At 48.3% G+C, this 247,941-nt stretch overlaps 4 protein-coding genes and 2 long non-coding RNA genes across 12 annotated transcripts; 2 read left to right on the top strand and 4 right to left on the bottom strand.

The window, feature by feature from the left end:
- Positions 1-11,870: 11,870 nt before the first annotated feature.
- On the bottom strand, positions 11,871-24,088 carry GPR37 (G protein-coupled receptor 37). Its single transcript, XM_032954316.2, has 3 exons — positions 22,688-24,088; positions 18,203-18,693; positions 11,871-12,698 (listed from the first exon to the last, which is right to left on the bottom strand). Exons 1-3 carry the CDS (start codon positions 23,699-23,701, stop codon positions 12,155-12,157), a joined length of 2,049 nt encoding a protein of 682 aa, XP_032810207.1. The 5' UTR covers positions 23,702-24,088; the 3' UTR covers positions 11,871-12,154.
- A 14,125-nt stretch (positions 24,089-38,213) lies between these two features.
- On the top strand, positions 38,214-42,540 carry LOC116942415 (uncharacterized). The gene is made up of 2 exons (XR_012941681.1): positions 38,214-40,350; positions 40,521-42,540. It is a non-coding gene; the product is annotated as an uncharacterized LOC116942415 (long non-coding RNA).
- A 10,025-nt stretch (positions 42,541-52,565) lies between these two features.
- Positions 52,566-90,480, bottom strand: LOC116942416 (uncharacterized). Of its 5 annotated transcripts, none has more exons than XM_076067034.1 (14): positions 90,204-90,480; positions 83,753-83,783; positions 83,373-83,534; positions 80,600-80,919; positions 78,209-78,277; positions 76,986-77,090; positions 75,933-76,158; positions 74,444-75,660; positions 73,982-74,064; positions 70,596-70,813; positions 66,177-66,351; positions 65,088-65,209; positions 62,066-63,161; positions 52,566-56,259 (listed from the first exon to the last, which is right to left on the bottom strand). In XM_076067034.1, exons 4-14 carry the CDS (start codon positions 80,694-80,696, stop codon positions 56,242-56,244), a joined length of 3,426 nt encoding a protein of 1,141 aa, XP_075923149.1. In that variant the 5' UTR covers positions 80,697-80,919; positions 83,373-83,534; positions 83,753-83,783; positions 90,204-90,480; the 3' UTR covers positions 52,566-56,241. The 5 variants fall into 5 exon arrangements, with proteins under 5 accessions (XP_075923149.1, XP_032810209.1, XP_075923148.1 ...); XM_032954318.2 differs by having other exon boundaries at positions 83,373-83,528; XM_076067033.1 differs by having other exon boundaries at positions 80,600-80,889; positions 83,373-83,528.
- Positions 90,481-95,640: 5,160 nt separating this feature from the next.
- Positions 95,641-213,718, bottom strand: LOC116942418 (synapsin-2-like). Of its 3 annotated transcripts, XM_032954321.2 has the most exons (16): positions 213,358-213,717; positions 162,438-163,296; positions 155,502-155,706; positions 144,261-144,318; positions 140,786-140,877; positions 137,815-137,971; positions 137,470-137,559; positions 121,539-121,601; positions 118,868-119,010; positions 118,590-118,664; positions 116,528-116,630; positions 111,564-111,686; positions 109,714-109,825; positions 105,786-106,161; positions 104,418-104,448; positions 104,068-104,176 (listed from the first exon to the last, which is right to left on the bottom strand). In XM_032954321.2, the coding sequence occupies exons 2-15, from the start codon at positions 162,760-162,762 to the stop codon at positions 104,439-104,441; spliced, it is 1,932 nt and encodes a 643-aa protein (XP_032810212.1). In that variant the 5' UTR covers positions 162,763-163,296; positions 213,358-213,717; the 3' UTR covers positions 104,068-104,176; positions 104,418-104,438. The 3 variants fall into 3 exon arrangements, with proteins under 3 accessions (XP_032810210.1, XP_032810214.1, XP_032810212.1); XM_032954319.2 differs by lacking the exon at positions 104,418-104,448 and having other exon boundaries at positions 95,641-104,176; positions 213,358-213,718; XM_032954323.2 differs by lacking the exon at positions 104,418-104,448 and having other exon boundaries at positions 104,027-104,166.
- Positions 130,841-137,196, top strand: LOC116942419 (metalloproteinase inhibitor 3-like). Its single transcript, XM_032954324.2, has 5 exons — positions 130,841-131,107; positions 131,815-131,924; positions 132,249-132,360; positions 132,912-133,033; positions 134,193-137,196. Exons 1-5 carry the CDS (start codon positions 130,966-130,968, stop codon positions 134,412-134,414), a joined length of 708 nt encoding a protein of 235 aa, XP_032810215.1. The 5' UTR covers positions 130,841-130,965; the 3' UTR covers positions 134,415-137,196.
- A 4,625-nt stretch (positions 213,719-218,343) lies between the features above and the next one.
- On the bottom strand, positions 218,344-232,677 carry LOC142924569 (uncharacterized). Its single transcript, XR_012941680.1, has 3 exons — positions 231,407-232,677; positions 221,451-221,553; positions 218,344-220,377 (listed from the first exon to the last, which is right to left on the bottom strand). It is a non-coding gene; the product is annotated as an uncharacterized LOC142924569 (long non-coding RNA).
- Between the last annotated feature and the right edge of the window lie 15,264 nt (positions 232,678-247,941).

Raw genomic sequence — 247,941 nt, 5'->3', positions numbered from 1 at the left:
CGCTCTCTGACACGACGGGTGACATCCACTGCTGTGTAAGACATATAAAACGGGTGCGTTGTCTCGCGACGTTACGCCAATAACGCAGTCGGAGCGGAGAAGTGATATCTGCATGGAACAATTGGTGAAAAAAAATTAAGTAAGATAATAATAATAAAATAATAATATATTACTGTTCAAAATTCCTCAGTGCAAATGTGCCGCCTGCTGCCCTCTGACTCTTTGGCAGCCTCTTCCACGTCCCCCTGCCAACTATTCTGTGCGGCGGTGTTCTTCTCAACATTTTGTTTTGCCTGTGTGTGTCCGCCTTTAATTCTCCTCTCCCTCTTGAGCCGTAATTCTCTCGCTCGTCCCCCTGAATGAGGGCCCGGCGAAAAGTGACCAGCTCCAGCAGTGCCTCGTCTCCTCCTGTCGAAGCTCTTTTACCCTTTGGCCGAGAGCGAGAGGGCAGAAGCGCAGATCCGCCAATTGAGCCAATTGCGTGTTCAAGTGACTGGGTGCCATTTTGGGTTTACTTTTGCTTTTGGTGGGCCTTAGCGATCGTTTATGTTGGCACTGCGTGGACTTTTTGGGGTGGCGGTAGCGTAAGGGTTACAAACTAAACTTTCAAACAAACTTTTTTTTTATTTTTACCAGGTCAGCTCACCTGAGCTATATAGATATTTTTCAGAAGCAACCTGGTGATCACAAACGATAGATCAACGAAGTGGCTTGCCGAGTGGAAAGTTATGGCAGACAAACGCTCTAAACGCATCTTTCTAAATGTGGAGGGGAAAACCGGAGGACCCGGATAAAAATCCACACGGCGACGTAGAGAACATGGCCATCTGAACCGGTCATGGGCCTCCTCCTTGGTCGACTCAGCATCAAATGAGTACCTGGTGCAGTGTGTAAAAACGTCGGGAAGACAAAGGCGGCCGGGCGTGGTGCTGGCCACCCACCCCCTCGTGCGCCACAGTACCGGCCTTCATAGGTGCTCGCCAACAGCACTTGCCCCAGCAGTCTGTTCAGGCTATACGTGGGGGATCTTTGTATGACTTTAAATTTTTGTTTTCATTCATAACGCAGTTTGGCGGATGCCCTGGATGCAAGGGCTCTTGTTATCCGATGAGCAAGGTGCAATGGAATGCGCGCCACATCAAAACCTACTATTTACTATTTACATACACGGTGTAGAGGGAGTGCTCTTGCCAGTAATATCTGGTGCCTTGAAGGTCCCTGAAGGTAATACACCGATACAAGACCGTGCTCATTTTAACAAATGCAATGTGTGGCTACAGCCCTTTGTGAATTCCACTGCTGGATGAAGTCCTTCTTCCCATGCTAATTCCCCTCTCATTACTCCCTGTGACCGCTAGTCCTCTGTACTGTCTTTACACATGTACAGCACACGTTCATGTGTTGTACGTGACGGGTTCACGTGCCACGTGCAAGTCACAGGAGACCGCTACAGTCACCACAATAAGGATATACTCTAAGAGAAGAAAACGGAGTTGGGGATGAGAAGAGAAAAGGAAGCCCTACTTGCTGTACTGCATCTTTCACAGCCATCGCGCGTCCACGCCGCTGCTGGTTACATCGTATACGAAACTAAGCAGTTACTAAACTGTTTAATTTTAATTTACCAGGTAAGGCCCACTGAGCTATATAGCTCTTTTTAGAAAGTGATCAGGCCACGATTGAAAGCTCAACGAAGTGGCTTATCGTCACGTGGAAATGTATAGCAGCCGAATACTCTCAGCCGAATACGTCGATTCTAAACGTGGAGGGAAAAACCGGAGGATTCGCAGCAAAATCCACGCAACCACGGGGAGAGAGAGAGACCCCACAGGCTCAATAATATACAGCAGGCGTCAGGGTCGGGATCGAACCCACGACTGCCCGCATGCCAGGCGAGGTAGTTAACATCTCCTAGCCACCCGTAGCGTATAGAAAACGGCCACGGGATGGACGTCGGCCGGACGTGGGACGCGTGGCCGGCGAGCGCCCCCGGCACAACTATGCGTGCTCGCAGCGAGCGTGCTCTCTGGTGAATGCGAGGCATACAGCAGCGGGGGGGGGGGGGGGGGGAGAGGGGGGGCTCACAAGGGACTTAGTGTTGAGCTCAGAGAGAGAGAGGGAGCCAGCCGCATTGGCCCCGGCCACCGCCAATTCTCGGATACAGAGCACGCTCCGTAGTGGTGGTGGCGGCAGGAGAGATGGGGACACCCGCTGTGAATCACACATTTACGGGGGGGGGGGGAGGGTGTAAGAGGGCGGGGGGGGGGGTTAGGGGGGGTCGTGCCGACCAGTGCGTGCGTTGATCTTCTACTGCGTGCGGACAGCGTTCGGTGGGAGGGGGCGGGGGAAATGAGGGCCTTTGTTTCTGGCCACAGAGGCACGCGGCAATTACAAAAAGGGTCTCTTTGTGGCTTATGTAACTGCAATTGTTTTGTTTGTGATTATTCTTGTCGATGTGCGCGCGGCTTGAAGACAGCGGAAATGTCGCTGACCCGGGCATTTTTGTTGTTGCGTGCGCATTGTGACGTTGATGGCGATAGTAGTAGTAATAATACTATTATTGGTGATGTCGATCGTTACCGTCAATTAACGTGATTGTCGTGGGCTGGTGCGTGACCGTAATTGCGGCAACAGAGGGGTTGGTGGGTCACGTTGATGTTGCGAGGCTTTCCAAGCCCAGCGAGGCTGCAGGCACAAAGGTGGGAGTTTGTGGGTTCGCTCAACCCATCTGTGCGGATACTTTTGAGTGCTTCTCGCGTAACTACGAAGCTAAAACAAAAAATCTCTCATGAGCCCTCCTCTCACGGGTGTGGTCGGCTTGTTGACGTTGTCCGACGTTTCGCAGCACGCGCTGCTCCATTGGAGCTTCTCACTTGGAGCAAAAACTGTCGGAGCAGAGCGCCGATAGACGCCGCACAACCTGCACACACAAGCGCCAAACCCACGCAGCCCTGTGCTGTCGTAGTAGTCGTAGTAGTTCACTCGATGCGGCATGCTCTGGAGAGAGAGCACTGAGACTCAGTGAGGTGTTTCGGATAAATACGTTCCATCATTTACGTATACTATTATCATGGAATAGGACAACAAATGACAGGCGTCCAAAGAAATACATTTAATAAACAGGAGTAAGATAAACATCCAGTAGAAATTCAAAATTGTATCCTTAGCAAAAGACATTTAGAAATCGTCACTAAAAAGCAAATTAGTCATCATGCCACTATCCGTGTTTTAAAATACAAAAAAACACACACGTGAACTCTTGTTATCGGCACTTCCACAAAAAATACAACTTTTTACAAACTTTAAAAATATCTGCTGTACGTCGTGTTGATTCTGAGTGATATATCAAACATATAAATCAATCTATCGTATATAGAGTAGTTCACGGAAGAAAATAAAGTCTTTAAAAAATCGCCCGGTTAAAGTAGTGATGGCGATGTTGGTAGCTCATGGGCCGAAAAACAGTGTCCCAGTAAAGATGCAAGAGGCTGCTTCAAATAACCGCATCGCTTAAAAAGAATCCGGTCACATCGGAAAAAAATATTAAAATGTTGTATCATCACGAGCAGGGCCCGTCCATAGGGGTGGGTGGCAGGGCCTGGGGGAAAGCCACCGTGTAGGCCTCCCCGACGCCGTCAAACTAACCCAGAAGTATTACATCTGACGCGGGGCCCCCCCAAAGCGCGGGGCCCCCCAAAGCGCGGGGCCTGGGGCGGTCGCCCCAGATTTGCCGTGTACCCGCGGGACGGCTCTGATATTCAGGACCAGTGGTGTCCAACATTTGTGTACCCCGCAGATTTATCGCTGTCAATTTAACGCGTCGGCTTTCGCGAGCAATGTTATCCTTAATAAAGGTTATTTTGGGGGGTTAGATCACGTAAAAAATATAAATGTGTCGTAAACCCACCTCCACCCGACACAGCCAATTAGTAGGGTTTGTCACGTGAACAAAACGTGCCAATTAGTTACTGCTTCAGCACACTGGTGTGTTGGAGAGTAAACCCACAACGTTTACTGCTGGTTGTAATCACCAGCGAAAAGAAGTTAACTCAAATTGTAAACATTGTGCGTTTACTCACCAACACACCGGTGTGCTGAAGCAGTAACTAATTGGCACGTTTTGTTCACGTGACAAAACGTACTAATTGGCTTTGTGGGGTGGAGGTGGGTTTACGTCACATTGATATATTCAGGCGTCCTAACCCAATTAACCTTCGTCGCTGTGAGCCCTCGACAACATTTTCGCGGAACACCGTTCGCATCGATACATTTTTTGTTGTTTTTCAAAGTTAAAACGACTCTAAATCATCGTTTCTGTACAACAGTTTCATGGACCACTTCCCACGGCCTTACGAACCGTACAGCATCGGCCCGCGGAGCACAAGTATTTGAACCACTGATCCCAGACCGAATGATCTCTGCTTGTACGCCTGGATGAACTCAATATTACACCCCGATACCAATATCCATCCGCAGACACTGATACAATAAACAAAAAATCCGCCCGAAGCATTCATGTCACGCTACAACGTGCGGTAGTCGAACAAACAAAAAAAATAGCAACCATTCACAAATACGAGAACTACGGCCTAAAGGGTTAACCGCTCACGGCACAGGGACGACATCGATGCCGGCTATAAACAAGACACGGAGAAGAACCACGCCAGGGGGCACAACGAAAGGGTGCGGCCGCTTCGCTCACATCGTCAATAACAAAACATCAGCGGTGGCGTTACGTGGAGTCCATGCGCGCGAGCGTCAGCCGGCTTCATTGTCGGCGGTGGAGGGTGTGGGGAGGACTGAATGACCCTGAAAATCCCATCTTCCTGGCAAATGCGACGGGGGCACTTAGGAAACTGTTGTTTGACGAGGGAGCGGGTCGCCTCTTCCGTCGGAAAAGGCCGTCGATTGTTTAGTTCCCGGGCTAATGCTCAAATGTTCGAGAGCTGTCCCGGCCTAAGTGGAATGTTTATCGACGGCCGTCGGATGGTACGAAAGATGAACCCCTGCCTGTCAAATCGACCGGCGCTCGTCGCTGGGTGCCACCGGTGGTGATTGAGGTTTTTTTGCATGTTTGTTTTTAAACTTGAGCTACGGAGAAGACACTCCTCGGATGGTGTTTTATTCGGGTCGTTACCGCGTTATTCGTTCAGCGTGATGCTCGACGTTTCGCGCCGCGACCTGGGACCTTCTGCGGGAACTGAAGCGAAGCTCCCAGCGCGTGGAGCGAAGCGTCGGACTATCGCGCCGAACGACACGACCTCATCCAGCAGCGGAATGACAAACGCATCGTGCATATGCATGTTTGTAGTTACGTGGGTGTGCAGATGCATGTTTGTGCTGGAGAGCGGTAGTGTAGCGATTAGCACGCTGCGCTACGAACCCGGCCACCCGAGATCGATTTCGGCTCGCGGCCAACACCGGTGACGATGATCTAAACTCGTCGTGGGCCTCCCCTAGGTCGACTCAGTCTCAAATGAGTAACCTGCGCGTGGTGTCGGCCACCCACCCCCTCGTGTGCCGCGCCGGCCTTCATACAGTGAGGGAAAAAAGTATTTGATCCCCTGCTGATGTTGTACGTTTGCCCACTGACAAAGAAATGATCAGTCTATAATTTTAATGGTGGGTTTATTTGAACAGTGAGAGACAGAATAATCTCAGCTCGTTACCTGTATAAAAGACACCTGGGAGCCAGAAATCTTTCTGATTGAGAGGGGGTCAAATACTTATTTCCCTCATTAAAATGCAAATCAATTTATAACATTTTTGACATGCGTTTTTCTGGATTTTTGTTGTTGTTATTCTGTCTCTCACTGTTCAAATAAACCTACCATTAAAATTATAGACTGATCATTTCTTTGTCAGTGGGCAAACGTACACAAACAGCAGGGGCTCAAATACTTTTTTCCCTCACTGTAGGTGCTACTCGCTAACAGCACTTGCCTCGACAGTCTGTTAAGGCTATACGGGGGGAGGGGGGCATCTATGTCCTTGTCTGTGTGTATAAAGAGATGATTTATGTTTAGCGCAGTCCGTATAGGTGTGTACACTGTGTCACGAACGCGATATTCACAAACGGCGCGCTTCGCGTCTGCGGGGCACGGCTCAGTTCACCGCAATAGGGGATCGCGGTCATGAAGCGCTGTTAGCAGAACACAATGATGATGATGGTGGCGGCAGTGGTCATCACTCACAGCGTGCTCGCAAAACAAGTGAACCGTCTGAATTGAATGTATGTTGAACTTCTTTTGCGCCGTACGTTGGCAACTGTGCTATGACCCCCCCCCCCCAAAGCGGTGATCAGAGCTGCAAGTTCAGTTTATTTTTCAGTTCAGTTTATTTTGGTATAGCCCTGTGAGCCATTCGGCTCTTGAAGTGAGAAATCGGGCAGGCCCCCTACTGACTCGTTGCATCCCCCTTGTGTTGGCTATTTTCGATGGAGACTGATACATGGATACGGTACGTATGGATATTCCTGTGACTTGTATGTATGTTGAACTTCTTTCAATTGTACTTTGAACAGTTTAGGGGTATTCTACCCCAGGCCAACGCGCAACTGCAGGATATGTATTTACCTTGAATGTTGATTTACGTTTGTGCGGTATTTAGCGAATTCTCTTTACTCGGACTTTTCACATCCTTCATTGCTGTACTTTATGTTATTGCTCATGAGTTATCACCTGGTCGTGTTGGGGATCCAGGTCACTCTTTAAAATAGGACTCATCCTGGTCTCTTTGAATTCTTAAACGGTTAATAAAAACACACACTTGGGGTTGCTTGGTTGGAACACGGTGCTCTCTTGTTATCCATACTGAACCTGCGCTTGTTGTTGTTTGTAACCAGACATTTCCGCTATAAAAAAATCCAATACTACAGGGAGGCTGGCCTCTCCAACCTCAGTCGCTCACCGTTCTCAGCAAATCAACGTCGCGTGAACCACGCGCAGTCATGACTGGGCAACTCTGTGCCACGTGAACAGAGTTTCTGTTCATATTTCATAACCGTGTATTTCTCGGCTTGTGAATGGGGTGGGGGGGTAGGGGGTGGGTATTTAATTCGTCAGCACTGCATCGTCAGGGATTTTATCGTTGAAATGTGCCGTACCAGGGCCAGCGTCGTTGCTTTTTAGCGTCTCAGCGTTTTGACATTCCACCTGCCCAACCCGTACCGTGCGTGCAACATTTTGTAGAGCCACGTTAGTAAACAAACAAAAAAAATACCCCGATCCGCTCGCCACAAACAAATTCCACGAACACCCACCGCCGAAACCAGCGCCTTCTTGACCTGCCGTGACGACCAAATTAGCCAATTGAAATTGAAAAAAGCTGCAAAGTGCAAAAAGAAGCGCGGAAGATGTGCATGCCGAGGATTGCGTCGAAGAGCGCAGCAAGTGGAGCGTGAGCAGGGGCGGAGCCAGGGGGGTGACAGGGTAGACAATTGTCACCCCCGACAAAAAATAAAAAATCGAAAATCTGAAACATTCTGCGTATAAGTGTACGACACTCGGTCTGGCGGACTCCGTGCAACTGCATTGTCAGAGTGTGTCGCCAACCGATGGCGTCTAGTTCAACAGCCTGACTCTGTAATCATTCTTGAAATTAAAATTTGTTGAATGTCACCCCCGGGCTGAAAATCCTGGCTCCGCCCCTGAGCGTGAGGATCAGCGGACAACCGCGCGATCAGAGACAGCGAATTGGCCGTTGTTTAAAGTGGCCTTTGGCACGAGCCACTGCAAGTGGCAGTGGACGACGGCTGATGGACGAGACTGGTGACGGAATGGCAGCCGAAAGGAGAGAAACGCGCCCCCAAGAGAACCACTGCGATGGCGAACAGTGGGAATTTGTGAATTGAGGTCCTACCCGAGGTTTGAGGGGGTGGCGGGGGTTGCGAGATGGATCCTGACCGTCGCAGGATCGCGAGTTGACGTTCAACGGCTTTAGGAAGGAAGCCTCTTGATCTGAGCAGTCGATAAGCCACGTGTGGTTGGTGGTGACCTGGTGTGGTTGGTGGTGGTGGTGGTGACCTGGTGTGGTTGGTGGTGGTGGTGACCTGGTGTGATTGGTGGTGATGACCTGGTGTGGTTGGTGGTGACCTGGTGTGGTTGGTGGTGGTGACCTGGTGTGGTGGTGGTGATGACCTGGTGTGGTTGGTGGTGATGACCTGGTGTGGTTGGTGGTGGTGGTGACCTGGTGTGGTTGGTGGTGGTGACCTGGTGTGGTTGGTGTTGGTGACCTGGTGTGGTTGGTGGTGATGACCTGGTGTGGTTGGTGGTGGTGGTGGTGGTGACCTGGTGTGGTTGGTGGTGGTGACCTGGTGTGGTTGGTGGTGGTGACCTGGTGTGGTTGGTGGTGGTGGTGACCTGGTGTGGTGGTGGTGACCTGGTGTGGTTGGTGGTGGTGACCTGGTGTGGTTGGTGGTGGTGACCTGGTGTGGTTGGTGGTGATGACCTGGTGTGGTTGGTGGTGATGACCTGGTGTGGTTGGTGGTGGTGGTGACCTGGTGTGGTCGGTGGTGGTGACCTGGTGTGGTTGGTGGTGGTGACCTGGTGTGGTTGGTGGTGGTGACCTGGTGTGGTTGTTGGTGGTGGTGACCTGGTGTGGTTGGTGGTGACCTGGTGTGGTTGTTGGTGGTGGTGACCTGGTGTGGTTGGTGGTGGTGACCTGGTGTGGTTGATGGTGACCTGGTGTGGTTGGTGGTGACCTGGTGTGGTTGTTGGTGGTGGTGACCTGGTGTGGTTGGTGGTGGTGACCTGGTGTGGTTGGTGGTGGTGACCTGGTGTGGTTGGTGGTGGTGATGACCTGGTGTGGTTGTTGGTGGTGGTGACCTGGTGTGGTTGTTGGTGGTGGTGACCTGGTGTGGTTGGTGGTGGTGGTGACCTGGTGTGGTTGTTGGTGGTGGTGACCTGGTGTGGTTGGTGGTGGTGACCTGGTGTGGTTGGTGGTGGTGGTGACCTGGTGTGGTTGTTGGTGGTGGTGACCTGGTGTGGTTGTTGGTGGTGGTGACCTGGTGTGGTTGGTGGTGGTGACCTGGTGTGGTTGGTGGTGACCTGGTGTGGTTGATGGTGACCTGGTGTGGTTGGTGGTGACCTGGTGTGGTTGTTGGTGGTGGTGACCTGGTGTGGTTGGTGGTGGTGACCTGGTGTGGTTGGTGGTGACCTGGTGTGGTAGTTGGTGGTGGTGACCTGGTGTGGTTGTTGTTAGTGGTGACCTGGTGTGGTTGTTGGTGGTGGTGACCTGGTGTGGTTGGTGGTGACCTGGTGTGTGTTCCGGAGGCTGTGAGATATGGCAATCGTGTTTGGCAGCCGTTTTTCTTTTCTTTTTCAAACAAATGCACGGATATTTATAACAAACGAATAATTGGCGGCGACTGGAAGTCGGAGGCTGCACGCTCAGTTAATTTAAATGGAAATTCTACGCTGGAACCGTTTAATAAGTGAGAGGCGTGCGTCCGTCTTTATGAAGGGTGTAATTACTTACTGACAACTGCCATTCACACATCGCGATTCGTTTGTAAGCCTGACTCTATAGTGGCATTGTTGGATTATATAAATCCAGCACTCTGCTGAATATTAATCATACCATAGTGGGAGTGTTTTATTTTTAAGTGTAATCATTTTTTGTTAAAGTACTGTATTGGCTTTTTGGGAAACGTGAAAATTATTAATAATGTGCAACCGATATTAATTTAGCGCGCTAACGATGCGTGGACGCGCGCTGGGTCGGTGGTTGCATGGCAGGGTCGCGAGAGGCTGGTGGCAACCAAGAGGTGGGAGGGCATGCTTTCATCCAGCAGTGGATCGATCGTGGCTGATGATTGTTCGATGGTGACGATGGTGATATCGATTGACCCCTAGCCAAGGCGACTCTGCGAATCGCTGTATTCCAAAAAGGTTCCGATTCCATTCAATATTCGATTCTTTTACGCTTGTGGCTGCGAGGGGGTCGAAGCGATCCGGTTACACAAGAAATGTCGATTCTCGCTCCCGTGATTCGATGCGTCTACCGTGGGCTTCACGTCCCATAGGCGATGAAGACGATTCAGCAAGAAAATCGACGAATCGATAACAACGGTTTACATATACAGTGCTGCAGTTCAGCCGCAAGCGTGCGGAGCTCTGAATCCGTGAACTGTTTCGCCTTATTGCAAGGATCAACACGTAGAGGATTGACGAGAACTGAAGCCGCCCGCCTCCTGATTGTACGTGTGTCTTATCTGCCTCGATCCCTACCTCAGTGGGCATCTCGTCCACATGGGGACATCGTCCGGGTACGTGTGGCACCGCTGTGGAGTGATGTTGACTACCTCGCCTGGTATGCGGGAGGTCCGTGGGTTCGATCCCGACGCTGACGCCTGCTGCTGCTGCTGTATATTTGGAGTTTGTGTTGTCTCTCTCTCTCTGTCCCCGTGGTCGCGTGGGATTTTGCTCCCTGCACGTTTAGAATCAACATCACGGGGTTTTAAAGTGTCTGGCTGCGTTCAATGTCCGCGCGAGGGGCCACTTTGTTGAGCGATCATTGGTGAGAGCTCTGATGGCTTCTCAAAGAGAGCTTTATAGCTCAGTTGGGGCCTTACCTCGCAAAAACAACAACAAATAGTTCAGTTTAGTTTAGACCAGACATGGGCCAAGTACGGCCCGTTGGGCTTTTTAATCCGGCCCGCCGAACTTGTACAAATAATAATATTTTTTAATAAAATTTTCCCCTTCTCCTGTAATGCCCCCATTTCCCCATGAGATGGCGCACTTTGACCGGGAGTTACATGTTTTTGTATTGTTCATGTTCGTGCAATTTGTTAAATCGCCTTGCAAATAAATGCTTTGCTACCTGTTAAAGGCCAAATCCTTTCATATAATTATTTTTACATGTCATTTATATTAGTTCACACAAACACTCCATCTGTTCCTGGCCCGGCAACTCTGTCAAATTTTAGAACCCATTGTGGCCCGCGAGTCAAAAAATTTGCCCACCCCTGGTTTAGACTCAACCCAAAATGAGTATCTGTATCAACATCAGATAGGGGAGCATGCACGGGCATACTGGCCACACCACCGTAAGCCTTCGTACGGCGTTTGCTGGGGGCACTCGTGCCCAGAAGTTGCGCACGGCTAAAGCGATGCCGTGTGGGGGGGATTTGTTTTCTTTTTAAAACAAAACAAAATGCAGTCTGTTTCAACGAGGCCTCTCTCTGCATCCGTGCCACACCCCAACGGCGCTGTGATGTGAGAAAGAAGCACCGTAGTTTTAGCTAGTCTGCGTGCGCTGGGCGGTCAAGTCGAGTGGAGTGGGGTAAAGTGCGGGCGATTCCCATCACTTTCAAGACGTCTGGCCAGCGTGGAAGAGTAGGCCAAGGACCGCTCCTCGAGGTGCTCTCTGGAGCTCCATCTAGTGGAGGCCCTTGCACCAGCGATGGGCGTGAGGAATTGCACGGTTGTCCCTTGAGCTGTTGGAGAGTGCTGTATGGTACACCAGCACACAAGGGACAGATGGGACTTCTTGGCAGAGGTCATTCTGTGGGCGACCGGAATGAGGGAACGTGCCCTCCCCACCCACCTCCCTACCCCCCTGTAAATGGGAGACACTCGTCCTCAGGGTGGATGTAGCGACACTCAGAGTTCAACGTTAAGTGGTCGTTAATGCCACCGTATCCTGCCATCACTTCCTTCCTTCGTGCCAGATTCCACAGCAGCTACGCGATCACAAACTGCACCTTCAAGGTCGGCTCGAACAACAACTACAACAATCTCCCGCTTTATGGAGTTTTACATTGAAAGTGTTGGTATGTGAATGCGTGTGACCACCACTACCGCCGCCACCACCACCCCCAATAATTGGTAGTGCCACCCCCTTCACACTACCCCCCCCAACCCCCCCCCCCCCCCCCACACACACACACCTTCTTTACTCTGTCCTAGAATCGCTGGTGTCTAGGCTGTGTGTTATGTGAACCAATTGCGCAGGCACTGCAAACAGGCTCAGTGGGCGTAGGAGCGTGGTTGGCATGGGCCCTGGTGCAATGAGTGAAATGGGGTCGACCCCCGTCGCGTACAATACCTCCCCCCACCCCTCCTCCCCCTCACCCCACCGATATTCATAGCCCACCAACAAGTGTGCAGTTGCACGGCCTGCACACCCGACGATCTCCGGGCCGGGCGACTCAAGCGGTGGAGAAGGTGGTGAGCTCGCGCTGCACGGTGCTGAACGTGAACAGCTCCATCTCCCCGGCCGGCCGCTCGTTCTCGTTCTCGTCGCTCGCCACCGTCGCCACGCACGGGGAGAGCGCCACGACCGCGCCGCCGCCGGGCGGCGCCGGCGACGAGGGCGCCTCCGCGGAACCCTCGCCGCCCCCCGTCTCCGGGCAGGGGCAGCAGCAGCAGCAGCAGGCGCGGGCCGCCCTCGCCAGCTCGCGGCAGAGGCCGAGCAGCAGCACGGGGCTGAGGCACGACTTGGAGAAGAGCAGGTACTGGGCGACGGTGTGCAGAACGTCGAGCGCAGGCGACTGGCCGCCCCCGACGCCGGCGTACTCCCACACCATGCTGCACACGATCTCGGGCACCAGGCAGCAGGCATAGGCGGTGGCCAGGGCCACGACGGCGCAGTTCATCTGCCGCTCGAGGCGCAGCTGCTGCCGGGTGCTGCCGCGCGTCAGCGACGTGGCGGGGCCCGCTTCGCCCGGCGAAGGTTTGTTGTGAGCGGCGGCGCTGCGCGTCGGAAGTGGGGAGGAGGGAAGGAGGAATCGAGTCACGAGGAATGGTGGTTTTTGTTTGCGCGTGTTTAGTTTGTTGTCCTTCCCCCGCACGCACCTCCCGATCAGCACGCTTGGCCACGTACAGTGTGAAAGAAGTTCAACGTGCGTACATGCATGTCACAAGAAGTGTGCCGCAAACTCATGGTTTTTTTTTATTTATTTGACCAGGGAAGACCCACTGAGCTATTTCGCTCTTTTTCAGAAGCGACCTGGCTACCACCAATGATAGCTCAGCGAAGTGGCTTATCACGTGGAAATTTACAGCTGGCAAATACTCTAGTCATCGCTACTGGGGAGGCAAAGGCGGCCGGGCATGGTTCTGGCCACCTACCCTCTCGTGTGCCACTGCACTACAAACACCACCAACATGCATAGGCTCGGCGTACAACCAACTCTCAACACAGAGGGCCCATCTCAGATAGAACAAAAAAAACCCTCCTAGCCCTTAAACTCCTTAAGAGCTTACTCAATAAGCTGCAATCCTCGCCAGCCGGCGCCCGTGATATTTGACACAGTTTGTCTTGTCCTGCGCGGCTTTCTTTGGCAGCCGATGAGCTGTCTTGTGGCCCTTGTTCAGGAGGCTCTGTAGAATGTTTACCATCCCTCGCCCGGCTCGCTAGCGGCAGAAGAGACAGCGCAGCCTTGATTAGTTTTCCACTGCCTCACTCGATCACAGCTTCTAACCGAGATTCGTAACCAAGGACTTTTTTTTCGTCTTCTCTCAATCGATATGTTTCTGGAATTCTATCTACTTGGGCCGGCTTGGAGGCGTACAAATTATTTGGCGTAAGGCACTACCACTAGATGACAATTCTAAGTCTGTGTACCCTATATCCAATGCGTGCATAGGTGTACAATATAATAATTTAAATTGATAAAGCGCCCTTAAACAATCGTTATCAGGGCGCTGAGAACGATTGTATACAATTTGTATAGAAATTAGATCCTAGGACTCAACATCGTTGGATATCAAATCTCGACATCAATTTCCAATCTGTTGCAATCCCAAAAAATGCCATACAAAAGAAGAAGACTGTTGTTGCCATTGTCATGAGGACAGAGGCGACTTTATATGTGGCGTGGACAAAATCTATAATGCTCGGAAAAAAACCGTTCCTGACTGTGTCGACTGTAATTAAGCAACTGGTCATTACACATTTGTCATTTCCGCCCAGGTACTGGGTGCCGTGGAGGCGAGATGTTAACTACCTCGCCAGGTATACAGCAGATCGTGGGTTCCATCCACACCCTGACGCGTGCTGTATGTTTGGAGTCTGAGTGTCTCTCTCCCCGTGCCGGCGTGGATTTTTCTCCCGAGTCCTCCGGTTTTTCCCTCCACATTTAGAAACGTTCGTATAGAGTATTTGGCTGTTATACATTTGCACGTAAAAAGCCGCTTCGTTAAGTTATTATTTGTGGCCCGGTCGCTTCTGATAAACGGCTGCATAGCTCGGGTTGCTTTACTTGGTAAAATTAAAAATATATATTGATTTGTTTACTGTACATTAAAAACAGATAATTAATTTCAGCCGAGTTTGTTTGGGTCGGTGACCCGCAAATTATTTCCCCTGTCCTGCACACCAGTATCCCTCTCGCTATGGCTGTGGATATACCAATTTGGTGCCACCCACTCCAGGGCTATCAGCGACCCACAACATCCTCTGCATATTCTACTCCGTGTTGTTAAACTGACCCAGAATGTATTCGATGATAGCTGAAGCCCTCCCTCCCTGTATGTTTTACTCACCCCTTGAGAGCTGCGTCGGTTCCGTGACAGTTGTGCTCAGACTGTCAAGTCACCCATGAATATTGAGCACTTTGTGAACCATACAGCATTCTCGCATCTATGTTGAAGGGCGCCTTGTAAAATGGAAATCGAATATAATTGTGGTCTACGCATTGAAATGTTATTCCGCTGACGGGTATAACACACGCAGCAACGAGACTGCAGACTCAAACGGTTTGTGCCGCGCTTTACTGTTAATGCAATGGATGAGTGCGTACATTTTATTTTGACACGTGATTTACATTTGTTGGAATTAAACTGTCTACTTTTTTATTTCAAATTTAAATAATGTTTTACCATGTAATTCTATTTCGGAATATAATCGCGACGGTAACCTTCGCGGTTGGATTAATTTTCGCCATACAGGGGCGCCATCACATCGATTTTAATGATCGATTATTCCTTTTTCTTTGGAACATTGTGGAATTGTAGCAGCCTTTCGTGGCTGATGATGGGGGGAGGGGGGGGTCACGCGAACCCAATGGCGCAGTTGCTACATTATCAACTGGGGGGGGGGGGGGTGCGGTAATCGGAAATGTTTTTAACAACGCCGTTGTTGAAAACATATCTCATGGTGGTTGTCAAGGGGGCCCCAACTCTGAAGCTTTGGCCACCAGTAGGGGCCAAGGCACCCCCTGGCTGCCCCACGCCAGGTACGCTACTGCGTGAACCCATAGCATAATTTAATTAACAGATCGATATTATTTGATGAATCCGGGCACCTTCACACCCCTGTACAGAATAGCCTTTTAGCGGTCGTGAGTTACTGGGGTGGGTGATGTTAATCACTCTATGATGATGATGGTGGTGTTCTAGAAGGGTAAAGGGTAGGCCCTGTAAATCCTCCCTTCCCATGGAATGTCTTTGCTGCCTTGGCCAGGTCTCAATCCAAAGAGAGATTTGTTTTTTTACATTCAAAGGGCCTTACCTGAAATAAACTCAGGCACATGTTGTTCAGAGTGGGGTCCATTGCCCGGTATTGAACAAAACGCAACCCAAAATATTTGATATTCCAGGGCAAACTTTGTTTTCATTCAAATCTAGGTGTGTGAAAGTTTATACCCGGAGTATTTGAATGGCACTGAGTCTATGCATTTGCTAACTTTGAAAAAGTAAAAGCGGATATTTGTGTGAACATTTTTATTTATTGCCCTCGGCTACGAATAGTTGTGTCTGGATATTTTGAAGAACGGTGCCTACAGTAGCGCCCTGAGAACTATTGTTTACGGGTGCTTTATACATTTAAATTATTATTATTACTACTACAGTGTACAAAGTAACACCCTTTTGCCAATCCACCGTTGGATAAAGGCCTCCTAACTCCAACCATACTTCCCCACGCTGGTCAGTGCGGGTTGGCATAAGACATAGACGCGGAAGCACAGGCGCACAGTACATTGATGGTGGAATTTTTCTGAACTGCCCTCTGCTGTGCAGGACTAAATTATGGAAGGCTTAATTTGTTCGTAAACTCTTATAGTGAGTGTGACGCTACAGCCGAGAGAAGGCATGGCTAAGCCTACTAACTGGGCAAGAGGGGTGTCGTTACTAGTTACTACATATGCACGTGTGCTCGATTCATCGGGCTCTTTCCACGCTTCTTAATTTCATTTACTCCATAACAACAGATGGGCCGCTATTGATTTTTAAAAGCTGTTGTTGGCGGTCGATCCCATGGGGACGATCGGAGCGACCGAGTCCAAGCGCTGTTATCCGGACGGATTGAAAGCTTCCCAGCTGTTGATCCCAGGGTCGGGGGGGCTAAGGCGTCGTTAAAATCCCCTGCCCTTAAATAATCGGGCGCACGGAGATGCCGCGGAGATCGAGCGGGAATTCGGAGCGATCATGGTCGTGAAGAAATCGCGATTACCTGCCTATACAAGCATTGCGGTGTTGGTGATCGCCGCCTGTCGATAACCGACTCTGAGTAAAGTGGTTGCTGCCATTCCACGTTCCTATCGCGAGGGCGAGTCTATCCATAGGACAGCCACTGTTGACCTTCTCACGATGTATTTTGTCCACACACAACCATCTCGTTTTATTTTGTCGCCAATGAGAAACAACGGTGAGTCCATGAATTGTTGTATTAACCTGTTCATACGATTATACGAATATAGGCAATGTACAGTATAATAATGGATGGTTTTCATGCAAAGGTGAGCTTTGTGCTCTTAAGTGGTAGTGCCTTAGGCCAATAATTTCTACTCCAAGCCAGCCTTTGCACCATCCCTGGAAAAATATCCTGCGATAAATGAAGTCCCGGCGTGTAAGACTGAAATCTGCGTTCCGTGATTGTGCTATGGAGTACTGTAGGGCCATTGCCCGAAACGTCGTCCATTGTTTATTATTCTCCTTTGAAGGTCACACAGTGTTGTTGATTAAACGGTTGAGTTTTTGTTGTCTTCGCGCTGTGTTAAATAGCGCTCGAGTGATGTGTTTACATTTTTTTTTACGTCCGTTAGAGTCGAGTACGCATCCATTTCATTTGCAGTCCAGTTCCCGTTAAGTATTGTGTAACCAAATCATAAACAAACCCAACATGAAAAAGTAAGAATTTAGCTGAAATAAGGTTAAACAAAAATTAGACTCTGCTTGTTTCATGGCGTACGGATATTGCTGAAAGAATGCGAATTTTCTTTTTACTGTGTAAAAAGGCCGATTTGTGAGCACCATATGGTGTTTAGTGGAAAACATGGGTCAGAATGTGAGTGTGTTTGTGCACCTGCCAGTCATCTCAGTCAGTCAACCCATGGGCACCTGGGGTCTGTCCCGTGAACCCCTGCCAGCAGGCTTGCGACACTTCACGTGGCCTCAAAGTGCACCTGGCCTGGTACAGGCGTCGTGGCGACGTCACCGCCACTTAGTGGCGAACGGCGGTTGTTTTGTTGTTGTTGTTGTGGAGTATGTTGTGGGTGATTTCCACTCACGGCCGATATAACGGCGACGAATATTTGAACCGGTCATTGGTCTCCCCTAGGTCGACTCGGTCTTAAAATGAGTAGCCAGCAGTGGGGAGACAAAGGCGACAGGGCGTGGTGCTGGCCACCCACTCCCCCGTGCGCCGTGCCCGCCTTAAGTGCTCGCTAATAGTACTTGCCCCAACAGTCTGTTAAAGGTTCGATGGGGGATCTTTGCCTTTGTGTGTTTATGTGGATTCTACGTGTCTTATCAGTGCGTGCAATGGTGTAAGTGTGTGTGTATGCGCGTGCGTGCATGCATGCATACGTGTGCCGTGCCGGTCTTAAGTGCTCGCCAACGGCACTTGCCCCAACAGTCTGTTTAAAGGCTACAGGGGATGGGGGCGGGATCTTTACCTCTGTATGCGCGTCTGTGCGTGCGCGCGATCCGAGTGATTGCGCACGTGGACGATTGAGCTCGGTGTGAATTCAAAGAAGCACATGGCGCACGCTCGGCATCTCTCTACAGAACACCACAACGCCATCAGCTGCTTCCAATCTCAACCCCGTCCCGAGACCCCCCCCCTTCCTCCAACCCACTCCCCCCCAACACAAAAGCGAGCCCCTGGGGGAGATGGGGGAGGGAGAGGGGTCCTAGAAACCGCACGGCCCGCACGTCGCGAGACCCGGAGATCATCATCCCAACCGAGAGCCCCCCCCCCTCCCACCGTGAACCCGCGTGTGCGTCAAGCAACGAAAACCCGAGTTCAATACCCGGCTCCCTTCATCCTGCGCGCGGTCAGCACGGAGCAGGTGACGGTGAAGGCGATGGGCAGGCAGAAGTAGCAGCCGAAGAACCACCACGGGCGTGCGGCGCGGTACGTGGCCGAGAGCATGTACAGGAAGTCCGGCAGCTCGTGCGGGACTCGCATCTCGCAGCGGTCGTACGGCAGCGTGGAGCCGGCGCCGGCCGCGGCATTTGAAGCGCCTCCGGCCACCGCCACCCCCTGCTGCTGGGTGTTCTGGTGGTCCTGGTAGTGGTGGTGGTTGTTGTTGTTGCTCACGCTGTCCCTGCCCGCCAGGCCGTGGATGAGCAGCTCGGGCGTGGAGAGCACGAGGGCACCCAGCCACACCACGGCGAGTTTTCCGCCACGCGAGATGCAGCCCTCCGTCTGCTCGTAGTGCAGGCGCACGTTGGTGGCGGCGTGGAAGCGGTCGAGGCAGAGGGCGGCGAGCGTGAACGTGGTGATGCCCAGGCTGGCCACCTGTTTGCGTGGGTATACGGGGTGGGTATGGGTGAAGGTGGGTGGGCGAGTGGGTGGAGGATGCTACTGGTCATTTGGAGGCACGGTTGGCTACGTACGGTGTAAGTTCAACATACGTGCATACAAGAACGGAGGCGCAGATGGAGCGACGCTCGCAACGACGAGCGGAGCGCCGGGTGGATAAAATTCAGTAGGGGCGGTGTGGTAAAGGTGGTGCATCAGCCAGTCATCTCAGTCGGTCAACACCATTGCATCTGGCTCTGTCCTGTGACCTGCCAGCAGCGAGCATTCGACACTCCACGTGATCGCCTCAAAGTGCACCCGGCCTGGCACAGAGGGCCGTGGCGATGTCACCGTCTCTGAGTGGCGAATGGCGAATATTGGTTGGTGTTGTGGGTGCGTGGGGTGCGGTTTTAGAGGATTGGCATTGCAGCTTTATGCACGTGGGAAGCGTTTACCCATCATCAGGCGCGTGCAGCGTCCAGTAACGGGCGTTATTTAATATTTGAAAGGAGGTTATTTATTTGGTGTACTCGTAAAGACGAATGCGTGGTGGGTGGTCAGGAGGATTGAAGGATGGGGGAATCCAATCTCAATCCTTTGCAGTTTGCAGCTCTTTGACAATCCACTGCCCCCCTCCCCCCACGCCCTGTCGGTCTTTGGGGGAGGGGGGGGGGTTATTTCACCATACTACACCGCGCTCGTCAGTGCAGTGTTGGTGAAGGGGGTACCCAGGACCCGGTTCAAATTTAATTCACCACTGATTGTTAGCCGTGGCCGGTCTGTGTATGTGTGTATATATCGACCCGGGTTTGATTCTCGCTCATGGTCAACACCAGTGACGATTATCCTGGGCCTCCCCGAGGTCGATTCAGCCTGAAATAAGTACCTGGTAGGGTGTGTAAACATTGCCACTAGGGAGACAAAGGCGGCCGGGGGTGGTGCTGGCCACCCACCCCTTGGTGTGCCGTGCCGTCCTTAATAGGTGCTCGCTAACAGTTTGTTAAGGCTATACGGGGGATCTTTGTCTTCTGTATCTTTGTCTTCTGTATATATATTGGCAAGTCATATTCGTGTGTTCAGGTATGCCGGCTGTACTGTGGGATCTTCCTATGTGGGGAGGGAGGAATGCAATTCAAAGGTAACGGAATCACACGATCAATTGCAGGGCAAATTAGACACGGCCTTTAATGCGTAGGCAGCCACCGTTGTGTAAGACCACCCAGAAACCTCAAAAATCCAGAATGATGCTCACGTTGAACATTGTGATGATTTCGGTTCCGCGATCCACGTGATTCCGTTACCGTTGTAATTATTTGATTCCTATCATTACTATTACACTTGTTTACCCAGGAAACCCTTGCCGAGTCTCATGCCTCTTTTTCAGGAGGGCCCTGCCAAGCTTTCGCAGCCGTGGGGCGATGGTTGCCACGTAGATTCCAATCGCGTCATTTGCGGTGTAATTTATTTTTGCTTCTCTCCAAAATTGGGCAAATCCGAACCCCCGATCATGTGTGTGCGTGTACTTGGATTGTACAGGTACACACATAGCACAAACATCCTGCCATATAGCCTTTAGCAGACTGTTGGTGCACAAGTGCTGTTAGCGAACAGCAATGAAGGGCGGCGTGGAACACGAGGGCGTGGGTGGCCAGCGAACACGAGGGCGTGGGTGGCCAGCAACCACGCCCGGCCACAAACAAACAACAACCGCCGTTGGCCACTAAGTGGCGGTGACGGTGCTCGTGCCAGGCTATGTGGACGTTAAGGCCACGTGAAGTGTCGAACGCCCGCAGGCAGGATGTCACGGGACTGACCCAGATGCCATGGGTTGACTGAGATGACTGGCCGGCACAATCTGTGCCGCCTATATTTGCCAGCATAACACACACACGTGCAAGTAGGCCTATATATTATATAGCATGTTTATTGCGGGGAAGCCTTCATCCAGCAGTAGATTAACAAAGGGATGAATAATGTTTATTAATACTCACAAAGGTGCGGGTCGTCCATTGGGAATTGCGGCTTACGGATCAATAATTGTAATCGCTTTAAGTATAGCCGGCAACCCTGGATCCGGTTTCGGCTCCCTTGGTCTCATCAGCAGCGCATAGCCCTGGGATCACAGGCGTGGGCCACGGCGCCTACAGCATTGATGCGCCTACAGACCTCGTGTGTCCATCTGCGCGCGCGTGTGTGTGTCTCAGTTCTGTCAATCACATCGCTTGCTTGAATCATTTAGGTCGTAACACAATCGAGTTAGTATTCATTCTGACCGGAATGATCAAGGGACTTGTGTGGTGTTGACGATGAGCTATGAACAACCACGTTTGACCTACAGTGAGGGAAAAAAGTATTTGATCCCCTGCTGATTTTGTACGTTTGCTCACTGACAAAGAAATGATCAGTCTATAATTTTAATGGTAGGTTTATTTGAACAGTGAGACAATAACAACAAAATCCAGAAAAACGCATGTCAAAAATGTTATAAATTGATTTGCATTTTGATGAGGGAAATAAGTATTTCACCCCCTCTCAATCAGAAAGATTTCTGGCTCCCAGGTGTCTTTTATACAGGTAACGAGCTGAGATTAGGAGCACACTCTTAAAGGGAGTGCTCAACTCAACTCGCCGTGTTTGGAGGAGGAATGCTGCCTATGACCCCAAGAACACCATCCCCACCGTCAAACATGGAGGTGGAAACATGCTTTGGGGGTGTTTTTCTGCTAAGGGGACAGGACAACTTCACCGCATTAAAGGGACGATGGACGGGGCCATGTACCGTCGAATCTTGGGTGAGAACCTCCTTCCCTCAGCCAGGGCATTTAAAATGGGTCGTGGATGGATATTCCAGCATGACAATGACCCAAAACACACGGCCAAGGCAACAAAGGAGTGGCTCAAGAAGAAGCACATTAAGGTCCTGGAGTGGCCTAGCCAGTCTCCAGACATTAATCCCATAGACAATCTGTGGAGGGAGCTGAAGGTTCGAGTTGCCAAACGTCAGCCTCGAAACCTTAATGACTTGGAGATGATCTACAAAGAGGAGTGGGACAAAATCCCCCCTGAGATGTGTGCAAACCTGGTGGCCAACTACAAGAAACGTCTGACCTCTGTGATTGCCAACAAGGGTTTTGCCACCAAGTACTAAGTCATGTTTTGCAGAGGGGTCAAATACTTATTTCCCTCATTAAAATGCAAATCAATTTATAACATTTTTGACATGCGTTTTTCTGGATTTTTTTTTATTCTGTCTCACTGTTCAAATAAACCTACCATTAAAATTATAGACTGATCATTACTTTGTCAGTGGGTAAACGTACAAAATCAGCAGGGGATCAAATACTTTTTTTCCTTGCCATCAAAACAAAAAAACTCGCTGAGCGTGCGTGCGTGTTTACCTCCACATTGAGACAGGACATTGCACGGAATATTACCCAGGACCTAACGCTGCACTTTGCCCTAACCCGCCTGTGTAGGCTATACGGGGGATCTTCGCTCTTGTTGTCTTTCTGCACGAACAGTATTTAAGCACAATACAGTTTTATGTGCACGACGAATTCTGCCTCGGTGTGATTGGTTAGCACGGTTGGCTACGCGCATTGCAAAAGAAGTTCAACACAATACATACAATTACAACCCAGAGGTCACCGGTTCGATTCAGTCTCCCGTCGCGGTATTTTAATCAATGGGGCAAGTCTATGCAATCTCTCCGCGTCTGTCCACGCTATATATAAACACACACACATGAATGGATCCACCACAGTACTGTAGCTCGGTAGGTCACGTGTGATTGTGGTGATGTGTGGGTAACTCCCACCTCTTCCACGCGTGGAAGAGTCAATGAGTAGAGCAAAAAAAAGCCCCCTTCGACAGCAGTGATGTAAGCGACCACACTGCAGGGCTGCGCCTTTACCCCCCCCCCCCCCCCCCCTTTTTGGTGTCGCGCGTGCATTCGTGCACGCGTTCAGGTAAGGTAAGTCGCGAGCCTCACCTCGAGGTACGGCACCAGCTTGCACGTGAAGTCGCCCAGCACCCAGCGCTTGGACAGCTCGTGAACGGCCGTGAGCGGCAGGCACACGAAGATGACCAGGAAATCCCAGAAGGCCATGTTGGCCAGCAGCGAGTTGGAGACGTTCTTCATGTAGCGGTTGTTGCACACCACGCAGATGACGGTGAGGTTGCTGGCGAGGCCCACTGCGAAGAGGAGCAGCGAGAAGCCGAGGATCGCGTAGGCGCCGTACGTCTCGCTCGTCACCGGCTTGAATGGATTCCTCGCCCGTGGGATTCTCTCCGCGCGTCCGCTTGCGCTCTTCGTCTTCGGGGTGATGACCTTTGGCGAGTGGTCACTCGCTTCTGTGATGTTATCCGATGATGATGAAGAGGACGACTGTCCGGGTGATGAGAGGTCAACTTCAGTGTCCACCTCCGTCCCGTTATCAGCGAGCGCCGGACGTGGCGAGTGCGGGATTGAGGTTGCGTCCGCCTGCTCCGCTTTGGCGTTCACGTCCTCCGCCGCCGTTGTGGCTGCTGCTGATGGTGGTGATGGTGACGGTGGTGCTGGTTCTGGTGGTGTTGGTGAGCGAGCATTCTCGGCGTTGACCGTCTTCCCCGCCGCCTGTCGTTTGCGTCGAACCTCAAAAGCCCTCGCCGGGACAAACGGAGGCACCGCCGACGGCAGATTCCTGAACGTGCCACCACCTCCTCTTCCTCCATCCTCGTCAAAGGTGCTCGTCTCTTCCCCCCGTGTCGCTTCTCTTCCTCTGACAACACGACCACCGTCGTCGTCGCCGTTGCCACCAGCATGACCAACAACAACAGCTTCATCAACGTCGCTGCCATAAAGAGTGCGGGGATCGATCAGCGACTCTTTGTGTGGTGGAGGCCGCGCATCGTATCGCCGAACGGCCCCGCCTTCTCCCAGCGCCGTCGGGAAAGCGATGAACGTTCCGGCAGCAACCCCCAGCACGGCCCAGATCATCATCATCGTCGTCGTCGTAATCATCATCGCCGCCGTGGTGGGACCCTGCAAGTGCCAGGGTAAGGCGACTCGGAGCCCGCTCCGACCATCGCAGGAGATGTTGATGTCAACACGAGGCTGCTGCCGCCGCCGCTGCTGCTGCTACAGGCTGGTGTCGTTATAGTAGAGCGGTTATTTATCTATCACGCGTCGTCTGTTTCAACGAAATAAAATAAGGCGTGATGTTGTTTTGTGAATATGTTCTCTCTGTTTTTTTTTCGTTCAGTCCTCCTGCCCGGTCGTTCCGCGCAACGGTCGCGTTCACGTGGGCGCGTTCACGTGAGCGCGCATCGGGGAAACATCGAGTCGACGTCCTTTTGAAGAAGGGAGGCGTGCGCCTGCCTGCTCGATACCCCCCCCCCCAGCCTCCCCACCTCCCCCTACCCCTACCCCTCGTCCCCCTTCTCTCCGTGTCTCCTCCTTTGCCTAGACAATGACAAAGATCCCCCGTGTAGCCTTAACAGGCTGTTGGTGTAAGTGCTTTTAGCCAGCAGCACCTATGGAGGCCCGGACGGTACACGAGGGGGTGCGGGGGGGGGGGGTGAGTGGCCAGCACCACGCCCGACCGCCTTTGTCTCCCCAGTAGCGATGTTTACTACACACCGCACCGGGTACGCATTTGAGGCTTAGCCGACCGAGGGGAGGGGGCCCTGAACCGGTTCGGTTAATCGTCACCGTTGTTGGCCGTGAGCGGGAATCGAACCCGGGTGTTCGGGTTTCGTAGCGCAGCGCGCTGGCCGCTACACCACCGCTCCCCGACGCGCACACAATGGCGAACCCATTCCACGCACAGATGTCTCTACGCTTACTCCCCCATCAGGGCTTTTGGGAGATTGTGGTGGTGGTGGTCGTGATGGTGGGAGTTGAGGGAGGGCGTCAGGGGAGGAGGAGGAGGAGGAGAGGGTGTAAGGGGTGGTGGTGGTGGGGGGGGTAATGGGGAGGAAGGGAGGATAAGGAGGAGGGATGAGTGTGCTGGGGTAGGGTTGGGAGCAGGAGGAGGTGGATTGAATATGGGAGGAAATGTTGGTGTGGGAGGGGGGTAAGGGCATGTTGTTGGAAGCAGCCAATGAACACGCGATGGTGAAATCACGGTTGCTTGAGCTGTGCATGGTAGGATCTGTGTTTGGTGGTGATGGTCCTGCGCTTGACGAGAGCTGACAGCCGACTTATTGCTCCGCCCGGGAAATAGTCTGGCTGTCCGTCCGTGTGTTCATCCGAAACCACCTCCACCACACGGGAGCAGCTCACCAGACACCGATGCTAACTCACCACCACTACACAGCAGCTCACCAGACACCGATGCTAAACTCACCACCACGACACAGCAGCAGCTCACCAGACACCGATGCTAAACTCACCACCACTACACAGCAGCTCACCAGACACCGATGCTAACTCACCACCACTACACAGCAGCTCACCAGACACCGTTGCTAACTCACCACCACTACACAGCAGCTCACCAGACACCGATGCTAACTCACCACCACTACACAGCAGCTCACCAGACACCGATGCTAACTCACCACCACTACACAGCAGCTCACCAGACACCGTTGCTAACTCACCACCACTACACAGCAGCTCACCAGACACCGATGCTAAACTCACCACCACTACACAGCAGCTCACCAGACACCGATGCTAACTCACCACCACTACACAGCAGCTCACCAGACACCGTTGCTAACTCACCACCACTACACAGCAGCTCACCAGACACCGATGCTAACTCACCACCACTACACAGCAGCTCACCAGACACCGATGCTAACTCACCACCACTACACAGCAGCTCACCAGACACCGTTGCTAACTCACCACCACTACACAGCAGCTCACCAGACACCGATGCTAAACTCACCACCACTACACAGCAGCTCACCAGACACCGATGCTAACTCACCACCACTACACAGCAGCTCACCAGACACCGTTGCTAACTCACCACCACTACACAGCAGCTCACCAGACACCGATGCTAACTCACCACCACTACACAGCAGCTCACCAGACACCGATGCTAACTCACCACCACTACACAGCAGCTCACCAGACACCGTTGCTAACTCACCACCACTACACAGCAGCTCACCAGACACCGATGCTAAACTCACCACCACTACACAGCAGCTCACCAGACACCGATGCTAACTCACCACCACTACACAGCAGCTCACCAGACACCGTTGCTAACTCACCACCACTACACAGCAGCTCACCAGACACCGATGCTAACTCACCACCACTACACAGCAGCTCACCAGACACCGTTGCTAACTCACCACCACTACACAGCAGCTCACCAGACACCGATGCTAACTCACCACCACTACACAGCAGCTCACCAGACACCGATGCTAACTCACCACCACTACACAGCAGCTCACCAGACACCGATGCTAACTCACCACCACTACACAGCAGCTCACCAGACACCGTTGCTAACTCACCACCACTACACAGCAGCTCACCAGACACTGATGCTAAACTCACCACCACTACACAGCAGCTCACCAGACACCGATGCTAAACTCACCACCACCACTACACAGCAGCTCACCAGACACCGATGCTAACTCACCACCACTACACAGCAGCTCACCAGACACTGATGCTAAACTCACCACCACTACACAGCAGTAGCAGAGCAGCTCACCAGCGCAAACGTTCACGTCCGCGTATCGTTCCTCCTACATGCATACCGTGTCAACCCATACGGTTGATCGTATTCTTGTAAAGGTAAATAGAGTTTTCAGGTCCACACGGCGTACAGCCGTTTGAATATGGGCAAACATTGTTTTGTCTATTTGTTTGTGTTTCTCCCTTGTGATGGGACTTTGTAGGATGGACGTTGAGATTTACAAGAGCACGGGGTGAGACCAATAAGGTCTGACTTGGTCTGTAATAAGGTAGAGGGCACTGCTAAGGGGCTGACAGGTGTGCACATGCGAGAGGTCTAACATCGCATCGAGGCCAAGGTGTCCCATGCAACGCCGTAAAACAAAAAACGCATCGAAAGTTAACGGACCCCACTCTGTGTGTGTGTGGGTGTGTCAGAGCGTGCGGTGGTGCAAGCTCACTTAATAAACTGGGATTCCAGCTTGATAAAGTACTAGATTGGCAAAGGGCTGCACATTGTACGTAATTATTCTTGTATTTAATCATGTCAATAATTGCCAACGCTTGTATCAATACATTGTTGTACATCATGTAAGTAATGGGTTTAGGTGACATATATGCTGTTAACGAGAGATCGCGATATCAGTTCATCACAGTGTTAAATTAGGAAGAAAATGCATGCATACGGATAGATTTTGCAACGGTAAGTGCAGGTTTTTGATTGGCCTTAACACACTATACTCTTTGGTTCGTTCGGTAAAGTCACGTAGGTATAAAATATTATTTTATACCTACGTGAGTATATATTCCTGCAGTCACGAAAGCTTCAAATCAAGATTCAAATCAAGATTGGCCTTAACACGTGGCATTGTTGAATGACGTCACAGGGCGCATGGCTTGTGACGTCATTGCCTTGGCCGAAAACGCTTAAGCCGTTATCGCCGTGTGCTTTATTTTTTATCGCCATATTTTGGGTAACCCTTGACTCAATGTGCCCGCTTTTCTGCAGGGCAAAATCCACAATAGCAACACAACTTTGCGCTAAAATGTTGTTTAGATCGGATCTTCCTTACGAGAATTACCGTGGCCGTAGAGACACGCAGACGGACCGACGGAGTTCATGCATTCACGAGTTCAAACGTAATGGGGAAGCTTTACAAGCGTCAATTATTGAATCGAAACACATTCCCACAATCGCGAACAATTATAATTTCGCCAAGAGAGGCGAATTCTCACGCGCCATTTGCAGAGTATACACGGCAAGACTGCATACCAAATCTACCTTCTCTATACAGAAGACAAATTCATCTGCACCTTCCAAAGGCAAAGATGCCCCGGATAGCCCTTGACAAACTTTTGGGGCAAGTACTGTTAACGAGCACCGACGAAGGCCGTTACGGCGCACGAGGGATGAGGTGTACAGCCCCACGCCCGGCCGCCTTTGTCTCCCCAGTGCTGATGTTCACACACCACACCAGGTACTCATTTGAGGCTGCGTCGACCTAGATGAGGCCCATGACCGGTTCTAGATATTCGTCGCGAGCGGGAATCAAACTCGGTTCGCCTGGGTTCACAGCGCAGCGCGCTAACCGCTGCACCGCCGCTCCCCACTCACTCACGCAATCCACTTCACACATCCACCCACACACAAAGCCATTCTTCGCAGCGGCGGTGCCGCTTCTGTTGCTTCCCGGCGCTGTCAAGCGGAGATCCGCGTACACGCACACACAGAGACTCGCATCGCATCGTGTGCCCTGAACAAGATGTTGCGTAATTGCTCTATAAATAGCGCCACCCTCCCTAAACGTTACACGCGCACAAAGACCAAATCGATATGTACGGTGCAGCGCGCATTCGACTGTCGTGGCAAGTGCCGTGAGCGAGCACAGATGAAGTCAGATGTTCGAGGGCGGTTGATACTGACAAGAACCACGCCCGCCCGTCTTTGTCTCCCCCTTCGCTGACGGCTCACAACACCAAAACAGACACTCATTGGTCACGTCGGTAAGGTCCAAGGAGGATCACAGCCCAAGACCGTCAACTGAAGGTTGAGTCGACCTAAGTGAAGACCATAACAGGGTCAGATGCCACTTGCAGTGCGTCACGAACTCGGCCTGTGTTCGGAGCGCCACGGTGGCGAGATGTTTACTACCTCTCCTGGTATGCAGGAGGTCGTGGGTTCGATCCAGACCCTGCCGCCCGCTGTACATTTGAAGCCTGTGTGTATCTCTCCCCGTGGTCGCGTGGATTTTTCTCCGGGTCCTCCGGTTTTTCCCTCCACATTGAGAAACATGCGTTTAGATTACTTGGCTGATAAGCCACTTCGTTGAGCTATCATTTGTGGCCAGGCCGCTTCTGAAAAAGGGATATTATAGTTCAGTGGGTCTTACCTGCTATAATAAAAAATAGTTTCGTTTAGGATTCCTGGTCATGCGCTACTATTTGAATCTACACCTTTCCTGGGTCTTGCCGAGGTGGAGTCGGCCTCAAATGAGTTCATGGGCCCACTGTCAAAATGTTTTGACATTTGTTAACTCGTCATTCACATTTGCTGCCCTCACGGAGCCGACAAGTGCGCACGGAAGCGTGGAGAGAGATGGGCGCTTGGAATTAACACCGAGAGACGGCGAAAGGAACACGCGGATTAGAGGACGTACCGCATGTCGGAGGCATTGAACGTGAAGACAAAATAACTGGGTTTAGGCAGCAGACGTCGCTAGAAGAGACGTTGGCCACACGCTACACGCACCTGATGACTGCTATACACGTCCTTACGTGACGTTTAGCAATCATCAGGCTAGTGCAGCGCGCAACGACCTAATTTGTATTTGGCCTCTCATTTTACCTCTCTGTGTGCTGTGAAGAATGGCCCATTACCTAAAACCCCTGTTACATTAGTATACACTAGGCTATTTGTTTTAAGCCAGGGGTTGTTCACGAATAAATTTAGTTTTTTGTTTGTAAGTTTTATGGGAACGGTGAAGAATGGCAAACACGAACGTGTGAGTTGGGAAAACTCAGTCGTTCCGAGTTGTTCCTAGTCTGTAGTCATGGAACATTCAGCAGTAATTTATCACGCGAACTCTGGTCATCCTCGCAGCACCAGCTTTTGGTTAGCCATCGAACAAAGACGGTCACCGCATGGCCCGCTTTCAGATGCGCTTCTGCGGCCGTCTGGAACGCTCTTCCTTCCGATATTAGGAAGCCACTGGAGCTATGCACTTTTAAATCATACAGTTTGAAAACTCGTTTCTTTAGAACTGCTGTTTGTGTTTTAATTTGTTGTCCTTCCCCCGCACTGCTGATTCGCACGGTTGACTACGTGCGGTGCGAAAGATGTTCATTCCAACCTTTGGTGAAGGCTGAGTTAGCGCTTTGTCTGATCCAGTCTGGTCTTGTTAACAACAATATAAATGAGTGGCACTAATGAGCGAGAACTAAATTACGCTATGCCTCTTTAATTATTCTCTACGATGCCATTCAACAGCAGAGGTGACCTGGGAACTTTTCCCGCACCACCCTTCCCCCACGGCTCGTATCCTGACCAGACTCGAGGGGGCTGATGGGTCGCCGGTGAGTCGGTGCCTTGTGAAAGCGGCCCTGTCCCAGCAAAATTGCGGTAATGATGATGATAACCATGGTGGTGATTATGAACTGATAATGATGTTCCTGTGTTGGTGTTCGCGGTTGTGCTGCTGTTACAGCTCTCAGATGTGTTTCCGTGGTTGTTACCGCGTGTTTACTCGGCACGGTAATCCGACGTTTTGGCTCCACGTGCTGGCCAGACGATTGATTATGATGATGAATTTCTGACGCTGCATTGGAATATTATTACATATGATGAATTATGATAGTGAAAAATTATGACAAGCATGATGGTTGATTTAATAATGATGATAATTCTTTATTTTATTGATAAATTATGATTGATGGATGATAATGATGAAGCATTATTGATGATAACGATGACTAATGACAGTTGATTGGATGATGACTAATGATAATTGAATGAGCTGATTGATGATTTAATGATGATGACGACGATGATGATGATACATCGTTGAGAATTTGTATGCAGTAACGGAGACAATCATTGATGATCGATTAACAATATATGACGGATGATGAATTATCGATCGATGAATGATCACGTACAAATGATCATTGATGTTTGGTGACGAATAATTTATTTCTCCGTGATTACGACTAACCACCACGCCACCGCTCATAATAATCACAATTATACTGAGTCACACACATACACAGCACACTCGCGATAGAGAGGTTCACGACAAAGCCACGTAAATTGCTTGCCTATTTAAAATTCCGTTGAGCACATAATACACACTCACACATATATAATCGCTTTATGAGCGAATCACTGAGCTATTTATGGCCGCGAGAAGGAGAGGGGCGTGAAAACACCAAGTCATGAGCCGGTTTCAATGGCACAGCTGCCTTGCCCACGACACGAACGGACAAACACCAATTCCTGCCGCTCTCTTGTAAGTCACGAGGCACTGTAACGTCCCGTGGGCTCACACGACTGAACACCACCTTAGGTAGTAGCATCGCCTTGTGAACAGTCCACCGACGTAAAACGTGGCTTGCTGCTGCTGTTACTGCCCCTGAGTAAAATAGCACGGCTGCAATGTTTATTCTTTGGTGCAGGTCTGTCGCAATGTGTGCCGAACATGCACGCAGCAGGCAGAATTGTGGCGATATCACGCGATTATTATGATTATTATTTTTTCTACCGGAACGCTGCGTACTGCCAGGCTGGCTTGGTGTAGGGCTGGTTGGCGTAAGGCGCTACCACTGGAATTGAAGGTACATTTATTTATGACAATCCCATATTATTGTTCTGTATACTCTATTCGTATAATTATGTAAGGACCACAAAAGTATCATTAGGATATAAATAAGGCGAAATCGACGTGGCGTCCAATACTCATTCGCGGTGCAGCGTTACAGATTATTCCGACTGAATTTAAGCATTGCATAGCACGCAAGGCATGCTGTGTCTAAGATCACAATCGTGCCTTTTGCTACCTATAAATCACCTTTTTTGCATGCACAGTACTGAATAATTAGCATTGATACGGTCGCTTCTGCGAGAGTAATTCTCGATCTCCCAGACGCCGTTCAGTATGTATTCAGACGAGACGCTGTTCCCGCCTCATTACGCACAGAACGAGATTCGGAGCTGTAACCAACCACCCTCACCCTCGCCCACACCTTTATACCCCGCTCAGCCTCTCCAAGGCAATTTGTTTCCCTGGTTAGAGCGGGTTCGCCAAATACCGTGGCTCGCCTATTAGCTGCGGAAGTTCATTTTACACCGCCACCAAATTAAATCTGCACACCACTCTCTGTGTCTGACAGGCATGTGTGTCTGTGTGTTTGTATGTACGTGTTGCCTTGTGGGGAGCGGTGGTGTAGCGGTGAGCGCGCTGCGCTACGAACCTGGCGACCCGGGTTCGATTCCCGCTCACGGCCAACACCAGTGACGATTATCTGAACCGGTCCCGGGCCTCCCTTAAGGTCGACTCAGCCTCAAATGAGTACCTGGTGCGGTGTGTAAACATCGCGACTAGGGAGACAAAGGCGGTCGGGCGTGGTGTTGGCCACCCCACCCCCTCGTGTACCGTTCCGGCCTTCATAGGTGCTCGCTAACAGCACTTGCCCCTACAGTCTGTTAAGGTTACACGGGGGATCTTTGTCTTTTGTATGTACGTGTTGCCTTTATGGGGAGCGGGTTCGATTCCCGCTCACGGCCGACACCGGTGACGATTATCTGAACCGGTCCCGGGCCTCCCCTAGGTCGACTCAGCCTCAAATGAGTACCTGGTGCGGTGTGTTAACCATCGCCACTGGAGCGACAAAGGCGCACGAGTGTCGTGTTGTCCTCCCACCCCGCCGTGTGCCGTGCAGCGCCTTTTTAATAGGCGCAACACACATCCGATATCTGATTGCTATGAATAATCCACATCGTATTGTCATCCGTATCGAGGTTGCTCCATACGCATGACAAAGACAAATATTTCTAATTGTCAGACGTTCGCGTGGGGAGGCATCAGTGGTGTCGGGTTGCAGGTGCCTCCGCGACCACCCCCCCCCCACCCTGACACCCCCCGGTGAGGCCACGCGTGATTTGTAGCCTCGTGGCTTTCTCTTTGTGTCCGCGCCCACAGCGCCCACGGCGCCCTCGCTTGAAAGCCGCAACTCGGCGTCGTGGCGACGACATCGTCAGCTCGGTGCGGCAAATCGCTCAGGCGGGTGCCCCAAAATTTTGATTCGTCTCGTCTCGCGGTCTCACCGCTGTGAGGCTGTTGCGTGTCGCTGCTGCTCTTGCCCGCATCGCGCCGTTACGCGCCGCGGTCTCGAACGTTCGACGCTGTTGTAGGGGGAGCTCCGTTTCGAGCAGCGCTTTGTCATTTTACTCCAAATTGTAAATGTTTGTGGATTTACCCTCCCAACACACCGGTGGGCTGAGGTAGTAAACTAATTGGCGCGTTGTTTACGTGACAAGCGTGACTGGCTGTGTCGGGTGGTGGAGGGTTATGACGCATTTATGCTTACGCGATCTAACCCAAAAACCTTTATCATTAATTATTTTACACTGTTCTTGAAAGCATATGCCATGGTGGTTGTCAAGGGGGCCCTAACTCGTAGCTTTGGCCACCAGGGGGGAGGGAGGGGGGGGGGGTCGAGGCACCCCCTGCCCACACGCTTCGTGACGCGACTGCCGCAGCGGTAGGTGGCCAGAGGCTCGGGAATTGGTGCCACGAACACGAGGACCTTCACCAACGACAGTAACACCACCACCGCCTTGAGCACCACGACCATCCAGCCCAACCACCGCCACCGCCGTCAACGCAACCACCATCCAAATAGTTGAGGCAAGTGCTATTAGCGAGCACCTATGAAGGCCGACAAGGCACACGATGCGGAGGGGGGGGGGGGTTGGGTGGCCAGTACCACGCCCGGCCGCCTTTGTCTCCCGAGTGGCGATGTTTACTGCACACCGCACCGGGTACTCATTTGAGGCTGAGCCGTGAGCGGGCCGACCACCTTGACCGCCACACGCGATCGATGGACAGCGAGGGTCGTTAAAGCCACCGAACGTACGGACTTGGCCGGGACAGACCACGGCGGTTTGAGAAAGTCTGTACCGGTACCTCTCACCCATCCACCCACACACCACCTATACACCCACCACCCATCCATCCACCCATCACCCATGCACCCATCCACCCACACACCACCCATCCACCCACCATCCATCCATCCACCCATCACCCATGCACCCATCCACCCACACACCACCCATCCACCCACCACCCATCCATCCACCCATCACCCATGCACCCATCCACCCACCACCCATCCACCCATGCACCCATCGACCCATCCACACACCACCCATCCACCCATCGACCCATCCACACACCACCCATCCACCCATCCACCCACCACCCATCCACCCATCCACCCACCACCCATCCACCCATCGACCCATCCACACACCACCCATCCACCCATGCACCCATCCACCTATGTACCCATCCACCCACCACCCATCCACCCATGCACCCATCCACCCATCCACCCATCCACCCACCACCCATGCACCCACCACCCATGCACCCATCCACCCATGGACCCATGCACCCATCCACCCACCACCCATGCACCCATCCACCCACCACCCATCCACCCACCACCCATGTATCCATCCACCCACCACCCGCAGCTACGTGATGGCAGTAGACAAGAGAGAGAGAGAGAGACGGGGGCCAAGTTCGGAACGAGCAATGAAGTCCCTCCCCCCGCCCCCCACCACTCCTGTCACGGCGTAGTTGAGCGCCCCGTCCATGAGTGCACACGGCACTATTTATTGAACTTAATAACCGGGGTTAGCTTAATTTATCATACGGGACACTGTTCTATGAAGGAGCCATTCATTAGACGGAGCGTCCACGCGTGAGCTGTATGAGTGGAGGGTCGCGTGTATAAGAATAAGGCGCCGTGGACGGGGTTAATTGTCCGCCGACACAAAAGACAAAGATCCCCCGTATAGCCTTAGCAGACTGTAGGGGCAAGTGCGGTTAGCGAGCACCTATGAAGGCCGGCACAGCACACGAGGGGGTGGGTGGCCAACACCACACTTGGCCGCCTTTGTCTCCCTAGTGTCGATGTTTACACATCGCACCAGGAACTCATTTGAGGCTGAGTCGACCCAGGGGCGGCCCAGCATCGGTTCAGATAATCGTCACCGGTGTTGGACGTGAGCGGGAATCGAACTCGGGTGGCCAGGGTTCGCAGCGCAGCGCCGCTAACCGCTACATTACCGCTCCCCGCGGACACGCGCACACACACGCACACACATACACACACGCAGGCACACACGCACACACACACGCGGTGATGGATCCACACGAACTTCAGCTGCGGCCCCCATGCATAATGCATAGGCGAGACGCAGCAGCACGCAGCGGTAGCGGCAGCAGCGCTTTCGCCTGTGTACATCGAAACAAGCTGGTAGCCGACAGTAAGTGAGCCTCCACCCATGTACGTTTAAACAAGCTGGCACGACGGTCGGTTAAGTGAGCCTCCACCCATGTACGTTTAAACAAGCTGGCACGACGGTCGGTTAAGTGAGCCTCCATCTACGTACATTTAAACAAGCTGGCACGACAGTCGCTTAGTGAGCCTCCATCCACGTAGAACAATCGTGCTGCTACTCAGCATATTTTTAAAAAATATGCAACCATTGCCGGATAAAGGCTTCGCGACGCTGTCGATCATGGGAGTTGTTTGACCATACTTCACTGCGCTGGTCAGCACTTTCTTTTGAATGGGATGGTGACGGAGATGGCAGAAAGGGTTGAGATATAACATGGGTGATATGTTAGACAATGACCTTCATACATAGTAGAGACATTTAAATTTGCCAGAAATGCCCCCGATATATGTTTTCCTTTTAGGGCAATATTATTCGCGGTGTTGGGGTTTCCCCCCTTGTGGCAGTGGACTACGACCAATCCAGCAGCTTTCCCCTCCTTCAGAGAGAGTTCGTCGCATGACAGTGAAATGATTTTTTTTTTCCCCGAGCTGGATTACGGCCAAAATTGAGTTGCAGGCGTGCAATTGTGTTCCTTTTTTGTGCAGTCATCGGTGACCGGGCTGAGACCATCATCAACTCACCACACTTGAGAACGTGTTTTTTTTCGCGTGCGTATCTCATCATACATAGACGGACATCACCACAGGCAGACAAGACGCATATCCGCACAAAACATGTGCGGATAATTTTAAGAACGTCGCCTGTCCGCTCCGTTGGCAATTGAAGCAGACGAGTAGATTCGCAGCCAGTGCAGCCTCCGAGCCATTGGGGCACGGGTTGGACTCCCGAAATGTGCGTGACGATTCACTCACGAGCGGACGCCAACGCGAATTAAACAATTGTGTCACCCGAAGCCTGGATCATCCAAGACGGTTACGACCGCATGCGGATTATTGCCTCGCAGGATCGTCGTGAGCGGTGGTGACGGCTTGCAAAGGTCTTCATCCAGTAGTGGTTAGATCATGGCTGCTGATGTATGTTGAACTTCTTTCGCACCGTACGTAGCCAACCGTGCTAATCGGAGGTGCGGAGTAATGGCAACAAACTGAACACAAAAACAGTTCTAAAATACACGAGTTTTCACTCTAGATTTAACAGGCCTTCATCCAGTAGTGGATAGATCATGGCTGCTGCTGGTGATGATTGGTTACTGTTAGCAGCTACGGCTGTGAGATTTAATCAGAAGCGGGGGCGGGACAATGAGACGAGCGGCAGCTCTCCCGTCTCCCCAGCGCGTCGCCTTACCAAGTGAAATATGTGCTCATGTGCAGCAGCGCGCAGAACCAACATTGCCCCGAGAGGGAGGGGAGCGGCGGTGAAAGAGAGGTAATGGAGGACGGGAGGGAAGTGAATGAGAGAAGTGCTAATGAAGGGAGGGAGGGTGGGAGGTGATGGAGGAGGGAGGGTGATGATGCAGGTAGTGAAGGGATGGAGGTAATGGGAGGGAGGTGATGGAAGGAGGGATCGTGATACAGGAGGGAAGTGATGGAGGGAAGATGGCGAGGGAGGTGATTCATAGAGGGACGTAATGGAGAGAGGGAGGTGATTGAGAGAGGCAGATTATGGAGGAAGGTGATGCAGGGAGGTGATGGAGGGAGGGAGGTGATGGAGGGGGGTTATTGGGAGGTGGCGGGATAAATTATAGTTTGGAATATATGAGATTGCAATGCTTTTGTTCGGTGTTCTACGTCATCCAGTCTGATTATCGCATTCATTTATTTCGTGTGCAAAACCTCAGCTTCATTATTTGCCTATATTATAAAGGGATGACTATGATATTAATTTAAAAATATGAATCATTTACGTGCCTTTTATAATCCGATGTGCTTGAGGAATCCTGTGTAGGAGTAACGCGTTTCCTTATACGTATTTAGAGTCATCATATCGACCGTGAAATAAATAAGCGGGCTCGGGCAGGACGCTTCACTTGGCAGGGGTGATGACCGGTGGTCGAGACTAACGATGGAATGGCAGACAAAGGGGATAAGCGAACAATGAAATCTGCCGCGTAGATGCAGCAACGGCATCACATGGCGTCTGCAGTGGATAGATCATGGCAGGTGATTAGACACTTTTTTTTGCTGATTGGCCGTGTCGGGTGGTGGAGGGTTACGACACATTTGTAAATAAACGCGATCTAACCCAAAAACCTTTATTATGAATAATATTGGTCGCGAAAGCCTACGTGTTAAACCAGGTGATTAGACGTTGCTGTACTTGCGTTGCGTACATTTAGCGGCACCCCGGCTAATTGCCTTGATTTGATTATCGCTGCACAGTTTTTATTGTATTGTAAATGTTGCCACGATGTATTGGGGGATCGCGATGATTCTCGGCAGTTGCCTTTGGGACCCGTGTCTCCCTCGGCCGGGCAGGCGCGTGTGATCTCAGCCTTGCGACCTCTTCTTCACGTGGAGGCCGCGTGAACAAACGGTATCCGTCAATTGTGGGCTGCCCGTCTCTGCCACAAGAGGCCCTTTCTTCGACGCGACACTGAATACAATAAACTTTTATTTCATCCAGCCGTGATGTACTGGATGTATGCTGAACTTCTTTCGCACCGTACATAGCCAATCGTTCTACTCGGAGGTGCGGGCGGGGGTGGGGATAATCAACTAAACAATAAAGCATGTCTAAAGAAATGTACATTTCAGTTGAGTGCATAGATCCAGTGGATTCCTGAAATCGGATGGAGGAGCGTTCCAGACGGCCGCAGAAGCGCTTCGAATAGCGCGCGATGCAATTGACGGTCTTTGTTCGATGGTTGAGCCAAAAGCCGCTGCTGTTGCGTGATGGTTTATTCTGCTTGACGAGATCAGCGACGCGAGCCCCTTCCCAGAGGCGACATGGCCACACATGAGGGGCCGTCCATAAATGACGTCACGCACCTGGGGGGGGGGGGGGGTTAGATATTTGTGACGATGTGTGACGAGGAGGGGGGGGGGGGTGAGAAATGTGACGTCACATCAAAATGCGCAACTTTAAATAAATGTAGACAACACGTTCTACTTAATTAAATAGACTTGTTAATAAATGTTTTCTCCTACAACATCAGAGTGCAGCGCCACATTAAATACGCACTACAATGGCAATAGTTTAAAGCGATTTGAAGCATGTTTTATTTTCAAAATGGAAATATGGTTTTGGAGTGGGGGGGGGCAGAGCTTTGTGACGTCATATTTGAGGGGGGGGGTCTGACTTTTTGTGACGCCATGTGACGAGGGGGGGGGGGTAAAAAAACGTCCAAAATCGCGTGACGTCATTTATGGACGGCCCCTTATATAGCTCATCGATGTGGCTTATATCACATGTGGGAATTAATAGGAGCATTCCCAAATCATCTGAACGCGGTTGCTGATTCTAAATGTGGTTGCGGGGGAGGGAGAAACAACGGGAGAGAAATGTTTTCACGTTGCCACCACGGCGAGAGAGAACACGCGGACTCTGAATGCACAACAGCAAGAACGTCATATTCTTGGTTATTTCGGTAAAGTCACCACGTAGAAGGGAAACAATAAAATAATAAAAAAAATTAAACAATAACATTCTCACGACGTTTCAACTGCAACACCAAGCAATCATCATCAGGTGTGAAAACCACAGCAAGAAATTTGACAGAAAGTGGCGTTTTTTTTAATTTTCTTGCTGTGGTTTTCACACCCGATGATGATTGCTTGTGTTGTGTTGCAGTCGAAACGTCGTGAGAATTTTATTGTTTTATATTTTTATTATTTTATTGTTTCTCTTCTACGTGGTGACTTTACCGAAAGAACCAAGAATATGAATCCCTGCAGTCACGAAATATTTAAATCGAAAGCAAGAACGTTGTCAGGGTCCGCCATCGAACCCACGACCTCTTGCGTCGCCGGCGAGGAAGTTAACATCTCGCCACCACGGCGACCTTAACACAGAAGACGTCAACCCAATTCGTCAATAAACGATGTACTATGAAGAAGGGCCATTGCCCGAAACGTCGACGCATTTAATATCTCTCCTGTTATCGCCGCAGTGTCTTCGACGAATGTGTCCCGTTCTGACGTTATTGTTAACGTCACTGCAGCAGCATCGCCATATTAAAAAACAATGTTATAATGTCAACCTGAAACATCGATCCCCCCTCGTGGGTGGACCCAGCTGCCTCTGAAGCGGCCCACCCGGGTTCGATTCCCGCACGTGAATTTTTACGAAGCTGCTTAACACCTTACGTAACCACCAACGTAGCATCAACATAACACACCGTTAACATATCATTAACATATCATTAACATAGTATATCATGCACGTCTTATTAGCATATCAACATTACCGTTACATCATCATAATGCTGCGAACATTACGCGATGATGTAATCACGCATGTTTTACGTCATCACGTTAACATTGCGCGATGACATCACGCACGACGCACGTTGCGAGCAGCGCAGGAACAATTGCAGTGACGGCACTACCAAGGTAATGACGTCACCGTTACAAATTCATTAGACGCGGTTCCCCTAAAAGGAATAAATAAATAAGAGGCGACGTTTCGGGCAATGACCTTTATTATACTGGGTGGGAGCCCGAGTATGCGTTTGTTAGTAACGGAGCCCGGTGTAAAAATACAACAATTTGGTATAAAAAATATATTTGATAAATTCCAATCATAAAAAAATTGTAAAAAAATTACGTTTCCAAAATTTTTTTTCACTCCAATGGCTCGCGGTAAGTTTTGGCTGGCTGCCTTTGGAGCCGATTGACCTGGGTTCAAATCTGACGATGAAAATTTTTGTTTACAGGCGCGCGGTGATTTCATCAAGAGCCCTGTGTGGAGCCCCGTGACGTCACCACGGCTCAGTGGCGTAGCACGGGGCACGTTGAGGTTGTGAATCATGCAGACAAGGGTTCAAAGCCAACTTGGTTGAACATTTTTGTTAATTTTTTTAAAATAATTTTTTTACCGTTAAAAAACACAAAGGAAACGGTAATTTTAAAAAATGAATTTTTTATTTATTTATTTTAAAAATACATATCAGGGTAACAATGTAACTGCTTGTTGATTTAAAAACCAGGATGTTCTTAGCAATCACAAAACCTTTGTGGCGCAGTGGTCCGCACGATTGCCTCTCGAGCTTTGTGTACCCGGTTCAAATCCCGGCAATATCTTTTTTGGGGTATTTGCAATTGTTTAATGATGTCATTACACGACTGTAAACATACGCGATGACGTCATTGCGTAATCTAAACCCACGCGATGACGTCATAGCGTTCACATTACACAGCCAGCTGAGCGCAGTGCAATTACTACACCGCGCGGAGCACCACGCACTTGTGTGAAGACACGGTGGCTCAAGGCAATGCAAGGCAAGCTCCGAGACGAATAGGTGCCAAGGTTCGAATCCTGGATAGAGGTGAGTGGTGAAATATGCGATGTGGCAAGTGTATATAACGTGGAAAGTGTAATATGATGTTAACGTGCTAACACGTGGAGATGGGACCTAAGCTGTGGAAGGTGGTGTGGCGACCTTGGACCAGGTGTGGATGATTGTAACCATGTGTGGTGTCTCTGTACGAAGTGCAGGTGGAGATGGAGTTCCAACTTGAGGAGACCTGGGACCAGTCTTGAAGGGGACGAAGACCCAGATAAGGGAGTGACCTGGAAGAAATTTATAATTTTTCGGCATTACGCTAAGACTAAATTTTGGCCACTAGGGGGCGCTGTTATACCACTAGGGGGCGCTGTTCTATGGGAATACCCATTGTGAGTGCAAATTTTCTGTAAATAAACGCGTTTAAACCGTTTTTTTTTACGTATTTAAGCTTTTACGCAAAATTACGGTGAAATCTACTTCTAAACGTGAACAAAAATGGTAAAACAGTAACATTTACCCACAGGGGCAGGTGTCGGATTGCTTAAAATTTGCATAAGCACTGCTGTTTTCACACCCAAAACATTGGATCTATGAAAAACATAACCGTACAATATTTCCAAACCAATATTTTAAAACCCTTTAAAACAGTAACCAGCGGTGAAGTATGGTCAAATAACCCCCATGATTTGTACAGACTTGCAAGGCACTCATCCAGCAGTGGATTGACAAAAGGGACTGTGGAAATATGTACAAACAGCAACCATTAAAAGGGTTAAAAATGAGCAAGACGTGGCCAAACTATCCAGTTGTGTAAATATGAAGAAAAAAATACATGTGACTGATAACATTTTCTCAGGGTGTTTCGGTTTTCAATCCACATGTATAAACACCCATCATTAACTGGCTGAAAACGACTTAAAATATAAGTCCAATGCAAGACACTCCTGAAAAAGAGTCGTACGACTCGGTGTGACTTTTCTGGATAAATCAGTGAACTGCACTCCAAAGACCCTTCCCCTATTCAAGTCCAGGTTTAATCTCTTCCTCTCCTCTGCCTGTAACACGCTCGATAAGTCACCATCAATTTCCCTCTTCAGTTTGTTTCCTCCTATCCCTGTGCCCCTGCACAAGTAACACCACAACAAGCCTTGCCATTCCTGTGCCCCTACACAAGTAACACCACAACAAGCCCTACCATCCCTGGTGCCCCTACACAAGTAACACCACAACAAGCCCTACCATCCCTGGTGCCCCTACACAACACCACAACAAGCCCTACCATCCCTGGTGCCCCTACACAACACCACAACAAGCCCTGCCATGTGTTCCCTCTCTTCCGCGGCGATGATTCGCCACCACGTGTCTGTTCGCCGCCGAAAGGTCCACAACTCAAAGACGCTTCACACATTACGCACAGGGCTCTGTGCTTCGGATTTCACTGAGAACGTCGCCTTTAAAGGGCGCCTTTTAAAATATAAATGCTCATTATTGATATTATTATCACAATCTGTCTGACTTGAGAGTCCCCGCCCGTGTCGCCTGACTGTGGAAATAAATCAACCCTGGCTGTGGTCATCCGAGTCCATCCACTGCTCTCCTCGTCTGGTTATAAATAAGTAAATAAAAAAGGCGTCCCATAAATGTAACTGCTCAACCCGTGCAATACATGCTCTGATACTTGCATTGTCTTAGTACTGTTCTATTTTTTAGGTTTGTGCTCTGGTCTGACACTGTTGAGACGAGGCAATAAAGAAGTCTGTCGCTGATGTAAGCCAATCAGTTTAAAAGACGATGCCATCTATGATAAGCAGAGCATGCTCTTTGGGTCTTTCGGTAAAGTCACGTAGATCGGTTCAAATAACAAAAATAACAAAAAACTACGACGTTTTGATCGTAACACCAGCGGTCGTCATCCTGATTATTATTATCCTGATGACGACCGCTTGTGTTGCGATCGAAACTTCGTAGTTTTTTGTTATTTCATTGAACCTATCTACGTGACTTTACCGAAACATCCAAAGAATATGAATTCCTGCAGTCACGAAAGCTGTAAGTCAAGATTTCAGAGCATGTTTGTTTGCACGTTTTGCCACGAGTACGTGTGATTAATGCAGACTTGATGCCTCGCAAAGGGTTTCTATTTGATGTTTGAACATCTTAACACCTGTTTTATTGCAGGAAAAGACTAAACCTATTCTTGGCAAATAAACGATTCACTCGCGACATGAACCAACCACTCTCCTCTGTGTGCGAGGAATTCATTAGCGAGGCTGCTGCCGAGGAGACCGCTCGCGTCCCTGGGACATCAGCAGAGACAAATCCAGACAATCAGGAAAGAGACATGCACTGTGATATGACGCTGCCAGGCAACGTGAATCATCGCGTACACAGCCAGAGGAACGCCATACGACCGTATCAACCCATCTCATCAGATCTCATGAGCTAAGTAAGGATTTTTCGAGCCTTGTTATTGCTTGGATGGACGACTATCATGTACGTGACAGGTGTTATAGGTTGCTTGGACTGTGATGGACAGCGAAGGGCGGTGTGGAAAAATTAACCGTGCATTATACGCCTATGCTCCCCGCCTTCGCCAACCCGAACTGATCAGCGTGGTGAAGCATGGTTACGTACGGTGCGAAAGAAGTTCAACACACATAGCGGGGAGGCCCTTATCCAGCACTGGATAGGCCACAAGGTCTGTGGATGTACGTTTGTCTGGTGGTGCATTTGCACGTATACTTATTTATTCCAGATTTTCGTGCCATTGGATTCCAGAGTGCGATTGTATTACAACGTTATACTATATAGAGGCCTTTCTCATACGTAAACATATACCCAGTAACACCTCCACTTACAGTTCACTGGGCGTAAACTGGCATTACGTGTAGCTTGAAACTCAATGAGCTTTCCAGCGGAGACATAGCGCGCATCAATTGGGCTGTGAGTGTGAGGGGTTAAAGCAAGGCCGTAATTATAATATATATTGGGGGGACACAACCCCCCCCCCCCCAATATTCAAATATGCTCAAAATGTCCCCCCCCCCCAATATATTGCTATAAAAATTGCTATGCATTGTAAATAAAAACAACAATTTGCAAAACATTGGCCACAATATCTGGACTTCTTCTTTGGTTCTTTCGGTAAAGTCACGTAGAATGAGAATACAATAATAAATTGATAAAATAAAATAACACAATAATATTCTCACGACGTTTCGGCCACAACACAAGCGGCCTTCATCAGGTGAAGGGACGAGACTGGTAAAAATATCTGGACTTGTCTTCATATAAATCAATGCATAGATTTCTGTTTATATGATTGTGGTTATGGTTGTACTTTATAAATCCCTAATCTCTGCACTACATACAATGAAACAAGAAATGGTAAAAAAAGTAAAAACAGAGCAATGTAATACAATACACTAATAGACAATTTTGTAAAAAATAAATAAAAAGTCCATCCCATGTGTTAGTGATTTTTTTTTAATATTTTAGGCAGGAAATTAATTTTCAAATTTAGATATTTTTCTGGGTTGGGACCCCCAGACACCCTGGAAGATTTGGTCCCCCCCAATGTTGACTTCATGGCTACGGCCTTGGGTTAAAGTCTGCCCGAGTCCACACGGATACCCCGTGCCGAGTTGAACACCTCCTACCCGACTCTCCCACTCATTCACATCCCGGCCGCAAAGCCGCCACTCACCGTGAATCCCACCCAAGACAGCCGCAGGGAGGCGGAAACTCACGCCGAGACGGCTCCGGGTACTCGGTCTGCAGGCTCCAGGTGCAGGGTCCAGCCAGGCTCCAGGTTCAGGGTCCAGGTTCAGGGTCCAGGTTCAAGGTCCAGGCTCCAGGTTCAGGGTCCAGGTTCAGGGTCCAGGCTCCAGGTTCAGGGTCCAGGTTCAGGGTCCAGGCTCCAGGTCCAGGCTCCAGGCTCCAGGTTCAGGGTCTCCAGGCGTTGCATGCACGATGCTATGCCACCTTTGCTTCTCCTATACAGTTCCATGCCGTCCCACACCGTTTGTTTTTCAATCTCCCTTCTCAGTGGCTGCGCTTTGCAGCGATAGTTCGCGTCACCTTCACCTCATCTGAACACGTCACCGGTCACACCACAGCCCGGAGTCGAACACGGAGGCGTGTGCGGACACTCTGCGGTCCGAGGCACTTCCCACAATCGCCGTAACTTCTCCCCCATAGTTTGGAATCGAACCGAGACCACGAACCCCAGCACGTCAGAGTCGGATCCGTCCCGCGCGATGACGCCTGCACCCGTATCGAGAGAGCTCACCTGGCCGGTCTTGCGGGTTCCCCGACCTGTGCATGACTGGGCCACACGGCTGTGTGTCCCACACCTGTGGACACGCAGACGCGCGCGCGTGTGTGTCGGTGTACAGTGAGGGAAAAAAGTATTTGATCCCCTGCTGATTTTGTACGTTTGCCCACTGACAAAGCAATGATCAGTCTATAATTTTAATCGTAGGTTTATTTGAACAGTGAGAGACTGAATAACGCATGGAAAGAATGTTATAAATTGATTTGCATTTTAATGAGGGAAATAAGTATTTGACCCCCTCTCAATCAGAAATATTTCTGGTTCCCAGGTGTCTTTTATACAGGTAACGAGCTGAGATTAGAAGCACACTCTTAAAGGAAGTGCTCCTAATCTCAGCTTGTTACCTGTATAAAAGACACCTGTCCACAGAAGCAATCAATCAGATTCCAAACTCTCCACCATGGCCAAGACCAAAGAGCGAGCTCTTCAAGGATGTCAGGGACAAAATTGTAGACCTACACAAGGCTGGAATGGGCTACAATACCATTTCCAAGCAGCTTGGTGAGAAGGTGACAGCAGTTGGTATTCGCAAATGAAAGAAACACAAGAACTGTCAATCTCCCTCGGCCTGGGGCTACATGCAAGATCTCACCTCGTGGAGTTGCAATAATCATGAGAACAGTGAGGAATCAGCCCAGAACTACAATGATCTCAAGGCAGCTGGGACCATAGTCACCAAGAAAACAATTGGTAACACACTACGCTGTGAAGGACTGAAATCCTGCAGCACCTGCAAGGTCCCCCTGCTCAAGAAAGCACATATACATGCCCGTCTGAAGTTTGCCAATGAACATCTGAATGATTCAGAGGACAACTGGGTGAAAGTGTTGTGGTCAGATGAGACCAAAATGGAGCTCTTTGGCATCAACTCAACTCGCCGTGTTTGGAGAAGGAGGAATGCTGCCTATGACCCCAAGAACACCATCCCCACCGTCAAACATGGAGGTGGAAACATTATGCTTTGGGGGTGTTTTTCTGCTAAGGGGACAGGACAACTTCACCGCATCAAAGGGACGATGGACGGGGCCATGTACCGTCAAATCTTGGGTGAGAACCTCCTTCCCTCAGCCAGGCCATTGAAAATGGGTCGTGGATGGGTATTCCAGCATGACAATGACCCAAAACACACGGCCAAGGCAACAAAGGAGTGGCTCAAGAAGGAGCACATTAAGGTCCTGGAGTGGCCTAGCCAGTCTCCAGACCTTAATCCCATAGAAAATCTGTGGAGGGAGCTGATGGTTCGAGTTGCCAAACGTCAGCCTCGAAACCTTAATGACTTGCAAAAGATCTGCAAAGAGGAGTGGGACAAAATCCCTCCTGAGATGTGTGCAAACCTGGTGGCCAACTACAAGAAACGTCTGACCTCTGTGATTGCCAACAAGAGTTTTGCCACCAAGTACTAAGTCATGTTTTGCAGAGGGGTCAAATACTTAGTCCCCTCATTAAAATGCAAATCAATTTATAGCATTTTTGACATGCGTTTTTCTGGATTTTGTTGTTGTTATTCTGTCTCTCACTGTTCAAATAAACCTACCATTAAAATTATAGACTGATAATTTCTTTGTCAGTGGGCAAACGTACAAAATCAGCAGGGGATCAAATACTTTTTTTTCCCCTCACTGTAGGTGTGCTCCGAACCCGGCGACCCACGTTCGATTCCCGCTCACGACCAGTAACATTGGCGGAAATTTGAACCGATCCCGGGCCTCCCATAGGTCGTCTCGGCCTTAAATGAGTACATGCTGCATTCTGTACAAATCACCACTGGGGAGACAAAAGCGGCCGGGCGTGGTGTCGGTCACCCAGCCCCTCTGCGTGCCGTGCTCGCAAAACAGAACTTGTCCCATCAGTCTGTTTAAGTTATATGGGGGGGGGGGGGTATTTGTGTTTTTGCGTGCACGTGGGTATTGCTTGTATATCTGCACGTGTGCCGGATGAATGGGTCCGAATCCGTCTGGCGTATTGGCTTTAGTCGCTACCCTCTCCTCTGCAGGGACGGAGTTACTTGGCCGACGGATGATTGCGGTCGTGGGGTTTTGACGTCGGGAGCGCGAGGCTGAGAAAGCGAACTCCGCGGAACGACGCCGCGAGCTTGATCTGTGGCTGGCACCGATCAAGCTCCGCACCTTAATTACTGGGGGTTACATTTGTTGTAGATTGATAAAGATTCACCTGGGGGGTGTGCACGGGCCCATCAGAGCCCCTCCCCCCTAATCCCAACCCTGCACACCCCCCGCCCTCATTGCGGCGGAATCCCATGACCCCACGTGTATAATGTATGGAATTTTGTTGTTACTAATTGAATTAAATAATATTTGAACTGATTCTATGTACCGGCTTTCGAAGAGAATCGTTTTTAAAACGGCAACAAAATGTACTGAACGGTTGATTGAAGAACTGTTCCGCACCATTTTAGACTTTTAATTACATATATATTGCATATTGTTTGAAGGCAAATTGGTATTGGTGGCGGTGAGCCACTACTAATTCGTCGTAGGAATGTGCCAATCCACATTCCTATGACGGGGGCCAGTGTATCCATGCGATTCGTCTCTGTTGAGGTCCCACAGAACAGCGTTATTCATCTTTGCCAACCGCGGAGAGATGATGGGCTGAGTCGACCCCAGCCAGCAAATGAACGGACGACTTAAAATGATCGATCATCTACTGCTTGGCTCGCTATCAAACCACATTTGTGCACGGTTCAACTAAGGACGCACGCGACCTGGCCGCCCCTCCCTGAATCAGCCCCGCCTACTCTTCAATAGCCACACCCACTCAACCACTAGCACCGAGCACACGTGGAGCGGCCTTAAAATCCTGGCTATTTTTTTACATTAGCCTCACCTACTCCCCCGTAGGTGAGTGGTTCTTAACCTTTACTGCAGCCTTGCACACCTTTGGTTCTCAATCGTAATCAATGTATGATGTGAATAAATACATAGGTTTGAAGAAAAACAAAGTGTGTTTCGATGATTTACCTTCGAACAAAAATCTTGCCATGTCTCGCACCTTCAGGAAGCGCATTTCGCACCCCAGGTTAAGAACCACACAGCCTTAGGCCCTGCCTATGGGTCAGGTCTGTGCGCCCTTTGTCCGCGAACCATGAGGGCCAGAACATTTTAAACTGGGGACAAAATCTTGAACTTTAACAAAAAAACCCAACAACTTCAGGGAGGACACTGGGCTACGGAGGGGGCAGCCCTTCTGAAACCGCTGGGGCTGCCTCGGCGGAACCGGGAAGTTTGGTGGCAGCTTTGTCGGTGGCACGTGCGAGCTGATGGGCTGACATGAGCCAGTGTCTGGGGGAGTGGGAATGTGGGATGGGGAAGGGAGGCAGTGCGGAGCTATGCAAGCACTTGCGCCTCGGACACCGCGGGTCGAACAATGAGAGGGAATTATTCACAGAGATGCCCCCGCACAACGGCCCTTTGTGCAGAGTTGCCATGGCCACATCTTGACGAACCCAGAAAGGGCAGCAGCTTCATGTATGTGCCATCCCCTTACTTCCACATTACACAGCTATTAGCACCCATCCACCCGCCACCAGCAGCATCCACCCACCCACCAGCAGCAACAGCACCCATCCACTCACCAGCAGGAGCACCCATCCACTCACCACCACCAGAAGCACCCATCCACTCACCACTACCATAAGCACCCATCCACCCACCACCACCAGAAGCACCCATCCACTCACCACCACCAGCAGCACCCACCCATCACCAGCATCCATCCACCCATCACCACCAGCAGGAGTACCCATCCACCTATCCACCCATCACCAACAGAAGCACCCATCCACTCACCACTAGCAGCAGCAATCTTCAGCACCCATCCACCCATCCACTCCCCACCAGCAGCAGCACCCATCCACCCACCACCAGCACACATTCACGCACGAGCAGCAGCAGCCATCCATCCACCAGCAGTACAATCAGCAGCAGAATGTCAAGTACCAGAACTACCACCTGCACTATTAAAGTAAACCACTGTATAATACATAGGCTTTCGCGAGCAATACCATTCATAAGTTTTTTTGGGTTAGATCGTGTAAATATAAACGTGTCGTTAAACCCGTCACCACCCGCCACAGCCAATTAGTAAGGTTTGTCACGTCAACAGAACGTGCCAATTCGTTACGAGTACAGCACACCGGTGTGTTGGAGAGCAAATCCACTAAATTTACAATCTGGACGTTTAGCCAGTAGGCTGTCCGCCTGATGATGCGAGTTGTCACTACTGATGTTAGTTTGCGCTCCTTTTAACTTTTCAACAACGGAACTACACGTACTACTGGAAATCTGTGAAAAAAGAGCTTTAAAGTGAATCGGATTCTTCCAATATAAATAAAGATTCTGATTTTCTCCTGAAGCCCTCTCGGCGTGGCAAACGGACCACGGCTTTGACATGTAGCTCCCGAACATCGTGCCATCACACACAAGGATAGAAAATAGAACCAGGACCACATCTTTGTCGTTTTCTCCGAGTAATTTTAACGGTCACAAAATCAAACTTCTGTAGTGTAATAGCGCCGGCTAGCGACCAGCAGCGGCAGCTGTGGTGGACAGACAGTGCACACGCCGGTGAGCATGTGAGCGGGTGTGTCGGCAGGGCGGAGAAACTGGGACAAGGGTCATCGAGGGCCCTATCTGGAAGCCCCTGGAACCTGCTAGTGGGTTCGAGAAGGGAGGCGCGGCCAGGGCGGAGCCAGGCAGTGCTGGTAGCATACAAAGGGCCGAGAGCGGGGACTTCGAGGCTGCCGGTTCAGGGATTGGATCGTCTCGTCGTCGGTGCCGTCTTCGCTCGATGTTGCGCTGCTAGATAGCTGTTGGCCGTCTCCGTCGGTGTTAGACGGCTCGTGTTGTGTATAGGCCAGCGACTGTAGAGAGTGCGTGCAGGCGAGATCGTGAGTGCCCGATAAAGAAGGTGCCTCTACAAACCTCGTCGCCGAATCACTGACACTACACTTCTATCCGCCACAAGATCGCTAGCTACCAATGCCCATGCGTGATTAGTTTCTGGGGGAAAGATTAATGGGCATTGAATTGATTTCTAAAATACAATTCATATCATCTTCTTCTACGCGTTTGGTCCCACTCATGTGGGGTCCGCTAAAATACAATTTATATGGGGAATAAAAAAAGTATACTTTTCGCAAAACGCTGAAATGATAAGAGTTATATACAACCTGAACAGAAAAATATCATTTCCAAAGTACAACCCTGCACGATCGAGAGAAATACATTGAAAAATATGTCAAGTGCACACACAACCTTCAAGATGACCTCTCTAATCACCTGGTGACGATAGACCAACGTTCGACCAAATCCCAGGTGTGACAAAATATAACATCAACATCGAAATACGCAACCTGCACACGGTTACCACATCAGCCTCGTCGATCTGAGGAAGCTAAGCGGGCGTCGAGCTTGGATAGTGCTCGAATGGGCGTGCAGCGTTGCACAACAGGCGTCATGGGGCTGCTGCTGGGCTACGCCGTGGACAGCAGAGAAAAGGGCAGTGCGGGAGATGGCCAATGATGACCAGCGATGCCCCGGTTTACGTTGGGGGATGCGTTCCTGGGAAGGTGCACCGACGAATATGGAAACGAGGTAAATCGAAGCAATGTACAGGGGCAGTAGGCTTAAAGCTTTCGTGACTGCAGGAATTCACACTCTTTGGGTCTTTCGGTAAAGTCACGTAGATAGAAAAATAATAATAAAAAAAATCACGACGTTTCGATCGCAACACGAGCAATCGTCTTCGGGTGGAAAAAAAAATACTATTTGCTTGTGTTGCGATTGAAACGTCGTGATTTAAAAAAAATATTTTTCGATCTACGTGACTTGACCTAAAGAGCCAACGAATAGGGCAGTAGGCGTCGGATAACGAGAGAGGATGAAGCCGTCAGCGACGGGAGTGTGTGGGGTTGCTGAGGCGACGTAAACCCGGTAGCGGAGTTTATCATAAAGCGACGACGTATTCGCGAAACGACGTAAAAGGGGGGTGGGGGTGTGGGAACACGTAAATGGGGGTATTACTGGCCCGGTATTTCTTCGCTCAAACGACTAGAGTCGCCCGCCTTCACCAGCGTGGTGAAGTATGGCCAAATAACTCCCCCGCGTGCCACGCAGCACGGTGGGGGGGGAGGGGCCTCATGCAGCGAGTGAAGTTCAATTGGTAGCATTCTGGATGGTTACGTTCACATCGGAGCAATGGACGCGCCTCGTTGGCTCGAAAACTCCTCATACCCCCCCCCCCGGCCGTTTTCTGAATGGATTTGCCCGTGGGACTCAAGTGGCACGCGCGCGCCACCTCGTGGTGGCAAAGCGAGGCTACGGGTTTATTTATGGGACTTTTGTCGTTATCAAATTTTTTTTTACCATTACAGGAGGTGTTAAGGTGTTCAAAACAACAAAAAAGACACCTACTACGCAAGGCATCGAAAGTCTGCATTAACTACACGCGCGTGGCAACACAAACGGGCTTCGATAAAAAGTATCGGTCGAGTAAAATGTGATATTGGAGCCACATTTGAACCTTCAAAGAGAAGTAAAACAAGTCAAGTAATGTTGTACATGGTGAGATTACACCCGAGATGGATTACAGCATACGGTGAAGAAACATTACACACCAACCTTCGATGAACAAAGCAAGACGTTTTTGGCGAGCGGATGAATGGGACGTGACAGTTTATTCTAAAGGACGCATTTCATACTAAAAAAAAGGCATAATCAGCCGTAGTTACTTCCACTGCTGGATGAAGTTCTTGAAACAAATTTCCACCTGCCATGCTCCCACGATGCAAAAATTCACAAGGCACCTGCAACATCGATTACATGGATCTATAATCTCACAGGAGAGCGATCCTACCTCTAGGACGTATTCCATTATTTTATTTCAAAGTGTGTGGATGATGGGTTTTTTTAACCAACAATTATTAGGTACGCAATTTACATTAAAATGTTTTGGGAATTTCGATTCTTTTGAGACTCGCATTAAAGGAAATGTTGCATCGGTTATAAACAAAACAGGACTTTTGGAAACACTATAAAAAGGACATTGCAATTTGTATTTTCTTTTTTTATCTAAAAGCCAAAGTAATTATGAACAGTTGCCAATAAACTGTGGTGAAAGTGACGTGAAAATGTAGTCCTAAAGATATTTGCAGAAACTAAAAGTTGCGCTTTTAGTACTCGGAAAGAAAAAAAGGTTTGGTAAAATGTCAGCTCGTGAGGAAAAAATGACTCTCATTTGATCAGAAATTTGGTAGTTGATAAAAAAAAATCGAAAACTTTATTTTACAAAATTGTATTAATTTTATCTGAACCCCCCCCCCCCCCCACACTATTTATAACATGGAAGTATCATGAAAGTGTTGGCAAGTGAAAGTCTTATTTTTCATTGCAACTTTTAAAAGATGCAAAGTCATACCAAATGCCTGAAGGTGAAACAATAATCAACTTGAATATTTTGGGGGCAGGTCAAAGAATGTAACGCGAAAATCGCAAAACCAATCAATGCAACTTGGTTACACATCTCGCGTCTAAATAAGAAAAGCCATTGGTCAGTAAAATGTGCTTTAAAAAACCGGATGGGGTGAAGGGGTGGTGCAGTGGTTCGTGCACTGGGCTATTGACCTCACGATCGGTTCCAATCCTGGCGAAGCGGCGAGAGATCTCTCTCGACCCGTCATCCTCATTCCCGACCCATCCCCCACCTTGCACTGATTAGCATGGTGAAGTATGGCGAACAAACCCCCATGACCGACAATTGGATGGAATTTCTTCCCCTCCTTCCCCCAAATTAGTTAAGAAAAAAAGTTTTTCAAACATGTGGGTGATGTAGAGACACCTGCAAATAAACGCCAGTGTAAAACGCATGGTGACAATGCACGAGACAAAAACGGCGTCAGTTATAAATAGGCATATAAATTTTATTTGCAGAAGGTCATTACAAAAACATTAAATTGTACATCTCACAGCTCAAAATTGTATTTTCAGTCAATAGTATGACCCATGACATTAAGGAATATAGCCAGTTTGTTCGTCCGTTCCAAAAAAGCATTACAGTATACAACACAGATTGTGAAAAACCCATGAACACCCCCCTAATCCGTCGTCCGTTTTTTTTGAAAATATCACAATGAGATTATCAATCTTGGACACCCGACTCTGTAACGAGCAAAGGTGGTGCAAAACAAAATCGCACCAATTTTTGTACAGATTTACCGAATGGAAAATAATATATCCCCCCCCTTCCCCCCCCCAAAAAAAACCTTCCCATTGTTCTGCATTTGACAAAAAAAGCATGCACTACGAAAAAAGTCAAAGTGTCAGCATTGAAAATTATTTAAGCATTTGCCGCTTGGATGTTCCACTTTACGTACAGTATCCGCAGAGTCCCAAATTTTTTAATATGTATGTACATGTTGTCATGGGTCGCTGCCACAATGATTTAAATAAGGCATAAACTTGCACAGAACTGATAATGCTAAAATAGTGCTTATAAGTAGGCAAAATTTCGTTTCTCTACAAATTCAAATGCAGCTATATGTACACATAAAAAAAGGTACAGTTTCCTAAATTTTAATTTATATTACAAAACAGACAAGGTATATTCTATATACCCATGTATGGCTGAGTTAAGGGACCGTTGTGTTTTTTTTTTGAGTCCATGGCTGGTGTCTGCGCTGAGCCTAGCGGCGAGCGAGCACCCGTCAGAGCCCCCGCGAGCGGCAGTTTCCAGATCCATGGATGGGATAGGCGCAGTACAACTCCTCCTATACATCCAGTGGTGTAAACTTTCCACTGTATAATCTCGCTTTTCAAAAAAAATCCGATAATAAATAATAATAAAAAATACAAGGAGGAAAAAAAAAGCATATCAAAGGATTCTTCATGGTTTGAATTCTAAAAATCATGACGTTAACCCTCTGTGCAAAAATACATTTAAAAATATCATTTTTTCTTTACACTGTTTGCGCAAACGTGTGCACTTAAATTATAAACATTTACATCATACGATGAAAGAAATGTATTCCTAATGTATTCAGCAAAAAATAAAATGTTTTAAATGAATACTTTGTTTTTTTTGTTTTTTGTTTATTTAAGCAGTTGCACAGCATGCCTGCTTCATTTGTAATCCAGTCAAGGAGGGCGGAGAAATGAAAAACCCAAGCAAAAAAAGTGTCACCTTCTAATCCACGTTTTGCCAGACAACTGTCGTTTATGGGTGGTGTTTGCAACTTGAATGGGGAAGGTAGCTGCCCTATTTTCGACTGTGTCATGTTTCTCTATCGGTGGCAATTGTCCAGCTCTGGGTTTTGGTTAGTCAATGGCATCTCTAGAAAAAGTGCACTTAAAAAAAATATCACAGAAATAAAAATACATGAAGTTGATAACCACCATCAACACCTTGCATGTGTATAAATCATGGGCATCACAGTATTCAAAAGGTGCATAGGACTTACAGGAGAACGGAGGTGAATAGATGGTGGAATACTGCCACATTGTGACCTGGCAAGTGGGTGGGACGAAAATGATTTGAGCTCAGAATTGTGACAGGTTAAAAGGGCATCATCAAAATCGGGAGTGTCTGGGTCCGGTGACTGACCAAGGGTAGAGTAGAGAACATGCGCATGAGAGAAGTTAATGGAGCGCAGTAAAAAAAAACAGCCCTCACGGCAGCCTATTCTTGTAGTGATAAACAAAGTGTTGCTGCTGTTAAACTTGCGCAAATTTGGGACTGGACGGCAATGATAACCAGCGATTTAAGAGGAATCCTATATGGCACTTAAAAATGAATCCATGGTCACCTGCTACTCTATTCAAAAGAAAAAAATGCACCCGTAGTGGACGATTTTCCACCTTGGGGTAGGAGTTTAATAGTGGCTTGTGCAAGGTCCTGATTTTTTTTACTACACAATCCCAGGTGACGCTAAGGCTCGATTGATGACAGCATAAACACTACAAAGTGATGTCACAGTTTGGCATTGGTGTTCTGGCAGATATGTACTTAGTGTTGAAAAATGTAACAATACCCCGAAGGAGTTTCTACCGAATAGAAACTTAAAAAAGGGGGTGTGTGTTGTCTTGTCCTGATTTTAAATTATTCTCCCTCCCCCATAACAAAAAAAAATCAAACACTAGGTCCAGCAGTAAGCAAAAGCAGTCCACGTTATTGTTCTTACTTGTGACATAGCATTCTCAGCACCACAAGCGATTGCGTTCAGCTCAAGAGTGCCGCTCGGGATTACGAGAAAACAAGGTCTTGTGGGTCGGGACAGAGCTACAGTGAAAACAAAAAAACCCCAACGCTCCATCATTCAGAGTTGCCAACACCACGTTGCCTCCACCACACACAAACAAAAATATCGGACACTGGGTCGTCAACATTGCCTCCCGCCCCCTATTGCAAACGCCAAACTGAAAACGTCAGGGTTTTGGAGTCGTAAAAATTTATACTTATCAAAGGGCTGTCGTTCTAAAAAAGGTAGTTAATGTTTTTAGAAAGTTATAAATAATGGCATTGTTGTATTTCATCGTGAGAATGTATATATTTCATTGCCTTCACAACTTGGGGACTTTGCCTAATTTGTAAATTTCAGCAACATTTAAAGTGGGAAAAAATTCGTTACAAATGACTACACTGTGCAGTGTAATTCATGTTTATAACCCTGTACTTAAGATTTTCGTTTGACAAAACACTATTGCGTATAAATTAGGGTTTAAAATGGTCATTTGCCATTAAATTATTTAAATTCAAATTTAAGGGATGCAAAAATAATGCATCTATTGTAAAAAAAAAAAAACCTAATCTGTTGAGACACTAACAGTACTAACAGCCAGCACCATTAACGGCAACGATTTGTTCCACATTGAGACTTTAGAGGCAGCTGTGTTAGCAACCCTTTATGATTTCATTACTTATCCTCGCTTGACTTTACTGCATACGCCTACCACCGACCTGTAGCGTAACCTCCTCCCCCCCCTTGCACCATCTTCGTCGCAATCCTGCATCACAGCGTAACCGCACGGCGTCGCACGCAGCCGGCCACGCCGTCAGGCTTAGTGCCGTCACCAAACCAATCCCCTCCTCGAGGCCAGCCCGTGACACCCTTACGGTTGTGGGTCGGACCGGTCTCACCAGAATCTGCATAGAGCGGATATTGACACAACCAGTGGAACACTTCCTGAACTGTTGCTTTATTGTCCACGGACACTCCACCACCCCCCCCCCCCCCCAGAGCAAAAGTGCAGCCGGCGCTCGGGTGGGAGCTGTCTCACACGTTTGGTTTGTAGCCCCTGACGAGCCCGAGACCAGAGTCTCTCCCGCTTGGATGCCCTGAAGGCGGTGAGCTGGCCGGTGGTGCGACCGGCCGAGGGGGCTAGCCGGCCGGGCTTTCTGGCACCGTCTCTCGTACCGTCCGATTTGAGTCCAGGATGTTAGGGGGAGGGGGGGGGGCGGTCGGCAGCACCGCCTGTCTGGCACCGATGGGGTGGCGGGATGTGAAGGCGCCCCTCCGCCGCTCCCCCAGGCGAATGCCGCTGGCCTCCACGGTGACACGACCAACCGGCACACGGTACACTTCACCGATGGACCTTGGCCTGATAAACAATGTCCAAAACGTAGGCGAAAGATTACCAACAATGGTAAGGTGGCATGACAAACGTCAACATGTGCCAGGTGACCGCCTTACAGAAGGCGTCATTCCCCCCCCCCACCCTCGAGATTGACTGCCAATTCAAGCACACTTTAGCATATTGTATTAAAAAACAAACATGCCAAGTTTGTTTGCCACTGTAGGAGAACCAAACGGCAACCACTAAAAATTTGCCACTCAGTAGATGTACCCCGGCAGTTAAAAATCACTCTATAAACAGCATTATCAGTAGACCTTTTTTCAGAACAAGCCAATTAAAAGTCTATGAAACTGTGCACAAAACTGGCGTTTGTATTTTATCATCCCGATTGTGCCATCAGCAGCGTCACGAGACGACGTTGGTGTTTTGGAACTCAAGCGCAGCGCTGTGCATTAAATGAGCAGCTCGTGGAAGTAGCTATCACACAACTACTTTTAAAGGATGCCCCTCAAGTGACCATTACCAGCCACGCTAGGGGGCAGCACTTTCCCACATTGCTCTGCTACAACAAAAGCATACCATGGGCAAGTTAAACCAATATTTTTAATGGTCAAAGCTGGAATTTGGGCAAATAAAGTTAAACCAAATTTTTATTTAGTGAGCATTACATGCAGTCATTGACGACTGGGCCGAGACCACTGCTACACTTCAGAATGTAAAAAAAAATAAACATTCATTCGACATCCAGATTCAAACATAGGCCGAGTGCTCCGACCGGTGCCAACGGACCTCTTTAAAAAAAAGACCAGAAATAAGAGACGCAATCCAAAATATCCAACAGCCCATATGGACAATTACTTGGGGTGCCGTCTGAAAAAGCAATGATTAAACAGGCTTTTAAGTTACAAGTGGATATTTATGACATTCCAGTTACGCGATTGGAATGTCACTCCCACAAATTTCAGTGGGTTGAAATCAAAAGGTGCTGTAATTAGCCTGAAGGATGGTTTTGAAGTATTTGTCCTTGACGTGGGGGTTGATTGACAATACTTCACCATGCTGGATAGTGTGGTTTTGGGAAGGGGGAGTGGTGGAAACAGGATGAGTTCAGATGTCATCTGCTGTGCCACCAATGACATCCGTGGTCAAGAATCAAACTAAGATCGCCAGGTTCAGAGTGCAGCGATTCACATCACTGCACTAATATTCTACCACATTTTCTTGGCGAGTAATAAATATTAATTAGGTTTCGGGGCCACGGAACACACATCTGCAAGCACTATTTTGGAGGCCAATGCATGGCGTTCAATTAACTTTCTTTATATATAAAAATAAAATGTTATTGATTCATGAATACAATGTATTTTACGTTTTGATTAGAGATGTCTTTAGATTCACCGACCGATTAAATTCGGTTACAAGCATCGAATCGCGCATGTACAAAATGATTAGAGGTCCCATTGAAAATGGAATCACATCACCTCTCCAAAAGGAGGCTACTACATTTCACCACAATGACTGCCACTCTACATACAAAATAAACCCAAACGTTGTGATGTGGACACCAACTAAAAAAAAAAAGCACTTTCCATTGTGGGATGCCTTAAAATTCCCTCAAGTCTTGAGACCACTTTGCAAGCCCAAATAAAGTATGCCTATGCATACCCACTTTCCCCTCGCACATACATATACAGTACAACCCCTTGTCAATCCATTTTGGGTTATGGGAGCTAATTTGACTACCATGCTGGTCTGTGCGGGTAGGTAAAAAGGGCAGAGGAGTACGTGTGGATGCAGAGAAGTAGAGTACAATGTATTGTGATGCAGGGACCTCTGCTGGACACCACGTGGCAGAGCCCCAGAGCCGCTTACGACTGCCTGGCGTGCAAGATTGGTCACTGATGCACGTGCACTTATCTAGGCGCCAAGCCTGCTTGGCTTCTGATCGGGAGCATTCCTGGGGGACTGGGTCATAGGTCGTGTGTGTGTGTACGCATGACTGCCGAAAGGTCAATTCACAACTCAAAGCCTGTTCAACGTAAACTGCGAGTTAAAAAAAGTGCAGTTGGTGGCTTTTCCAATAAAATTTTGGGAGGCAGTGTGGAGTGGTGCTGATCGTTCTAATGCTCAGAGCCAAAATGTGGAAATTCCATATATGGGGGAAGAGTTGTTTCAATAGGAACAAAAACTGGTGACCTTTTACAAAGTGGCACTGATTTATCTACCCCAGATAGGCATGGAAGGCTGAATCCACACACTCGGACATACTTCCAGATGTTAGTCGTGCTGACCGGAGGTTTACAGCGATTCAACTTGGGTCACAAATGGAGACGACTTGCCATAAAATTTGATTTAAAAAAAAAAAAATCAAATATATTTTTGCCAGTGGTGAATGTAGCATGGCCTCTAGTGGCCGGAGTCACATACAATTGAAATAATCAGTCATTCGAGGCCGGAGTCAACATACAAATCATAAGACTTGGTAATAAAATTGACCAATGGATTCACGATTTCACATGCCTAACCATTGAAAGTTGGACGTAGCAACAAGCATGCTTTGTCACATCACCCTTTGGAGGTGGCTCTAGTTGGGGGCGGCTGGGCGCAAGGAGAACCTGGGATCGATTCCCAATTCGGGCGCCTTTGTACATTTTCCCCCTGCTCTTCACGAGCATCCTCCAGGTTCCCATATAATTAAAGACAATGTAAATCTCAGTTCAATCAAGATATTTTTCTCTTTGAAAAAGTCACAACTTACTCGCGTAGCAATCATCACCTCCCTACTCGCAAACTAATGCCCTCGCCGAGTTCAGTGTTGAGTCACCTCGTGCTGCACCACCTCGTGCTGCACAGAGACAGCTGCCAAATGGGATCTGCGCTTTGGGATGGTTTGATTACAATGACAGGATTAATTTTTATTTAAAGCTTTCGTGACTGCAGGGATTCATATTCTTGGTTCTTCTTTCGGTAAAGTCACGTAGAAGGGAAACAATAAAATAATAAAAATATAAAACAATAAAATTCTCACGACGTTTCGACTGCAACACAAGTAATCATCATCATGTGTGAAAACCACAGCAAGAAAATTTGATGACGATTGCTTGTGTTGCAGTCGAAACGTCGTGAGAATTTTATTGTCTTATATTTTTATTATTTTGTTTCCCTTCTACGCGACTTTACCGAAAGAACCAAGAATAAAATGACAGGATGATTAAAGTTCATTGATATTGTTTTCGCAATAGCCTATTTCATAAGATAATTTGAACCTTAAGCCAATTTGAACGCACGCTTCAAGTTAGTTTGAAGTGAAAACTCACAAAACAATCCATTGCTGCGGAATTTCGAAAAACAAAAATGCCTTTCCCGATCTTGACATCGCATTCGTTTCTCCGGACACCCACGCTACCACCTCATCACAATCGCCGTGACAGTTCTACCACCAGTCACCGCAAATGACAAACACAAGTGTCATCTCCAAGCCAAGCCGAGGGTAATGTCATCCTCGATCCTCTTCCCACCAAACTCCAACCACATACTGCCGATTCACCCAAGCACTATACACGACCAGCTTAGTCCAATGTCTCCATCTCGTCTTCTGGGTTACAGTTCCTCTGGTCTTCTAGACTAATGACGTTAACCGTTTAACCATTCCGAGACGTCTGCAAGTTGCAGGGTGGATCCCGTTCACTGCCAAATCTCGGAACGAGCAAACGGTTTTCGCGTAAATTCTATTTAGGAGAGGCATGACGACGCCAATTTAAAAAGGAAATTGTACTCGCCGCAACGACACGACCGCACTTCGAGGAAAGCGGTCGTCAAACTGTGCCACACACCCTCCAGTGTGGGAGGGCATACAGGTACGTCATAGGAATTAAGAAAAACTGATGACTTACAAGGACGTCATCGGAATGGGAAAGTTAATTCCAGCCTAATTTTTTTTTAAGTCAACATAACTGAAAATCTCTTCCAAAAAGGCCAAAAAAAGGGTCATCTCCAACTTTCACCCACACCTCTACCCGCCATGGTCTACATGACCGGGTACAATCTGGCTTGCACCAAGGTTATTCTAGACTCCTCTCCTACCTGCGGCCAATGACCATGCATCACTCTTGCCTCCTAACCCTACCAGGCTGCTTTCGACTCCAATATCACCAACCTCACTGTCCACTTGCAAACCCATCTTGATGTGGTCTCATACTCGGATCACTACATTTTCTCTAGCTAAACATCACCAAAACTGAACCAAAGCCTTGGCAGAGTTGTGTGCAATCTCGGGAGTTGTCATTAATCCCCAAGCTCTCATTCAACTTTGCAGACCTTTCCATATTTGCAACTGCTTCCACACCTGCCACTTTGCCTCTTTCCATGGCAGACTCTCCATCCATGCCTTCTCTATCCCAGGTCGGCTTGACCAATTGCAACTTTCCTTTACGGCCTCCCCAAAACCCACATTTAAAAAAACAAACTAGAAATAAATCCGAAACACTGCCGCAAAACTCCTTGCCCACATGACCACAATGCAGCTCGTCAGGAACTGGTGGCCTTTCATAATACTTAAAGGCTGGTAGCTTTTTTCACTTTTACACAGTGCACACATTTGCGAGTTAAAAAAACAAAAACTTTGTTTTCCGGCCTGCACACATTTTTTTCCTGTTGCAATTGGGTTTTCCCTTGGTCACCTCACCAGGATTTGAATCCACAGCTGGAAAACGAGACCACACAATCACCCAAATCCTCCATTCCCTCCCACAAGCTTTCAATGCAGTGTAGAGTCGACTAACGGATGACCTTCATCGTTTTCACAATCCACCACGTACTTGTCTCCTCCTACCGCTCTTCGCTCCACTCGCCCTCCCCCACGTGCTTTCCACTGCAACCAAGGTTCTCTCACAACCCACCGTCGATTAGTCCCTTTGACGCTGCATGCCTCCCCATACTCCTGGCATTCCCTCCCTCAAGTCATCCAATGCTGTCGACTCCTCTCTCCAAGTCAAGGTTCTTCCTTCCAATATTAGGAAGCCACTGGGAGCTATGCACTTTTAAATCTAAGGATTGAAAACTCATTTAGTTTAGAACTGCTTTGTGTGTTCAGTTTGGTGTCCTTACACCCCACATCTCCGATTAGAACGGTTGACTACGTACGGTGCGAAAGAAGTTCATACAAGAATTTGCATCTCCACAAAAAAACCTCCACATTTCAATGTTTCCTGTGACGCATATCACAATTGGGGTCAATTACCATTGGAATTGCATCATTCATGACAAAATCGATTGCAATGCAAATTAAATTTCAGCTAATAATGACGAGTTGTAATTAGTTGACCAAGTGTGAAGTATGTCCCACTATTTTCTACAGTCTTAGGTGGAGAGCAGAGTCTAGGTTGGTTAATTTTGGTTTATTAGCACTCTTGGGAATCTCTTGAAAAAAAATATATTAAAACATGACTATTCGTGTGCCGCACATGACAAAAAAGGTCTAACAATAAAAGTTCAGCACCGTGCGTTTGTCTGTGTTGGATTACACCACAGACTGACTGATGATACCTGCAACTGGGTGCCCCCGTTTGATGCCTGTGGTGTAGCCGACACAAATCGCACTGGAACGCACTTTCGGCTTGGCCATTCGCGCGTTTCAAATGGACAAAAAAATAATTGCTACAAATTTTTTTTTACCGGATTCGATTATAGATTCCACGACTTCGAAAACCGCTTTTAATTAACTACTCTAATTGAGTCGCAACATAAAACCAAATTGTCAAGGACCGTGTCGCACTGCCTCGAAGCGCTAAAGCGGCACGCGGCGGCCAACGCGAGTGGCAGAAGAACGCACCTGCTGGACAATGCTATTGTTGGGCATCCCCGAGATTGACGGGCTCTTGCCGTGCACGCTGTTCAGGCTCGACGACTTGCAAGCCTTGCTCGGCTTGGGGCTGCTGGGCGCTTTCCGTTTCCTCCCCTCCGCAGGCTGCGTGGTGGTGGCGGTGGCCGGCGGAGGTGCAGGTGGCGGAGAGTGAGCCGTCGTCCTCCTGCGCTCCTCCACTCGCTGCTGCGGGGGTTGCCCGGTCCTCCTCCCGTCCTCCCCGTAGCAGCTCTGCGGGGGCTGGGACGAGCGCCGCCGGTTTTCCTCCGCCTGGTGGTGCGGTGTGGGCGGCGGCGGTGGCCGGGCCACCCGCGAAGGCCGCCTCAGGTCCTCTGGCTGGTGGTGACCCACAGCCGACAGCGCCGGCGGTGCCGTTGCGCCGGCCACGTCTGCGGAGGAGTCGATGCTGCTTACAACCACGCTCATCTGCCGAATTGAGTCTACCCCGGTCCTGCCCGCCGTCTCGGGCTTACCACCACCATTGCTGGTGCTGTGACCACCGCCTCCCTGGCCGGTGAAGGGCGGCGAGGCCGGGGAGAGGCCCGTCGAGCTGCCCCCCGGTCCGACGGCCCCCGCACAGTGTTGGCGCGGCGATTCGGCAGGCGACCGCGACGGCGACGAGTGTCGCGCTTTCTTCTCGGTCGCGCTGCCGCCGCCATCCTTAAGCTTTGCGGACTTCCCGAGCCGGTGCTTCGTCGGCCGGGACGTGGGGCCCGTCAGAGCGCCGCCGCTAGCCGCCGGGATGGAGTGCGGCGGCGCCAGCGCGTGGGCGGCGGGCGGCTTGAGGCCAGTGCCCAGCGCGGGGTCGAGGAACCCAAAGGTGGCGCCGTGTGCGCCGACGGGGAACGGCACGCCGGAAACCGACGGGGGTCCGCCGACGAACGTGGGCTCGGTGGGACTCAGGAAGGCCGGAGGTGGACTGAGCAGCATGGGCGCGTGGCCCGCGACAGACGGCAAGTACGTGGGGGGGAAAGAGAGCTGTGGGAAGCCCGCCGAGGGCAGCATGCAGCCCAGTGCCGGAGGAGGGGGGGACGAGACGGTGCATTCCGCCGCCGGAGGGATTTTCCTGGAAGAGAAAGGAAGACATTAAGATGGGGAAGTGGCCATCTAGCGCAAGAGCTTAGAGCAGACAGCCCATGACAAACCCTAGGTACATGATCTACAAGTGCTTTAATTATTTGGTCTGCCATGTAAAGATAAATGAGCAAATCCACATGTCTAACTTGTCAACAAAAACTGGAGGTGTGAACATCAATCTAGATTTGAAGCTTTCGTGACTGCAGGAATCCACACTCTTTGGTTCTTTCGGTAAAGTCACGCAGGTAGAAAAAAATTAGATCACAACGTTTCGATCGCAACAAGTGATCGTCTTCAGGTGAAAGAATCAGACTCTTGCCCGATGCGGCAACCCCCTCTTTCCTCCCCTCTTGGGTCAATATAATTCCACGTCCACAGCAGTCAGAGTCTTTCACCTGAAGACGGTCGCTTGTTGTTAGATCGCGACGTTTAAAACGCATTATTTTTTCTACCAACGTGACTTTACCGAAAGAACCAAAGAGTGTAGAAATCAACTAGTTTAAATAAGCATTCAATCAAGGAGGTGTCCTAAGTGGCTCAGAGGTCAGGGTGCCGAGCTGGCACTACAGGGAGCCTGGGTGCAATGCCAGGCTTCTGCCACCTGCAATTAAATTGGGTTCTCAAGTGTAGCAAGTTGACAGATCTCTGCCCCAGGGTCACCATTGACTGCACAAAAGAAAAGGCATAATTAAACAGGTTTCTGCGCTTAAATTTGGCAAAATTAAAAATGTGCAGATTTATTCAAAGAGATCTATTGACGCTCATGCGATGATGGGAAGGCAGACAATGTGCCCCCTACTGTGTGAAGCAGAGACTATTTAAAATAAAAGGATCCGGAGGTAGCTGTAAACCTCCGCATTCGTGGGCTGCTCTCACAAAAGGGGTCGCCACGCTAGGAGAGATCCGAATGAGATACTTCATCTCATGACATAACACCAATGGCACAATCGCAATAGATTTGGGGTAAATATTTTTTTAAACCAAGGTCAATCCTCACAACAATGGATATGATCAAGTTCCAATTTCGTCCGTATTGTGAAACAGAAGAAATTAAGTTGCAGTTTATCCCACGATGATGTGCAACAGAATGCAACCAAGATACATGCAAGAAAGCCGTACAGTCGAACGTCGGATTAATGAACAAGCATTAATTGTGCCAATTCTGCAACGTAACTTTAATTTGTGTTTTTTCAAAAGTAAAATGCCTTTTTGGTAGAGTTTCATTGCCAATCTTGCCCCAAAACTACAGATCTGTAGTATAGTGTGATTGGTAGGCATAGTTCACCGCAGCCGATTTGAAGTGCCAGGGTTATGTGGCTTCCGAGAAAACATTTCAAGTGACCTCGTACAGATGATTACAATATGCGAAGAGCATAACAATAGACCATTAGAAAGAGCACAAGGACACGGTCCAGTAGCGTAGTTGGCATGGGTCCTCGCGCAAGGAATGAAACGTGGCCCTGTGTTCTACCACCGTCTTCCTCTTCCCCCCGGGTCCCCCGTGTGCCAATGACGTGCAACGCCAGCGCGCATGTCCAACGACGCAGGCCAAGCTGTCTTCTTGGGTGTCACATGGGCAGTTTACGCAACGCACCTATCAAATCACAGCCACCCCCCCCCACTGCAGAACTGGACACTGCTGCTTCACAAGTTTAAAACAATCTGCCACCCTCGACAAACATCTGCGTTGCCTATGCCTAAAGCCAGTATTGTCAATGTCTCTAGCCCAACGCGAGTGCTTGTCCCCACCTGCCTTCTTTTCCATCTACCCACCACACCTCTCTATTCCACAGCACGTGGGCCCCATTGCTGTTGAACCACCTATACCATTAGATGGCCCATGCCATTGACAAAGTTGTCCATTGTCCGATTGGGTGTGAATAAGTGCAAACGGGACAGCAGTGCGAGAACTGACCGCCACAGCTGGGCGTTGAGGAGCCTCTCCGTCATGGAGGTGAGGGCGCCTCTGCATCGATCCCACCTCCGGTCATACGCGTAAAACCTGCTGTCCAGCCTCCGGCTCCCGAAGGTGCAGTACTGCGGCACAAGGAGAAATAATCCAGATGACGCGGCACCATGCGGACACGGAATCCAGCGGCTCCCAAGCGTGCAGTGCTGCCGCACAGCAAATACAATATCATGAAATATGGATTTACATAGCGTACAAACGTGACCACATCTCACGACAGTGCAAGGAAACGGTGGCCATATTTATTATTTCGGAGAGAAGCGGTCATTCATTGGAAAAAAAGGGAATGTCTTGAGCTTGGACTTGACCAGAAGCAGTTGGTTGACAGCAGATACCTGGGAAGAATGGCGTTCCAGATTATGGAGGCAGCAGAGGAGACAGAGCGACCTCCCACTGAGCAAAGGGTTGACTGTGGGCTTCGACAAAAAGCCATCGTTGCTGGAGTGGACAATGCATGGAGGGGAATAGAGAGAGATGAGAAGTGAGAGCTATCAGGAATCATAAAGAAGAATAAAGCGAGGAGAGAAGTAGGAGAGTTCATACAGAGGGGGTATAGATGAGGGAGCGGAGCGTCAGGCAAGGGCGAGTTCATGGAGGATCTTGAAGAGTGTGGCCATTAAACACGACCACAGTAACGAAACTGTGGTGTGTGCTTACGATGAGGGGGGGGCGGGAGAGAATTCGAGACTGCAATATTTGCAACGCATAGGCTTCTCCAACAATATTTACTGCCACAATCATAGTGGCATGTGCTGGAGGGCCACGTGACGTCACGTCTCCAGACGTCATGACATTGTGGTGTTATGAACCCCTAACATCTGTGGATGTGACCGTGAATAAAATATGGTCCACGTGCTACCAATGAAAAGTTTTGCATTGCTTTCAACGCAAGCAACTGACTGGTAACACATGCTGGCTGCACAGAAAAAAATAAAAATGTTAATGCGAGCGGTACTGCGGCTCACAACAACCGGATGGCCATATTGGACCGGTGCATGCACGCACGCACGCACGCTTGTGGTTTCGCGCCGTTACCCCGTGCGGGCGAGGGTGGTTGCCCGAGTACTGGCAGTCCAGTTTCTCGGGCGGCTCCACGTTGGGCCCTTCCTCTTCTCCGTCGCTCCACACTCGGTTGCCGATGTCCACCGAGAACCCAGGTGGGCTTGGAGCCGGCTCTGGGGGGCCCGGGCAAGACGGGCTGTTCGAATGCCTGCAGGTGGGAAAAGGTTCAACCGAACAAAATCACGAGTCTGACCGAGCGGTTGCCCATTTTGCCCCGTTGACTTTGCAGCGTTTAGCGGTGCAGAGTACAGGGGGCCACCCTTGTTAACAGTGCAAATCACGAGAGAGTGTAAAGTTATAAAGAAACGTCGCCCCCTATTGGCAGAACACACGCGTCTAGGAAGCACCGCATGGAAATCCTTGTGCCATAAAAAGAATGGCGCCAATACCAAATGTTTTAGTTGAGAATTCCTAACAAGGATAACACTGGCAATACAGTTGTATGCTCCATCCAGCTAAACTAAAATTCTCCAGTTGGCCACGTGCAATACATAAGCAGTATTAGGCGAGGTCACGTGACACCAAAAGCATGCTGGGAAAACCGATCGTAAGCACAACAGCGCCTTTTGCTGTAAAACAAAAACCTTTTGCGCGTACTCTTACTCTTAACAAGAAGGCTCGCCATGACAAACGATTCAAGCGTATGCCAGCGTACGGTCATCAAGGTCCCCAGTGGTCAGTGCAGTGTGCATTAAGTTCGCGTTACTAGATTAATTAAATGTGTCCGTGTATTTGTGTGGGGGGAGGAGGTGCAATAGTTAGAGCACATGGTTCACAAGCTAGAAAGGCTGCAAGTTAAAATCCCAGGTGGTGACCGACTCAACCCATCACCCTGCAGGGGCTGACAAAAATAAAAACATTATTTAATGTTTCCGTACTTCACATGTCGTTACATCACCAAGTGCGTATAAAATGCTTTCAAACAAAAGGACATGCGAATTAAGTTTCCACAAAATGTAACAAAGTAAAAAAACTATACCAACAAATACAATGTCACAATAAACATTCGGTAGATGCCCACTTAGTCATAATTCACACAAGAGTCACTGACCATATAGAATTTTAAATGTTCAGTATTTTATTGAATACTTCCGAGTTTGTAAATGCACCGAATATGGGTCAGGCGGACCAGTCTAGAACTTCAGCCCCATTATACCAAAAGTACACTCCACAGTGTTGATGGTGGCACCTGTGATTGCTGATGTTGTAGCCGGAAATTTTAATTTCAGATCAGTTAGCCTGGCCGACAACGTGGAGTTAGTCAATTCCCAAACATGTAGTAGAATCCGTTAATTATTATGGTCTAGTCGACTAAAGCAGTCAACGGTTTAGTACACTCTTGCTCATTACAATGGTGCATTATCAGGTCAGCCAATCAGTCAACTCGGTATACCTTTTTATAGACACTATAGCCAATTATAGTATTACTAGCCTTTTGGCCAAGGACGGGCGTATTTCAGTCAGTCAATCTGAAACTTGGAAACGAAAAGCAGACTGACGTGATATTCATTGCATCAATTCGTGTGCAATTTGTAAGGCTGCAGTGAGACCCATTTCATTTAAAGGTTATAATCCCTTGATCATCATGACGTCCTTTTTACTTATATGTCTCAATAGCGTTACGGAGGTGGCGTGACGCGAGGGTTCTGCCTTGGTAGTGAGGGTTGTAAGTTGACGCTGAGGAGGGGGGAGGAGGCGCCTCGCCCCCTCATGTGGACCGACGTTAGCCACCAATTATTATTAATGGGGGGGGGGGGGGGGTGTCCATTTGGAAGACGTCACCTCTTCATGATTATTAATATGGGGGGCTGTTCGAAGTGGAGTGACGTTACCGGCTCATGATTATTAATGAGGGGGGGTCCATGTGGAGGACGTCACCTGTTCACGGTTCTTAATGAGGGCGGGCCGACGTGGAGTGACGTCATGCGTGGGACAGCCATTCTTGGCTCATTAGAGTAGTAAATGGTTGACCTTACTTTGTGCACTTTAGATTCTAATGTTACCGAATAATTCTTAACGTGCGTCTTCATGGTCAGACTAGCGAGCTTCATCGTCATAAATCGGGCAGGCTTAGATCTTGTGGGTAGCAGTAGTCATCATTATCCTTGAGGATTTTAATCCACCTCAGTCATCATTGACAAAAATAAAAAAAGATAAACAAATATTTGTCAGTAATTACATTGACAAAATTAACTCTGCTTGCAGATTATTAAGAGCACGTGCAGGGATGTTTGTCTGCAAGAAGGTAGACAAATGCGAAGGTCTACTAAATTGTGCAGCAGCTACCTGTCTGGAATATTCAACAGGTAACCAGCATAAATCTCAGAGCAGAGAAGTTTCATGCTCAAGGATCATCATTTAAAAAAACTCTGCATTTTAATTTTGCGCCGATTGAAGGTGGGCGTATGTTTGGAAGCCCAAACAAATAACAATAATGTGAGTCAAAAAATAGCAAGGAGTTATAATTTTTGTAATAGGATTAGCGCAAACGAGCAAGATACTCCGGCAACGTGCTGTATACAAAGTTAAACTAACAATATTACTAACAGCCTACAAAGGAATGCCAGAAGTCAGATTCCAAGGCATTTGGATATATGGATGGCAGTAAATATATTGCCAGCAATGGTCCCATGTATGAATATTAATATCTGCAAACCGCATACCAATCCCAAAAGATGTGAAGCATCGCTTTATTTCGCATAAGCCATCGAGATTCCAAATGTTACATAGCTCTGTGCAGACATTCACGTGATATTGGTCAAGAATGAGTTGGCATCAACAAGTAAATACAAATGGATGCCATTAACAGAAAATGTGAATACAGACTAAAATCTTTAGTCTATATCTACTGCTGCAGGAGGGTCTCAAAGTCTTGCGGGTTATACTTGACCATACTTCAACAGTGCAGGTTGGTGAAAATGGTGGGGGGGGGGGGCAGAGTGCAGAAGAATTTACTTTTCTGCACTGCCCTCTACACCTTCTACCATCGGTATTTTTTTGCACGGTGGTTACTAATGCAAGTGCTATCCAGGCTCGAGCCTGCTTGGCTCTGGAAGGTCTGACAAAATTGGGCACATTCCGATTGTTCACGTTGTGGTACTAAATAAACACCGAATTCGTGTAGAGCCAAGGACAAAGCTCTGGGTAGTCCACCACAAAAATAACAATCTGTTGCATTCAGATGTTTTCCCCAATGCACAAATTGAGGTCAGCAAGATAATTTTTTAACCAAAAACCGTATTACTCAACTTGTAAGTTCAGCGTTTGCGATAGTGCACCGTGGCCTAGTATCAAACACTGCCAACAAATCAAAGACGACTACTGTAGTAATTTCTCCAACTCCCCCCTCACCTCTTTCATACCCATAAGAATGTCAATGGTGACCTTGAGCAGTGCCCGTGTCTGTGGAATGGGGCATTTTCTCAAAGCAGATTTATAAACCAAGTAGCATTTTGTGGACAGTATGCTCAATAAAGGACTGCGAGGTCATGCAGACGCCGCCAAGGTGCGAACGAGAAGCCGGAAAAAAAAAGTGCGCCCGAACACTTTAAGGGTCGGCATAGAATGAGCCTTCGGTCACTTCCCATCGCTCCCCACTTTGCATAACATCACCTGCACGGTCCATTTCTTTGCATCTGCTATCAAGACTCATTTCATCGTTACATAACCTCGAATGGACCACTGCAACTCTCCTCCTGTTAACCTCCCAAAATGCCTCTTCCAAAGTCAAGGGCGATCCAAAACGATTCTGCCAGACTTCACCCACACTCATAAAAAAAACCCATTCACGCCAATCCTCCGATGCCTTCAGTTGCTCTCAATCCATTCCCATGTCAACTGTAAGATCAAACTCAGTCTTCAAGATCCTCCATGGACTCGTATCCACCTACTGCTACAATTTTATCGAAATTCTACTCTCCAGCAACAAAAGTACCCTGTCAAAGCCCTTGGCTAACCTTCGCTCAATGGCAGATGCATTCTCTGCTGCCTCCATTGTCTAAGATTTCTCTTTCTTCAGCCGTCTGTACTACAGACAGCAAAAGGACTTGAACGAGGGGAGCCCCTGTGCAACTGAAGACCTTCCACTTTTCAGTTGCTTATTGCTCTCTTTCTCAAGGAGTTTATCCACACCTTTACCCCGCAATCCTCTCAACCTCCCTTGGCATGTCCAATATACGACTAAAATTGCTGGGAGTTCCTTCAGGAACCAAATTCCTCCCCCAGCACGTGGTCCGAACCTCAGGACATGCCGATCACCAAGTGGTACAACCCCAAGACAGAATTACAGCACAACCATAAAAACCTACACGAGTACTTTCCCGAGGTCCTAGACACATGCACCCAGCATCAAAGCTGGTGGGGTGGAGGGGGAGGCACCGCGAGCGTGGCTACCTGGTGATGGTGCTGGGCTTGGCGCGTGCGGGAGACAGGGTGGAGGCGGGCGTCTGCGCTGCCCTGTGGGGCGCGTGCTGGGCGGCGGAGTCCCGCAGCGCCTGCTGCAGCTCCTTCTCACGCTCGCGCTCCCGCGACTGCGCCCGGTGCTCGGCGAGCAGCGTGTCGAACTGCTTTCTCCTCCCCGGCACGGCCCGTCGCTGGCTCAGAGAGTGCGTCTACATAGCGACACACAAATCGCGCATCGCCACGTTTAAAAATGGCTTTTGCTCTTAAGTAGCAGTGGAAGAACATAAAAAGGCACCGCAACAGTTGATTAGCCTTCGACAGATTTTACGGCGAGGAAGAATAAGGCAGTTTACAGTAGGCTGGAGGACAGATAGCCAAGAAGTCAGTGGCGAGTTGGCACATTTAACCCCTAGGTTCGATTCCAGGTTCAAGTTGATGGTCTAAGCCTGGTCAACAATGAGTGCCAGAATTCCAGCTCTGAGATCCAACCATTTGAATGTTACGGTCATGCGATGATCAGGACTCTGTGGCAGGGTAGGTCGAAAATTCCTGCAGCCTACTGTGTGGATTAGAAGTCACTTGGGATATTTTAAAACAAAGTAGCTCCATCATCCACTTCCTTGGGCCGGTCTGGTAACATGAAGGGGCTGCAATGCTCTGTAAAAGTTCACAATATAACGTGGGTCTCATAACATGGATATTTGATAGCAGTCGGATAAAAGACCAAAAAAACTTAAAGTAGGCATAAATCCATAATATAGATTGTAAATGTTGTCAAATTTGCTCTCCAACACACTGGTGTTGTACTAGTAACGCATTGGCATGTTCTGTTTACGTGACAAACCTTCCTAATTGGTTGTGTCGGGTTTAACGACACATGTATGCGATCAAACCCAATAAACAACCTGTATTATGAATGATATTTGTCAAAAGACGTGCTAAAACTAGGCATGTATGAGAATTAAAAGTCTTAACACCAATGCACGAACAAAACGTGGGTGGGTTTAACGATGCATTGATTCAGCGACTCGAGGCTTACGATACATACATTTCAGCCGTCTGTAGAGTGTTTTTTTCAACAGTTTTAGTCAACTTCACTTGTGTTTGTCATGGTAAAATTTTGTAATCAAAAGTTAGTCTACTTCCTGTTGTCCAATCAATTCCAAATGTTGCACATGTACTCAGATCCGGAGAAAATGCATGCCTGTATCAAAATCAATCAATCAATTAATTGCCTCATTTCAAGCAATTACAATTTTTGTATGGACGGCTTGTTAATTATATATATTTGTGAAGGTCAAAAACGCCGCGGTCCCCAAACTGTGGAATCGGTTCGCACAAAAAGCAGGCGCCGCGTGCCTCAGGCGCCATTGACGAACTTCTCGCACCATGAGTTAAACGAAATTGTTAATAAAACCGTTGTTAAAAACAACGTTTAAGGAGTTTATTTATACATTTGTGGACTATATGGTAGTATTGGTACATTAGGGTTAACGGAGTAAATTTTTACTAAATGAAAAACAATACAAAGGAGACCATAAAACACGAGACAAAATAACGGCCTCGAATTGCGACAATTGATCGATTTGGTGGGGGGGGGGGGTGTGTGAAGTTCATATTGTAAATGGGTTCACGAGAAACATGCAGCCACAGGTTTTGCTAGAACGGTGATGAAGTTGAAAAATGAGTCACGACTGATGCAATTGCTGGGGGTGGGGGGGAAGGATTACATGTCTGGAGTACAGTATATGGTAATAAAACACAAACAAGTGTTTACTAAAAACCACACTAAAACGGGAGTAATACTTTACTCTGTTGCCCCTGTTGGTCTTTTTGGACCAATGTTTTCCGGTGGTATTTAGCTGAAGCGGAAAACCCCTGACCCGGTGTTGTGTTCCAGTCTCATTTGGCGGCTGTGGCCATGTATAGTACAACAGATAAGAAGCAAAACAAGCCAGAAGGAAGAACAGACATTATAAAGGGAGGTAAGCGTTCTATAATAAGCAATATTCCCAACTGCAGCATCAGCAGAAATTTGAGTGTTGGAAATTTCACATTGTCCAACGGAAGCCGGCTGGTCATGCAGGGTCACATTACTTAATGTACGATTTTACATTACCCAATAAGAAAAACAATGAATAATGTTTAATACCAGGGGTGTAATCTTTGCATTGCTATTTAAAGAGTTTTGGGGTTTACAATTAAATACATGAAATTGCCTAAGACTGTGGTTATTTATACAAAATTAGTTGTAGTAAGGTGGGGGGGGGACACTGGCTCAGTGGTTAGTCTCCCAAATTAAGTACCAAACAAGCTCAAGCTTGCTTAGCTTCAGGTGATTTGACCAAGGCGAGGTGCATTTATTGGTGATTTGGTCCAAGGCTTTTATAAACAGATTTAGGTTTGAGGTCCCAGATGTGTTGCGGCAACCCCTGTAAGAACATATGCTCCAATAACTGTTACGTTTCAGGCAGGTGTAATGGTTTTTGCATTTGATAGCGTAAAAATTGAGTCGTCTTCCTGCTCACGATCAGAGTCAGAGCCTCCTTTATACCAGTAATAAATAAGAACACCCTTTTATTTTACCCAGGAATGCCTCACTGAGTCTCAAGATCGATTCAGGAGGGTCCCTGCATCGACACGTTTGGCCAGTTCCATTAATGAGTGTTTGTCTGCATGCGCAAAAAAACTGGAATATCAGGCGCAAATGCACCAAAACACAAGCGAATAACACTCAAAAGAATAATAATTTGAGAATCTATTTGTTGTCCTACCACCTGACAGGATTTATAAATGGTGTCTCAAAAGGCAACTGCATCTCAAGACGTTGACCAGAGCAACGAGCAGGATCATGAAGGATTTTTTTAAAGATAACACGACGTGAAAATGTAGTTTGACGTGCAGATGCTTATGAAGCCAGTGGAAGGACTTGATGTGATGGTAATAGAATCCCTTTTGTAAGCGAGAGTGGGAAGTCAAGGCTGAAGTTCGTGAGCTAAGCTGTCCGAGTCAGAGATGTGATGCGGCAGCAATAAATCCGAGAAGTAATAAAAGCCAGGAGCAAGGATTTCATAAACAATTTCACTATTTGGCCAACCATGACTAAACATCACCACCACCAAGTGGGGAAGACACAAATAACAGGAAAAGATCGACTGGAACACCTGTTCTAATATCAGCTACATCAATTATATTTTTGCAACACCGTTAAGCTGGACGAGGAGGCTGTGGGCAGGGGACACCTACAGCCCACGATACTTTCACACGGCCTTGCGTTGAAAACGGGAGGTCGATGGTCCATCAGTGAAAGCACCTTTAGGTTCACTAAAAATCGGTTACGCGGAGGGGTATGTTTGACTTGGGATGCAGCCGCCTACCTTGCAGGTCAGAGAGCGTGTGCATTGTCTCTCCGACTGGGGATCCCACACTCCACAATGGCTGTTTGGATCAAAGTCCCGATCTGTTAAATAAACAAAAAATAAAACTTCTCAAAATGCAACATAAGGATAGAGTCAAGCTATGCATTATATACAAAACAGAAACGAGCTTGTATGAATAGCAAGCGTTACACATTTTTTTTTTGTTGTAACAATAAGTCAGTGACAGCTATAATATCTATACCATTATCAATATTTAAAAAAATCAACTTTTGAAGTGCTAATAAAAATTGAGCAAATGCTTGGTCAGAATTCTTGAATAAGCAGCAAAATAATTAAATCAAAACAAGTCTAGTTATTAACAGTACTTTGCCCCACACCTGACCATCTCGTAATATATTTTGACAAAGTTCAAAAGCTAGCACCTAAAATAAAAAGGTGACGTGGGGGGTAGGGCCTCACCTTGCAGCCGCTTGTACGTGGAGATCTTCTTCGTTCCATTCGCCTTCTGGCTCGGCTCCAGGGCGCCGCTCTTGCTGCCGGAGGGCGGCTTGTGCTCTGGCGAGCGGGTCGCCGGCGTGGCCGGCGCTGCCGTGGAACCGGGCGCGTGCGAGTGGCCCTGGGCCGCCGGAATCCCGTCCGCTTTGTGTGGTGCCAGAGAGTTCGAAGACTCCTGAGCAGTGCTCAGCGAGGCAGAGCTCGGCCTGTGCGGGTGGCCCGGCGAGGGGGGCACGTGCCGGTCGTGCGGGGACGCCTGTTGCTGTCCCGCCGCGCAACTCGACGCGGCTTGCGCTTGCGAAGCAGCGGCGGAGGCGGCAGAGCCCTTTGCTTGAGCCGGCTGCCGAGTGGAGGCCGATAGTCCTGGGACGGGCTTGCTGTGCTGTGGAGATGGATGAGGGAGTTTCTGTGGAGAGGAGTGGGTCGGCACTTGCGACTTGGGCAACCCGGGTTTGTGCGGCGGCCGTTGCGGCGACGAATTGAGCAGTCCTGTTGATGCAGAGCCGGAGCCGCCAGACGACGACTTCGGCTGCGATGCAGCGTGCCCCGCGGGGGCGCCGGCACCGGAGTGGCCACTCGCCTTGTGCTGCGGGGACGACTGCGGCTGCTTCTGCTGCAAGCCTGTCGTCGTTGCTGCTGCCGTAGCCGCGCTGCTCTTATCACTCTTGTGCTGGGACTGCGACAAGCCCGAGCTGAAGCCAGCTTTGTGCTGCTGCTGCTGTTGTTGTTGTTGCTGCTGCGGGGATGGGTGCAGGGGCCTCTGGGATTTGTGCTGGGCCGACGATGTCGGGCCCTGCGAATTCGGCTTGTGCTGCGGGGAGCAGTGAGAGAGTTTTTGCGGCGACACCTGCGGGTGCGCACCGTGCAACCTGTGCTGCCCCGACGACTGGCACGAGCGGTGAGGGGAAGAGTTGGCAAGGCCGGCCCTATGCTGCGGCGATGGGTGGGACAGGCCGGCAGAGAGCAGCCCGTGTCGCGAGCACGCGGAAGATAAGTGAGCTTTGGAGGTTGGCGAGGCGGGGTTGTGTCCAGACGCCGCCGGCGACGGTGCCCTTTGCGGAGAGGTCGAGGGCGCCGACTTCCCACATGTGGACGAAGCGGTGAACATCGAGTTCGACCGGCCCAGGCCCTTCTCCGTCTTGGTGTGATTGGTCAGCCGCTCTTGACTGGACGCTTGCACGCTTGAAAAAAAAAGTGGACATTTTTTTTGTTACTTACAGCTATACACAAATCTTGTTTCATTTTAAATTCGCAAGTTCTTTTTGAAATGTCCATATCTATCATTCTTAATCCGAAAACACAGTTGCATCAATGTATTGATTTAAATATCTTCACACATGGCAAGACCATTAAAAGCTGCCTTTTGCACGCATTTACAAGAGTACGCGCTGCAAAATCAGAGTTCAGCGTGAACTACAAGATGGGGAACATGACCAGCCTGAAGTGTGCTTACCATTTCCCGACCGTCCTTTCCTGCGAGGAGGTCGTGTTGGCTGAAGACCGGTCTCCGGGTTTATCCCTGTGTGGTTTGGGATGCCGTACACTTCCATCCGCCCCCCTCTGACTGCTGCTACTGTTGCTTCCGCCGCCACTCGATTTGTGTTTCTTTGGCAGAGTCTGAAGGTGAGACTGTGCAGAGGGCGACGTGGAAGATCTCCTGGGTAGACCATGTCTCCTCTCTGCAAAACACCACATGCGGCAGTTGAGAAGATTGTTTACAATTGCCAAATATATTGCTGCTTTCTAGGGGTGGAGCAGTGGCGCTTTGGTTAGTGCACTGCACCAAGAACCTGGCAACCTGAATTTGATTCTCAGGCATGGCCAACATCCGCTGCAAACAATATTTGAATAGGTCCTGGGACCTTCCCCTTAACCAAGCCGCAATTACCAGCTTGGTGAAGTATGGTCAAACAACGTACCATGAGAGGCATGGGGAGCCATTGAATTGATAAAGGGGTATTTTGTTTCACTTTACATGGTTTTGACCGTTTATGCCATTTAAAAACTAACATTTTCAGGACCGATCTTCTTTGGAGACTCAGGTCTCAACATTGGGATATCGCCAAACATAAATAAAAGGATGCGATAAGCAATAGTAGAGCAAGACATTAATTTTGGTCTTTCAATGCGAAGAAAATGACTCCACCTCACCACGATCACTAAATAGTTTAAATTACAATAAACATGTAATCTTTAAGGATTGTTCTTGCCCCTATGAATAGGATTGTATACAAAAACTTCTAAATTATTAACTCCGCTTCCTGTAAATATAAAAGCAGAACTCAATCATTTCTCCGTATACAAATAAAACAAATTATTCTGTAGTTCAGCCTGTTCACTTTTCATTGCCCAAGCAAGCAAATGCTGGACCGGTTTTACCCTTCAAGGTCTCATCAGCAGTCAGGCTTGTTAAACAAATACTGCTCGATTACCAGATGTTACTGCAGGCCAGCAGTCAAGAAGCACAGGCTGTGGTGGTGTTCAAACAACTGACATTGCTACGTACCGCAGTGGGACTGGAAGGCTTGTGGTTTGATATTCTGCTTGCATTGATTGCACATCACCAAATAGAACTCGTCTTGCGCCGGGCAGCAACCAAATATATGCATATCTGCACGGACAGAAGCAACAATTGTTACATCAGCAGCGTCTCGCCTCACAGCAAGAGCAGCCATCGCACACGCGCATAAAAGCACAAGGTATGGCTCGAGATGCTGCAAACATTTCTTGCAAAGCGTTAGGAAAAACCCTTGCGAGATTATTTGCTGCAACTTCATTCCATTACAAATTGTTTCATATGGTGGTCATCACCCATAAATCTATCTACTGCTGGATTCAAGACCTCTCCAAGCCATCATCATCTCACGATGCAAGAATCTACGGAGTCTACAAAGTTGATTTCTTCACCTCATCTCTGAAGAGGTTGTACTCTTAGGGAGCGTTCCTTACTTTGGTTGCAACTACGTTGTTAGTCTTGACCATTCTCTTCTGGCAACGTGTCCTGCCCATGCCCCCTCAACTTTTCCGAACAGTCAATCATGATGCCATCATGTCGCCCATCGTAGAACAGGATTAAAATTACGAAGGATGTGGGAGAAAGCAGGTTTGAAAGGCTTTGGAAAACTTTGCTTAATAATGAAAATAAACATTTCACTGTGCCTACGGAAGAAAGTTAAGCGGTGTACCTTAGCTGCCAAAATATAAGAAATATGGACATTGAAAGGAGAAAATTTAACAAAAGCTTAGAAGTATGCAAGCAGCAGAGGTGCATGTCTGGAGTTACTGGGTTCATCAACCTCTGGAAAATATTAAAAATGGATAGGCATTGCACAATAGAGCTTCATTAGGAGCAGTGATAGTCAACTCTTGACATCGGCGGTGTCAGAAGCAGTCCATCTTTCCAAGTTGAGCAATCAACAGGCGAACGCGAGTCAGCACAGCAGTCTACTCTGAATTGGAGGCAGATACAGGGATAATGTATCAAGGGGAGAATGCATAATTGTCAATCCCAAAATGCTGAAGGTAAAATGACACAATTTAGCAACCCAAATCGGAATATAGAATGTTGTGGTCACATAGGACCTGCGTTTGGGCTCGGCGGACAAGATCAGCAGGACGTCAACCGTCGCTTTACTTTGCATAAAAATGAAACGCACGCACCAAAAGCAAACAACTTACAAACACACACCATTAATATAATGACACAATGGTATAATAATAGATCCGCACCGTCTCTGTTGAGTCTCATCACTTCACGATTTTTCCCCGTATCCTTGACGCTATCGCTCGACAGAAGCCCTGCGAGCAAGACGAATAGTGCACACACACACACATTCATGAATACACATCTCGAATAGTCGTGTGTGCATTTGCACATTCTCATGCATCTAAAACTTAAATACTGGAGCACCCCCTACCATTTGAACAATATGCACCACAGAGGAGTGTTCACATAATAATACACATACCGCTGTGAAATACATGCACCCAGAACGTGCAGCAGGTACCAACTGATGGAAGGCATGAGGCGAGACACATTTTTATATGAACACATGGTAGCAGACACAGAAAACAGCGTTAGAGTTCATACACCAGGCCAAACCACAAAAGGTACAGGAAGAAAGACACGCTAAAGTGTGCCTAGACCTCGCATATACACTGTACTTAACAACACGTATACAATGCAAAGGGTAGGTCTATGTTAAACATTTAACATAATGTACACACGTTCAAGATACACCACAGGCCAACATACACAAGAATATCCATGTTAATGACCATCTAAACCCGGCATGGGACAATGACAAGACCACGCAAAAATGTTCATTAACACACACACTGTACACAAGAACATGCACATTAGTGATAGGCCATGCTGCCTTGGACAGTAAGAGAGACGGATAATGTTTAACATAGGACACACAAAGACATTAAGGCAACAAGAAGACACCATGGCAAGCAAAGCTGCGTGGGACAAGACGAGAAAGACATGCAAAAATGTTCTTAGATCAAACAGTGTGCTGCACGCGAGAGCATGTAAAGGAATGATAGGCCAAGTTGCAGGGGGGCAAGTTCATATGTTTAAACAGGATACGTGAACGGCCACACGAAATTACAAGAAGAGTTACAAGGAAGAGGAAGACTTACATGTGCAGTAAGGACAAAGACACACATGCACACCGATGGAACACGATGATGTACGCGGGATAGGAAAATAAAAATACACGGAGAGATAAGGACAAGCACACACACAACAGCTACATTGGGTAAAAAAATAAAAGGCAAGACACGTTACTATGAACGTAATCAATACCACACAGATACACACTGTACACAAGAACATGAACACTGTACACAAGAACATGAACACTCAAGAACAGGCCCAAGTTGCAAAAAATAAAATGGGACCGGATAATAAACCCATTAATTTTTTTTTACCAAAACACACTATGGCAAGATGCAAAAAACACACACACTTAGTACTTGAATTGACAAGCAGAGCTTTGGGAGGGAGACATGTTTAAATGTGTATAGAGAGACAGCCCCATCGCAAGTAACAATGTCCAAAATAACGACACACACACAAGATGACAACCAAAAGCTGTACACGGGATTGCGGATGAGGACCGTAAGAAAAAAGAAGACAGCGTCAAGATGCAGAGAACAGACAAGATCACACAGTACACACACACACAGAGTACACACACAGTACACGCAAGGCCGCATGGGGCAATGAAGAGATAGACATGGTACAAAATAAAATATGTAATAAGGCAGAGACGGACACACATGTTCAACAACCACGCACACAGCAGCAGGAGGAGAGCGAGAGACACACAAACACACGCATGCATTGCGAGCAGAGCAAAACGCCTCGATGTGCACAGGGACATGGTGGAGTAAGGGTTAGATGGACATCCCAAAACCCAGCTTTTTAAAAACACCACTCTCTTACGTCGGGATGATGCCGCCGATACCAACAGCGATGCTTGTATATATATAAAAAACCCCACCACCCAACGTACCCCATTAAGGAAGCGACGGCACATGTACAACAGATAACAAGGCGAGAGACACACACACACGGGACACGGGGGTAGTGGTTGGACACACACGGGACACAGACAAAACGCGCGCGCAAAAAAATTACAAGGAAATTACATAAACGTCGCATTCAGCAACAGCAGCAACAGCAGCGACGTTGAAGCGCCCCCCCCCCCAAAAAAAAAAGCAAACAACATTCGGAGGGACCGAGAGAAACATCCTCAAAAAGATGACGATGGTGGTGGAGATGATGGCGGTGATGATGATGATGTGTTGATGGTTCGGTGGCGGGTCGATGTTGTACGCTGCTGCTGCTGCTGGTGATGCTGCTACGAGGGAGGGCCCGGCACACAGCTGGTGCCGCTTTTTCCTAGGCCGCGAATGGGGGGCGCCAATAACAGCCGCGCGGGCAGGAGGAGGAGGCAGAGCTGGCGTGAAAGAAGCGGCGACGGGACCCACAAACATCATCGTCAACATCAACAACCACCGCCACCACCGACACCACAATCCAGGGAGAAACCAAAACCACATCACCACCACCACCGCCAACAACCACCACCACCACCCGTTGCTCACTGTCGGTGGATGGAAGCTTGGCGGCATCGATCCAGCTCGACCAAGGCTGGCCCAAGAAGGCGTCCGGACTGGGCAGCCTGTGCTCGGCTGCCGCCATGGCCGCGGTGTGAGTGGCGGATAGGGGCAGCAGGGTTGTGAGGCAGAGCCTTGGTGGGGAGGAGCGGGCGCTGGGTGGGGGGTGGGTGGGGGGTTGGGCCGACACCGCCTCCTCCTCCTCCTTCTCTCCTCCCGCCGCCGCTGCCGCTGCCCGCCGCCGCCGCCGCTGATGTCGCCGATGCTGCTGCCTCTTGCTGCCGAGGAAGGGGTTCAGGCTTCCGAGTCTGACGTCAATGCGTGACGCGGTGGTGGAATACACGCGATGGGAGAGAGTCGTGTGGCAGCAGTGGTGTGCTGTGGTGCTGTGGTGTTGTGGCATTGTGACATTGTGGTGATGGTGGAATACACGTGATGGGAGAGAGTCGTGTGGCAGCAGTGGTGTGCTGTGGTGTTGTGGCATTGTGATGATGGTGGTGGTGGGGGAATACACGTGATGGGAGAGAGTCGTGTGGCAGCACAGTCCAGTGGCATTGTGATGATGGTGAAAGACATGCGATGAGAGTAGTAGCAGAGGGGAGAGGTGGGGTAATTGTGGCGATGCTGGTTGTTGGTGGTCCGGTCTGTGCGTGTCTTTAAAATGTTGTGATTGGGACGGCGTGCGTTTTAACATAATCGTAATGGCCATGGTAATATCAGCACGAAAGTAACTTATTGTTCAAAGTAAAACAGTGGTGGTTAATTGACGATGGAAGGTAACGTGTGTGGAAGTTGAGTTATGTTGTTGGGATTAGAATTGCGTGTTACATCATCATTGCGATGCTTTTGATGATATTACAGCAACGTAAATATTAAGCAGTAGGACCGTTAAAACCCGGAATTAAAATTTTCCTGACTGCAGGAATTAATATTCTTTGGGTCTTTCGGTAAAGTTACGTAGATAGAACAACAAAATAATAAAAATTAGAATAAAAACACATCGACGTTTCGATCGCAACACAAATCAATCGTCATCAGGAGAAAAAAAGTAAAACATCGGTGGTATAAATTGTAATGGAATGCAATGCGTGTGTGGCAGTACACGTTTTGTTGGTGGTTGTAGAGTTTTTTCCGAGATTAAGACTGCTTGTGTTATATCATAATTAGTGATCCCCACGATAATTACACGGCTTTAAAAAGTAATATTACTGTTAAAGTGAGACCGTGGTGGTTTAATAGCAATGGAATGTAATGCGTGTGTGTGCGTGCGTGTGCACAAGTGATGGCGGTGGTGGTTATGTTGGGGATTCGGAACGAGTGGTTGACATCACGAGTGCGCGCTGCACGTAAATGACATTACACTGTTAAAGTAATACTACAATAAAATGTTAAAATACAGTCATGGGATGGAATGTGTAGGTGGCACCACAAGTTACATTCGCGGTGGTGGTCTGTATGGGAGGGTGATGTTCGGATGAGGAATGCATCCGTGAAATGATCAAGATGGTGTTGGTGATGAGTCGAGCAGAAGATGCGAGGATTGAATTTGAAGCCAGACTGATGTTAAAACTAAACTAAGAACGTTTTATTTTACCAGGTAAGGCTCACCGGAAGTAAATTAGCTCTTTTTCAGAAGCTACCTGGCCACAAATGATAGCTCAACAAAAGTGGCTTATGTGGAAATGTAGAGCGGCCAAATACCCAAACGCATGTTTTTATACGTAGGAGGGAAAAACCGCGAGGACCCGGAGAAAAATCCACACAACCACAGGGAGCGAGGACGTGAAAACTCCAAATATACAGGCGACAGGGGTCGGGGATCAAACCCACAACCTCCCGAATACAAGGCGAGGGAGTTAACATCTCACCACTACGGCACAAAGTTGTTGGGATTAGGAATGCGCGTTTGACATGGTGTTAACATTAACAAGTAAGATTAATTTAAAATGTGTGGCAGCACAAATTGGCATAGCAGTGGTTGTGCTAGTGGATGTCGGAAATAGGAATGTGCATGTATTGTGACAGTCACAATCCTGGAAGAGTAAGAACAATGATACGAATAGATGGATTTTGAAGGGAACATTTAATAGCCGTGTAGTAGTAAGAGTGGCGTGAAAGGTGTTGAGTGTGGCATCATGATGGTTATATTCCAGTACATTTACTGGAAAAAGGGCAATCAAAACCACTGTACATAATGCTTATCTGCAGCGATAAATGGGGGTCATCCGCGATTTTTATACCCGTCAACCCTTTTTCAGTGCCCATCTTATTACAGACCAATTCAGACCTTATTGGTCACCCCGTGCCTTTATAAATCTCAACGTTCATTCTACAAAGTCCCATCCACAAGGGAGAAATACAAACACTTTTTTTTGCACGTATTGAAACGGTTGTACGCCGTACGGATAAACAGTACGGGTTGACAGGTATGATTTTTAGATTTAAAGCTTTCGTGACTGCTAGGATCCATACTCTTTGGTTCTATTGGGTAAAGTTACGTAGGTAAAAAATAAAATAACAAAAATCACGACGTTTCGGCCACAACACAAGCGGCCTTCATCAGGTGAAGGGACGAGACTGTCTGGAGGACAGCGCTGGAGTGATTTTACTCCTTATCCACAGGGTAAAACATTAAAACAATCATGGATAACTGCAGATAAGAGGATTAATTTGCCACGCAACTCGTCTTATCCACAAACAAACGTGAATAATAGAACTAATGACGCACAGTGGCATGCTGGGAAAGGGGCCAGTTCATTACCTGCAGATATGAGGACGCCTTTAGGGCGTGACTCCGCTAACCCACGACTTTCGTGGATAAGTAGAGTTGCATTTATGTGGAGTTGATCTTTGAAGAGAAGCGGGTGCTTGTCCGTTTCCGTGCCCCAATCTCCATGTGTATCTGTGCTTGCAGTACCTGTCTCTCCATGTGTATCAGTAAAAAAAATCATGAATGGATAAAGTTATGCATTAATGGATGAACGTAATGAATAAATGCACGAATGGATGGATGCATGAATGAATGCACAAATGCATGAATTGAGGGAATGAATGGTAGTATGTGTGGATTTGTTGAAATAAAGAATTGTGACACCATTTGACAATGGTTTATATGTTAACATTTTTGGAAAATACACTCACCACTGTGACGCAGGAAGATGTTTTCTAAAGACTAGTTTGGAGGAGGAAAAACAACGGCATGAATATAAAATGCTTAACGTATCAACCATCTAAACTTCTCATTACAAGCAAAAAGTAACTGCAGGGAATGTTTGGAAGCACAAAGGCTGCAAAGTAGGGCAAAATGTAAATATGGTACGAGCAAATAAAAAAAATCATACAAAAAGTTCAAATGGAAGAAGACACCTGGAAAACACAGTATGCATATCTTAGCTACTAATTATTGAAAGGCAGGTAAGGATCTAAAAAAGGAAAGTAAAATTTGGAAGAAAGTTTTAAATCGGTGCATATTACCTGGCGTGATATACGAATCGGAATGGATCTGGTACCTCCGATAAGCACGGTTGGCTACGTACGGTGCAAAAGAAGTCCAAAATATAAAAGCTGAAAAGCATGGCGATATTTGTTGAATTTAAACAGACAAGTGAGATCGAGGAGGCGGGGACACGTTAATTAGAGACACATGAAAATTAGAGATGGTAGAATAATAACAAAGGAGTGTGCTAGGGAGATAACAATAACAGAAGGACAAGTCTGGTGATGGAATGACAAGGTAGAGGAAACATGCCTGAGACTACCACCTTTGTGGAGGAGTGAGATTCGAGTTGTTAACGAAGCACCCTGGTTTGTGTGTGGGGGGGGGGTATGATGCTGTGCGATCATCTAGCAGTGAATAGAACATTGCCGATTACGATAATACAATAGCAAATTATATTCAACGAGTGTATACAGGTGATACGTGTGTTACAGCATTAGTTGCCCTGCGGTTCTGTGTGCGCGCGCGAGCGAACGATGTTTGAATTATGAGCGTGCGTAACACGATGGTGACGATGACCGATTGTGCTGACAAAGTCGAATCGTACTGGTGTAGTGCAAGATTGCAATATTTAAGGAGAGGGGAAAAATATTTAATGCATATGCAACAGCATCGGTGCCATTATGATGGTGTGTGTGTGTGAAAGCGAGAGGGTGGCCTATTGTTTAGCGCACTGCGCCGATAGCCGATCACGTCCAACACCATCGACATGAACCGGCCCTGGGCCTCCCCTAGATCGACTCGGCTTCAAACGAGTATCTGGTTGAATGGGTAAACATTTCCACCTCGGAAGACAAATGCGGCTGGGTGTGGTGCTGGCCACCCACCTCCTCGTGTGCCGTGTCGGCCTTCATTAGGTGCTCATTAACAGCACTTGCCCCAACAGTCTGCTAAGGCTATACGGGGGAACTTGGTCTTTAGAGCCTGCGTGAAGTTGGAATGAAGAATGTGTGCGTGCTAGATTGAAATTATGATTTTTAGAATGACATTTTATTGTAATTACGGAGTCGTTCTAACAATGGTATATTTAAAAATGGGTCCCAAATTCACTAGGTGGCACCAACCAGCATGATCGGTAACTCCCATGGACTGGGACGGCATGGGGAGATCATCCAGCAGTGGATTAACAAGATTACTGCAAATAGCTTTGTTTTAATTCAAGTAAAATAGAAATGGACTGGTAGCGGTAATATTTAAGTTTACCCCCCTCCTAATTGATGAATGCACTTGGAATATAAAACTTGTATTCACATCCCATCTAAATGAAGCTGCAACTCAAGATGCCATCGTGTACGGACATCCGATGACACTCAAAGCAAACCAGTGTTAATATAAATGTATTGTACTGCAATTCCTAAGGAGGGGGGGTACATTTAATACATGTGCAATACGAGTTGTGGTGGTGAGTGTCATAAGGATAAGCAAAGCGTGAGGTCACTGATGGCGATGATATTCATTTACCTCTCTTCCACATTATTACATTTTAGATTCAATCTCTAGACTCTCGTCTTTACACTTTTTTTTAAATGGTATAAATTTGCACAGAAGAGGGGGGCATATCCGAAAGTTGTGGCGAATTTATGATACTGTACTATTCACTTTGAGGAGTGGCACAGTGGTGGGTGACAGTGGTTTGTGCATTCTGCTACAAACCTGAGTTTCCCCGAGAGCGATTCCTGGCCACGGCTAACACCCCCCCCCCCACAACCTCCCACACCTTACCCCCTTCACCAACCTGCGCCGACCAGCATGGTGAAATATGGACCAACAACTCCCATTGAGCGACACTGTGGGAGGAGGGCTTCATCCAATAATGGAACGTCAAAGGGCTGTGCATCATAATCCGTAACGAAATGTGGATAACAGGTATACATAGTTCTATGCAGAGTCAATTCTCGATATGCACGGATAATATGAATTTTCCAGCAGGTCGCTGCTCTTTGGACACATTTGAGTGCGGATAAAAAGGAGGTATTACAAATTATACACAGCATCGCCAAGGTAAATTCTGGGTCAATGTAAGTCAGGTCAACGTTGCAATTGAATTTGTAACGTCTGAGTTACTTGGATAACAATAATTGAAGTGCAAATAATAGGAAGGCCAATGGATTAAATCAAGAGCATGTCATAGGTAATGTGCGACAGCTGGGCGCATAAGGGTAGTTTTGCTATTATAGTAATACATTTTAATAATGATGGCATTTCAATGCATAAAAATACATTCTGCAAGCACATAGTACAATTTGGGGGGAGGGGGGGATATCGGAGCTTGATCCTGGGTAAACCGTTTGCAAAAAAATCTATTAACAGATGTTGCCAGTAGATGGCAGAAAACTCACGTGGCCAGTCGTGCCCTTGCGTAAATGCAAAGTGGAAGAGGAGCGAGATATTTGTCAACTGAACGTGCAAAGACATGTGAATTGTATCCAAGCATTAAGTTGCAATAGTGACAACCGTACGAATTGTAGCAATCTTTATGAAATGGGTGTATTGGCCTTCACAAAAAAGGAATACGACCGATAAGGCACGGAAAATACAAACTAGTTCTCTAAAATGGCATTTAGTAAAAAAAAAGTTGCACCCAATGGTCATATACCAATTGAAACTTCAACTTGTCATGAATTAGAGCGAAATCTTCCTCTTCTTATTTCCCACACCTGCTGATAATCCCTCCTCCCCCCACCTTTAATCCAAAAATCTACCTCCGCACACGCGACGTTAGCTGCAGTTTAAGCACCAAAAGGCCCCATATGTTCCAGTTGCAAGCATTCCCCACCCACGATTCAGTCGTCACCGGATTGCAGTTGAACTCCACAAAGTTGGATTTAAATCCTCAAGGAGAACAGGAAATAGGTAAGGAGGGGGCAAAAAAGCGAGTGGGTCTTTCTAATGTTCAGTTTTGCATGGGCGTAAACATCTTTGATTGCATAGGAGGTTTTTCGGTTATAAGTACAACCAGCATCATCTACCAGTATATCAATTATCGGCGAAACGTCGTCCTCGAATTGTAAATGCTGTGGTGTTACCCTCCAACACGCAACCGGTGTGCTGAACTAGTAACGAATTTGACACGTTTTATTTCCGTGGCAAACCTTACCAATTTGTCGGTGTCGGGTGGTGTTTACGCGATCCAACCCAAAAACACCTATTGTGAAAAATATTGGTCGCGACAGCCCACGTCTTAAACCGATCTTTGATCACATTATGCTCCACCTAGTGGAACAATCTAGGGGGACTTTTTTTTCTACTTTGCCAACAGGGTGAGATCGCCCAGGTTCACTGTACACCTTTTAATGGAGAAGTACAATGACGCAGGTAACACAGTTATTAATGAAAAGAAGAATAGCTTTTTTTTTAAGGCTGTATACTTAGGTGAAACACCCTCATTGTTAAATGCGAGAGTGACACATTTATCGTGTCAATGTCACCATATTACCGCGTTATTTCGGGAGCGACGTTCTCGCATCGATCATTTAACACGATACGCCGCCCCCATCTGTGTGGCTTTGGGTGCTGCAGATGTCACTTGTGGCCGTTTGTTACATGGATCCCTAAATCTGCTCAAATCGTGTGTTTTTTTTTTATATGGTCATCCGAACGTGTCGCTTTTGTTTGCTCGCTTGCACACAGACTTTATGGAGATGCTCACGGATTTAAATCGCGATAACAAAAATTCGATACTGTTGTTATTATTATATAACGACCATGATGATTATGTCAACTTACAACAGTAGTAGTATTGTTGTATCGTTTTCATGCGCTTTAAAAAGGAGGGGAATGTATTTAGACTTTAATTGCATGTGTATTTGGTTGGCAATGTCACGTTATCATAAAATGCCGTACCGTCAGTCGAGATGATAAACGGTGATAATGACAATGCCTGTAATTTTCATGGGAAAAGGCCACGGCCCGAAACATCACCTATTGTACATTTTTACTTTTTGGGGCAGTGTTGTTGATAAATGCGTTGAGTTGTCGTTTAGACCTGCAATTTGAATTAAAGTAAATTAATGTTTGGACTGCGCTTTGGAGATTACAATACTGATGATAAATATGGTGAAACTTTAACACGTACGCTTTGGTGACCAATAACATCCATTGTGCAAGAGCGCAGAAGGGTGGTCAACACATCTACGCATCTATATAAGAAACGAAACAGTCGCCTGATGAAGCTAGTTGTAATTACTGGCGAAACGTCGTACTCCGTTTGTAAACGTTGTGGCTTGGCTCCCCAACACACCGGTGTGCTGTACTAGTGACGAATTGGCCACGTTCTGTTTACGTGTCAACCTCTTACTAGTTGGCCGTGTAGGGTGGTGGCGGGTTTTAACGAGACATTTATATATTTACGCGATCTAACCCAAAAAATCTTATTGGATGGTGAAACTTGTAACGTATTATAATGAGCGTGGCAGTAGTGTCGTGCTAGAGAGGATTTTTCTCTTTTAAACGTGATAATGACAACACCTCCAGGTTTGCAAATCGTAAATTGTTATAGCACAGCGAGATTTACAAATTATACGGACAGTAATGATAATTACTTTATGGTGAGACTGGTATTATAACAGTGGCAGGAAAGATATGGGGTTATTTTGCAAGGCATGAATTTCATAACGTTATGGTGATGTTTATAAACACTTTCGGTGTAACGTACAGTAGTAAATAAAAATATTACTTCGTGAGCTTGACGATAAGATACGTGGTATTAACATAATAATAATACTGCATCCATGAAACGTTAACTTTAATAACGGTGGCGGTAACAATGTTGTAAAGTATAATTACAAAGCAAACGTTGAAACGGTTAATAAAACACTTGTACGAGTGGTATTAATGATATGGGCTTATATTTAATAAATTTAACACCACTTTTATGACAAGTGTAGTGCAATAATGATAGTAGCTTTGTAAGCCTATAATGAATACACATATCATATCATTAGTATTACTTTGCCGATGGTGGCACATGCTGTTTTAGGAGTGGGGCGTTCATGATGCCTGTGTTGTACTGTAATAAGCCATTTATATAACAAGATGACAATTGTAGTTTCATTTAAAGTGGCAGGAATACAATACGAGGTTATAATAAGAACACCTTTAAAAAAATAATCAGATAGTAAAACAGAAAATGTGAAAGACACATTGCGGTTGTTAAATCCATGCGTTCTTACATTGATAACTGATAATAGTGATGATGATTACACTTACATTACGAGTGGTACTACGGATCTTATTTTACAATACATCTCTTCACGGCCTGGCTACTCCTCGTCGCTCTTCTCTCGTCTCACTTTACGTTCCTGCTCTGCGTTCTAAATCTTTGCCCTCTCTTTAGGTTCCTCCTCCTCCCGTGCGCACATGCTCAGTGTCGCTCATTGTCTCACCTCGCCCCTCTTCGCTGGAACACACCTTTCCTTGCACGTCAAACAAGCACCACCCTCCGCTCCTCTCTTAAAAAACACTTAATTATTCTCGATTGCCCGCCCTTCCTTCTTCCCTTGTTCCTCGCCACTCGCACCAACTCCTTCCCGATACCGAACTCCCCGTGGTCACCCATCATCAAGCCACTCGTCCACCTTCGTTTCTTCCACGCTTGGTCACCACCACATTTTACACACAAATCCCATCCACTCATCCAGTTTCATCTCGCCAAACCATCTTGTACGATAAGTTAGTTCACTGTAACAGCGCCATGGTTAAAGGCGCTGTACAAATGTATGATAAGACATCAATGTGTATACCTATGGTGATAACATTGTATAACAAGCAGGACATTCATTACAACCATTATCATGGTCACAGCAATGATACAAAACATATAATACGAAAAACGTATGGCAATAGGGTACTTTAATAAACTAAATATCAAGAAATGTAAAACACGGTGAAGTATACTAACATAAAAGACAGTACAATACACAAATTGAGAGTACGCACGTAAAAACCCATAGCATTAAACCCATCAAATAACCGGTAGAACAATTTGCATTTCATTATGGTGACAGCATGGTTTATTCATTATTATGGGCATGAATCGAAATGTAAATTTTGTATCAGCAAAAGTCCCAAAAGCACTCGGTAACAACTGGATCATACCTCCACCGGGATGACTTCAAAAGACAATGAATGGGGCACTCCATCCACCCGCTTAAATACGTAAATGGTCTCACACTCGTTTGCGTGAAACCATCCTCGTCGTTGTGTAAACGCCGCGACAATGATGTCCGCTGCTGCTGTTTCGACACATCTCTTTAAGTCAAAATTGGTAAATTAATTGCCTTTACGTTAATCAAGTGACTGCGCGTCTCTTGGGCATCGTAGCCACCACTATCCTACACCCTCCTCCACACACACACACAGCCAACCTCACCCCTGCTACACCCCCCACCCCTTGCTGATTCCGATTGCTCAACTGATTGTGGAGAGGCACCCCCTTGTCTGTGTTAATGCAGTGCCATTGTTAAGTACATTGACACTTCATGACCGGCAATTAGACTCACGCATTAAGCAACGGCTGCGTGTGGTGATGATGATGATGGCGATGACGCTGCTGCTGCTGCCACTGTCCTCGTTGCCCACCGGACCGGTTTTTCTTGGGAGTCTGCGTGGACGGCCTGCAAGCGTCGACTGCTGGAGAAATTCGTTGCTGGTTTGTTGGTGGCGATAGTGACGATGCCGGTGATTGTGATTATTGAGCCACCGCCACCAAATTTCACCTGCACGCGTTGTCACCCGGAGAACTGAAAACCCAGGGGTGGAGTGTGTCGCCTCCTCAACCTGGAGTAGGGGATGGGACATCGAAAGACAAACAGCAGCGACGATCTTGACCGTGTGTATCAATAGCGAACACTCGCATACCGTGTCAACCCATACGGTTTACCCCGTATTCTTGTACAGGGAAATTGAGTTTTCAGGTCCATATGGCGTACAGCCGTTTCAATACGGGCTATTTGTGTTGTGTTTCTGTCCTTGTGATTGGACGTTGTGGGATGAACGTTGAGGTTTATAAGGGGCACAGGGTGACAGACAAGGTCTGAATTGGTCTGGGTAATACGTTAGGCAGCACTGATAAGGGGTTGACAGGTGTGCATTCGATAGGTTGTTTTTATTATTGAAAACATCGATGATCATAGACTAAAACAAGTCTGAACGGAAATATCGATGATGATGATGGTGGTGTCTTCATTGGTTCAATATTTATGGACATGACCAATATTCAAAAGGGACGTTTTATGATTTAAAACACTTGACATATTGATAACAATTCGAAATAACTCGCTCGACATCTGTTGTTGCAGGAGGTGTGTGTGTGTGCACGTGTGTGTTCCAGACTGCCCTATATGACATCATAACAACAGTCTGGACCACTGGACGGGTTCCGCAGGATTGGAAGGATGCCCTGGTGGTCCCCCTCTTTAAGAAGGGGGACCGCATAGACTGTAACAACTACAGGGGCATCTCACTCCTCAGTGTGCCGGGAAAGGTCCTAGCAAGGATTATTCAACATCGCCTTGCCAGGCACGCTGAGGAGAGGCTTGTGGAGCCCCAATGCGGTTTCAGGAAAGGGCGGTCCTGCACAGATGCCATATTTTCTGTCCGTCTGCTACAGCAGAGGTGTAGGGAATTCCAACAAGACCTACATCTCTGCTTTATTGACCTGGTCAAGGCCTATGATACCATCAGTAGGCCTGGGCTCTGGGTTGTTCTTCGTGCTTTTGGAGTTCCTGACCCTTTGCTCACGATCATTAAGTACCATCATGATGGTGAGCGGGCCCGGGTAAAACTACGTGGCCGGGAGTCAGAGCCATTCCCTGTACACCTTGGGGTGCGACAGGGATGTCCTCTGGCTCCCACATTATTTAACATCTATTTTGACCACGTAGTTCGTGAAGCCTTCAATAGCTGTACCGGGGGAATCTCCATTTGGTACAGATATAATGGGAGGCTGATCGATGCCCGGGTGCGGTCAAGGGATGGCTCCCTATTGCTCAACCACGTTATGTATGCCGATGATTTGGTAATAGCTGCTCATTCAGAGGAGGAGTTGGAGACGCTGCTGTTGAGACTGGAGCGTGCCAATAAGAGATGGGGCCTTCCCATCAGCCCCACCAAAACTAAGCACCTGCCTGGGTATTTTGTATCATCGGACACTCCACCCCCACAACTCCCAATCGGTGATGGGGCAGTTGTGGAGAGAGTGGAGAGTTTCCCATACCTGGGCAGTGTGCTTATGACCGGCTCCAGTTTATCAGCAGAGGTCTCACTCCGAATCAGTCGAGCGGCAATATCTTTTCATCGGTTGCGTAACGCTGTGTGGAAGCTACCTGGTCTGTCGCTCCGCACTAAGCTTCAGGTCTTCTCGGCCACGGTCATTCCCTACCTTCTCTACGCTTGCGAAACGTGGACCCCCCCTAATGGAACATCTTCGCCGGTTAGAAACATTTAGGCTAACCTGCCTACGATCCATCCTGGGTTTAACCAGGCTAGATTGTGTGAGGAGCTCACAAACCTTTGAAAGATCTGGGCAAGGTCCCATCGGTGAGCTCCTCCGGCAGGCAAGGCTGCGTTGGCTGGCTCATGTAGCCCGCATGCCCATGCCGAAACAGCTTTTGTTCGGCCGGATCTAGGGGGCTAAATGGGCGCGGCACTGGCTAGAGAAGAGATGGAGTGATGTGGTACAGGAGGACGTGGAGCTGAGTGGACTTGCCAATGACTGGTACCAGTGGTGTCAAGATCGGCCTCTGTGGAGAAGGCTCGTGAAGGACGCTACTGGGCAGTTGGAGGCAGTTGCCCTCCAACAACAACGGAGGGCGGAGGAGCGACGCTCACAACAACGAGCGGAGCGCCGGGTGGCTAAAGCACAGCAGGTTGGCACAATAGGGGGCACAGGTGGTGCATCATCTCAGTCATCTTAGTCAGTCGACCCGTGGCACTTGGGTCTGCCCCGTGATCTTCTGCCAGCGGGCGTTCGACACTTCACGTGGCCTCAAGGTGCACATGGCCTGGCACAAGCGTCGTGGTGACGTCACCGCCACTTAGTGGCGAATGGCAGTTGTTGTTGTTCCATGCGACAGAGGGGAGCAATTAAAATGAAAAGTTATGCGCTGGTTGTTGTATGGTTAGCAATCATCAGGCGCGTGAAAGGATGCTAATTAAAATATCTGGAAAGACAGTCAGTAAACATGCCAACGTCGTGTCAGCGTTGAGCCCAACCTTGGCATGTTTACTAGGGTGCTGGGACTGATTGCGTTAGACCAAGTTTCACATCCACTTTTCAAAAAAACATTTCCTTTCTTCACCAACGTGTCCCAAGAGCAACACAATTGATATTTGAAAGAAAAAAACATTTAACAGACATGACTTTTTGTGTGTTCCATGGCACGGACAGTTGGGAAATGGGGTTGGTGGATCACGGAGAGATGGAGCCACCACCTTGCTCGAGGTATCCAATTGTAAGGAAAAGGGATGCACCTCTATGGGGGGGGGGGGGGGGGCAGCATAGCAAGTAGGGTTCGGAGAGGTTTACATTTTCAAGTGGGGCTTGGTCAGGACGTGGTATAAAGGACGCTCGTCAAGCCCAACAACGGAGTGGCGACCAAGGGAGGTAAACATGGATGAGGGTGCATTCACCCTGGAGATTCAGCAATGAAATCGGCTCCGGTGGAAGTAGTAGATGGTTTGCTGCACAGGAGGGGGCACAAGGTGGTGCATCGGCCATTCATCTAAGTCCATCAACCCATGGCACCTGTGTCTGTCCTGTGACCTGCCAGTGGGCGTTCGACACTTCAAGGTGGCCTTAAAGTGCACATAGCCTGGCACAAGCACAGTGGCGACGTCACCGCCACTTAGTGGCGAATGGCGGTTGTTGTATCGCAGGGCTGTGAGGGATGGTGAATGTTTGTGAAGGTCTTTATCCAGCAGGGGATTTGGCATGGCAGAAGATGATAACTTGTGAGGACTTCGTTATCCTTGTGTATGTGCTCCGGACAACTCCAGCTTCCTGTCACGTGCAATACCGTAATTCTATAGGAGCTGTGCTGAGGCTTTCCTGAGTGCATTATAGTATTATTACAAAGTAAAAGTACAGCCCTGCAAGTGCTTAATCTCGCCACTGCTTGCAAAAGAATCTCAACCGCGTCTTGAAAGAGACAGCAGTAGCTACACTTTACACCACCAGACGCGACCTGCCGATTGGCTGTAATTAACCCATTTAGACCGCTGGATTGACAGAGGCCGGGGGATTTAATAAATGTGTCCATTGTTTAACTGCTGTGGTGGGACATCGAACGGGCGACTTTTGGATGACAAGTCCAGTGGGCTAAACCATTACACCACGGCAACATCTGAATTATTATTGAGGAATGGTAATTGTAAACGGGAACAATTAAATTACTGCAGTAAAAATGTGCAAGTGGGCTGCATATTGAGCGGCATTCGGCAATCAGTCATATTCGACCTTACTGATTGATTGGAGACGGACAAATTGGCCGCACATTTTTTACTGATGTATTTTAAATATTATATTTTCAATCCAATCTTAATCCACTGCGCCGTGTTTGGTCATCCGGAGTTGTTTGACCATATTTCAGCACGATGGTCAGTGTGGGCGGTGGGGGCCAGGACCGGTTCGGATCTCACTCGCCACTGATGTCAGCATTGGCCAGGAATTGAACCCAGGGCACCAGCCTCAGAGCCTAGCACGCTAAACATTGAGCCATCGGTCCAAATCCTCATGTTAATTTTACCATGGCAAAATTAACTATTTTTCATGATTTAGAAATCCATGAATATACAACTAGAATATTAAACTGTGGTTTATTTGGATGTGTATTATGGCCCATTTCGAACATCTGGGTCAGAGAAGATGATGGTACAATTTGGATCCCCTGTTCAACTTTCCATCCATGATAAAACCATGAGATAAGTACAACATTATTTGCTATTCTTGTAATATAACTTCCAAAATAATATAGTGAAGTTAGGGAACCGCAATTTGTTGCCTCGGTGGACCGGCGGTGCAGTAAGTTAGCAGCTTGCACTTTGAAGGTGGAAACCCTTGTTCAATTCCCAGCCACAGCGAATATCAATGGCAACATCTAAAATTGTCGATAAACTCTGATGAATGATAAGGCGTGGGGAGGCCTTTATCCGGCAGTGAATTGGCAATGGGCTGCATATTGTATAATTTTGTTTACCATTTGACGTAGCCTTATTTATGGTAAGCCAGCTTTAAATAATAGACCTCAAATTAAAAATTCATGCATAACCTGTAGCCCTAAGTCAAATTCTTTGGTGATGCTGACGCGCACTAGATTGGTGGAGGGTGGGCGCTATGACCGGTTCACGAATCGCCCACCGCTGATGTTGGCTGTATGCTGGCAATCGAACACGGGTCACGGAGTCCATAGCGCAGTCCTGCCTACGATCGCATAATCAAGATATTACAAGTGCGCTGTGCCTTGTGTATTGTTGTGTTTTATAATTGAAAGTGAGAATAACAGACATCAGTGAACAAGTGCTACGGAATACAATACATTTTGATATGCTTTTTTATTGTTATAGACAGGTATAATGCCACGATAATGATCACCCAGCAAATGATACACAACGCACAGTCCCACCAAAAATTGCACTAATTTTTGCACTTAAAAAAAAATATTTCAGACATCTACTTTTATAGCAGCGAAATTCACAACTGTTCTTTTCTTACTCCAGAAGCGGTTATGGGAGGGGACGTTTCTAAAAAATAAACTGAAAAACTATAACGGCAAACGGAAAAAGGATTTACACAGACACGAAGAAAATCTAATCTACAATTACTCAGTGATAAGTTTGCATGGATTTTGTACAAAGAGCCACTACGTATGATTACAGTGTAACACATTTTTTTTGTTCCTGGGTAGTAAGCATTATTTCGTAATTGCGTATGCCTCAAAAGTACAGAAAATGGCTATTATTCCCCACAAACTTTGCTTTTGTGAACAGGACAGTGATATTTTGAAATGTACCTATTTTCGATGAGAAAACGGGAGAATTTTGTCTTAAAACTTTAATGACTGCAGGAATTCATATTTTTGGTTCTTTCGGTAAGAAAGAACCAAGAATACGGGATATGAAACAATTTTAAGCTCTGTCGTCCCGATAGGTCTGTTCCTTTCACCTGAAGGCCACTTGTGTTGTGGCCGAAACGTCGTGAGAATTTAATTGTGTTATTTTATTTTATTTATTATTTTATTCTCATTCTACGTGACTTTACCGAAAGAATCAAAGAAGATGAATCCTTGCAGTCACGAAAGCTTTAAATCGAAATTTAATACGGGATAATTTGTGTCTTTTCGTTCACATGAAGTCAGAAAAAACTACGTATTAATCAAAATGAACATGTATTTATACTAAAGTAATACAAAAATGACTTCAAAATATTTAGACACCAAGGCACACTGCCACAGGCGGGACTGGCCACAGTGGACCGAGTTCTCTGTGGGGAGGAACAACGTCAAGTGGGAGCCACTGGTGGACCCCCGGAAGGTGCTGATGCCACCACTGCACATCTAATTGGGCCTTATGAAACAATTTTATGTTAACGAAAATAAACAAAATCGCCCGTGTTCTCATTGAAAATAGGTAAATTTCTAAAGATCACTGTCCTGATCACAAAAGCAAAGTTTGTGGGGAACAATAGCCATTTTCTATACCTTTAAGGCATACGCAATTACGAAATAACACTTACTACCCAGGAACAAAAATTGCGTTACATACTGTTATCATCGAACACAGAGACAAGTGAGAGGTGCGGGAAGGATGCCAGGTGAGTGTAGGTTGAATAGTAACAACTACGAAGCAAATGCACAGACACCAATTCGCAGTACATGGTCACGGCCGGAATATCAAGCTCAGAGGTTCAGCAAAACACACAGATACAGACATGCACGCTCTTTGCGCCCATCCCAGTAGTCACTGTACAACGCACAGTTATGCAGGATCAACGCGAGGATTTCTATAGGCGACCATGGGGTTCACACGGTCAAGATCCAGCGGACACGGTTTTACACGCCACACGGGTAAACGCATTTCGGCGATGGACCAATGAGGCGATGCGTGCGCGTGGGAGCAATCGTAGGGTACCGCAAACGTCATTATTTGTTTTGTACATTTTGCACAGCGCAATACGGACTTGTCCCTACATGACATCAAATCGTCACTCGAGGAAGACCCACGACATTGGTTGGGTTGGTAGACACAGTTGGTTTAAACGATGTACCTACATTGCAGAGTTTTTTCAGTGTCCTGCCCCGCTTTTGTCGAATCCCTTTTAAGCCACGATGCAGGCTGGGAATTTTAGGGCAATTCTCGACAGCAATCGTCGCGAGAAATTGTTGCCACACCACTTGTATATATGATTATAAAAAAAAAATCAAGTTTTTTTTCTCTCCCAAACATGGATAAATCAGGTCTCTGCTCCCCCTAGTGGGCAACTGGAAAAGCAACTTACAATCAGACCACAGGCAGTTCACGTTATTGACCAGGACTGTGTGGCCCTGCAGACCAATCATCGCTCGTCAAACACACCATTCAACGTACTATGTTTTTGACTGTCTAGACAGAATTCCGTCACTCTACGCCATTGCCGTACCAGGTTTGCCATAGTTCGCTCAAAGCAAATTAATTGCTGGTGACAATTTCTGCAAACAACTGCCCTAAAATTTCACCATGCCATATCGACCTCTCGATATCATCGCCGGAAACCTCGGCCCACATCTCCTCCGCACACAATGTCACATTCGGCTTAAACATCTCACACCCGTATAGCAGTTGGGCACAGCGATAATTTTGTTCAAAGCTGCATTTGGCAAAAGTGCAGCGCTTTACTTACAGCGCACTTTTATTATTTGGTTGTCATGGCTTGCAATATTGTGCCCATGCGGAAAGAACCAATGCGTCATGGTTGACGTATCATCTACACCGATGGCATCGCCGAATGAACAAATCCCCCTTCATTTGCGACAATGGTCGCTCATCACTTTTGCTGGCTTCCTTCGTAATACCGGTCGAATCAGGTATGAAATATTTAATGAATTGAACACAAAAAAAATCACACATGAAAGTTAACCCATCCTTTCAAAAGCTCGATTTTTTCTTCTTCATATGTGCGTCAGAGAATATAATTGACAGTCAACGGCTAAAAATAGTCAACGCAAAAGGCCAGATTTTTTTTCCCCTTGCAAAATTAATGGTGCTGAGATTCTTAAGTTACTGTAGTGGCGGTGTTTCATTGCAAAAACGGGCATTCTTGATTTAACACATCAGGATAACGCGAAACAAATCAGTACAATTTAAATAAACTATGCTGGAAAACCTGAATAGGGCACGGCCTCTCCTGTCAGTCAGCCTCAAACATCTGGCTCTCACACAATAACATTTTTGCATTGGCTCGCAAAGCACTGACATGAATGTAACTCTCCCGGAAAAAGAGCAAACATTATAAAACAGAAAGACACAATAAATTAGGTGGCATTACCATCATCCCTGAATCCTCACTGTCGGTCCATTATACCGGGGTTCCTCTTATACAATCAATCAGTGGTATATATGAATCGGGAACATTAACCTGTGACATGACGCCTCACCAATAACTGCATGCATGCTTTATGTCATTGATAAAATAACCAACAATTTCAATGGAAATGGCAGGAAAGAAAGTGCAATCGCATCTTAAAGACAGCTTAGCGAAAGAATTTCAGAACACCGTGAGGGTAGAAGGGGGTTCTGTGGCAGTTCGGGTGAGGGCAGGGAAACACGCAAGAGAAGAGAGGCATCGCGGAATAGGCCCGGTCCTAGCAAACCTTGGCCCAGCAACTTACACGTTTCAGAAGTGTCACTTCAAGTTGTACCACTCGCACCGCTATCCGCTGACTCTGCACCGTGCGCCCAGAAGGTGCATATTATGACTCTGTCTATATTTAAATACACAAGTGCGAACGATCATTCAATTATAAGCACTAGCGGGCGACGTTTGAGACGAGGCAGACCTTTGTACGGCACAGACTGAGAAGCCATCTGTAGGTTACAATTTAGGGTGAAGGAGAGGCATAACAGAAACACTTCGGGGGGGGGTGGGGGGGTGGGGAGACCACATCATACGATTCACTTTCAAGTTTTCAATATTTAACCACGACTAGACACAAACAATATGCAACCGCGGTGTGATAATGAAGCGCTCGGTGAGGTCAACGTTTGCTCGCTGGGAGCAGCAAAGTGTGGAGAATGAGAGCGAGCACCCTGTGACCCGCTCGGCGAGTTGGCAACGGGCTCGGCAGCCGTCGCCAGCTGCCGTACGCTCTGCACGGTCACACGCTTGTAACGAAGGCGTATGCATCATATCGAGGGTGCAACGATTCACCTTCGTTAAGGGCGATTCGATGAATGCGACTCAACGATCGATCATTTTCTCAGCGTTGTGACGAATTACGCGGCCACGCGTGACGGCAAGGAATCACGCATCCAGCCTTTTTTTTTGTAAAATCTAATCCACTGCTGGATGAGGGCCTCCCCACGCCGTGCAGGTCGTGGGGGCTACTTGACCGTACTTCGCCATGCTAGGTCAGTGCGAGTGGGTTGCAGGTGGTGAGCACAGCACAGCAGACGTGGGCGCATAGAAGTACAGCCAATGCCCGTGATGTAATTACACCACAGCCAGCAGTAATCCGCTGCCGCACAGGGTATATGACTCGGAAAGCATGTCATCCTTATTCAAGGATGCCATCCTTGAAAACTATTTTTTTCAGAATAGCTTTTTTTTGTTTAGTTTGTTGTCCTTCCCTAGCACCTCCGTTTAACACGGTTGGCTACGTACGATGCGAAAGAAGTTCAACATACATACATACACTTGATTCAATGCACGTATCATTAGCGAAGAGATTCAATATCAATCGCTGAATCGAGGCGTCACTACACCTCTACAAGATATCAATGTGAGAACGAATGGATGTATGAAAGCTATTTTGAGAATGAAAGTGTGACGTTAGATAATATATGCTAAATTGGGGGTGTCTAACCCAACTAAATACATTGCAGACATTCAAAATGCAAATACAACACCTGTCGATGTGTGATGTCACACGTACAGTATATATGTGTAACGTGAATATTGAATTGAAATTGCATTTGGCAAAGAACCACCTATTAATTGTATCCACTAAGGTCAACGTTTCACGTAGTATATGTGATCTCTGAACCAACATGTTATAGATATGTATCACTAAATACACTATTGTAATGTATATATAATTCGGCGTAATTTAAGACGCATTTCTTTTTAAATTGATGTCTTATAGCTATTTAAAACACGTACGGTAGAAGCTACGAATGCACTGAATATGCAAGGACAACCCCGAGGCTCCGGAGCAGAATTGACACATGGGGGGGTGGGGGGGGCGGTCAGTCTCCCCCGCCTCCCCCCCCCATTAGTCGCGGTGCCCTCTTTTTGAGTGCGAGATCCGGGGCTTAATTTGCGCCATTCGCCTTCTCTCCGCCACCCGCCAGGCACGGGTGGCCCTGCTGAAGCGAGCAACGCGGCCTCTAGAATCTCACCACCGATCCGGGCGAAAAAGCACTGCAGCACTTGGGACCGTCACGCGGTACCCCAAAAAACACAAACCAAACCAAGGACCAGAAAGCCAGCCGCAGAGGGTAACGCACGGGGAGATGCGCCGCTATCAGAATGAAAAAAAAAGGTTGCCGAGCGGGGCGGGGGGCATCTGTTGGTAGACACATCATGGTAAAAATCCACACTGCGGTAATACGCCACAGGTTTCCGCTTTCCCCATGCAACAGCGGAGTCACGCCGAGTGTACACCACACGAGGTAAAAGACGCAACAACACGCGAAACAGCACGTCGTCATGAGCACAGCAATTAAAAATTACGACTTTCTAAATCCCCCCCCCCCCACTCCAACGGCTAAAAGTCGCCCTGGAGGACACGGAAAGGTCGACTCGGTAATGGGGGGCTGGGGGGGAGCCCGCACGAGACTCGCGGTCATTCCCACGTTTCGCCAAAATCGCGGCAGGAGGATTCCCGATTTCTGCGAACGGGCGGGGAGGGGGTGGGGGGAGGGAAAGCCGAACGCCTCGTGGGGGGAGAGCAGACAAATTCGTCCGACGCGGAATCGCCGAACGGCAACGGGCAAAACGAGAAGCAAGGAGAGAACGCCCTGCATAGAACGGAACGTCGCGCCGCGGGGTGGGGGGTCGGGGTGGGTCGGGGTGGGGGGTCGGGGTGGGGGTGGTGACCCGGCCAGGTCACGGCGGTCACGGACGCAAAAGTTCGGGAGCGACGTCGGGGAGCGACAATCGTGAAAAGGTCACCGTGGGGTTACATTCACGTATGCATAAGACGAAAACATTCAAGGCCGGGGGGGAAATCTTACAATCTCCGGCAAACGCGAAGATAAGATGAGCTCAGCAGTTCTGAACGCATGGGTCGCGTTGCCCCCTGATTTCCAGGGAAGGGGGTGGGGCAGTGGGTGGTGTGCAGGCTGCGGCGTGGATACCGTGCAGGATAAATTTTGAATGGTGCACGGTGAACGCATTCACCACGTAGCGGAGACAATGCAACAATCATACACAAATGCCTTATACGTACACAGAACTCACCGATACGCAACGTGAACCCACGTGCATCACCAACACTAAAACACACGAATACACAGCGCGAACACACATGCCTCACGCGCGAACACACCGACACACAGCAGGACACAAATGCCGTACTAACAACGCGTGGACGTGTGACCCCTCTGTGTGCCGTGGCCTTCGTCACCTTGACGAGGTTGAGAGCCCGCTGTGCTCGCCTTTGCGACCAACCATCGACTTTACGCCCTTCGAGACAAGAAAAAAGAGCTCGTGCAATCGCGACGGAACACGTCTATACCACTTCAGGTTGCGCGCGCTCGCGCGCGGCAGCAATTCCTCTTCAACAAATTGGCCGCGAGTCCCTGCTGCGTCATCGTCATCCACTGGGCCAGATCAGAATTCGGCACCACGGGTGGTGGCAAACGTTTAGGGCAAGCGATTTGTGTAAACTGCAAATGAACGTAAGATTACGTGATTACATCATCACTAGATATGGCGGGGGGGAAAGTGTTCTGGCTGGCGTCCTGCCTGCCTGGATTCATGTCTGCCTGCATGGCGCATGTGGTGGTGAGGAGGGGGGGGGGGGTAAGGGATGGAAATAGAGGAGGGAGGTCGAGACGGAGAGGAGCGGAAAGGAGAGGGGCAGGGACATGGAATGGAGAAGAAAAAGCAAAGACGGCAGTGGAAGGGACATTTAGGTCGAGGCAAGAGAGGTTGAGGCGGGAAAGGGAGAGTTGGCAAAGTGAATAGTGAGGGTGAGAGGTGAGAGAAAGAGAGACGGACGTGGAGAGCGGTAGCGGGAGGGAAGTGGTTGAGAGGCAGTGGAGGTAGGAGAGGAATATGGAGGGAGAGGTAGAAGACGGGACAGAAAATAGAGGAAAACGAGAGAAACAAAGCAATGGCATCGAGATGAATTGAGATATGCAGAGAAGGCCAGGGAAAGCTGCATACAGACAGGGCTCTGTATGCAATTAAACGTTTTGCTAGTTGCCTGGGAGGGACGGAAGGCCAGACGGTCATATCCAAAGTTCACGCGGTTTCTAGTTCTTATTAAATGACACTTTTATGGTTGGGGGTTGGCTCATCATCCCTCCATGGTTGATAAAATCAGTACCACTTTGTGGGGAAGTCAACAGTGGTTGTTTTATGGATATACTTGCCCCCACCATAGGAATGTGGATTTTCCACCACTTTAAATGGGAAATGAGCACCACCTATTCTCATTTAAACAGGAACTCACTTTGGATTTTGACTTGATTGGGTATGTAAATATGTTGGTATAAGTCAGTTGGTACCGACAAGTAAAATATTTGGAATGGGCCCATGGACTAACTTGGCATTGAAAATAAAGGATTCAGATAGTAGATGGACTGTCTTTGACTTTGAAGGTGAATCCACTCTGCATGCGAAAGCTGCCATCGAGATGCCCGCAGAGGGCAGCAGAGCACCGCAAAACAATACGCGCGAAACATTTAAAACGTTCAACAAAAATAAATTTAGAACGCGAGTGGAGCACGCAAGCAGGTTTGGGGTTGCAACACGATTCACGTACTTTTCTTTTTTACTCGGAAACATGTAATTTCTCGGCCAGCGCTGCCGTCGGTGCGAATTACTCATTCCTCGTTAGAGAAGGCAAAAAATACGAGACATCACAAACACGCCGTTATTGCCAACATGCCAGGGTGCGTAGGACCAAAGGGTGCAGGCAACGCACACAAATCGTGGCAATCGCCGATCAACGTACACAATTCCAGAACCGCGTCGGCTTGAACATCGAGCACAAACACAATTACAGGGTATCGGATTTTCAACTCAAACGTCACTCTCAAAAAACGCTACCGTTTCATACAAGCGTGTAAATATGCGTGTATTTAATTTACCTATGCTCCCTCGCTCTATATGTATTTTGTTAGGTGACCACATTTAGCCGGGCAGAGGGGCCTTGACTCGTAGCGGTCAGCAGCGACGACGTTGAACGGGGGGGGGGGGGGGGGGATATCTACGACAATATTTTAGCATATTCGTTATCGTAATCATTTTTTTTAAACAGCGTGAAAGCAAAAACCTCCCCTCCCAACCGGTAAGCGATGCCCCTCCGCTGCCTGCCAAGTCGCCGCCGCAGATGCCGGCGGTGGCGGACTTTCTTGGGCGCTCGCTGCATGGCTTGTTGGAAAAAGTGATTGGCGGTTGCGGCGGTTGTGACGGTTGTGGCGGTTGTGACGGTTGTGGCGGTTGTGACGGTTGCGGCGGTTGTGACGGTTGTGGCGGTTGCGGCGGTTGCGGCGGAGGCAGCGATCAGTCAGAAAAGAGGCTGACGAAGGACTTGCGCAGGTTCCGGATGGTCTCTGCCTTGGCCTGGTCTTCCGTCCCGGGCGCCGAGCCGCGCGACAGGGAGGGCTCGGGGATGTTAAACGTGTTTGTCAGTGACTGAGATTTGCTGCCGAAAGGTTTTGGGTGGGGGGAGGGGAGGGGAGGGGTGGGGAGGAGGAGGTGGTGGGTGAGATAAAATATATATAAAAAAAGACACGAGGTACGGTAGAGTTGAGAGGGTGAAAGTTGAAGATTTCTTTTGAAATTTCGATTTTGTTTTCGAGTAATGGTAATACAACGGTTACACATTTTTTTGTAAACGAGATTTCTCTGAAATGCTGTTTAATTTATGAGCACCGGTTCATTACCTTGTTGAGTAATATTTCCAGCTAAAACTTTCTAAAAGTGAGTGAAGGAAAAAAAAGACATTTAAGGGAAAAGAAGATAGATCAACAAATGCACGTGCACAACATCCACAGCAATCGGCACATGCATTACGGAAAGCTAAGACGGTATACAGTAAACAACAGGGCAATTGATTTGACAAGCAAATAAAACCACAGCACGATAACAAATGCACAGTACAAGCCTTTCTTCCCCCCCATCATCGCACATCTAAAAACATAACAACAGCATAAGTTCATTGCATCGTTCAAAATGCTGAACCCCTTGATAAAGGCCACACTAAGCTGCTCTGGTAGAAATGATCTGTATGACTTAGGGCAGTTGGTTCTCAACCTTTCTTGGCTACTGAACCCCCCCCCCCTTGTTCAATTTTGTTTCAACCAAGTTACCCCCCTTGCCTGACCCCAACATGTTTCTGAGAAATGAATGTATGAATAATGAACTTCAATTTTATTTTTTTACCAATTGTCCATTTCGTGAGGTATCCGGACTAGCAAGTAACTGCAAGTGGATAAAAAAAAATTACAATTCAACGGACCCCCTGCATGCATGAGGGAATTTGTTTGGGCTCGCTGGTTACTCTTGGAAACCACATTGTTTACGATCAATGAGTTTAAAAATGTCTTTTATATCGTTATATGTTACCACATGGACGTGATCTCAGAAGCAGTTCTGTGCCATTAGAAGCCCCATGAAACAAATACATACATCGGAAAATCTTAGCCAAGGGCAGTCTGGCACGATGTAACGGTCTCTTACTGAGGGTCAGCCCTGAAGCCGTGGCTTTCTTTAAAGGGGAGATGGCATTCAAGAGCTCAGTCGTGGGGGGGGGGGGTCCATCCCGGTCAACGTCAAACAAAGTTAACAAATGATGACTGTGAATCGAATTGAGTAGCGAACGACACGACCTGGTTTTGCCAGAGGAAAGGCTGCGGGCATGCCATCGCTGCATCGCCACTGGTGTTCAATGATTGCACCAACGTACTTTTTACTTTACCAAAAAGAATGAAGCAGGGGGGCTGAGCCTTTAGCAGAGTGAGGGTCGTGGATGGGGGGGTGGGAGGGAGGTGGGAGGGAGGTGGGAGGGAGGTGGGGTCCCCCGCACCCTCCAGCACCCCCCCCCACCCACCAACACCATCGGTCCACTCAGGGCACTGTAATCGCAACGGGCGAATCTGTGCGCCGCCACGTACGCAACACCAATGGCACGGCGACGGCACGGCGGCGCTCACTCGCAGGGAGGCGGCATGCGACGCACACAGAGACAGCGCGAGAGAGAGAAGCGGCGGCAAACGACGATGGGCGGCGGGCGCGAAGCAGGGCGCGCTCACTTGAGGTGCGGGTGCGGCTGCGCCGCGGGCTGCTGACTCGACTGCCTCTGCGGCGGCGCCGGCTGCCCCTGCCTCGCTGGCTGGCCCGGCTGCCCCGACGGGGCCTGCGACGTTCCGCTCGACCGCGGCGGCTGCTGCGTTTGGGGCCCCGCCGCCCCTCCGCCGCCGGGCCGGGGACCCCCACCGCCTCCGTGCTGGAGGGGGGCCACCCCTGGACGCGGCGGCTGGTTGGGTTGCCCGCCCCCCGCGGGGGTCGGCCCCCCTTGGGAGGTTTGGCCCGGAGGGCCCATCCTCTGCTGCTGCTGCTGCTGCTGCACCAGCGGAGGGGCCCCGGGTCGCTGAGGTTGGGCCCCGGTGCCCTGCTGAGGGCCGCCTCCTGTGGTGACGCAAATACGCGGGGGGGGGGGGGTGGGGGGGGGCAGTGCACGCAGCGATCGTTTTGGTGTGAACATGTCAAGGGAGAGGCGGTGGCGTTGTACGGTCGGCATGTAAGCTAAAAAAAAATGCAATAATTTTTGTTTAACCAAGTGAGGCACACTGAGCTATGTGGCTCTTTTTGAGAAGCGACCAATAGCTCAGTGGGCTTTACTTGGTAACATAAAAAAGATGTTGAAAATTGTTTGTGATTTGCTTACCTTTCCTATACTTTGAACTCCTATCGTGTTTTCGTATTGTTATAACTTTCTGACCCGCCCCTACTGGACAGCTGTGAAAAAGAGCTTTATAGTTAATCGGATTCCTCCGGTATAAATAAATATTCTGATTCTCACAGCCTGCATTGCCATCTGATGACTCTCTACACATCAGGATAAGCGTTTGAATTGGCTTTTGTTTCAACATGTCCTGGCCACCCCACCCCTGCCCCCCACCCCACCACTTCACTAACACGCACTAACAAGAGTGGTGAAGTATGGTCAAACAAACCGGTGCAGCCTTTGTCCAGCAATCGATTGTCGACGAACAGAGAGCTGCCAAAGGCGAGACTGATTCGGGTACACGTATCGTGTTACGCGTCTCAAGATAAATGCACTTATAGGGGTTAACCACATGGTGGCATGCTCGGACTGGCTTTGGACAACATTTGCCCTTATTTGCAGGGCGTGAGGGCGGCAGGGCGGGAGGGCAGTGGTAATATTTGTGCATCACATCAAGAAGGGACGTGAATTCGATTCGTAAAATCGGGAGCCTTGCCTGTGCAGAGTAAACACGTTTTCTCCCTGTTCTGCACGGGGTTCTCTGGCTTTCCTTCCATAGCTAAAATAAATTCCCCATAACAATTTGGCTGCAGTTGGCTAACCATCCCAATGCTAAACAGAAAAATTACCCGCAAATTACTCCATTGGGATCACTACGCGGTAGCAACGTAGCCGCCCCACCCCTGCTGCGAAGACTTTGGCAGGATCCTCCTGAAAAAGTCTTGAGACTCGGTGTGGCTTTTGACGGGTAAAGAGGCGTAGAAAATAACATGTAAAAAATATGTAGCGTGAACTCCGCCGTGCGCGGATCTTTGCCGCTGCGTTCCCCCGAGCCCATTGCAGCAGCAGATGTCCCGAGTGACTTTGCGGCTCTAATTTACACGTGCAGCGTGCTATTGACGCACGGCAGAGTGTCGGCAGGCCGAAGCGGAAACAACTAAATTAATCCCCAGGGTAAGCAACAAAGGAGTGGCTCAAGAAGAAGCACATTAAGGTCCTGGAGTGGCCTAGCCAGTCTCCAGACCTTAATCCCATAGAAAATCTGTGGAGGGAGCTGAAGGTTCGAGTTGCCAAACGTCAGCCTCGAAACCTTAATGACTTGGAGAAGATCTGCAAAGAGGAGTGGGACAGAATCCCTCCTGAGATGTGTGCAAACCTGGTGGCCAACTACAAGAAACGTCTGACCCTGTGATTGCCAACAAGGGTTTTGCCACCAAGTACTAAGTCATGTTTTGCAGAGGGGTCAAATACTTATTTCCCTCGTTAAAATGCATAGCAATTTATAACATTTTTGACATGCGTTTTTCTGGATTTTCTTGTTATTATTCTGTCTCTCACTGTTCAAATAAACCTACCATTAAAATGACAGACTGATCATTTCTTCGTCAGTGGGCAAACGTACAAAATCAGCAGGGGATCAAATACTTTTTTTCCCTCACTGTAGACGTCTCTCTCTATTTGTTAATTTTCTATTTGTTAATTTTCACCAATGCTTTTGGCATCACGTAAGAGACGAAGGATCTGTTCGGAACTCCTGCACGGAACTGCAAGCCACCTTGTCAGACAAAGGCCCACTGAAGCCGATGTCGCAGAGCAACCTCTGAGATTCCTTCAAGTGACCTCTGACCCATGCAGTAGAGGGCAAGCACTTAAATAACTCTCTTGTCTTACTTCCCATTGAATATCAGTGTGGTTGTAAATATTTTTTAAATGGGAAAGTGGATGTCAATATTTGTTTCACAGTCTACAAATGCCAGGCACAATGGAAATTCAACTTCATATGTCTTTTCCAGAACCTGATTTAGAGTATGATGCGGTTGAGGAGATGGAGCAATGCAATCAAGTTCGTGTGTGGGTGCTATAGGTTTATCATTTCACCGGAGGATCGCGCAAAATGGTGACGGCTTGGCGAGGCTTTCATCCACTGTTGGATTGATCATGAACGATGATGATTGTGATGATTGTGAGCACACGGGGAGAAGGAGCTGAGAAGGGGAGTGGGGGATGAGTGCGGGGGTGGAAAGCAGCGGCGTGGCCTTGGTTGGCATGGGCCCTGGGGCATAAAGATCGAAACAGGTGGACATCTCCACAAATCTGGCTGTCGCCTGATGAAGCTGGTTGTAATTACTGGCGAAACGTCTACTCAGATTGTAAATGTTGTGGCTTGGCTCTCCAACAGACCGGTGTTGCTGTACTAGTGACGAATTGGCAAGTTCTGTTTACGTGACAACCCTTACTAGTTGGCTGTGTTGGGTGGTGGCGGGTTTAACGACATTCATATATTTACGCGATCTAACCCAAAAAAAACTCTATTATGGATGATATTGGTCGCGAAAGCCTATGTGTTAAACAGAATTAAGGATTTTGATTTAAAGCTTTCGTGACTGCAGGGATTCATATTCTTGGTTCTTTCAGTAAAGTCACGTAGAAGGGAAACAATAAAATAATAAAAATATAAAACAATTAAATTCTCACGACGTTTCAACTGCAACACAAGCAATCATCATCAGGTGTGAAGAAAATTTGAAAAAGTGGCGTTTTTTTACGTTAGCACCACGGAGAGCGATTTGGCAGTTATTCAGATGGACAAGTCCATCTATGTTCGGAAAAGAGGAGGGGGGAGACGAAAATAATGGATGTGGTCTGAAAGCCACCGTAAGCGTGAACAATCAATTAAGACCCGAAATGGTTTATCAAATCATTCCAATGATTGCTAAGCCAGAATCCATCTTCTCGGTTGAAATTGTCTCTGTGTTTGTATATTTTTTATTATTTCATTGTTTCCCTTTTACGTGACTTTATCGAAAGAACCAAGAATAGAATTAAGGACATTGAGGTGACTCCAGAAGTAGTTGTGTGGTGTTACAGCACGGCCGGGGGGGGGGGGGGGGGGAGTAGAATTGCACCACCTGTGCACTTGATAGCTGCGCCACTGATAGCGAGCCATTTGGCAAGCCATCGAACAAAGAAGGTCACTGGATCGTGCACATTGGGATGCGCTTTTGCGGCCGTCTGGAATGCTCTTCCGATATTAGGAGCCACTGGAGCTGTACACCTTTAAATCATTTAAGATTGAAATCTCATTTCTTTACAACTGCTTTTTGTGTTTAGTTTGTTGTCCTTCCTCCGCACCTCCGATTAGCAGGGTTGGCTACGTACGGTGCGAAAGGAGTTTAGCGTACATACAGAAGGACAGATGGAGAACGGTGGGGGGAGGTGGCCGGAGGCCTCACCTTGAGGTGGTGGACGGGCCTGGGCCCCAGCCACCTGCCCCGGCTGGGGACTCGGTGTCGGGCTGCTCCGCTGCTGCCCTGGAGACGGTTGCCCTCCCCTCTGCTGCCCAGGCTTGAGGGTGGCAGTGGAAAAAAATAATGACACGTTGTAGTCTCGCGCTCAAAGACTCCACGCAGCGATGAAATCAGCTCGTGTGCAGGCGTTTAGTCGCTTTGCGAGGCCGTGGGAGATGGAAAAGCCTTGGGGAGGCCTTCATTCAGCAGTGGATGGATTAGGGCTGCTGCTGCTGCTATATTTTGATGCCGGTAAGAAACACTCAAACGTAAGCTGTTTTACAAGAATGATTCACGGATGATGATGATGATGAGTCAAACACAGGAATGTGGAATTCCCGCCACTGGCTCATGGAGGTATAATTATTGGTTACCCCACCCCGTTACTGGCAATTTGATGATTTATCGTAATTAAAGTTCACGATTCAATTGAATGCAATTTTTTTTTTACATTGTGATGAAAGTAGCAGGCCACTAAGTGGCTGCAGGGATCACGTGACCCCATTACATGCAACATGTACAAATGAAAAGATATTGATGGATACACGCGTGATTTCATAACTGTACAATGATCTTTAAAATCGATCACTATTCTCCAACTGGGTCAGGACCATTGACAAACATGAGCACTGCTTCATGAGCACTTGAGCGGTGAAACAATTAAACTTTACCTCGTAAATCAAACCAAATAAATTAAATTCACAAAATTTGAATGTATTGATTATTGAAAAGGTTGATCCCGTTTTGCCAGTTCCCTGGCTATTTCATAAGGGAGATCCATTGTGTGTGACCACAGAGTTGCACTTGGTGACTTGGATGAGACAATCAAGTTACCAGACTTGAGAACCCGGTTTAAATCACGGGCGGCTGAAACCTGGATTTGATCCTAGGATTCTTCGCGATGCCACCTCAGCAATCTGACCTCTGTACCCAGCCAACCACCACTCAATACGATGCTCCGTTGCGCAGTCATCGGTTACCGGGCTGACACCACCAACTCACTATGTCAGAGGGCCTGGGTTAATCAACCCTGACGTCTGTATTTTTGGAGTTTGCATGTCTCTCTCTCTCTCTCCCCGTGGTCGCGTGGGGTTTTTCTCCGGGTCCTCCGGTTTTTGCCCCTGCACATTTAGAAACGTGCATTTAGGTTATTTAGATTGTTTTGCTGCTATAAATTTCCGTTTGATTGGCCACTTTTTTGAGCTCTCGTTTGTGAGGCAGGTCGCTTCTAAAAAAAACATGCGAATATTCTTTGGGTCTTTCGGTAAAGCCACGTAGATAGGTTCAAAGAAAAGAACAAAAAACGACGACGTTTCGATCGCAACACGAGCGGTCGTCATCAGGCCAGGTGGCTCGTGGGGGAAGAGTCAAAAAACCTTTAAGAAGCGAATGGCTCAGTGGACCTTACCTGGTAAGATAAACAAATAGTTAAGTTTTATTTTTATATATTTTTAAAATGATTTGTTTACCTTTCCTATACTTTGTACTCCTAACGTGTTTTTACTACTGGACATCTGTGGAAAAAGAGCTTTATACTCTTTGGTTCTTTCGGTAAAGTCTCACCTGATGACGATTGCTTGTGTTGATTTTCTACCCACGTGACTTTACCGAAAGAACCAAAGAGTATGGATTCCTGCAGTCACGAAAGTTTCAAATCAAGAGCTTTATAGCTCATCCGATTCCTCCAGCATAAATACATATTCTGATTCTGGCCGATACCTGGATTTGCACCCCGGATCTCGGCAGTGCCACTAAGCCCCATCGTGTCTCCCGTGCACACCCCTCTCACGACGAACCTGTGGGGAGGGCGCAGGCGTGCGCGGCAGAACTTGGTTCATGCGCGCGACCACCAGATCCACGATGAGCGCGCGGTCCTCGTCCTGATGCTCCCCGAGCAGCGGCATGGAGGAGTCCATTATCTTGTCACCAAAATAGGGGGGTGGGGGGATAAGGGACAGGTGTCAATGATGCGTGCGGATTGTACCATCGCAGTATTTGGCCGTTCATCGGTGCAGAAGGCGCCGGCTGCCAAATATAGTGGGGGAATTCAGAGGGCTCGTCGTTGGATGATACAATAATTGCATAGGTTAATTCATGATAATTATCAATATTAATTATAGAGAGATCAAATTCACGAAGGTAGCATGTGAGTTTATGGTATGACACCACCCAGCCTCATACAAAATGAGTCAGCTGTATTTATATTTATATATTTAAAATGTGGTAGGCTTCACAAGATATTTCTTCTCTGATTTACAAGTATCATCACTTCGTTTGTTTTGAGATGCAAGTTGATTTTTTGTACTTACTTTATATTTATCACGCCTATTTTTCCGGACAAGCCCCGCCGGGTCTCAAGTAATTCTTCCGCCAAGTTTACACAACAGTGGGCGATGTTGCTGCTGCATCTAATCCCAAATGGGTCATTTACAGGTAACGTTGCAGCCAATACCAGTGGACGTTTTATAGGTTTTTAGTTTAGCTATGGGATGAAATCTGAAAACTCGGAAAAAAAACCCATGCAGGACAGTGGGCGCCAAGGCGGTGAAATGTTAGCTACCTCGCTTGGTACGCAGGAGGTCGTGGGTTTGATCCCAACTCTGACGCCTGCTGTATATTTGGAGTTTGCGTGTCTCTCTTCCCGTGGTCGGGTGGTGGATATTTCTCTGGGTCCTCCGATTTTTCCTTCCACATTTAGAAACGTGCGTTTAGAGCAGTGGTTCTTAACCTTGTTGGAGGTACCGAACCCCACCAGTTTCATATGCGCATTCACCGAACCCCTCTTTAGTGAAAAATAAAATGTGATTTTTTTCAAATTCAAGACATAGATATGTTTTTTACTGGTACACAAAATGAGCCGTGCATGAACATTACCTTGTTCAAAGAATAAAACCAACACAATGCATAAACTCACAACAAATTACATACCTGGAAATCAATGTGACTTCTGCTGTTGCCTTTGAGAGATCAGTTCAGATATGCGTGGCTTCACCTTGGCAAGTGCCACTCTCATGTCATTTTCACAGCAAAGTCTGTTCCTTTTCTTCGTTTTTATGTCCAGCATCCTCGAAAAGGATTGCTCACAAAGATATGTTGTAACAAATGGTATAAAAAAATCCAGGGCTTTCTTAGCAATAACTGGATACTTGTTCATTTGTCGACACCAAAACGTTGAGAGCGTTGTTGTTCTGAAGAGTTGCTGTTGAACCTGGCTCTGCTGAATTTCAATGATTTCGTCGAGGAATTCATCATTGACATCTGCTGTTTCAACAGCAAACGTGAACGGCTGTCTCACCCATGCTGGATATGACTCTCTTGTAGGGAAATATCCGTCGAGAGACTTTGCAAGCTCATCTAAGTGCGTGGCAATTGTTTGCTTCAGTTCCGTGGATACAGAAATATCTCCGATTCCAGACACATCTTCGATCTTACTTGCACAGTCGTCCAGAAGCGGGAAGTTTGCGAAGTTATTGTTCTCTGTTCGTCGTTTCCATAACGGTAGCTTTTTTTGAAAAGCCTTCAGGTGTTCTTCCGCTTCCATGATATTGACTCCACCACCCTGCATCTGCTGATTGAGATGATTGAGAGCTGCGAATATATCAGCCATGTACGCTAAAATGAGAATGAACTCAGGATTTTTGAAGCAATCTGCATGGCAGTGTTGGTGCTCTTGCAAAAACAGGGCTAATTCCACACGCATGGCAAAAACACGATTCAGCACCTGTCCCCGGGATAACCACCGAATATTAGAATGGAGCAGAAGTACCTCAAATTCAGAGCCCATTTCTTTACACAGCTCACTGAAGATGCGGTGCCTCAGAGCACTTTTTCGCACATAGTTCACACATTCCACCACAGTTTTTAATACTTCTGCCATTTTTGGAGGTAAGGTTTTTGTTGCCAACGCATGCCTGTGCAGAATACAATGCGTCACAATGATGTGTGGTGCATCGGCCTTTACTAGCGCACCAAAACCAGACTTTCTTCCCAGCATGACTGGAGCTCCGTCCGTACAAACTGCAGAAACCATATCCCATGAAAGATTGTTGTCTCTGAAGAAGTCATCCACAAGCTTCTTCACATCGGCTGCCTTCGTTGTTGTTGTAAGAGGCTTACAAAATAAAAACTCTTCTTTTATCATGTCGTCTTTCACATAGCGTACAAAAACAGCAAGATGGCTTCGATCAGAAGCGTCTGTGGTTTCGTCGAGTTGAAGGCTGAATTTTGCCGGGCTTGAAATCAGATCCGCGACTACTTGAGCCAAGATGTCTTTACTCATGTCTTCTATTCTGTCACTGACGGTGTCATTTGAAAGGGGAATTTGGGATAATTTACCTTCGGCCGCTGTTCCGAGTATCAGATTCGCCATCTTTAATGCAGCTGGTTTCACAAGTGTTTCACCAATGGTGTGTGGCTTGCCCTGCTTTGCGATCAGGTAAGCAACTTCGTACGATGCTGTCAGGATCGGTTTGTTAACAGGTACAAATCCAAGAGCAGGCAGAGTGGCCCTTTCATCGAATCTGGCTCTCTTCACCCTGAATTCAGCAAGTGTTGTGTTCTTGTATTCCCCGTCTCCATGCAGCTTCAAGAAGTGTTCCTTTAGTTTTGCCGGTGCAAGACTAGAGTTGCTCAACTTGGCGTTGCAAATCATGCAGATAGGACGCTCACTCCCATCACGTTCCGTGATACATGAGAATCCATGTTGTACATATTCGTCCGACCACTTTCTTCTTTTGCTCGACATAGTTAGTATGGATAAAATATTAAAGAAATCACACGACGTACGACAACAACAGTCACACGTTGACTACTGAGTACGCACTAAATTCCCCGCAGCGCTGATTGGCCAAGCAGTGTAGCATGATCATCTGCAGCCAGTGATGGCCAAGCGGGCCGTGTGTGTCATCACAAATTTACACAATAATTCAAGTGTGTCCGGACCTCCGTGGCGGGGGCTCTGCCGAACCCCTGAGATCGACTCACCGAACCCCTGGGGTTCGATCGAACCCAGGTTAAGAACCACTGGTTTAGAGTATTTGGCTGCAAGTCATTTGCACATGATAAGCCACTTCGTTGAGCCATCATTTGTGGCCAGATCGCTTATTTAAAAAGAGCGATAGAGCTCAGTGGGCCTTACCTGGTAAAATAAAAATAGTTTATAGGGGGGAATATACAAACGCCACTCGCACTCACAAACTGCAGCACAGGGGAAGAAACACACAAACTCCACACAGAAAGGCGCCCAGGTCAGGAATCGAACCGAGCCCGTCTTGCTATGAGGCACAAATGTTAGCACTGTACTCCCCGTGCTGCCCCACTTAGACACTAATTTCAAGCTGTGATCGGTGAGAATTAAAATCGTGGTTGTGAGTCGACTCAGCCCTCCCGTCACCTCTTCCCACGGTTTGTCAAATGAGCACGACATTGTGAGAAGCCAACAGTGGTTGTTCTATGAAAAAACAGGATCCCGGCATAGGAAAGTGGAATTTCCAACACTGGCTCAGGGCCACGTGTGATTGTAAATCTACTTGTGAGTAAACATTCATTAACACTGCCTTGTAACAGGATGGTAGTGTTAATCACCTGTGTGCAATGTATTTGTTTACATGCGCGCCTGTGAAGGACTGCCAATGGAGTTGTTTAAAACACTCTTTGATTTTTCACCTCGATTTTTTTAAAAACAAAAACCACTCGCATCTCCTTTCCAATATCACGTTTGGTGTATGTGAGAAAAAAAAACAAATCGACAGTAACTTGTTTGAATGCAAACACGTGCCCTTTCAAAATATTATTTTATTACAAAGTACAGATGGGTTCTGCAACGACATCACCCTGAATTAGCCTGACATCTTTGGATCTTGGGTGCTAAGCGGCGGTTGAGCCTGGTTAATGCTTTGATAGGAGACTGCCTGGGAATGCCACGGGTGCTGCTGTAACCTTAGGCTGTGCCGGGGAACAGGAGATGGCAGTACAGCGGTGGATTGAATCTATGCCTGCGGATGCGTGGTGGGATTTTCCTGCGGGGTCCTCCAGTTGCCTCCCTCACCAAACTAAATACCCATCAATTGGGACCCGTCTGAATTTAGGACCCGTATGAATTTAGGACCCGTATGAATTTAGGACCCGTCTGAATTTAGGTCGTGGAATTCGGTTTAGGCTTTCCATGGGGAAATAAATGGCACCACAGTATTATTATTTTTTGCTTTTGCCGGAATCATATGGATGGACATCAGAAGCGAAGCAGATTTTTGAGCCTGGATAGTGCGTGGTTGGTGCGACCACCTTCCGCAAAACTGGTTGCTGTAGGCTGCTGTAGGCCTATCAGAGAGCAGTGCAGCGAAATCCATTGTTGTACTGTACTATCCTCCCCTGCCTGTGCTCTCTGTATTCACCAACCTGCACTCATCTCCGTGGTATAGAATAGTCAAATAATAATAATAATAAAAATACCCACGGCAAACTCTCATCCAGCAGTGGAACGTCGAAGGTGGTGTGTGCAATGTATATTATTATTATTATGTGCTGAACTCTCATTTGATTCGGAGGAAGTGATGCAACGGGTTCAGCCGCTTTTCGAGCGATGATAGTGATGGAGGGGAGGGGAAGGGTAGCGGATGTACGTTGAACTTCTTTCACACCGTACGTAGCCAACCATGCTAATCAGGACAAACAAACTAAACGGAACAACAGGCAGTTAAAAAAAAAAACAAAAAAGAGTATTTAAAAAAATGAAAATGAGAAAAATGGGAGAGGTCGACACCTCGATGATGTAGTCACGACCGTCCTTGCCGTGCACCGCCTTCACGCCGCAGACATCGAGGCCGCCAAAGAGCTCAGCGCAAGTGTCGATCCACATCCGGTACCTGGAGGGGGGTGGTGTGTGCAGATGTGGATCCAAGGGACAGTGATTGGGCCGATCAGCGATGCCAAAGCAGAGCAAGGGCAAATATCCCCTCTCTCTGTGTCACCAAGAGGTGAAATACAGGGGCGTTGAGACACGCACAAACGTTGCCTCTTTCGCAAGGGGCCCATTCGGGAACGGTGGATTTTACCATCTTTTTGCTGAGACTGTCGTGACGAGGGTTGCAAACCTCTGAGATACAACAACAATAAAAAAAACGGGAACATATCCTGGGCAGAAGAAGATCTCGCAATGTCGGAAGAGGGGAGCACGTGCATTTAAACGTGGTTGTCTTGAGCGCTGTATTGTTACGCAACTGACGAAAACCGGGATTCCCAATGCCCTGGGTAGACTCGCAGATTTCCCAGGAAATAGGGGAAGATTCGGGAAAAATCAGCACAGGTGGGAATCCTAGATGTGACCATCATCTCCTTTGGGGCTTAATTTCTCACTGAATATTTTCCATGGTGCTGGTTGACTGGAGTCGTATTCACGTAACTAGTCGTAGCCACCGCAATAGTGATAGGTGTACTGGAGGTGGTGTTCAGGATGCATAAATATTTTTTATGGAGTTGCTGGCCCAGACAAAATAAGCCATGGACCCCTTCCATTCTCTGGCCTGCAGCCTCCAAAAAAATCTCATTCCCAAAAATAAATTATCTCCTCTCTTCCAAGTGCTCATCTGTATGCACCCACCCCCTTTATAGCACAGCATTTTGATATTGGGTGGCTTTTAGATTCTTTTGTAAATCCAAGTTGCATTATACAACCGGCTTATTTTGGAAAACAGGTCGCCGAACCAATTATTTTCGGTGCTACAAAATTCACATTTATTCCCGCTTGGCAACGCACGACAAAAACTGGTTTCAGTGGCACAAGCAACCGGGTGGGGGGGGGGGGGGATGGCGATGGGGGGTGGGGGAAGTAAAAGGAGATCTGAGGTCTTCAGCTCGTACGATAAATCAATTTGAAAATTATCCGTGTCCAAGGAAGAGATGATCATTAATCTAATCTGGGACGGTTATCCATAACTGAAACGAAGCTTACATTTGGAAAGCATTTTTGTTTAGCACTCCTTCAGCCCCCCACCCTCCACCCTATTGTCCTCCCACCCCCACACCCGCGACCCCTTACCCCCACACCCCAACGTTATTTATCCGTTCGCCTTGTAAATTAGTGATGCCTCCCACGATCACAGCGCAATAAACACAGGAACAGCCGCCACCGTTTAAAGCATTAAATTCTAATCTGGTGTATATATTTTTTACGAAAGTATCAATTGTGTACAGTATACACATATACAACAATATCATTGAAAGCTCCTTTTCATACAAATAAAGAATAAGCTCCGTGGAGGTCGCCGTGTGGTTTAGAGGTCATGGAGCTGTGCTGGTACCACTGCGATCCTGGGTTCAAATCCAGACAGCCATCGGTGACTGAACCAATTTCTCAAGAGCCGTGGGTTGATGGTCTCGGCCTGGCCACCTGATGATTGTAAAATAAATGTTGCATTAAATGTTGTTTCCGCACTTGCCTTTTGTCTGTGTCGTTGGAGGGTAGGAAAGTGTGCCCTCTAGAGTTTGGGGGTGGGGGGTGAAAGGTCACTTGAAGGGGTCTCAGAAAAAGTTCTGTGATATCCACTTCCGTGGGCTTCTTCTCCAACATAGAGGGGTTCCCTGCTCTGTGAGAGTTTCGAATTTTTTTTGGGGCTCATAATGACACTGCTAGCACAATTGGGATAAAAAAGCTAATTTTGAGCTGTACAATAGTCTGAAATTTCCTCTCCTGGCTTCATTAAAACAAGAGTCAATCTTTAAGCCACCGATCCTTAGAATGTGACCTCGTGTCCGAGGGGGTGTAGGATATGTTTTACTTAAAAGGTCCCCCCCCCCCTTTTCAACGCCACTTTGTGACCACTCACCTGTCTGTCATTGCAATTTGTTCCAGCATGGCAGAACCCGTGTTCGCCTTCCAGTTTCCTGATATGGAGGTTCTCCTGGGGGACAGAGAGACGATTACATTGATGACGATTGATGACGGTTAGCGGTAGGCTGCTGCCAATGAATGTTGGCCTAACCCTGATCCAACGATTCCAACAACATTCTCAACGGTGACATTGCAATGGGCATGCTGGCCCACGGACCGCAGGCTCCCCACCCCTCGTGTGTACGGATACGCGACCCTTTGGATCGCCCTCACATGTAGGCCTTGTAGTTGGCGCCGATCTTCTGGATGCGGATGTCGTATTTGGAGTCCACGTACGGCTCCACGGTGGCGTACGTCTTGGTAAGCGCCACGACGCTCGCCACGTCCTGGAAGTCGTAGTGGTTGTCCACCTTCACCTGGAGCGCGCGCCGAGCGACGGGAGGAGGGGGGAGGAGGAACGAGGAGGAGAAATGTGAGAAGGAGGAGCGGTAATGCAGTGCTAGTTGACTCGTAAGCCACGCCGCGGCCAACGGTCAGACCGGGGGGCATAGCGTGGGTGGCACAGACCCCGAGGTGCCAAAGAATTCATTGGGGCCCTCAATCCCCAATGCGCCGTGGGCAAACGCAGACATCGGTGGAGTGTAAAAGTAATCCTCCAGTTATAACCCATTCTGCGTTCGTCTGTAAAACGCTGAGATAAAATAACGTTTGCCACCTCTCGGATTTGCATCACGAGTGGCTGCTTTGAATGCCCAAAGCAGCCACTCGTCATGCATGCCGAGGAGAAGTTTTGCTTAGTCTCACCCCTCAAAGCACTCGCTTACAAAACACGTTGCTTCATTGTCACTCTCAAAGCAACTTCCACGAAAGTGCATCTGTAACTCTGGAGCATGCGACAGGCACTTGGAGCCGGTTGCAATTTGGGTTTTTCCAGATTTTTCAGCATTTTATTCACTCTGTAAATTGTCAGTTTAGCAAGATTTCTACCCTGCGCCTCCGATTGTTGCTGAAGAGTGCTCTGGATTTTCAAGATTTCTGGATTTTAAGATTTCCGGATTTTCAAGATTTCAAGATTTCACAAGATTTCTCCACCCTCCGATTTTTGCTTAAGAGAGCTCTGGATTTTCTCGGATATCTCTCAATATTTCTATAGATTTTGCACAATCTTTCTCTAGATATCTCTGGATTTTTTTCCGATTTCACTATTGTTCAACTCAGACATGAATGGCGATGATTAAAAACACTTGTACATTCTCACATATTTAAGCTATTGCGATATGAAACACGGTGGTCCTGAAATTTCATGAATGTTCAAATGAATTCTCAGCCTATGTTTTTAGTTCAAATCCTTTCTCAGGTCATGACACTTTAATTAGCTGTCATATTACCTGATTTTACGATTTTAAAGTAATTGAGGAAGCAGTTATTATTTCATGATTAAATTTGGGGCACCTCTTTCAATGACCTAAACTGACCAGGTGGAAAATCTAAAACTCTCCAGCAGTGTGCGACTGCGGTCATCCAGAACAGACCGTACAATGTATAACGACGACGCACTGCCCGATCCACAAACACGGAGGAGACATCAACGGCGATGCACTCCGCTGCCCCTGACGCGGTTATCTGGCTCGACCACCTGAATGTGAAGTTGTAGTTGTTGCTCTGCATTAGCCATACGGAAGAAGAAGACCAGCGTGGTGAAGTATGGTAAAAAATAAAACCCCCATGACCGGACACGAGACGGGGAGGCTTCAGTGGAGCAGTGGTTTTGCCAAGGGGCTGAATATAGGTGAGCTTAAGTGCCCACGTTTAACTTCAATTATCAGTCCCTTGTCAAACTGTGACGAGCCTTTCTGCATCATGCAGCATCAAGTCATGCCCCCCACTTCCCCTTGTCATCACCACTCATAGCTCATTACGTCTAACCTCGATGCGTCACAACCAGATGCAAGGAGAAGGCTACGACCCCTACACAATGTTCCAATCAGCCTTGAGTTTTCTAAACCACGCCGTGTACGCGGTCGACGCCTTCCTTACTAACCGTGTCACATCCTTAACCCGCAACTCAGCTGTGATTTCAAAACCACAGCAAAGGTGGCGTGCGTCACACTGCAGTGGCACCACGGCGAGTTGGCAAGACAAGCCGTGCCGCCTCACAACCTTTGCGAACACATCGCCATCGCCACGAATGTGTTGTCACCCGTGTTACCGTGTTACGGTTGGATCTGTGTGTCTGTGTATGACAAGGATCTAATTGCCATGACACCTTTTGGGACTTTATGGGGCAATCGGCATTTCCCCAAAAATTGTCATGGGCAGTGCTTTTAAGCCGTGAGCAGCGATGGAAAACTGAGAAGGTGATGGCATACAGTGATGCAGTTCTATCAAGCCAATGGAAACAGAGTTTGTTGGAAAGTGTTTGATGAGCAGTGTTTGCTGTAAGGAGCCACACAACCTTAGACCGTCATGAGACCTCTGTCAGTAATTTGATTGGTTGTTTCCATCCCAGTTGTCCACACGGAGCAAACATTGGCCAGATATATTTTTTTATATATTTGGGGGCAGCCAATATTTGTTTGAACCGCCGTGGAGTTTCACCACGTAAAGCCTACTGAGCTTTCTAGTTCTTTTTCAGAAGCGACCTGGCCACAAATAATAGCTAAACAAAGTGGCTTATGATGTGGAAATGAATAGCAGCCAAATACTCTGAACGCGTGATGTCGATTCAAAATGTGGAGGGAAAAACCGGGAGGACCCGGAGAAAAATCCACGCGACCACGGGGAGAGAGAGAGACACACCACAAACTCCAAATATACAGCAGGCGTCAAGGATCGTGATTGAACCCACGACCTGCTGTAGACCTAGCGTGGTGGTTAACATCTCGCCACCGCGGTGGCGTCCTGGTGTTGGAGAGCGCGCCGCAACCCCCGTGGCCACACCCACCTTGCCCACGCCAGCGTGCGCGTGCCCGATCTTCACCACGACCGGGAATGTCGGCGTCGTCAGCTGAGTGAGACAACAGCAAAACATCGCGCGGAGCGACCGTTAGTGTCACAGGCGGAGGCAGAGGCGCAAGCGATCGAAAAGTCCCGGCGTGCTCCTCAGTGCTTGCAGCAGGCGTCCTCAACTGTGGGAGATTTCGAGGGTTTATCTTGCTCGCGTTTCGCTATCGTAGTGTCGATATCAAAATCCACTCGACCGCTTTTCGTCAATTCGACGCGCAAAGTTGTCCTCGGATGCCCCATGATCTCAGTGCGCTGTTTCCCAGGTCGGGTTGCGTGCCGAGCGAGCGTTTGCTTCGCTCAAGCTTGCCCCCCGCGAGGTCAGCTACAAGCTTAATGATAAATGAATGAACCACATTAAAAGCACGTGCCACACGAATGTTACGTGTCGCAGGTACGCATTGCTCACACAAAAATAAGCGTAAAATGTATATTCATACTTGATTTGAAGCTTTCGTGACTGCAGGAATTACTCTTTGGTTCTTTCGGTAAAGTCACGTGGAAATAAAAATAAAATAAATAATGTATATTCATCATGGGACCTCCTTTGCCAGTACCAAAATATGAGAATAAGTTTCCCCCTTTTTTCTGGCAACAAAACAGCTGTGTTAAGATGTTAAAACACCAAACTGAAACCTTTTACAAGGAATCGTGTCTGCATTAACCACAATGCTTGTGGTCAGAATGCAAACAAAAAACAAACTCTGATAATATATGCATTGTCTTTGAAACGTATTGGTCCACACCAGAGACAGCTTTCTTTTGAGCCTAGTCTCAAAACGGTGTTAGACCACAAGTATTGTGGTTAATGCGCACATGATTCCTTGGTAAAGCTTTCCGTTTGGTGTTTTAACATCTCAACACCTGTTTTGTTGCCAGAAAAAAAGGGGAAAACCTATTCTCAATGTATATTCATAATAACCAAACATTGGGTTAGATCACGTGAATGTGTCGTTAACTCACCACTACCCAACGCAGCCAATGTCTAAGGGTTTGTCACGTAAACAAAAAGTGTCAATTAGTTACTACTTCAGCGCCACCGGTGCATTGGAGAGTAACCCACAACATTTACAATTTGAGTACGATGTTTCGCTGGCAATTGCAGCCGGCTTCATCGAGCGATTTTGACAGAATTGTGAATAGAGTAAAGGTGATATATTTGAGCAGGATGCTACATCGCTGGAAGGGGACGATGGCCAATGGCCAAGGACAATAACGGAGTGGCAGCCAAGGAATGGAAGGCGACCGAGAGGACGTCCACTGGGGGAGATGAAGCGACGAAATCGGTTTGTGTGCAGAAGGTGCCGGGTGCTTGATACCAGGGGTCCCCAGCCCCCGGGCCGCGGACCGATACCGGTCCGTGGCCTGTTAGGAACCGGGCCGCACAGCAGCAGGTGAGCGGTGAGTCCGTGCGTGGCCCGCCCCATTATTTTATTATTTACCACTTCTGTCCGCGCCTCTTTCCCGCACTGCGCACTTGTCTCAGTCACGGTTTTGGTATAAAGCCCACAAGCTAACCCCTAGCCAAAATGAGTAAGAAACAAACGTCCCTGGAGAGCTTCTTTGAAAAGGGGGAAAGACCCAATGATGAACCCCCCCCCCCCCAGTCCGTGAAAAAAATTGTCTTCCACGATACCGGTCCCTGGTGCCAAAAAGGTTGGGGACCGCTGGTTTATACGACTGCAGGGTCGTGAAAGGTTATGGGGGGTGGCTTGTGAATGCCTTCATTAGTGGATTGAGCAAGGATGTTGATAATGATGAGATTATCCTCTATTTCACTACTCAGTGCGGTCCATTGGCATCTTGAGCCTGGACATAAATATAAAGTTTGAAGACATGAACTTTAATCGGTTCGGGACAAATAAAATACCTACCCATTCTCCTGGTTGTGAATGTTAAACCCTCATATATATTGAGAAAATACATCATAGGCCGGACATAAACTCAATAATGCCCCACATAAATTGGATGCTGAACAGTTAATTAAATTCAACTGCCTACAAACGGCTGCTTTGTGCTTCGACGCAATCGATGACAGCGGATTGCCTAGCAGTGATGTCCGAAAGTAAATATCATTGCCGTCTTGTTTGACAGGCCCTGAACCACGTCTGTTTTTTTCTCTCGTTGTTGTCACGCTCTGCTCTTTTTTCCCCTCTCCCAAACGGTTCGTACAATCATGCGCACACGTCACGAGACGTGGATCCATTCAGAACTCCCTCGCAGCAGTGCGCACATCCGTGCTGGAGAATGGACCGAGGAAGTGGATATCACAGAACCACCTCTGGGATCCCGTTTTAACACAGCACGGGGGCCGCGGCTAACCTTTCCGACACGCTCAGGGCGTCGCAGTGGTTTGACCATGGCTGCTCACGATGATGAAGTAGAAGCGTGGGGTGTCAGGTCGCCGAGAGACAGGGTCCAGAACATCATCGCCGGGACTAGGCGGACGTGCACCACCGTCACTCGATCACACGGAAGCTGCCGCTTCGGATCGAATTCACACGGTGGGGGGGGAGGGGGGTCCTGTATCGTGGAAAATTCCTGCGGGTGCGCAACGCCGAGCGTCCAGGCCCTTGACCCCACGACCCTGGCTTTGTCCCTTACCCCCTCTGCTCAATCGCTCTAAGCACCGCTGACGCAAAAGGGGGTCCCCCCCCCCCTCCACCCCCCGCTTTCATAACTTTCGAAAACTTGAAGTGCGCCGTGCCGCCGCCGCCACCCCTCCCCCCTCACCCTTCCGGGCTGTTTTTTTTTTGTGGTTTGCATCGTCACCGCCGCTCCGAGGGGTTAATTCCTGCGGCACGCGAACACAAAACAAAATTTTGCTGGGGAGAAAAAAGAAAAACCGCTGGCTGGCTGGGCCGCCTACGGAGGAAGCGTGAACCCGCCACGGGCACGCGCACACTCACTGCACGGGCGAGCGCGCGCGCGTGCGGCCCCGCCCCGAAACAAACAAACATAAAAACGACCGTAACAACAACAACAACAACAACTTTTATTCGGCTGTTCGCAATCTGGTTAGGAAAAAAAAGGCCGCAAAGGTTAAGTAGCTAGAGGTGTCTGAGCGGGTGAGAACTCGACGTGAGTGGGCAAGTGGAGTCTCATTTGCAAGAGTGCCCTTGGTGGGGTCACCAACATCATAAAAGCAGTAAAAATGAAAAAAATAAGGAAATCGGGGCAAAAAGAACCGCATGGCAGGAGATGAAAAAAAACTGCATAAATATGAATTAATGTTAAATAAAATAAATATTCTGGAATTCAAATTGGTGAGGGCACTGAAATCTGCAACTTCTTGCTCACATCACTGCTGGCAGAAGGGCTTCCATTCGAGGGATTCTCTAGGAAGCCTCTAGGGAGTCTCTAGGGAGTCTCTAGGTCGATTCTAGGGAGCCTCTAGGGAGTCTCTAGGGAGCCTCTACGGAGCCTCTAGGGAGATTCTAGGGAGCCTCTAGGGAGCTTCTAGGGAACCTCTAGGGAGCCTCTAGGGAGCCTCTAGGGAGTCTCTAGGGAGATTCTAGGGAGCCTCTAGGGAGCCTCTAGGGAGCCTCTAGGGATCCTCTAGGGAGCCTCTAGGGAGATTCTAGGGAGCCTCTAGGGAGTCTCTAGGGAGATTCTAGGGAGCCTCTACGGAGCCTCTAGGGAGATTCTAGGGAGCCTCTAGGGAGCCTCTAGGGAGTCTCTAGGGAGATTCTAGGGAGCCTCTAGGGAGCCTCTAGGGAGCCTCTAGGGATCCTCTAGGAAGCCTCTAGGAAGCCTCTAGGGAGTCTCTAGGGAGCCTCTAGGGAGCCTCTAGGGAGATTCTAGGGAGCCTCTAGGGAGCCTCTAGGGAGATTCTAGGGAGCCTCTAGGGAGCCTCTAGGGAGCCTCTAGGGAGCCTCTAGGAAGCCTCTAGGGAGCCTCTAGGAGATTCTAGGGAGCCTCTAGGGAGCCTCTAGGAAGCCTCTAGGGAGCCTCTAGGAAGACTCTAGGGAGATTCTAGGGAGCCTCTAGGGAGCTTCCAGGGAGCCTCTAGGGAGATTCTAGGGAGCCTCTAGGGAGTCTCTAGGGAGCCTCTAGGGAGACTCTAGGGAGCCTCTAGGGAGCCTCTAGGAAGCCTCTAGGGAGACTCTAGGGAGCCTCTAGGGAGCCTCTAGGGAGATTCTAGGGAGCCTCTAGGGAGCCTCTAGGGAGCCTCTAGGAAGCGTCTAGGAAGCCTCTAGGGAGCCTCTAGTGAGACTCTAGGGATCCTCTAGGGAGCCTCTAGGAAGCCTCTAGGAAGCCTCTAGGGAGCCTCTAGGGAGCTTCTAGGGAGATTCTAGGGAGCCTCTAGGGAGCCTCTAGGAAGCGTCTAGGAAGCCTCTAGGGAGCCTCTAGGGAGCCTCTAGGAAGACTCTAGGAAGCCTCTAGGGAGCCTCTTGGGAGCCTCTAGGAAGCCTCTAGGGAGCCTCTAGGAAGCCTCTAGGGAGCCTCTAGGAAGCCTCTAGGGAGCCTCTAGGAAGCCTCTAGGGAGCTTCTAGGGAGCCTCTAGGAAGCCTCTAGGAAGCCTCTAGGAAGCCTCTAGAGAGCCTCTAGGAAGCCTCTAGGGAGCTTCTAGGGAGCCTCTAGGAAGCCTCTAGGAAGCCTCTAGAGAGCCTCTAGGAAGCCTCTAGGAAGACTCTAGGGAGCTTCTAGGAAGATTCTAGGAAGACTCTAGGAAGTTTCTAGGAAGACTCTAGGAAGCATCTAGGGAGTTTCTATGGAGCCTCTCGGGAGCCTCTCGGGAGTCTCGAGTGAGCCTCGAGGGAGCCTCGAGGGAGCCTCGAGGGAGCCTTGAGGGAGCCCCTCCAGAGGGTTTATTTGGCCGACTCTTCCACGCTGGCCTGGCGTCTTGGAAGAGGCGAGCAGTCCCCCACCCCTTGCCCCACCGCATACAACCTGTCGGTCGACTAACTGCGGTGTCCCTATTTATACTTCAGCGTGGATAAGAGGCGGGAGGATTAGAGAAACCTGCTCATTCATGATCTGACATTTCATTAATTCCGTTTCTTTTTCTCTTTTGTTTACGGAGACAGCTTTAAGCCCGGCTTTGTCAGAAAATGAAACAAGCTTGCTTCGCTGCACTGCCAGCGAGTGCTGACGTGATGCGATTGCCAACAAAAAGGGCTTTCCACTTGAACATTGATGAGATGCGGTGGCGAGATGTTAACTCCCTCGCCTGGCATGGGATCTACCCTTTTGTGGGCAGTTCTCGAATGTGGAGAGTTGCACTGCTCTGAGTGAGTGAAAGAGTTTTTAAATTGACATTTTGTCTCATGACATATTGGCGGCAGAACAATATTCATAAAATTGTGAAAAGCCGTAGAAAATTAAAAACCACGCTGAATGCATTATTTTAGTTTTTTTGATCACTCTCACTTCGTGGCTCCTCAATATTACGTGCGGATCACCTCTTTGAAGGCAGAGTTTGCAAGTGGACTAAAGATGCTCCAAGCCCCGGTTTGACGTCAACACCTGGTAAACATCCAAAGTCGGGCCAACGTTGGAATGCGGTTGAAACCGTTGGCTCAACGTCGGCCCGACGTTCGACATTGACCGGGCAGCCACCGACTCCTTGTGTACAACTGGTGATGAGAATTCAATGAGCTCGCAAATCGAACTATATATATATTTTGTTATTGTAAGTGTCTCCGTGAACTTGGCAAAAAACTCGCTTGCGAAAGTCCCGCGTGCAGGAGTTACCACATCCTGTTGGTGCCGCCCTCGTACGCTTCATCACGAATGCCTTAACAACGCATTCACTTATTGATTAACTGCGAGAACAAAACGAAATAAGGTCCTCATTTCATTTTGCTTGACCGCGGGTTCAACCACCGAGCCGCCCACACAGAATCATTCCGAGAATTTGCGTACGCGGCCCTTCTCGGGTCAAAGGTCACGCGGCGATCGCCACCCTCCAGATTGACGTGATTGACGTGATTGATGTGATGATTGATGTGACTGATGTGACTGATGTGGTTGCGCAGGCGTTGACGAAGTGGAGAGAATGAGCACCGCGGAGGTCAGGTGATGAGGTCCGTTCATGTGCAGGAGTGAGGTGGGGCGGAAGCAATTCTGGCTCATGAAGGATGGCGATGAGGTGGAGAGGCCTTCATCCAGCAGTGGATTGGCAATGGGTGATGATTATAGAAAGGTTAAAGTGCAGTCCTACAATTTCTTGCTAACTTTACTGCTGGTGGAAGGGACCCCACAAGAGGGAGCTGTAGGGAGCCCCTCTAGAGGGTATTTGGCCTCGTTATCCATGTGGTTCAGACATTTTGGAAGAGTTGAGAGTACCCACATTTTATCCAACCACGCATGACCTACCGATGGATTAACTGTGGCCTACACATTTCGACTGTGGCATACCAATTTCAGTTTTTACTGGACATCTGTGAAAGAGAGCTTCATAGCCCATCAGATTCCTCGAGTCTCAAAAAAGATGCTGATTTGGATTCTACCGCTCGGTGGACAGAGGCAGGGGGATCGAAGAAACACGCTCCATTCTTTTAACTGCCACGGCGGGAGGTCGAACCGGTGACCTGTGGGATCGCACTTGCAGTGTGCTGACCGCAACACCACGGCAGCATACCCCCACGACTAAGATGTGGCTGCATGTTTTTTGGGAGGAAAGAAGAATCCTCCATCGAACCGGTGACCTGTGGGATCGCACGTGCAGTGTGCTGACCGCAACACCACGGCAGCATTCCCCCACGACTAAGATGTGGCTGCATGTTTTTTGGGAGGAAAGAAGAAGAATCCTCGATCCGCGCGCTATAACCTCAGAATAATCATTTGCATTATACGGCACTAAAATGCCTCTGCAACTCAAAACCACTTTACATCACGTCTCATCTGAACCATTAAAAGGGGACCCCCCAAACCCCCCAAACCCCCCCCCCCCCAGTGGCGGCTGTCCCTGTGCCGCAGGCGTTGAACGCAGCACCGGCCTGCAAGTGGGCATTGGTCTGCGGATAGGGGGGGCAACGATGGCCGACAAGTGTAATTCCCAATTGGGCAATTTTCCAGTGTCATTTTTCTAAATTTGGCAAAATGTGGACCACAACACTGGGGGGCCATGACCCACTCTTTCTCGAATGGCGTCGTGGGATATTTAACGGCAACTGTGAAGAAGACGGAACTTATTATTATTAATACTGTTAACGCACCCACAGTATTAACCGGGGTGGCCTGCCGGAATTGAACCGCGAGCCTCTGCGGCAAACGCACATCCCGCCGGGGCCGGGCCAACATCCCGGCAAAATAAGCTCACCGCTGCACATACGGCGCACGGAAATGCAATGTAAGAGCTACTCGGAATTAATCAAATGCAAGTGTTGATCGAACGAACCTGTGAACCCTGACCCTAGTATTTTCACGGCTAAGGTATAACGATGCATTATGGCATGTACCGAAATGAGCAAGGGATCTATAAATAATATCTAGGTGGGGCTAGGTCAGCTCTGATAATTACAGCCTATTATATGAGTAAACTACCATTTTTACACCGTAAGGCCCTCTGAGCTATATAGCTCTTTTTTCAGAATTTACCAGGCCACATTGGCTTGTAATGTCGACAATTATAGAGACAAAATACTTTAAACGCATGTTTCTAAATGTGGAGGGAACAACCGGAGGACCCAGAGAAAAATCCACACGAACACGGGGAGAACATGCAAATCCCCAATATACAGCAGCAGGCGTCATGGTCGGGATTGAACCCACGGCCTCCTCCATACCGGGCCAGATAGTTAACATCTCTCAACCGTAGCATAAGCACAACCCTATGAACAAATCAGCCACAGTGCTCCCAATCTCGTAAATATCTCGGAGGCTAAGTAGGTTTGAGCCTGGCGAGGAGTTGGATGGGTGATCAACGACCACCACGAGCGAGACACAGGTGTAGTAGGCATTGCGGACAGTAGAGGGCAGTGCACCACAATCCCATTGTTGTTCTGCACTCCCATGCCCCCCCCCCCACCTCCCTGCACCTTCACCAGTTCGTACTAACCAGCGTGGTGAAGTATGGTCAAATATCCCTCAGGGCACATAAGGCGTAGTAGGGAAGCTCTCCTCCAGCAGTTAATTGACAAAATAAAAATGGCTGCACAGGTACACGTTAGCGAGTTCAAAGTAAAGAAAGGATGAAGACCGGTGGTCAGGACTAATCACTGATCGGCAGCCAAAGGAGGGAATGGGCATGAGAGGGCATCCACTGTGGAAATGGAGCGATAAAATGAGCTTGTGTGCAGGGAGCTCGGTAGATTGTCATGTCACAAGACTGTGAGATGGCAGCTTGGCGAGGCCTTGGGGAGGCCTTCGCTCATGGCTGATGGGGATCAGACGCTGGGGGAGATGGCGATGACATGGGGGAGGACTTCATTCAGCAGTGGGTAGATCAGGGTTGATGAAGGTGATCATGTCAAGAGTTCAAACATTGGTGAACACACAAAAAGAGAGAATGGTGGCAGACACTCGCAATCATTTGAAGTCCACCACATCATGAGGATGAGACGCGAACCATGCATGCATGAGCACTAGGGTTAGTGTTTTGGCCAATAACCTATCTGTGCGGTGCTTTAGTGTTGACTCCTACTGTGTCTGAGTTTTTCCAGATACACTCGGATTTCCACCCCCACGTTAAAAAAAGACCGGTTTTAACATCACTCGCCACTGATGCTAGCCGTGGCCAGAAATTAAGCTCAGAGTTGCCGGGTGTCATAGCGCAATGCACCAACAACTGCGCCAAAGCTTCCCAAGTAACAGAATATCTTCAGACGCATCGTGGCATCGTTGCTATGCAAATAAAGTACCTTGGTCTTTACTTGGCGAATGGTGAACTGCCATTGCGTTCATTGTAAATTGAAATGAAGCAATACAGGACTGGCATAGACGTTTAAATTCTTGTTCACAGTTACCAAAACTGCTTACATTTCGCAAGACACACCCACGTGTTAGTATTGGCGGGCAACACCGTGTTGGGTCTGAATAAAAGCACCCTTGTAAACTTAATAAATGACTAATAAGGCAATTACGTGCAGGAAACTTGGAAAATAATATTCCCACGCTTCGAGCATACTTAGACGGACAGGTCACGAATATAGTTTCTGGGAAATAACGGTGTTCGGACGACCGAGTGCTGCATCACTCGCTTATCGCATTCCGTCACGACTCACTACCACTTCCTCGTTCGGTGGATTAGGACACTCATGAAAGGCGTGGCGCAACAAAAAAAAGACAAATAACAACATTCCCCTCCGATATAAATGCCAGCGAGGCAGCCTTCAAACAGCCACTTGCAGCAGCGTCGCTCGTGTGACAATCGGTGAGAGCCTCCAGGAGACCGACGACGTTCCAGCTGACGAGACACGAAGATGCTGCCTTCGCGGAATTCTGTCGTGCTGCCCTTGGCTGTCGTGGCAGTGGCGCTGTCTGGGTGGCTGTGCGCGCTGTCCCAGGCATGCTCCTGCGCCGGAGAACCACACCCACAGCAAGCCTTCTGCGGGTCAGATGTTGGTAAGAGTCTTCACTTTGTAGAAAAAAAAAAATTTGGTAAAGAAATCCATCGTCCGCCAATGCTGAGTTTATTATTATTATTGTACTATTCTTGACGCGTCGGTTTTTGTGGTTACGCCGTACGGCTCTCCGGCGCACGTTTTGGTTGTACCGCGTCGTTAGGATTGATGGGCCCGATGTTTCTCTCCACGCGCTGGGAGCTTCTTCAGTAACGGAACAACGGAGCAGCCTCGTGTTCACCTTCAACCACACAAGAGCACGAGCTGCACCGTCGTTCCGTTACTGAAGGAGCTCCCACCCCTTGCAGCAAAACGTCAGACAGCATTCCGAAGGGCACGTGGTACGGCACCGAAAACGCATCGGAAGAGGTTCCTCCCGTCCCTGGCGATGGTTTTGCACCAATTTTGGGAATGTCGTCGAGTAACGAGGCGCTGCCACTCCTGACAAGAGACCAATTACTGCGAGCGGGCCCCGTACAGCCTGCTGATTGCGTTGGCTGATTGCTCTCCTCCGTGCGGCAGATTTTATCGAATTTCCCGGGGCGGCTCCTTGACGCGCCGCTAACACGAAATAGCTCGCGACTTCTAAATCACGCTCCCATTCTGCTGTGCGTGACGTTGTAAAAAATAATAATATTAAAATGAAATAGAAATAGTCTAATAAAAGTAATTCACTCACACGCGGAATTTTTGTGAATTTCTTTGCAGCCATGAAGGTGCAACTGCTTGAAAAGACGACGGAAATGATGGCAGTCAGCAACGGCGACAATGAGAGCGCCATGGCGCAGCTGACCCGGTACAAAGTGAACGTTATCAAGGTACGTCGGCTGTGCATGGCGATCGCCGACATATATATACTCAAACACGACGCGAGATTCGCGACGTGGGAGCCATGAGGTCGCGTCGTTTCGTCAGAGGGCCTGCTTGTCGCAAGCGATCACGATGCTTTAGCCGCACGGCGCACACGTGCCAATTCGAATTTCCGTGCTTGCGTCCCCGACCGTGGTTGCAACATTCGCGCGACAGGCAACCATAAGCGCAAAAGAAGGTGCGGCGAAGCGGGTAGCTAACCGGCGGAGCCGGTGACATCACGAGCTTCACGCTCGCGTGTCATTTAATTTTTTTTGTTTGCTTTGCCGCAGACGTTCAAAGGCCAAGAGGAGCTGACGCGAACGGGCTACATCTACTCGCCCGTAGGAGAGCCGAGCTGTGCTCTCGACATCCAGCCGCACAAACGCCACTACATTTTGACAGGTGAGGCTAGAAAGAATACCCCCCCACCCCCCCCCCCCCCGGGTTGACAGCGCGAGACTTTACTCGCCGTTAATATGGCCAAAGCAGTGAGCAAAACCCGTGAAATGCGCCCACGCTCTCAGCACGGCAGATCTCGGAAGCCCGAGGCAAAAGCTCGAGCCGGAAAGCGCTTGATTGGGATGAGTGACCACCGTGCATGCCAGGGTGTTCGTAGGTGGCCTGCGCTATGCGGTGGGCAGCACAGAGCGGTGCAGCAAAATACTTTGCTGAACTTTGGCCTCTTGAGACTCGAGGAGACCAGGTCTCAGGATCTTGAGATTTTAGCTTCAAGAGACTGGGTTTCAGGATCTTGAGTCATCAGGAGACTAGGTAACAGGATATTGAGTCTTCAGGAGGCCAGGTTTCAGTTTCTTAAGACTGCGATGAGATGCGTGACAAAAATAGCTGTACATGTACAAGTAAAGCCGATGATGTATAAGTTTTCAGGCACACCAATAACTGCTTTTGGCTATTAATCATTGGCTCCCGTTCCCCACCATTGCTGCTGGCAGGACGTATCTGGTCCGGGATGATCTACGTGACCCTGTGCAACTTCATCCGCCCCTGGAACACGCTCTCCAGCGGCCAAAAATCCGGCTTCTCTGACATCTACGGCTCCGGCTGCACGTGCCAGGTGAGGCGTCCTCTACGAGATAATGGCAGGTGTCGCCAGGGTAATTTAAATATTCCACTGCTGCCTACGACAAATTATTTGGTGATGCCGCACCTCCGATTAGCACGGTTGGCTACGTACGGTGCGAAAGAAGTTCAACATACACACATCCATAATCTCCTATGAGCTCACCCATTATCCACCCCCATTGGCCTTTTGGGCCACACGCCCCTTGTGCTTTCCAGCGTTCACCTCTCCATCCCCCCATTCATCGTGGTACATTGCCATGCTTACTCCCGCCAGTTGCCATCTATGCCTGCCAACTTCTGTGTCCGCCCCTCCTATCTTCTGCCACCCTTGTCGTGCCTACCCTGCTGTCAACTACTCCTGCTGCCGTGGGGCTGGTTCCGTCCCTGTTGTGCCACGAGTGTCCTGGAGCTCCCGGGGCTGACCCCCATCTTACCCCAGCCCCTTTGCACGCTGTTTCTGCACGGGCTCCCCACGCCCCTAATGGTTTGGGGTCATTACAACTGCACTGCCTTCAACGAAAAAATGCAACGGTGCAAGTTTAGTTTTATTACCGCTAATGACTGCTCACTCTGGAAGTGTATGTCAACAGAGGGCATTATTTGATAATAATGCCATGTATTTACCCAGCAAGGCCTCACTGAGACTCAATACTCTTATATCTAGGAGGGCCTTGCAATGATTGTAATGTTTGGCCAATTCCATTATGGAATGTTTGGCTTGACACAAATGAGAGTTTAAAAACTGGAATGTGTGGAAATCCCATCATGCAGACAAAAGGCCAGCGGATAGCAGATGACCAGGCCGAGACGAAATGTACACACTTTGGTAATATGCACGGTCCCTGTTGATCTTCTTTCGCACCGTACATGAGACTTAAGATGCTACAGAAAAAGTTACAATCATCATCAAGATCACCATCAGCCCTGATCTATCCACTACACGATGGATGGCCAGCGCCAAGCCGCTGCCATCTTTCAACAATCCATCAGGCTCCTACACGTGAGCTGATTTCATCGCTCCGTCTTCGCGGTTTTCCTCCTTGGGCCACCACTCCATCGTTAGCCTCGACCACCGTCCCATCCAGCGTGCTAATGCAGGGCAGCAAAGATGCGTTTCACCAACACACATCTCTCTTCCGCCGTGCGAACAGATTTCAACGTGCAACCAAAAGCCGTGCGAGCCCACGGAGGCGCGTGCGTGCACCTGGACCGACTCGTCGACCTACCAGGGTGCCCGGCGCTGGGGGCCACAGGCCAAGACCCAGGCCTGCCTGCCAGCGCTGGAGGGGGACGGCTGCCTGTGGAGCAAGATCAACGGCAGCGGCTCCGCCGAGCCACTCGACAAGCCCGTGCCACAGCAGCAGCTGCAGTAGTGATGCGGTGGTGGGGGGTGGGGGCTTGCACGGTGACCGCGCTTCTCACGTCGTGCGGTCGCCTGCTGCTAAACGCTTGCGACGGTTCCGAGGAGAGCGAGTGAGGAGAGCGGGTTGGGGGGAGAGGGGGGGGGGTCTCTGGGCGCCGCCGGTGCCGCGATCTCACGACGGCGGGAAGCTGCGCCTCCCCCGCCCATCGGAATCGCCATCACCAGCTGCTGCCATCGTCTCTCGCGGGCGATCGCTATGCTTCCTTTCCGTTCTGTGCCGTCGCGGATCAGAGGCAGCGGACTCGCAGCGCGAGCCGACAGCATCTGCTGTTCCCAGGCAGGCAGTCTCCCATCAAAGTACTAACCAGACTCAACTGCGCTTGGCTTCCGAGATTTGGCCACATCGAGTGCATGCGTGGTGATTTGATTTCAATAAGAGAGATTTAAGGTTTTCACCAATTGTGTCTCGATTGTGCTGTCACCGTCATGTCTTCAGATAAAGAATGCACTCGGGGTGTCCCGCAAAGCAGTGCATTGCCTCATTACTCGAGAGTGGGCCGCGGCAGTTGTTATCACAGAGCTACTTCTGAGATCTCTTCAAATGGCCTCTGGTCCTCTCAGTAAAGGGGGAGGGAGGGAGTGGGGGGGGGGGCACTTTCCCACCCACTCTGCCACGATCCTGGAACGTGGCACGGCCAGCTGAGCAACTCCGCTGCCGGTGCCACTCGCCGGGCAGTGACCCCACGACCTATCTAGGGTTGGCACCTGTTCTGGTTTTGCCAGGATCATCCTCTTGTGAATAACATAACAATAATGTTGAGGCAGCTATCTTGGGAAATCTATAAGTGTTTCCGGGAGATTGAAAATCCAGACCTTTTTTTAAATATGTCAGTTGGGTGTTAACACATCACTCAAAACAATGCATGCATATGCAGCTCTCACCGCTTCTGCTGTTGTGAAATATTATTCTTTCCATTATATGGTCCGGTGTTTTGTACATCAGAGGTGGCAACCGTAGCCGCGAGGGTTACGCCGACGGTGATTGGACGCTCCGCTGTGGCCGCCGTGATGACAACTGCACAGGGCACACGAGCGCATGTTGTGCACGTACACACTACTCTGTCCTGGCTGTTGGGACTTGTGTGGGCGAGCGTTCAAATCATGCGTCACCCTTCGCCAAATACGTCCTCCCTAGGGTGGCAGGCAAAGGTGACCATTTATTTTGCAACGGCGGGTTACAGCACAGCTTTTGTAAGAAAAAACAACCGAACCTAACTTAATTCAAACCTGCTGCCCTGCATTGATGTTTTCCTCGCAGAACCCAAATAATTGTAGGTAAGACACAGAGGGCAAACAATAAGTATTGGTTCCTCACCTGGGGTCAACAGTAATCATTGCCTCGGTAGCAGCCAGTGTTGCTACCGAGACTCAGCCAGCGCGCGTGATCCCCGGGATTTAAAGTAGAAAGAAAAAAACGATTTCTCCGAGCTTTTCGCATAAATGTCACGCTTTCATAAAAAAGGCTTTTTTTCTGGAGAGAGACAGCCTGCCAGTCGAGAGTATATATAGCCCCCCCCCCCATCTCCACTCTGCCACGCGGCGAGTTGTTACGAGGAACGCCCGAGTCGTCAGCTATGATTTTGCGCGAGTGTGTCGCCCCCGGTGACAGGCATAACCCAACGATCGGCAAAAACGAGTTAAGACGTTTTGTCTATTTCACTGCAATTTTTGTCACACCTCAGAAAACTTGGCCGAGATCAATTTTCCGTTCGCGAAATCAGTGGCCAAAAAAATATGAATCGATGATGGCCGCGGCGACCCCACCCATAGACTTAAGCACGGCCGACTGTGACGAGACAAATTCACGTGCCTGACTGAATACGCAGACCGATTGACCGTACATTAATGTTATTGGAGACAGCAGTACATTTAGCGGGACCAAATATGGTTATTGGGCTATATATATGTCAAGATAAAAGTTCACCGATTGGCTGACTTGAACATATTGGGGAGTTGGGGAAGCATGTACCACGCATACCAATATTTAATAATGAAGGGTCAGCAATATTTTTTACGTCCTTGGTCAACGAAACTATACTATTTTATTATGACCAGATGAAGCCCGCTGAACTATGAGCTCTTTTTCAGAAACGACCTGGCCACACTTGAGAGCTCACCCAAGCGGATTGTATCGTCATCCTGATTGGGGATTTATAGTAGTAGCTCAATAATCTTCGCGTGTGTTGATTCTAAACATGGTGGGCGGCAAAACTGGAGGACCCGTAGTAAAATCCAAGCGACCACCACGGGGGAGAGAGAACACACAGACTCCAAATATACAACGGCAGGTATCGTCAGGGTCCGGGATCAAACCCACGACCTCCTGCGTACCAGGCTTGGGAGATAACATCCGGTCACTGCGGTGGTGCCAGACTAACAGAATGACTGAACAAAATACGCAGACTTGAGAATTGGCAGAAGTCCCACAAGTTTTTTGATCGACTAATCTGAGACAATGATAAAATATATATGTTAAGAAAACGATGCTTTTAAAACACGAACGCAACGTGGGAGCTCAGCGCTGTGCCTCTGACAAGTTGTCTGCCAGCTCGAGACGGTGACGCTGAGGTTGTGCACAGCGAGAGAGAGAGACCTCGTGCACCGAGCTGACGTGATGCCAAACGAACAGTTTTCAAGGACGGAGGGGGGGGGGGAGGCGACGTGATGGATTCAATCTCTTGTGGACGTCTTTTCTGTCTTTTAAAATAACAAATAAAATGTACACGAGCGTTTTTCATGGTGTGATGGCTGTTTGGTTTACCGCTGCTCTGCTGCACTCATCTTGTAAGCGTCAATTTAAGTTGAACAATCTTGAAGGCAAACACATTGCGACCACACTGCATATAGTAACATAAGCTAAACGATCCTTATTTGACTGGATCATCCGGTGCCGCTGCAACAGCAGTGGTGCACAAGCACAAGTAACAACGACAACAACAACGACAAAATTAACGGTGGCGTTTCAGACAAATACCCTTGTTCTATAAAGAAGGGCGACAACTCACCATCTCACGGTGGTTGGGGAAGTACGTCTGCTCGATGAGGGGGAACTTCTCTGCACCGAGGCTCTTCTGGATACGAATCAGCTGGGAGAACTGCAATCAAAATGATGGAGACAAAGAAAACGACGTTGTTAACCCTTTCCCATTCCCGGGACGTCTGCAGGATGCAGGGCGCGGTAATACTCAACCCCGGTGGTGAACTTACGTCCACCGGGTTCCCGCGCCCCACAGCGCGATCAATGTAGGGTACGGGATTCGGCATCTGCCGGAAATCTTTGCGATCAGTGAGATGAGAGATCCCGGGGGGGGGGTCGGCCGGTCACATGCAGGCGTGTGAGGCCAGCTCACCACCCAGGGTTTGCTGCAGAAGTTGTAGACGGAGTGCAAGGAGTTTAGGGTGGGCACGCCACCGTACTGGAGCCCGATGACAATGCTGCGGTAGTCTTGGCTGCCCGCCATGCTGTAGGCCGGCTGGCGGACGAGCACGAAGTCTGGCTTCAGCGACCTGGACGCGCAAACACGACCACACAGACGCGTCCGACCCGAATGCGTTTCAGTTCTCAATTCCGTGTTTTCGCGTGCACATTTTGTGAGGATTAAATGTATAATGGTGTGTTATTCGTGAGTTTGTATACAATATTGCTTTTTGTATTGAATAGGGGCCCATAGTTTCGATGGGTGAGCTCTTGCCAAAAAACATCTGCAGAATTTGTTTAACTAACCTGCCTGGTGATGAGACTCAGAAGGTTCTAACCGGTCCAAAATTCACTGAGGCAAATTTCTCTGGACAGTATTGTTCTGGAAAGCCAACAGGCTGACTCAATAAAAAATATTTTTTTACATGCAGGTGGGGATACAAAATAGAGAGATGCATAAATATGATTTTACCCATAATTCCTCACGGCAACGGATCATGAGTTTGTTTGATATAATGCTCAACACCCTTCCCCGTACACACAGTGTGTGAATGTTTGTGCATAATGCACGATGGACGAACGCAGAACCTACTGGTACTCATTCCTTTTCGCGTTGTTACATTTGTTGAAAGTTTTTTCACGATTTCACTGTGCCGTGCCCCCCCCACCACCCTCCTTGAGATTTTGTACGTCGCCCCTCTTTAAACGAGGTCATGCTGCAGGGCTGGTCACGTGAGGAGAATCAGGCCATGAAGACGGTATCAACATTTTACCATATACAAAGGGTGTGATCGAATACTTATTCAAATTTATAATGCGCATTCCATCCGATGTTATTTGATAAATACTGACACCTAAACTTGTGATAAATGCTTCGAATTGTGTGTGTGTTTAAGAATCGAAGTTTATCGAATCGTGAAAGTCGTTCGTAATGGGTCCACATGACCAGTCCAGCCACAAAATAACTTTAAAAAATATATAGAAGAATAATAATTATAATAATGTTGAATCGACCCTAATTAATGACCATTAATCTAATATGAGGGGGAGAAATCATTGCAACCCTACAATTCACTTCACTCCAGTGTATCTAGGCACACGTGGATTAGAGACCAAACGCCGATTGGAAGCATCTCATATTTAAATTAAGAAAATGAAGTGGGTTTGGATAGGATATGTTGCTAGAAGGGATGATGACCGATGGTCAAAACTAACAACGTGGAGATGGAGTGATGAGGTCAGCTCGTGTGCAGGAGCCAGGTCAGGGGTCGGCAACCAAAATAACAAGAAGATTAGTTTAGTTAGAATTCGGCAAAAAAACCCCTCAATATTTCAAGAGCTGCAATGCACCACGTGGTGAACACGAGGAGGCGGTTCTTAATAGATAACATCACGAAGCAAGACAAAGACACCCCGTATAGCCTTAACAGACTGAGGACCGGCTGCCTTTGTCTCCCTAGTGACGATGTTGACACACTGCACCAGGTACTTATTTGAGGCTGAGTCGACCAAGGGAAGGCCCAGGACCGGTTCAGATATAATCGTCACCGGTGTTGGCCGTGAGCGGGAATCGAACTCGGGTCGCCAGGTTTGTAGCGCAGCGCGCTTACCGTTAACACTTCCACTACCACTCCCCACATCACGAAGCAGTCACCGCTAACACTTCCACTACCACTCCCCACATCACGAAGCAGTCACTTAAATTGCCGCACGCCGCCTCGGAGCCGCAGGTTGTCGACCCCTGGTCTAAGTGGATTGCTACATCGCAAGATCTGCAACAATAGCATTGGTTTGGGTGGGGGGGGGGGGTCTTCATCCAGCAGTGGATAAATCATGGCTTCTGATGAGTGTGTCTATGCTTGACCATAATTGCAAAATGAGACTCTCAGGGTGAGCAATTAAAATTGGTGACCATTGAAAGCAAGGCCCTGGGTAGTGGGGTAGTGCACTCCGAGCCTCTCTTCGTCCGGTCCTCATGACGAAAGCCACCTCATCTGCCAATGAGCCTGCTCAGTCCTCGCAGCTTCGTGACCTGGGCAGCCACAACGTGATCGCTCACCCCGAAGGCTGTGGAGCCTGTGTGAATCACTTTCAATCCGAGGCAAAGAGAGGCAGCGCGTGGTGGCGGTGGTGCCGCCGCTGGCGGCAACGGCGGTGGTGGTGGTGGTGGTGTTAAAAATTGAGAAATATTAAAACCCGAGATGTTCTGGATTGTGGGTCACATGTACTAATCTTTAGACCGCAGTGGCTAGCAGAAGAAGTTGTGCAACAGTGTCATAAAAGTGAAGTTGAATATGATATGATGGAGAGTTGCAAGAGTACTGTTGTGCAAGTCGTTTGCTGGTAACACGCAAAATAGAAGGCAACTTCCCCATTTACGAAAATACAAAACCCACTAAATGTAAACAAAAGCCCCGTATTAAATATCAAAGATTCTCGACGAGGCCACGATGTGCCAGATGTTTAAAGACAATTTCATTTGTGGGTTATTTTTTTTTGTCAAATGTGTTTCAGAACCAGAAGTTTATTTCGCAGGTGAAGCCCATCGAACTATACCGCTCTTTTCTAAGGGCAGCTTGGCCAGCAGATAACAGCAGACAACAGCAGCAGCATAAAAGATAACCTGATTTACATAACGTTCATGGCACTGAGTTACCCGGCAGCATTTAAGCAGAAAGGCCTGACTCTGCTGATGAGGCACATGGGCCATTCGTCAATTAGCACGGTTGGCTATGTATTGTGTGAAAGAAAAAGTTCAACATCATACATACGTACTTACGGAATGCAAAATGTATAACGGGCGATGTTCCGGGCAATGGCCCCATCTTCATAACGTGCGAATGGGTTTATAAAAGGGTTGCGCGTGTGGCTGCGAAAGTCTGCCCTCCGCTGCCCGCTCTTACCTCACGACCTTGGTGCCGCTGCGGTAGAGCTGCATGTCGACGGTGCAGCCCCCGTCCACATAGGCCGCCAGGTTCAACTCGGAGAACTCGGCCTGATCGCCCGGGAGACGGAACACACACAAAGACAAAGATCCTCCACCCCTCCTCTCCGTGTAGCCTTAACAGACTGTTGGGGCAAGTGCTGTTAGCGAGCAGCACCTACGAGGGGCCGGCACGGGCACACGAGGGGGAGGCTAGCACCTTGCCCGGCCGCCTTTGTCTCCTGAGTGGCGAAGTTTACGCATCGCACCAGGTACTCATTTGAGGATGAGTCGTCCTAGGGGAGGCCCAGGACCGGTTCAGATAATCGTCACTGGGTGTTGGCCGTGAGCGGGAATCGAACTCGGGTTGTTTGGTTCATAGCGCAGCGCGTGGACGGACGGGGGTTCAAACTTACGTGGAGGGATCCTTTTCCTTATCGCGGGATGAACATGATTTTAAAACACCTCTGGCGGTGAGCCACACAGTCTGCCGTGAGATATCTTTAAAAAACTAAAACTTCGCAACTGACGCCTGTGATGGGGGGGGGGGGGTGAGAACCTTTTGTTTAATGAGGGCCAAATGGGACTTTGCCGAATTTTTTAGCGGCCTGCACATTATTATGAACACGCACTTCAACCGCGTCCGCCACTGCGAGAGTGCCCAACGGTGGCAGAAGAGACTGAGCGCGATTAAATTAGAAACAAAGCACTGCTGCCAGGTCAAAAAATATTCCCCTCCAGTATCCGGTCAGCAGAGCCAAGATGTGACAAGTACATCTCGTTTGTGGGCCATTCCTAAGCGATTGCCATTACATCGCCGATTGGGAATTAAATGTGCGGGCTGCAAATTTCCCAACAACCCCGGGATTAAAACCACGACGCGTTGGGAAAGGGGAATGGAAACCAGGGCCGGTTCAAGATATACACCCGCCACTGATGTGAGCCGTGACCCGGGTTTTCAACTCAGGCTCGCCTGGTTCCCGTCACGGTTTGCCACAACCACCGCGCCCGCGTTCCACCGCGGGCGCTCAAACAGGGCCGGGGGAATTGCGCCGCTCGTTCCACCTTCGCGAACGCCGTGCGCCGCGCGACGTCGCTGGAGGGCAAAAGAAAAATTGCGTTTGGGTCAATTTCTTCGGGCTCATTTCCACCAGAGGAGTGCCGCTCGCTTTGGGCCCCATCAGCGGCAGGTCCCCCGACCGCACGGCGCCATCGTCTCGTCGTCTGATCGTCTGGTCGTCCCCCGGCCCCCATGAGTTTGACGCTCGCAGATAATACCGCCAGGCGAAAGGCTCGTCCACTTGACGCCGAACGCGATCGAGCGATCGCTTGACGCTATTCCCCACCTTCCGGCGGGGTTGCTGGAGTGGCAGAGTGCTTGCCTCGCCCGAGCCCAATGTCAAAGCGGTATCTAGCGCGAGCAGCTGACGCCACCGCCTTACGATGGTCTTGCAAGGGGGGGGGGGGGGGGGGGCAACGTTTGATGCATCCAGGGCGGCAGTGCAGAGCCGCAGGGATGTTTCAGATGATTTTAGGTTGAACACGGCGTCCATTTTTGGAGGCTTACAATGGCCCCACTTTATATATTTTTTTGGAACGTGAGTTTTATTCTCGGTCATGGATCGCATCAGTGGCGAGTGATGTTCCGTATCGGTCCACTGTCACGTCTCTCAAACCCAACGTCGTGCTCTTTAAGATGTTCCCACTGCTCCATATGACATCGGCATCGTCGATGATTCCTGTGACACCCTTCCTTCAAACTTCCTGAACTGACCAGCGTGGTGAAGTATGGTTTGAAGTGCGGTGTGCGGGAGGCCTTCATCTTGTGGTGGATTAACAAGGGGCTGTATGTAATGAATTATGATTAGGAGTATTTCGCAGCCATACATTCACCGATCGGGAATGTTTCGTTTAATAAAGGTGCACAGCTATCTTTGGATACTTCTAAACAAATAAAAATGCACATCAAATACCACGACCTGCCAAAGTCACGCGGGTGAACTGCAAAGCACGTTTGCTAAGCGGGTAACGGAATAAGCTTGGAATGCATAATCGAGACGTGTACGAGGAATGTAAAGAAAAAAATATATAAACAGCATCCTCATAAGCAGCTGACATTCAGGCAGCGGCAGCAGCACACGGACCACGGAAATTTTTTGTTTATTGTAAAGATAAAGGGCCTTCACTAGAGTGGAAGCAATCTTCCACACTCTCGCCAGAAGGTGAGGGTAACCCACACTTTACCCCAGCCGCACGCGACCTGCTGTACGGCGAGCTGCGGTGTTCACCGTGTACCCTTCCCGTCTACCCTTCCGTAGCCGCAGCTGTTTGCCGCGCCAGGAGATCGAATGGAATCGCCGGCCTCTGGATTGCAAGGCGAGGGCGACGACCTTGACACCCCCCACTGTGGCAGCGTCTCGCCTCGAATTAAACGGCGTCAGATATGTCCTGAACGTGAGTGTCCGAGCAAACCACAGATTTATGGTTGCAATGTTGAGGTTTTCTTGAATTTTTTTGCACGCGAAAAAAAAGGTTTTTTATTGATTTGTGTTTCCTTCGCCAGCGTTTTGCAGCGGCAAGGTGCGCCGCTGCTGCTTCCGACAGCGGAACGATGCGCACGCACCCACGGCTGTAGGGGTACAGTGTGCATGTCATTTGCGGCTGATGCATCGGCGCTAATGGCGGTGCGATGGAGCGTGCACAATAAGATCCGACGCGGGCTTCGGAGGCAAATAAAAACAAAACAAAAATAAAGAACTCGTCCAATAGGTCAGTGGAGGCTGGCCGAGTGTAATTGGACGTGTGCTTGTGAAATAACGCAATTGCCTCCACGTTAGGGGTATGGTTTTTAAAAATGTGTTTTTTAAAATGAAAAAAACACCATAGCATGAGGTGGCTGGCTGGCCGGGTGGCCTAGAGGTCAGAGCACTGAGCTGGGGCCACTGAGAACCCAGACTATAAATATAATCTGGGTTTTAGCCGAACGGGTTTTCGGCCAGCTAGCGGGTTCTCAGTGAGATGATGGTCAGAACCAGGTCACCCTTGACAGCAAAATAAATGGCTTCACGTAAAATTTGGTCAGCGAATTTGACTACGTTTCAGCTCTGATATTTAAACATTTCAGTAAGACGAGCCTATCTATATGGCAGAATGTGCGAGAAAGTGTAGCGGTCCCACAGTGTGTTGAGAAGGGGGTGGTTACTTGAATAGATCTCGGAAGGAGTTCTGAAATAGCTACTTCCGTCAGAGAATTCTCTGACATGTGGGAAGATGCACTTCTCTGCGACAATTATGAGTTTGCATTCATTCGTCTCACGGCATGATGCTGATGATAGCAAAAACGACATAAACATTTTGGAGAGAAAAAATCCCTAAAAATTATAACCAAATATTTCCACGGCAGATGAGAACGGAATGCATGTGCAGGAGATAATCCGGCAGCATCTGCCACTCACCTGCTCTACCTTCACGTCGTACTCCCCGAGAACCTTTTTACCCCGGAAGAACTTGGCCCTGCAGAACAACAAGAACACACCGCTCGTCCATCACTTCACCCAGAGCAATCCCCTTTCCACAGCCCAGGGGTCAGACTGTATCTGGACCTTTGAATGCTTTGGAACCATCCATCAGCTCCATCTGTCCACCTGTCTGTAACAGGGTGGTGCACGAAAACGTGATCCAGCATGAATCAAACCTTAGTGGAAAGTTGTGCTGCTGTTACAGACTTACTTGAGAGAAAATTGGTCAAATGTAATAAATTGTTGCCCAAAACCCGGAAAAAATTGCACTATCAAAAATATCACTATGAGGTGCCACAAAAGGCAGCAGAAGCATACTCTCAGCCTCTCCTGCCTTTCCGACTATCTCACGTTCATGTGACGTGACTTCGTCGCGGTGCTTGCAATGTCATTGTCCTCTTGTTTTCATTATCGTGTGTTTATGTCACTGTTAAACTAAAATATATCGCTTACTTGCGCGTCTACCTAACCTTTTCACATTTGCACGGTTTTTTTCATTCCTCGTTTATTTAACCTATGACCGTTAGATACCTCGTTTGTCAGCCGTGCAATATTCATTGAGTACGCTGTACTCGCACTATGCAATATTCACTTTTTTAGTTTTGTCGCTGCTGCTATAGCTCGCGCATCACGACGCATCTCTCTTGTACAACAGCTGGGCAGCTGGCAAATCGGAACCATCCGTTTGACGAATACAATACCCTTAATTGAATACTGCCGGGGACGAAATCACGTTGCAAAGCGTTTGCTAGACAATCCTAGCGTACGCACGACTTTCTTCCTCGGTGTTTTATTTCCATCAATCAATCAACCTTTATTCGACGCGCCAGTATCGCCCCTTCTATAAAAGCAGGCTTCGGGGCACATCACAACAGCTCGCCCAGACCCTGCGGGTGCCTGCAAGCGATGGAACGACATCGTTTCACGACAGCCCGAGCGCGCGTTTTAATCCCCGCGACTGAGCCAAACGGAAGGTGAATCAAGCGACGGCGATTGGGTTTCTGAACAACCGCTCGTCCCGAGCTATAAGTGTTCCGATACCTGCGTTGTCTTTGTACTTGCTTGCCTTTCGGCGTTCTCTGGTCCAACACTGGTGAGGCTAGGCCGTGAAGAAGGCTGTCTCTGGTGTGTTTCCACGATAATGCATACATTGATTATGATCGGAGCGTGTTTGTTTGCATGTTTTGCCACGAGCATCGTGTGTGGTTGATGCAGTAACGTGTCGCCTTCCAAAAAGGTATCCGTTTGGTGTGTGAGCATCTCAACACCTCCTGTTTCATTGCCATAAAGGGTAAAAACCTATTGATATTCTTTGGGTCTTTTGTTATGTTCTTTGAACCTATATACGTGACTTCACCGAAAGACCCAAAGAATATGAATTCCTACAGTGACGAAAGCTTTAAGTCAAGATTTCAAAAACTATTCTTATTTCTTCATCATTTTGGATACTGCCAAAAAAAGGTCCCATAAATAATTCAGTTTCTGTTTGCATTCCCCCCCTCTCTCTCGCTCGTGCTTTAAGCGACTCGGCCTGCCACGTGCGCGCGCGCCTGCCACGTGCGCGCGCGCACGGGACGCGTGAACCACGGGGCACATGAACCGCGTAACGCGGCAGCGAGTTGCGCAACCCGCTCGGGTTCCTCAGAGGCTGCGGAAATGGCGCCAGCCGCGCATGAGTCACGGGCAACAGCGGCGGTGATGGGTCCGTGTAAGTAAATAAATAAACAATGCGTACAATCTGAGCCCCCCCCCCCCAGGCCACATGGGAGGGTCCTGCCGTCGAACCGCTCCGCCCGGGACTGCCCAATCGTCGCTCGGGGTGGGGTGTGGGGGGGGGGGGTTCACGCGTGGCATGAGATGGAGGGGCCGCCCGGGTCGGAGGGACCGATAACGCCGCGGCACGGAATCAAATGCCCGCAAGCATCAGCATCTGTCCACCCAAACGCGTAAACAGGGTGGGGGAGGCTTCGCATACGACCGGCCTGTTCGGAATCCACCCCGGCGTTTTGGCCAATTTAAAACCGCCGTCGTCTTCGGCGCGCCGGTGCCGAGAGGTTAACTACCTGGCCAGGTTTACATGGAAGCCGTGGGTTCGATCCCGACCCTGACGCCTGATTATTTTCAGTTTGCGTGTCTCTCTCCCCTTGTTCGCATGGATTCTTCTCCGAGTCCTGCGGTTTTTCCCTCCACGTTTAGAAAATGCATTGAGATTATTTTGCCGCGATACATTTCCACGTGATAAGCCACTTCGTTGAGCTATCATTTGTGGCCAGATCGCTTCTAAAAAAGATAGCTATATAGCTCAATGGGCCTTTCCTGGCAAAATACAAAAAAAATGGTTTCGTTTAAGTTTAGTTTCTATGTTTTCGAGCAGCTTGCCCGTTAAATGATCCTCATGGCGGTATCCATGGTTACCAAATAATACAAACTGGCCGAGGCAATTAAATATTTTATTTCTGGGACACTATTTTTTCCAGGGGTGTTACTTAACTCCGCGACTGGGGTACCAATCAATCCGAAATCAGTGCCACACTCCGCGATGTCGAAACGTAGCGAGGACGATTGCGCCGAGACCCTGAACGCTCGCGTACGCACCGTGGCGGTGCATCGTGTACAGCTCGTCGAGATGAGTCGATTGCCGCATCGCCGACCATCAACAGACTCAAAATGACTGCATCACGGACATTATGCGAGAGCCGGGGTGATATGGTACCCCGGGGTTCCGCCAGGTTTATTTTAGGCGGTGGGCAATTTGCGCTGCCCCGTTTGCATCATAAACGAGATGTGAAAATAAGGTACGCGATTTTTTTGAGTCACCACTCTATGATGTTGCTTTGTTATATATACCGCTGTGCTGATGAAATACACACAATTAAAGCCACCGCTAATGACAGACAGCCCCTGCTGTTTCTCAACCTCAGTGTGGTAATTTGAAACATGCACTGTGCATCAGAAGAGAGAGGCACGCTTGTAATGTAATGCACATTTCCATTTACGAAACGAAATATCCGAGCTAAAAAAAACATCTCTCAAGCGCAGTGCCGTCTCATCGTGCCGGGGACATTAAATTCATTTATTGGTCTGGCTTGAAGTAGTTGAATTCGTGGTGGTTGTTCGTCCTCGAGTTGGTTTCGGCATCGCCTTGATCCACGTGACTGGGGCCAGCGATCTGAAAATCTCAGCCCGAGCTCGTTAAACGGCAAGATTAAGATAAACTAAACTTTATTTAAGCCAACAAAGTTGGCTTACCACGTGGACATTTGTAGCAGCCAAATACTCTAAACGCACGTTGATTCTAAATGTGAAGGGAAAAACCGGAGGACCCAGAGAAAAATCCACGTGACCACGAGGACCACACGCAAACTCCAAATTACACAGGCGTCAGGGTCGGGATCGAACCCACGACCTCTCGCCACCACCCCAAGCAACATCAACTCAAGTGTGATCATTGCGGGTCATTAGTGACAGGCGTGCATAGCTCCGGCAATGAGCGGGGAGCTGTCATCTTACATACACAGACAGACAGGCCTTGTAGCTAAATGCTACGCTGCTCTAGCGTGGCCAGGGTGAGCTACTCCACCCATCACCACTAGACGTCCTTGACCAGGGTCGTAATGAGTAGCGTACCCCGCGGTTATGGCCGGACTTTACGCGGTAGAGTGGCAATAATCGGCATATTTGTCCAGGGCCCAAAACTCCAGAGGGGCCGAAGAAAAAACGATATTTTTAAATTTTTATTTTAATGTGAGCAATGTAATTAATCCTATCTTCATTAATTTATGTTTTATGAGGTTGTTTTCATGTCACCCAACAACAATGTTCTCCAAATGACAAACATTAACCCTGCCGAGTTGAAGCGAGGGAGGGGGTGTCTTTTATGTTCTGGTGTCCCGGGGGGCGGTGATACCAAAATCCGACTCTGCCAGAGGTGTAGTACAGCAATTGCCAAATTAAAATACAACTGCAACAAACAAAAAAAAATGCATCCCTACAAAATAAATGGAACGCTCCGCATCTCTGCCGCAGGGCGTACATGTGCAGCCATTGATTATGGAGCGTTCCAAAATTTTCTGGAACATTTTTTCTTATCGTTTTTTCTTCTTCTCCAAACCTTTCAGCTCCTCCGTCCTCCTTCCGCCACCCACCCACCCACCCTTCATCCCGGCCCCTTAAGCCACGCTCCCCTGCTTTCAGATCACCAGGCCGCTCACGTGCGTCAGCGACAACGACACGGCAGTCACCTGCGCCCGCATTAATCCGTGATAAGCGCAGCGGGGTCTGTAGTAATTAAGCTCAGGCGGCGATACGGCACCCCTCGCATTTTTCAGCGGTAGAGTAACATATGATGCTCCCATATGGCCTCCCGGTTACGGATTGGCGCTAGAGGGATTCTGATGGTGGGCCCTGGCACCATCATCGTAAAAATCTTCCTTAAAAAAAATACCCTGAAGCAGAAGATTAGTGCTGGATGCAGTCACATTGACAAATGTGATTTGGAAATGTGATAATTACCTGCGTGTATCGATAGTTTCACGTGCCATTCTGTTGAGGGGTTTGTGTTATCTTGGCGTGGCCTTGGACCGTTTTGTTGTTTTTGCTGCCTTGCCCAATCTTGATAAATCTGACTTTTAGAATAGATGTATTTATTTATTATTTGTATTTAGTGACTTCGTTACCACTGTCTCTATTTTGCACTCCTCCGTCATTTCTTGGATTGCTTGCCGTTGTAACTTGCTGGCCCGCCTGTGAAAAAAGAGCTTCACGGCTCATTAGATTCCTCGCCCTGCACTCTAAATCAAGATTCCGATTCTGAAACTTCCCTCTGGCCCCACCCACAACGCCTCTCCCTTCATGCGAGAGGAGCTGGACCCTGCTCCCGATCGTTTCTCATGCACACAGTGGTTCCACGGCCTGCGAGTGTACCAACACCACTCGTTGGGTTGACGCCGGTACGTTGACGTATGTGCACAGCCCTTCGGTCAATCCACCGCTGGATGAGGGCCTCCTCCCGTGACGATTCGTCAAATTGCGAGGTGGGTAAAACGATGTATGTTCCTCGAGGATGACCAATGTGCATTCATAGGGTCGGTTTAGTTTCACCCGTAAAGTGTATAATCATCAGTATCAGCCTTGATCCATCCACTGCTGGATGAAGGCCTCACCGAGACGGCACCATCCCTCGGAGGAGGGAATATGAACCGAGAAGTGCAAATGAGAAGCGGCAAAGCCTCACTGAAAACGTTTACAAGGAGGGTCCTGAATGAGGATGTTTTTTTTTTGTTTGTTTACCAATTATATTGACGTTAAGCCTCTGCAATGAAGGCAGAGTACACAAATACAACTCACGTGCACGTGGGGGTAACACTCAAAAGCTCCAGACGCATAGATTCGGCCCACAAGGCATACCCAATGGAGTCCATAATAGAGGGTTTTTTTTGGGTTAGATCGCGTAAATATGAATTTGTCGTTAAACCCGCCACCACCCGACACAGCCAATTAGTAAGGTTTGTCATGTAAACAGAACGTGCCAATTCGTTACTAGTCCAGCACACTGGCGTGTTGGTGTGTTGGAGAGTCAATATGCTGGGGGAATGAGTCCATTGCTGTACTGCCATCTTCTGGCCGTCTCACGGTTTACACCCCCCCCCCACCTACAACACCTGGGATGCACCAATGGTCACCCAATCCCAAAGCGGACCCGTACAAGTACAGCCCAATGGTCTTCATCTGCACTGCCCTCTGCTGACTAGCACGTCGCGCAGATCCTGGACTCAGCATGCGGGATGCTCATCCGTCCAAGCTCCCGAGATCCCACGCACGCTGCGGGCAAGACTCAAGGTGATTTTGTCACAGCCCTGCACGCCAATTCCCATGAGCATGCGACAATAGCGAGCGTTCTCCACGCACGGTTAACACATCGGTCGTTGGGAATTCACCACCGGAGCGTTATTCTTGTCAAACAAAATTGGCACATTCATCGGGCTGCATTGCGCATATGCTGGCGCATCCAAGGTGATCTATTCATCGTAAACGCGTGCGGTTTATTCTCCCACGTTTCTAAGAGCAATGTTGCGCAATCGGTGTGTTTCAATCCGCTTCTCCGTGAAGGTTGTGTCACTCATTAAGGTCACGAGTTCCTATGATCACTGTTACATTGCTTTTATGGCTTTATTTTGGTGATTTCGAAAACGTTTTTTGGTTTGGCCATGTTTGTTTGTTGTAGTAGTGCGGCGTTGATGGCTTTAATCTAAGTGTCTTGTGGTTGTTGTTGTTGTTTGGCTTGCATCCCACTGGGATTTTTGCACACAGCGTTGGTGTACGGTGCTTTTTCGGGAAGATTTTTGCAGTTTTTTTCCTGGATTTTTCTGTTTGATCAAGAGTCACTTTAATATGTTTTCTTGTTCATGTTTTTGTTTGTTGCGGTTGCACCCGATTCAAGAGCCGAATGGCTCACAGGGCTATACCAAATAAATGAAACTGAAAACTGAAACTGAAACGAGGGTTTTTTTTTGGGGGGGGGAGGGCGGCGTCAAAGCTAGGGGCATTCACGTCACGGGCCTCCTGTCAGACTCTTTGAATCCGCGATCACACGCTGAACATTGACCACCAGAAAACGTGGCTAGGGCGTGCAGATCAATGCGGTGGCCTTCAGTGTCACTCTCGAAAGGGGGCCCTCATTAGCCCCCCCCCCCCAACCACCGGCACTGACAGCAGCAAACCTCTGCAAATGTCGAAAGGTCTCTCTCGGGTGGTAAACAAAGCGATCATTGCCAAAATGTGTATCGACTACAATTGTCAGGTGCTGTGTGGAGATGCGTAGTGGGATACAGAGCAAACTCCCCGAGGACACACACAAGTTTTTTTTTTAGTCCATCACTCAAACTTAATTTACTGATCGTCCCAGCTGCATAGCCAAGCAAGGATCCAACGAGACAATGAAAGGGTCCATCGAGACAATGAGAGGATCCATCGAGACAATAAGAGGGTCCATCGAGACAATGAGAAGGTCCATCGAGACAACGAGAGGGTCCATCGAGACAATGAGAGGGTCCATCGAGACAATGAGAGGATCCATCGAGACAATGAGAGGGTCCATCGAGACAATGAGAGGGTCCATCGAGACAATGAGAGGGTCCATCGAGACAATGAGAGGGTCCATCGAGACAATGAGAGGGTCCATCGAGACAATGAGAGGGTCCATCGAGACAATGAGAGGGTCCATCGAGACAATGAGAGGGTCCTCGAGACAATGAGAGGGTCCATCGAGACAATGAGAGGGTCATCGAGACAATGAGAGGGTCCATCGAGATAATGAGAGGGTCCATCGAGACAATGAGAGGGTCCATCGAGATAATGAGAGGGTCATCGAGACAATGAGAGGGTCCTCGAGACAATGAGAGGGTCCATCGAGACAATGAGAGGGTCCCATTGGACCCTCTCATTGTCTCGATGGACCCTCTCAATGGGACCCTCTCAGGGTGCGCCGTTACTGTGATTACCGTAGGATGTGAACATGCCCTGTTTGCCTCTTTGTTTATAAAGGGCAAACAGTGATTACATCTGTCGGGGCAAGCGCAGTCACGACACATGACTCACACTCGCTAATGTGCGCAATCCCCACACCAGCCCCCCGGCATTAACAATATTAAGGTATATTTAATATTATTCATAAAAAGAGTTACAAACAACAGACGCAGACTAAACAGATGTATTTCCCGTGGGGTGCTGATCGTTTGTGAACAAAATGAGAGTCCTATTTATAATTTAAGTGCATAGTCATCCTTCGCGAAATACAAAGTACTCTGCAGCCCCTTGAATTGTTTAATAATTGTATTTATTGTCGCCTGCTACCCAATTCTGTTCTAATTTGTTATTGACGTCATGTCGTGAGAGAAATCATCTATCCGGAGCTCGTGCAGAGCGGTGTATTACCTATCATGGGGCCTTATTTGCCACTGTCAAAGTATAACAAACGAAAATAGGTTTTACCCTTTCTGGAACTAAAACAGGTGTTAAGATGTTCAAGCACCATGTAGATATATGTTGCAAGGGATTAAGTCCGCATAAAGCACACCTCCTTGTGGTGAATATGCAAGCAAACATCGCCTCTGATAATAAATTCATTGCCTTTGAAACGGATCGGCGTCCACCAGAGACATCCTTCTTACCTAGTCTCACCACCAGTGTCAGACCAGACAACGACTCCAAAAGGCGAACAGCACAAAGACAATGCCACACGTGTCAGAGCATTCAAAGCTCGGAATGAGCAGCTATAGCATGGGGCCTTTTTTTGCCAGTATCAAAGTATGAAAACTAATAATAAGCTTTACCACCTGGTGTTTTATTGCCTATTTAAAATGTTCATTCATTGCCTCTTTTAAAAAAGATATGAGACTCCACTTTTCCACCAACTCTGCTGTGAGACAAACGTTCGATTCATCACAGGCAAATACATTCGCATAGTTTTAGTTTAATCCTGAGGGCTGGATTCTTTTTTTACTTAAGTTTAAATGTCAAGAAATGTGTAGGAGTGTGTTATTTTAACTGTCGCAGTGATACCATACGAAGCTGTTTGGATTTATTTCGTCTGCTTCTTGCACCCTTGCATCCATATCCCACAGGGCGCCCGAGTAAGGCAGAGGTTTATGGTTATCTCACCGGTTTTATATGAGGAACATTAAGTCAATATTAAAAACAGTAAACATGAAGCCATCTTTGAGAGGTCTGAATAGGAATTGCCTCATTTCGTGACACCCCTCCGACAGCGCTGTTGAAATAGGAAACCACAACCCCAAAAACCAAAAGATATGATTATTGGGCGCCGCGGTGGCTAGGAGATGTTAACTCCCTCGCCTGATATGCAGGAGGTCGTGGGTTCGATCCCGACCCTGACGCCTGCGTGTCTCTCTCCCCGTGGCTGTGTGGATTTTACTCCGGGTCCTCCGGTTTTCCCCTCCACATTTAGAATCAATGCACATTTCGGAGTAATTTGGCTGCTGTAAATTTCCACGTGATGATGATGATGAGCTACTTTGTCCAGCCAACAATTGTGGCCAGGTCGCGATTACACACTCAGCGGGCGGAGCGGTGGCGCAGCGGTTAAAACGCTGTGCTGTGAGCCCGGCCACGGACAACGACCGTCAGTGGTGATTGATATCGACTCCGGCCCTGGGCCTCCTACGCCACCTTCACCAAGCTGCATGTGACCAGCGTGGTGAAGTATAGCCAAACAACCTCCGTGGTCAACTTGTAGGCTTGTCGCCTCCGAGCTACAATAAACCGAGACGTATCATTCGAATAAAAAAATAAAGACAACTCAATACATTCGTCCGTAACATTCCGTACCATAAATGTAACAGAATATATCATAGGCGACATTTGGGGCAAAATCCCTGCTGTAATTACGCACCGTAACATAACTTTCGACCACGTCGGCCTCATGAGCGCGCACGCGAGAGCGTGTTTTAAGGTCTACGCGTGCCTCACGCCCTATCTTATCTATCCACAGAGCACATTTGTATCGGTGAATGACACTGATGAAGTGCAGGCGCATGTGCGCGTGCAATGCGGGGGACGGGGGGGGGGAAAGAAATTCGGGAGAGAACGAAATCCGCTTCACGGATCGCGAGGCCGGAGAGGTCAAGTCCACGGGATGACTGAGGACGCGCCGGGTACCTGTTCAGGTCGAGTAATATCCTGGGTCTGGGATCACAGCCACCCCCCTGCACGTGGTCGAGCTCAATTCTCCCTCCCCCCCTCCCCCCGCGACTTTGGAAACAGTGAATTACAACAGCATCGATCGTCCCGTTGGTGACGTGGTCACCGCATGTGGTTGCAGCGGCCTGCGACTCGAACAACAAGGCCAGAGCTGCCGCTGCTGCGTTTTGCCACGAGGAGTATTGAAACAAATACCCGACGGATTTTTGTGTTTAGTATTGCTGTCCTTCCACCGCACACCTCTGATAATCACGGTTAGCTACATACGGTGCGAAAGAAGTTCAACATACATGCATACAAAGGCACACCTCGTCACCTTTGTCAATGTATACACGCGCGATACGAGGCCATCATCACCACCACCGTCATCATCATCAGCAGCCACGGTCAAATCCACTGCTGGATGAACGCCTCCTTTGCAAGTCGTTTCCATCTTTCGCGGTCCTGCGATGAAAGAATTTATCGAGCACATGCCCAAGAACCGCACCGTACGTCTCGTTTGTCCTGTCCATCTCATCTGCCCCGTCTGTATCGTCTCTCTCGTCGTCTGTTTGGTCTTTCCTGTTTTGTTTTGCTCACTCGGTCCAACCATTTGCCTAAATTTAACACGATGCAGAACACAATCAATTGCTAATGCATGAAATGTATTGCTTTTGCGAATGCGCCACCTGGAATTCCACCTATCTATATCAGATCTCGACAACCGAAAGAGGGTTGAGCCTGAACAGTGAATGCTTGGATGGGTGTCCACCATGCAACCTATTAATGGGTACATGCCATTGGCCCTGTGCCACAGTGCAATGCCATGAGTGAGAGCCTGACTTACCTTGCTAAGCCCAAGGGATTTAAACACTTCTCAGCCTAAGCCCTCTCTCTCTCACTCGGCCGACTTGGCAGCGATATCTCAGCACTCGGTCCAGGATGGCCCAAAATGGCCCAAAAAACCACTCGGACCTCCACGTGCAGCTCAGGGGGTTACCTCCAGCTCATGGGCATCATCTCTAATGACTTGGATAGATCTGATGCAGCCCACTGCTTGTGTGGGGTAGAGATGGGGGGCAGTGAACTTCCTAGGGTCTGGGTGGTAGTGGTGGTGGTAGTATTGGGATCCTCAATAAGGTGCTTATTCGGGATGTTTGGATATTCAGTTGGAGGATCCTTGTGAAAGACCCAACGCAGGAGATCCTTGGGTTTGATCTTCCACGAAGTTCATGGTTCACCCTAAACCGCATCCGCACACACCATGGCATACGACATATACCGACGCAACGCTCGATCCACAAATGTGAAAAACACGTCACGGCGACACACTCCGCCGCTCCTCACGTGGTTATCTGGCTTGACCACCCGAATGTGAAATTGTAAGATATTGCTCTGCATCTACCGTACGACAGAAGAAGAAGAAGGGTGGACAACGAGGAAGAGAAGCGAGCGAGCGAGGGAGAGCAGGGAGGGACTCACCAGTCGGTCTGCTGGTCGTCGATCACGAGCAGCACCTTGGACTTGCGCCCGGCACTGCCGGAGACGCTGCCGGCCGTCTGCTCCACCAGTCCCGCCGCTGCCGCCGTCGTCTGCCGCACGGCGTTGGACAGGGAGCTGAGGAATCCGCTGGCGCCGCTGGTGATGCCACCGCCCGTGCTGCCCCCGCCCGCCTTCGCCTCGCCGCCTGCATGCGGGCAGCCCATCACGGACACGCGCGCGTGGTCCATGTACATGCACAACGAATACGACAAGAGGTCGTGCACATTACACACAAAGTGCTTGCCGCAAATGAACCACAATACCTTGCCGATCTCGTTAAGGATAACAAACCACAACGCGAACTCGCAGCGGCTATTGGCTGGCCATCGAACAAAGATGGTCACTGCATCGCGCAGAACTTTGAGATGCGCCTCTGCGGCCGTCTGGAATGCTCTTCTTTCTTAATATTAGGAAGCCACTGGAGCAATGCACTTTTAAATGTAGATTGACAACTCATTTCTTTAGAACTGATTTCTCTGTATAGTTTGTTGTCATTCCCCCGCACCTCCGATTAGCGCCAGTGCCGGATTATCCTCGTAGCAAAAGTAGCAAATGCTATGGGCCCCGCACTTTCAAGGGCCCCACGCTAAATGCTTTAAAGCTATCAATTTTGGTTCAGTGATTCTGCACTTGCTCTATTACTATAGTACTATACTGCCTTCAACTTGTTATGAACGACCGGGTGTTTAATGTTAGTGATGTGTCGTATTATCTGGCTGTAGAGCAAAATGAAAAATACAATTACTTTACTATGCAAGTAAAAAACGTGTGTTTCAATATTGTTGTGGGTTTATTAATTTTAGGGCCCCTTTACAACATATTCTACAGGCCCCGCACGAGCTTAATCCGGCACTGATTAGCGTGGTTGGCTACATACAGTCATGGGACACCGCCGCAAAGGCACCGACATGGACGCGCCGCCACAGAAACATTTCCACAGCTGCCATCGTGACAATTTCAATTCCAGCACTCAAGTGCCGCTGTTGGCTCCATCTCTGCAATCTCCTCCGATCCTCAGTTTTTTTTCATTGAAATACAGGCGTGTGCCTTGCGTCCGGCAATCACAGGATGCCATACTCGTTGGTTGAGCGAGATTAAGGAAATAAATCGATAAAATAGTGTTCAGCCCCTTGTCGATCCACTGCTGGATGAAGGCCGTCCAGCGTTGTGTTTATTGATCATCACTGGGCTGCAATAAGCTGGTCCACGCGGAGGGGGACCCAGGACAAGTTCCTATATCACTCGCCTTAAACTAGATGGCTGAGTGGGGTTGAGAAGGTCACGGTTAATAAACTAGAAACGTTAAAAGGAGGAATGCCTGGACCGGGAGGACTCGACACAAGCCTGGGCGTGGAATCACTAAAGGTCGATAATTACCTCCAGACAATGAACAGGAATTCAAGCAAAACAGTAGTCGAGCGAGTCAAAGAGTCCAAGGAGTTTCCCCCAGCACCCCCCTGCCCCCCTGCCCCCCTGCCCGCCTTTCCACCTGCCCACCTGTCCCCCTGCCCCCCTGCCCCCCTGCCCACCTGCCCACCTGTCCCCCTGCCCACCTGCCCCCAGATTGAACCGGGGCTCCATTGTAAACGTGCTGTTATACGATAAAAGCGGACATGAAATAACAGCGGACACTTCGAAGTGGACGTGCCTTTGTCCATATATGGGACTAGGACGTCAAAGGGGGCTTGTGACAGAAATGGCTGTGTTAAAGTCAAAGTTTACCTATCAACAGAGGCATTTAGTATATGGACGCTAAAGGCCTCCAACTACCCAACTATCGTACAGTAAACCGATTTGAAAAAACGAAGTCTATATTACATCAATATAATAAATGTACTTAATATATTCTTCAATAAGCTGGGCTATTAATCACAAGGCAACTGGGTATACACTACACTATATGAAACGCCTTGCCTCTCATCGAGCTTAAAAGATACTCATTATATAGTGTAGTGTATACCCAGTTGCTTTGTGATTAATAGCCCAGCTTATTGAAGAATATATTAAGTATATTTATTATATTGATGTAATATATACTTAGTTTTTTCACATCGGTTTACTGTATGATAGTTGGGTAGTTGGAGGCCTTTAGCGTCCATATACTAAATGCCTCTGTTGATAGGTAAACTTTGACTTTACCATAGCTATTTCTGTCACAAGCTAATCCCTCAGCTATTTCAATGCTAAATTCTCGTGCTTTGATACTTAAACTCCTTTGTCAAGACGTTTCACGCCTCTCACCGAACTTCAAAGACGCTACGAATCTTAACAGCGCTCATTGAAGCACGGTCGTCCCGACAGTTCTGTTCTTTCACCTGATGAAGGCTACTTGTGTTGTGGCCGAAACGTCGTGAGAATTTTATTGTCTTATTTTATTTTATTATTTTATTCTCATTCTACGTGACTTTACCGAAAGAACCAAAAAAGATGTTTAGTGTCAGTCTGTCCTAACACTAGACGAGACTACTATGTTGATTCGCTACGTCAAAAAAAAGTGTGTTTATGCCTTTAAACAAGAGTTTTTACAATGTCCGATTTCATAATTTACATATTTAAAATTCCACGGGCAAATCAGTGAGCAGAATCATAGTATGTAATTACTGCAAATGCTTATATCCTGGATCGAGATGGTAACGTCATAGTCAAGTGGCATGCCCCCTCATTCCCCTTTCTCTGATTGGCTAAGCGCCACTTTTATTTCAGCCCGCTTTCACCATAGTACACAGCGCTGCGGTCACGCCAGCGGCAGGCAGTTGCTTCAGGAGTCATAACGGAAATGACATCAGTTTTACACGAAGCCTTTCACTACCAATACTAACCTCCTTGCGCTAGTTTATAAATCTCTCCGCGGCTTTGCCCCAACGTACGTCCCCTCCCAATGTCTCCCACTCCTCACCGTTCCCCCCTCAACTTGTGCACAATCACCGTTTCCGCTCCTTTCCCCTACTCGCCCCCTTGCAATGGAACAACCTTCCCCTCCACATTCAGCGAGAAGCATCTCCCTCTCTCGTTTCCGCTCCTCCCTCAGGACCCCACCTCTTCTCCCTGGCCCATCCTTCCCTCCATCCCGAGGTACCCCAGTAATTCCCGCTTTGGATAAAGGCGCAATATAAATATAAGATAACATAATAAAGGTGTTTTTTTTCTGGTTTAGATTGTGCAAGGATTATCCATAATTCTGGCTGTCGCCTGATGAGCCTGATTGTAATTACCGGCGAAACATCGTAATCGAATTTAAAATGTGGGTTTACTTTCCAACACACCGGTGTGCTGAAGTCGTAACTAATTGACATGTTTTGTTTACTTGATAAACCTTACTAATTGCCTGTGTCGAGTGGTGGCGCGTTTAATGACATTCATATTTACGCGATATAATCCAAACAAAAACTCTTATGGAAATGACATCACCTCGGGAGAAGCCGTTCCATTCGCTTTCGCCCCCCTCTTATTGCCATTTGAAAAATATATATGTTCACTGTGCTTGTACGAAGATAAGAAAAAAACATAAAAGAATCCCATGCCAGCATCAGTTAATCTGGATGACTTCAGACATGAAATAATGTTCATTTGCGTGCAAAACCAGATTTGGGGACGCGGGGAAACTTAAAATCCTTCAAAGCAATAAGACCTTTGCTGAAATCAGATTCGCTCGTGGAACTTTCTGCTCTCTTGCCGTGGTGTGTCGGGGAAAAGTGTTGTCTCTGCCAGAGCGTGCTCGGGACAATCTTCCTCTACACTATTAAATGCTACATGGCGTGCGTAGCAGCTTGTACAGCCGCTCATTTAGTGGCCTGGGATGGGAATTCGTGCATGCCTGTGCATGTAATTGTCCCGGCTGAGTTAACACCTCTGCAAAGAAGACTACCCCCTCCCTTGAGCCGAGAAGATATTGACGCATTGCTGCAGAAGCTGAGGCGCTCAACAATGGGACATTACGGGGGACACGTAGCAAGTCTATTACTCCACTTTGCACCAGAATATTATTCATCGCTATGACTTCGCAAGTCCTATGGTGATCGTCGAGGAGAGATGGAGGTAGCAGAGCGAGGGTGACACCGGCCAGCGGCCAGCCAAGAACCAGCACGCAGGTGGCTCCAGACTTTCTCCGGTTGTTCGTCTGCCAGACAGGAGCGGCAGTGGCGTCTGGTGGCACCTCGAGCGAATGATCGGCCCTCCTTCTTGGGGATCGCTCAACACTGGCGAGTTCTATATCGTGCGGCCGACGAAAGTTACAGACCGTAGGCCACATGGAATGTTTCTCTCACTCGTGGATACCGGGAGGAGCGTAGGGCAGAGGACGTCTCCCACTGCGCGTGACCTCAGCAGATGTGTAAGATGGATATCACTGCCATAAGTGAGACCTGGCTCACAGATAGGGGACAGCTGACTGATATCGGCTGAGGCTACACCTGCACAGGAGAATCGTCCCCACGGTGTGGGATTTTTCCCTTCGTGGTAACATCGTTGACATGTTGGTTGATATCCTGGTGGGCTTCGATGAACAATCTCATGTCCTGTTGAGTAGCTGTCAGCGGCAATGGTTTTGTAACCAAGATCAGCGCCTATGTCACTACTCTATATTCTCCTACAGAGCTGAAAGAACACCTTTACAGTGATCTAAGCAGCTCGATTTTCTCAGAACCCAGCAGGCACAAGAATGTTATTTTTGGCGACTTCAATACTCGTGTTCGAAAGGATCACCAGATGTGGCCTGGTGTCATCCAGCCATACACACGATTGTACTGGCAATGGCATTCTTCTACTTTCCCTCTGCACCAGCTGGAAATCACCAACGCTCCTACACCATTAGCCAGACGTATACAAGACCTCTTGGCTACATCCTAGGTCTAAGCACTGGTGGCTCTTAAGACGACGTCACTCATTGTGCGTCAGAGAGACACTGGTGACATCCGCATCACCAAGGCGATGTGTGGGGCAGATTGTCGAACAGACGATCGTTTGATTGACTGAAGGATGGCTGTCACTATCACATCGTAAGCGGCGTAATCGACGCCAAAAGGGGCTCAGTGAGCGGCGGAAATGCAACCTCGAGGCAGCCTGCAGTGAACATGGTGACTGACAAATCTCGAGTCCGACTGGGCTGACTTCAGGTTTCCAGTCGGCCGAGTTTCTGCTGCTGATCATCCTAGGCTGCAGCCCATGGCACCATTAAGATTGATCTGGCAAGGGCAATGGAGAAATCGAGGCTTTGCTTGCTGAGAAGGAAGCTCTCGAGAGCCGCTCCACGCGGAATCTTGGGCTGCGCCCCGTCCTTCACTGGCCAGACGTCTTGGAAGAGGTGGCAGAAAACCCACATCTTTGAATTGGTAATGCTCATTAATGCGTTAGAGCAAGTCTCATTTACATTTAACAACGTGCATATTGAATTCAAATTTCCTGCGGGAGGCATGGAACGCATACAATACAGCAAGGTCACAAAACCTAGAGAGTCGGGTCAAAAAAAAAACAGAGAAAGTTGACGTCATTTTGTACGTATTCCTGATCTCTGTCCCAAAGGGATTTTGAGTGAGGAGTGCACAATCTGTTAAGCGGCCCGCTCTCACCAGTCTGTCGAGGGGGTGAATAGCCCCCCCCCCCCCGCCATAACCCCTCCTTGCCTCCCTCCACCTTCACCGCGTCACCGCCAATGGCAATTGGCGACAACGAGCGTGGGGCTCTGCGCTTCGAGCGTGGGGCTTCCCGTGAGAGAAACCGCACCTAAAGCCGTGAAACGTGTTGGCAGCCCAGCGCTCAGCGAGGGGGCCCATACCATTTACTGATGCCCATTATTGGCGTTTTAGAAGATAGATGCCACCGATGTTGAGGTCTAAAATTTCAGGGCGAGTGGTCAAAACAATTAAAAAAAACCTAATGTGGTGCCAAGAACATGCCAGCGGGGGGGGGGGGGGGGGCTGCAGGCACGGAGATAAGAGGCTGCTGGCAACCGAGATGATTACAGCCACGAGTCCCCCATCTGTCAGTGAGAAAAAAAATAACCTACTCTGTAATTTTTTGTTTTGTTATTATTATTGTGGTAAGGTAAAAAGCATCATATCTCTATATTATTTGTTGACGAACTTAGCGCTGTGTGTGTATAAGATGCGGTGGGCATGCTGGCTGTCTTGCATGTGGGTGATTTTTTTTAATCTATGGGACCTTTTAGCCAGTATCCAAACTGATGAAAAATAAGAATAGGTTTTACCGTTTCTGGCAATACAACAGGAGGTGTTAAGATGTTCACACAACAAATAGATACCTGTTTTGCAAGGCATTAAGTCTGCATTAACCACACGTACTTGTGGCGAAATCCAAGTTTGAATTTTGAGAAAACGCAAACGAGCAGCATAAAATATGCCACAATGGGACGAAGAGACAATTTTATGGGCCCTCATTAAATTTTGACAGCAAGGCAAAGGCTGAGATCGGCACGAGCTGTGTCAGTTAATTGTCACCGATATATAAAACTCCGATTAGCAGGGTAGGCTACGATGTACAGTGCGAAATTATTTCAACATACATACAAACCTCGTGGCTAGCTCACTAGTTTTCAAAGGGAACGGCGCTTATTCTGTAGGGCACGTTGCCTGCCGTGAAAGTTCTTTCACCAGAATAATTCCACAAATACTTCCTCGGATTTTTAGTTTCATCTCGTCCCAATAAAGCCTCACGGCTATAATTTCGCAATGGGACCTGTGTCGTGCACCAGGGCATTGTAAACGGTCGCGTGCGAGCAGAGCTTTTGTTTCACGCAGGGGGTTGCCGCCACCTCCGCCCCACCTGCAACATTTACTCCGGACGGATCGATAGGCGACTGCAATCGATATACCCGGCACTGTCGTCGATGAAACCCGGCGTCGGCGGAGGATCTCATCTCACCTCCGGACGACTGGGACAGGCGGCGCTGCTCTCCTGGCTGCGGCGTGGCGGGCGACTGCGCCACGGGGGACACGGACGCCGCTGGGGGCGCCGCGCCGGAAGTGGCAGCCGCAGAGCCAGCCGGGCCCACTCCGGCCCCGGTGCCACCGCCGCTACCGCCACCGCCGCTCCCGCCACCGCCACCTGGCTGTGCCGGGCCCCCCGATGGCGACACGGAGGGAGGCGGTGCCTGTGCCGGGTCTGGCCTCTGCAGGTCCATCATGTAGCCGTTCGGCAGGTTGGCCATGAAATTGCTGTCAGAGAGGCGTCTTCTCAGGAAATTCATGGCTAAGCCTCTTTTTATTGCCTCTCGCTCTTCAAAGGAACCTCGAGATGTGTTTAGTCGAAGGGTGGTGAGAGAAATAAAAGGAAAAAGAAACGAAAATTATTTCTTCCAAGTATATTTTCAAAGGGACCAGCGCTGAATATTTAGGGCACGTCAACTATCGTAAAAGTTATTTCATCAGAATAATTCTACAAACTTTCCTCGGATTTTTGTTATGCCAATAAAGCGTTTTTTAAAATACAAAATATTTATTTATTTAGCGCATAGCGTTGCTCTTACATTCCAGCATTAAATTATAATAATTTGGACTTGCAGCAACTGTGAACGTCTGGCATATTTAAAGAACGGGGAGATTGTGCATCTGCGGGTTTTTGTTGTTGTTTTTGAGAGCAGTCTTCGCAGTCTCTTTGTCCACAATATCTAATTGTGGGGATAATTAACAGGAGAGACGAGGACAATTAGCAGGAGACGAAGATGTGTTGGCTGTGGGAACTTGAGCTCGATGTGTTGGCTGCCGATCGCTGTCACGGACATCTGCGCACAAAAACACGGATGGGGGGGGGGGAGGACATGCACTGAAAAATTTGGACAGCAAAAAAAACGCAATCGCAAATAATCTATGAGATTCGTTCGTCACAAGGTAATGTTGCGCACGCCGTTCTATTGCTAACCGTTACGATGATGAAGCACTTCAATCGGTGATTTGATTTCCAGGTAATCACACTCGGTCACAGCAAGACAATTTAAAATTACAATACAATTGTTAACGTTAAAATCTCCCTTCAATTTTCCGAGTCGGTTAAATCATCTTACTGGGTTAAAGTGCCTTCACTGATAATTCAATGAAATTATTTGGTTATACTGCATTGGCAGTGGTGTACAATCCCATAGAAAAGGAAAAAGTACGTGGCCTGAAAATTGTTTTAATATAATAGGTGATGTTTTCGGGCAATGGCCCTTTTTAATAGCACGTAAATAGAGAGGCCAGAGAGGTAGAGTTAAAGTGATGTTGTCTTGAACTCGGACTTAAATGTGCGCTGAAATGAGTTGCCGTATTTTGTGAGAGCTACGCTAGCCAGTAAAAGGTTGGCTGGTTTTCTGGCCCCGTGCCACATGGGACACGGTACCTGCTCAAAGGACGGGAAAACATTCGGGCGTAAAAAAATGTTCCCGATGTTTCGCGATGCACGGTGATTTAATTACATTGCAATAGAATTCCACTTACACGGATTGAAACTTTTTTTTCCCAGTAACAATAAAAGCTTTTCCCACTCGGCCCGAGTCTCCCAGCGCCACCTAACCCCATCATTGCAAGGCAGACTGGCAGCGACGTTGGGGGGACCTAAGCAGAAATTAATTTGGGAGGCCTCCTTTAATATTTAAAAACAATGATATCCCTAGTCAGATGGCGGAAGAGATTTAGACAAGATAGCGACGTAGTGGGGTTAAGCAAATGTACACGACATGAATAGAAACTGTAGTGAGATGAAAGAGAGATGTAGATTACATAGAAATGAGGCAGATTGATTGGCATCGTGCATTCGTGAGATTGTTATGTTGATTAGGATTGAGCTGATATTCACGCTGATTTTTCTCTCCCGAATCTGGGGTCCCTTGAGCTACTTTTAGAAACCTCATCATTTGCTTGATTTTCTTTTGCCGAGCGCTACCATTGTTCCTGCTGAATCGACGGTCTGAATAACAGCTCCCCGCGGCTCCTACAGGCAAACCGATTAGCAAACACTTATATAATGGCTTTAAAACAATGCAATCAATAGCAGCCACTCTCTTTAATATCAAAGTTGAGAAGCTTTAGGCTCAGGATTTATTTTGTCAACATCAAAGCCACCACCGGCACCATGTGGATTGGATAAACTCGACTGAAAATTTATTTTTAACTCAATTTCAACAGTAAAAATAATCAGTTTAACAAGTGCAGGGACAACTATATAACCGCGATATATTGTCCGATTATTTATTTTGTTACTTATTGATCTCCACAATGACTTTCATGATAATTTCGTGTTATATATCCGGGCCCGTGTCTTAAAGAGCTCATCCTTGCCAATAGCATCTGGCAGCTCACCGGCACTGGATCAAGCACTGGCGAGACACTGCGTCGAAACCGGTCCAGAGTTTGCTTGTGTAGTGACTGACTTTGAGACGTAACTTCTTGGGGGCAATTCTTTAATTAAATACCGAGCACACTGTTACACACTCTCTGCCCGTCACACAACGCTCTGTCTCTCGCTTAAACGCAATTCTACACTGGTTGCTAGCCTACAACACAACGATAGCCGTCTGACGCTGACGGCGCTGAACTGAGAGCCAACTACGTGGCCTTTAGAAATAAAGATTCTACTTACACAAAATGGACGTCTCGAAGGAGCTTATTTACACTTGTGTAGTGGCATAGAATAAGTAATGTAGCAGCGTAGCGCTGGCTGCTGGCGGCTTACAGCAGCCCTGACGTCAGCAGGCCACGTGATACACCAGAGGGGATATTTGGGGGAAAGATTACAGAAGGGGCACGTGGGGGAAGCCCGGGAACCCGCTGGTAGGTTCTAGAGAGGGGGCGTGGCCGGGGCGGAGGCAGGCCACGCTTGGAGAATAAAAGGTGGCCCTGAGCGAGAGCTCGGGGCTGTCATTTTTAGTGGGACCCCCGTCGTGCTGTTGAAGATCGTCGCCATCATCGCTGTCGTCTCGTCGCCGCCATCATCTCTGTCGATCTTGCACGGCTAGACGGTAGTTGGCTGTCTCGGTTCAGCACCGTCAGTGTTTGATGGCTCGTGTTGCGTATAGGATAGCAAACGACGTAGAGTTGTGTATAAACGAGCGGCAGGTAGAATGCGTACCAGCGTATGGTTTGTGTTGTGCAAAGGGTGCTCGCTTGGATAAAAGAAGTGCCTCAAAGTCTTAGCGTCTCCGAGTAAGTCAATACACCTGTATTGAACCAATGCAACTAAAATTATGCACGGAAGAGTAATAAAAAAATACATATGTGAATGATGATATATATGAGGACGATATATTTTCAAATAGTTTTTTTAATGATATTTTGTCCACAGTGTATTATTTGGTTGCATTGTCGGTATAATGTGATACAAGATAAATATGCGCGTGGAAATCTTGCAGAGCATTCCGAACTCACGTGTCCGGGGACGGCTGCGCAAAATATTTTTTTTGCGAACAAAAAATTACGCGAGCGGACCTGAACCGAATTTCATTAATGTGCGCAATTCCAATGATGAAGACCTTCCCGGCAAACGGTAAAGGTGGTGCCCTGCAATTGCTTGGTTCAAGCCACTGCTGACGAAACCTCCGCTGCAGAGAGCTGTAGACAGCCCCGTCCACATTGGCCAGACATCTTGGACGAGGTGTGAGTACTCACACTGTACCCCTCCACACTGAATGTTACATCACTGAAAATAGGAACGCGCTTCGGGTTTACAGAGGGAGAGCACCTGTTATTCCTGCAAATGGAGCTACCTTACACAATGCTGCACTCGATCACAAAGTATGAATCCTTGGGTGATCATTTGCACTTCAGACAGCTTTGGCTGGTGTTTGCTCGTTAACGGCAAACACCTCTGATGGGCTTGGCAATTACAACTTGCCTTGCGCATGCCCCAAATGCATATCAATTAGACGATGCACTGTGTGACCATCCAGCAATGGACTTGCCGTCCTTAAATGAGAAACAAGACAAAAACAACAACAAAACAACTGAATATGTCGCAGTAGCTGAGAAATATACTTTGTTTTATATATATGTGACAAAATCAACGTTTTTCCCTTCAGACGAGACGCAGCGTGTGAGCTCAACGGACATTGGGAACTGAGTGGCTTTCTGTCCGACACACAAGCCCCGTGGCACGCTAGCTCCAATCCAGCAGCGGACACTCGCATTTCTCTTTTGACCAAAGCCCTCGTACAAAACATCCACGTTCCCCTCCCCATTATGACCACCACCTGAGCATCCCTGAATACAAGAGGGAGTAGGGGCAACATGCAGATGTGCAACACTTGCGTCAGTCCGCTGTGGGGATGAGGGTATCCTCGATTCCGTGTGGGTCGTGGGGTTTCGTTGAGCATCCGTCACCAGGCCGGTTCAGCGTGGATTGGGGAATGCGGAGAGCCTAGATGCAGGAGCGTACGGCTGCTCAGAAGTAGCTCTGTGAAATCTGCTTCCGCGGGCCATTCTCTACCACGGGGCGATGCACTGCTCTATGAGAGTTTAATGCTGATAGCACAATTTGAATGAAAATTAGCAAAAAAAATATAAATGCAAGTTTTTGGTTTTATTGCAGATTAAAAAAAAGTTTATATTTTGTTTGTTGTCTTTCTTCATCCGAGTGCTGTATTTCTGAGAGCACGACTATGCAAAGGACATGATAATGAATGGATTTTTTTGTTCTTAAAATACCTAAATCACATTTCAATCATCGGCTAATTATTCCGTGCGAACAATGCGCAAAAAGACAATGCCCAAGACCTTGCACGAATAATGCCTGCAATTTGCACGAGACAGCGAGGGCCTCGCTTTGTACGAATTGTACCGACGTCAGCAGAGTTGGCGACCTGCTGAGCGCAACGCCAATTCATTAGCGGCCCTTTGTCAACCCGTTGCTGGATGAAGGCTGCTCAACGATGCTCAAATGGTTTTTTTTGGAATTTTTTTGCAAAGATTATCTGCAAAATTACTCTATTTGGGAGAAAAAAAAACACACACACACGTCGCAATCGTCTCGCTCACTGCGAGAGCTTAAGACTGGATCCTCCAGAAAAAAATATTCTTGGGACTCAGTGAGGTTTCCCTGGATAAACAAAAGTAATAATCCCTACTTCTTGTAATGAGAATAATTTCAACTTATAACGCTGGCGAGTTAGTGCGAGTTGGCGAATGGCCGAGGACCTGCCCAGGAACAGTTCGGATATCACTCGCCACTGACGTTAGCCGTGGCCAGGAATTGAACTCGGTCACCGGGTTCAACCCCCAGTGGAGTGCCGCTAACCACCGCATCGCCACCCCTGTCCTCCCTGGACACCCCTACCTCATCCTTCGTCATACTAATGGATGCTTAATCCATTGAGGCACTTCTAATCATAGCTGGATTAGCGCGTGACAGTCGAGGAGAGATAAATGTGAACTCGACACCTTAACGCAAGGTCAGTTATAATAATAATAACCCTCCTCAAGAGGGTCCTTCTTCATGGTTGGAGTGATAGCTTTGCGGATTGTGTTGTCGGAGTAACCATTAGCCTTAAGAGCTTTGTGTACGTGCTTGAGTTCACTGGCTATGTGTTCCTGGTCGGATATGCATTGGGCTCTATGGTGCAGAGTTATGATGAGGGAATTCTTCTGGGATGGATGGTGGTGGGAATCCGGTTTCAGGTAAGCATCCGTATGGATAGCTTTCCTGTAGACAGAGTGGCTCATTGAACCATCATGTCTCTTTTAAAAAATAAAAGATGAGCGTTTTGAATTATATAAATAAAAAAAGAGGGATGACATTTTTATCCTCTCAGCTGACAAGGGCAATGCCACTGTCATCATGGATAAAATAGACTATAACAACAAAATTCAAGAATTACTCAAAGATGGCAGCTATACAAAAAAAAAGAGATCCCACCAACAGCCTCGTCATACAAACCAACAAAATAATTTCTGATTCAACCGCATTAATTGATCAAACCAAACAGTTATCGTTGAAACATTCTGCTGCCAGGCCACCAAGATTATACGGCTTACCAAAAATATTTAAAGTAGATACACCCCTTCGTCCCATCGTCTCTACTATCAACTCCCCCACCTACAAACTGGCTCGTTTTCTGTCTGAAATCCTGCGGCCTTTCACTGGAAAAACCACCTCTGCGGTACAAAATTCTACTCACCTGGTATCAACAATCGTCGTCCCCAGACGACCTGCTTGTCAGTTTTGATGTAGTTTCCTTATTCACCAAAGTTCCTGTACCTGACACCATCGCAATCATTGAAGACTTGGTTCATCAAGGACTAAACACTGAGGTACCCCCCTTGGTGAGACACTGTTTAACCAATACATACTTCACTTGGAATGGAACTTTCTACAAACAAACTGAGGGCACCCCAATGGGCTCCCCCCTATCTCCGGTTGTAGCCAACATATTCATGGATACATTTTAGACTGACGCCATCCAGACTGCCACTCTGCGCCCAACCTTATGGAAGAGGTACGTTGATGACACCTTTGTCATCTAGCCACATGGCCGGCCTGCTCTAGATCAATTCTTCGACCACATCAATTCCATACACCCAGCCATCAGATTTACCATGGAAGTCGAAAAAGATAGCAAGCTACCTTTTTTGGATGGCCTTAATAAAAAAGAGACATGATGGTTCAATGAGCCACTTTGTCTACAGGAAAGCTATCCATACGGATGCTTACCTGTAACCGGATTCTCACCACCATCCATCCCAGAAGAATTCCCTCATCAAGACTCTGTACCATAGAGCCCAATGCATATCCGACCAGGAACCCATAGCCAGTGAGCTCAAGCAAGTACACCAAGCGCTTAAGGCTAATGGTTACTCCGACTACAAAATCCGCAAAGCTATCACTTCAACCATGAAGAAGGCCCCTCTTGAGGAGCCTGTCAATAACAATGCTGTCACGACGGCTCGGGAGATGAACCCCGCCGCGCTTGACGCGTCAGCCTCGTCCCCCCCCTGAGTCTTGGTCATCTGGGTTCGAGCACATGAAGCGCTGTGAATCGGACGGCGGCGGCGGCGTCGGTGCCGGCAGCTTATAAGACCAAAAACACATTGCGACGTCGAATTTTGGGCGTTTACATCGGACCGTAACACCGATAATACTTTTTTGTTTGCTATGGAGGGAGCTGGAACGTGATTGATCCAACAAGTGGGATGAAATGTCACCCAATGTGTGAAGCAACTGTCGTCATTAGCAGCCATGTTCATCATCTCTTTATCGTCGTCATCATCATCGTCGCCTCTCAATTATCATCATCGCTTCTCAATCATCATCATCGCCTGTCAATAATAATAATACTAATCATCATCATCGTCATCATAAGCATTCGCATCATCACAGTCATGGTCATGATCATTATAATATTTAAACATTAATTAACATCTCTCAATCACCATCATCCATCGCCATTATATTATTCCAGCGTGAATAAAATCGATCACACCGTGAGTACTGTTTTGTATATATGAATGTTGAACTTCTTTCGCACCGTACGAAGCCAACAGTGCTAATCGGAGGTTTTGTAAGAGTTCAACAATCCTGATCATCTATACAGACTCATCCACACTATATGAGAGTGGATTGCATTATGGCTACAACGACTCTTTCAAAATCAATATACTTGCTCAAATTAAGTCCATGTTTGATGTCGCTGAGCGGTGCATGATTGGTGCATGAACGCCACTGATGTGAGCCATGGCACACATCGGTTGTGAGCAACATCTGAACTGGACCTGGGCTCCCCATCCAGCAACCCGCACCTACCAGCGTGGAGAAGTATGGCCAGACAACTCGAGAGACCGACCTGTCATTCCATACAGCGGTGAATTGACGAACATCTGCAAATTATTGTTAATTTAATTATGTTTGCCGATATATTTGTTGAATCTTGTCGCTATAATGTAAACGACACAACCCATTATTAATGCTCGCCAGGGCATCATAAACCTTCATAAGCCAAGATCTATCCACTTCTGCATGAATGCCTCTGGAAACCGTCACTATACTTCATTATATTCCGATGCAACAATCCGTTTAGCACCTGCACAGGAGTCGATATCAGAGCTCCAAATCCACAGCGGACGTAATCTCGCGCATGTTCCATCCTTGGGCTGCCAGTCCGTCATTAGTCTCGACACCGGCCCATCGTCCCATCTGGAAACGTGCCCTTCGCAAGCGCCACTTACGCTTCTTAACTGTAAATAATTTGTGGATATTCTCTCATCCACGCGTCTCTCTTGCCGTCTCAGCGTGCCGTCTCTCCACGCTTCATTGCACAGAGCACCACAGAAATATTGGGAGGGGGTGGGAGCGGGGGGGGGGGGGTGCTGGCTTGGGGAGGGGGGGTAGTAGGGGCCAAAGACAAAGATACCCCGTTATAGCCTTGACAGACTGTTGGGGCAAGTGCTGCTAGCGAGTAGCCACCTATGAAGGCCGGCACGGCACACGAGGGGGGTGGGTGGCCAACACCACGCCCGGCCGCCTTTGTCTCCCTAGTGGCGATGTTTACCCGGTGCACCAGGTACTCATTTGAGGCCGAGTCGACCTAGGGGAGGCCCAGGACCGGTTCAGATAATCGTCATCAGCGATCGCCGCGAGCGGGTAATCGAACTCGGGTTGCCGGGCTTCGTAGCGCCGCACGCTACCCCCTACACTACCGTGGGGGAGTGTAGCGGTGGGGGAGGGGGGCACCCTGCCTCTGGGTGGGATGTGGTGGGACGAGGTCTGTTATAAACTCGTTATCTCTCGTGCGGTTCCCTAACGTGATTTATTTACCACGGGGAAGTCACCCTCGGCGCCTTGTCGGGTGACGTTATGTCACGGCGCAGGGGAGCTGGTGGCCCTGGCCTGCACGGCCCCAGTGATATCGCACCCGTCGGCGGCGGTGGTGGTGCTGGCGACCGCGAGGCAAACGCAAAGCAAGAAAAAGCATCGGGGCCCAAGGGGCTCAAGGAGGCAGCACTGGCGACTGCCAGCCGCCCGATCACCCATTTAAACGACTTAAACCGGACATTTGGCTTTATATTCGTGATATAAACACAGCACCATCAACCATCTCGCTCAGTTGTAGGGTCTCATTCTGCTTGACGCTATGTAAGCGTGTATTCATCATCGCCATCATTATCATCAGCAGCCGTGAGCCTATCCACTGCTGGATTAAGGCCTTCCACAAGACGCCGCCACCAATCCCCCCACGTTTTTGCGCCGCAACCATCCAATCTCGCTCCTCAAGCACGTCAACTCGTCTCATCGCTGCCCGATTAGCGCGGTTGGCTACGTACGGTGCGAAAGAAGTTCAACATGCACAGTACATAGCATCTCTGTCATCATCATTGGCTGCTACTTCATCATCATCATTATCCATGGCCCTCATTCACTGTCCCTCCATGATAAGTCCTGCCCCATCCCGCTCAATTTTGTACGTATGTGGAACTTCTTTAGCACCGTACGTAGCCAACCGTGCTCAGCGGAGGTGCCAGGGGAGTACTTGTGTTGCCTCAATATGATTTCTCGACTCTGTTCGTTCTCTAATCCGTGCGTTTCTCCGCCTCCCACGAACTCCAAACATAAACCTCTCAGCTCTCCTCTCCACGCGTTTCAGTTCCTGTTCGGTTTTATTCGCTGATGCCCTCCCCCCCTTTTTAAATTGAGGAATGCTTGGGGCATAATTGCACGATTGAAGTGTTTTATTTCTGTGTAAAGATTTAGTGAACATGTCCTCCAATGGTATTCGAGCTACGTTTCACCTTTAGTTCCCTTCCATCAGCGTTCGTGATTTCTGACTCATATCATAAAAATAATCAAAATAGCGTCGCTGTGAAGAAAATAACACACGATATGCCTCCTTCATGTGTCCATCTCTCCAGGTGTTTCTACCCAACCCATTGGTCCCTCGCCCTTCTGGGCAGTGCGTAAATTCAGCAGCATTGATTCCGCGCAAGAAGCACTGTGGCTCGGTTTCATCACACAGTATCTAGCCAGCAGAGTGAAGCCTGCCTCAGGCTTCACGGCCGACACCAGTGACGATTATATGAACCGGTCCTGGGCCTTCGCTAGGTAGACTCAGCCTCAATTGAGTACCTGGTGCGATGTGTAAATATCGCTACTAGGGAGACAAAGGCGGCCGGGCGTGGTGTTGGTGACGCACCGCCTCGTGTGCCGTGCCGGCCTTCTTAGGTACTCGCTAACAGCACTTGCCCCAACAGTTTGTTAAGACTATATGGGGGTCTTTGTCTTTGTTATAGGCAAGTACTCTCTCTTTAAGATATAGGTTCCTAGTTCGACACCCAATTATACAACACGTAACACGGCGTAATACGTAGCGTCGTTGCGGAGAAAAATAGAAAAACGACAATATAGATTTGATTACAATGTCTCATTCACAGATCAAGGGCACATCAGATAAAAGTTGACAAATGAAGTGCATTAGAGAATTACTTGGCTTTCCGAGTGAGTGCACGCTTTCTATATTTATTTCCAAGCAAGCCTGCCTGCCGATCGACCTGTAACTCTGGCTGATTTACCCACCGTCATATGAGAAATTACGTGGGAAACGCCATTACATGACGCCCGAAGCCCAAGTGGATTTTCAGGGTTTTCCAAACAGGGGGCCCCGCTGCCGGGTCACTCACAACGGAGTCAGGTGCGTGGACGCGAGTCCAGCAATCGATCCGGCAAATCAGACCTCACGTGGAATTCATAAAACCCCCGACTGCAAGATCTATTTTAAGAAAAAAAAAATCTCGATCAGTGCCCCGTTCTGCCAATAAGCTGCGATGAAGACTTTGCCGGTGAAAAATTGACTCTCGCTGGAGCTCCCTTTCCCGTAAATCGAATATTGGCCGCGGCACCGCCACGCTCGCTTTCAATTCTCGTTTGTCGTATCGAGCCTAAAGATTACGGGCGCGTGGCCTGTGCGGATTATCCAATAGGCACTGTGCCTAGGGCCTAGGGAAACTAAAGGGCCTACAAAAGAATTGACCACGGTTTTTGTTTGTTTGTATGTATGATTAAAAAGAAATGTAACAAAGATATCTTCTCGAATGGATGTATTTATATGGCAAGGATAGACACAGTGTTTCAAAATAAATCTGCTTCGGGGCCGTCCATTAATGACGTCACGCACCTAGGGGGTGGGGGGTGGGTCAGACATTTGTGACGATGTGCAATGTGACGTCACATCAAAATGCGCAACTTTAAATAAATATATACAACACGTTCTATTTAAATTTTGATTTAAAGCTTTCGTGACTGCATGCAGGGATTCGTATTCTTGGTTCTTTCGGTAGAGTCACGTATATTTTTTATTATTTTATTGTTTCCCTTCTACGTGACTTTTCCGAAAGAACCAAAAATACGTTCTACTTAATTAAATAGACTTTTTAATAAATGTTTTCTCCTACAACATCAGAGTGCAGCGCCACATTAAATACGCACTACAATGACAATAGTTTAAAGCGATGTGAAGCATGGTTTTTTTTGGGGGGGGCAGAGCTTTGTGACGTCATATTTGAGGGGGGGGTCTGACTTTTTGTGACGCCGTGTGACGAAGAGGGGGGGGGGGGGGGGGCAAAAATCGTCCAAAATCGCGTGACGTCTTTTATGGACGGCCCCTTATCTGCGGCACCGCAGCGCGCTCCCATCGAATTCGGCCACAGACTAAGCAATGAACGTGCCAGCAGCAGTCACGACATCCGTCCCCCGTCTCGCCGACGTTCGCCTGAGAAACAAGCGGAGTGACAGCCGCCGTGGTAGTGACATGGGGCAGCGGCAGCACCAACTGGAGGCAAGTTATCACCGAAGGCCGACGAAACACAAGTGCAGAGGGCTCACGAGGACCTCAATGGGGCCGTGCGAGCTACCGGCGACTTCCACCACGACGGCTCTGCCACGTGGCGACAATTCAAGGCCCCGCGGTCACTCGTGTTTTTTTTTGGAAGCTGAATTTTCGCGTCGAGTTTGTTGACCTTCGCCCGCGCCTTGCAATTGGCACGCGTGGCTACGTACGGTGTGAAAGGAGTTCAGCGTACATGCATTGTGATCCACAGACTCACATAGACCCGCGGACTCACTTTGACACCCACACTCACAGAGAGACCCACAGCCTCACACACCCACAGACTTCTCATAGACTCATACAGAGGCTTACTCACACATAGAGACCAAGAGACTCACATACGTTGAAAATTCATTTCTATACAACTGCTTTTTATGTTTAGTTTGTCGTCATACTCTTTGGTTCTTTGGGTAAAGTCACGTACGTAGAAAAATAAAATGAAACAAAAAATAATATATCACGACGTTTTGATCGCAACACAAGCGGTCGTCCTCAGGCGGAAAAAAAAATCCAATCCACTGCTGGATTAAAATCAACATAGTTTGATGTCCTTCCTCCGCACCTTCGATTAGCACGGGTGGCTACATACGGCGCGAAAGAAGTTCAGCATACATACAGTGAGGGAAAAAAAATATTTGATTCCCTGCTGATTTTGTACGTTTGCCCACTGACAAAGAAATGATCAGTCTATAATTTTAATGGTAGGTTTATTTGAACAGTGAGAGACAGAATAACAAGAAAATCCAGAAAAACGCATGTCAAAAATGAGGGAAATAAGTATTTTTCCCTCATTAAAATGCAAATTAATTTATAACATTTTTGACATGCGAAAAATACTTATTTCCCTCATTAAAATGCAAATCAATTCATAACATTTTTGACATGCGTTTTTCTGGATTTTGTTGTTGTTATTCTGTCTCTCACTGTTCAAATAAACCTATCATTCAAATTATAGACTGACCATTTCTTTGTCAGTGGGCAAACGTACAAAATCAGCAGGGGATCAAATACTTTTTTCCCCTCACTGTACATTTGAATCCGTAAATTTACAACAGGTTTGACAATCGCGAGTGGAGGTCCCCATAGTGTAAAGGTACAACAAGCCCTCCCCATACACGGGGCTCCCAGAGGCACGTGGCAGCAGCGAACATTGATGACTGTTTTGGTTACTGATGAGTCCTCACGAGGAGGAAACCGGTGGTGGTTCTGTCTTTTGTTTCGCTGCGGCCTGTTTGTTGGAGATGAGCCGTGATTTCTCAACTCTTTGGAGTCGGCACATAAGCAGTTATTTTGAGGGGGTGGTCTTGATAATACCGATGGATCTTGTGCATGCATTGCAGTGCACGACCTTCACGTGTCGTTAAGCCTGCGGTGCAAGCTCACAAGGTCGACGTCACTGCACTAAATTTGCCCGTCAAGGGAAGGGCGCAGACTTGACGGGGTGGAGGTGCGTCCGTGCCCACCGGAGTGCCACGCGCCAGTGTGTGCCGGGGCTCGCTGTGCGGCGCAAATGATGTGTGGGTGCGTGCGTGCGTGCCTTAGTGGGTGCGTGCGTGCGTGCCTTAGTGTGTGGGTGCGTATGTGGGTGCGTGGGTGGGTGCGTGGATGAGTGCGGGCGTGAGTGCGTGGGTGCGTGGGTGGGTGCGTGGGTGGGTGCGTGCGTGCGTGGGTGGGTGCGTGGGTGGGTGCGTGCGTGGGTGCGTGGGTGGGTGGGTGCGTGCGTGGGTGCGTGGATGCGTGGGTGCGTGGATGCGTGGGTGCGTGGGTGCGTGGATGCGTGGGTGCGTGGATGCGTGGGTGCGTGGGTGGGTGCGTGGGTGGGTGCGTGGGTGGGTGGGTGCGTGGGTGGGTGGGTGGGTGCGTGGGTGGGTGGGTGGGTGCGTGGGTGGGCGTAGGTAGGTGGGTGCGTGGCTGCGCGCGCTGGGAATCACTGCGCGTGTGCTTGGACACGTGAAACTCCTTACACGTGTACCCCCTTGCATTACGTCTCTGTCGGGACGTCGTGGAGGAAGGAAGGCGAGACACCAAAGAACGTCCGCATATTCAGATTCAACGTTTTGTGCAACCGCGCGGACCGGGAACGCGGGCGATGTCACCAGCCCTCTGGGAAGGCAGTGGAGGTTGAACAACAACAACAACAATGATGATGATGATGCCACTCTGCTCAAGAGCAAAAACAGTGAACGCTCAGGCTGGCGATACGCGGAGGCGATGTACGAGCTGACATGTCGCCACTCGCCGTGCGGCAATGACGGCACTGCCCCCGTGTCCTGCCTGCAAGCAAAACTGTTCCCGCATCCGCGGGGCACCTCCGACTCGCCATCATCGCCACAACTCCCGCTGCCCGGGGGGGGGGGGGGGGGGCGACCCCTTGTTCGTGCAATCATCACCGCTCGCCTTGGCCACTGCCACACCATTCTCTATTGCCAGTGGTGGGTCTTCTTCTTCTTAACCTGGGGTGCACGCTGCACCTCCTGGGGGTGCACGCTGCACCTCCTGGGGGTGCACGCTGCACCTCCTGGGGGTGCACGCTGCACCTCGTGGGGGTGCACGCTGCACCTCGTGGGGGTGCGAGCGATGCCCTTTGTGGGAGGGGGGGGGATTGCGAGACACGGCCAGATATTTTCTTTAAACAGGTATATAATGGAAGACACAAATTGAGCACGGGCACGTAAGTACAACTTACTTTGTTTAAACAAACCCTATGTGGTTTGTAAAGAATTATTTTAACGATTGAGAACCAAAGGGGCGTAAGGCTGCAGTAAAGGTGAAGAACCACACAGCTCTATGGCGCCGCAAAGAACAACGTTTCGTTTGTTGTCCTTCCCCCACACCTCCGATTAGCGCGGTTGGCTACGTACGGTGCGAAAGAGGTTCAACGCACGTACATACTTGTGTAAGCATGGCCAACGCCGTTGTATCAGGACATCGCTTATAACTCCAATCGATGCAGAATGTTGCTGTCAGACTCTCTCGCCCGCACCCCATAAACGAGACCGCAGCATGGCAGTCCTGCAAGATCCCACTCACCATCATGTATGCACGGGTGTTGAACTTATTTCGCAGTGTACGTAGCCAACCGTGCTAATCAGAGGTGCAGGATGGACATAAATAGAGATGAGTATACGAACGGATAGACAAATAAATGGATGGAAACAAAGATGAATGAGTGGTGGAACAAACAGGTGGATAGATTATATTCTAGATGAATGGTTGAACGGTGAATGGGTGCATGGACAAGTCAATAACTGGATGAGACAGATGAACAAATTGGGTGGCTTGGAGGTGAGTGAGGCAGGAGCATGGATCAGGAGGTGTGCACCTCGCGTCATAGCTGGAGACCAGGACTCCGACAGTGCCTAACTTCCTTGAGGTTAAATTTTGATTTGAAGCTTTCGTGACTGCAGGGATTCATATTCTTGGCTCTTTCGGTAAAGTCACGTAGAAGGGAAACAATAAAATCATAAAAATATAAATCAATAAAATTATCGCGTTTCGACTGCAACACAAGCAATCATCATCAGGTGTGAAAACCACAGCAAGAAAATTCCTTCCCATTATAATCTTAGCTCTTTCGGTAAAGTCACGTTGAAGGGAAACAATAAAATAATAAAAAATATAAAACAATAAAAATCCTCACGACGTTTCGACCATAACACAAACGGTCGTCATCGGGTGTGTCGGTTTGCATAAATGTATTTATTTGTAAACGGTGTATTTATTTATTTATAAAAAACGTCAGCGCCACGTGCAGCGATTTGGCAGTTTATTTAGAAGGACTAATCCATCTATGTTCTGAAAAGAGGAGGGGGGAGACGAAAAATTAATGTATGCTGTCTGAAAGCCACTGTAAGCGTATTAAGAGTCAATGCCAGCGAAAGAGCTGCGGTCTGAAGGTCATCGTAAAATACAATTAATTAAGAACGGAAATGGTTTAAAACATCTTTCCAATGATTGCTAAGCCAGAATCCATCTTCTCGGTTGAAATTGTCTCTGTGCTTGTATATGTGGATAGCCTCATGAACGAATCTCTCATGGTAGCCAGATGGCTTACAAAGAACCTCTGTCTTGGAGAAGTCAATGTCATGTGAGCCTACTGAATTATAACAATGATCTGCCACGGCCGAGGTGTTGGTCCTACCGTGTTTAAGGCCTGCTTTGTGTTCACGAATGCGGTCCGAGACATGGCGTTTGGTTTCTCCAATGTAACTACTACCACAGAGGCAACTTAGTTTGCAGACACCAGGGTACTGTATGTCCGGAATCACATCTTTTACAGACGGAACCAGATCACGGATTTCATGTAATGTGTTGAAACGGACCTGGATCTTGTGTTTATTGAAGATTTTGGAGATATTTTTTGTGATCCCCGCAATGTAGGGTAAAGTGATGGTTTTGAAAGGCTCCTCAAGAGGGTCCTTCTTCATGGTTTGAGTGATAGCTTTGCGGATTGTATAGTCGGAGTAACCATTAGCCTTAAGAGCTTGGTGTACGTGCTTGAGTTCACTGCCTATGTGTTCCTGGTCGGATATGCATTGGGCTCTATGATACAGAGTCTTGATGAGAGAGTTCTTCTGTTATGGATGGTGGTGGGAATCCGGTTTCAGATAAGCATCCGTATGGGTAGCTTTCCTGTAGACAGAGTGGCTCATTGAACCATCAAGTCTCTTTTTAATTAGGACATCCAAAAAAGGTAGCTTGCCATCTTTTTCGACTTCCATGGTAAATCTGATGGCTGGGTGTATGGAATTGATGTGGTCGAAGAATTGGTCTAGAGCAAGCCGGCCATGTGGCCAGATGACAAAAGTGTCATCCACGTACCTCTTCCATAAAGTTGGGCGTAGAGTGGCAGTCTGGATGGCGTCAGTCTCAAATTTTTCCATGAAAATGTTAGCTATAACCGGAGATAGGGGGGAGCCCATTGGGGTGCCCTCAGTTTGTTTGTAGAAAGTTCCATTCCAAGTGAAGTATGTATTGGTTAAACAGTGTCTCACCAGGGGGGGTACCTCAGTGTTTAGTCCTTGATGAACCAAGTCTTCAATGATTGCGATGAAAGAGCTAAGAATATGAATTACTGCAGTCACGAAAGCTTTAAATCATTTTTTTTCCTTCCCGTTATTTTGATCACACTCCACGTTCCACAATGGCCTTCTGGCAGAACTCACAATGGACCTCAACCCAATGGGAGGTCGCTTCTTCTCTGCTGGTGGCCGCGTCCCGCGTCTGGAATTCCTGACATCCATACTGTCGACTCCCTGCCCCCGGGTGCAAAGCAACGCCCGAGACTTTCCACTACTCCTCTGCTGCCCGTGATTCGCTGCCCTCAGCCCGTCTGCAAGACTTTTTTTTAAAATTGTAAAAGAAGATAAATGGACTCCGTTTCCATCCCAATGAAAATGGACGCGCAAGATCCGCTTTTTTCTCTCTTCCACGGAGCGTTCATCAGCGGCAAAATAAAATAAAGCAGAAAACAATTTCCATTTCCACTCTCAGTGGAGTTTCGGCAACCGCGCAAGTGCGACATTTTGATTGCTGCTATTTTATTTTAAGAGTCTGCTCCACGCGCTTCTTAGACAGGCAAATGCCCGCGATGAACACACACACAAAGACAAAGATCCCCCGTATAGCCTTAACAGACTGTAGGGGCAAGTGCTGTTAGCGAGCACCTATGAAGGCCGGAACGGAACACGAGGGGGTGAGTGGCCAGCACCACGCCCGACCGCCTTTGTCTCCCCAGTGGCAATGTTTTTATCCACCGCACGAGGTACTCATTTGAGGCTGAGTCGACCTAGGGGAGGCCCAGGACCGGTTCAGATAATCGTCACTGCTGTTGGCCGTGAGCGGGAATCGAACCCGGGTCGCCAGGTTCATAGCGCAGCGCGCTAACCGCTACACTACCGCTCCCCACTCACGCACACGCGCGCACGCACACACGCACGCACACACTCACGCACACACGCACGCACACACACGCACACACGCGCGCACACACACGCACACACGCGCACACACACACGCACACACGCGCACACATACGCACACACGCGCACACTCACGCACACACACTCACACACACACGCACACACGCGCACACACACGCGCGCACACACGCGCACACACACGCACACACACGCACACACACGCGCACACACGCACACACACGCGCACACACACACACGCACACACACGCGCACACACACGCGCACACACACACACACGCACACACACACGCGCACACACACGCACACACACACACACGCGCACACACACACACGCACACACACACACACGCACACACACACGCGCGCACACACACACACGCACACACACACACACGCGCACACACACACACGCACACACACACACGCGCACACACACACACACGCGCACACACACACACGCGCACATACGCACACACACACGCACACACACACACACGCGCACACACACACACGCACACACACAGTCGTGCTGTTATCGGGCAATAATTGAGCCCTACGTTTAGAAGTGTTCATGAGCACCCCGAGCATTTTGCTTTAATTTATATCCCAGGCATTCTATAAACGGCTGTTTCTATGCGACACTTCTCATTCTCTCTGTCTCACTCCAGATTATTTAAGTAAAAACTCACTGCGAATAACAAAGTGATAGCTATTTACTCCTCGGATTAATTAGTTTGCAAGCCGCACGTGTTTTGTTCAAGTCAATATATCCCGCAAGCGTTTGTAACGATCCCCTTGACGTTGGGCCATTAAAACAAAACAAAACAAACAAAAATACGCGATTTATCGTCAACAAATAATTCGGCGCAATCGAGGGCATCCGTTCGAGTTGGGCAACGACGCTTGCTGAGTCGATTACGGCCGTCCGATCCGCTGGCATTAATCACTCAAAGGGGTCGGGGATCGTATCCCGAGCGTCATCAGGAGGACCCCCGGAGAGTCGATACGACCCGGCCGAGTAAAACCACAGAATCGACGCCCGCGTGCGGAATGTGTGGCACGTGTCTCCCGATCGGCTGACGAGGAGGTTGCGTGAGTTTTGTAAGTCGGAGGGCTCGGATTCAAATGCAGCTATTTTTTTTTCATGGTGGGAGCACGGGCCGTTCTGTGGCGTGTTTACCGCCTCTTGGAGACGTTCACGGTTGGAATCCCGCGGCCACCCTGGTTAATGCTGCTGCATGAACCATAATATACGCGTCTCCCGCCTCACAGCGGACGTCAAAGATCCCGTGACGTCGTTCGAAGAAAAGCGTAGGCCGTGTATGTCTCGGCGTCAAGGTCAAAACGTACCGAATTCTACGCTGAATTAATGAATAGGGTTAAGCCCTCATATATAGCGACATTACCGCCCACTCTAAAACTACAGCAGACTGCGCTAATCTGCGAAACACTGCACCTTCGTGACAGCCTCGCGCGACAAGAATGACGTAGGTACCCAAATGTGCACCCGATTTGATTTGTGTCCGGCCTAGGAATTTTCCACCTCTCTTCATTCACTGAACCTTTTCTATTGCATCGTTGCGCACGATGGCAGTATGTCGAGGTCTGCTGCTAGCTACGAGAGGGCTTCAGGAGAGAGCTTGTGTAGTGTTGCTATTCCTCCTCCACTCAAGGAGCGCAAGGCAACACTGGTATACTGCATGGTCCATTGTTTGGGTAGCATGGCCAAAATCGCACCACTGTGGGTTGCTGTCGGACATTGTCTATCCACGAGGGAGACGCGCGCATCGGGCCTGCTGTTGATGTTCTTCCGATGCCGTTGGTGGTTACGCCGGCATCTTCGAGCGGGGGAATGTCCAAGCCAAAGTGACGTGCGACGTTTGTATCTCGAATGAGGTGTTTATTCTTGACGTACGCGTTATTTTAGGCTGTTGTCCTTCCCCCCCCCCCCACCCAGCATCTCCGATTAGCTCGGTCGGCTACGTACGGTGCGAATGAAGTTCAACGTACGCTCCACGCACTCTGACGTCTTCAGCATCTGAGCGAGGATGACGGCGATGCCAGAGTAGGGGGCATCGCGCGACTTGAGTTGGCTGCGGCGATGTGCATTGTTGAGGTGGCGGCTGTCTGGTGGGTTTTGTTATCTTTGGCGAGGCAATGTCTCGTCGTGCCGACGAGGTATGACGGGGTTTGAGAGCTGTGTCTCTCGGCGCTTGCAGGCGGCATCTTGAGAGAGGGTGCAAACGTTCGGAAAGGTCATCTCTGTCACAGGGTGGTGCACTGGTAGCTTGAATACTTTCAATCGGGATAAAAAAATAAGTATTGCATGGTGCCAAGAGCACAATGAGACTATAATCATCGGGGGGGGTGGGTATGGGGGTGGTGGCAGGCACTCTCAAAATAAACCTATAATATGAAAAAAAATCAAAATAACAGAAAATTTCGAAATAAATCCGAATTCGCACTGTTATTGAACCTCTCTTAGAAGTTGTAGTGGTGACTGATGATAATAATTGATGAGGCTGACACATCATCGCTTTCTCAACCCCGTGTGATGAGCGCTGCAGCGCCGATGTGATCCCTCACACTAGGACTTGATCATCATCAGCATGAGCACCATTAGCATCGCGTCACGTTTCCATTTGGCCTTTCGCAATGAATTGACCACAAGGAGAACCAATCTGAAATATGTAGCATGCAGTTGGCGGTAGTGATGCATGCCATCTACCAACGCATCACTACTGCCAACTGCTTACTACATATTTAAGATTGCTATTCCTTATGATACTGAGCACTGCAGATAAATTAAATTACATAAATATTTTTAAACCTGTGAATCTGTATCAGCATGATGTGGTTCATAACACTCGCTGTTAAACGGTAGATAATTGCTTTATTCAGTGTTCAACTCTCTTACGTTTGAAGGTGCTGGCTGCTGTTGCGTTGTTATTATATTTTCAATTTGCAATGTCTTCGTTTTAAGTATCATCCTGTTACCCCCACACGATGGGCACCCTTATTAAGCGCGCCATCCTCGGTCTACCCAGCAGCGGAAATGTTGTTCACCACACTTCGTCATATCGGCTCGTCGCAGCAGCTGGCAGGGTAACATGCGAGTAATCCCTCCTCTTCCAAGACGTCTGGCCAGCGTGGAAGAGTAGGCCAAATACCCTCTAGGGGGTGGGGAGTGGGGCTCTCCGCAACTCCCTTTAGTAGTGGAGGCCCCATTCAGGGCGCCTACCGTTCCACTTAGTGGGGGGGAAAAAATATATTCCATAATTTAATATTGACCCTGAATCTTGACAATCCATGAATTTGCAATGGGATCGGACGGAACCCCTTCTATGCCTAGAAGAAACTCACACATGCAAGGAAATTGCATTCAGCGGTCCACATAGATAGGTTCAGCCTTCCCATGGCCACCTCGCAAGCCAGCAAGCTTTTTAAATGTCAAACAAAATATCCACGCCATCCACCAACCGCTGGCATGCAGATGTGCCAATGCGCCCGCAGTATTAACCAGGGCGGCCGTGGAGCTCAAACCCCCGAACCTCCGCGAACGCCCTCCAGCTGGGCCACGCCACGGTTCCTGCCCAGCAGGACGAGGTGTGTCTTCATAGCGGGGGTCTGTGTCGTTCCATCAGCTCGTGTCTTGCACATCATCATCATCGTCGTCGTCGTCGTCAACATTCATGTCGGCGTTAGGAAGCCACTGGAGCTATGCACTTTTAAATTCTAGATTGAACAATAATTTATTTAGAACTGTTTTTGTATGTGTTTAGTGTTGTCCTTCCCCCAACGCACCTCCGATTAGCGCGGTTGGCCACGTACGGTGCAAAAGACGCTCAACATACATGCATGCACCACAGACCACCACGCGATTGCCGGAATGCCCAGCTGCGCAAAGCAAAGACAACTTTGAATTTTGATTTAAAGCTTTCGTGACTGCAGTAATTCATATTCTTAGCTCTTTCGGTAAAGTCACGTTAAAGGGAAACAATACAATAATAAAATATATATATAAAACAATAAAAAAAATCTCACGACGTTTATCACGTCGTTTATCACCTCGTGAGAATTTTTTTATTGTTTTATATATATTTTATTATTTTATTGTTTCCCTTTGACGTCACTTTACCGAAAGAGCTAAGAATAAAGACAACTTTGCTTCGATGACGACGGGAGCGCAGATCTTCTGTTCCGCCAACGCCATTACGTGAGCCCCGGGGGCTTTTATTGGCACTACGTGCGGGGCTGTAGAGAACGAGGGGGGGGGCACGTGTACCCATTGTGAGGCCGTCACACAGCGACAAGATAATCTGCATTAATTGCCGAGCCCAGAAATAATCCCCCTTGCTCTTTCAAGGGGGTGACATTCTTCGCACGGCCGAGGCAACGCGCGACCGAGTAGACACGAGGAGGGGACCGTTGCTACACCTGCGGATCCCATCCCAGGTTGGGCATTTCTCGTCACCCCGTTCGACTCCATCGATCTGCACAACCCACGGCGACGCCTCGCTCGCGGACGCCGTCGTCCACGCGGCGCTCCGCGTTGACCCGCGGATTTTTTTCTTTCCCGAGTGGGCCGACCCACCCGGGTGCGCTCGCACTCACCAGGTCGGTCCGGTTTGCACAAACACCCCACCGGTGACTGGTGGACCGTAATTGCTCCGTTCCGTGAGAGGGGCAACTTGCAAACAAGGTAGAGGTTTATAATAATGACTCGCCTTTTTTATCCCGTCCGGGTGTATTGCAGCAAATCTGAAACTTCGGTAAAGTCACGTAGGTAAAAAATAAAAAAATTTTACCTACGTGACTTTACCGAATAGAACCAAAGAGTACACAATCAGAGTGTTCATTTAGTCTGGAGGAATCCGATGAGCTTCAAAGCTCTTTTTTCTCTCACATATGTCCAGTCGGAACAACGCAAGCTGGCGACTCGTAATTGTTTTTCTTTCCCGTGAGGTCGTGCGGGCATAATGCCAAATTAAAACGGTAACCCTCCACCACCTGACCGAGCCAATCGATTCGGGTTGTCGCGTCGCGGGAAAATGTGCCAATTGATTTGGTTCATCAGCGGAAAAAAAACCAGAGGAATGTTGAAAAGCCAAAGTGAGACTCGGCACTTTCGAACGACGTTTCGCTGGAGATGGCATTGTACCTAGACGACGATCTAAAACAAAATGAATTCATTATCAATCTGAATTTCAGATCGTGAAAGCCTTCAGTATGTATAAAAGTAAGTTGGTAAATATGTTTGTGCGGGCTAGGGCCCTGTTAGGCCTTGGGTAACCGCTCACCCTGGCTGCAAAGCTCAGCTCAAAGTAACGCTCAGGTGATTGATATTTTGAGGAGTGCGCTCCCTTGGAGGTTTTTTTTTTAATATTATCAGATGTTTTCAGTCAATTAATGAAGAGTTGTGTTTATTATACAAGCGGGAGGAAACCGGCGCACGTGGAGAAATTCCCACGCAATGTGACGGGCAATAAACACTATCCCCGTACAGATGGAAAGAGATGGCGATGAGTCCATTACTTCATCCTCCTGGCGTGCCAGCGAATGGCACCTCGACAGCCACGGGAAGGGAGTTGTGGTGGTCCACCAACCGTCGCCTCCACAGTGCTGGATTACAGGGCACGTGGGTAGCCACCACCACGTGGCTTCTACAAGTGCATCCAAAGCGGTTGATTGCACGTTCCCTTGTGAACATCAATGCCAACAAAATTGTTTAAAAAAAGGTCAACTCCTACGGAACCTTTCCAACTTGCCTAACAATTAAAAAGTGTACTTCATAAAGCAAACGCTGAATATAATTACAGGCAAAAGAATAACACGGTCTTAATTGTTTTTCACAGCATATCGTTGTCGAATCATTTGTTTAGGGGTTAATATTAAAATTTGCACGGTTTTTTTTAAAATTCCTGAAATACCGGTGATTGACAAGCAGAACGATTGCTCGTGCAGTCGTCAAAAGCGGATTTTACCAGCGCCATCGCACGCGAAGTGGAAACGAAATGAACTTGACTTGAAACCTGAGCGCACAAGTGTGACACGGCCCTGTCAGCAGCCGGGCTCTCCATCGCGCCTTCGCGAAGTGATCCGCGTGAATTATCAATGCTCCCGCTCTCCTACGGCAGGGGAGGGGGCTCCAGACACACCATTGCTGAAGTGACCAAACATCATCATCATCATCCTCCTCCTCCTCGTCATCAGCCGCGGTAAAACTCCTCACTGCCTACTGGATAAAGTTGCCCACCCCCCCACTGCATTGCGTCAGTCATTGTGTACTTCACCATGCGTATCAGATTTGGGTGTTCAAGCTCGGGAAGGAGTGAGGTCACAGGAGTATTTTTTGATATCACCGCCGATGATTTGAACTCACAGGCTCGCGGCGCAGTAAGTTAACCGCTGCGACACGGCTCCCTCAAAATAGTTGTCACAGATAAACATTTAATTGGCTTTGTTGTCATAATTACAACTCAAATATATATTTTTAGTAATGTGTGCCTGTTGCCGTCTTTGTCTTAAATATGTAATGCTCAATCTTGATTTGAAGCTTTCGTGACTGCAAGAATCCATACTCTTTGGTTCTTTCAGCTATTCCACTGCTGGATTATATTTTTTTCCGCCTGAGGACGACCGCTTGTGTTGCGATCGAAACGTCGTGATTTATTTTATTTTATACCTACGTGACTTTACCGAAAGAACCAAAGAGTATGTAATGCTCCTTCACTTTGGACGACACAATACCCGAATCGTAAACGGTGCATTTAAAGAGTACCCTATTAAGTGAATCGACCATGTATTTAGTTCCTTCTTTATTTATTTACTTATTTTCACTTATCCTGTCTGGCCCACACACACGCGCGTGTGTCAGCCAAGCGGAGTGCTCGTTAATAAAAGGTATTCGCTTGAATAAACGAAATATTAAATTATCAGCAGAAGGCCAGGCTTGGCACAGGCAGGCAGGGCTCAGTCAGTGAGCACTTTCATTGAAGTCACCCAGCCCTGCATGAAAACGCACACGTGGGCAGTTCTACGATTTAGGAATCGTCAGCTAAAACATATCAAAATCATCCCAAGAAAACACACAGACACACACACGTGAAGGTCATTATCTGGCAAAGTGATTTGCTGCTCGAATGAACTTTCGAGACGTTGATCATTTCCTCTTAATGCGCCGAGCCAGTGGTGGAAATCCCACAATCCTATGGCGGGAGTGAGTCTCGCCATATGACAAGCACTGTCGACTTCACCACAAAATGTTACTTATTTGATTAACCCTGAAGGGATGATGGGCTGAGTGAAGCAGCAACCGGGATTTGAACGCGCAAACCTGGCTCTAATGCTTGAGCCATCCAGCCGAAAATTATTTGATCTCATCCCAAAAGACCACATGGGGTGTCACTTTGATGGTAACGATCTACATCTTCAGAAAACGTGGCGTACGTATGAAATAAGTACATAGTTTGTCGTGCACACGACAGCGAGTGCACATTCACAATTCCAGCGCAGATGATGAAAAAAATGGCAGTAATTCCGAGTACGCCGTAGACATTCTACGAGCATTTGTCGCTTCCCAAGAAGGCTGGACAAGTTGCAGTCCCAATCAGTGGACCAGACTCTGCCCAAGTAAAAAAAAAAGCCAAAAAAAGCCAAAAATAAAGCCACTTCGTGATCACGCAAATGACGTCTGAAACCATGGGACGTGCCCGCACCGTCACCCCTTCCCCCACAAGACGACTACGCCTTGCTGAGCACGGGAAAAACAACCCCGCCCCCCCCCCCCATAATTATTTGATAAAGGTGCCCGCGCACAAAAGGATGGTTCCGCCTTTAACACATCCTTCATTTTTTTATACATATATCGACGACGCACACCGCGCGTCCGGCTTGGAAATCCGTACACGTACACCGCTGTCGGGGCTCAGAGAGAGGCTCGGAGCACGCACCACGGGTGGATGCGCACAGAATCCCCGCGCGCGAAGCAGCGGCAAGGCAGCGGTGGAAGTGGGGGGGGGGGGGCGGACGGGGGGAGGGGGAACCGCAAAAGAAACCCGGCAGCGAGGGCTGCATGCAGATGCTCCGGCTCCCGCCTACCACAAAGGCCCACCCCCCCCCCCCCCCGCGATCAATATCCGCGGCAAGTGATTTGTTTAGTCCGGCCGGTTACACGCGAAATGCGGCGGGGCAAGAGGGCTCGGGTGGGGGGTAGTTGGGGGGGGGGGGGTTGTTGGCAGAGCGGTCGCGCAGTGGATGATCGCACTGCGCTATGAGCCACGGCGACCCCAAGGTTCGGATTCCCCGACAAGGGTCAGCGTCAGCCGAGGCGCCCCCCGCACCACCCCGCCACACCGGGCTGACCTGCCTGCCTTGCGGCACGCAGGTCAAACGGCGACGGCGACTGAGCTGGGCAGCGCAGGCACTTGACGACACAACGGCCTATTTGTTGTTGTTGTTGTTGTTCGTTTATGTTTGCCGCTGCACCGCCCTCTTCCGCCCACCCAATCACCCACCCACACACACGCAGCCCCCAATTCAGCAGTGGATTGAGAAGAGGGCCGTAAGGGCGTCGTCGCCGCCGTGGGAGGCAGGTGGGGGGGGGGGGCTGTCACCGTCTGAACGTCCAAGGACGGCGGCACGTGCTCGGACGCCCTTTGGCGCCGATTCTAAAAACACCGCTCCGCTAACGAGCAGTGACATGAAAGTCGATGCTCCGTTACAGACTAATTCTTGTCGGCTCCTGCCCCCTCACGACCCTCCAAGGTCCGCCACGTTGTGATTACCAATCTTGTGGTGGTGGTGGTGGTGGGTTTATTTTGCCCTCCTAGCTCTTGGCTTGGTGGGTGGGGGGGGGGGGGGGAGGGTAGCCGTGGTGGAGTGGGACTATCGTACCACCACATGCTGGATGCAACGCTGGGCAGGACGTCCGGCGGTTAACTACGAACGACAAGCGGCAAGCAAAACACCCGAAAACGACGCAGCGGAGGGCTGCCACGGACCACCACGTGGTCCGTGGCCACGGACCACCACGTGGTTCGTGGCCACGGACCACCACGTGGTTCGTGGCCACGGCGCGCGCTGCGCGGATCCGGCGGCTGGTAATCGCGGAGTGCCGTAGCCGTGTGATGGGGGGGGGGCGGGGGGGGAGGGTAATCATGGAGCAATCGGTGCTCGACCGTCAATTCGCGACCTCCTACCGGACGCGCCAACAAGGGCATCGGCTCGTCGCTCGACACCGACGCTCACGCTCGCGGTGCGTGCGGGTCGCATTGTGTGCGCGAAAGGACCAAAAATCGACCACGTACAACTCATGCGAATTCTACACACGGGCGGGGGGGGGGGGAGGGGGTTACATTCAGTAGACGAGTGGAACGGACAACATTATTTTTATTATTATTATTCACGCGAGGCAGAAAAAAAATAAGAAATTACGTCAACAAGACGGTACAAATGACGACGTTTAACACGTAGCACGCTTTTGCGACCGATATTATTAATACTAAAGGTTGTTGGGTTGGATCGCGTGAGTATAAATGTTTCTTCACCCTCTACCACCCGACACAGCCAATTAGTAAGGGATTTGTCACGTAAACGAAACGCCAATAGTTACTACTTCAGCCCACCGCCATGTTGGAGAGTAAATCCACAACATTTACAATTTGAGCACGACATTTCGCTGGTAATTACATCCGGCATCATCGGATGATTTGCCAGAAAAGTGAAGCAATCCACCTGTTTCCAGTCTTAAATAGAGCGAGATGATTCGTGGTGGGGGGGGGGGGGTAGTTGTCACGTCCTGTACATAATGTTTGAACTTTGACCCTATTGCACCGACAACACAACAGCACACTGCGAAACAAAACTACATATTTTTTTAAAAAAACTCTTACTTAGGTATAAAATCTACACTTATTTCAATAACCAATCACGATTCATCGACTTCTCAGGTCTGGGTCTGGTAGAGTTCCCTCCCACATAATCTCCGCTATTTGATTTGTGGGCGCCAGCATTGGCTTATTGGATGGTAGAGGCATCTGTCTTTGTCGTCTGCAGTAACAAATCAAGGCCGTCACGCCACCACGGAGCCCCCCATTCTCCTGGCACTTGAAGTGGTCATTTTTATGAGCAGCGAGGGTAAGACTAAGTGAAAGGGCGCCACGGTGGAGAGATGTTAACTACCTCGCCTGGTATGCAGGAGGTCTTGGGGTTTGATCACGACCCTGTTGAGTGTTGTATATTTTGGAAGTTTGCGCCTTCTCTCTCCCCATGGTTGCGTCGAATTCACTCAGGATCATCCGGTTTTTCCCCTCCACATTTAGAAACGTGCATTTAGAGTTTTTTGCCGCTCTACATTTCCACGCGAGACGCCACTTCGTTGAGCTATCATTTGTGGGCAGGTCGCTTCAGAACAAAGAGCGATATAGCTCAGCATGCCTTACCTAGTAAAATAAAAAAAAAATAGCTTAAAGTTTCGTTTAGAATAGAAACATAGCCTACTTTCGCGATCATAACGAGCAGAGAGCCACCGGCAGTTTGAATATATTGCATTGTGTCCACAAGGTATGCTAGAATTGTAATGCTTGTACTGGTTCAGTTACCGGAACTTTCAGGACAAAATTGTAATAATCGTATTTCAATTTGTATGTAATTGTATATATTTATTTAAACAGTCAGCCAAATGCACTCTGATTCTAGAGATATAAATTAAGATTTGTCAAAGAGCACTGGCAATTGCTTTTCAATTTGTAAACGATTTATTTGGAATATTTTGAGGAGAAAAAACTTTCCTCCCATTTTTTTATTGCACATTTTTGTTTCATTATTTTCTTACAACTCACGACATTGTATTTTCTTCCTGTATTAAATATTTAGGTACACGTTTGCTTTATTAATACCATACTTGGCTGCCTTTAGTCGTGCTTTTCTTACTTATTCCATCTCACTTCCAAATTATATAAAAAAAAAATCTCCTTCCTCCTCGCATAGTATTTTTTTTTTAATTCGTATCCCCGGTCTGCCACGCAAATGAGACTTGTGTCCGAGGGGCCTTCACCTGCCAATGAGTGATTTACTTTGCGCCTCTTTTGATAACGATTTTCTATTTGTGGGCAGCGTCTGTGATGTAAAAAAAACGAATGCAGACATTTGAAGCAATTGGCGGGACCCCGGGGTCCCATCACTGCCCCGGAGTGGGAAAAACCGCGTAGCGACACGAGTCTTGCCTTACCGACAACAAAACTAGTCTCTTACAAAACTAGCATCAATCGATTGGCCTCGTCGAGAGCTACTCGGGGCACTAAGTTTCGTAAAAAGTTTAAAAATTACATAAACACGTTAAATTCACTGCCTGGGGGGCGGGCTCGCCTTGGCAAAGAAGCTGAGGATCGACGGCTGACTGGAGGACGTCGTCGTCGCCGCACGCGACTGCGGCGGACGCCCCCCGGGGCTTGCGTTTGGCCGGTGGGGTGGCGCCCATCGTGTCGATGGCCGCCTGCTGCTGCTGCTGCTGGCGCGAGTCTGGGCGGGCGGCGTGTTGCTGTCGGGATCACGAGTGGGCGGACTGAAAAATAATAATTATTGACCTGATTTTTGCGGGACCCCGGGGTCCCGCCAAATGATTCATTTCACATTCGCCCTCATCGGTTTCATGGTGGCTATGAGATGTTAACTACCTCGGCTGGTACACGGGAGGTCGTGGGTTCGATCCCGACTCTGACGATGCCTGTATATTTGAAGTCTGCATGCTCTCCCCGTGGTCGCGTGGAATTTTCTCCGGGTCCTCCGGTTTTTCCCTCCACATTTAGAATCAATGTCACGTGTTCAGAGTATTTGGCTGCTATAAATTTCCACACGATAAGCCACATCGTTGAGCCATCTGATAGCCAAATCGCTTCTCAAAAAAAATCTACGGAGCTCAAGTGGGCCTTACCTGATTGGTAAATAAAAAAAGGTTGTTTTAATAGTTTAGTTTCATTTAAAGGAACGCGCTGCTGCGGTCTCTTGCAATTTTTGGATCTCAGCACACAAGGCGAAGGAAGCCTCCGCCCCCAGCGTGTGGCTGCCTCGGATTTCCCCACTCCCTTGCCGCCACTCATTTAACGCTCGCTCGACCCCGAGGGGGAGAGGCCCGTCGTCGCTCGGCTCGGAGGTCAACTGAACGTTGCTTTGAAAAATGCGCGATGAGTGAGCGAGGCTGTTGCGAGAGGGTTGGGCGGCCTCCCGCCTTGGCTGTCGGCGTCACGGAAATTTGTGTTTTAATTCACCGCGCGCCGCGCGCCTGTAATAACGCCGGTCGCCGCGGTTACAGCCACGGGCAGGTGACTACTGGGAAGAGAGAGAGAGAGAGTCACATGGCAAGGCGTAATGACGCACGGTGTACAGGCTCAACGCTGATGTGACACGTGCGCCTGCACGTGGGTAGTCGCCGTGGACTTAGCGAGGGGATTACAGCCACCCGCCATTAGAAGGCAAAAGCCGCTCTTCCATGTGCTCAGGGCCAGATTATGTTTGATGGGGGGCAGGGGCTTGTTGTAGTTTGGAGGGGCGGGGGGCTCATTTTATATTCAAGAGAGGAGCCCCTCACGTCACATGGGTTAAGCTTAATTCACTCGATTATTTTCTGTCAGTGTTAACCATGCTGACTGAGACCAGGACCCGGTTTAAGTTTGTTATAAATATGGAGTGTGGGGAGGGGACCTCTCTCTTTACTCAGCTCCTTCATTTTGTTTACCCAACCCCCCAAGCACGATGCCAAACAACTAATGACGTCGTTATTCACCTCGGTTACTGCGGATCGGATTTTTAAATGCTACGTGCGAATTGTAAAGCTGAATCTCAGGTTAAACACGAACAGAAGTTGTTGCATTTTAATGTTGGAACGACGCAGTGATGGTATGGCATTAAAATGACCAAATTACCTACAGGAGTTATCAAAGTGCTCCAAAATTGCGTTTTCATAATGAAACAGCGGAATGTATACACTACATTTGGGCCATCAAAATCCAAGGCCATGTTTCTCCAGCCCCGAAAGCCCTGTGGTAATTTGGTCCTGCATATTCTTACAACCTTTAATGCCTACATTGTAATTATGATAACAATGACGCCCATTGTTTATTCAGGAAAGCCTCACTAAGTCTTTAAGCTCTTTATCTTCAGGAAGATCCTGCACTTGGATGTTCCATTATTTTAGCGTTGAGCTTCGTGCGTTTGTTGCATGAGTCACCCACGTATTCCACAATAAAATAAACCAAATTCGATTCAGCACCAAATTAAATATGATGGATTTTTTTATGTGCAGCCATTGGTGGCCAGGCCTAGGCCATAAACTCACTATGGCCGCACCTCTGATTATCACGGTTGGCTACGTACAGTGGGAAAGAAGTTCAACATACATACACTACACTTGAGAAAACCCGGTTCGATCTCAAGCAGCTGCCTGGATTCGACCCCAGGACCTCAACAGTCGGTACTGCGCTGCGTTCTGACCTCTGAGCCACCCTAACGACTCAATGGTTAATTCTTTAAAAACCAAAAAAACAAGCAGTGTTCATGACCATATCGCAACGATTCCATCACGGATGGATGTCCGCAAGAAATCAGCGATTCCCCAGCAATACCCACTCGCACGAGAACAAGCCAAGCACGTCATCGCAACGGCGTCGTCGTCATCATCATCGGGGGTTGTAAAGACTTGGGCCTGTCCAGGGGGGGGAGTGCTCTCCAGACGGCCGTCATTCACAAACCGTGTTTCAGCCCTTAATTAAATCCGCGACGGACAGGGTCAGTGCTTTGGCAACTCTCGTTCTCGTCGTGACTCTCTCTCTCTCTCCCCCGATCTATCTGTCTCCACGCCACGTCTCGACTTCCCCGCATCCACAGGCTGCACATCACCCGGGGTGAATTCACCTCGGTTTCGCTGAATAGTTGATACGCGGCCCTATAACGTTGGTTGCGCACACATACCCGCAACATTGTAAACAACAAGGATTTCATGAAACAACGGTTGACGCGTCAGCGCACCAACACTGGACTTGCATCCATGTAAGTTCGTGCCCAGATCAGACACGGGTAGTTGGACATCTTTGACAAATTTGAGCTCATACCATTTTATTCCAGGCGAACAACCAACAGCGAGTTTCGCCTTGTTTGATATTGGATTCGCCGTCACACTCCACGGGGATGATGATGGTGGGGCTCATTATTTGAACGTTTCTTGCACGAGACTTAAAAGCGATGTAGGATTTTTGCCTGACCCCGCTCCGTGTGAAACCAATTAATGACTGTGTCATCATTTTGGGCACCCACATTTTTCATCAATGTTTTATTTTCATTTAATTAAATTTTCCCAGCAATACGCATACAATATTTGTGAAAAATTTCAGCTTTCGAGCCCGGATAGAACACTCATAATTTACATCGATCTGTGTGTTCCTCCGAATGTCTAAATATATTATAAATTTGTTTTATTACGACCGACACAACGCACTTCAATTTAATTTGCAAACACGACGGAAATGCCAAGAACGATACATCTTCACACAAATCAACGATTAAATCGGACGGGATTTTGTTCGCATACCACATGAGCAGAGGATGCGCTTTTTAAATGTAACTGCTACATCAACATTCATTTCGCACACACAATTAAAACAAACCTAGGGATACAAAAAATAAAGCTCCCAATCCATTTCCTTATTTGCTTTGGGCTTTCCTGAGTCCACTATGAAGATGGAAGCGAGTCAGAAGAAACGCTGTCATATTTTCTGCTTCTTTCATCTTAGATTGTGTTGTTAATACGATTAAAGAAAGGATGCTGCTACAGTGGTGGTTACCAGCACACTGGACTTGCATCCAGAGGTCGCCACTTCGGTCCTCTGTCCACCCCGCAGTATGAATGGGTTACATCACAGTTAGTCCACGGGGAGGTCGCGTGCGGTCGGGTAAAGTGTGGGCACTCCCAACTCTTCCAAGGTGACTGACCAGCATAGAAGAGAAGATCAAAATACCTCCTCTTCCATACATGTACATATGCATACACAATACACATATATAATGCACACACAAAGTGAATCATAAATATATATCTGTGTGTATTATAGTGCTGTTAGCGAGCACCTATGAAGGTGAACACAGCGCACCTGTGACTAGCAAGTTTGGCCAGGACCACGCATGACAGTCCTCGTTTCTCCAATGCCGAAGTCAGCACACTGCACCGGGTATAGTGCTCGTTTATGACCGAGTTGAGCTTGGGGAGGCCCAAGACTCACATACACAAGACAAACATTCCCATATAGCATTGGGGAAATGCTATTAGCGAGCACTTATAAAGGCCAAAATGAAGGGTCGCTGACAGGAGGTCATGGGACAGCCCCCCAGGTGTCATGAGTTGACTTACTGAGATGATTGGATGGTGCAACACGTTGGCTTCCAACGGTGCCAACTTGCTGCGTTCTATCCACTTGGAAATCTGCTTGCTGCTGTTGTAAATGTCACTCCTCCGCCCTCCACTCTTGTTGGAGGGGTGACCGCTTCCAAATGTCCAGTCGCGTCCTTCACGACACCGCTGGGTTACCATTCATGCAGGAAGTCCACTCAGCTCCACATCCTCCTGCACTGCATCAGCCCATCTCTTCTCGACCCAGTACCGCACCGAGTTAGCCCCCTCTAAAGGGCCAAACAGAAGCTGCTTGGGCATGCTGTAGCTGGGCATGCGGGCTATATGACCAAACCAACACAGCGTCACCTGCCAGAGGAGCTCACCGATGGGAAAGTGTCCAGATGTTTAAAGAATCTGTGACCTCGCACAATGCGGCCCAATTAAGCCCAGGATAGATAAGTAGTCAGGCAAACCCGAATGTTTCAAATCGGCGCAGATGTTCTTTTAGAGGGCTCCAGATTTCGCAAGCGTGAAGAATGCCGGGCATTAACTGTGGCCCAGAAGACTCGAGAGCTTTACATGGAGCGACAGACCAGGTAGCTTCCACACTGCGTTACGCAGTCGATGACGAGGTAATGCCACTCAGCTGATTCGGAGTGAGACACCCGCTGTGAAATTGGAACTGGTCATAAGCACACTGGCCAGGTATGGGAACTCCTCCACTGCAGCTCCATCACTCGTGGGGAGTTGAGGATGGAGTGTTTGATGCCACAAAATATCCCACTCCATGCACGCGTGCACCATGTATAATTAATCAAGGTGGTGTGTGCTGATAATTTAGGTGAATGACGCTAATGTCTTTATTGATATACTTATTGACGGTTGCACTCTCTACTCTTTGGTTCTATTCGGTAAAGTCACGTAGGTAAAAAAATAAAACAACAAAAATCACGACGTTTCGGCCACAACACAAGTGGCCTTCATCAGGTGAAGGGACCAGACTGTCTCGAGGACAGCGCTGGAGTGAACACAGCCAAGCTCAGACCGCGACCTTTAAGCTGTGTGAGAGGAATTAAGGTGCCTTGACAAAGGAATTAGCATACAAATTAGCATTTAATTGGCGGACTTAGCATGATGAACGGTGTAGAGGGGGTGAACATGTGCAGGCCGGCGGGGGGGGGGGAGTTTACTCCCCCTCCCCCCCCTCGAAATATAAATATCCAGGGTGCTTCAAAAAATGTTAACACTTATATGGGACTATCGTTATTAAAGGTTTTACTCTTTGGTTCTTTCGGTAAAGTCACGTAGAAAGGAAAATAAATTATTTAATTTATTTTTCTTCACGTAGAAAGAAAAATGCAATTATTTAATGTATTTATCTTTCTAAATAAATTATTTAATGTATTTTTTTTCTACGTGACTTTACCGAAAGAACCAAAGAGGACAATACACTGTGTAACATCATAGCAAATGTATGTTAATAGCTTCAAAAAGTCAAAGAGTCTCTACTTGTTCGCCATCGTTGTCAACACGTGCCTGGAATCTTCTCCAGAGCCCGGAGTTACATTTCTTGTGGTATTGTTGCAAATTCTCAGAAGTGTTAAACATTTTTTTAATGACCCTGTATATTGCTGGTCCCGAAATTAATAGTTTCCCTGCTGGCAGAAAAAAAAGAATTAAGCGATGGCCTTGGAGAGTTTTCAAGATTGGCTCAGAGATGAAGAATTCTGTACGCGTAGGTGAGTGCATGGAGCTCTCAAAACGAATCCGATTTTCAGGGAGGCCAGCAGAGGATTACGTCGCAAATCGCATGAGATGGACAAGCGGCAGGATGGCTTCTCGGGAATTCTACGATCAGAGAAGCCAAAAAATTCTGGCAATTTCTATTTTTCTCGGGCTCAATTATTACTGTATCACAGGGGAAAGTGAAAACATCGTCAATGTGAATGATACATTGGGTCACGTAGTGGGGGAGAAAGGCCGCATGACACCATCCACGTGCCTATCAGGGAAATTCTGGCGGCAGTGTGGGTAAAGATGCAGCCCTGCAATTGCTTGCTCACAGTACTACTGGCATAAGGCCCTCCCCTGGAGGAGACCCTCGAGTGCCCCTCCAATCTGGAGGGTATTCTTGAGAGACCCGACAATCTAGAGGGCATTTTTTATCTACCCTTGCACATGCTGGCCGGACGTTTTGAAAAAGGTTGGATCTAACCACACTGTGGCCCACCCCACACCGGGCCCGTCTTCCAATTATTTCGTTTGACGGCGGAAAAATACAACGTCTGTTCTTGTGGGGGGAACGGACGGTCAGATGTATCGCCGCAGACGGACATTGCTCATCTCTCATACACGTCCTGCAAAAGAACGCACAATAATGTGCCAGCGCTGGTACGTGGGTGCACGCACGCACGCTGTGTAGGCTGCATACAAAAACTGAAGATTTGCCGTCTTGATATTTTACAGCAGTAAATGAATTACGCACTCGGTGTATGGAAATTTATGACGACAAAAAATACATCAACGTTGCGGCCAAGCCGATAAAGCATCCGGCAATATACAAATTTGTCAAACATTACATCATGCAATGCTTATTCGCACGCGCAAGAAAATCTGGCAGCGCATTTAAGCACTCAGCGTTATATTTCACAACATGTAAACCCCTAACGTGGATACGAACCCGATAGATGAGCTGCCACCTTTAAGTGCCGCAGGCAACGATCGAATTCATTATCTCTGCTTCACGCTGCCCAGTTAAAGTTTGGGCTTGAGACAAAGTGCACCGTCCCCGGCTTGCTTACACGGATGATCGTCCATCGTATTCATATGATGGACAACTTTTGAACGAAAGCCTTCCCCACACACCGCGTCGACCGTGGATGTTTGTTCGGCCACGCTTCGACGGGGCTCGTCGCTGGTGCCGGTTTGGAGAAAAGGATCGGGAGCTCCCGGTCCGGTTTTAATGTCACTTTGCCACTGATGTGAACTGTGCCCGATGGGCCCATAGGGGCAGTGTGGGAACCATTGTCCCACCGCTCTGCCCCATATATGGTACAAATACATTTGCGAATGTGTAACTTTGATCCTTTACCCCTGTATCATCGATAGTTACATTTTAATGTGCTGCCTTGCCCAAGCGTGCATTTAGTGTCGTGAAATTTTAACTTGCATTATTTATTTATTTTTTAGTGACTTGCTCACCTTTTTCTCTGTTTCGCACTCCAAACGTGTGTTTTAAAAAAAAATAGTTTGTTGCTGTAACTCGCTGACGCTGTGTCCCTACTGGGCATCCGTGAAAAAAAGAGCTTCATAGCTCATCGGATTCATCCTCCTGCAGTCTAAATGAAGATTCTGAGTCTGAATTCACGCGGTGAATTTGTACGGTTCCTCAAGACAAGTTGGGGGAGGGGGCTATGCTGGCATTTTATTTTTACCAGTGAGACTTCTCATGCATAGCAAGGAGACGAGGAGTCTTCATCGATAAGACATTTTACCACTGATGTCATTGTTTGCAATTGTCACTGAACTTGTCGAGTTTGAAAAAAAAGGTGGACAGTGATCATCATCATCATCATCCATGAGGTTTTTTTTTGGGTTGGGGGGGGTGGTTAGATCGCGTAAATATAAATGTGTCGTTAAACCCGCCACCAGTAAGGTTTGTCACGTGAACAAAACGTGCCAATTAGTTGCTAGTTCAGCACTAACTGGTGTGTTGGAGAGTAAACCCACAACATTTACACTTCGAGTTCCGTGACATTTCGCCGGTAATTATAACCGGCCTCATCAGGCGACAGCCAGAATTATGGAGAATTCCTTGTTTCGGTCTTGAATAGAGGTGGTTAAATGTGATGTCGTCATCAGCCGTGATCAATCCACTGCTGATTGAAGGACCTCCCCATGACGTCACCATCTCTCGTGGTCTCGCGACCCAAGGATACATCTCGCTCCCATCTCCGCATTTAAAATGTTTTAATGGATCCAAGAACCATTATTATACCGAATCGTTTACTGTCGCAAATTTTGTTTCTGTTTCAACAAAAAAAACACTCGCTAATGAAGTTAAACTGCAAGTTAAGCTGACCAGGGATCGTTGTAACCAGATTCGTTCGCGATTAACCATCGCATTAGAACATTTTCTGTTGCCATCTTTGGCAGCCTCATAAAAAAGGAAAAACCCACTCACAACCCCACTGCGTCTCTCCCTCCCGTCTACTCCATAATCGTAGCTCCCGACAAAAAAAACCAATCTCCCCACTTTTACAACGCCCGGGCAACCACTACGCAACGGTTGGGGGAGGGGGTGGCGAGTGGGGGGGGGATATAATCCCGTGGCAAATCCGATCGGTACAAAAGCGAGAGGGCCCATGAGGTCTCCGCGAAACACAAAGCGCCGCTCGAAACAGCAAACTAGAGGCGCGGGGCCATGCGGCACCACACAGCCCTTTGTGCCACCACCACCACCGCAGCGTGTTAGAGGTTCACGGTTCGAATCCAGCACGCCACCCTCCCCCCCCCCTCGGTTATGACTGCACGTGTCCTAACACTGAGCACTTCATCTGGGGAGTGTGCCGGTAGCGGGCGTGTCTGATTGAATCGCGCAAATCGCGTGTTAAATTGAACGTTAATTTAGACAGCATTTGCCTCGCCACACCCCCACCACCCCACACATTGGTGGCGTCCGCAGCTCGTATCGGATTGCAACTTGGCAGCGGGGCCAAGGAGTGATTGTTCACTTAAAGGCGGAGACAACCGGGCCCCGCGGCGGCGCGTTCGTCGTTTGTTGCAGAGGTTTAGCGGTTCGATTCCAGCGGGCCGCCCCGATTAATGCTGCGAGTGTATTCGCCATTGAATAGGCGGCCGCCCGCCCGCTCGCCCGCTTTACGTTGGACGTTAAAAATCCCGTGACGTCTTTCGCAAAGAGAGAGGCCATCGTGTGCCCCCGTCGTGGTCCAAATTTAAACAATTATACCGCAATTGGGACCATACGATACGTAGCAGGGATTCGTTGAACGCCCGCCGTGAAGCACAGAGCACGCTTTATTACGCTTAATGCACCCGCAGTCATAACCAGCGCGGACTACTGGACTTGAACTACCAATGTTTCCCCAACAAGTGGCGAATGTGATACCGCTAGGCTATCGTCCCTGGTCTCCACATGTCATGCCCAAGCCCCAATACTTTTTTTTAACAGACAACATGCGGTCTCACACACGCTCGTGCTTTAATCAATCCACGCGATCTCTCTTTCTGTCTGTCAATGTAATTGCGAGCAATGCCTGAGCGAGACGCTACAGACTTTCAAATCCAGCTGTTCAAAGGCAGCGGTCTGGTCGACTAACGAGCACGCGTTTCGTAACCATGAAAACTATTTTTTTGATCTGCTAAAGCACAAGCTGCGTTTGAAGATAATGCATATCTACGAGCGTAAATGGGCAAGCGTTTCGTAGCTGGCATCATGAAAAATGTGCGCCTGTATTGATCTAAATTAAAATCTTTTATCGTTTAAAAAACTTGAAACATATATACATTAGCGAGGTATTTAAGAGGCAATTACTACCCAGCTGCAGTCATTATTGGCAAAACCGCCAATGGAATTGATATGCATATCAAAGCGGAACCAAAGCAAGAGGGGCGCATACTGACAATGCCACTTTAACGAAGGAATGATCGTAATTAATTTGCAGCAGCCTATTATTTCCGTAAGACATTAAATCGGGGGTGGGTTTTTGTGTGCATCCTTAATTTTTATTTGAAATCCTTAATCAATATGTATTTACTATTATTATTAGCATAGTCACCATCATCATCATCATTACCACCGCCATCACAAACCCCTTCACTTTTGTTTGCTCACTCCCTCACTCCTTCACTCGCTCACTCCCTAACCCGCTCACTCCCTCACCCGCTCACTCCTTCACTCCCTCACACCTTCACTCGCTCACCCGCTCACTCCTTCACTCGCTCACCCGCTCACTCCTTCACTCCCTCACTCCCTCACTCGCTCACTCCCTAACCCGCTCAATCCCTAACCCGCTCACTCCCTAACCCGCTCACTCCATCACCCGTTCACTCCTTCACTCCCTCACTCCTTCACTCCTTCACCCGCTTACTTCTTCACTCCCTCACTCCTTCACTCGCTCACCCGCTCACTCGCTCACCCGCTCACCCCCTCACCCGCTCGCTCCTTCACTCCCTCACTCGCTCACTCCCTCACACGCTCATTCCCTCACTCGCTCACTCCTTCACTCGCTCACCCGCTCACTCCCTCCTTCACTCCCTCACTCGCTCATCCGCTCGCTCACTTCCTCACTCGTGCGCTCGCTCGCGACGGGAACCCGACACGGCGCGTGGCTCACCACGCGCCGCCTGCCCGCCAGCCCTCGCCGTGCATTCTTTGTGCTGTGCCCAGGTGGGGTTTCGTCGAACGGGGGGGGGGGATTTTCAATTTCAAGAGTGAGCATCGCGGGCACAGTTATCGTGCACGATTTAAAAACAACAACCTATTTTTCACACATGCCCTTTGTGAACCGCCCCATAGTGCCAGGGGATAGGGGCCTGTAAGGGGCTGAGTGGTATAGCTCAGCGGGCATTGCTTGGGAATCTAAAAAAAAAATTCGACTAAAACTTTCGTGACTGCAGGAATTCAGATTATTTGGTTCTTTCGGTAAAGTCACGTAGATAGAAAAAAATAAAATAATAATTCGACCGCTTGTGTTGCGGACGAAACGTCGTGGTTTTTATTTTTATTAATTCTATCTACATGACTTTACCGAAAGAACCAAAGAATATAAAATAGTTTGATTTTATTTTTATATATTTTGTAAAGTTATTTGTTTACCTTTCCTATTCATTGCACTCATTTCGTGTTTGTGTATTGTTTGTTGTTCTGACGTTCTGACCCACCCCAGCTGGATATCTGTGAAAAAAACAACTTCATAGCTCATCGGATTCCTCCACGACATAAAAACAAAATTCTGATTCCGATTCTGAGCGGTTTGGCCAACGGAACCAATGGCTGTCTGGTACCTTAGACAAAGCCGTCATGAGCCATCACCCAGTTCTCGATGAAGGCGTATACCCATGCTTCTTTGCCACCTCTCCCACATTCTCACGGGACGGCACTCCATGGAGATCTCGCACATTAGCCGATCTCGTCACGCCATCTCTAGGGCGGACGACCTCTCCTGCCACCGGTGATACCCCCCCCCCCCCTGCCTCCTTGTAGCGACGTCTCCAATGACTGCTGCACTTATGAGCCGACGCGATGTCTCCGCAACGCACGTTTGTTCTCCCACCCACGCGATCTCCTTCTTCCTCTCTCTCTCGGCGGAGTTCCAGGCACGCACCACTCGAAAGCTTCTTTGCACATTTTTTTGGATTACGTTCCATTTCTCTTGGACAATGTCCGTGTCTCCGATCCATGTCTTCGTAAATATGTGCGCACGATGTATACAACGGTGCATGTTTTTATTTATTATGATCTCTCCCCCACCTCTGTCCACCCAGCAGTTTAAACGGGTTACGCCACGGTTTGCCGATCGGCTTGCTTTGTACTTGCTCCGCACCTCCGATGAGCACGGTTGGCTACTTACGCACGGTGCGAAAGAAGTTCAACGTACATACATGCATACGTGCGTAAGGTGTGGGCGCTCCCACCGCAAACATATCCCTGAGAAGGGCTCTGCAGTGGAGGGCCCATCCAGCGCCAACATTGGTGCGAACAGGCAAACGTGGGGCTTGCACCGTCGCCTGGCAGATAGATGGCCCCACGCTCCCTGAAATCCACTCTATACGGCGTCCGGAGCTGCGGTGGAAATTAGACGCTAACGTTGTAAATCCAAATTGTGTTTTGGTTTGAATTAGATATGTCGTGCCTACTGCGCGTCGCGATTTAATGTTACATTTGTCCCCACGTATTATTGCCAATTTAAATGTTAATAACGTTTAAAAAAACTTTCTGTAAGGAAGAGAAATTAAAGTATGTATAATTTAGGAAATGAGCAAAGTGACGTATGAAGTTATATACAGCTTGTCAAATGGGATATGTTTTTTTTTTAATGTTTCAATAAGGAATTTGTAAGATAATAATTCTTTCGCGCGGTGGAATCTGGCAGTGGTTTGGATTGTATGCGCATCGCGTTGTTCTCATGCTCTAGTGGCTACAATGTGGTTTCTGATTTCGGATAGCAGCCCTTGTCATTTTATCCCCGAGAAACCCTCACCGAGTCTCAAGGCTCTCTTTCAGGAGGGCCCTGCAATTGGGATGCTCGGTCAATCTCAATCGTGAGCGTTTGTCACGTGGGGGCTCCCATAGAAAACCCCCATGCCTTTGAGGAGGATGATAACATTCTAAACTCCGCACAGATGGATTTTAATATCCATTGCCATAATGGCATCTTCTGCCACCTCACACCCCAAGTCTACAACACACCTCAGTATTTAAAGGCCTCCGTCCAAGCACTACCCAGGTTCAAATCCTACTCCGTCAAAACCCTGGACGTAATAATAATAATTCACTGCAGTACTGCCAACTCCTGGCCACCGAATATTCCCAAGCCTATAACACCTGTAATCCCCAGGCTCCCATCCAAGTGATATTCAGGCTCAATGCTGCTCAGCCTCTGGGATCTGACGAGAGTCATTCTTGGACACGTTTGCAGAGCATCCACCCACCCACGCGTGTTTGTTCTCCATCCGTTACGAATTCCCAAGGGCTCTAATGAAAAGCAATACTCCGTGCGTATTTTGGGCAGTAGCCGTTTGTGTGTCAGAGAAATCACCCAGCGGATGTCTAAAAACATCAGATCTATAACAGACTATACCACCGCACATCGCGTCAACAGCATTTTTTTTGTAATTAATCGATGGGTGTGTTAATTCATCCTTTTCATAGAATGGTTTGTGTAAATTTGTCCTCAATGGTTGATTAATTTTCAAATGTTGTTCCATTCATTTATTGATTTTCAGTCAAATGTACCACAATGAATACATAGGTTACAGTCGTTTAATTCATAATTATTCACAGCTCTTTGTGAATGTATGTATGTTGGACTTCTTTCGCACCGTACGTAGCCAACCGTGCTAATCGGGGGTGCGGGATGAAGGCATCCCCATGTTGTGTCAGTTATGGGGTTTGCTTTACCATGCCTTTGCTATCGTTCTTTGACCATACTTCACCATGCTGGTTTGCACAGGTTGGATAAAGGAAGGGTGGGGTGTGCCCGGGACTGGTTCAGATATCACTTGCCACCGATGTTATCCGTGGCCAGGAATCAAACTCGGGTCGCCGAGTTCACAGTGCGGCAAGTTAGCCACCGCGCCACCGCTGCACCCAATGCGATCACAGTTGAATGAGAATCTTACACGTTTTTATAACCCACAGTATCGCACCCATAAATAATAATAATGATGATAAAAAAATGGCAAATCCTGATACAACTGGCAAACAGAGTCTACACGGTGCCCCCGAGCTACGGCAAATTCGATTTTCAACTGTGCACCATTCATCTGCCCCGCTGAGCAATCTTCACACCAACACATTGCACAATGAGGCGTCCTTCACGTCGGTCCAGGCAACGCCCCAGTGTGGTATTCGTGGTGAAAGTTATTTTTGTTGTTGTTTTTGTTGGGTGAGATCGCGTAAATGTAATTGTGTCGTAAACCCACCTCCACCCGACAACAGCCAGACAGTCTCGTCCCTTCACCTGATGAAGGCCGCTTGTGTTGTGGCCGAAACGTCGTGAGAATTTTATTGTGTTATTTTATTTTATCAATTTATTATTTTATTCTCATTCTACGTGACTTTACCGAAAGAACCAAAGAACAGCCAATGGGTAAGGGTTCTCACGTTGTGAAGAAAACGTGAAATTTTTTGTTCTACTACTTCAACACCACACCGATTGGGGGTCGTCCATAAATGACGTCACGTACCTAGGGGGGGGGGGTCAGACATTTGTGACGATGTGTGACGAGGGCAGGGGGGGGGGTATAACAACACTGATTGTTATAACAACACTCCTACAACATCAGAGTGCAGCGCCACATGAAATACGCACAACAATGACAATTGTTTAAAGCGATTTTAAGCATTTTGTATTTGAAAAATTGAAATATGGTTTTGGGGGGTTGGGGCAGGGGGAAGAGCTTTGTGACGTCATATTTGAGGGGGGGGGTCTGACTTTTTGTGACGCCGTGTGCCGAGGGGAGGGGAGGGGGTAAAAATTGTCCAAAATCGCGTGACCTCATTTATGGACGTTGGAGAGCAAACGCACAAGGCATTTCCATTTGTGCTGGTGATTACGAGAACCAACATCATCAGGCGATTGTACAAGAATAGTAAATTCTGGCAATTGGGCGGACGTGGGTTTATGACCCATTTACATTTACGCGATATGGATGTAAATGTGTGTTAAATTCCCCAGTGTGGTGTTCGCGAGACTAAACACCCTGAGCCCGGCCTGCGTTCAGCCGACACGGAGCTGCACCATGGCACGCGTTCATTAATTTCACTGCCAATTTGTATTCCCCTCTTGCCCATGCAGGGGTTGCACCCAGGGTGTGATTTTGGGTGGATGCTGCCCTACTGTCACGGTCAGCAGCCACACCGGACTTGCCCCAATTCAGAGGTTGCCGCTGTGAGTCGACCTCCCGGAGTGGCATGCAATATAAAATAATGGGTAAATTATTCTTTCAATTCGCCCTCAAGACAATTACCGGAATCAGCATTTTGAACCGTTCCGGCTGAAAATTAAGCGCTGCTTACACGTAACAACAACAACAACAACAAAAAAATTGGGTTTGGGGCTCTGCTGGGCGGTGGGGGTTTAGTGGAAAAATAAATTCCCGGTGCAGCGCTGCACCGGCTGCTTAGTGCACCGGCTGTACGCCGGAGGGCGGTGTCGGATTCGCCGCCTCGCGACCGCACGCGCATGGTTGCGTCTCCATGAATGCACGCGGCGATCAGGTGACACTCCACGTCTGGACTCGAACGCGTGGCGACAGAAGGGGGGGACCGCGATGCTAGGTGCCAGAGCCATGCCAGCCCGGCCGTGCGTGTGCGTGCATGGGCGACGGTTATCTGAACCGGTCTCGGGCCTCCGCTAGGTCGACTTACCCTTAAATGAGTCCCTGGTGTGGTGTGTAAATGCATCAGCACTGGGGAGATTAAAGGCAGCCAGGTGTGATGTTGGCCAACCACCTCTCCATATGCCGTGCGGGCCTTCATAGCTGCAACTCGCTAATAGCCACTGCCCCAACAGTCTATATGGGTACGTTGGGGGGTCTTTGTCTGTCGTGTGTAAATACATTGCATTTGCATTGCATTGTTATTTTCATCATCAGTCATGCAATGCTTGATGAAGATGTCCATTTCTCTATCAATTGCATTATTATTAAACAGCATCCGCCATAGTGAGAGGAGAACATATACACTCATCGACTTGCATAGAGGTTTCAGAGATACATAGACTCCCATGTACGTATTTATGAACTTATTTTGCACCGTACATAGCCAACCGTGCTAATCGATACCCATAGATTCCCAACAGACCCGTATAGAACCCATAGACTCACACAGAGATCCGTAGACTTACATAGAGCTCTTTAAAATCACAGATACCCATAGACTCCCAAGATAGATCCATAAATTCACATATAACCAATACACTCACACAGATACTCATAGATTAATATAGAGACCCTTAAAAACTGCAATACAATCCACTCCATATTTGTCGTGGACATTCCCGTGGCCAGGTTCTCTCCTTCGGCTGCACCGCAGCGTCGCGCAGTCTACAGCTACACGCTACCGCCGTCAACCTCTATAAGGTCGCACTCATTACACGCACAGTGCTTGCCACAAATGAGCCACAGCTTAACTTGCTGATCTCGTCAAGGAGCATGAACCATCATGCAAACTCCGACCATCCTAGCAGTAGCGGCCTTTTGGCTAACCTCGAACACAGACGGCCACTGCATCGCGCGCTTTCAGGTGCGCTTCTGCGGCCATCTGGAACGCTCTTCCTTCCAATATTAGGAAGCCACTGGAGCTATTCACTTGTAAATCATCATCTAGATGTACGAACTAATTTCTCTAAAACGGATTTATGTGCTCAGTTCATTCTCCTTCACCCCGCACCTCCGATTAGCACGGTTGGCTGCGTACGGTGCGAAGAGAAGTTCAACGTACATACATGCGTACGTACAACAAATGCAATAGAACGCACTCCATGTTTGTCGTGGACACTCCCTCGGCCACGTTCCTCTCCTCGGGGCTGCCGCAGCGTCGCTCGCCTCGACCAGCCACGCAGGGCACACCCGCAGAGTCGCTCGCCTCGACCAGCTAGGCAGGGGACACCCGCAGCATCGCTTGCCTCGACCAGCTACGCAGAGGACACCCGCAGAGTCGCGCCGTCCACAGCCACATTCGCTACCCCCCCCCTCCCGTCAATGTGCGTTGATGCATTTTACCGCGAGAGCATCGCTCTCCGTTCTCGCAGCGAGCGCTGCAACACGCACACGTTTAGCTCCACCTGGCCCTTTTAATGGGGGGGGGAAATAATAATATAAATAATAATAAAGGTTTTTGGGTTAGATCGCGTTATTTATAAATTTGTCGTAACCTTCCACCAACCGACACGGCCAAACAGTAAAAAAGTGCCACGTTTGCAAAGGACAAATAGTTCACTACTTTAGCCCACCGGTGTATTGAAGAGTGAATCAACATCATTTTAATTTTGAGTACGACGTTTCGCTGGCCGTGTCGGGTGGTGGAGGGTTACGACACATTTATAAATAACGCGATCTAACCCAAACACCTTTATTATGAATAACATTGGTCGCGAAAGCCTACGTGTTAAACTGAATATCAATAATAATGAATACATAAAAATTGATGGCAATGACAACTGGCAGCAAAGCAAAGCATGCGACCGTTATTTGAAATGTCAATCATAGGCTCGGTGTCTGTGCAGTAATTGCATTTTTTGAGAGACCGCCGGGAAATGTGGTAATGGTGATACAAAAATATCGGAGCAGAATTCCTCATTCACATGTCAAAGAAAAGAGAAGCGGCGGCGGCGGTAGGGGTGGTGGTGGTGGTGGAGACGTGATTCATTAGGGCACTGCGTTGTCATTAGCACACGCGCCCTCTCGCAGCTGCAGGGAAGGAAATGTAAGCAGCGTTTAACCGCCTTACACAAATATCCCTCTGACCACGTAAGAACCAAGGAGCAGAGGACCTAATTTATGTTGCAATCGGATGGCACCTCCGATTGGCGCGGCTGGCTAAGGTACGGTGCGAAAGAAGTTCAACATACACAAAGACAAAGATCCCCCGTATAGCCTGAAACAAACTGTCGGGGCAGGTGCTGTTAGCGAGCACCTATGAAGGCCGGCATGGCACACGAGGGGCTCGGTGGCCAACACCACGTCCGGCCGCCTTTGTCTCCCCAGTGATGATTTTTACATACCGTACCGAGTACTCATTTGAGGCGACCTAGGGGAGGCACCGGACCGGTTCAAATAATTGTCACTGATGTTTGCAGCGAGCGGGAATCGAACTCGGGTCACCAGATTCGGAGTGTGGCGCGCTAACCGCTACACTGCACCACCGCTCCCCACACACACGCGCGCGTGCGTGCACAGTCCCCGCGTCGCAGATCCCACAAAACGGACGCAGCGCGCGCGATGCCTTCCTCTCATGCTGCGAGAGCTGAAACCTTTTTCGCAGCCTTCGCTGTTCATAAAAAAATATATATACATACAAAATCTGCGCGAAAATGCACGAGAGGTTTCGTTTTTAAAGATGTGTGCGGTTGTTTTTCTTTTGGTGTTTTCTTTGAGAAAATGAAGAAAAAAAGATGTATGTTACGTAACGCGTTATTACAATTATTGCTGTGATAGTCCAGGAAATTCGACGAGTGGACAGGCAAGCTGCACAACACAAAGGGACGATAACAATCCATTGGCCAGGTAAACACGTCATGTGATTTGGAAAAGGAAATTATATGTGAACAAAAACCCGAGCCCACTGTTGCCAAAGACCGTGCACTCACTTTTGAAACGAGGAACGCAGCTCAACGATGTACGGAATACGTACACACGCACGCATATACACACGTGGTTGTCTTGATTTCTTCCAGAAAAAAGAGAGAAGCTAAATGTTTGATGTAAAATACAAATAAATATCAATTGACTTTGCATTGCACGCAAAATACAAGGCACGCTTCCGGAAGCTTCCACGTATCGTTCTAACGGTAAAAAATGCATTTACAATTCATTTTAAAGTAAAACAGTGGATTGAACGTGGTTGTGGCTGCTGATGATAATGATCATAATCGATTGCCCATGGCTGCTGCTGATGAATTGATCATGGCTGATGATGATGATAGTTTCACAGCAAACGGAGCATTCATTATTAGAAATATCAGAAAATCACTGGCATGCTCCAATTGGATTCACACACCGTGGTGCACAACCTGAATACTGAACAAGGGCATTAAATGCTGGAAGTGAAAGCTGGGAGAAATTACATCGAGGCGTGGTTGGTGGTGGTGGTGGTGGAGACAACAGTAATTTGTTATTCGTGGGGTGCTCTGAACAATCAAATCGAACCCCAGTTGTGAGCTCTTATTAAAAGGTCATCATAGTCAAATGCATTATAATCATTGCCCCCCCCCCCCAACCATCACCAAATGTGTACGTCTTACAGAAAAGTATTTTCTGTAATGAGCTGGCTAAGGGATCTCATTGCTTTCCGAATGCATGCGTTCCGTTTGAACGCACTCAGCGAAATGTTTTTTCCAGTGGTGCCTGCTTACATTTTTAACAAATATCGTGGGGGATTGGGGGGCAGAATCGCGAAGTAATGACGCTCGCACGAGACACACACGACAAGAAGGCGAAAATAAAATTGTCTGTACCAAAAATGTCTGTGGCGAGTGGGGAGTGGGGGAAACGGAGCAAGGGGGGGGGAGGGAGGGGGTGTCGAACTCATGTTATAATTGTCTCCGCTACAAATGGTGATACTGACGAACATGCAGGAGGAATGCAAAATGTTCGGTAATTTTAACTCGGAGATTGACAGACCTTGCCCCCGCCCCCCCCCCCCCCCCACGAAAGGGCCCGCCCATTCGATTACGCGGCGCAAAGTGAACGTCTGAATTATGCATGACTACTTGTTTTGCCCAAACTAAATAAATAAACCAAAATGGGGGGATGCAGACAAAAAAAAATCAATAAGCAAATCGCGCACCCCCTCCCCCCTACGCCCAATCTCGCCGGATCTTGGTCGCTAAAGGAGGGGCTGGATCCTGGTTGCAGTGGCGAGCGCTTTGGATTTGAGCGACCGTCACTCGCGCATAACCAGGTGTTGTAGGCGCGGGACCTCGGGCTGCAAGGGGCCCAGGAGATGGCAGTGTGGCAAAGGGCTCAGTCCATGTGTAGATTGGGTCGGCTCTGCCTTTTGAATTTGCGTCCATCTGGCGCCGACATTTGAGTGCTATCCCCTGCAATACGCCGTGGATTGTTTTTCTCTCTCCGCGGTTACTTCGGTTTTTCTTTCCACGCGAAGCCAAAACTCTCATTCATGGAATTAGGCAAATTGTTCCAACGAAGCAGGGACCCTCCTGAACACGAATTCGTCTTTAAGGCGTTGTTTTTCTTTTTTTCTTTCCCCTGTAGTCAATACGTGGCATTCTCCGTGACAAAATACGCCCGAGTAAATTGGGGCTGTGCTCATCCAATGCAATGAAAGCGACCCGACCGTCATCGGTCGAAACAACTCACGGAAAATTCTGCCGATTCAAGGACGTTTCTATTTTAAACCCCCGGCAAGGTGCAGTGGGCTAATTTAATTAAAGCATCCACCGCTTGTGAGCACGCGGCAGCGGAAAAAAAAACGCACAATGAGGTGGAGGAGGAGGGTGGGATGCGGACATTTGTCCTGTCACGAGTTCATAATTCACATCGGACAGCCGTCTGCGCATCAGCGGTTTTATTTACAAGCGCTCAACGTGATGAAAAGAAAAGAGGTGGGGGGAGTGGAGGGGGGCGAGGAGTGGGGGAGGGGAACCTACACAGACCACCACCACCCTGCCAATGCCTGATAAGGCAATGGCTTTGCGCTGCTCAGTGACTACAATTGCGCATGGCTGTCGAACAAACAAGCACACCAAATAGGAAGACTCTAATGCCTTCATCCGATCGCCACCGCAAAAGGGGGCAAGAGTCCTCCCTCCCTCCCTCCCTCCCTCCCTATCTCTTTCTTAAGGAGACGCAACATCTCACACGATGTAAAAATAGTACACTTGTTTCGTACAGCGAGCTAGAATCTGCAACTCATACGTGTGTGTGTCTATCGAGGTGATACAAATACACTCAACATGCGGCGGTGATGCTGCTACGACGGCAGTGGTGCACCAGCACAATTAACAACAACAACAAAAACCATAACAGATGTGTGCTCTGAAAAAGGTGCCATATAATGTGTGCTATGAGGAAGGGTCATTGCCCCAAAACATCGCTTTTAATTTTTTGTACAGATAACACGACGACACAAAACAAGGGGCGATGGGCGCTACGCCATCAACCAGTAATCCAACGGAGTCAGCAATCACTTTGCTGAGTAATCCCTGCAGAGGGTAATCCCCACCATCTCGGCGCACGTGATGGTGATGAAGATGATGATCGTGATGATGGTGATGGCGATGATGATGGTGTCGGTGGTATTCTGCTTGCGAACAATGGCGAGCGCCTTTACGTTCGAGCGAGCGCTGTCCAGGGCCGGGGGTGCTGAAGAGCGCTGAGCTAACAGCGATCAAACAAAAGGCAAAGATCCCCCGTTCAGCCTTAACGGACTGTTGGGGCAAGTGCTATTAGCGAGCACCTATCAATACTGGCACGGCATACGAGGGGGTCGGTGGCCAGCACCACGCCCGGCCCTCTCTGTCTCCCTAGTGGCGATTTTTTAACACTGCACCACACACACCCACATACAAACACAAAGACACACACACACCTATAGCCACACAGACACCACACTGTCACAAACCACACGTACCGATACGGACGTGCATTCCATCCTTTTGCATATGTTAGCATATAAAAAAGGCGAAGGAAGGCGGTGAAAAACCGTGCACGCACACATATATGTATGCAATCATACATGTTTGCCTATACATATGTACACAAACAATACATGTATACACGTGTATATCTATGCATGTGTGCGTATGCTCATATGTATGTATATGCATACGAGTGTCACATATACATGTACACACATGCATAAATATGTGTATCTATACATACACGTTTACCTATACATGTATGTGTGTATGCATGCACACATGTCCCTGCGCGAATGTTGGCTCCTGTGTTGAATGAGTGCTGCTCATTGCGCTCGCGTGTCGGAGGCACGATGGCAGCAGCAGCATCATCATCACCACCACCACCATCATCATCACCACCACCATCATCATCATCACCATCATCACCATCATCATCACCACCACCATCATCATCACCACCATCATCATCACCACCACCATCATCATCACCATCATCATCAGCACCACCATCATTATCATCACCATCATCATCATCACCATCATCATCACCACCACCACCATCATCATCATCACCACCACCACCATCATCCTAGGACGCGTCTCGCCCCACTCTTACCCGACCAATTCGTTCCGGCGGTGCTCGTCCGGTTGCGCACTGCGAGTACCCAGACTCGAGGAGGAGGACGAGGAGGAGGAGGAGGCGGCAAGAAGTATGACGACCACGGCTCGTTCCTTGCTGCCCTCGCCGCACCACCACCACCACCGCAGCAGCAGCAGCAGCGTACCCGGAGCAACGCTTGCGACTCTCCGGTGCCGGACCGGAGCTGTGTGGTCAACCCACGGAGCGAATGTATTATTTTGGGGGCTCCCCGAGAGAGAGAGGGAGCGTGCGCGCGTGAGGGAGAGTGGCGAGCGAGAGAGAGAGTGGCGGACAGGGAAGAGGAGGAGGAGGAGAGAGAGGGAGAGAGCAGGGCGTGTTTTGCGGGCGATTTTTCCCTCCCTGCATGGGCGATCTGGCGCCGGTCGCGCGCATGCGCCCTCGTACTGCGCCAGATGTTCATAGGGGGGTAAAGAATGGACGTAGTGTATGCACCGTGATGGGTGTTTGCATCGTTATGTCGGGAGCTAGGTAATATATATCTCATCTGTGCATGGGCAGGCTATTGGAATGAGTGCAATGCACACGCGCGCGCACACACACGTACATCAGGACATCATCATCGTCATGGACATCATAATCGTAGGTGCTATGAAGCACAAACACAGCACTGCTATGATTTCAGTGGATGGGTGCATGGCCGACTGTAGCATCATCGTGCTCCAAGATGTTTAATACATCTCATTACCGCAGCGCCAGAGGAATGTGTTTCTGTTTCTCTTGTTGTATATTGTTTCAACGTCGCGCAGTTTTTATTTCGCGCAAAAGCCTTGGTACCACCGTTGGCTCTGTCACGTGATAATTCACGTTACACCCTTTGCGATTGTTTTAACCTAACCTATTACAGCTGTAAACATTATTTTTTTATTTTTGCAGGTCAGGCCCACTGAGTTGTATAGCTCTTTATCAGAAGCGACCTGGGCACAAATGATAGCTCAGCGAAGTGGCTTATTACGTGGAAATGTTTAGCAGCCGAATAGTCCAAACGCACGTTTCTAAATGTGGAGGGAAAAACCGGAGAACCCGGGAAAAAAACCTCGCCAACACGGAGAGAGAGAGAGACATGCAAACTCCAAATATGCAGCAGGCGTCAAGATTGGGATCAAACGTGCGATCTCCTGTATACCAGGTGAGGTAGTTAACATCTCGCCACCGCGGCGAACCATCTAGTATGATTCAGTATTGTTTGGGTCTTTCGGTAAAATCACGTAGATAGGTTCAAAGAAAATAACAAAAAAATACAAAAAAAACTACGACGTTTCGATCGCAACACAAGCGTTCGTCATCGGGAAGAAAAAAATGCTTTCTTTTCTTCCCGATGACGAACGCTTCCTGACGACGAAAGCTTGTGTTACGATCGAAACGTCGTAGTTTTTTGTTATTTTTTGTTACTTTCTTTGAACCTATGTACGTGACTTCACCGAAAGACCCAATTAATATGAATTCCTGCAGTCGCGAAAGCTTTAAGTCAAGATGGTGAGTTCAGTATTTTAATTGAAATATGCGGCGAAGTTATTGCAGTTATCATGCTGCATTGCAGTTCGCAGTGAATGAAGGGAGAGATCGGCTTCTATTTAGAAGGTAGCGAATTTAAAAAAAAATCCCGGTTGTTGCGGATCCACGCGGCCCCATCATCACTCCGGAATCGATTAAATAAGTAGCACGTTGTGAGCTATCAGCTGTTTTATGGACAGGGCTGGCTGCTGGCATAGCAATGTGAACCTTTCCACCACTGGTGCAGGGCAGCCAATGGAGCAGGGAGACATTGACCGGGACTCGTTCACGCAAATGTACAGATCTTTTCATCAAGCCACCGCTGGATGAGGGCCTTGCCACGCCGTGCGGGCTATGGGAGTTATTTGACCATGCTTCACCACGCTGGACAAGTGCGGGAATTGTGGAGGTGGACAGCATGAACGTGGCAGTACGACAATGAGTGTTGCTGCACTACCCTCGACGTAGCCCAGCTCAAGCCTATAACACCTGTTTCTTTTACATCTTGGTCCCTCATTCTGGAATTATCTCACTTAAAAAACCTGCTTAGCTTCTGACATTGGATAAGTTTGGTGGAATGTCGGTGATTTGGCCATGTGTGTTGGTATAAGAACTCACAAACAACAAATACACGTGTTTTATTTATTTCTCACAGCCAATGTGATCCAAAGCATGTTATAGCAATAATTTTCTGCCCACTCGGCATACACACTGACTTGAGAAAAACCAGTTCATCCATTAGCACATTTCATTACTTAAATACCACTGCGATCAATAGACAGTGATTATTTTATTGTTTAGTGTATTCGCCACTATCTATACAGTATTGAAACAACATATTAGGTCATTTAAATGTGCAGTTTTTGAAAAAAATATCTAAAATATATAGCAGTTTGCACCATGCAACTCGGAGATCAAGGTGTTGGCACGTGGTTAGCGTTTCCGGATAAAATCCAAGAATTGCGATAATGAGATTTATCTTTTTTGCAGGAGTGACATGTCATTTATCTTACCCAGTCGGGTGATATGAGAAGCTGATTACCGCCAGCTGCCTCATGTGCATAACAACCTTAGGAAGCCACTATAGGGCTCACCCGATCCTATGCAGAGTGCAACACGTGGGGACAAACTGATGGAATAATGACCGTATTGGTGAAACCGCATTGTTGACATGCTAACTCAATGAGCGCCGCCGATAATGATGTTAACTCCAATTTGCATCAAACATAAACTGACACGAGATGCTGTCACTGCGTAACGGTTATCACGCTGGGCTTGCGACCCAGGACGCCGGTTCGATTCGATCTTCGTGCGCGGTTGTTGAGAAAACGGTGCAAGTTTATTAAATCGATACTCTTTGGTTCTTTCGGTAAAGTCACGTAGTTAGAAATGAAATAAAATAAATCACGACGTTTTCGATCGCAACACAAGCGGTCGTAATCAGGCAAAGGAGTCAGCCTCTAAAGGCAAACTGTTTATATGAACAGTTTGCCTTTGAACAGTTTGCCTTTGAACAGTTTGCCTTTGAACAGTTTGCCTTTGAACAGTTTGCCTTTGAACAGTTTGCCTTTGAACAGTTTGCCTTTGAACAGTTCACCTTTGAACAGTTCGCCTTTGCACAGTTTGCCTTTGAACAGTTCACCTTTGAACAGTTAGCCTTTGCACAGTTTGCCTTTGAACAGTTTGCCTTTGAACAGTTCGACTTTGAACAGTTTGCCTTTGAACAGTTTGCCTTTGAACAGTTTGCCTTTGAACAGTTTGCCTTTGAACAGTTCGACTTTGAACAGTTTGCCTTTGAACAGTTTGCCTTTGAACAGTTTGTCTTTAGAGGCCGACTCCTTTGCCTGATGACGACCGCTCGTGTTGCGATCGAAACGTCGTGATTTGTTTTATTTTATTTTATTTCTAACTACGTAACTTTACCGAAAGAACCAAAGAGTATGGATTCCTGCAGTCACGAAAGCTTCAAATTAAGATTCATTAAATCTCTCCGCCTCTGTCCACACAAGCAGTGTAAGTGGGTTCACCACAGATTTGCCGATCAGCAGGCCGCCATCTGGCTATAATGCCCTCTCTGGGGGGCTCTGTAGGCTCTCTAGAGCTCGGGCAATGTCAAGCTGTACTATTTAGAGGTGTAAGATAGATGACAGAATGTATGCTTCTGTGATCACAAGAGCTGACAGTAATGCAAGTTGTTTTTCGTGAGACTGCAATATGCTCAGGAGCTAAATACCAACGTCGGGATATTCCAGCCACGACGTGAGGGCTTCAGGAGAGAGTTCGGGTACTTTTGCTAAACATCTTCTGTTGAAAGATTGCAGACCACAATGGTTTACTGAACTAAATGGTCCTTGGTTGCATGGCCACGGCCACACTGTGCACTGTCTTTAATATTCCATTCATGAAGGAGAGGTGTACGTCGGCGTGTTGATATTCTGATGCGGATTATGGTTACATCAGTGCCTTCGAGGAGGAGTTGTCAAAGTCAGGAGGTGCGATGTTTGGGTCTCGAACGAGCTGTTACTTCTGGATGTCCGCATCGCCCCCCCCCCCCTGTTTCTTCAACGTTCATAATGACACCTTGCCGATATTAACTATGTTAACCTATTTGTATTTTTTAAAATTATATCTTAAAGCTATTTTATATTCGATATTTATTCAATTTTCTATACTTCAGCCCCTTGGTGTTAGTTAGACTTTTAACCCGTATTATTATAGTAAGACTTGTTTAAAACTTATTTAAGATTTTAGATTCCTATATGTTGAATGTATGCACCATCCTGCCAAAGTAAATTCCGTGTCGGTGTGAACTTTCATGGCGAATAAAACCCTTTCTGATTCTGATTCTGGATCTGGGTTTGGGTTCTAGGATGGTGACAACGGAGTGAGCCCCCAAGGGGAATCGGGGTTGAGTCGGTGGTGTGGTGCTTTTTGTCGAGCCCTTGTTTTGTGGGGCAAGGTGGTTGTCGATGACAAGGCAATGTGTTTATTCCCTTGCAGAACAGCGGACACCAGGGGGTTGGTGTCGGTTTTATTGTCCTAGTTACGGATGCGCATCCCGTTATTTAATTGAGCACCAGGCAGTTTTGAGCACGAGCTCCCGCACCAGACTGGGGCACGATACTCTACCATCGAGCAGATCAGGGAGAGGGCGGTAGCTGGCAGCGGTATCAGCTGAGGCACCCTGGGTCGTTCCTGCAAGTTTCTGTAGCAGGGCTATTCTTGATTCGGTGTTTTTGCAGATCTGTTTTACGTGGGGCCTCAAGGTCAGGCATCTGTCCATGATAACCCCCGAGGTATCTTGGAGTGGGGTCATATTGCTCTGGGCTACCACAGAAGGTCACATCATCAAGGGTGGCATCTGCCGCATTATTGGATCGAGCTTGTGATGGTTTTTGGAAGGATTTTGTCGGAGTCTCCAGCGCAGAGTCGCATTAACCCATAGGCCACAGTAGGCACTGTGCCTAGCGCCTACGAGAACTAAAGGGGCCTAGGAGAAAAATAAGACCAGGTTTGTTGTTTGTTTGTATGATGAATGTATTTACGTAGCAAGGGTAAGCACAGTGTGTATATATACGAAGAGGCAGAGTCATGTCAATCGGTCTTTTTGTTTTTATATATAACGTGAGATAAATTAACAATGGAGATGCATTTTTCCACATTTTTTCATTGCAAAATTAGCAATAACATCTTCAAACGGTGTTTTTTCGCACAATCCCATTCTCAATAGAGAGTAGTGCCGGGGGAGACAAGGCGGCGTTGTGGTGCTACGCGTGAAACAAGCGGAGTGACAGTGGCGGTAGTCAGTAACATGAGGCAACCAGTAGCAACTTGTAGAAAGTTATCACTGAAGGCCTACGACACACAAGTGCATAGGGCCTGCAAGAACCTCAATCCGGCCCTGCTCCAGCGATGGAAATATGCCTCCAATAAAGTTAGACCAAGTGTCAGAGCACTGGTGATGTTTTCAAGGCGTGTGCTCTGCGCAGCAAGGGCGATCCTATCTGCACATATGAACTTTGCGAGTTGATGTACATGGAAGGTCACTTATGCAGATGTTAAATAGTGATGAGCGAGTGCCGACGCCTTGAGGGAGACCAGTGTTCATGCTCCTCTTGCGGCTGTGTTACAGGAGTGAAGTGTACTCATGAAAAAGATATACTCTTGAGCTCACGCCTCTAGGGGGAGATACGCTTCTGCCGGCGGTGATGTAAGAAAGCAATTCGCAGGGCTGCACTTTTACCTTTGTGTTGTTTGTGTTTCTAAATAACTGTCATCCATGAAGTTAAAATGATGATAATAAAATCACTCTACGAAAAAACTGACTTGGTAAAACAAACCCCTAGGGTTTAAAAAAAGAAATGCTCGAGGTAAATGGGAAATGAAGAATGGTTAATGTAATGGCAGCTTGCCAAAACCCTCTTACGAGCATGCAGTTCTCATGAGCAGCGGGGATTGAACTACTGGCCGGGCTCCAGGCGGAGAAAGGGAAATGACCGGCTCCTTTAACTACAATTGGTGGCTTCCAGACCTACTGCAGTGCCCTGCTGCTTTGCCATTAGCAAGACGAGATGCAAACCGAATTGGACACATTAGCAGTTGTTGTTCGCTCCACAGTCTTTTTTTACGTCGTACATATGCACGACAATAGTTTATACCACCAAAAATACATCTCCACATCATCATTGGGGATACCAAAAAATTCCATCAACAGAACTGGATACAGTGCGGTACTGTGTTTCTCAAAGTTTCGTGATATGAATTTGATGAAAATTGGGAGCTGGCCAGTATGGTACGCTCAGCGGTCAGAGGACTTCTGAGATCCTGGGTTTGAAATCCAGGCAGCCAGCCATGCTTAAACCATACCTTCAAGTATAGCAAGCTGATGATGGTCTTAAAAATTATAGCTCTAAGAATAAAATACAAAATGTAAAGTGTGTCATATGGCGAACATATTTATTGGAAAGCCGGTAGGAAAGTCTAGATAAGAGGGATTCAAGGGGTGACAGAAGCAGCTCTGGGTTGGTCTCAGCACAATCACCAAGGATTGCACCAAACATTGACATTACATTTGGTTTCCACTAAATTGAGAACAATTCCAACCCGAGGAATTCAACATTTTGGGTTGACTGATGTGTGGATAGCAGGTCAATTGAAGGGATCTCAAAAGTAGTAATGTGCTTTCTCTTTCTGTGGCACATTCTGGAAGAGTTTCAAACGGTCATTGTGTCTAATGAACTGACATCAATAGCTCATGGTCCACCCTAAATCGCATCCACTACACAAACCATAGCAGACGCGGATACCTGATGCAGAAATTAAAAGTGTAAAACTCTCCAGTGTACGACTGTGATCATCCAGAACAGAACGTACAACATATTCCCGATCCACGAATACGAAGGAGACATCGACAGCGATGCACCCCGCTGCTCCTGACGCGGTTGTCTGGCTTGGCCACCTGGGTGTGAAATTGTCGTTGTTGTTCTGCATATTACATCAGCCGTACGAAAAAAGAAGAAGCGCAATTAGTCTCAAATTGGGGAAACGGTAGAGGTGAAGATATCTGTTGAGTTATTGATTAATATTTATATTTAAGCTCATGATACATGTACTGAATAGCATGTGTTAGAATCAATGTTTATCTATCTATATATGTTGCATGAATGGGTTCACTTTACCGCTGCAGCCACGACAGGTGTTACCATTCACAAATCTACCCCCGAAAGGCATACAGTATATTCATTGATAATAATGTATCGTTTTACATAGTGTCGTTTTGTGCAAATTTTATCTCACACTCGCTGAAGAAAAACAGACAAGCTATAACTGCAGCCAGGTGGCATGCTGGTGCTACCAATATTTCCCCCAGCTCTGCAGTCCTATATATATGTAAAGATGTTTCTATCCAATTAATGAGTGTTTATACGTGTGTTTATTATTTAATATGGGAGGACAATTCATGCGTTTGAGCTGTTGCTATAAACCAATGAACAAATGCATTGTCAATCGAACCAGAGATCCACGTCTTGAATTTTTTATGCCAATTATCGTCTTCCACATTCCACGTGGCACCATTGTACGCGCGTAAGACAGAGTGACAGATGATTCATAATTCATTGTGGGGTTTTTTTTGTCTTACGCAAAACTCCTCCCGGGCCATGCCCACACGCATGCATTCCCTACAACGTGCTGCTCTTGGCGTACCTCCGCATATAAACAGGCAACAGAGAAAAAGTTACGACAATAAAAAAACGCTTTCGCTCCTTACGAAGCGGGGGCCTTGCTCACCACGATTAGACTTACGCAATTTCCATTTATATTAGCTTCGGGTTAATTATGCCGATTGCCCAGTATGTTCCCCGACCGTGCAGGAGAAAACGTGTGAAATACACGTTAATACGTTGCAACTAGAGCATTTGCTAAATTGAACAAACCCGCAAACTGGTTGCTTGATTAATCGTCTAAATGTAAAGGCAAAGGTGGAGCCCTGCAATTGCTTGCCCATTCAGACTCCTGCTGTAAGTGCCTCTAACACAGAGGGTATTTTTTGGACTTACTTCAACGCTGGCCAGCCGCCTTGGAAGACCCCGTACGCTGTACCCCCACCACACGGGATCTGCCCATCGATTAACGGCCGTGTTCCTGCTGAAGCGGTGAGCTCTGGATGGCAAGTGCAGTGTGGTAACCATTATTAGCACGGTAGCATCCTTTTAACATCTTAACTTTCGTGGAAATTAATTGTTTCTGAATTAAAAAGGAAATCCAATGTGTCAAGAAATAGATTTTCAATTACCGATTTTGTTATGAAGGTAGCCTTGTCACCAATGGCGTGAACCAAAGGATGAATTATCACAGGAGCCCAGGGACTGTGGGGCTTTTTCTCCCAAACCCTGGATTGACTTGAAGCCTCCGGGTATCAACGATAGGGCACTGGGGTTGATAATGCCACTGGTATTGTTGACACAGGATCAACGCATACACATCCAGATGGTAGCTTCCATTACATGTCACCCCCTTGCGCCAGCTGCAGTGGTATATTCCTCTCCTTGTGAGTTTCGATCGCAACGCAAGCGGTCGTCATCAAGCCTGAAGACCTGAAGACGACCGCTTGTGTTGCGATCGAAACTTCGTGATTTGTTTTATTTTATTTTATTTCTACCTACGCGACTTTACCGAAAGAACCAAAGAGTATGGATTCCTGCAGTCACGAAAGCTTCAAATCAAGATTAAACAATATATAATGCAGGGAGTAAAGCGCGGTGAGATGCGAACTCAGGCCGAACAAAGACCGAGGCACGTGGGTAGCATCTAGAAGCATCCAGCAGCATCCCGCCTCGTGTGATAACGCTACGCCGAGGCAGCCGCACGACCGCTTATCGCTACTCGCGCTGCGACGTAGTTCCGTTCACTCGATCGCGTTATATCTAATTCGCATCCGCGTTACATTAAAAAAAATGTGTTCCCTAATAAATCCATTGCGTTGTATCCAATTCGCGTAATGAAAACTACGCGCGTCATCGTAGAACGGGCTGTCTGTGCCCAGCTTGTTGTTGCCCACACGGTGATTCACGACAGCTTCTTGTCCCGTCACCAGCTGTCAGCCCATTTTTCAAATGATACGAAAAATGTAAAGTAACACATCCTAGACATGATCAGAGTGGAACCGCGCTGGTCAGTGCGGGTTGATGAAGCTCTGGGTCAAGGGGTGGGCAGCAGGACCGCTTCTGGTATCACTCGCCACTGGTGTTTTGTCGTGGTTGGGAATCGGATTTGAGTCGCCGTTTCCGTAGCCCCAGCGTGCTCTCTCCACTGCAGCACCGCTCCCGACCCGAGCCATCGAAATAATGGGATTCATGGTCCGCTTTTGAGTTTTTCAAAGTACAAGAGAAAACGCTCATCATCGGCGCTGGAGAGTCAACGAAAGCTCCTGTTTCGTGCGGCGCTAATTCTTCCTATTAACCACGATTTTACCCATAATGCATCATGAAGCGGCTTCTTAATACTCGCGGGATTCACCGCGGATAAGAGGAAACGCACGGGAAAATATAACCTTATTACATGCGGCAGGTTTTTTATCCTTCGGATAAGAGGATTATAATCGAGGATTATAATCGAGGATAACTCGTTTCGCGACATTGTTCGCCCACCCCATAGCAGAGAAGAGGCTTTGTCCCCGTGTTTGTGGATTGCTTTGGGAGCACAAACACCACCTTTTGTTTACTTTATTCTGCACGAGCATCGATTGCAAGGCCAATCTCAGAATTAAACGATGCAATGTGGGTTTATATAGCATCTAAATGTGGCTGCACTTCAAGATGTTGCAAATAAATACTAGGAATGTTTACTTTATAGAGAGAAAGAGGCAATCAATCAGGCAGTTTAGGAGAAGAGGGAGATTTTGAGCCTAGACTTGAACACGCACAGGAAGTTGACATCACAGACGGCTGGGGGAAACGCAGTTCCAGGATACAGGGGTAACAGAGGGTGGATACATCATTAACCTTCTCAATGTTGTCCTAAGATGTGTTTGCTAAATTGTACAGCTGTTCAAGTACGGTGAAACGCCATGTTTCGTTCTCATCATTGCAAATCTTTAGCTCTTTTCCTGAAAATAATAGCTCGTCATATTTTTTTAACATGAGTTGTCTGTAAAAAGAAATGTGCGTAAAATCTGGGTGCTCGTAAAAACTAACGAGCCAAGTTATAACTGTGATATTTTTACAAGTGAGAATATTGAAATTTTATCGTACACCATTCCACCGTGGGTTAGTAAATGCAGCATACTTTTGTGAAAAGATGTACACAATTCATAATGAAGGGTTTTGGGTTATATCGCGTAAGTATAAATGTGTCGAAACCCTCCACGACCCGATACGGCCAATCAGTAAGGGATTTGTCACGTAAACGAAACGCCAAATAGTTACTACTTCAGCCCACTGGTGTGTTGGAGGGTGAATCCACAACATTTAACAATCCGAGTACGACAAATCGCCCGATGATGCTGGGCTGAAGTAGTGAACTATTTGGCGTTTTGTTTACGTGACAAACCTGACTGGCTGTGTCGGGTGGTTGAGTGTTACGACGCATTTATACTTACACGATCTACCCAAAAACCTTCATTATGAATAATATTGGTCGCAAAAGCCTACGTGTTAAACTGATGTACACAATTCGTCTGTACCCATAGTTATATGCGTAGACGATATTTTGGAAGGCCCGTCGAATATTTTTTCTGGTTGTGCCGTGTGCCGTTCGGCACGATGTCCAATGTTTTTTTCTCCACGCGAGGCTCCTGAAAAAGCTTCTGGCACGTGTAGCGAAACGTCAGACGACATGCTCAGCAACGCACGGTGCAACCCGATAAACATGCTTGAGAGCTACACACCTCCGATTAAACACGGTTGGCTACGTACGTTGCGAAAGACGTTCGAAATACATACATACATACACAGCACAACCGTGAAAATGAACGCGGGAGTAATCTTTTGGAAATTCAAAACCCATGGTTGGTTTAGATCTGACGTTGTTTTAATGCAAATTAGAATGAGAGGTGACCGAGTGAACAGGCTTCAGAGCACTCGGCCATGACTGCCAAGGTCTTTGGTTTGAATGCAGGTTTCAGGCACCCACGATTAAACCGGGTTCTCAGGGTGGGGAGTTCATTGTATGTGTCACCAATGAATGCACACCCAAAGCAAATGAATCTTCGCTTTGGACTACATTTTAGTCAAATAAAAGCTCCGTGAAATGAAACAACATTGGGTTTACAGGACTGCCATTCCTCTGCAGCAGTGTGTGTGTGGGGGCAAGTGCAGCGCTCCCCAGCGGAGAGAAGAGGGCACTGGAAGGGATCTCAGAAGTAGTTCTGCAGCATCACATTTACGGGCCGTTTTCTAACGGGATCCGAGAGAGATTCCAAGTGGATACGGCGCCTCGTGTCATCACAGTGACAGCAATAAGGACAATAAATGGGTGCCTGTTGTGTCCAGATGTCCATCTCACAGCTTGAGAAGGTCAACTTGGCCCCAAATAACCTCAGCCAACAACTGGGCACAGGTTGGACCAGGTGTCGCCAACCTGCGGCTCTTTAAGGCCCGCCTCGTGTGATGTTATTTAAGGACCACCGTCACGTATTCACATGCATTGCGGCTCTTGAAATAGAGGTTTTTTTTTAAACTAAAATTCGAAAAAAATGCCTTTTATTGTTATTTTGGTTGCTGACCGCTGGGTTTAGACCATCCACAACATCACGAAATGATTGCATCTGGGCAGCATGTGACAGGGCAATTCCTTTTTTCTCAATTCATTCCAGTTACGCTATAGGCGTCGTATCACGAAATGAAAAAGTCCATTAGGTTATATGCAGCACCTTTTTCCCCTGTGTGCTAGAACACGGTCCGTGGAAGTGATTTTTTTTTCCATAGGACTTCTGAAAAGTCCTTTGGGTGGCTTCCTCCACACAATGAGGCGACTCCTTTGCGCCCACACACTGCGGATGTGTAAGAGGTCGTCATGATCCAACACCGGTCACACCGATTACCAGGAGAATGAATGTGACAGTTCAATATCGGAATATTTTGAATTCTAAACGCATCCTTGACAGCCATATCATTTTGCAATAGCTGCAGTGAGGTAACTGGTTATATGCTAAATAAAATAGAACTGGTCATTATAATTGTTTCAATTTTTAACAAACCCCCATCGTGTAAAAAATGGAGTCTCCAACTCTCATCCACTCTCTACTTAACTCCATTTATGTTCTTTGAAGAAGGGCCAATGGCCCGAAACGTCACCTATGATGTATATATGTTTTTAATATTAAGGCTACACAACACAGTGTCATTGACAAATGAATTGAGTTGTGTTTCTTACTGGGCAAAGCACTCGGCATGGCTCCGAACAGCAAATGGTGCTCAACTTCTGGCCGGCACATCTAGGCCCTAACTGCATTCCGTGATTTAATCACAGACGGCGACTCATGCATATTTCATCACGATCATTAAAAGAGAGGGAAAACTGCAGTGTGCAAAAAATGTACGACTACATCCTGCCCGCTAATTTCCGTTTTACCCACGAAGGAAACTGGGACTATTTCAGTCAGACCGTGGATTTAAAGGCATCACCTTCAAGGCGATTTACGCTTCAACGCTGGCTATGCTTTTAAATAAACCAGACCACCGCTTTACGACGGCGCAACATGAAATGCCTTCATGTATAATTTCAACGCGCCGTGAATTATCGTTGCGGCCTGGGTTTGCTCGCGTTGGTGCAACCACATAATGACGCGAGCTTGTCGGAAACAACGGCGGAAACAACGGCAATCGGTTTCAACAGTCAAGCGGAGTTGTACTCAGGGATAATTAATTCCTTAATGGTGCGTAAATCCTCGCGCAAGTACGACGGGACTGCCAAGTTGTTTTTTTTTCTCTCCGCACGCATCTGTTGGGCACAATAAACACGGCGAGCGACCGAGGCGTAGATTGCGTTTAATACGCACGCGGCCAAGACCGGCCTGCAGCGCGTTGTCGGCGTACGGTGCGAAAGAAGTTCAACGTGTGAACGCACACTGGAGAGACAGGAGGAAGGTAACGTGGATCAGATATCGTACGCAAGTTAGAGAGACATCATATAACGCCATATTGACTGTTGATAAAAGGAAGCGAGGTTTGGGCAGACAAATCATGGCCTGAAGGGATGATAGCCGGTGGTCGATTTTAATGATGGAGTGGCATCCAAAGGAGTGAACAAAAATACAAAGATCCCTCCTATAGCCTCAACAGACTGTTGGGTCAAGTGCTATTAGCGCACACCTATGAAGGCCAGCACGGCACACGAGGGGGTGGGTGGCCAGCACCACGCCCAGCCGCCTTCGTCTCCCTAGTAGGTTTTTTTACACACCGCTTCAGGTACTCATTTGAGGCTGGGTCGACCTAGGGGAAGCCCAGCATCGGTAGAGATAATCGTCACCGGTGTTGGCAATGAGCGGGGAATCGAACTGGGGTCGCCGGGTTCGTAGCGCAGCGCGCTCACCGCTACCCACTACGGCTCCCCCAAAGGCCTGAACAACGCCCTCGGAATTTTCCTCCACTGTGTAGACGGAGCTATGGCATCAATTCATGCGAAGGTGTTCGGTTGACTGCTGCATTGCAAAGCCATGAACGATAGAAACGTCTTGGTTGGAGGCCTTCATCTTCCAGTGAATGATACATGACTGATGATGATGATGATTTAACAAGGCCTCTCAGTAAGAGGTTAACGTTACTATTGGAGCACTGTGATTGCATTCGCGCGAATGCGCCACTGTATCAATGCTGCAACTATTACAGGTCAGACGACTGAGTTGTTTTCTCACACTGAAGAAATATGTTGATGTTTTGGCTATCTCATTATATCATTCCCATATATTTACACTGCGTGCTATACATTGGAAGCCAAGCAATGTTTCAGTGTGGACAGTGCTTGGATTGCGTTAATAGGTTGTAATAAGTGTTCAGTGCAGTGTAGCAAAAAATATGTTGCTATACTCTACTTCTCTGCTGCCACCTTAACCAGCATGGCGAAGTATGGTCGTGTAACAACAATGATCCATGCAGATGTGGCGTTGAGGCCCTCATCCTGCAGCAGACGGACAAAATTGACGCGCACGTGTGTGTACTTCTGTACATGAGGGCTGAGGAATTTTAAAGGGTTCTGTAAAACAATTACTTTTACCGTCCACTGGCATGTACAAAGCCCCAGCAGTAGTTTACAGCAGACCATGCGTGGAATTCGCCATGGCCCCAGAGCTCGATGTACATTGGTTACCTCAATTCCTCGTTGTTTCCTGCTGATCGTGCCCATTTTCATGCGCATTTCCTGCTGGTTTCAAGTCAGGCTGCGCTGCCTCGCTCCTTTGAAATGTCACCTTTGGCGCCGCGTGAAGGGGGCAGCTGTGGATTCGTGGATGCATGTGCGCGGTTGGCATCGGCCCTTGGTGTAACGGAATTAAATTAACCCTCAGCCCCTACCCCAACCGTTTAATTATCCTACGCTGCTCTGTAGCCCTGCGCCTGGGCCTCCACTTCCCCCAGCCCATCGACCACGGAGCTATTAATACTAAAACTGTTAAAACATTTTTGTTTTTATTTTAACCAGGTAAGGCCCCACCGAGCTGTATAGCTCTTTTTTTCAGAAGCGACCTGGCCCCAAAATGATAGCTCAACGAAGTGGCTTATCACGTGGAAAATTATCGCAGCCGAATAATCTTAGAGGCATGTTTCTAAACGTGGAGGTAAAAAACCGGAGGACCTGGAGAAAACCCCATGCGACCAGTGGGATAGCATGCAAACTCTAAATATGCAGCAGGCTCCAGGGTCGGGATCGAACCCACGACCTCCTGCATACCAGGCGAGGTAGTTAACATTTCGTACAGTTGTACTGCCTGCACCCTCAACAGCTTTGTCAGCGTGTGCATGATTTGGTAACCGCAATCCCTTCCAGCTAAACCATAGGGTCGTCAATAATTAAACCCTTCGGCGATTTGATGTATTGTAAGCGATTCGTGGCCACAATTCGATTATTTAAAACATCGCTTATTTCCCCCCCCCCTTTTTTCAACCGCCTCGCGTGAATTATTTATCCTTTGTCGGTGTCATTTGCTCAGTGTTCTTTGCTCCTCCATAAGCTTGCATGTAACAATCGAGCATCATTTCCATATAATTTTCATCATTTGAAAATACAGATTTTCAGCCAGTTCAGGCAAGTGATTTAGGGCTGTATCGTCAGCCATAATAAGAGTAAATACTTACCGATGGTCATCTATCTCATCCGTGCTGGCCACTGCACTCCCTGGGCCCAATTGAATGTTTGCGCAGTGCCACGGGTTTGTTGGATGAGCGACTGCTTTTTTTCCTTATCTTTGTCTCCACAAGGGGGCGACCTAATCAGTCCACATTTATTCTCGCTCTGAAGAACTCTGTGGGATTCTCAACACACTGCGCCCACCCCCTGGGTTTTCACGTCCACGTTGGAGAAATGATACGCAGCACTGGAAATTCAAAGCACGCGTCTCTTTTCGCTCGTCGAGTGCATCTTCATCTTATCGGAGGCACTTGCCACAATCCACTGCTGGATGAAGGTCTCCCTCAGGCCCAGTTGTTCGGCGGGGGGGGGGGGGGGGGGGACTGTTCGACCATACTTTACCACGCTGTTCAGTGCGAGTTGGTGAACAGGGGCCACACCCGGGGACGGTTGAGATCTCACGTGCCGCCGATGTTGGCCATGGCTCGGAATCACACTCGGCTGACAGGGTTCAGAGTGCAGTGCGCCAACTGCTTCGCCACCACTCCACGTATCGTACATTTCCTTCTTGAAAATATATCATTGAGAGCGGTCCGTGCATTTTTAATGAGCAGAGTGGCGGTACAGTGATTAGCACACTGCGAAATATATCCTGAAAACATTCCTTCGCTCCTCTGTCTCGTACGTCTATGCTGTGTGTGTGTATATAAACGCATGCTTACTCCCGTGATGCACATCGCAGGTGTGTCCACCGTCCCGAGAAACATGTTTGCATTGAATGGCACTCTAAACCCCGATCGTGTGGGCTCGCCAAACAAACCCTCAACATAGCTCATGGAGGTCATCATCCCACCGCTGTAGACTGAACGTCTGTAAATTAGGATTTTTTTTACTATTGCCATTATATATATTTTTAGTATTTGTCCATCAATTTGCCAAATTTGACAGACCAAATTCAAGAAGAAGAAAAAAAACCCCTCACGAATCCCAGTTAAAGATACCTTCGGGATTTACACTACGCTATGCGACGATGTGCTTGTCACTGCACTAAGTCAGCTATGTCGTGGAAGATTTTTTTTGCCAGTATTAAAATATGAAAAATGAGAATAGGCTTTATCCTCTCTGGCAATAAAGCAGGTTACCATTCGCCTTTCGGCGTTCTCTGGTCTGACACTGGTGAGACGAGGCCATAACGAAAGGCTGTCTCTGGTGTAGTCCAATCAGTTGAAAAGACAATGCATCATCTATTATCAGAGCCATGATTTGTTTGCATGTTCACCACAAGTACTGAGTGTGGCTAATGCAGTAACTTGATTCCTTGCAAAAGGTGTATATTTGGTGTTTGACCATCTTAACACCTGTTATATTGCCAGAAAGGGTAAAACTTATTCTTATTTTCCTCGCGTTAAGATCTGCAGCCCAACATTGGGTCGTGATAAATATACACACCAAGATTCAAATTCTAACCTCATCTGTCTCTTCCCCCTCTCTCTGCCCTTTCGTTCCCAGCCCAGCCGTGAAATGCATTAAACAAACAATTCACGAACCACCTTCGTGAAAGAGCAATAGGGGTGACAAAGAGCAGGCCAGCGATAAAGCTAAAGCCGCCCGTTTGTTTCAAGTGCGAAGGGGCTTTTCTTTGACCTGCGAAATGGCAGTGTTTGTGTGGCATTCACCGGTTCATTCCCAGGGCTCGGATGCATTGCCGAGTGCACACGACCCTCGACTGTGCAATGCAGCCACATCACAATTATCCCTGGTAATGGTGGGAGGAGGGAGAGGCAGATTTGAAAAAATATATGCAAAACACATGTAAATCGGAGTATAACAGCATGTGTATTGTTTACATTCGCGGTGGTGAGATGTTAACTACCTCGCCTGGTATATAGGATATCGTGGGTTCGATCCCGACCCTGACGCCTGCTGTATATTTGGAGTCTGCGTGTCTCTCTCGCCGTAGTGGCATGGATATTTCTCCGGGTCCTCCCGTTTTCCCCCTCCACATTTAGAAACGCGCGTTTAGAGTATTTGGCCGCTGTACATTTCCACGAGATAAAAAGCCACTTCGTTGCGCTATGATTTGTGGCCAGGTCGCTTCTGAAAAAGAAGCGATATAGCTCAGTGTAGAACGTGTTGCTTGATGCCATCGTTTCGTGGTGCGATAAAGCGTGGGTCACTCCCAACTCTCCCAAGACCTCCTGCCAGTGTGGAAGAGAAAGGCCAAAGTGTCCTCCTTGGAGGTGCTCTCCGGAGCTTCGTCTCCGCGGAGGCCCTTTTCGTCAGCAGCGGAGTGAGCACGGCCGCTCCTTTTGTCTTTGCCTCCCATATTTAAATAATTGATCACCGAGGGGCGGACGAGGAGCGGCTAAAAATAGAACGAGCGCGTAACACTGTAGGTGGGAATGTGCACACGCGACGCCGTACCCCAGTGTATATCTTTTCCAGCGCAATAACCGGCAAACCGTATGATCCGCCCAAGGGATAATCGAGAGTCACCTCTGTAACGATGCGAGCAGTTTAATTGACCCGCACCTGGCGGGGAGTGGGGGGGGGGATGACCCTGCCACAACGCTCGCCGTCCACGTGGCCCTAGGGCCTAGCCCGAATATTTCTCTAATGGTGGTAACCGCCCGAAATGGTGACTCTGACATTGTGTCGACGTCTTCATAACGCCAATAAAAGTGAATTGTGGGCAACAACAACAACAAAAACCTCATGCAGCTGTGTAGCTTACTTTCCAGGCTAGGCTGCGTGTTGAGTGGTTTCCCATCGTCTTGTGCCACACGCTGCTGAAGGCATCTTCAGGAATTCAAGAGGCATACACTCAATTCAATGACCTTGTTTATAACTCTGTTATCGCAATCCACTTTCATTTATCCACATGCACCTACTGACATCCATAAATATTGTCCACCGCCCGTGGTCGGTACAGATTTCTGCTGTGGCTTTGTGTGGACTAATGCACGATGTGGGTGAACTGGTAAACCCAGTTTGAGCTCCTCAACAGCAACGACTGAGTGATGAGATTGTTTTAAAACCCTGTACTGCTACTGTAATTACAGAATCCCAGAGATGAAAGCCACACATTAACCGGCATCTGTGTGTAACCCGTATGCACGGTGATAGCCAAAACAGAGAAGTACATTCGTAAGAGTGTAATTCATATACAAGCACCTGCCAGTAAGGTCGGTGCCAAATTTCAGATGAGGGTGGTGCCGAGTGGCCCAACAGGGCAGTTTTCATCGCTGCGTTCCTGTTCATGCTGGCTGGGTTATTTTTTTGTTGGCAAGGGATCTTTATGCAAATAGTTTAAGACCATTTTACAAATTAACCAAGGGATTTTTGTTTGTTTTCTTTGCTAAGCCAACTTTGTTGCTAACGTGCCCTTCATACATATATACAATATATATGTAAATACTGCCCTGGTTAAATACAAACCAGTGAAAACACACTGGTGCATCTGCACTGGCAAATGTTGCATCGCCTCCCTTGTTCAGCCAGATTTAACCATCAGGGGTGAACCAAAGGTCTTCTCAACTCCAGTTCACGCGGCCCACCGTGGCACATCCTATCCATTATTATCAATTGGTCTTTGTTCAAGTGCGTATTCAATATTCACATCGTGCGCACACAGAATTTGTCTTTGTGTGTCCTGATAACGGCCGAAACCGGTGATGAATATCTGAACTAGTCCTGGGCCTGCCCTAGGTCGACTCAGCCATAAATGACTATCTGATTCAACGTGTAAACATCGCCACGAGGGAGACAAAGGCGACCGGGCGTAGTGATGGCCACCCACCCGCTCGTGTGCCGTGTCAGCCTTAAAATCGAACCGCACTTGCCCCAACAGTCTCTTAAGGGCTATACGGGGGATCTGCGTCTTTGTTCTGTCATACGTGATGCACAGGGTGGTCCAGATTTATTGTGATCGCCCCATTTAATTCTCTAAAACTTACTATATATTTTTTAAAAGTAAGGTTTATTTAAAACAGACATTAATATGGAAAGGACGAAAAAAAGTTCTGGGTCAATTAACTGTGGGTTACAAGAAATCTGGACCACCCTGTAGGAGCAGGGCCCTGCACATAACGTCGAGCGAGCACTGATCGACATTCACGGGGGGTGGGGGGGCGGTGCAGGGGTAGGGGTAAATGAAGTCGACATTAATGTTCGAGTTGATCATGTGCGTTGCGTTCATTCAATTAAGACAGACCTGCTGGCGGCACTCTGCAGGCGATTGCTCAGTTTGTTTTGCGTTTCGAGGCGCCCTTTGTCAATCTACTTCTGGATGGATGCCTCCGCACCAGCGTGTCGGTCATGGGGGATTAGACGTGAAGAACGCGTGGAATTACAGCGAGACACATCGGAAGCGTAGGGGTGGATGTATTTAATGTTTAAACGTTTTGATTTTGTACAGGGAGAAAAGAAGAGAGAGAGAGAGAGAAAAAAGTGCAAACTTTCAAAGGGCATCGTCGGAATAAAACGAGGGGGAAGAAATACACGGATGAAGTTTCGTTCACAAGTGCGCACCTGCACCTAGCAACGCAACGCGCAAGACGACACCTCTGCTCATGGGGACAAACGCGATGAGATAAGAACTCGCGGAATGATCGGCTCATTCAATTGCCTTGGGGAGAGAAGAACAAGAGACGAACGAAAAAGACCGTGACAGGCTTTGCATTTAAATCCACTACACACTACCGCCGTCTCACAACAAATAAAAAAAAACACAAAACTCTGCAATCCTGTCCCGGTGTCATTTTTGTTCTTCTACACTGTTTTTGTTACTTTGCATATTGGACGTTTCTGTGCCTCGTAAGGCGAGATGTGTCGCCGAGTGCCCACGACGTCGACTGCGCATTGCAGCCACATCACGGTCATCCAGGGTAATAGTGGGAGCAGGGAGAGGCAGCATTAAAAAAAAACTAAATATGAAATCCACGTGTAAATCGGGGTGTAACAGCATATTTACTGCTTACCTATACAGAATGGGGCGCCGCGGTGGTGAGATGTTAACTACCTCACCTGGTATACAGGAATGCGTGGGTTCGATCCCGACCCCTGACACCTGCTGCATATTTGGAGTTTGCGTGTCTCTTTCGCCGTGGAGGCGTGGATATTTCTCCAGGTCCTCCGGGGTTTCTCTCCACATTTAGAATTGTGCGTCTAGAGCATTTGGCTGCTTTACATTCCCACGTGATAAACCACTTCGATGAGCTATCAATTGTGGCCATTTCGCTTCTGAAAGAGAGATACATAGCTAAGTGGGCCGTACCTGATTAACTAAAAGTAGTTTTTAAGTAGTCTCCAGAGGAGGTGCAGTGAAACGATACCAAGCGCCTGCCGTTTATCGCAAAATCCACTCGGAAGGATGGAAGCGAGGGGCGGCGAGTGACTGTCAGCGGGTCTGGAGGAGGCTCGCTTGGAACATCCCTGCAGGGACAGAAAGAGAGGGAGAGGGCCAGCGGTGGTCGTTAGAACTCTGCACAGCTCAAGGTGATCGAACTCACCAGCCCTGCCACATTTACGGTGGTAGGCTTGCCCAGCCAATAGTTTTTCCTTTAAAAACCCGTTTACCACGTGCTGATTTTCAAAGCTGATTTAATCACACCTCGGGTTGTCGCCAGTCCTGGATTTCCCAGGATCCTCCTCTAGGTGAGGTACCGATTGTCCTCAAAAGTCCAGGTTTTTGTCAGTTGCCAAATAATAATAATAACAAAGCACCACTCAAGGTAAGAACATTCAGATGCAGTTCTCCCCTCTCCCGCTCTTGCGCGGTTTTCATTTTATTCCCTAAAGAGTTTTAAACTCGGCGGATCTTACACTAAAATCGGTAGGGCTGGCGAGTATGTAGCATGCGTGCTTTGATCACTTAAAAACAAAACATAGCGCCAGCTATTACTACTGCCTGGTCAGCTCAGGTGCACGGCTGTGCGAGTGAGGGAAAATAACGCAATCATTTTTGAGCGTTTCTTTGTCATTTGGGATTAATAATACTCTAACCTATGAAGCCCTTTCTTAATTTACTCTTGAACGAAGGCCTCCCCATTCCGTGCTGGCCATGGGGGTTTGTTTGATCATAATTCACCACGCTAGTTTGTGCGCGTCGGTGAAAGGAGACATGGGGAATGACTCAGATATCACTCGCCGCTATCACTCGCCGCTATCACTGGCACGCAAGCGTTCGTGGTTGCGGCTGTTGCAGCCCTCAGACGTGTTTTATGACTTGTACCGAAAACACATTCAGCTGCTGAATAAGCCACCAGCGCGCGGAGCGAAACGTCGGACATCGTGCCAAACAATACGACCCGAAAGCACGCCAGAGAGTGACCCGATGTTAGCCCTTGGCCAGGGTCACGCGGATTCACAGCGGGCCACGCGAGTTCACATCGCAGCACGCTAATCAGTGCGCCACTGCTCCTCCTGTGACATTAACCCAATTCCCATTAGGGAGTGTTTGCATGTGGCAGGAAAGGTGTGGCAATACAGGTGCGATATTTGGCACGTGAGTCATTGTCATACTTCATCGTGCTGATGGAACATAATGTGCCTAATGGGGTGCTTGTGAGTATTAATGTAATATATTACCATTGAGTGGCAGTGATGTGGGGGCAGGAGGTGAGTTTGAGTAATGATGCGTGGTTACCAACAAATTATGATTTAAGAGCTTATCTCAGCCGCAAAGGGACGGAATCATCTCGGCTTACGACCCTTACACAGACATTGTTGTACTCCACAAACCATTGTTTGTGATTTGTCTGGCTGCAGGAATATATTGACCATACATAAGTACTATTCCTGATTTTGTGCATCGCTCCTTCTGATTGTGCGCTCATTTCTAAGCAAATTCCAGTGATGTCATTCCGTTCGAAGAGGTGAAAACACCCACGGTTATTTACGGTCACCCGTCTGAAGAGGTACAATTTTAATTATTAAAATTTTAATTCTTAAAATTGCAACGGTGGAAATGTAATTAACAAGGGATAGGTGAATGGCGATTGATGTATGTGATGCAATTTGATAATTAGAAAATAATGGAGAGCCCTTTGTCAATCCGCTGCTGGATGAAAACCACCCAATGCAACGTCGGTAAGGGTGGCGGTGTGACCATAGTTCACCAGAATGTTACTCCTTTCGTACAAGTGGTGGGGTTTCCACCACACGCCGATGCGCCCGTAAAACGATTCAGCCAAGCATTCTCGTGTCGAACCCTCCTGAAGAATGACCTTGAGGCCCAGTGAGGCTTTTACGAGAGATTTTTTTTTTGCTATGAAATGCATCGAAGTAAAGGGAGCGATGTCTAACTCTGCCAAAGGAACGTGTCCTCGTGGGTATGAATACTATCACGACAAAAAAACAAACACCGGTTACGGGCATTTTAATTTTAAACACTGACAACAGGTAGCTGCTAATTTCATTTTAGTGCGTATCGCAAATGTCAAACACCCCATTAATGAAATTGCCATGTAGGACCCTGCTGAATATGAATCTTGAGGCTCGGTGAGGCTTTCATGGATAAATGTATTAAATTAGTATTAATTGTTATAGTGCAACGTCACATATCCGACAATGACATTTCTGCCCTGCGCAATTAAACGCCCATAACTGTCATTCTCTGTAGACGTTCACATATCCGGCCTTTTCACATATCCGCCTATACCCCCAATGCCCAGCGAGTCGGATATGTGACGTTGAACTGTAAAATAACAATATATTTGTTTTTATATTCTTAGTTTTTTCGGTAAAGTCACGTTGAAGGGAAACAACAAAATAAGAAAATATATATAAAACAATAAAAAATTCTCACGACGTTTCGACCATAACTCAAACGGTCGTCTTCAGGTGTGTTGGTTTGCATAAATTTATTTTTAAACGGCGCATTTATTTATTTATAAAAACGTTAGCGCCACGCGCAACGATTTGGCAGTTTATTTAGGACTAGTTCATCTATATTCTGAAAGCTTTAAATCAAAATATATTTGTTCTTTGGTGCGTGAACATTGCGCATCGGGGATGGCGCATGCGGTGTGCTGGAGGGGAGAGATGGGGGGGGGGGGGTCATTGAGAGCGAGTGATGAAACAAGCGACAGATTTTTCCTACACGCGCCTCGCTTTCGCCAACTTCTCCGCCGGCCTCTGCACCCCACCCACCCGGCTGTCTCTCACCGGTTTTGCGCGCGACGCGCTTGTGGACGCAGAGGCGTCGGGTCCGCGAGCACGTGAAGAGGCCGTAGCAGCCCTGGCAGTCGGAGGGGCTCGTGCACGGCCTGGACTCCATCCCCGCACAGGCCCACTGCGCTCGCATGCCGACGGGACAGCACCGTTACGCGGAGGGGCGCCACGCTGGTATCACGCGACACGCTGCCACCACGCGACACGTTGCCACCACGGCACACGGAGGCTCGACACGCAAAGGCGCGCCCCCGGAACCCGTGTCAAGCACTTCGTCAAAGCGCAATGCAAAGGTAAAGGCGCAGCGCTGAAATTGCTTGCTCAGGGTCGCGACTCGTGCAACGGTCCTCCACTCGAGGGAACTAGCCTATTCTCTTGCAGGGTAATTGGCCTACTCTTCCACGTTGGTCAGATGTCTTTGGAAGAGGTGGGAGCCACCCAGATGTTACCCCATGGCATGCGGCCTGCCGATCGACTGTGTTAACGCGCAACTTTATTGAGGGACTGTGTGTTGTTGTCTTGCTGTGGTCTGGGACTGCTGTTGTTGTTGTTGGTTTGCTGCTTTGTCCAAGCTTGCGTTTATTGGTGAAAAATAATCAGGAATTGATCTACTTTTGCAATTTGTACTTGGGTCATATCCTTTTTCAATTTTATGCATTTATTTTACGTGATTTGCTTCTCTTTCCCATACTTTGCACTCTGATCGTTTGTTGTATCGTTTGTTTGTCGTAACTTTCTGACCCACCCCAAACGGGACATCTACGACAAAGAGCTCCATAGCTCATCGGATTTCTCCAGGATAAATAAAGATTCTCATTGTGTGTTGTAACCATTCCTACTACTGGGTGGACAGGCAAGAGGAGGGGGGGGGGGGAGATTTTTAGCAACGTGCCAGGAGGTCGAACCTTGCGAGTATTGCTAACAATTACGCCACGGTAGCTAGCATCCCTGCAATACAACGAGCTCGAACGATTCAGGGTATTCATCGCCGCCGGGATGTTATCTCGACGGAAGCTTGCGCCGATGCGCTGAATGTGGCTCTTCAGCTTAGATTTGTTTTTTTTTAAGAGGTGACCAATAAAAATGCCTGCGGTCAAAAAGTACGAGTGCAATATGTAGGTAAGGAGCAGAGACGCAACATATATATGTATTATTCATTATTATTTACAGCGGATTGACCGTGGGCTGTACACAATGCGTGTCCATTTCTCCCCCGGTCGCTGTCGTTATGCACGAACATTATTCCCAGACCTATGTCAACTGACTACTGGGTGAAGGGCCTCTCCCTCTCTCTCTCTACACCGTGTCATTCACGCGGGGTTGTTTGACCATACTTCACCATGCTGGTCAGTGTACGTTGGTGAAGGGGGAAGTTGGTACTGGTTCAGATAGCGCTCAGCGACCGATGTTAGCCGTGGCTGGGAATCGAACACAGTTCACCGGGTTCATAGCACAGTGCGCTAACCACTGTGCCACCACTCCGTCCCTCCATTACTACTGACCATTTATTTAACGTTAATTTCCATTCTCTTTGGTTCTTTCGGTTAATATCACGTAGGTATAAATTAAATAAATCACGACGTTCGGGCGCAACACAAGCGTCCATCATCAGGTGGGAAAGCATGGTCTGCTACTGAGGCAGACTGTTTGCTGCTGAGGCAGTCACGAAAGCTTTTAATTCCCATTCTTAGATAAATGAATACCATGTTGCCTTTATCCTGAGCATACATGTGGCATCATCTCACCTTCGTAGGCCTTCTGACTCAGCCCATCATCCCCCCTGGGGTTGTGAAAAAAAAGGACCACATTGTGGGGAGGTCAACAGTGGTTGTCCTATGGATAGACTTGCCCCCCTCCATAGGAATGAGGAGCTTCCTCCCCTGGCTCAGGGCTACAAATGGGAGATGAGTACCACATGAGTGTCCATCTGAGCAGGAATTTGATTTAAATTGACTGTAAGGCTCTTTGAATAATTGACCAGTCGACTGTATATTGACTTGTTAATTTAAACGACTAAATTTAAATGGTCGCAAGATATATACGTCATTCGCAGGTGTCTGGTTCCATATGTGAAAATAGTTGTTTTCATTAATATGTAACATATTTTAAGGGTGTTTCACAACATTTGAATATCCTACATTTTCTCTTGTATTAGACTGCCCATTCATGGGTAAACGAGACCCTTAATAATTCACATTTTAAAGTGTTCACTGGGCCACACAAAGAAACTCAATAATTCACTGAAAGATCCCACTCTGAAGGAAACCCAAAGTTCGGGATAATTAAGCTGGTTGTCGGGATCTCAAGGTTTTTTCTTGGACACCCATTGTTCGTAATCGCGTACAAATACAACGACAATTTCAGACATTTTCACGTACGAGCTTCGCCCGCAAAAACCGTGATCGCCAGCAATGCACGAAATTTTCGATCTCCAGAATTCGCATTCGGACCACATTGAGGGCTCCTCGCTCACTGGGTTTCCATTAATAAGGATGAGACGTAATATATTCGAATAAAAACATGTACCCGTGTTTATCTTTTTATTAGGTTGCATATCTAACCAACTTAAAAAAAAATGTTTCTTTTTACTGCCCACTACCAGTATCGTGCGCTGTGATTCCGTGTCCTTTTGTGTAGTAGCCTCCTGATAATAACCACAACTGGACGGAGAGTGTCACATGCAATTTATTTTACCTCAAAATCTCATCGCTCAGTCCTTAATAAAGCATTTGACAATAGATAAATAATTTATAAGCATTCAACCAGTACACAAGTCAAACATGTTTTTTTGTAGGAAGGACGTATAATTTGTATTCATCCCATTACCCATCCCACATATTTCAAATAACTTTCATTAATCAATCGGAAACACGTTGAGCGATACTTGCCCCCGCTGTCGCAAGTGGAACCCCAGGGGGCAAATTTGTCCGCACAGTCTTTGCTCGGCGACACATTCACAGTCAAGGCGTCACGCGCTGGAGGTGCTCACCGTGTCCATGTTGAAGCGGCCGTGTATCTTGTGTCGGTTGGGCCCTCGGCCGCCACCCGTCCTCTCGCCCGCGGCCCCGCCGCCGTCGCCCTCCGCCGCCCGTGGCCCGGCCGCGTCGTTCGACCTCTCCGCGGCGGACAATCTGGGACGCGCCGGCCGCGTCGGGAGCTTGCCGCCGCCGGCGCCGTGGGACGCCGGTCGGGGCCGAGGCGACCTCGACGGCGAGCAGTCGTCCTGCGGCCACGCGGCACAAACTGCGGCGCACACGGCCGCCCAGATCACGACGCCCCGAGCGAGAGAAGGACTCATCTCTCCAGCGGTCGAGAACCTGCGACAACGGCAAGATAACAACAACGACAACAACGACGGTTTCATTTCACAGATGTCCCGGACCCCGGATTGACGTCTTGACGGAACGCAGCGCGAGACGCGCCGACCTTGACGGGCTTTTAAGCGTTGTTGGCGATGAAGACGTCGGCGCATTTTTTTTTCCGCCGAAGAAGCAAACTTTGAAAAGGAAACATTGGCCGCCGTGTGAATTTGTCACCGAGAACGGTTCACATCGACCTCGGACCATGTCAACGGAATGGTTTCGCTTGCAGTCAGACGCGTCGGTTAGGTACCTCTCGTCGAGGATGAGGTGAGAGGACGTGGAAGTTTACACCAAGAAAGCTGAATTCAAATTTTTGCTCCAAAGCCAGCTTTGGATTCCTATTTATATTGTCCTAGGAATGCTGTGTCATTGACATAAGCCGAAGTGATTGGTCCCAGGGAAAAAATTCAGGCGTTTTGTTTACAGATGCCGGCGGGAGTGATGGTCTGTGCAGGTGCGAGCTTGATTCGGTTTCAAAAAAAACTCAACACATTCGTCAATAACAGTGTGGCCTCAAAAGGGGGGGGGGGATATATATAATAGGTGACGTTTCGGGGAATGACCCTTCCTCATGGCACATACATGATAGCACAATTTGTGTGCCTCAAAGAAGGGCCATTGCCCAGAGCGTTACCTATTATATGTTTGTCCTTTAAAGGCCACAGTGTAAATTGTCAAATGTGTTCAGTTTTTATTGCCGTTATTTGTGCTCGGGCACCACTGCCAACGCAGCATCACCAGATAATTTGCTTGATGAGGATTCTGGCGAAAACCAAGCCTCGAGTTTCTGATGGAACCAAGCACAACCGTGGCATTTCGAAGGCAGCTTGTGAAACACAAACCGCGTCGTGTTTTGGATAGAAAGTGCCATCTGAAAAAGCAGTTACATTTCATACGGAGGTATATTTAATTCATTGGGACATGTTTTTTTTAAATATATAGATATAAGTGCAATCTGATTCATTAAAAGATATCGGAAATCGAAGATTCTTTTTTTGAAACATATAAGCGTATTAAATGCAACCTATTGCACAAATTTATATTTTAAAATAACTCCGACGATTGCATTACAGTAAATTAACTTACAGCCCTTTGTCTATTCGTTGCCAAATGACAGCCTCACGTGCCCTATCGGTCACGGTGATTCGTTTGACCATACTTCACCGTGCGTGTTACGAAGGAAGGGCGAAGAAGGAGGTGGTGGTATTTCCGAAGCGGAGCCACTGCTGACTTCCCACAATGTGGTCCTTATTTTACCAACCCGCAGTGAGACGAAGAAGGGCTGAGTCGACCACCGATGGGGGACTGTAAATTGGAACCTTCTATGCTCCCCTGTGCCACCGAGATGCTTGTGATATCGTGGTCATAACATTTGTGCCAACACAGAGACTGAGAAGAAGAGAAGCGAAGGGCTCCAAGAGGCTCAGGGGCTTCCATTTATTGGGGAAATTGGGGATGTACCAAATAGCAACTCGAATTGAAAACCGCATTTACATTAAAAAAACAACACGTGAATTAATCTCTCTTGTCCGCAACTCTCTTTTCTCGTCTCACTACATCTGTCTTGTGTCTGCACATCTCTTATCTCGCTGCTTGTCCGTCTCCTCTGTCGGGTATCTTCTTTCCATTCGTCTCGTTACCACCTCAATCGTTCTGTCCACGCTTTATTAATTTCTATCTCCTGTCTATATTTCTACATCTGACCTTCTGTCAGCTCACGAGAAGATTAAACATCGATTGGGGGTTCGGGCGAGATGGCCCAAAAATACATTTCTGCATTAGGCCTCTCCCCCCCTCCCCCCCGGCAAAACGGGCCAGCATCACCACCAAATCACCACCAATGCCAACACGTGGCTTTGGAGACCATGCCACTCTGCGTCAAGCAAACTGCGGTGCAGGGCACAGCGACCTCCTCCGGGCGCCGTGTGTGGCAAACAGCTGTCCCAAGCACCGGCAGACTAATCCGACTTTCACGTCGCGTGTGTTACACATTCCAAGCGTCGTGGCGGGTTACCGGTCACATCAACACCACCCCCTCCTACCCACCCACCCACCCCCCACGCAACCCCTGACAGCGGGGCAGCGGAGCACAGAGGCTTCCGGGGACTTGAAGGAGTTGCGCGGGGAGAGACCCACGCACACACAAAAAGAGGATGGGAACGTAAGACGGGTACACAGCTGTGTTTTTTTTTTGCGGGCAATGGGAAAGAATTAGCAAGAAAAGACAACGCTCGCCTCGGCTGCAATACCCGTTCGCATTCCACGCGGCCCATCGCAGGTGCTTGCCGAGGAGCAGGGTGCATCCTCTAGGCAAATAATACCATAATAATTAATAATACCAAATAATACCATAATAATTAATAATACCATCATAATTTATAATAATACCAAATAATACCATCATAATATATTATAATACCAAATAATACCATAATACCAAATAATACCATAAAAATTTATAATAATACCAAATAATACCATAAGAATTAATAATAATACCAAATTATAGCATTTATTGCAAGCGGACGGATTTTGACGGGGTACAGCTCTCGGGAGTGAAATTCAAAGCACACGGAGACACTTGTTTTTAATTGAGTGTACCCGTGTTTGAAACTATTGCACCGCGCGTTCGTTCGCGAGACAAGTGCTCTTGACTTTTGACCCACCCAGGAATCAAATGATTAGCGAGAAAAATGGTTCGGTTTTTTTCCCTTATTTTTTTTTAAAGCTGATCTGCACTGAATGAGTATCCTCTATTAAAGCAAACATTGCTGCATTTTATGACCAAATTTATTTATCCCTAAAACAATGTAATCGATCGCGCCATTATAACGGCATGAGTACGATGCAAATATAATCCATTTCGGTCTTGCAACTTTTGATAGCCACTTATATACAAAAAAAAACGGGATAAAAATTCCCCTTTTCGCCATATCAGACTTTTTGGGGCAAGAGCTGTTCGCGAGCACCTATGAAGACCAGCACGGCACACGGGGCAGGGGGTAACCAGCACCAGGCCGCTTTGTCTTCCCAGTGGCGGTAGTTACACATGTGCACCAGGTACTCATTAAAGGCTGAGTCCACCGAGCGAAGGCCGGCTCAGATAATCGTCACTGGGTGTTTGTCGTGAGCGGGACTCAAACTGCGGTCGCCAGGTTTGTAGCGTAGCGCGCTAACCACTGGGCCACCGCTCCACCGTGTTACACACAGAGCACACGCGACACTGCAGGACACTTTGTCAATCCCCTGATGGATGAACGCGCGCCTCCCCACACCGTGTCGAGAGGTTGTTTGATCACACTTTACCGTGCTCCTCATTGCAGGCTTGGGTGGAGCGGGGGGCGCGTTATAAGTACGGCACAACAATGGTCCCTGCTGCCCACCACGTGACCCCGCGGCCTATAACACCTGGGCGTGCGTGGCGGGCGCCCATTCAAAGTGCTGTCAAGTCTCAACCCTGCGCAGTTAGCTTTAGAGATCTCACGAGATCGGGCCCATTTCTCGTGATTTGGTATAACGATGACACAAATGAACGTCTTTCAAGAAATCAATGGTAGTTGGTGATGCTCAGAGAGATGTTGTGATTCAGCCATTCGTCAGTATATGATGAGCTCGCGGTCGCAACTAACCAATTGACCGGCTTTGTCTGTTGTCCGAGCAAGGCCATTTCATATAATAAAAAAAACACTGCATTTGGAAAATATATTATTTAAAATATATATATGTTTTGGTGTGTTGGCGATCCTTCAATTACAGTTGGTTCTCGAGTTATGATGGATAAACATTTCAAGATATCGATTGTAATAGTATGGCAATTCGATTCACAGAATTTTGCTATCATATTGTTCTATCACAAAGTGATTGCCGCATATAATACAATACAGCATATAATATACTCCAAAGCCTTTTTTAACAACGAGAACCACAATGCTGGTCAGTGTAGAATCTGCAAAATGGTTAATACCCTGTAACACTATGCCATATATCTTACATGAACACGTCAGAGCCTCAAGATTCGCGTTTATATTTCCTTAAAATAGATCCTGGTATCCACTTACTGATGGGACCCACTCACACATGGGACCCCCACTTAGAGATGAGCCCCACTGAAAACTTGGGAACCACTTACGCGTGGAATACGGGAGACATACACGTGGGACTCACTTAGAGATGAGCCCCACTGAAAACGTGGGAACTACTTACACACGGGACCCACTTAAGCCAGTTCCACCCAATCTTCCCTCGCCCACCTGTCCCCAGACCCTACAGGGCTGGCTGTGGATGTGGTCAGTGTGCAGGGAGGGAATGCGCTTGTGTGTGTGAAGGGAGCGGTGGTACGGCGGTTAACGCACTGCGCTATAAACCCGGCGACCCGAGTTCGATTCCCACTCACGGCCAACATCAGTGACGACTATCTGAGCCAGGTTCTGGGCCTCCCCTAGGCCGACTCAGCCTCAAATGAGTACCTGGTGTGGTGTGAACATCGCTACTGGGGAGAGAAAGGCGGTCGGGCGTGGTGCTGGCCACCAACCCCCTCGTGTGACGTTACGGCCTTCATAGGTGCTCGCTAACAGCACTTGCCCCTACAGGCTATACGGGGGGGGGGGGACTTTGTCTTTGTGAAGGGAGCGAGAGAGGGGGAGCCCGGGGAGGCTGTAGAGATGCGACGGCTCCTCCTCATGTTTAGTTTGTGTTGTCCCCCCCGCCCCCCGCACCTCCGATGAGCACGGTTGGCTACGTACGGTGCGAAAGAAGTTCAACATACATACATACGTACGTGTTCGGATGTGCACCTGTAGGCGCGCTATCGCCGCCTGGGATCTGCAGGCTCCCAGGCGGCGAGGGCCCCTTTCTCGGGTGTCCCTCCTTGCACGTGTCCCCTTTGTTCAGGGCATTCCTGGCGACGCCTTCCACCCGAAAACACCACCTGCAGAGTGGTCGCTAACAAAGAGGAACAAAACAATAATAATAAGAACGACGATGATAGCGCGGAGGAAGAAACCGGCACGCGCGCTCATCAGACGGCCCGAAACGCATTGCAGGGAAAACAATATTTGGGATTTTTAAAATATAAATTAAAAGAGGAAGAAAACTATATATATTGTTATTAAGTTTCATTTTGAACTTGTATTATTACTTTGAATAAATTCGTATCTCCCCCCCCACCCAAACACAATAGTAGGGCAGTCTGAAAGAGAACCTCAGTCAACACTCGCAAGTCTGATTTCATCATCCGCGTTGACAGCAAGGTCGGCGTCGATGTTACCGCAGTTAGGAGTCAACCGGGTAAGGGCAGGATGCCTTGTTCATTTCACCAGATTTTACGTTCTGTGATTAACAAAAAACAATGCTCCTTGTCTGGAGGACAACATTACAAGAAATACATTGGGACAGTTGGTGTTTTTAAGAAGGTAATTTATGATACGTGGATTGGTGGCTCGACGCTACAACACCCTGCCAGCTGAGTGTGAGTCTCAGCCATGGCTCACATCAGCGGCACCTGATATCTGAAGCGGTCCCGAGTGTGCCCCCTTCACCCACCCGCACTGACCAGCGTGGTGAAGTATGGTCAAATTATCCCCACGACCCCACATAACATGGGCAAGCCCTTCATCCAGCAGTGGATTGATAATAGGACTGTAGTACATGCATAAGTAGTGTACAGATTCCAATACCGAGCTGCTCGAACGCTCATAGGCCACGCAAAATATACGAAAAATAAAATGCGTTGGCCATTGTGCACAAGTAGGAATAACAAAAACAACAACTCAACGCATTGGTCAATAAATCACTGCCCGAATGTGGAACGAATATAAAACAGGTGACGTTTCAGGCAATATCCCTTCCGCAGAGTGATTGTGGCGCGGCGCTGAGAATTAAAATGAACGGAACTTTTCGCGGACAGGCTCTGGGTGGGTGGGTGAGGAGCGTGTGCGGGGATTGTTTATCCAAAGAAATCGCCGGAGCGGGGAGCGGGTTAAAAAGCCTCCCGACTCTGTGCGAACGACCGAACCGAACATCAGCAAAGCTCTGCTGCGTGTGAATCTGCGTCTCTCTGCCGGGGAGGGAGGGGGGGGGGTGGAGGGCCTTTTCATCTAGATTCTGCTTTTCATATTTTGCTGGCCACCGAGCGCGTATTGTTTGCATAGTTCGCACGTCGCGATGCGAGGACATCCGCAGCTGCGCCCTCCTAGCAGGACCGCGGCGCCACCTGTGCCCTTCTCTGTGGACGTGAAGCCAACTCAAGATCCTCCTCCTCAGGCACCTCCTCCTCCTCCCTCCTCCTCCTCCATCGCCGCCAGCCTCGTCGTGTCAACACGACATCTAAACATCCTCGACAAAAGTGCATTCCGAATAGCGATAAATTAAAGATGTGGGAGGAGGGTCGCTGACACGTGCTTCCCGGGCAGGGGAGGCAAGAAGAGCAGTGACAGAAGCAGCAACATCGCTCTGTAAATTGCGTACAACGTTATGGGTCCACGTGCGTATATGTGGGGAGTGGTGGCGCATTGGTTAGCGCGCTGCGCTACGAACCTGGCGAACCGTGTTCGATTCCCTTTCACGGCCAACATCGGGGACGAGCGTCTGAACCGGTTCTGGGCCTCACCCTACGTTGACTCAGCCTTCATTCAAATGTTGCGAGGCAAAGGTGGCCTGGTGCGGTGCTGGCCACCCAACCCCTTGTGGGCAATGCCGGCCTTGATGGGTTGCACTTGCCCCAACAGTCTATTACAGGCTATGCGGGGAATCTTTGATATACATATGTGGGAGGGAGAAGCCCTTCAGGTGGGACAAGCCTTATTCATTACAGTACTTTCTGTCAGTGTTAACCATGCTGAGACCAGGGTCGGATTACGTTTGGTGGGTGTCCATGGCTGTTAGAGTTATGAGAGGCCCTCCCTCTATTTAGCTCCTTCCTTTGGCCCATGCCCTAAGAGCAAACAACTGCATCGGCAATTTCAGTCCTGGCTTTTAAATGCGACGTAAGAATTGTAAAGCTGAATGGACGGTTAAGATGAACAAAACTCTTAGAATGTCGCCACATAACTGGCGGTAATACACAAAGAGTGATGCCATAGGCTTTCATCACCCAATTATCAACAGATGATCTGTCGGATTTATCAGTGTTGCAGGCACATCCTTGCAACTCCCTAGGATCTAGATGGCTGTCACCAGGAGCCCTTTTCGAACTCATTAAAGGCGGCGGGGGATGGATTGTTACATCGCAGGAGTGTGAGAGATGGTGACTGCGGGGGAGGTCTTTCTCCTGCAGTGGATAGACAAAATCTTGCAGATAAACAACAATTACAAATCACACGCATTGATCGGTCATAAATAATACCTGCGCACATGCTCCTCTATGCTCTGGGAGGCGATTAGATAGGTCATTGACGTCCCTTTAAATAGTCCACAATGGCCTGTCCTCGAAGCACAATTATACTGTCTATAGAGGCGTCTGTGCACAGACGAGGGAATGAACGGAATGCGTGAAACTCCCAGAGCCGCTGTGCAGCTAGGTGACCAGCAGATGGCGGTAGAACAAGTGGGATCTTGAACCCATCCGTATGGACCTCCGAGTGTGATGATCGAGTTTTCTTCGGATATTCGGCAATTCCTCCGAAAACAATTAATTACGAAATGTGAGATTGGCCAAACATCCCATTTACGGGACCCTCCCGATTTTTATTTATTATTTTATTATCAAGCCCCAATGAAGCGTTCATGATAAATAAAG

The sequence above is a fragment of the Petromyzon marinus genome, chromosome 14 (genome assembly GCF_048934315.1).
Source record: "Petromyzon marinus isolate PM22_M1 ecotype Great Lakes invasive population chromosome 14, UKy_Petmar_22M1.pri1.0, whole genome shotgun sequence".
NCBI classification, from domain to species: Eukaryota; Metazoa; Chordata; class Hyperoartia; order Petromyzontiformes; family Petromyzontidae; genus Petromyzon; species Petromyzon marinus.
Note: the sequence above shows the minus strand (reverse complement) of the source record. Positions and strands in the feature narration are given on the sequence as shown.

Bases quoted from the DNA above. Each gene is read 5' to 3' on its own strand.
- LOC116942418 (XM_032954319.2), bottom strand. From the start codon at position 162,762: ATGAATTTCCTGAGAAGACGCCTCTCTGACAGCAATTTCATGGCCAAC. The intron at 140,878-144,260 runs GTGAGTGGCAGA...CCGGGCGATCAG, and splicing joins ACGACGTGAAGGTAGAGCAG to GCCGAGTTCTCCGAGTTGAA. The intron at 137,972-140,785 runs GTAAGAGCGGGC...TTGCGCGTCCAG, and splicing joins AGCGGCACCAAGGTCGTGAG to GTCGCTGAAGCCAGACTTCG.
- LOC116942419 (XM_032954324.2), top strand. From the start codon at position 130,966: ATGCTGCCTTCGCGGAATTCTGTCGTGCTGCCCTTGGCTGTCGTGGCA. The intron at 131,925-132,248 runs GTACGTCGGCTG...GCTTTGCCGCAG, and splicing joins ACAAAGTGAACGTTATCAAG to ACGTTCAAAGGCCAAGAGGA. The intron at 133,034-134,192 runs GTGAGGCGTCCT...CCGTGCGAACAG, and splicing joins GCTCCGGCTGCACGTGCCAG to ATTTCAACGTGCAACCAAAA.
- GPR37 (XM_032954316.2), bottom strand. From the start codon at position 23,701: ATGATGATTACGACGACGACGATGATGATGATCTGGGCCGTGCTGGGG. The intron at 18,694-22,687 runs GTGAGGCTCGCG...CCACGCAAACAG, and splicing joins AGCTGGTGCCGTACCTCGAG to GTGGCCAGCCTGGGCATCAC. The intron at 12,699-18,202 runs GTATTGAACTCG...TCCGACGCGCAG, and splicing joins CGCAGGATGAAGGGAGCCGG to CGCCGCCGCTCACAACAAAC.
- LOC116942416 (XM_076067034.1), bottom strand. From the start codon at position 80,696: ATGGCGGCAGCCGAGCACAGGCTGCCCAGTCCGGACGCCTTCTTGGGC. The intron at 75,661-75,932 runs GTAAGCACACTT...TTTTTTTTCAAG, and splicing joins GAAAGGACGGTCGGGAAATG to CGTGCAAGCGTCCAGTCAAG. The intron at 70,814-73,981 runs GTAGGCGGCTGC...GTCGCTATGTAG, and splicing joins CACGCTCTCTGACCTGCAAG to ACGCACTCTCTGAGCCAGCG.